General features: G+C 43.1%; 1 protein-coding gene and 1 long non-coding RNA gene across 5 annotated transcripts; both read right to left on the bottom strand.

Annotated features, from left to right (window-relative positions):
- Positions 1-36,524: 36,524 nt before the first annotated feature.
- On the bottom strand, positions 36,525-38,262 carry LOC137472905 (uncharacterized). The gene is made up of 2 exons (XR_010998475.1): positions 37,782-38,262; positions 36,525-36,914 (listed from the first exon to the last, which is right to left on the bottom strand). It is a non-coding gene; the product is annotated as an uncharacterized lncRNA (long non-coding RNA).
- Positions 38,263-104,657: 66,395 nt separating this feature from the next.
- On the bottom strand, positions 104,658-270,990 carry FGFRL1 (fibroblast growth factor receptor like 1). 4 transcript variants are annotated; one of them, XM_068188433.1, is made up of 7 exons: positions 270,526-270,990; positions 269,356-269,465; positions 188,952-189,224; positions 117,627-117,707; positions 112,759-113,043; positions 110,022-110,375; positions 104,658-107,180 (listed from the first exon to the last, which is right to left on the bottom strand). In XM_068188433.1, exons 2-7 carry the CDS (start codon positions 269,414-269,416, stop codon positions 106,771-106,773), a joined length of 1,464 nt encoding a protein of 487 aa, XP_068044534.1. In that variant the 5' UTR covers positions 269,417-269,465; positions 270,526-270,990; the 3' UTR covers positions 104,658-106,770. The 4 variants fall into 4 exon arrangements, with proteins under 4 accessions (XP_068044534.1, XP_068044536.1, XP_068044535.1 ...); XM_068188435.1 differs by lacking the exon at positions 270,526-270,990 and adding an exon at positions 270,201-270,280; XM_068188434.1 differs by lacking the exon at positions 270,526-270,990 and adding an exon at positions 270,080-270,218.
- Between the last annotated feature and the right edge of the window lie 17,368 nt (positions 270,991-288,358).

The following is a 288,358-nucleotide window of genomic DNA, read 5'->3' as shown; positions in this document are numbered from 1 at the left end:
AGTCGGGATGAGCCTCTTTGAACGTGGTATTGTTTTGGCTGGGAGAAGTAGCCCCAGTTAACTAAAATGACAGAGTTATTAGAGAGCCACAGGAATGGGGTAGGCAGGCCATGTCTTGCTTCAGTCAAGGCTGATCTTTGAATCACCAGCTCCTGTAATGGTTTTGGAGTTGTCTTGAGTTCCTTGACTGAGTTCAGACCGGGCATTCAGTGGAGGAGCTGCTCTGAGGGGTACTGGCACCGTTTGGTTCCCCATATCCCAGCCCAGGACACAGTCCCACAACCCTGCTGCTGAACTCATTGTCTTCTTAGCAGTCATGGGGAAGCAGAAGGAACTGTGAATTTGGAGCATAAACTCAGCACCAGCGGCCCTGCTTTGATCACAGCATGCAGAGATGTATGTGAGAAGGCTTTGGAGTAGCTCAGGTGTCCTAGGAATGTCACCAGAGCAGGCTGGAGGACTGGGAGCTTGCAGTCTTGCTATTCTGCTTCTTAATTATGCTTTGGTATCCCTCCTGAGGTGTTGCTCCACGGCAAAGGAAGACAAGTCAGCAGCAATGCAGTGGATGCGTGCAGCTGGTGTCACAAAACTCACAAAAATTCTCATATGGTTCAGACTGGGGAAGTGTGAGTAACCTAGGTTATCAGAACTGACTGTAGTATTTTGAGTATATTTTTCTGCCTTTTCTCTCTGAATCTTGCAAGAAGCTGAAAATGCAACAAATCACTGCTGAAGCACCACTTGTTCACACTCCAAGGCCAAGTTGTATCTGTGCAACTACTAAAAAATTTTTTTGCACATATTTCTTGCTCTACCTCTGGTACCTCTAGCAAATTCTTTCATTGAATAGCTATCAAAGAGGAGGTTGTGTTTTTCCTCACAAAGGAAGTGATACAAGAATGAGAATTTGTTCTGCTCTTCCCTGAACGATGAAAGGCTGAAGTCAGTTTAGTGCATTACTTCAAAATAGAAAGCTTTCTTTTTGTTTTCTGAAACACTTGACAATTACCTTTTGCTGTAATTTACCTGTAAGAGTACCTTTACCCGTAACTTGAGACCCTTGTTCACCTACCTTGTTCACTTACTGAAACGAGGTGCAGTTAAATACCTTTCTCAACTGGAGCACAAAAACACATTTCTCTGAAACTGGGAGAGTGAAGAAGTTCAAGGTCATCAAGTGGGTGGGAATACAAATATCCTGCTTTGCAGGCGTTGGCCTTTCATCCATCTTTAACAAAGAAATCAGAAAAACTGATTTGGGTGCTAAATATGACCTGAAGTAGATGTGGGAGAAATGCACATCGAGGGAGTGATTTGCTCCATGGGGCTGTGCGTGTCACGTTCTCTATTCAACTTTCTCTCTGAGCTGCTTTCTGTCAAAGTAGGTTGAGAGTAGATATTTGTTGCAGTTCTTTAAGGAATGGTATCACCCTGCAGCAGACCCCCACAGATAGGAATGTTAGAATGACCCTTAAACTCTAGAGGGAACCTATTGGCCAGAGGCCAGATGGCCCCAACCCCCCAGAACCTAGATAAAAACCCACTCCGCCATTGTTCGGTCTCTTTTTCCTCCTTCTCCCCTGAAAATAAACACATGGAAACTGAGCCTCTCTCTCCTGGCTTCTGAAACTCTGCTCCTCGGCCGTTCCCCAAGACTGAGCTAACATAACAGTTCAGGGGGGCAGTCAGAGGGGATTGTTTCAGATATTAGCAAGAAATTCTCTCCTATGAGAGTGATGAGGCCCTGGCACAGGTTGCCCAGAGAAGCTGTGGCTGCCCCATCCCTAGAAGTTCTCAAGGTTGGACAGGTCTCTGAGCAAGTGGAAGATGTCCCTGTCCATGGCAGGGAGGTTGGAACAAGAAGATCTTTAAGGTCCCTTCCAAACCAAGCCATTCTATGATTCTGTCATACTTCAGGTGTCCTTCTCCATCAGAGCATCCTGAGATTATCCAGTGAAAATGGTTTGCATCCAGCATGGCCTCTGCAAGACGGGTGCTCTCAGACAATCACCTGGTGGTGCCTTCAGCATTTTTGCACAAAAGTAAACGAGCCAAGATGGGAATGTTGGTGACTGCAAGTGCCATGTGGTTCAGTGGTCTCTATTTTTGTGCCTGCTGTGTTGCTCTCACATGTATTATAGTCTACAGTGTAAAAAATAAATCTATTTATGTTTAAAAATCCATCAACTTGACAGCTGGTTTTGGAGGCCGCCTTTTATACTATGCTTTTTAAAACTTGTCAGATGCTGCTTCTTCAGTTTCAACCTTCCCACCCTGCTTTCTATCCCCCATTTACTATCATTAACTTTGTAGTTGAATTGCCAGACATATAAATCCTATTTTCCATTAAGGTTGCCACATTACCAAATAAGTGCAAGTTTTAAGGAGGGACATGAATTTAATTTCTGAATACCAGTGAGACAGATGTTTCTCTTATGAGGAATTAGCACTCAGAGCTTCCTTTCTCTTAAAACAAATAGTGGTGTTGCTGGCATTCTTCTGTAATTAGTATCTGCTTGCTCTGTACATTCTTTCTGCTGAAAGTTTTACACATTAGGGCCTCTGTCATTTTTGTATTTTGGAGCACCGTTTAATAGAGGAGTTGGCTTGCCAATAACTGCTTGTAATTTCTTAAATAAATAAATTAAATTAATTTCTTAAGTAAATTCTGTGCTGTACTAAATGGGGCAAAAAACGCTTCTGAATCCAAAGCATTAGATGATCTAAGGTCTGTGTGGCTGGAGGAGTCTGCAGAGCTTTTCAGCTGGCAGATGTAGCCATCTGCTCCAGGGCAGCTGAATCACTTGCCTGCTCATTTGACTGTGCTGGTGGCACCTCTGCCTGGACTCTTGATTAACTCACAGACACCTGCACTGCACACCTAACTTAGGTGCAACAGCTGAGCTCTCCCTTAGTGGAATGATTTGGCTGTTTCAGTGAAGGACTTTTGCAGTGCAACGGGGTGCTGAGACCACGCAGGACTAGGGAGGTGGCAAGGGATGTCCTGGAGACCAGCTGGGCACTGCAGGAGCATCTCAAGTGACACAAATGCCGACGTTTGGCAGTGGAATGGAGTGCCAGGTGTCTACTGTCAGTAGGAAAAGTTATACTCTGGAGATGCCTCTCTGTTGGCCAGAGTTTAGAAGGCCAGCTTAGATTAGACTTCCAGCTTTTAGGCTGGTGAAATGAATCACACTTTATGAAAAATTGTAGTACTAATGGATCAAGTGTATAATTTATATTCGCACTGTAGAGACACTTTGCAGCCCAGCATTTGTTGTACAGGGGCTCCCACAAATAAAAATTGAGTGTTTTCTTCATCTAAACAAAAGCTCAAATACATTTTTATATGCATTTGCACACTCAAGAAAACTGAGGAGCCATTTTAGTCTTCATCCTAGAGATTCACAGTTGAAAGAGACCTGTGAAGTGATTTGCCTAGTGACATAGAAAACTTTGAACAGAACTAAAAACTTCACCTGGATTTCCTGTCCTTGATTCTATGTCTTAATCTCAGAAATGTATTTTCTTTTCTTCAAACAACAGAGTTCTTGAAGCAAAATCTGCATATAAATCTTCTGTGAGTAAATGCATGGTCTCTACAAATGATATTCAACCACCCATGTTAGGCTTCTAAGAATAGATAGGTAACAAGAGAGAATTTTCCTTTAATGGTATTATATGCAACATGGAAAATGCAAAATTGTGCAGAAGTTGCATGTATTTGAGCCTGGATTTCAACTGAATGGTTTAGATTGACTGGAGTCTGGCCATGTGCAGTGCCATGGCAATCCATGATGGACAGATTGTATGCAGTTACTAAACTCAGAGAACATGCCCTGGAAATCTTTCGTGATGGTTCTGGCAGGATACTGTGACAGGCTGACCTGAGGTTTTTGAATATTATGTGCAAAGGTGACCTTGAAAGTGTGCTAGGTTAATATTTGTTTATTGCAGTAATATTGCAGTCAGGCCCCGTTCCTTGAGGTGCTGATGGATTTTATGGTGCCTTTCATTTGAACTCATGTGAATTTCTTGTGATATCTGAGGCATCAGAAAACCTGTCTCTTTAATCCTACAAGCTCTGCTCCACTAGAGTCTGAGTAAGAATGTTTCAGGCTTGTGAGATCATGGGATTTTCTATCATAGGGCACAGACTTCCTATGATATCCTAATGGATTTGTCAGTACTTTGCCCACCAGGTTGTATTTATGTACAGAAACACATTGGGAAGAGATCTGCAATTACAGAAACTTAACCCTAATTATTTGTGAATTCTGATGTTAAACCTGAGGTTTACAAAAGTCAGCATTAGAAGACCATTGATTTTGGTCACGCTGGATATTTTTTGTTTGTTTGTATTTTTGTGTTTTTGTTTGTTTTTGTTTGTTTGTTTGTTTGTTTTGTTTTGTTTTTTTGGTCCCAGGACTCTCAAGGGAATAATTTCCCCAGTACTATTTATGGTTCAGTCAATGATGTGACTGATATCTGTGTTATATGTGCATGTGTGGGCAGCCCACAGCTACCACAGCTACCCAGACCTGCATTCTTGTTGAGTTGCTTGTTATCACCCCCTTTGTCTCTCTTTGGTTGCTTTTCTGCTTTCTCCATTCTACTGCTATAATTTTAAAAACTGTGGAGAATTGCCTCATTTCACTAAAAAACCAAGCATGGCACAAAACCTTTGCTCTAAGAAGATATAATGTTCTCTAGCACATGGAGCCCCTAATGTGCCCTATTTTTAAAATAATGGCATGTATTGCTAAAGGGCTCTTTCAGTATATCCTGGCATGCAGTGGATGCTTAACACTCATTTCCTCTCAAGAATCTAAGTACCAAACCCAGATGCTGAAAGTTTAATCCTTTGGCCAGGGTACTGCACATTGCATCTTTTGACACAATGGAGCCCATTTTCTATGGAGAAGAGGCAGTGAAAAATGCCTTGCACTGGGCTTCAGTGCAGGATCTTGGGTTAGAAAAGGTGCAGTTTTGGCAAATAAAGTTCCATTTTCGAGGTACACATCCAGCAGACCAAGGCATTGCATAGCAGAAGAGCTACAGTGCCTTAAAGCCATCTGCACAATTTCTTAAAGCTTCACTTCGCTGATGAATAACAGATGGAGGAGGAAATTTATAACTAAAAGATTAGAGCAACTCTGTTTATAAACAGGAGTACTAATCACTCTGCCTTTGCCCTGGAGACCAGATTTAATCCTGAGGTTTAACTTAATGCAACTGTCTTGTTTCTGCTGCCAACTGAGAACATTCAAACACTGCCATGATAAGGGATACTTTGGGATGATACAAAGCTAAACATTGCTTGGCAATTGATAAGCCAGCATTTAATCAGTGATTACTCCCAACAAAACATGGTGAAGTAATGGGTTGGGTAGTTTGTGCCTTTAACATTTGTCATCTCCTAGTGTTTAAATCCATTTGCTCAGCAGTTCTCCATTGCATTTATGCTAGGTCAGTAGCACCTGCACTTTGTACCCTCACCTGATGGCTGTTTTCAGCACCCACTGAAATTAAAAGTGAGTGAATTAAAAACTTCAAAACGTGAAAGGGCTACAAGAGAGCCAGAGAGGGGCTTTTGACAAGGGCAAGGGGAAATGGCTTTAAACTGAAAGAGTATAGATGTAGATTAGATATTAGGAAGAAATTATTTACTGTGAGGCCCTGGAATAGAAGCTGTGGATGCTCCAATCCTGGAAGTGTTCAAGGTCAGGTTGGATGAGGCTTTGAGCAATCTGGTCTAGTGGGTGGCATCCCTGCCCACGGCAGAAGTGTTGGAAATGGATGTTCTTTAAAGTCCCTTCCAAGCCAAACCATTCTGCGATTCTATGAATCAGTCAAAGGGCTGTAGATTTGCAGCATAAGTTATTTGGTAGCAGATTTTCCACTCTCTGTTTTCTATTTTTATACCCCAGTTTCTGTGCTGTGTTCTGGAGTGTTGGTTAAAGGAACACAGACAGTGTAATTAAACCTATGATGAGTATTGATTTTTCAATTTGCTGCCTGAAGTGGAAATGAAAAAGGAAAATTGTCCCAGTCTGACCTGAAATGAAAACATATTAATTTTTCTCATGGAAAAGAAACCATCCACTGTGCCTACTGCACCCCTGGTAAAACAAAGTACCTCCAGCCTAAACAGAAGAATTCCATTCAGAATGAAATTCTTTCTGTCTGCAATTGCCTGTATGAGCAATAGGTGAGACATACACTTTAGAAACCTGAACCTTTCTATGCTGCCTAGATTTTAGTATTCTTGTTCAACTGATCAAAGGAAAAGGAATTAGTGCAATCTCTGGTTATTCTGTGTATGAATAATAGCATGCTGCCATTTTGCTTGTTTGTTTGTTTATTGAAGAAACAAAGGTTTAAGGATCATCCAGGACTGTGTGAGAATGTGGGCATTTACGTCTTTTCAAGGTCATTTGTCTAGAACCAAAAGGAGTGGAAACAGAGTTCTCTGTGTCATGAAAATAGCTGTCCCAGGAGGGGATGGGACAGAGGGACAAGATGCAATGTGAGCATGTTCTTTTACGTTTTACACAACAGGGTTTGCACATTTTGAGAAAAAACTCACCACAAAGTGTCATCAAGACTCTGAATCCTGTTTGACTATTGAAAATCCAACTCCAAGGCACAAAATAATGGGAAAGCAGATACCAGTAGTTGTGTTGCTCATAGAATGTCTTACTTTAAATAAGATTTGTAACAAATTAGTGGGTTTTGCTTGATTCTTGGAGATTGGCAACACTTGACTGATGGAGAATGGTTCACTGGTTATGCTATCCCCTGGTGATGAGAAACCTTTAAACCTTTACCTGTTTTCTTATTTGTTTCTTAAAGGATTTCAGAATTTCTTAAAGGTTTCAGAATATGAGATATTCCCATATCATTTTCAGAATATGGGAATGGTTTCAGTCTGGGATATCTATGAAAGTAAAAGGCAAGGAAAATCAGATTAAATCTCCATGTTACAAAGCCACAGTACAATCTAGGTTGGAGGTCTGCATGGATTAAAGGAGATGTGTTCCTCCTTGTAAGCAGGAAGTTAATGAGCATACCCTTGATACCTTTCTCTCTCGAAAAATGATGCAATTTCAGCAGTTAATATATTAATAGTAAGTGCATATCTCACTCCTAAGGATTTCAAATGTCTCTTCATCAGGTAAGCTTTCACATCCAGTGAAGGGAACCTTTGAGGTTTTTCTTTTTCAGAAGAATGGAAATGTAGATAAATATCTGACTAAAATATTTCCTTTCTAGACTTGGGGAAAAAAAAAGGAAAAAACATTCCCACAAAACCCAAGTATGTCTTTGATAATCATGTTTATACAGAGTCTGAACAGTAGTAGTTTTGTAAGAGAGATTTTCTTTTACTGGACTTTTTCTGTCTTGCACATTTTCTCCTTTTATGAAGTGTGTTTCTTTTAGACATCCTGGTCTCATAAAAGCAGCTTATTTAGAACAGACCTGGCCATCTGGGACTGCTTTGCTATAGGCTAAGCTTAACTTATTAGGTACTGTCATCCAAAGAAAAACAAAGAGGCTACTAATGCATTTTTCATCTGTTCTGTGTATTTCATATTCTCTGAGCAATAAAATGGAAGGAAGGAAAGGAAGGAAAGGAAGGAAAGGAAGGAAAGGAAGGAAAGGAAGGAAAGGAGGATGAAATTAGATTGAGTTGTCTGGAACCTTCTCACTTCAGGATGAGCTAAATTCAGTCTGTGGTGCTGCTCAGCTTTGTTGCCTGCTGAGGAGGAAGAAGAAAGGGGGATGAAATGTAAAGTGTCTGCTGAAAGCTCACCCAAAACTGTGAGTACCAGAAGGGTGAGATACCACATGTGCTGAGGCACGTTTGACTTAAGGAATACTTCCCAACATCTGGAGCAGTAATGACTGTTTAAAGGAAGCTGTGATGTCAGTTTCAGACAGAAGGTAAATCCTCTTCAGTGCTGCAGCATTTGGATGACATGGAAAAGTGATTGCTACCGGAGCTTAGGCAGCACTTCCTTGGGTATTAGTGTGGTTCTTGGGGAGCTGGCTAGAGATCCTGGGCATTCCTTTCAGACCCTGCTGGCAAAGTCACAGGCAGAGCTGGGGATCAATCACATCAGTTCATTTTTATTTCTCTTCTTTGCAGGACAATAGTTGTAGCCATCTTTCTCAATCTACAAGCGCTATTTTAGACATTACATCCTCTAGAAACACAGTTATTTCAAAGCAAGAAGAAATAAAGCAGGAAGTATCAGGTTATTCAAGTGGGACTTGTCTGTCACTGACCTGTCCTGGCTGGGCCTGATGCCCTGCTTGTCCTGTACATGCTGTGGGATCACATCCAGATGATCTGCCCCATGACCTTTCCTGGCACATCAAGGTCCCCCAGATCCTCCTTCAGGCCCCTCTGGTAGATGAGTGCCACATTTGGTGACCTCCAGTCACCTGGGACCTCCCCAGGGAGCCAGGACTGCTGATAAATGACAGAGTGGCTCAGTGAGCCCATCCATGACTCCCTCAGTCCTCTTGGGTGGATCCCATCCAGCCCCACAGACCTGTGTGGGTCTAGGTGATGTAGGAGATCTCTGGCAATTTCCCCTTGGATTATGGGGGCTTCGTTCTGCTCCTCATCCCTGTCTTCCACCTCAAGGGGCTGAGTACCCAGAGAACAACTGGTCTTACTGTCACAGACTGAGGCAAACAAAGTGTTAAATACCTCACCCTTTTCTTCATCCCATGTCACTGGGACTCTCCCCCCATCCAATAAGGATGGAGATTCTTCTTAACTCTTCTTTTCTTGCCGATATGTTTATAGAATTAGGTTTTTTTTGATGTCTTATTGCACACAGGTAATCTGCTTATTGCAAGAGTTTTTTTTCCTCTCCTGAAACAGCCAGTAGTTTCTTAGATTAAATCTGTGAGACTTTAGAGCTTTTCATTTTTATATTTTTTGCTAACAAAATGGCTTAAGTGTATATTGTTCAGCAAACCACCCAACTTGTTCAACTCTTTACTTTGTAACAGACTTTTGGCCTTTGATGTGCTAAAATCAATTATGATTCACACTAGTGACATGGCAGATATTTTAAAAGTGTAAAATTTAATGTATTTATAAGGCTATCTGCATTCAGGCACTTTGTAGAAACATGGGTGTGAGAATCCATTCTGAAATATATTTTCCTCTGAATCTTATCAGGATCTCAGACTTAAAATTCCTTCATTTCTACTGGGACTTCTCGCTGCTCTCTCACATTCCCTGGAATCATTTCCCAGCAGTTCAGAAATAAGGTACTATTTCCTGCAAAACTGACCTTGGTAAAAAATATCTTTTGAGAAAAATTAATTGCTTATCCCTGATGAACCCCTCGTCTGAACATTCATCGCCTTTAGGAAGGCAAGAGAGGATTGTGGAAGGAAAGTGTCTGCTGTTGGTTGCAGCTTAACATGCTATGCCTGAAATAAAACACTGAGGGAAGATTTCTTTCTGCTTTCTCGTTGGGGAGGAAAAGTTTTTGAGAAGGCTAAAGACAATTCTGAGATTAGGCTGCTGTTGTTTCAGCTCAGTGGCAGACGTTGAAGCTTTGGCTGAAAGCCCATCGACAGGACCAGATGTTTTAGTCCTGCACTTCCTTTGCAATGGGAAATAATGAAAACTGAGCCTTGCAAACGAAACAGGACTTTACTGATTTAATTCATTTGTTGTGTCATTGTGATTCATATCATTAGAAAATCTCCCTGCCAGGGGTTCAGACCAGCAAAACAGGAGCTCCTGAGGGAGCTGCTAATGGGGTTTCACAGGTGCCCTCTCGTTTTCATTTCTCCTATGTCATCTTTAGTAGCTTTCACCCTGAGAAACCTACGGGAATCTATCAATTTTCCAAAAGTAATTGCTTCCTGGGAGTTCATTTGGTGTGGTGTGTGAGACACAACCCCTTCCATTTTATAGACCAGTCTATAAGAGCTCACAGAGGACTGGAATTCAAAGCACAATGCTTTGTAAGTAAGAAGAAGAGAAGCTGATGACCTTGCCAGAGCTCTGCCCTAGGTGTGATGAGGAACATCACTGCGCTATCTGGCTGACCTGGGTCACTCTTCATGGATTTTAGCTACCAGAGCATCCTCTGTGCACAGCGCAGAGAAAGATGCCTCTGGGTGTGACTTAGACATTTTTTGTAGGGAAGTCCTCTCTTGGAAGTCTCTGTGTTGGCTGTGTGCAGAGCATGGGCAGCTCAGAGCATAACCACAGAGTGGCATGAACTCAGGGCCAACTCTTCTCAACAAAACACAAGAACTGTTTTTTCCCCTGTTCTGCCCTGCACCTGAATATAAGTAGCTTTCTTCCTCTGGCAGACAGTGCTGTCACACACTGGATTTCTTCATTAAGTGACCTCAAGTATGAGAAGTTATGCAGTGGGTTTAATCGCTTTTCAAACACAACCAAACCAAGGAGGTACCTGAGATGGTTGGAAACAGAATTGGCAGTGCAAAAATCCCTATATTTCTCCCTCAGAGCAATGTTTGTATTTGTCATGACTTCCTGAGCTTTGTTGAAGCTACAACTAGAAAGAGAATCACAACCACCTGGATCCCTCTGCTCTCAGTTTTGCCCAGAGGCTTCTGCTCTGAAACAGTTCCCTGCTGGGAGCATCAGCAATGCTGCTTCCAGAACCTTGGTCCCACCAGCCTGAGCCTGCCTGTGATCACCAGTGCTGATGGTCTCCACAAACCCATAAATTCAGCACAAAAACCTTGTGCACCCTGGAGCAAAAGCAGCAAAAGCAACAGAGATAAGGCCATTGTGAATAACTGAAAGGTAACATAAAAGAAACAGATGAAAGAAACTTCATACTTTGCAGGAGGCAAGTATTTCCTTTTAAAAAGTCAACATTGGAAACAAGATGAAATTATATATATTGCTTTATTTCTGTGAAAGATGACTTGTATTTTTTTTGGTTGATGTTTTAATCACCCATATGTAGTTTTACCTCTATTTCACTCTGTAGTAAAACCATCTTAGCAACAATACATTCCTTAGAAAGCCCGGCTTTTGCAGGTTGTAGTCGCATAACAGAATAAAAAATTACGGCATTTCACTCCTATTAAACACAGTTAGCAATACGTATTTATTTCATGAAGTCAAGTAATGTGCTAAAAATATGCCTCAGAATATCCAAATTGCTAAAATCTTGAAATAGAGGCAATAAAATGTAACAGATTTGAAAGTGGGAAAAGGCTGTAAATGAAAACCAGAGAAGAAGGCCTGCAGTAGGAGTATATGAGCACCCCCAAAGCCAAACTCTGGCAAATGTTAGCCAGTTCAGTCTAATAGATCCTAAGCTCGGTAGCTTAGATGAGTTATTGGAGGGCATGCTCTGCTTAGGGTCTGTTTTGTGGCAGATATGAAGAATGGGATTTCTAGCAGTCCTTTAGCTCCCTTCCCTGAAAACCTTCAGCTGGCCTCAGTAGCTGCAGTGTTCAGTGGAGATTGAGGCTTTTGCTGCCTGCACATACTTGGTCACAATGGATATTTTTAAGGTGAGTATGCTAAGGAAAATCAGTTATTGAGGCTTTGGAGTTCCCCTATTCTACATAAAACAGGGGGACAGGTTCACATTAAATACAGAAAATAGTCCTGAGGGTAAAAGGAGGGTGGGATGCAAATTCTTCAATTAGCTCTGTGTGTGATGATTATATCACTCATTTTATTTGCCTGCTTTCCTAAACACTTATTTCTGCTTGGAATTTGCTTGTGGGACACTTGGATTCCCTGTGGCATCCCATGAGGTCCAGTGACAAGTAACACTTTGGAAAAGGGCTTTTCTCCTGGATGTGAACACAGTGTCCTGTAGGCAGAAGTAGTTTGGTTGTGTAAAGGTTAGCATATTGTGTCCTGCACTTTAGGCACTATAATAATAACATTTAATAATAATAATAATAATAATAATAATAATAATCAAGCAGCAGTGTAGAGTTTGGTAAATCAGCATTGCCAATTTCCCAGGATATTTTAGGGAAGGAGGGAGAACAGAGATTGATCAGCCTTGAAGTTACGTATTTTAAGAGGAAAAAGGATCCAGTTTTGTTTCTCTTCTATCTTTGTCATGACAGAGTAACTTCTACACACATCCAAGTGCCTTGTTTCCATGAAGATTGCAACATCTGGGGGACTCTTCAGGAGTTGGGAACCCGCCATTTCCTTTTGGAATTCTTTTCCTCAAACTCACGCACTCTGTTAGAAAATTGTGACATATTTCTTTTTGGGATGTCTTTGTCTTTAACTTTCATTCATTCTGTGTTATGTTAAAATGTCTTTTGATATCTGATATATACTGTCTTTGAAGAAAAAGTGTAGTCTTTTTGACACTGAAATTACATCCCCCTCTTGATCTTTTTAAGGACTTCAGAAGAGTGAGAGCCTGACATTTCTCTGCAAGGCACATTTTCCCAGCTCTCCAACCATCAAGACTTGTGTGTGCATCTATACTCTGAATTTTTGTGAGTGTGGTATTGAAAACATGTGCCCAAGATTTGGTATTACATTTTGCACAATAATTGTGTTTCTGTATATGCATATGTAGAAAAATAGGAAGCTAAGATACAATATGTGTTAGGGACATGAAGATGAAAGGAACATCTTTGTGCCTATTGTTCATTAACTCTTTAGTCTTAGAAGATTTTTTTCCCCACCTAAATCTTGTAACACTGGATAAAAAGGCATCAGGCACTGTTCATTTTTAAAGAAATAAAGGAAAGCAATACTTTTGTCATATTCTTTTCCCACAAGTTTTGATGTTTTATGACTTGCATCTTTCCACTCTTTTTCCCCCAGGCAATTTGCTTAAATGATGTTTTGGCAGCTTGTGGTATAATCAATGTTTTATTAGAATGGCTGACAAACAGTTGGGAGAAAATGGACCATTGTGAAATATTTTACATGATAGTGTTTTCCTGAAGAGCTGGGCACCTGCCTGCTGGAGTCCTCTGCAGTTCCCAGGAGAAGGCCACAGAAATAGAAGTCAGACTGCTGATGAAGCAACATTTAAATAACAGAAGTAAAATCCTCACATTTTCACATTTCATTTCAAAGAAATAAAGAAGGCCATAAAACTGTCCTCATGGCAGTGAGCTAGCCCCATGTGTGGGAACATTACGCTGTTTCTTATACACAATTCGGGTTAGAACATTACTGAAAATTGCAAAGCCATTTACATCCTGTCTGGCAAAAAAAAAAAAAAAAAAAGCTGTATTTTTCTCCTTAATGTAATCCAAAACATTCCAAACCACAGACAAATATAATGGCAACACTGACAAGCATTTACTCACAGTGTCACTGGGAGATCACTGATGATTTAACTGCAGCTAGAAGTGATTAAATATGCCACTTCTAATAATTTCTCAGGGTGTGGTGGCTCTATAATATTGCACACAGGGACATTTCAGCATGTGTAAAATCTTATCTCTACTAAGGGCATGTCAAGGTGAAAGTGATTTTTTCTATATGGAGCTATAAGAGACGTGATCCTCCTTGGCAAACAGGAGCAGCAAGATTGAGTGGGGAATGTGACTTTACTTCCATTAAATGCTCTAGTTAGACAGACTCTGGAATGCTGTGTCTGTATGAACTGTGTTTTAGTAGAGATATTAGGAGATGGGAGAGAGGTCAAGGGGAAAATATAGAAAAGGTTTTATTGCAGCGAAATTTTTTTCACAGCCAAAGAAAATAATTTGTAATGAGAGATTTATGAAGCAAGTTCTTAGGTTATCAGAAGTCTGAAAACAAAGGTCAAAAGATGAAGTAATTTCAGTCTCTATGTTCTTTCACACAGAAAAGTACTGAGACCAATCATACTTCCACTCTTAAGGACAGAGACATGGTCCAGTTGCAGCCAGAGATATTTTTACAGAAGCACAACTAACCTTTGTGAAGATTTCCCATGATAAATGACTGGTTTCTCCACCTCCTGCCATTCCTGGGAAGTGGCTGAAGCCAGTGCCTACTGGAAGACCTGCAGTGAGCAAAGATGTCACTGGACCCACCTATGGGACAAGAGAGTGTCTGTGACATTTGGACACACTGATGCAACGATGTTCTGCTCTCAAAGTTCACAAATGGAGAATGAACTGCAAACTTACTTCCTCTGCAGAGATCCAGCACTTTCAAGTCATGAGGGTGACTCCAATGTGGTGGACAAATCCAGCAGAGGTCTAGGTCCTTTCCCTTTTGGGAGGGACTGCATGTGTCTCTCATCACTGCAGTGGAATCCAGTGTTTTAATATGGAGACCAAACAAATCTCAAGAGAAATTTTCTGGATACAAAACTTACACATGTATCCCACTCCTTCATGAATTTATGGATTAACTTCAACATGGGGCAAAGGTGCTTCATTTCATTTGTCACCTCTTTACTGATCAAGAGCATCCCCCACACCCAAGGAATATGACTTAATTCTTGACCTAAGGACCTCTGCAGTGGCTGAGGCAATGGAAGAGAGAAATCCATAATGACCTGTTTGTTCAGTAGGAGAACAGTAGTTTCATTCTGTCTGCAACAGAAACAGAAAATCTTTGTAAGTATACACGTATACAAGGCAACTGCTTTCAACCAAACAGCTGGAGTGCCAATATTCAGAGATGGGACACAGGGCTGCCCTTTATTAGTCTGTTAAAACACCAATGCAGCTCCTAAATAAGACTGTTATTTTGGCTGTGAGATCTAACCAGAGAAATTGCCTGCGCAATGAATACGATACTCATCCAATTTCTACATATGAATAGGGAGTAACTATGGCTCAGAAGGAAAACATCCATGTAAAACTCTGAACTTTGCAAGTGCCTATTTTATTTAAATATTTATAGAACTTTGAAAAGTGTTGGACCGGTGTCACACATGCAGTTTTCCATGTGTCTGCCTGGGATGTTTCTAGACTTTGCAATGTCAAGCAAACAAAGAACACTGAAAACTAGATCCTTATTCACTTTCTCCTCTGTTGGAAAAAATATATTATATAATCTGAAGCACACTTTTAAATGACAAATGAGATCTTCTCAAAGGAACTGTAATATCTTCTTTTCCATGTTCCAGTCTGAGATCAACAGAAGTTTCTTGGCTCTAGAAGAATGCATTGCTTGTACCACAAGCACACCAGCAAGACACCAAAATGTGCAGCTGCTAAGATGGATTTTCAAATTAAAAGGTAAGACAAGCTGCTTGGAAAGGAGTGCTAAATTTGTGTTTTATGGGTGAGAGCCGAGGCGGCGAGAATGGTTTGTCCCAGGTGGTGGCAAAAGGCTGTCACCAATCTGGGATGCAAACACAAACCAGAGCTGGGTGCCTGCAGTGTGGGCCTTGTGGGCTTCTAGCCTTGTCTCTCTGCAGGCTCCATCTGCAGTGTGAAAGTGTTGTTCAGGTTTGTTGTGTAAGGTCTCTCCTTCTCCTCCCCTCCTCTCATCCCACCCACCACTGGAGGTGGGCAGCTCACCCAGTGTGAGGGGTTAAGGTAGACTCCATGCAGTGCCTTCTCTTAAGGTTATGTTTAGCATTTGCTGGGTCCCAAATCATGGGGTGTCCATGCTGCAGTACTGTACATTGTGGAGCTCCAGGGCAGGAGAAAGTTTGCATGGATGCACACAGAGTTAGCATCGACTGTGCCTTGCACGGCTGTGCTGGTAGGACATTGAGAAAGGGTTGGGACAAGTCATGTTATCACTGTGGAGAGATGTCCTGGAGCAGGGATAGCTTGGAGGTGTTGGCCTGTGATCTAGACTCAGCCTGCATTTGCTCTGACGTGGTCTGGAGGAGGGAAAACACACAGTTAAGTTGCCTTAAAGCCTCATGAGTCCTTAAAAGTCCTGTCATTTTAATTTGAAATACTTTGTGGAATTAGGATCTGAGCTTTTGATGTTGGCATTCAAACACTGTGCACATCGGTGTTATTCATGCTCAGTGATCCTGAGTTTGGGGTGGAAAGTTGCACAAATACATTCTTATTACAAATTTGATATGCACTGCAGCCCACAGCAAAAAATACACAGCTTGAGAGACTCTTTGGAAACGTGGGCACGTGTGTATAACTTGGCTGAAAGATCACAAAGGTGTTGGTACAATAACTACTATAAATATTTGAGAGGTGTCAACATCAAGTTCTTGATTTTACACACTGATGTCAGCACAATGTTTCCATTGATTAGCTGTTCTGTAATATAAGCCTGTGTATGGAAAACATATGCTAAAAAGAGTCTCATATAGATCATGCCAGGATTTCACTTCCCCTGCCTTTGTTGTATCAGTCTGAGCTTACTAAACCCACTGGAAGTTTACAGACATTTTTATTGCAAGTTAAAATCAGGAGCTTACTGTAAAAAAATAAAAGAAAATAAAAAATTCTGGACTGACTGAAGCTCAGAACATTATTTGGGGCCATTATTTCCTGGATAATACTCACTTTTGATTAACAAGTCAGCAAGCAGCTTTAACTAACCTAACGTTGTTCAGGGTGTTAACATGCCTTGTATGTGGATCCTGAAGTCTTTTCTGTCTGGAGAGCTACTTGCATTGTGTAGGTGTGCTCAGACCTCTTAGAAACACTTAGGAATTCCAAATCTTGGTTATTGTTCATGCTTTTGAGCTTCATTTGATGCTGTTTGTCTTTGTAACGCCCAAAGGTACAAAAAGGCACCCGTCACATTTATGGCTAGGCAGGAGCACAGATCAGATCTTCTGAGACTGGGTTCTTAAGTTGCAACTCAATAAAGCAGTTCTCACGTGCTGCCTTGTTTGGTGTGGAAAAGGGTCCTGTTAGTCCCATTAATTTTGTGAAGTTCTCTGTTTGAAGTGAGCCAAGTGCCATATCTAATGCTGTCCCTAATGGAAACAGGTCTTCAACTGTGCTGTTAATTATTTTTACTCTGTGATGCTCACACATATCCTCACCATCAATAAAAAGCATTTTTAATGGAAAACGCTTTCCACATGCCTGTAATTAGTGTGCCCTTTATTATAAAGGGATTGGTCAGAGAAATCTGGAAGGAAAAAAATTAGGTTGAAAAAGATGCAAAAATTAGGATTTCACGTATTTCTTGAAGGGTAGTCAATTATTTGCCTATCAGGAAAAAAATATCATTAAAATATTACAGAATAATTCAAACTTTCCATTTGTACATTTGGAAATCGAGCCCACTTTCCTTCTATTTTGAACCATCTTCAGATTTCTAATTTTTTTACTTTGTGTACAAGTAGCCTTTAAAAGTTGAAATTAAATGAAATTTTCTAAAAAATATTTTGGTCAAAAAGAAAGGTAATTTTTGAGATAATTTTTCAGTCATGTAAAATCTTGCAATATTTGAGGGTTTGCTCTGATTTGGGCAGAAGCATGTCTGGAATTTCCAATCTGCTTCACAAAGTGGAAGTTTGGTGCTTCTGTTTCCATTCTGCTTCATTGCAAAATTACTTAGTAAAGCCCAGAGAGAGAAACCAATGCATTTTTCAGTTCAGTTTCCACTTTAACTGAGCCGTGACTGAAGCTGTTCCAGGACAAATTGAAGAGAACTTCATAATAATAGTTTTAGTTAAGGAAAAAAAAAAAAAGAATTAGAGATTCAAACTTTTTTACAAGTCCCATCCCTAAAAGACAAAAAAAACCCCTTACTAGTAATTTTAGTGCTATCAGTCAACAAGAATCTCCTTCTAGTGTTATGAAACTGTAGATGAGGTTGAACTAAACTCAGTCAGACAGTTTAATCTATTCAGCACTGAAATTATGTCCTTGAAATAAAATATTAAAGAAGAAGATATTTTGGGTTGGGGTTCTTTTTTCTTTGTTTTTTTTTTTTTTATCTAACAGTAGTTAATACACCCACAGATTTGTACCCAACAGAAATAGCATCCAGGTTTTACACATGCAGGGGAAATATTCCATACAGGCATTTAATTAAGTTGCAAATAGTCCAAGGGTTGTTAATATTTACCCTGTAGAAGATGGACTTCCTTTGTTTGCAGTCCTTGATGTGAAAATTATTCTGACCTCACTGGGAATAATGGGGGTGATGTTTGGTTAATGGTGTTGGCAGAGGGACGTAACACAGGTGTCCTTTTACTGAGCTGGTGCCTGGCAGGATGATGTGCTGAGGGTGACAGGGTCTGACTTGTCCTGGAGTGCATCAGGCTCTGTGTGAGGATGAGGAATCCAGGGAAAGCCAAAGACAGATGCTTTGCAGCTGCAGGCTGCAAACCTGCTTGGATCACGGTAACAGGCTTTAATTTAGTGGACTCTTTTGAGGAATGTTATTTGTCTGTTAGCAAGAACATTCTCAGCTGGCCTCCAGGTGAGACCATGTTGTGCCACAGCAGAGAAAACCCCAGGTAGGTCCCCAGTGGCCTCTGTATTTTGAGGTGCAGAAGACAAACTGATTTTGGCATTTTTATGTGTGCTGTGTGTTCTTTCAGGTTGTTTTATTACTCTTGGAAGTGCCTCACCTTCCCATAAAAAGCAGAACTCCCTGGGCTTTGTGCACGTGTTGGAAGAGAGCGAGAGTATCACCATCAGGCACTTCTGTGCCCAGCAAGGGGCTCCTCCCAAAACTGTGAGCTCTCACAGCAAGGAGGACCATGCTCCTGGTCCCAGCACACCACCATGCCCTGGGGGACTGTCCTACCATGCTCCTGGGGCTGGTTATTCAATGGGGCCTCAGGCAGTGTTGTAGTGCTGCAAATGATGTGTGTACTCTTGACATGTGTGGAGAGATGGTACCAACCTCCTGTGTTCAGTCCAAAAGAAGCTGAAGACCTTTCCTGATCATCAGTGCAATGAGAATACCCTTCTAGTCAGGGTAAAATAGGTAAAACAGTCTGCAAATGAGGCACAAGGGATAGTGGAAGACACTGTGCATGGCTTGGACCTGTGTCCCGAGATGAATGGATAAATTCCCTCTTATGTTGTGCAAGATGAGGACAACCAGGTGGATAAACAGGATAACCAGATGAGGATAACCGGGTCTCTGATATGGCTGGCTGAAAGGATAGAAATCTCTGGTGGCTGATGGCAGTAAAGCTGAGATGATGCCACATCTAACGATGGCTGAGCACAAACCCAAATGTGGAACTAGCATTTGCTTTGTTGTTTTTTGGGTTTGTTGGTTTTATGTTTTTTCAAAGCAGTTGAATGCAGTAATTCTGGTTTTCCTTCTGAATCTTCAAGATTTCTTCCTAAATCTCGGCAAACTGCAGCAAGAACCTGAAAATGGTGCCAGACACCATATAATATATGTAGCATTCGCTCCATCAGAATCTGCTCAGAGCTTAGCCATTAGGCAACCCAGGTCTTAAAACACTTCCAGAGAAGAATATTAGCCTCTTTCCAAGATTAAATGTGCACTTAAAATGCTGTTTTCAGATGGTATTTTGTTCTGGGGTTGAACTCCACAGTTAAATGTGGTGTATTCTCTAAATAAGCATAAAGACTGGACAAACTTGTTCCGAGGAGTGATAAATCCTGGCAATAAATACCATTCCTGAGGAGAAACGGAGACCTTGCTGTACTCTAAAGGAACAGAAATAGCAGGTCACTGGAAAATGTAGTAGAAGAAAATACATGGGCTGCCTTGGGAGAGAGGGGAAGGTGGCCCCTAAAATCCCTTCCTACTTTTTACTTCTGTGACTCATCCAGACCTGCCTGTAATGGGCTGTTGCATCGCCACATTGTTAGTTTAACTTCTTTGTATCCTGAACAGCCAGTGGGTCGGTAAAAGAAGCTCTTTGTGCCTTAGGTGGGAGAGAATGGCACCAGGGTTGTTCTTGGAACGGGCCCAGGGAAAGTGTGGGGTGAGGAGGGAGAAGGGAGTAAAAAACTCCCCAGTAAAGGGAAAAGAAGGAAAAGGAAAAAAAAAGGTGTCTGTTTCACAAACCCTGACCTTCGGCAGAACTGCCATTTCCTGAGACTGCACAAAGCGTCCCATTCTCAGGCCTGGCACGGAGGGATGGAGCCAGACACTGGCAGTGCCCCAGAGCTGCCTTCCCCAGGTCCCAGGGAAAAGCTGAGGGGTCAGTGGGTACCTGATCCTGCCGTGCCACCTGAGCAGCAGTGCTTGGCTTGGTTGGGAGTGGAAGGAGGAGCTGCAGTAACCATTGCCTTTCACATGGCAGCAATTCCAGAAGCTGTGATGTCTTTGAGCCATGTTGCAAACCGGCATGAGCAGCAATAGGACCCGAGGGATGGTGTGAAGTTGTGTCAGGGGAAGGTTTAGGTTGGATATCGGGGAAAGGTTCTTTACCCAGAGGGTGGCTGGGCACTGGAACAGGCTCCCCAGGGCAGTGGTCACAGCCTGAGAGAGCACAAGGAGTATTTCAACAATACTTTCAGGCACAGGGTGGGATTTTTGGGATTTTCCTGTGCAGGACCAGGAGCTGGACTCAATGATCCTCTTGTCCCTTCCAGCTTGGGATGTTCTGTGGTTCTAGGATTCTTTGGTGCTCCATGGGTGGATCTGCTGCAGAGAGAAGGAAAAAGGTTAAACTACTTGGAATATAGAGAAGATCTGGGGGTATTCCAAGAGGAACAGCCAAGTCAGATGAAGACCATCTTTCTGGTAACAGAGTCCAAGCGGTGAATAGTCAGGGAGGAGCCTTATCAGTTGAGAATAACTTCATTCTCCCTGCCTCAGGGAACAATGCATTTACTTGGGTCAGCAGTGATAGTGCTAACGCTGGGAAGGAAAGGTGGGAGGGAATGGCCACATGCCATGTTCCAACAGCCCTTCTTCAGTGCCAGCAGTGGACAATAGTGAATTTTTATCACCAACACTTTTCCCAGAAAACTTCGAGGGATGTATTTCACCCTAGATAGAAATGAGTCTTGAAGTGTTATATGAATTGAAAGCTTTGTGGCTGAGAGGGAATTGGGGGTTATAATTATGGAACAAGCATTATCCTGAGAAAGACAATGGAGCCAGAAGCTGTTGCACCTTAAGGGCAGATGGGTCTGTCTTTTCTCCTTCAATCACTGGGTAAAATAATGTGTTTGAACAAGAGAATGAGTGGAATATCATCAGGAAGATATCTTCTTTCTTTCTCTGACTGTTTCACAGAAAAGTGATTCTTTTCTCCAGAAAAGCAGGACATTTCTTTGAGGGAGGGACACAGGCCTCGTCTTCCCTTGTGCCTGGAGATTCTGTATAGTGAGATCCCTCCAGAACGTGAGGTGTCTCTGTTCCAGTTCCAGCTCTGACTCAGAAAAAACAAATTCCTCATTGCTTGCAAGACAAAGCAAACAGAGAATAGTTCAGATGTCTTCCATGTTCCATATTTTTTCTTTTAGTGTGAAACTTGCATTTTTTCCATGGCTCAAATTAATGGTGAACATCTGCTTGGCTAAGTTATCTGGGACGCTGCGAGAGAGGGGGAAACATCTTGAGAGGTGTCATAATCTACATCCATCATGTATGTAGTGTTGCTATGTTGTAGTTTCATAGTTTTTGCCAAGCTTTTCACCAAAACCCCGGAACTGAATGGATACACCCAAATGGTGAGATCCTTTCCCAGCTTCTGGATCTTAGGCTGCACTTACCACATCCTCATTATGCACTAAAAAGAGACATGTCTGATTGTCTGCCCAGGTTTCTGGATGAGGGTAATATGGATAACTAGGCAACTCAGTATAGCAAATGCTGTGGAGCTCACCCTCCCTGCAGCTGAGACACATCCAAAGTCAGCACAGACAGAGACTTTCAAATTGTCATTGGCACAAATATGCTAATTGTTATGAGCAGCAAAAAGTGGATAGATCTGTAAATGCCAGATGGGAATTTGCCTGATCCTTCCTCTATTCCTCTCCTCAATTAGAGAGACTTTTCTCCTCATTTAAAGCCTCAATAAGCAGTTTATTGAGGGGAAAGGCTCTGTGTGTGTGGATCTTTTTTTTCATGACTCCAGGGCATCTGGACAAAGGAAGTTTGGTGAAAGCCAAGCTTATTTTGCTATTTGTTTTCCAAGTGTGTTGAGTTGTTAGTGCTGTGTTAGCAGCACGTTGGTTCAATCAATCAGTCTGGGTGTCTTGGCTTTAGTCTGACTGAAGAGTTCTGCAGCTAGTAAGTCATGTCTCAAGTGAGTGGTTTGACCAAAGCCATTAGTGGGTTGACATATGTCTGGGAGAATGACTAAGGAAGGTGGGCAGCAACCTACAGCAGGGCACTCACATGGGGTAGGGAAGACCTGATCTCCAGACCTTATTCTCTCCTTTGGCCATATAACTCTTGCCTGACAGGCTTTATTGCAGCACAGGTTCAATAGGACAGATAGAGCATGATCTCTTTTTTCCTATCAGCCAGCCTATTCTGTGTCTTGATAGCTCCTGCCAAAAGGAGTTAATAGGTTTAGTGAGAAAACTAAATTTCATACAAAAAAGTGTGCATGGGCTGGGTGCTGGCTTTTTCTTAGAGATGTTCAGGTGCTTACCTAGAGTTGTGCTCATGACTTTGATTCCCAAGTCAACAAAGATCACCCAGACCTTCAGCAAGCAGGGAGAGGCAGGAGTTCAAACACGTGAGTGTATTAAACACCTCCTAGGTAGCTTCCTGCTCTGCACGTCAGTCTTTTGGGGTCCTAAATCCAAAGGCACCAGTGATTTTACTTGGAAATGATCAGTGACACCCTGCTGTTTATTTGTCATCAAAGGACACAAGGAAAAATGATGTACCTAAGCTATGGTCATGATGAAAAGACTACTTTATTTCCTCTGACTCCAATATTTATTGTTTTCCAAAGGTGCCAGTGGATTGGAGGGTGAAAGTGCCACCTCTCCAATGACACTGGACAAACTACCAGTCCATCAAATTTCTCCTTCTCTATGAAGGAATGCAAAACAATAGGTTATTTACAGAAAGTTGTGTGAGAAAGTTTTCTACAAGAATGTAAACTCAGAAGGCTTTAGAAAATCTTAAAATATCAGGGCGACATTTATTAATAGGGTTTCCATTATCCAAGTTTGAGTTTTGATACCCCTGGTCTGCCATGCAATCGTGTGTCACAATGCCTGTTCTGCTCAGGTACCCACGCGGGTGCTCTGAGCTGTGTTTTTGTCACTGCAGCCTGTGCTTCCCTTGCCCAAACATTGCATTTCAGCTGACACTGATGCCAGCTGAACCAGAACAGAAACATTCAGCTCAGTATCCTGGCTCTTAGTTTGGTCCTTGGCACTCTTCTGCAATGGCACACTAAGAAGAACCAGAGGCTGGGCTGGGCGGAGCTGATCAGTCCTCATCCCTGACTGCAGCTCAGTCTGCTCTCACCAGTTTGCCTTGCTGACTCAACAGCCATATAAAAAAATCACATTTTGGTGCCTCTTTCATCTCCAAAACACATCATGAACATTAATCATAACATCCCTGTTAAGTAGTATTAGGTTCAATTGTCAAAATGTAATAACTTGCAGACATTCTGTTATCCAAGACAGCGGTTTCCCACTGTGAAGAGCTGAAAATAACCTGGCACATAATGGTAATATGTGTTATATCAATGTTACCTTATGAGACAGATCCTGACCAATATCTTAGGACATGCATCAGTTTGGTGTCAGCATCCAGAATTATGTTTCATGTCCAGAGTATTAAAACCAGGTGCTTGAATATGTGAAAGCTGAATTGGTGAGAAGACAATAATTTTAAAAAGATATTTTTTTAGAACTATACAGGTAGAATAGATATTGCTCTTAATTTAACTAGGAATAACACACTGTTTACATGATTTCATGCAGTCTTACATGTGGAAAGTTGTTGCTCAGGACCAAAGGAAAGTTGTAACACCAGAAGGGTGAATGTAGCTGAATATCAGTGCTCAGCCTGGTCCTCCTGCGAGGCTGAAGTCTGATCTAAGACAGCTCAGGTCACTGCAGCACCTCATGCAGCGATATTCTTCAGTGAGGGAGAGACCAGGGACTCCTCTGAAGCTAAAATAGACTCTTGATGCAACATGTCGAAACCCATCCTGAACAAAACTCCACAAAAAAAAAGGGGGTTCAACACTTGCTGAACTGCAAAACACTTGCCAGCTGGATTTAGCTCACTTTGGGCTGGCTGCTTTGAAAACCAAGTCTTCTTTGATCCCAGTCCGAGCAATACTGTTGGACCTCTGCTGTACAATGAGCTCGAGGTCAGTAAAACATTTTTCAGTTGTGGTGGAAGCATTTAAGTTGGAATTTGTTAAATCAGGGGCACAATTCCATGGGTAGAAATTGAACTCTACGTGTGACATTTCTCTTCTTATTACACTTTAAAGTATTAAATGGTGCAGGTTTTTACTTCCATTAAAAACAAGTTGCCAGATTTAGCATTTTGTTACTTTGAAGTCCCTCTTTTATTCTTCCCCAAAGGGCTTTAACTTTCAGACATGGTTATCCTTAAAAATATATTTTAAATGTTGGTTTTGAAACCTTACAAAGGATATGGCATTGGAGAAATTCAGGATGGAATGACTTTCCAGGGGCAACAGTCAGGGAACAGCAAACTATCTCCATTTTTCTTCCACCCCCACATTTCCCTTCAGTTTCCAGTATATTTAATTGGCCGTCAGCTCTTTCTAACTCCTGTACAGAGTTTAATGCTGAGCTTTTAGATAAGCTTTTCTTAGGATTAGTTTCTACTGAAACGGGTTCCAGAGGATTTGCACATTCCCAGCAGCAATCTCAGCTGCTGCTCCTTCACAAACAAAACCATATTTCACATGTTAGAGCAATGTTCCTAAAATATTGAAAAGCAAGCCAAACTCTTATAGATCAAAGTGTGATTTGTGATGGATAAGAGCAGTGCAGGCTCACTGTAAGTGACGAGAAATGTAAAGGACTCTGCTACACTGGATTTGCCATCTCTAATGCTACTGTCCTCCTCTGCCCCAACCACACAGTTCCCTTGAATCTTATTCCAGCTTCTTCTACATGTTAAAAGGACACAAGACCAGGGATGATCCTTACCTTGCTTGCATTACCCTCTCTCTTCAGAGAAGCCAGAAATCCTTCACTCTGTTTGTCTTTTAAATTATCCTGTCTTAGCCCCAACCTTCTTGCTTCTGATGGAAGTGTGAATATAACTTTTGTGGAAATGACTACCCCAAAAATCAACTGGAATATGTGTGTTTGTGAGCCAAGGTATTCTACACAGTCTGAAAATCTCAAGTGCCTTCAATGACATGACCATAAAGCCAGTCAGATAAGGCTGGAAGTGCCATGCAGCCCCGGAGTGTTTCACAGTGATCAGCTCCAAGCAGAGATTTCCCTTGCAGAGACCTCAGTGCTTGTGCCCACTGGAAGATGACCTAGTAGGAAACTTAACTGGAAAATTCTTACTGTCGCCTTCCTTCCATATCCTTTTTCCCAACAGCCCTTAAATCTTTGGGGAAAATGGAAAACTTTGGAATTATTTACTCAATGACAGGTAAAACACTGTCTCTTTGCAGCTACTGCTATCTGTGCAATATTTATGGGAAAAAAAAAAAAAAACACAAATAGTTTCTGATTACACCAAAACAGGAGAAGAAACATTTATAACATTTACAGAATCATAGAATGGTTTGGAGATGTGGATGCTATAGATAGAGTTAATTTATATTTCTTCTAAGATGAAATAAGATTCTAGAGGTACATCATTTTAATTATTTTTAACTCCCCCAAGTAACATATAGAGGGGAGTCACTCTGCTTGTTGCCAGTTCTCACTTTACAGACTTACAATGTATTACAATATTTTTGTTGTTTCAAAACTGACAGTTTCTACTAGTTGAAACTAACTCCCAATTCAGAGAGCGACATCTCTGCTGCTCAGACTTGCCAAATCAAATTCCTTTTGCAAACTCAAAAGAATTATGTAATCTCCTTCTATATCCAATTTTCCTTCCTCTTGCTAACGTCCTCAGTGAGGCTGTAACAATGAGCCTTTCAGTGTTAACATTGTTTGACATGCACAATGTGGCACATGCAGAATTGTCCCTTTTGCCTTGGCAGTCCTTTGAAGCCTGGGCTGTTCCGTGACTTCATGTGAAGTTTAAGTCAAAAGCAAATATGCCACTAAGTGTGCCTCACCTGATGGACTAATGGTTTTGGGGAGTGGAACTGTCTTTCTCATGGTGTTTTCTCTTGCTTGATCTCTGGTTCTGAGATGTCACAGATCCCAGGAACCTCACTTAAATTTAAGTCTTTGAATTTGGCAAACTCACTGTGATACCAAAGATGACAAGAAATGCTAAATTCTCATTAAAACTGTGCAGAAGTAGTTCAGAAAACAAAATAACATTGTTAAGATTGTGCTTTGGACAAAGGCCCTTTACTGCTTTCATAGGAAAGATGTGATTATTAACAATAATTTTCCTTTCTTGAATATCTGCAATGAACCTCTTCTGCTCAAGACGGCTTTTTACATATGCAGGAAGTGGAAAGGTTGCTGGGCTCCTGTTTTTTTCACATCTCTGTCTATTCTACTGGCAAATATTCTGGTCTGTCCTTGATCTTTTTTAACTGATCCACCACATCTGTGCAAATGCCTGAAATGAGATTTTCATGCTTAAGCCAGGATTTGAGTTACTGAGTGATGTGGAAAATGAGAAGAGTAAGAGAACTGAGTAACGTGGGGGGTGTACAAAAGTGTGAGCAAGAGCAAGAAGGTGAAATGTGGGTTTTTCAGAGGTGGGAGAGCAAACAGAGAGCCTGAGGAAGAGTACCAAACATCAGAATTTTGTGCTGGGAAGAGAAGATAAAGAAACCCCATGGGAAGAAGTAAAGGAAGCAGCTAGAGTTAGGGAAAGGTTAATTTTGCCTGAAGATTTGGATGACTTATCCCAGAAGCAGACAGAGCCTTGGCCAAGCCAAAGGTTCTTGTACCAAATCAAAAGAGAAGGCTCCTATCCTGTACTAGGGACAGTCCATACTCCTTTGGGGACAATATGGTGCCATCCCATAGCAGAACTGAAGGAGATGTGCTGTCCCTACTCTGAGAATGTCTCCTGCATATGAGCACATATGAACAGTGTTCTTCAACAAAACTGATCTTTGCCTTCTGCCCAAGGTGGTCAGGGGACCTTACAGAAGTGTTGAATGAGTGTCCCTGGCAGGAAAGGTAAATGCAGTTATTGTTATGAAGAATTGCACCAGGATCCAACTGCAATTGTTCAGGCTCAAGGAAACAACTATAAATGAGGTCAGCAGAATGACATGATGGTCCTTATCATTCAGGATACTATCATCAGCCAAGGAAATAACAAGCTCTTTTATCTTCTTCTTAATAGACCCTGAAGTTATGCTTGTGTTGTTTGAATGGTTATCTAAGGAGCAACAGTCAAGATTTCTTCTGCTCCCTGAGACTCAATCAACACAGAGTTACTCCTGTAAATTTATAAGATGGTTGTGGGAAAAAAAAATTCATCCCTAACTTAATTTAACTGTGTCCATTCTAGAGTCTCTACATGCTTAAATATACACTCAGAACAACTGACTTAAAATGAAATTGCTCATGGCAAGACTTTGACCATGTAAGTCTGCCACTGGCTGGAAGCATGGAAATGGCAATGCTGACCTTGTTATTCCCTGTGTCCTCAACTACCATAATCTGCCATGCAGAGGGAATTCCATTTGCAGTTGCTGAGATGAGTCCCCATCAGATAGCAAGAACCAGCTAAAAAGCTATTTCCTAATCTCCTCATTCACAGACACCATCCCAGAGAGTGTGAGGAAATGCTTCTGAAAAATCTTCATCCTTAAATGCATTGTTGATGAACATCTAATGGTACATTGACACAAGACAGTTGATAAATGACAGTGGGTACTTTCAGATGCTGTTTCCATTTTTCAACATGGTACTTTTGCACTTTTTCAAAGGAAAAACTAGGGACTTCCTAGCCTTTGAAATGAAAAATACAGATACAGCAAAGTGGTGGATTTAACGTCTGAGCAAGTATGTGTTAATATCAGTTCCTGAAAATGTGCTGCATTAAACTGTTCTTGACAGATTTTAATAGGAATTTTGGACATTGTACATTAATAAATAAGTATTACCTTTGTTATTTTAAGTGAAGTGGTTTTCCTTAGTTGAGAAAGCCTGGCACTTTCATTTGATTTATATGATGCTGTGTTAAAAAAAGGTAGTAATGATACGTGTGTTATTCGTGTACTTGGAAGTCTCAAAGGATTTTAAATATATCTTGACATGTATGCTCATAAATTCTATCTAAGGTAGACATTTTGGCAAACTGGATATGGAGTTAATGTTCCTGAGACTTCCAAACACCATTGATCAAAAATACTTTCAAAATTCTCCAGAATGCCAAACTGATTTCTTTTGAACCCGTTTGTGTGGTCAATGCACCATCTATCAAATTGTCTTCAGCTTGGAGTCATGGTCTGTGGGACCAGACTGCATTTCATTGCAAATTCTTCACACCACAAAGGCTGGATTCCATCAGTTTGAGATGGAGCAGTTGAGTGTGAGTGTCTAATGAAGAACTGAAACGTGAGTACAGAGCTCATTGTTGCAAATGTGTATCTGTCTATGAGTTTCTCAGGAGTGAGTTTTTACACTCAATCCAAAGTGTGAAATAAAAAGCTTTTGCAAACAGTGTGTTTACTTTCACAAGTGTGCCACTTGGTCTTTGTGGGGTGGATTTGGGAGACTGTTTGGTGGAGGCAGAATCAAACACAGCAGTGGGCCAAGAGCAGAATTTTGGATTTGCTTCCCCCTCTGTGTATGGGCTTAACTCCTCTGGGACTTTCTGTACAAATCTCCTGCAACTATTAATACTACAGACTGCTTTGGGCACAAAGAATAATTTCTCCTTACTATCTCTATGTGCTGACAGCTACAAACATGGCCTTCAGGTGAGGGTGTAATTCCAATAAGCATTGCTGCATTCTGGTCTACACAACTGGCCCAAGTGGGGGCCATGAAGGTTATTTACTTCAGGAAAAGCAGACGACAACCTAGTATTTCTTTGGCAGAAAGAATTACTCTGGATGCAGCAATAGAAGAACAGAAGTCAGTGGCTTGTGGTTCCAAGTCCTTGCCAGGCCTTTCTCCCTCCCAAAATATGCCCTTGATATCTCTTCAGGTGCTGCAAAGTCTTCCTCACCTGCTGCCTTTCTGATACTTTCTGCAGCTTTTGGAGACCAGTCTATTATGGGCCCTGGCTGCTCATATCCATACCACAGCATGTTTCCTCTGTAATTTAGGGATGATAGAGATTTAAATATTTATAATAGGGTTTACTCAGACACATCCTCGCCTCCCAAGGTCATTCTAGCTTCCACTGATCTGGCCAAATATCATACAAACCTTCTTCTTGCCTGATTATCTTTTCACCATGTGGAATGAGTCTTTCTGTCTCCGGTGGATCTCCTTTGTTTCTCCAAAATCTGCTCATTTTGGTTCCTGGAGCTAGTTTCTTTCCAGTAAAACTGTTTCAGTCTCTGAAATGATACTCTTGGCTCTTGTGGCAGAAACCTGAAATAGTGCTGTGACACTTTTTTGGGTGACCCTACAGCATTCAGAGCCATCTTCCAAACTTTATTCGGCCTGTTCTTCCTCATAACTCTGCCCACACCAAGCAAAATACCTCTTCTAAAAGTTCACTGTTTGCATGTGTGAGAAACCTTCTATAAACTGAAAATTTCTTCTTCAGCAGAAATGAGCATTTTTTCAGTTTTGCCATGTAGAAGGCTTGTTCAAGATCCACACTTCTGTGTTTCCTTTCAGGAACCACATATGAGAATTTATGAAGGACCTGAGTTTACCCAACACTTTGGAAAGTGTTGTGATATATTTTACTGTCTTTTTAGAGTGTTGTTTTGGGTTTTTTTTCTATTTGAAGGAATGGAATATACTGTTCCCAGTCTTTTTTGGAAGGCTTGATGCACGTAACCAGATGAACTGGTATTGAACCTTACTATTACATGATCAGCTTGCTGGTACAGAGGCAAGAGTGGAAATTCTAGATACACAGAATTTAATAAACCCAATGAAACACTTAGAATTCAAAGTTTAAAAGGCTCAGGGGCCATCTCCAATATTAGTGTACCTGTGTTTGCCTGTTTCTTTACAGAAGTACACATGCTAGTGCTTACAGTGAGAGGACAGCATTAACATATGAACAGAAAGTACTCGGAGCAGAATATTATTTTTTTCTGGGAATAAATTTCTCAAGATGAGATTGTTACTTTACCAGGCAGTGCTAAAGTCTGTATCACATTTTCTCTGTGATTTGTATGTAAAGTCAAAAACCTGTATACGCAAAAAACTCCAGAGAAAACTGTGTGTTAAAAAACATTTGCAGAGCTGAATCTTCCATAGAACCTTTGTTTTCTTTCTGTAAGAGAAGATTTTTCCTTCCCATTGGGTTTCTTAGCAAATACCTGTTTAACCTAACTCACGTTTATTTGCTCTCACTTCCTTCTTGACAGTGCAGTTGCTTGGCCATCAAAGAGCAGCAATGAAAATGCAAGTTCTTCTCAAAGACATTAGAAAGCTCTGTGGTGTTATCCTGATTTCAAAAAAAATATCCTAATGCTGGGAGCCTTAGCCATCCAAACCTGATCCATGGGTCTCAGAGATGGGATCCACTCCTTCCCCCAGGATTAAAAGTTGTCACTTTATTTCACTACAGGTCTTGTTCTTGTTCTGGTGTATTTTCCCCTTGTTTGGGGCATTTTCTATTTTTAAGACCAACACAGTACAACAGACAGGGTGTCCCGTGTTCCTAAAAGTGAACAGGAGTCCCTCAGGTGGACTGTCTGTCCTTCAGGCTGAGTTGAACTCTGATGCCTTTTCAATCCAGCTCCTTCCTGAAATTTTGTTTTCCTCTGTCCAGCTCCCTGGGTAGAAGAGAAGCTTCTGCTGAAGACACATGATGCTCTGTCTGGCCAGCCAGAGATATATAATGGTCTTGGCCATGAAACAAAGAAATTTCATAACAATAACTTTTATCTGGTCTGTTCTCTAAATTTGCTCTACTTGCCAGCTTTTCACTTGTCTTCTCTCCTTCTCTCTCTCCCTTAAGAAAAGGAAAAAAATAACAGAACTGAGAAGAACTGAGTTTCATTGTTTCCCTGTTAGCTCAGAAGAGCTGTGAGCCAAGTTCAAGTCCCTTTGCTGTAGACATTCCAGGGATGGAGCATCAGGATGGATTCAGCTGCTGGATACCGTCCTCCAGCCTCTCTGCTTTCTCCTCCCACTTAGGGACTGTTGACTGGAAAGCAGGAGCACCACAGCAACTTCTTCCATGTCCCGAGGTATCCTGGGCCTTTTGCCCGATTTAAGAGACATGTTTGAGTTCAGGCAAGCATCCCTCTGTCAGTGTTTTGTATCTTAGTCTGACTCCAAGCCTGTGTAAACTGCGATTGCACAAGACTCCTTGGACATCCATCCTGTTACTCAAGGTCTTCTCTTGCTCTCCCCACCCAGCTGTAACCCCTTACCTGTCTTTTGCCTCAAACAGATTCAGATGAATTTACAGATAAAAACAGTCGCTCTGTGCAGCGACTTTCAAAGTGGGGTGCTCAGGGTGATTCTGTTCAGACATAAACCCCAACCAGTCTTTTGGGCTGAGGTATGTGTGCCTCCAGAAAAGCCTAACCCAGAGCTGACACATGCCTCCTGTCCCGTTTGATCATCACAATTATGGAGTAGGAAGAACCACCAGTACCCTCTGAGTGAAAGTCCTTTAGATAATCTGAGTCCATCTTTCACTTATTTGGAAAGCTGTTTTTTTATTTTTTTGTTGTTTATTTCCAGGTACTTGAGCCCATGTGTCAGCTGAAGCATTAATAGATTGCAGTGGAAAAAGCTCCCCCAATTGTAATGAGAAGCTTTGTGATCCATCATCTCTCGTTGCCCAGTGTTATGTCAACTTGAAAGTCCCTCCACAGCTGAGTGCCAGAATCTATGGCAGCAGAGCAGGGGTGGAAGAATCATCTTACAGGTTTGTTTTTTTTTTTCACTCTTCTGCCCTAAACTTTTAATATTGGCTGTAGTTGAAAAATGATACAATTTTACATTAATTATTATTTTGTCTTAGTGCAGTTTTCTGCAGTTTTTTTCTTCATGTGCGGATCAAAATTTTATTTATGTTAGCAGTTTTTCAATCTGCTCAGACACACTTCATTCTGCCCCCAAAGACATGGTCATATTTCTGCCTTTTCTGGGAAGCTATGGAATTTTGACTCAGATTCTTTATAGAGGGCTCCAGCAATTGTTTAGATCTTGTTTTAATTATTTTCTGGCTATTGTTGAGCTTTGTGAGTTACCTCCATTGTTTGTTCCAGTTTGATTGCAGATATCAGCTTATCTTTTCTCTTCTGGGAAACTTTATTCCTCTGGTGATATTCGCCTGCCTCACAGCCAGTATTTCTGATGTGCAAGATTGTTTTCACTGGAAGGAGAGATTGGTGACCTGTATTTCTTCCATGCAGTCATGTTTCCTTGTGGAGAATGTTTGCAGAGACCTGCACCAATGATCCAGGAGTCACAGTCTTTGTTCACAAAGCCATATTCCTTCTCAAGTAATTCTGCCCCTTTTTGGTGGTTTTATTTCAAAGGTGTTCTTTGTGGTGTTTTCTTCCTGCCACTGGTTGTTTCTGTCACTTCTGCAGACACATCCAGGTCTGCCATGCTATTAGCAAAAATTTCAAGTGTTAATTCAGTTCCCAGCCAAACCACCAAAGACAGATCTATAAGACATGTAGATTAGTTACACAAACATTAGCTTCTGTTGTTAAACAAAAGAGCTTCTTTTAACTCTTCCATTTATCTTGAATAAAATGTTGCTACAAACCTATCATCTTCCCAGAGTTTGGAAATATCCATATACCAAAGATAGTACCCTTTGAGACTGAATCTTTCAACTAAATAATGAGATATTTTGACTCCATCACAAGCCTTTATACAGAGCTATTGGGTGGCTGATAGTGCCCAAGGCTTAATATGCCTGATTTTTCTCATTTGGAGAAACTGAAATAGCAGTAATTAATTATTCAACAGTCATAAAACTACAGATATTAGTCTATTAAGTGTATTTGGGTCTTTCACTGTAATTAATCCAAACTGCAAAATTGAATTAATTCATCAGAATGGTGACAGGCACACTTTTTAGGTTATAAGCAAATATAGGCCTTTTTTTTTTTTTTTTCATTTTATTTGAACTGGAGAAGGCACTGCAGACTTCAGTGGTGGCCTCTTCTTTCTGAGCCTTCAAGTCTTTCCTCATTGAGCTTGTGGGAAATCTATCTGTCCATTCATCTGGAAGAGAAATATTCGAGGAAATCAGAATTTGGGGTCTGGTCCTTGCATAATGAGCAGGTCTTCTCTGTTCAGGATATGCAGGATAATTTTGCAGCTATCAAAGAGGAATTAGTTAAAACAACTTAGCCAGGCAACTGGTGAACAAAAATGTCATTAAATGCACAGCTGGGGAAGTTTGGAAGTTTGAGGTAACACCTTTCCTTTAGTAAAAATGTGGGGTAGGGAAACCAGGGGCGTTCCCTCAATAGTGTTTTCTCACATGCCAGCAAGAATAAAAATAATTAATATATGGTTTATTTTCTAATGACAGTAGGAATTGCACAAAGCTCTGCATCTCTGTGCTGACCTGAGGGCTTGGACAGCTGTCTGCTGATCCCTGGCAGATCCTTGATTTTGCAGAAAAGCTGTGGTGTGACTTCCCACCAGGTGGGTGTGGTGTCTGCCGGCAGTTCTCGCTGGGGTCAGCATGACCTGGGCCATGGCAGCTGCTGCACATCCCTTCCCGGTGGCCCCAAACAGGCTCTTTGTCACTACAGCTGATGGGTTTTGTGCTTTTACCTGACAGGTCCTTCTCATGGTGAATCTCTCTAATCTTGACCCTTGTTTTCTGTCCAGTCTGAACAGATATTTTTTGCTCAGCTAGAGAAATATGGAGGATGGTGTTTTGTCTCTAGTTCATTGATAGCTCTGGTGCCACCCTTAATGCTCTGCTCGAGGGTCTAATCTTCTCTAACCTCTATCCTCTCCCCTGTGAATATTTTAGATATACTTACACTTATTTTTGTCCCAGATTTGCAGCTTTATGTCTTTTCCCTTTCTAGGATGCTCTTTTTCACTGATCTGAAAACCCCTTCTTTGCCTCTACTATTCTCTGTTGCTTCTTCGATCCCACAAGGACTCACTCACTTATCTGTTACTGGGATGTCTCTGAAAAATCTATCTTTCTCCAGAATTACCTTTGAAGCAAACTGGCTCTGAACTATCATTGACTTTTCCCAAGGGGCCAGGACATATCCTTGAATTTCAGTCCATTTATTTCTCTCTCCTTCAGTGACATTTTTTTGTGGTAACGTCTCCCAAAACATAGATAAGTTTTTCTAAACTGCCTTCCCTAATTGTTTTCAGATATAAATTAGCCATCGTAAAACTCACAAGTCATTATTAATTGAAGGAACTTTTGGCATGTAAAATATGATGTTTAAATGCTGAGAGGAATCTGGCAGAACATTACTGCCCTACCTTTCCAAATGTTGCAAGATATTCTTGGCTTATAGCGTATTATATAACAGAGCCTTTACACACAGATTATCTTTAGAAAGAGAGTCAGTGATTATTGTCAAACCACAGTGATGAATTAGCTGAAGCTGATGAGATGCATTTGCAAAAGGAGCTGAACAAGAGTAGTGAGAAGTAGTCAGCCTGTTTGGGGAATGACAATGTTCCTAAAGATAAGTAAACAATGCATGTGGTCCCACATTTATTGTTCTCTTGGAATGAATTTTCTGACTTCAAAATAAATAGAAACTCTATTTACATTATGGCTGTCTGCTTTTCATAGGGCTAACTGAGGACTTCTGCCTGTGAGTATAGCAAAGCAATTGGCCCAAACTGGGGTCAAGGCAAGATAAAATCAGTTTTCTCTTGGAAATCCTGCCATAAAAACAATTTCTGACTAGTGGAATGAGTGTTGCTCATGTTTTTCTAGGACTCTTACTGGCATCAGAAGACCTGTCCTGGGAGCAAAGTTAGAGGAACAGACTTTTTATGCCTTGGTTTGCTCATGTATTTTAAATAGATGTTATCTCTGAGCACTAAGATTTTAGATTTCAAAACCATAAAGAATGTGTCTTGGATGAACATTCTCATGCCCTTGTAGGGATTTTATGCACCTTAATCAGACTTTAAAAAATTGTTTCAAACCTGTTAATACTTTCCCCAATTTCTTACTTTACTTATCATTACAGTCTCATGATTTCTGGAAGGAGTAAACTACAACCCACTTCTGTGAAAATTTAATAATTCTATGTTTTGTGAATATTTAATCTGCAGATTAAATATGAGTCCAGACAAAACTCCCATTCCTTTTGGTAAGATTTTGCCCTATTTGTAATGAGCAGCTTGCCAAAGAATGTGGTGGATTCTCAGTTGCTTATAGTCTTTAAATCAGACTGAATGTCTTTCCAAGAAAGATGCCCGGAGCCAACCACAATTTATTGAAAATAATTTAGGAATTGCTGGGCAGCCTCTCTGGGCTATGTTCTGCAGATGTCAGAGAAGGTGACTGCAAAGTTTCCATATGATCTTAAAATCTACAAATACATGGCTGATCTTTGAAATACCATGGTCTTAAAGAAGTTTTTCTTTTTTTCATCTGGAATGTTTTAAGATCTTTGATGTGCTAATGATCCAAGTTGTCTGGCTAGATGATAAATCTCAGATGAAAGAAGTAGATGGTGAGTTAAGACTTCTTTCTCACCTCTGCCTGGGAGCTATGGCACATCTTAGTAACTTTCTTAATAAACAGTATGTGTTTTCAAGGGATTAGGCATGATTTTAATTGCAGCTCTGTAGGAAACTGTTTTTCTGTTTCATGAAAGCTCTCTTGATTTTTCAAAATGTTCTCATCTCCACGTGGCTATATTGTACCCACCTCACACCCCCTCCCAACATAAAGGTAAAGGTTTAAGGCTCTGGGATTATAATGCTGTGTCCTTGTACTGGGTCAACATAGCAGGAGACTTATCTTTGTCTTCTGAGATGTTCTGAAAGAGCTGGGCTGGGGACTGTGGAGTCTTCCCTGGAAAAAGTCCATCTTTTTCTTGTTTTGAATGGCAGTTCAATCCTGGACCATGAAATTTACCCTGGAAAAACTGGACAGTGCTTTCTGGTGAAAATGTCACATCTGACAATTTGATATTTCTTGGCAGACACCTTCATTACCAAATATTAGAGTATATTGTCAGAAAATTCATGCTAAATCTACTAGCAATGACCACGAATAAAGCTATGCTGGGATATCGAGATCGCTGAAAGCCGTGGTGCTTCAAGAATCTCAAAAGCTTTGTGGGCCACCAGAGATAACAGATCATAGCAACTCTGAAGGCCAAGATGAAAACACTGCCAAACAGAATACAAATTGTGTCTTCTCCTTTAAGTGTTCAGCAGTTTTTTTAATGAGTATGTTTACATAATTTGAAATAAGGATTTTCTGTCAATGCTAGTGTATACACAGGAGGGGAAAAAAGGAAAAAAGAACAAAACTTTTTCTTCTCAAAATCAGATTTATTAAGTGTAAACAAATTTTGTTCCCAGTCTGTCTGAAGCTGGCAGTGCTAAATTTTACCTTTGCAGAAAGTATTTAATATAGAGTGTGTAAATATTATGTTAAAGGATTCATGTCCTGTTTTAAACAGTGGCAAAAAATTTCCTTTCAGCCTTTAGGTTTTCCACTAATTTATTTCATATTAAATCACAGCAGGCTAAAAAACTGCTGATCAGATCTTTACTGAGCTTTATTGTAATGTAGTTTAAGTGGATGCAGACGGCTGGTATTTCTTTTTCTTTATTTATTCTTTTTTTTTTCCCTCTATGTCTGAAATATTATACAGTAGACTGAAGTTCTTGTGGCATTAACATGAGAGTCTCAGAATGGGCTGAAAAATAAATATTATAAAAATATGTCATCCAAATCAAATACTGTGTGAATAAGGGAAACTGGAGAGGTTACAATTGCGGTTCGAGGTTTAACATGCAAGGTACCTCAAAAGTTAGCTAAATACATTTCAGATGGATGTAAAATGCAGAGGAGATGTGTTAAGTATCTTCTCTTGGTGAGATCTCAAGCGTGGCTCAAATAACACGCTTGGAGGTCAAGTTCCCACATGGTAACATATGGAGTGATGGGAATAGGCTCAGATCCCCCTCCTCCTTGATCAACAGCATCCCCCTGGTAAAAAGGCCTGACAGTGCCCCATGATCACCCTCATGCTCATCAGCAATCAAAACCCCAAGGGTGCACAGTAACAATACATGGAGCTTTTAGGTTTCCTTACACTAGGGCAAAAACTTTGGCTACTGACTGCTCATGGTGCTTAACTGTGTAATTGTCTTAATTATGCTAAATTGCACTGTGCAGTCCCTTAACAATTATGTGGGTTAGCAACAGTATTAAATGACAAAAATGACATTCATGTAGTCACAGCATTGCCTTGCAGAAGCATAAAAGTCAGAAAATACAGGAGTCTGCCCAGGTTTCCCTTGAGGAACCAGCCTCACCACTGCTCACTCTGGCAGCTGCAGGAGACTTTAGCACAGGGGTGATCATAGTATCACTGATTTTGTAAAAGATCTTTGCTTATGGGACAGCTCTAGCAAAATGCTGACTTTGAAATGTTCACTAAACAGTAAATGTTTGGGCAAACAATTCTCACCCCGTGGTTCACCTCAAAGGGCTGATGTTGGCTGTCAGAACTTGACTGAAGAGGTTTCAGCTGGTTTGGAGTATAACTGTGAAATCTTACCGTGACTATCACAGAGATGATCCAATCCAATATTCCAGGACAGTTTCCATGAGCAGATTACTTTCAGGGTGCAGTTTTGGTCATCCATTTTTCCATATTGCTTTTCCTGGAAGCCAGGGACACAGACCCCTGAAATGAGTCTCAACTGTGAAAACTGAGGAAGAACTTGTTCAGTAATTCTGGAGACTAAAATCTTAATATTTTTGGCAAGTGTCTGGTTTGTGACTCTGCTAAGACCTTCCTATTCACTGCTGTTGTAGTCCAGTTTCCTGCCTCTCCTCCCCAAGCCAACAGAGCTGTCTGTGGCAGCCTCCCCATACAGGTGGGCCTCCCCTTTTTCCCAAAACATCAACCTAGTACAATACCTCCAATGTGGTAAAGAGGTTCCTTCCCCCTTGCACTTTTTGCAATATTATCTATTTTAATATAAATAAAACAATCACATTTAATAATGTGAAAAATGTAAATTTACTGTTTCTACAGACATATTAATAATAAATCACATTTGGGCAACAAGCTGTGAACTACAAATGTGGATTCTCTGTCATCCACAACCTTCCATAGGACTTATCAGAGACCTGCATTGTACAACCTTCGGGGAGCTTACAGGCAGTTACAGAACCAAGTGCTATCTTTTGTTTGAAGTAAATAACTGTTTGAAGTAAAAAAAAAAAAAAATTAAAAAAAAATTTCATATGGAGTATTTAAATATTTGACAAGCTTCAGTTTGAAATAATATCAGGAATGAATAGAAAGGAGCTTGTTCTGGTGGAGTTTTCATGTTCGTGTTCTTTCAGGGGTTATGCAGGATTCTCTGCAGCTAGAAAGCTTATTGAGTGTCTATTTTTAAAAAGATGTTTTTAAGTTATGTGTATGAAATAGCATGGCCACATCAATGAATCCCATCTTAAATATTAGTGAAGCATTTATGCTTGTTGTCCTAAAGTGCTGCTAAAATCCAGAGTAAGGCCCTTCTTGATTGACTACATCTGCCACTGAACCCATTTGTAGAAGCCAGGAGTAATTTATATTATCTCAAAGTAATTACAACTGGTGGAGAAATATTTTTTCACATAACCATCTGTGGAAAAACCCAGGCATTCCTCTTTTTGTACTGTGGGCTAACCTATAAATTAATTCCTTAGGTATTTATAAGGATTGCTCAGTGTGTGTGGGATTTGCTAATAAACCCTCCTAAGTTCCAGTTTGGGTTTCCTCCGCTGAGGTGAGCACACATATCCCAACTAAGCCATCTGGACAGACCCTGCTCAGTCTGAAGAATCTGACACTCCTGTAAGCTTTAAGCATTCCTAGAAAATTTTGGATTCCCTTACAAATTGTATTTACATTTTTTAATAGTGTGAGTGTAGCCAAGATGGACACTATCTGGAAGAGGTCTCCCATTTATCAACTGAATACTTACTCTGTGAGCAGTGAAGAGGGCAAAACCTAGTAAAGCAAAGAAAATCTGTTTGAAAGGAGGAAAGAGTGGTATTTTCTTAAGCTGGCGTGCCTTCTTGCATTTGAAGTCATATCTTATAAAATATATGGCCAAAGTTCAACATGATGTGGTTTGAGCTTGTCTCCCTTTGGTAAATAAGAGTATATATTCAGTGGATGAACCTTACTTTAATTTCAAATTCAGATGCAAATTCCCTCCAGACTTTGGGGAATCTGAGGTCATAACCTCCCAGGGTTATGACCAATAAAAGGAAAAAGGGGAGAGCTGTATGCAAAGCTCCAGGATCTGAGATTTTGGCTTAAGGACATCTCTATCATGGACAAATCATTCCATGTACAATCTCCAGAACCAACTAGCAAATAATCTACGAAGACTTACAAAAAATTGCAAAAAGGAATGCCCTGGTTTTATCTAGGAGTTAGCATTCTAAAAATAACCTCAGTCTGTCCTTTTGGGCTCAGACTCAGTAGTGCTTCAAAATAAAACTTTGCAGTTAAAGAAATGTTTTATCAGCCAAAATTATCTAGAAGAAACTTGAGGAATTTTCTGGTGGATAAAATATTGCACTGCAAATATTTGCTCGGCCTTAACCTGGCACTGTGCCTGCTCTGAATCTATTGACAACCTGGGGGAAAAGACACATTATCATTTTGAGCTGTGTCTCAGTATTCCTGATCTAGTTTCTTCACAGAATATGTTACAGCAGCAATTATCTATAAAATTGCATGTGATACTTTGATACAAGTATAACAGTGTGTCAGCTCTATTTCCTTGCAAAATACCTTTGATGTGGACATAGAACTTAGTAAGTGTAGCTCATTTAAAGTCAGAAACCTTTCTCTGGTCCCAGCATTATTCAGCTTTCATATTTAATGTGTCCAACCTGACAATTACTGCTATCCAAAATGAAATTATAATTAAAAAGTTAAGTTACTTGTTGAGAAAATGGTTTAAATCAAAGAACACATTCCTGCAGTGCATTGTAGGTATGGCTGGGGAGGGAGCATGGTTGGGGAGCCTTGCCAGGGTCCCAAACAAAGCATCTCCATGCCTCATCTCATCTGCAGTTTTACGTGTTTGTGTTCCTTGTTTTGGGTGTCTCCTTGCAGGCTGTGGCTCCCTTTGGACTCCTGGCAGCTTCAGAAGGATCAGTTATGGTCAGCCTCAACACCTGGGGCAGTGGGTAGTAAGGTGCACTTTGTTTTTTGCCTCTGGAAGCAACAACCTTCGGCCTAAGAGAGAGCAGAGGTTTACAGTCTGTGCTCTCTCTTGCCCTACCACTCTCAAAATGTAATTTCAAAGGGTTCAAAGTTTAATTTATTTGTTTACAAGAGATGTTCCCTTAAGAGAATGGGCTGGGTTCATATCTCACACCCAAGTAAATGTGGAATAATGGCCTTGGAAATCAGTTTATGCTGCTGCAATAAACTAGGAGTTGGCTACTGGGTTCTTTCCTATCATCATTTTAATTCCAGTACATACTCGTATGTGATCTGCAGTAAAATTAGATAAAAAAACCATCTGGTAAACAAAACCATTGCCAAATATATGTTGCCCATTGGCCCTGAATTCACACTCAGGATATTGAAAACAAATGTTCTGGTGCTATTGAGATCTTGACATGTTTGTGTTTAGCTTGTTGGGTCAGCTGAAATTGCTCGTGTTCACAGTGATCCCTGATGAGAGATACTTTGAGTCACAGATTATTTAGACTATTCTCAGTATGGGGTACAACTCAAAGCTCCTTAGCAGCATGACTTTCATAACAATGATATAACCCAACAGCAGGTCCTCTGACCTGACAACATGCCCCCCACTTCCAGGGAATCTGCGTAGCTAAACAAAATATTTGTGAACTAGTGGGAAAACAGGAGTCACCTGTCATGAATCTGTCTTTATTTAAGGACAGACAGCACTCTGTGGCCTGTTTTGGTTTCCTGGCCTATTGTATTAGGGTTTTCACAGAGTTGCTTGGAATCACAGAATATCCTGAGTTGAAAGGGATCATCCAGCCCAGCTCCTGGCCCAGCCCAGCACCATCCCCAAGAGTCACTCTGTGCCCGAGAGCATTGTCCAAACACTGCTTGAGCTCTGCCAGGCTGGTGCTGTGCCCACTGCCCTGGGGAGCCTGGTCAGTGCCCAGCCACCCCCTGGGGGAAGAACCTTTTCCTGATACCCAACACAAACCTCCCCTGACACAGCTTCAGGCCGTTCCTTGGGTCCCGTCTCTGTCACCACAGAGCAGAGATCAGCGTCTGTCCCTCCTCTTCCCCTCTCGAGGAATTTGTAACTGCACTGAGGTCTCCCCTCCGTCTCCTCCAGGCTGAACAGACCAAGCGCCCTCAGCCTCCCCTCACACGGCTTCCCCTCAAGGCCCTTCACTGTCCGTGTGCCCTCCTTTGGGCACTCTCTAATAGTTTAATGTTTTTCTTATACTGTGGCACCCAAAGCTGCCCCAGCACTCGCGGTGAGGCCGCTCCAGCCCCGAGCAGAGCGGGACAATCCCCTCCCTTGCCCGGCTGGCCATGCTGGGCCTGCTGCCCCAGGACAGGGATGTCCCTCCTGGCTGCCAGGGCACTGCTGGCTCAGGTTCAACTTTCCACTGACCAGGAGCCCTTCAGGTGCTTTTCAGTATCTTCCAGAATAATCTTCTCCATAACTTTACCAGGCACTGAAGTGACACAAACAGGCGTGTAGACACTGGGGTTCCCTTCTTGCCTTTCTTTCACCAGCTTCCAATCAGTCAGAAATCTTATTCTTCATATGTCACACTGCGACACAAAATAACTCACAGAAGCAGGCTAGAAGTAAAAGGAAGGAAAAAGAACTCAAAACCACAAACTTTATTTTCTGACTCTACTATGTATACAATAGCAAAAATGACAGTGGATTGGAGGGTGAAACTGCCACCTCTCCAACCACACTGGTGAAACTAACAGTCCATCAATTCTCTTCATCTACAAAGAATGCAAAACAATCATTATTTACATGAACATGTGTTCGAAAACTCAGCTGAAATATGTAAATATCAGAAGGCATAGGAGCTTTTAGAAGAACTTTAAAACTCTCAGAAGAACAGGGTGACATTCACATGCATCTTTGTCTCCAGACAATCCAGCTTTTCCTTCATCTCTATCCTTTATATGGTGCTTTGGAATTCCAAAAACACTGCCTAAAGTAGTCTGTGCCCATTAATATCTGACTCTGTATTGTATTTTTACCAGACACCTTTCACCTTTCTGGATGAGAGTCACAACAATTCTGGGTGTTGTTTGGTTTGGAGTTCTTGTCTTTATTAGAATAATTTCTCTGTTCAGGGAAGACTAAGTCAGTCTCACTAGACTTGTTGGGGCCTTAACCCAAAAAAGAAAAGCATGCAGCCTCAACTACTCATAATCACTTTAGTGGATCCATTATTCTACCAGTACATGCAAATTTGGTCAAAATGAAACACTTCAGAAAATGTATTGATTTTGTCAGCACTTTAGTTTAAGAAAATAAAAAGTGGAAAGAATTTCCGTCCTGTTGAAATGTGCTGTTTTTAAAATACTGCTATTTTGGGCTTGGTTTTGTTTTTGAATAACTTTTCTTTGGCATTTTAGCATCATGTTGTTGGGTATTTTTGTAACAAAATCAGAGTAAAAATCAGAAAATAATGGTTTTGTTGAATTCTGAAACCTGCAGGTTTAATTTTGAAAGAAAACAACGTATATCTAGTTCAGCAGCAATCAGAATTTGTTTAAGCAGAGATCTACTCTAAGCCAAAAAGCTTAAGTAACGTCCTTACCATCTCCCCTCATCCAACTCTGTCTGGGGAAAGTGGGATTGCAGGGGATTCAAATAACAAATTTACATGGAATCATTACGAGTAATTTAACTTTTGAAAGGAGATCTTTCTGCATGAACAATAGATCCATCTTGAGCCCCCTTCTTTCCCACAACTGTCAAACATGCTTGTTTTTATGAGGCGTGGGATAAAACTCAGTTTGACTTCTCAATAACATCTTCTTTGTATCAAAGCAAGTGAATATGGCATGGATTCTGAAAAATTACTATGTACGTGCAAAATCCAAACTGATTTTTATGTCAAATTTCTACTTTCTCTCTGAATTTCTCTTCGTCTCCCCTTGTGTATCAAGATTTGAAGATTTTCAGTGTAAAAGTTTTTATCTAGAAAACACCTATCAAAGAAAACACGGGGTTTTTTAAATTAAAATCTGCTGATGTTGACAATATTTGATGACTTCTGACTGATCATTCCTAAGTGATCAGTTGTAAATACAGCATTTGATCATTTTTTCAGACTCCACTGGGGAAAGTAGGTAGTCATATCAGCAATAATGGACCATATATGTCTGATTTTTCTTACGCCAACACAATATAATCAGTCAGTAGTTATAATGTTAAAGCAAGATAGTTTTACTATTCTTAGTAACATGACAGAGTGTGGAAAGCTAAAGGAGAGAAAAAATGACTATATGAGAAGAGTTTGGTGTCCTTAAAGTTCAAAAATGTCTGAATTAGGAAAGTCCAGCAAGAACAAGGTAGTTGTGTGTCTTCCCATTAATGAGCAATTAAAGTGTAGTCACATGGATGTAAATGAATATGATTAGCAGTGAAAACTTCCCCAAAAAGAATTTTGTTTCAATTCATAAAGGAACTGGTTGTTTAATTATGAACACACAGAGGATCAGAGTTACAATCAGATTCACTATGTATTTTAATTCATGAATCAACCTTTTGTGTAACTGAAAAAAAGAAGAAGTTGTGATTTAATTAGTGGCATGAGAGTTGGACAACCCGATCTCATTAGGACTAATCACTTTCCAGGAAGCGCCGGGCACCGTCTCACACAGCATCTCCCAGAAATGATCACTATTCTGCAGGACTGAGCTCAGTGTTTAATGCCACTGTTGCAAGAAGCTGTCATTAGCTGTGTTAGGGAGGACAAAATGGGGACAGAAGGCTGCTATTCTCGAAGTGAGTGTGGCAATACAGCCTCTCACAGCTTCCTCTTGATCATTAATCTCACGATTCGCCCTCTCCTCCATTGCAGGTTCAAAGAACAAACTGGATTTGTTAAGAAGGGAAATAACAGAGGAGAACTCCAAACAAACAAGGAAGTTGGGCAGGAAGAAGTCAGATTTGGAGAAAGTGATGCACAGATGTTTTCAGGAGTTAATGCATCCACTTGTATGGATCAGCCATCAAAAGAATCATGCAGGGCAACAGAGGGTGCCATTGTGCCACTGTGTTACTGGTGTAAGCCTTGGTGGGAATGGTTTCCCTCCCAGATCTAGTAGATGAAAAACAATCATATATACATTTATTTACTTATATGATACTAATATAATATCTTTATTTATAAATATTTCAATTTTCTTTTTTTCATAACAATACAGGCAGAAGGGCATCACACAGTTTCACGTAAATATATGTATATATATTTGTATATATGTACAAATAAATAAATATATTGTTGAGAGGGTGAATAAATATAAAAAAGCTCAGGTTCTAGGTAGGCTATGACAAATGTCTTCAGAACACATTCTTTCCTAGCTTCATCTGCAATCCACCCTCTAATTTCTTGATCTGGCAACATATAGGCTCCCAGCTGAGCCCTGTCCCTTCCCTTCTCGCAAGTGCTTTGTCATTGGAATTATTTCCCCACAAATCTACTCTGGCTCGTGGTCTATCAGATCAAAGTACTCAGTCATTGACAGCATTTGTTTATAGTAAAAAATGCCATAGCTTCATATCCAGATTTAGCCCTTGTCTCTCAGTGCTGTCGAAAAGGGACATTTTTAGATATCAATGCTAATTCCTGGTTCTCAAGTTATCAGAACTTACAGTTGTAATGTTCTTATGAACAGAGTAGGCTATTTTTGGTCAGAATGAAGGCACGTGATAGGCCAAAGCAATTAAGGCCCCTTACTTTATTAACAGGATGGTAAAAAATAGTCCTAATTAAATATTTTTCAGCTCTCCTAAACATTCCTAAAATAGTCCTTTCTGCAAGGGAAGGGGCATAAGCAGAGGGTGTGACAGGGCAGTGCAGGGTCTCATGGCACTCCTCTGGCTGCCTGCATAATTCATAGCACTTGTTATGTGCCCAGCCCAACATTCATCTGATAAAACCCTCTCCCCCCTGCCGTGTGCTCCTTACCCACGTCCCAGACAGGCACTTGCACACTCCATGTGGGATTTGCTTCACGCGGCCGGAGACACTTGGGGACTAAAATCACCAATGCCCTTTAAATCGCTGCAAAGCAGGTCAAGGTCTTAAAAGCTTAAGAGGAGAAGCTGAGCCCTGCAAATGTTGGTGTAAAAGCTCCATTGTACAAACAAGAGCCACGTTCCAAGGATGCTGTCACCTTGGATTTCACTAAAAACAACACCCCCTGCTCCTTTGCAACTGCTGATCTATTTAGACTGTGAATCCTCAGGACAGGCAACCTTTATTTTGAACCTGGTCATCCTCCAGGCTCATAATCCCTTCTCCCACCAAGGCACAGACTTAGGTACATGTTGTGTTGTTGCAATGCAGATCTGAGCACGAGTTTTGGGTTCTCTCTGTGCTTGAAAGACAATAAAGACCCAGCAAGTGACAGGTCCCAGTTGTTGTTTATGGAATATATATGTGTATATATATATATATAGAATAGAGTTTTTTGAGCTTTCAGAGGGAACAGCATTGAGATCAGCTAAGCCCCTAAGTAGTTTAGGAGCACTGAAGTTTTGACTCTGGAAGATATTTTTTTCTAGAAGTGCATGTTTTAGGAGCAAAACCATGTGCCATGCAAGTTATTGTTGCTCTAAAAAGGGAATCTCATCACAATGCCATCAATTACAATGGCCTGAAAACTATGCACAGTATTTCAGTGAAAATCAACATGAAAAACCTTATGTCAGAAAAATAACATGACTCTTTTTGTATAGACTCATTTGGAATTACTTCTTCCTCTTCAGTTTTGCTTTGAAGGTGAAGAGGATCAGGTCTGCAATAAAAATGTCTCATGGAAAGAGAAGTAGAGTTTTTCAGTTTGAAAAAGTCAAAAATATATGTAAGAAGGACCCTAAATTTCAATGGTTTGGAGCTAGAGGGGAACACTTCAGCTCCTATGGTGAATGTCCTAAAGAGGACTGAAAAGCTTTCAAACTTGAAAAATACAGAGTTTTTTGAACACAAATTAGAGTGATTAACTTGAAAGCAGCAAAAATCTCAATGTGACTAGGGAAGCCAGAAGAGAAAGAACAAGGTTTATTTTCCTACCATATGCCAAATACCAGTATCTGGAAGATGAACTGTAAACCCAAACCCTAAACTCCTGTGGAACAATCTCTGATGGCCAGGACAAAAGGGAAAGCAGCATTTGGCTGCAAAGCCCTCCCTGGAAGTGTTCAAAGCCAGGGTGGAAGGGCCTTTGGGCAAACTGATCTGATACAAGGTGTGGTTGTGGCTGTGGAACTAGATGGTCTTTAAGCTCCCTTCCAACAAAAACCATCCTGTGATTCCTTGAAGTTAGTTGTGGAGAATGTTCACCCACATGGCTTTCTTTGCCAGCAAGCAGTGGTGTGTTGGCCCAATCAACAAACTGACCACTGCCATAACACCACTGGGCTGCCAACATAACCCACAGTGAAGGAGTAACCATGGGGATTTTTCTGCCAATCATCTTGCATAAAATTTGTGTTGGTGCAGGGGAGGCATGAACCTCCACCTCCACTGTAAATTCGTAGAAGCTGTCATGATCAGCCAGATTTTTCTTTGGAACAAAGGAAATTCCCCCTTTGAGACCTTTATAAGTTCCTCTGGTGTCTAATGTTGCCACTCTTGCCCTTCCTGTCCCCTCCTCACCTACCTTTGATGGTGAGCCAGGTATTGTTTGGATGACTTATACACCGAGGTCTGTTAATTCCCCATTGAAATCAGCCACAACAGGTCAGCTCCTTCTTTACCTGAGCTCATTGTGTGCATGAGGACTGATAATCTTGCTCATTTTCCATAAGCTCCACGGAATTTATGTTCACAAGTACTCTCTGAAAACGATGCAGTAGCAAAGAGTCACCATGGTCCCTCTGAGCCAGCAGCAGGGATAGTCAATACAAGAGAGAAAAGTGGCATCTTCTTGGACATGTGCCCTTGAAAGAGACCTGAACAACTCTAAGGTTTCCCCTTACACCTAAAAATTACTTGACATCTGAAGTGCCTGGATTTATTCTTTATGAGTGTTTAAAACCTGTTTTGCTATAACTTTTCATCTTCATTTCTGTTTTAGTACTAAGTTAAAACTGGAGTTTCTACCTCTAATTTTCCCGTGGAAAATTCTGCCATTTCAGATTCTGTTTCCATTCTCGATCAGAATTAAAAGAATGTGTCTAGAAATTCCACCTTGGAAAAAATCTCCTCACCCCTGTTTTTCCCCATCACCTGAGCCAGCCACATTTAAATATAGCTGAAATATTTCTGCCAAACTGCTTTTATTTCCTCTTTCTATAATAGATAAAATAGTTTTAAAAGTTTCTATAAGCTTCTTAAACAAGTTAAATTTATCAGAAGAATTTTTGTTTTGACAGAACAGTATCATTCTAACAAAAGAAAAGTTACTAGTTATAACAATTATAAGCTATGTAAATATAAATCATAATCTAATTCTAGTCTTTTCCTTACTTCTGCCAAGTTCATGAGAACACAGAGACATGGAGGAGACCCACACTCTTCTTTCTAAAGATCTTTTTGCCTCAGAAAATCTTTTGCCACAAAAATCTTTTGCTGTGAATGAGGCCAGTCATTGATTTGATCTTAATTCTCTGCCCCAGCAAAAATAGAGACCATAGAGAGCTATTCCCAATCAAAGGGGTTTGTAGAGTTTGGGAAACAGCTGGCTGTGGCCAAAATGCTCAGACTTTCTCACCTAGACAATTGCACCTTAACTTGAAACTCTAGCACTTAACACTGCACTTAGTCTGCCATGCTACATCCATCCTATGATCTGGAATACCACAAAAACCCAAAGTGTTGTGTTGCCTCTTCTGTAAGAAGTGCTGCGCAATCACTTCCCAGAAAGGGCTGCTGTCATTCTCTGCAGAAGCACAGTCAGGGTTGCTTTCTCAATCCCAGAGGTACTCTTGCCCCTGCCCTCCCATGACTGGAGAAGAGTGGTCAGGAAAAACAGAGGCTATGGCACGAAAAAATTGCACCGCACCACACTTATAATTTTCAAATGGGATAAAAGAAAATGACATGAATAGCATACTAAAATTGCAAAACTGCAGTTACCACTAATTTTTGTATTGGTATACTTCACCCCTAAATATACATCTGAAATACACCCAGATCACGATGCTACTTTCTACTAGCACAATGACTTGGCCTTTTTGCTCCTAGAGTTGAGAGAAAAGCCTTTATCCTAACTAAAAGAGAGGAGAAGATCCAGATAATTTTTCTAAAAAAAAGGTATTTAGGAAATCCTCTACTAGCCATAATCATGAAATTTTTCCAGGACATTCAGGTTACATATTACAGCTGCCATGACTATTGAATAGAGAGGAAAAAGTGTATTTGACCTTGATGCATGCATGTACGTGCTTTTCCCACCGATAATCCTGGAGTTATAGGGTGCTGAAGTGACACCTCTGTGCTGTGCTAGGTGTTCCCCTGGGAAATGGGCCTCTGGTGGTGAACCTTGCAGGCCCACCCTTATCACATGCACTTAGTCAAAGGGTCAAACATGGTGTGACCAGAGCATGGGGACACTGAGGCACCTCCATGAGTCTGACAGTCCTTTAGACAATTATCTGTTAGATCTTGAAGGTCTCAAATCCCCCAGGGCTGACATGCAACAGGAAGGTGGGTACCCTTCCCATGCCATCTTTCAGCAGGGGATCCCCGTGCTTTCTCTGGAAGATTATCCACGTGCCACTCTCCATCCCTGCATTAATCACATGCCATTAGCTAGCTGCCATTGGCTGGAGTCCTGTATCCAGGCTCTTGTGGTGGAAAAGGCCCAAATGACCTAGGTCAGGATCCAGTCTTAGTGTAAGAAAGAGGCTTGTCTCAATTCCTCTTGTTTTAGGCGTAGTCCCTCATTTGACACACATGGAAGATATTTTAATAGCAATTATCATCTCCTGATGCCAAAGTCTTCTCTATAAATTTCTCTAAACCCTCTTTTTAGCACACTTTCTCTTCCACCCTCTCTCTATATGTATATCTGCACGCACACGCATGCAATTACATGCAGAATGAGACCACACACTGCCAAAACAAGGCCGTGTTGTGTTTTTGCCACGTAATACAGTAAGAGTTAGTCTCATCCTTCAAAACTCATCACTTCATCCAACTTTCTGTCCTGCACAATTGCTAAGTGACCTCCTGAGCTGTGGGATCAGCCACAGTGTTACACCACGGGGCTTCCGGGTACAGCTTCCAGGCCTAGGGCAGGGGGAATCACTGCTTGCTCTGTGGCATCTGTCAGCATGTTGCCACAAGCTTTCATTCTATATTTATGAAAAGGTGCTGAGGCATAGCAGGCATTATGCATGATCTTCGCCATAAAAAAGGATCATGCCCTTATCAGTTTTCTGCAGTAATTTGCTAAATGTCATTGGTGTTACCCAGGTCTCATTCTGCAGAGCCCTGGCACACCGTGGTGCTGCTGAAATGTGGTGCTGTCCTCGCACTCATGTGAGTGTTTGCTCTGTCATGAGATCTCCCAAATGCTGGGACCAGTTAGCTGCCTGAATAAATAGGCCAGTTAGCTGCCTGAATAAATATTTTCACTTTCTTTTAGTCAATGCTAGAGCCAAACATTCAACTGAAAATAGCTTGGGGTAAGTATTGTTGGTTTAAAATTAATTTTGTAATAGATTCTGTTTGTAGAATCATTGATTAGTGTTCATGTGCTGGCTTTTAAAACACAGCTTAGAATATTGCACAGAAATAACATTTTTACCACTAGAAGTATTGTATTTTAGTTGTGTCTGGTTTTGGAAGGCTATCGTAAACTGTTCATAGAAAAGAAAAGCAAAACATTCTAGCTCAAAACCAGAGACATATACCTCTAAGACGGATTTAATTTTTTTTACATTAATGGCCCATTTCAGTTACTATCTACACTTTCTGAAATTGTAAACAAACAAAAAAAAAAATCCAAACAAAAAAAACCTTCATCAGCTGCAGATTTAAGGAGAATATTTAAAACCTCAGTAAGAGTTTTAAAAATAAATAACAAAAAGGTAAGATCCTAGTTTGGACAGTGAGTTATTTTTGACATTATTTGATACAAGAACTCAACATGGATATTTTTGAAGTATGGTTCTCATTAACATTTGGATAGAGCACATTTCCTTTTCTTGATTCAATCATGAAAAAATGCCACTTACAGATAGTCCATGCAATAGTGCAACCTCTTTCATACATTACTACATCATAATCCATTTGGCTGCACTTGTTTCAAACAGGTCCACTCTTCCCATATGTCCTGGCTTCAGCATTTCTTGCTCCCATCTGTTTTAAGTTATCTTCTTTGGGCTGTGTTTTACTGAGAGATGCTCTTCAGCCACATGCAGAAAGGCTGTTTCTTAAAGAAAATGTGAACAACAGGGGACTTTTCTGCTCTCACATCTGTGGGAGTTCATTGGAGTCGACTAAGCCTACTGCTGTAAATTTTGGCTCTGTAGAGTCTGTTAAAGCCCATTTTGTCTGCGTGGTCTAAGTTTTCACTACAAAACCCTTAGAGGCCTGTTTGGAAATCCTTGAGTCATGTGAATATTCCTGCTGAAGAGCAGTCCTGCAAAAAGATGTCTTTTATTTTTCTTTTCCCATTCACCTCTTTCCCCGTAGGACCACATCCTACACCCTGGAGAAGCAGAAGAACAGTCCTTGCCCCAAGGCTTTTTCATCCTCAGCAGACAAGTTAAGTCAAAATCTACCAGAGATTTCTACTGTCTTTCCCAGCTTTTGATGAGTCTCAGGTTGGGCTGGGAAGCCAGGAGGAGCAAACTCAGCTCACAAGACCTTCCCCTACCCTCCAGCCTCACTGCATGCTCATGGAGTGGTGGGGCCATGGAAGTCACTGCCTTGTTAGGAAGTCCACAATCTTCTCCTTTCTTGTTCTGTCCTGAAACTCGATGTTCCTGACACAGTGATGCCACTTGACATTACTGATCCCTCCTAAACACCTGCTATCAAATGCATCAAATCTTTTCTTGTCAGCTTGCGTAATGCCCCAGGTCTTTGCAGCATCGAGCAAAACTGATACCACACAGCTGTTGTAGAGCCTTATTTTTTGTTTTGCGGACATGTCACTGCCCCATGCTTTTGCCCTTGAGTTTATTTGCATTGATATTCACCTTATACTGGTCAGGCTTGAAAGGACACTGGATGAAATCCAGGCAGAGTGGTCCAGAGTACTGGAAATGGGAATAAAATATGAACCCTGCCATGATTGCGACTGACCTCAGAGAGGAAGGACGGAGCCACTATTTCCTTTCCCCAGTAGACCCAAAGCCATTATTTAATAAAAAGCTTTGATGTTTATTTCTAGTGAAAGCTTCTATTTTTAGGATTTTTCTTTTAAGGTGATCACTGGCCTTTGGGCTCACCAAAGATGAGCCAGAGGATTTTCAATTCTTGTTAATAGCTGATCATATGTTTATGAATACCTTTAAGAAATGGGGACAGAATGCAGTGGATCTTAAAGCATGTATTAAGAATGAGGTATGGATTTTCGTTTTCAGAAGTGAAAATTTGTGATGTTACTGAATTAACTGATGAAGTTCTGCAACAAAATTTAGAAAGAAAATAACACGGAGAAAAAAATTGCAATTAAGAACTCTGTGCATAATTGTTTTCATTTCTCCAGAGGTAGTAATACCATTTATCACAATTTTTAAAATACTTTCTGACTTTTTTTAAAGTTACCTAAAGAATGTGAAAGAAAGCAGACCTAGCTCAATCATCTTGATTTTTAAATTAACAATTCCTGATTTATTTTGTCTTCTGTTAAATCTTTCTCTGTCTGAGTAAGTGTGAAATAATAGAAAGGTGTGTGTATATTCTTCTATAATATTGAAATAATTTGTAACAATTTTAAAAATATCTGAAAAATGCTAGAGCTGTGTAGAATGTATTTTTATTTTTCCTATATGCAAGTTCAGGAAACCTCCACATGGCATACAACGAGACTATGCCAGCCCGTGTAGGGTACCACATATATTCAGTAGCAGTAACATTATGTGATAAAATAGAGAAAATTTCCTTCTTAAAATTATAGAATTTTATGGAAAAAATATTAATGTTATGTGATCTGGACATAGAAGCACAGGCCACTAAAAAAGTTAACCTATTCTTCAAAATTGAAGAGAATAATAATAATAATATGAAAATATAAGTTAAAATAACATTGAAAATATCGCTATTAAAAGTAAAAAAATACTGAAAAGTAATAAGCAATTTAAACACAATTATGTGGTTACATTTTATTTATATAACATGTTGTTCCGATGGTATATATTTAATAATACTCTTCTTCTGATATAATATAATAATATAATAATTTTTATTATATATTAATATAATAATTGTAATAATACATCAATAATATACTTTTAAAAATATTGGAACAAGTATATAAAAATAATTTTCTGAGCGTAGTTCTATATAGCTAATTTTAAATTATAACATTTTTGCATATTATAATACTGCATACATTATATATCATATTGTTAGCTACTAAATGTAGGGGTAAATTCTACATTTGGCATTGCCACGTTTCTGGTGTTTATCATAAGGCTGTATAAAACTTGGGTCTAGTTTAATTTTTCTCCTGCTTTTTAAAAGTCATATGAACATAAAACTATTCTGTATCAGATTATAATTTATAATTTTCACCTAACTTTTATTAATTTAGACCAGGTTCAACTTTTATGAGAATCCTGAAATATTTTTGTCTTCTATGGGAATAACCTTATTATGAAAGTAAGGCACAAAAAAATTAATACATTCAACAGTTCAACATGAGAACCTTTACTGTGACCATTTTTCACTCTGCTTATTCCACAAGTCTACCTTTATATTTTGCATATCTAAAAATATATAAATAGAATTAAATATAAAAAGCACATTTGAGAAGCTATTCCTTAATTGCTAGGTAGTTAAATGAATTTAAGTTGAAAATTATTCCAGTCTGATCTACAAAACCTCTGTAGAGCAAAGATTTCCATTTACAGGGGCAGATATTGTAACTTTTATGGTTGTTTCTAGATTTTAGTCCCAATGAAGACAGAAGAAATAGATTCATCATGACTGTAAGAATAAAATCTGACCATAATCAGATATCAGTTCTTGTAATTTTTTTTTTTCAGGAAAACTCTCTTATCTAAAGATTCAAAATATTTACTTCTTTAAAGTTAATAACTTAAAAAAAAAAGAATCTTGGTCAGAATTTTAAAAGTTGTTTGGCCACTTGATTTGCAATTTTAAGTAGCATTTGTTAAGGGTGACAATATTAATTTCACCGCAAGGAATAAAAAATACGAGTTACCAGTACTGCAACTCTGATTTGCAAATAAGTACAAATTCTTTCTCTGTAAATAGTGTGATTTTAAAATAAAAGTGGCAATAATTTTTCACCACTAACATGTTTTCTTTACAAAATGGAACTCTTGTTAATTAATTCTGTAATTCTTAAATCCCACCTTAGCTGAATTTGCTTTGAACCCGACAGTAGCACTGTAATGACAAAGAACATTTTAAAAGCTTTAAAACGTGGGCTGGACACTGCACAGAACGTGTCCCTTAATAGCAACAGTGACAGGAGAGAGAGGTGCCTTTCAACTGTCTTTTCATTTTGCCAAGACCTTGTCAAATGAACTGAAAGGGGACAAAGTGACAATGGGCCTTTGTGTGTCTGAGGCCACCATTTCTGGGCAACGAGCAATCAAATTCTGAGCAGGAGTTACCTGTGTAAAGAGCAATAACCCAGGTGATTTCAACTACAGTTTCAATAGCATGCAACATGATATTTCTTCACGGTAAATAATGAATATTATTTTTGTTTGGATTTTTTCCCCCCTCTGCTTTATTTTTTTTTTTTAATTTGAGGACTGTTGGATATGGCCAGAAAGAGCAGCACATCCCTGGCCCAGCCCAGGTGCCATGACCACCCTTAGTCTGGAAAGAGATCTTTGCATCCAACAGGGCTGGGGACTAACTCAGCCTAGAGACGACAACAGATGAACAAGATAAATCCCACCCCAAAATGAGGGAGCAGGACAGTGAAAATGATACAGTGGGTCAATGAAAAGACACCTCAGTCTCCAGTTCTGGAGGATGACTGAGCTGAAGTAACTGCTCCACCAGTGAGATGAAGATGTTGGACTTGGGAACATGAGGGTCCATGAGCCCAAGAGTGGGCAAACCTTGCTGCCATTAGGAAAATTTTTATTTCTTGCAGAAATGAGTTTGGAAACACGTAGACATACGGACACTGTGCACAGAGTGAAAAATTTGGTCTAAAATAATGCTAAAATAATATTTCTGTGTGGGGAATGTAGTGTTGTCCAGCTGAATTTTTCCCCAGGGCACAGGCAGTGTGGACAGGGCTCCTCTGTAGGGGCTGTTGACTATGATGGTGGTTGGCTGAATCACTGCACTCCTCCTCATGGGATGCCCTGCCAGCTTTGATCTCTGGATCTGATGGTCCTGTGGCTGAGCAGCTGCTCACAGGGAATTTTCCAAGAGGGCTCTTGTCTCTGAGCTCGTTAGCCCTTCCTTTTGGCCTGAAGCAGCCAAAGCCCCAGTGACATTTACTGCTGGTTGAAGAACCCCACCCGTTACTTGGCTCTTCCAGCGGAGGATGAGATTAAGAAATTCATGGCATAATACAGCCTTGTGGTGACTTTGGATAGGTAGGTGGAGTAACTTGGGGAACAATGCCACGTGTGACCATTTTGACTTTGTACTTTGCACAAGAAGCCTGGTGAGCTAGAGGCAAATAAATGGGGTTATCAGCTATGACACAAAAACTTGGTCTTAAAGTTGTTTTATTTCCATGTGAATAAGGCCATAACACGTGTTCAGGCAGGTATCACCCACTAAAGCAAAATATAAAGCTTCACTATCTTTCAAACTGCTCAAACTTTGTCTTCTCTCCATCCCAAATAAGAATATTTTAATGTAGTTTTTTAGTTATTTTATTTAGTTAATATTACCTGGGAGCCCCAAAGGGAGCTACTATGAAACAGACAAACATGATTGATGAATTGCAAAGAAATGTCATAAAAATAGGTCCTAAGGTACTGTAGCAGAGGAAAGGTCAATGAAAATAATGCAGAAAAAAAAATGCCATCAGGATAAAGCAGCTCAGTACACCTTTACTCACAGCTACTCACAGCTACTACACCATGGATTAAGCTAGACACAAATACGGATCTCCAGTTCCATATCCAAACTCTTCTTTCCCTACTCAGTATCCCACAGCCCCATACCCACCAGTGTCCTCTCCCTGCGCCAAAGATGTCAGCAAGAGCTGAACCTTGGCTTTACTCCATTCCAAAATTCGCATGGGACCGAGAGAGGAACAGAAATTGGCTACTGTCCTGGACTGAGAAGAAAGCTCTGAGATCTGAAGGAGCAGATTTGGTGCCGTTGTTGTTGAATGCTAGAGACACCAGGGTGAGCAGTGCAGACTCTGGAGACATCGCAGAGGAATTATGTTCTGTGAGTTCTGCCCTGCAGAGCTTACTCAGGTGGACAGACTCATTAACAACAATTAACATCCCATTTCCAGGCAAGGCTTGTAAAAGTACCAAAGTAATCACTGACTCGAAGCTGAAGTAACATTTAAAAATCAGTTTTCCTGCACATCCAAGCCAAACAAACCAGATCTGAGTTTCTGCAGACACTCAGTAGTTACGTGTGCTGTTTCTGGGCAACAGGGAGGCTGTTACACAAACAGCCGTGCTACAACTTCCAGTGGGCTGAAAACAGGCTTTTGCAAAACGTTGCTGAATGCTTCCCAATTGCATTTTGCCTCCCTGCTTATTAATTGTTTTGCATTAGGTGAACCTGCTAGTGGTGCGGCATCACACGGAGAACATCGAAGGAGGGTCAGAAGTTATCACAGCTCTTATCTCATGGCCAGCATCATTTCCCAACCACTGCACATCTGCCTTGCATTTTGTGAATTTTAGCACGTTGAAATCACTTGGGCTCAGAAAAGCTTTTCTGGAGCCTGCTTGGTTGGTTTACACTCAGATCACTGCTGGTTCATGTCCTGCTCTCCAAGAGTTCCAGTACTTGAGTTACTTTGCACATCTGAGCAGTTGCTTTGACACAGAGGAATGTCTGAGTAGGGGTGTCTGCAAGCCCCAGACCCTAAAGCTGAAGTGAGGCTGAAAAGCACCAGCAAAAAGGGGTCAGAGAGAAGGAAGGACAGGACAAAACACAGTAAGTAGTGAACAAGTTCAGGCTGTGAAATATGGTGTTGCTATTTAAATTCTTATAATAAAACTTATTATTAAAAATAAAAGGAACTTTATGCAGAACAGGTAAGAAAAAAGACAGAAGGAAATACCAGCCTTGAATCAAATTACATAATTCTCTCCTGATTGCAATAAGAGATTCATGGTGGAAATTAATAAAAAATGCAACAAGGGAACTAAGCAAGGGAAAAAAAAGTCAAGATAATGGGACAATTCTGCAGCACTGACCGGAAGATGTTGCTAAACTGGTTGACACTGATTTTAGACACCCTCTACCACCTACAGCAGGTTAAAAATAAAATATCACGAAGTTTGGGTTTTGGAGAGAGAACAGTGGCAGCTGAGACACAGCAGTTTGTACACACGAGGCTGGAAGAAAGTTTGGGGCAGGAATTTGTTTTATGTATTTCTACACCTGAACCCTACTACCAAGAATTAATATTAAGTCATGAAAAGCTGGTTAAAAGAAATAAAATCAATTTTTTTTTGTAAATAATACTGTTGAAGACCTGCATGCTCAGGAACACTGCTGCTCATTCAGAGTCTAATTTGAGTTTCCAGGATTAGAGACAGAGCAAAATAAACCCTTCTATTACCTCGGGCAGCCTGCAGTGAGACTCAAGGGTGACTTGCTTTTGACCTGCTGGTCTCGATTTTGGCATCATGCCCTGATTTGAGTGACTCACTTGTATTCTACAAAAATACAGTTTCTGGTTGTTGGGTGATTAACTGTTTGTCCTGCTGCAGTCCTTCCTACTCACCCTCAGTCCCACACTCCAGGGTGGCAGGAGGGATGAACTGTAAATTTGCTGGAACAACACTGCCAGTAAACCCAGCACCCTGTGACTTGCATATCCTAAAACCACAGTGTACTTAATTATAAGTTAAAAACCCACACTTTCTCTTTCAATTTGAATGATTGCCATAATAGAGACACTGAGGAGTAAATGCTGAATATAGCTCTGAATGGTGTCAGAGCCTTTGATATCCCATCCTGTGTCACTTTGGGTGTTTCTGAGTCCCTCATTTGAGAGCCCATGGGGCTGGAGCTGATGAGCACAACCAGAGCCTCGGCTCCTGGCATCAACAACTGCCAGAGAAACACAGAGAGATTGGAATAGGGAGAGCAGCAGCCTTCCAGAGGGGAAAACGCCTGTTTGTCCCGGCTGAAATGCTTTGCAGCAGCTTTCAGACTTTGGCAGCCGCCTAGGGAAGCCTGGGGGGAGTTTGGGGGTTCCACTTCACCTCTATTCTGACCCCAAACAGCCTCTGATGTGTTTGTGTATAATGGCCCGAACGAGCCCGCTGCAATCTTGCAAGGTTTTTTTCCAAGAGGAGCAGTAATCTTGGTGGCTCCATAATCTGGGGATCACGTCTGGATGCCCCAAGGGCCTGAACATCAAATCTTTGAGTAATCAGGGCTCAGCAGAGCCAAGCAAATTCAAATCCTTTTGCTTGTTTGTTTGGAGGGTTCTCCATTAACACAGATCCATGACACTGCCTGGTTTAGGTGAGAAACTGCCAGTTTCTGTGCATGGTCACAGACCTTCAAGACCTTTTCAGCATCCCTAAAATTAGATATTCTCTTACTGTCTATTATTTTCTTTCCACTCTGTGGAGTTTTTCTAATGCCATAATATTGTTTCTGAAAATCATACTGTTATTTAACTATTTAAAATTGCTATGTACCCATGAATAGAAATCTCTTATCTATTTTCATATTATCTGAGATATTTCATGATTTTATATTCTTAAATTATTGATTACTTTGTCAACACATCATCTCAGATGTGGCTGAATAGCTAAAACACAGCATTTAAAGTTAGGACACTTCAGGGCTTTTTAACCCCTGTCTGGGCTCTCCTTCTCCTTTAGATAAGGTGCCTGGCAGGTCGCTCTAACTTTTTTTACCTCTTTTTTCTAAATTTATTTTGCAGAACTTCAATAATTTATTTTTTAAAATTTTAGTGTGCAGCTTAATTTATTAACTTTCCTTTGGGTGATGGAACACAAACTGTGATCACTTACTGAGCCTGGTAATCAAATATAATTTGAATATAATGTGGCTTCAAAATTAATAGCCCTGAAACAAATAAGAATAACAGACTCTTAAAAATTTACCAGAATAGGAGCCCAGCAGGCTCTCTTTAAATGTGTCTTTTAAAAAATTGCATACTAATAATCCTATTATTCAATGGAAAAAAAATCTTTCTATTTATTATATGCTCTGGAAAAGCCACAGCCTTTTACAATACTGCTTCTCACAAATCACTTCAGTTTAATGATGTTACTGTACATTTCATCTCACATTTGAGTAAATATGTTTATTTCATCCTGGAGAGAGATTTTATTTTAACTTCAAAATTTTAATTTCTTAGAAGTCTGTCACAGAACAGCATGAGCTCTGCCAAATGGAAATACCCACCCCTCCCACCCCCATGTGTTTAAAAATTAAGGATTTTTTCCTCCAGCACAGAAACATACTTATTTATTTTGACAAAGAAGTGAAGGACAGCAATCAGAGACACTAAAGTTAACTGCTGCCTGAAGTCATAAACATCTGGTGGCTATTTTGATTGCATTGTGAACTAACCACCAAATCCCCCACTAAAGAATAAAAATATTTCCCCTGTGCAAAACTGTATTTTAGAATTCTTCTCTTCTGAATCAATGTCAGACCTGATTACAGCACAATGAAGTCTGTGTTTCATGCCTGCATCTTCTTGAAAACACTGCACTCTATTATTACAATTGCAGGTTTACTCAAAGCATCTCATACAGACAAATTTTTCAGGTCACTTCTTCAAACACTGACTTAGAGATAAAGCATAATGCTTAAATCATTGCTGTTTGTTAGCAAGTAAGTTAGACAGATCAGTACATCTGCATAGAAATACTGGACATTAGAAAGCACACAGATAATCACACAAGCACACAGATTCGTGTATATGAGATATGTGTGTGTACATATATGCATGCACACACACAAAAATGCAGATATTCATACATATATACGCATATATATGCATATATAAGAGGAATTTAAGTAAGTAGTAATACAACCTACCTAAATGTGAATAGAAATTGTTGTTAATAAAATACTTGCATGAGTTGTACGGGGACCTTCTAAATGTCTGTGCTTCCTGGGGAGACTAAATGACCTCTTTTTTACAGATACCAAGATCAAAGCTCTTGGTTTAGATACTCCAGCTGTCCCTCTCGTTGGCATTTGACATGCTACCCGGTCCATTTAAAATCAGGGGGCATGTAAACATTTTAACCCTTGGCAGCAGTATCTGAGAAAGATGCTGGCAATAAATGGTCGTAACTGCCTGGGCCAAATCACATTTGGTGTCCTCCCTTTGAAGTCCATGCAGGCACTGTACCCTATGGTTTTGACAAAGAGCCAAGTCCAAAAAAAGGATGTAGGCTCTGAAGCTGTCCGGATGTGGACTTTGGGATCCAGAGTGGCTCCGTGCTGCTGAACAGTTGCCTCTGAGCTCGCCACAGGACTCCCTGCCTGACCTTGGAGGCTTTTTGCCTTGGCTCTGCTCTGGTGCACTCCCTGCATCGCCCCAGCGGTCAAATCCCAATGTTTTCGTACCTGCACAGGGGGACCTTCATCCCTCATGAAGCCTCTTTTGGTGGGTGTACACAGGGGTAACACATGCTGATAGGATTAGACCCTGCTCTGAATTTAGTCTCAGCTATTTATTTTATTTTTTTTTTAAACCATTGCCACAGGAGGGTGCCATTTTTCTGCTTAAGCTCCAGTTGAGCCATGGGGTTCAAATAGTCTGGATCCATCATGCCCCAGGAGAGCAGGAGATGATGGATATGAGCCCAGGACAGGTGTCCTTGCATGCCCACACCCTTCCCACCAAAGCCAAGTCAGGTCCGTGGAGACAGATAAACAAACAGCATCAACAAGATCCCATGGGTAAAAGTGTTACTTCTGGTCCTCACCAACAGGTTGTTTTCTGTCACATTTTTAGAAAAGAGAGATAGCAATGGAAAACCAGGACCCTTCTCTTCTGCAGCCATGCTTTGAAAGAGTGAGTCTTTTCACTCTCTCTCTTTCCAGTCTTTGGAGAAACAGTGCTGAACCCCAACCTATTTGACTCCAGAAGGTACTTGGCTTCTGCCCTAGGTACCAATGATCTGGAGAAAGGATGAGCTCCATGCCCAGGTAAAGTGTGTCTCATGGGCCTGTGTGTGGTCTGAATGCCATTCTTCCATGCTGAGAGTCCAATTGCTTGACCCACCTTCATTTTGGGTTCAGGTATTTAAATACGTTTTCCCTTAAAACACCAAAGTATTTAAAGTGCCCCAGGGCAGCTGTGCAGCAGCCAGCTGTGGTGCAAAGGCAGTGAGGCAGGCTGATGTGACACTGGTTATCAGAAGTTAGAGCAGACCTGGCACACAGATGCCTCATTAGGTGATGCAGAACTTGTTCAACACCACATATTGCCATGAGGAAGAGGAGGAGGGCACTGCAGGTAGGGGTGCATCCCTCCCAGATACACCTCATGGCAAAGAGGGTGCTGAGAAGCCAGCTCTGATGGCTGTTGTCTGGCCCTGGAGTGGGGATGAGTCAACAGGAACTCATCCTCAGGGGAAAACCTTGTTCTTCCTTCTTGAAGAACAGTTGATGTAATCAGCTCAAATGGCAGAAATAATGCCAGTGGCAGAGCCCCAGGATTTTCCCTCTCTAACTACCAAACAGTTTCTGCTGCATCCACTCATTTGGTTTCTCCAAACATCTGCAGATATTCTCTCTCCTGAACATCTGGTTTCCGGGCCCATCCCTCTCCTTGCTCCTCCTGGTGCCATTTTCCTTGTGGATGGCCACTTCCATGAAGGATTTGCCTCTGCAATGCCTGGACAGCAAACATCCCTGTTCATCTGTCCCTGTACTGCCCCCTTACCCCTCAGGTCTCTGTGGGAAGCAGTCAGGCATCCTCAGGAGCATCCCTATGCCTGAGACCTGCTGTCTATGAGCAAATCCAGGAGCAGTGCCTGAATCTCAGAGCAAACAAGGCCAGCTGCTGTGTGACCATGCTGATCTCCTTCCAATTCTTATTCTCAGGGATTAATCCAAGGTGGAAGCTGCTTCAGCCCTGGACGTGGCTTCCCATGACATGCTCACAACTGCTCAGGCTCTGGTGGCTCCTCCATTATTAAGTACACAAAACTACACTCAGAGACAAATTAGCAATATTTAAGTCAAATTGACTGCAAATGACTTACAGCACATTTGAGTATTTAAAGGCAGTGGCAGGCACTATACACAGCAAATTAAGGTATTCATTCTAAGTAGTGGAGAACACATTTGCATTCAACATATATTTTCAGTAATCATGTGAGCATTTTATAACAACAGAGATCTCAGCAAATGTGATCTAAGGAGGTCATTGAAAGGGGAAACTATAAAATAATGCTAAGCTCTGAAGTTTTTTCCCCAATTATTCTTTCTTACAGAACAGCAGCTATTAAAGTGTCATGTTAAATATGTGGCCTTTAAATAAGCACCCACTTCCACAAAATCTACTCTGGCTTAATATTATTTTAAAAGTTAGGCTTCTACAAAGAGATAAAACAATCTAACTACACCGTTTCAGAGTTTAAACAAATACACTTAGAGCTGTAGTGGCAGGATTTGGTTGTTATTAACTGATTGTAATTGTATCAGTGCATTTATTTACCCTTCCAGATGATGTTACAGAAACCTATTGGGGAAGGATTTCCTAATAGTTGAAGCATAGATGGAAATATTGAAAAAAACAATGTCCAGAATTTCTATAATTAATACAGAATTGACTGTAGGTGTTTGTAGTTTCAAGGAATTGAAGAAATCAATGTAATACCTTGAATATTGGTCCTGTTTGAGAATCACTGCCTAACCAGACAGGCTGAAACCTGGATTCCAGGCGTACCAATCCTGCACTCCCTATCAGTTGCTGATATGGATCACTGGTCACAGCTCTAATTGACTGATTACACAAAAGCTCTTTGCAAAATCAAGAGTAAGCCTCTACAAAGTAGGAGCTGCAGTTCCTAGTGACTGGCTCCAGCCAGAGTTTCAAAGTTCATGTAGAGTCACCAAAATTGAATTTGCAGCCTGAAAAGCAAAACTTGGGGGATTTGTCCTGTGCATTTATAGAGTCTGAAGGAATAATGAATAGGACTAGAAGAGTCAGATGAAACATTAATAGACAGGGTGTAAATTGAGCAGCAGTGTTTAATATATTTTGTGTCTGGCTTCAAGTAAAAAACGGATTTAGATCAGAATTTATGCTAAGTTTGGAAGATCAGCTTTTGATTTGCTGATAACAAAATTCAGATTAATTTCGGGAAAAATAATAGCATGAAGTAGCATGCCTCTGGAATATGATTTCAGTGATGGGGCTGTAAACTTGTTTTCCTTTTACCTCTTTCAAAACCAATTAAATTAACGGTGCTGTACCTCATTGCACCATAATCTCAAATTTAATTCTGCAGATGGCCTTGAGAAATCTTTTTGTCTCTTGCCTTGAAAACAGGAAGAAAAGTAGAGGCAGAGAAAGGGAAATGTAATCAAAATTCCTGGTAGCAATTGAGGATCTGAATATCAAACTCTTCATTTTGTCACAATAATTTAGAAACAAGTCATCTCACTTCCAGTATGTGCTATGATCTCATGTGGCAAAGGGTGGAATATCAGATCAGGAGAACAGAATTTATGTAATAAATTAGTCACATCAAGCACAATAAAGTTTTGTGTTCTATTTATTTTTTAACTCTATTTCAAGAGAGCTAAGGTATTTTGGAAAAGACCCTCAGAGTTTTCATGGACATTTCAGCAGACCAAGAGCAGAAGCCATTATAACACTGCATCCAAATAAATTCTACCAAACCAATGGGTTTCCTCTTCTCTTTCCTCTTCTCCTTCTCCTTCTTTCTCCTTCTCCTTCTCCTTCTCCTTCTCCTTCTCCTTCTCCTTCTCCTTCTCCTTCTCCTTCTCCTTCTCCTTCTCCTTCTCCTTCTCCTTCTCCTTCTCCTTCTCTTTCTCCTTCTCCTTCTCCTTCTCTTTCTCCTTCTCCTTCTCCTTCTCCTTCTCCTTCTCCTTCTCCTTCTCCTTCTCCTTCTCCTTCTCCTTCTTTTGAAATTCAGAGAGAAGATAAATGAGTTAAAGTAACAAGGAATAAAATTACCTTCCTGTAAATCTTTGATGACTTCTAGTTTATGGAAAAAGACAAATGTAATTTGGGACAGCAGATTTGAATTAAAACTTGACCCTTTACAACTGGAATGTCCACAATGGGTGGCAGCTGAAAGATCTGTTTTATAACCCCAACACTTCTTTAACAGCCTTGCATGCAATAATTTCTGCATTCAATTTCCTGTACACGTGTACAACAGCTTGCCCAAGGGAATTGAGCTCCCCTACAATCCTTCTTCTTTTCCTGAGCATTTGCAATTTCTAGTTACTGGAGGAAAAAAAAAAGGAAGAAAAAAAAACATTAAAAAAAACCTCACTGTAACACTTACTGTATTTACGAAGCAATGAACAAGTTTGCATTTCTTGCTTCTAAGGAAATGGAAAAGATCACAGCAAGATCCCACCAGGCTGTTCCACAACTCCAATGGCTGGAGGAGAAGCCCTCCTCATTGTAAGAGCAAAGTTCTCCCTCAAAAAGGTGTATTCCCCTTTCATCTCTTCCAGTTGAGAATGGAAGAGGAAGGGGAAAAACAAGAGTTAAACTCAGCCTTGCACCTAGTGGGGATAGTCCTGAGCCAGCTTTGACAAGAAATGGTAAAGATGTCATTTGGTTTTAATATTTATCTTCTTCACAGTAGTACTGGTCTGTCATGGCACACACTGTAAAACTTAGAATTTATTATTTGGCATGGGAAATCATAAGGAAATCCTTTTCTTAACAATGGAAAGTGTTTTCAACCCATTTAATAACTGACACTTCCTTGTCTATTGTTGCTGGGTTTGATGTGGGAACTGCTGGAGGGAATCAGTAGCCCCAGCTTCGCCCAGAGGACTGACCAGACAACTGATAAATCTCCTCTGGCTGGGTAGTTCTTCAGAGCATTAAAAATAAATCAGCTACTGAACTAAATAAGGAAATTTTATGTACTTGGTTATCTCTGTTAGCTAAAGCTCCAGGCTTTTGGAGCTGGCTTTTGGCAGACAAGGAACCTTAGTGCTTTCAGGAAAAGCATTTATATGCCCTGCTCTAGGCACGAGCCTCAGCCTCGCCAGGGCTTTGAAGGGACATGTCATGCAAGGCTCATGGGCTTGAGGTCATCTCTCTTGGATGATAGTGCTTCCACCCAGGCACTGCCAGCAGATGGGATGGGTGTCACTCCACGGATGGAGGTCATCTATATTTAAAGTCTGTGTGTGCATATAGCTCCCTATCTATATGTATGAAACCCATAACATTTAACAGCTCCTCAGCCTGAAGTGTAACACAGGTGTTAAAGCTTTGAGCTAAGACTGGACCCATTTTTGGGTTTGCAACAGGCATCACCTCAGGTTTTGGAACAGTCACATTCTCCTGGAGCAACATAAGGATTCTTTGCCCGCTTTGGAATGAGGATGGGTTAGCATTGCACTGCAAGGAGCTTGCAGGTGCAATTGTGGCACAGATGGTGGTAAAAACTCCAGAAAATTAAGTCCACATTTTTTTTTCTTACTTTTCTTCCTATTCTTTCAACAGACAATAGCCACCTTAAAAATAATTTGACCAGGAAAAGCTGCTCACTGTACTCAAATACAATAAGAAGTCCAACAAAGTAGTCAAGATATTAATCCATTTTTCTAATTAATTTAAAAAACTTTGAGTCATGTGGCAAAATAAACTCCCATCTGGATAATTTTTGTTGATACAATAGTGTACATTGTGTAGAGAAGCTGCCTTCTTTGATTTGTTTCATCCAGCAGTGAGGCAAATGGTTCTTAGCTCTCCAGCTGCATTATCGGGGAGAGCATTAGCATGGCTGCTGTGCCATTTATCTCCTGTGCCTCCTGACACGTCCCTTGTCCTGCTGTCACAACAAATATTTCTGCAGCTGGAGACACTCTGCAGTGAGCAAAGCAGCCCAGAGCAGGTACGTCTACTGCAAGAGGGGAGTGGGAGGTCTTGCACATCCTGAAAATATAAAAGGTTGTTGTTTCTCCTTCACCTCCTGGGTGCTGCACATTGACAGCACCCTTTATACCACAGACATTGCTTGTGCACCCGGGGAGGGCACTGCTCAAATATTCCTCATCAGTCTGAGCCAGAAGACCAGGAGCAGTATTATGCATGACTTTTTAAAATTATTTTTTCAGCATTTTAGCAGCTGTAAAACCACATAAGCCTTCTAGCTGGCCAGTTACAGAATCACAAACTGATTGAGGGTGGAAAGGACCTCTTGTTTGAATTCCTTGCTCAAGAAGCAGCACACAGAGGTGGTTGCTCAGGATTGTGTCCAGACAACTTTTGAGTATCTCCAAGGTTGGAGACACCACAGTGTCCCTGGGCAACATGTGCCAGTCACCATCACAGTAAAGAAGTGTTTCCTGATGTTCAGAGGAGCCCTCCTGTGTTTCAGTTTGTGCCTGATGCCTCTCACTCCTTTACCACCAAAAGAATCCTGACTGTCTTCTCTGCAGCCTCTCTTCAGTTATTTATTTACATATTGGTAAGAACCCCCAAGCCTTCTCTTCTCTAGGCTGAACAGTCCCATCTTTCTCAGCCTTCCTTCAGAAGACATGCTCCAGCCCCTCCAGGCTTTTCATGGCCCTTTGCTTGATTACCTTCAGTATGTCCATGTCTCTCTTCCACTGAGGAACCCAGAACTGGACCCAGTTTTCTATGTGTGACCTCACCAGTGCTGAGCAGAGGAAAAGACCTTTAAGAACCAGATGGTCCTTTCCTCCCTTTCTTTATGCAGGCTTTCATTTGGTGCACTGCAATAACAGAAAGGCTCTAGAGTGCCAAAAACTTCTCTGTCCATAACACTTTCAAGCTATGAGTTTGTTTTTCTTGTAAAGGACGGTGCTGACCACTTGTGCTGGCTGAAGAGCTGCAGCACTTGGTGCCCGAGGCAAACCTGCAACTGGATTAGTTACAGCTGTTGATCCTTAACACCAAAAATCTCCCTTTGCAGAGGCACTGGAACACAACACACATCCCTCCATTCTGCCCTATCACACCATCACACAGGTCTGGATTTTTTTTCAATTTTTTTTCCTATGCAAAACACCTTAATTGAAAGCTGCCTTCAGATGATCAACAAGCACATTTCCCAGGATGGATGTGTAGGTAGTACAGGAGCAGAGCTGGCTGCTCTCTCACCACCTCACCTGGAGCCACCAGAGTACAAAGGCTGCAATTCCATGAGGATCCAGCTGCTGTCTCTACAGTTCTCACAACTTAAAAGTGCACAGATTTGCCATACAACAATATAGATAGAAAATGTCAAGATCTCAACCACCAATTTTATGTCACCAGCCAGGCAGTGTAGCACTGAGAGAGACAGGACACATATTTACAGGTAGGTTACAGGTAGATTAAAAAAAAAAGGCAAAAAACCCACCCTATCTTGATAAAATTCTTTATTTCTGACTTTTAAAATCAGTGTCCTGAGCACTATGAATATTGAGCAGACTAGGTCCTGCTTAGGAAAGCAGCAAGAATTAAAATGCCTGAGTAAGTGACAGGCACTAAGCATCCTTTTGCTCCTAGGCCTAAAATGCTGTTGTTACAGGCGACAAGCAGGAAACTTCTGGGAAATTATTTCTTTAGTTATTCTGAAGTGTTACATTTTGTTCTGGTTGTGGATGCATCAGTGAAATCAGAAGGCACAACCTGCCTTTTCCACAATAATTTAAAGCCTAATGTCCTTTATAGAGCAATAAGGAGGGATGATGCAGGATTTTGTGCAGTTGGGTTTATTTTGCATTCCTTCTCAAATTCTTTATATATTTATGAACAAATCATCTTATTAGTATGAGACTTTATTGCCTAAAATATAAAAATACTTCCTTTCTCTGTCTCTTGTCTGTTCAGCTTGTAAAATTTCTCTGTGTAAATGCAGTGTGTAGTACCATTACCACAACTCCCGTATTAGATGGGAATTTGAACACTACTGCAACGATAACTGTAGCCAGCTCACATTAAATCACTGTGTATTTGGTGTGGAAATGACAGTTTCAGTGGAATTAGGAGAGAAATTTATCCAAGAGTCTTTAGCAGTGGTTTAGACATGAATGCCCTTTTTATGTAAAGCGATAGTTGGAAGGATTAAGACTGGGAGGTTAATCTTTCCTAACGGCTAACTCATTGTTTTCTCATGATTCCAAAATTCTTTGGTAAGAGACACGGTCTGGACAGCTCACCATTAGCAATTTTGGAATGGAAAGTTAACCGCAAAACAGTCAGAGCTGGATATCTTGCAAAACTCACTCAAATACTGATTTCCTTCTGAGTCTTTTCTTCTAAAGATGCCAGACACATTCCTATCCATGTCCAACAGCTCTGTTTTCTGAGGCAGGAAAGCTTACACACACACATCTCCGAGCAGAGACACACACCCCCTCAGAAGAGGCAACTGAAATCCTCTGCCAAAGAACACGTAAGCTGGAAAATATATTGATTAAATAACTTGTTTTCTTATCACAGGCTACGAAGGCTTGACCTTTGTGAGAAAGGCTTCTGCTCATAGGGGAGGCTAACATCAAAGTTAATATTGATTAATGAGAAATTTTAATCACTTTTCTTTTTTCCCTTGGTTTCTGAAATGGGAGGTCATTCCAACAAATATTTGGGAGAGAAGGCAATTGTGCTGCTAGGGCCTCCCAGAAGGAGCAATACTTTCTGTCAGAGGACTGGTGGAAAGCAAAGAGGGAAGATGCTGTGGACACTTTTTGACTTAAATCCCAATGTCTGGAATTTAAAATGAAATCTCTTGACGTTCTGCTCATACATACTCAGTTCAAATATGCTTCCAAACCCTGTTTTTAAATATTGTTGTTAAATCCAGTTATGGAACAAGTTAACAAAAGATTTTTATTTCCAACAGATTTCTCCTTGGTCCTTCTGAAACAAGCTTGTGGTTTAATTTTGTGTCCACCAGACACCCTGTCCATCTATATTTCCTCTAGGACACCTTAGTTATGGTCTTGCCATTTGGTGATCTCATGGCTGTGAACTCAGGGGACCCTGTTCTAGCCAGAGTAAACATTCTGTCATGAAGATCCAAGCACTTACAGTCAAATATAGAAAAATCTTGGGGTTTTTTTTTAGGTAAATCTTTAATATATTGAGGCTCTGATGACTTCAGGGCATCTTGTGTTCAGGAGTGACCCAGCATAGAAGATGTTGCTCACCTTTTCACATGATCAGCTCAAACCAAACATTGAGGGGCGGGGTCTACCAAACAGCCTTGCTTTAGGCAAAATCTGCCCCAAAAAATCTTCTGTCTAGTGATATCTGTGGGGTACAGCACATAATTGGACCAGTGGTAGGCCAGGGAAGGGCGATCTCAGAAAACTGCCAAGCTACAGAGTTGTGGGATGATATTTCTCAGTCATGCTTCAAGTTCCCATATTCTTCCATCCTGTTAGAAGTGAAAGTTCTGTTACTTGGAAATTTTTAGTTAGGCCTCCAGATTCTAAAAAATTTTAAAAGGGCTATCTTGTGTTATTTATGGCACAGCTGCAATTAGAAATAAATGGCTGTAAAAGTGTCATTGTTGGTAATTGTTCAGGAGCAGCTTTCTTCTCTCTGCTTTTTTTTTCCTTTTCTCTGTTGTTGGGGAGTTTCAGCCTCGCAAGCTCAGCTGGGGAGATGAGAATTAAATGGGATAATTTCTGGCTCAATAACCATTAGCAGTACTGAACTTTCCACCAGATAGAATCCTCCATCTAGGCACAGATTTATATTGGTGGGATCAGAGCTTCCAGGATATAAATTCTTTCGAGGCCAGTACTGCCTATATTTATGTTTTTAAAGTATCTCACTGAAAGGGGCCTCGGAGCCACATTATATTGGAATTAAATGTTATTTTTAAATCAATGTGTTCCTGAATCTTTTATGCCATTTTGGCCAACCCTAGGCATTACTCTTGATAGAAAAACAACAATTTAATTTTACGAGTTAAATCATTCCTGACACCTTTCAATGAGGCAGTGACCAGAGATAGAGAAAATACAGCAATGAATAGTATTTGAGGCTTCAACTAGGAAGTCCAAATTAGGAGAAATGGATTTTGTGCCATACAAATTTGGTTACTGCAAGTTTGAGACTGAACTGTATCATTATATTTTATAGTTCTATAAAATGAAAAACTGTTTCTAATGAATCCAGTCCTAGCTGTCCCTTTTGGCTTGTCCAGCCCAAGCGTGCTGTTCACAGGATATGATTAGCTTGATGCACAGACTAGTGAAATAAATGGCCTTTTAATGAAGCTCAGGGTGTGCAAAGAAAAGAGTAGCCAAAGCAAAAAAAAAAAAAAACAAAAAAAAACCCAAAAACCAACCAAAAAGCAATAGAACAGGAAGTCAAATAAAATTTCTTCTTGCAAATAGCTTTTTGGCACTTTTTCCTTATTTTGTCTCTGGATGTTTCTTCCCCCCCCACCCCCCACCCCTTTTTTTTCCTTAGTTGTTCATCGCTTCCAGGAAGGCAAACATGCTGCAGGCACAAACTTCCCTGGTGGGGTGAACCCACATCATGTCCCAAATGGCTGCCATTTCCTATATTCCCTCAAAAGAAACAGCCTTGCCAGATCTCCCCTGGCCCACTGGCTTGCACCCTGGACTGCTTGGAGAGGGTGCCTGTTGGCCAAGTGGTCTCCAGGCTGAGCAGGCTGAGCCTCAAGATGGGAGTTGGGACATCTGAGCTGCCTCCTCTTCACTGTGCAGTAATGTTATTCCATTTTCTGCCTTCCTTTTTCCTTGGAAGTGAAAAAACTCCTCCAGATCCTGCTGACTTCTGATTCTGGTTCTTTCTCTCCAAGAAAGTGCAAGTTCAGTCTTGAACTTCACGATCCATTTCCTCAGGAACTGTAATTTTGAGAGGAACTTGTCTGGCTTTAAGTGACTTCAGTTCTTAAGTGCATATAATTTGTAAAGAGCACAGGTCTCATGCTGACTGTACACATCCTGTGACTGTTCCTATTGCAAGGCATTTCTCCTTCCACAATGTACTGGAAAAGGAAATTAATCACAAAACATCAGTCTCCATGAGCTGGGCAGAGTGCAAGTGTCTCCTTATCTTGGTTCAAAGAAGCTTTGGCTCTGAGCCCTGGATCATTTGAGCTCGTGGCATCCTTTCCACTGCCGCCAGCAGCACTGAGTTTGGCCTTTGGACATTTATGCTGTTACATGGAACTAAGAATCCTGGGTGAGCCAGGAGAAGGGTCCTCTCCAGCCCACAGAATCACTGGGTCTGGATCTCACTTAGTTGAACACACAAAGCAACAGCATCAAAAGCTTGTAACAGAGACAAAGGTTGGAGGTTAAAAGAACTGTTTCACAGAAATCCAAAGCAGTTGTGCAATTGCAAACACATTAAAGTGTGAGTCAGCCCAGCATTTGGAGGGAAACCAAATCCCATGGTGGACAGATACAGTGAGTAGATGGGTCACACGGCCCACTGCCAACCTATATTGCTGCTTTTTTAGGTCTCTTCTAATATATCATTTGTAAAACCACCTATTCAAACCAGCTCTTGTGCCCTGAAGTGGGCTGTAACTTCCCTGTATGCTGGGGTTTTGTCCCAGACCTCATTATTTCTACTGCTACACTCACAGTTCTTTTACTTTTCTATGACTCAGCTCCCATTTTTATTAACACTGCCTACTTTTCCTCTTTTAAGGTTCCTCTTCCTCCCTGCTCACATCTCCTCAATCCCAATGTTTGCAGTTATTCTCATTACTTTCCCACCACTTGGTGTCCTTCTGACCAGTCAAACAAGATTTAGGAGCTCTGTTGCTTTCTTCTAAGATGATCCCACACTCCATGTTTCTTCAACTCAGTGCCAGTATCTGTACTCAATTATTTTTGTTCTTAACTGGTCTAATTCATATTTATGCTAGTTTTTTTCCCAGTTCAATCACTACCCTCATCCACCCAGTCTGATGAACTCCTTTGTTTTTTTTAAGGAGCATCCTTGTTAAATGCTCTTTGCCTTAACACATTTATGGAAAATTCATCATGGTGGAAGTTCAGCTGCTAAAGACACACTTTCTTCGCTGGAAAAATGAAGGTGAGTCAAGGCATTGATGAAAGATTGCTTTAAAGGCAGCATTTGACCAGTCACCTTCTACTAACAGAAGTCAGCATCCCCTTGCTCACCTTGCTACACACGGCTTGTGGCAACATTTTCAGTATGTGGGAGAAATACAATTTCAGCTTGACAATTTTACACACTGCAGTTATGAACTGTGAAACTATGGCAGGCTTCCACCCGGAAACAGCTGGACTTGCCTGCAGATGAAGCAAGCCCTGTATTTTACATCTATACTTGTCTTATCTACCATAAGGTAAGGATTTCTGGAAAATGAATCAGTCACTGCATTAATACACAAATGCCTGCTGCTACCCTCGGAAGAAGTGTCATAAAAAGTCATGAAATTATCACACATATCCCATGATCCATTTGCATGCAGATTTTCAAACCCAGCTTGGCATGTTTTCTTGGAAAATGTGAGGTTTCAAGTGAACGAGCCATTTAGTTGTTAAAATATTGCCGTTTCGCTGAGCAGGATTAAGTGTGTCTTGGATGCCAATCAGCTCACTCAGTAAGGAGAAAGAGCAGACCAGGCTCTTGGAGTGTTAAAAAGCTCCTTAGCTGCTATCCACCTTCCTGCTTTCCTTAAGCAGCCAGCCTGGTGGGAAGCTGCCTTTTCTCTCCTTGCAAGAACACTTGGACGTGTGCAGTGAATGGCTTGAGCAAAGCAGCTTGCAGCAGAAGCCTGTGGCTTCTTCCCTCGGAGCAGGACTAAACTCAGCAGAGACAGAAATGAAAAATGAAAGGTTAATATTTTGGCTCCAAAGTCTTTCTGGCAGACTTGAGATTATCTTTGAATGTGTCAAGAAAAGTTTTCAGGACAAACCCCAGAGCCAGGCATTTCTGAGCGGTTTTTGGGAAACTCAGCTGTGCAGTCTCCAGCTTGAGAAAGAGGGATCTGATAGTTCACCTTGTGAGAATTCAGGTCCCTTTGGACCTGGTGGAAGGAGTTAACTCAGTCCCCCACTTCCTACACATAAGAGGAATGAGTAAATCCTTCTCAAAGTATTTCTCCCTAGCAAGACATCTCAGCAAGACAATTCTCATTCCAGCATGAACGTCTGGACCATGTTATCATTTGAGAGGTTTTTGTGTTTGTGCTATTGAGCTTTAATTGAGCTTTAATTGCTTTCAGTGAAATCACTCCCAGTGGAAAATCGGCAAAAATTTTGTCACTTACTTCAGTTGCACTGAGATTTCTCACATGTGAGAGCTTAGATGTCAGCCTGCCTCTTCAGAAAGCCCTGGGAAACCACTGACATGAGGACACACCATGCTTGGACATGTGTTCATCAGTCAGACCTCAAAGTTGGCTTCATTCATGCTAAAACTATTCTCCTTCCCCTGTAGGGAAAATTAGTTCCTCACTGAAATCTGTGGGGTAAATATAGTATAACAGAAGAGAAAGTCTGTTGAAAAATCAGCCTTTAAAGTGTATTCTGATTTTACAGACATTAGCTTGGATCCGGAGTGTGCTGAAGACAAAGACTCTGCAGCTTAGAAATTGCACTTAAAATGTGAAGGGAGGTCTTGGTTGTATGAGATATAAAACTGAAAAAAAGCAAACTAAACATTGCCATGCAGTTAGGTACATAACTCAGCTGTGAATCCTCTGCTACTCTGTCATCAAGCCTTTCCTCCAACCCTCTCATTTAGCCGTAGGTTGAAAACACACACCTGAAATGTAGGAGATTGAACCCAAGATTTGAAAACAATATTCCTCCTCCAGCTCACCCCTCCTTTTATTTGCCAACCTGATGGATATTTGACTGTGTACGGAAAGTGATAGGAGCTCAATAGGGTGTATCTCTTCAATAACCCAAAGGTTATCTGATCCCGCAAACAAAGCATGAACTGATAGTCCAGCCTCAGATGAGCTGGAGGGAAGGTTCTCTGCAAGGACACATGTCTGCAGCTGATCTCAAAGGGCTGTGTCCCAGCTATCTGAACATCCCTTTGGTCCATAGGTAGGAATGGGAGAGGAATGGCTCTTCTGGGAATCCCATAAGGTTCATGCATGTCTCCAGGTGTCTGAGTTCTGCCAGGGCTTGGCAGGTTTGTTTAAACTTTCTAGCAGAAAATTAGGCACCTGTTATGTCAGATGGCAGCTGAGAAGAAGTTTGGAGCCTGTGTGCAGAATTCAGGCACCTCATCATCCAGTCCATTTCCCAAGGCCTATCTGGAATTTAATTCCTTCATTTCCCTGAAATGCTGGTCTGAGTTCAGACTTGCAAAGAGGCAGAGCTCAGATTCAGATGGTAAAGCCTCAGGGAACTCTGCTGCACCAACACATCTCCAAGTGCTGTGGTCCAGAGGTGTCCAGCATCCAGATGTGCAAGATTTACACTTCTTCAAGCTGGTTGTGGTCTGCTCAGCGCTGTGTGAGTTAATTGCACTTCTTTTGCTGAAAAACATTCCTTCCACTAGCTAATCAGGGCAGGGATAGCTGGATCTGTTGATTAAGGAGAAACCTGTGATTAATTGATCCTTTGTGGATGGATCAGGGCAATAGCAACTTGGTTGTTGAAGGAACACACAAGCTTCAGACTCCAAGTTGGCTACCTCCCACTTCTACTACACCCTCGACACTCAGCCTGTGTAAGCTTTTTCACCCCCAGACTTTGGCAAAAGAGCAATGGAAAACAGAACATTTTCAGCATGTAGGAGTGTTTACTCTTGTCATGACACAATTTGGGATTTTCCATTTGAGCTTGAAAAACAAACCCTAAACAGAATTTATTAGGAAAATAGTAGCTATGAGGTAAACTTGCATCAATGAACACCAAGAGGTCAAAGAGACAACACATGACATTTTGGTTGAATATTCTGTGTGTTCCTAGAAGCAGTGTGAAAACTGTCTCACAAAGTATTTGCTGGAACATTATAGTGACTGGGGAATAGGGTGAGTTCAGACAGTTCCTGAAAGCAAAGCCTTATTCTGCTCACTTATTACAGAGGCCTTTTCTTTATCCACCAACACTGAGTGCTCCACATGCCAAGGCTGGGGATTGCCAGGGGATGCAGACACCAGCATGGCCAAGTTGCCAGCAGGAACCAGAGGATGTAGGACAGGCTGGTGTTGCAGAAATTCCTGCTCCAGCCTGTGTGGAGAATAACCCTGATTTTTCCCATGCTGCTCCCAAATTAAGCAGTCATAATTCCTCCTGAAAGCATCCTGCAAATGTGGGGTTGCTTTTGGTGAAGGTGCTCTGTTCCCATGAATTGGGGGCAGAAATCCACTCAGCCAGCAAGATGGTGAAAGCTGAATATGAAGAAGAGGAGGGTAATCATCCTTCCTTGCTTCAAGTAAAGTTCTGTCATATCACAGAATCATAGAATCATTAAGGTTAGAAAAGATCTCTAAGATCTTTGAGTCCAACCATTAAACTGTTAACTGTTGCCCTCTGTAATTATGAACCTTTACAGTGCATATCCCTCCTCTTTACATCATACTCATTTTTACTCTTGCCTTGTTTTTTTTAACTCCGTGAGTTCTGTGCTTAAGAAGAATTTCACATGCCATGAGATTCCTAATGAAGATCACAAATCAGACAATTCCTTTACTTAGACAGCAGCTGGAGATTGGGTAAATCCTGTGCTGTCAGAGCTCTGCATTCCCAGGTTACTAATTGTCTACCAGAATCTTGCTCTTGTCCATCTACAAGATGCCTTGGCATCCTCTGAATAGAAATACTAAATACATAAAGTATCATACATAACTCCATGTTTTAATAGTTACTCTGGTTTAACGTATTCCAATGACTCTGCAAAATTTATATTTATTTGTTATACCCCCTTTCTTCCAATTCTGCTTATAGTTTCCGTGTTAATGCCATTTCCAGGTCTGCATTTCCAGAAATTATTTTCCCTGGTTTACATTGTAGTACAAAGTGTTTACAGATGATTAATGAAATGTGCTGAGATTATGAGAAGGGAATTTGAAGAAAGTCACCAACTGAGACAAATAGGGCAAATTATAATCTCTATTATCACTAGAGCACCCCAAAGATGTTAAGGTTTGAATATTGTGTAGAACTATTTTGCAAAGAGGTGAAACACTACAAAGTGCCCTCTCCCTTCAGTAAACAGGGAAAATACTCCTACAAACACAAGTTATTCATAGACAATGGATTGAAACCCAGTGATTTAGGAGAACTCGCATACCAGAATTGAGTGTGCTGGTTTTCATGGCTGTGATAACCACACTGGGATAACCAACAGGTCTCTGCAAATGCTACAGAACACTGAGGTTTGCACAGGGGCCCCTGGAAGATATCACAACGTGATTCAACATTTTTCTGTGTATCTCTCATATAAGATTCAAATTCACATGCTTTATGAGATTTAATTTACAATGCCAGAAAACAGGAAAATAAGTAACACCAAAGGGAATGAGAAAGGTGGGAAAGAAAAGATGTTTCAAATGATGAAAAAAATCTCAAGCTGCATCCATCCAAATGACCTTGGAGGGTAAAGCCACAACTCTATCAGCACATTTCCATGGACTGGACTGTAAACAGATGATCAGGTGTACAGACTACAGGTCACATCATGATGGCTGACTGGGAATGTTGTGGTGTGACTGATAACCCCAGCTGCTTTGACTGACCTCGCACGTTAGCACAGGTAAGAACATTTACCCAGAGTCAGAGGTGAAATGAAGTAATTCCCTAGCTCACTCTGCCATGCTCCAAACCTCAAGTTACAAATCTCAAGTAACTCTAAAAAATAGGAGTTTGGAGTATTTATAGTAATTTTTTCTTTGCAACATCTGTGATAACTTAAGATGCCCAGTAAGATTTCAAAGTTGAAATCCTGTTAGAATCAGAGTGCATTTGAGCATCCAGGCTCCAAAAAGAATGCAGGTGTTCAGGTGTTCTTATGTGCAAAATTTAGGTGCACTGACTACTTCAGATGTAACACTAAAGTTTTCCCCTAAACATTTTGACTGATACTGTCAGCTACATTTCTAACAACAGTCTTTCTATCAAGCAACTAAGTCAAACTGAAACCTAGGTTCAGGGGTGACCCCTGGTCTGAGCAGAAGTCCAGTGGCAAGTTCCTACTCAGACCAGCGGGGATGCAAAGGTACAGCTGGCTTCCCCTCATATCCCAGTGGCTGGAGAATAATCTTTTACAAGAGAATAAAAAGCTTAAATCTTGGGCTCTGGTGACTTTTTCCACATATGTATGTCATACAGATTGTCATGTAAGACAATCTTTAGATGAACACTTGAAATGCTTCAGTTGCTGGGCTATCACTACCCCACATTTCAGGAGGTGAAAAATTGCAAACACAGACCCATATTTAGCCTTTCCCTGGGTTTAATTAGGAGGGCTCCCCATATGTTCACACCCTTTCTTAAGTGGTCTCTGAAGTGCATGGGCTAAAGCCCCCAAATCACAAGTCTGGATCTCTTTCTAGAAGTTAAGCATCTCAGGCTGAGCATCTAAGTGTCTGACATTTTTCAGTCTAGATCCTTTATTGGTTCTAGCTCTGAACCTCCAAATACACCTGAACATTTGATAATTAGAGCCAGGGAAAATATTATTCTGTCCCTGTGAAGAGCCACATCTGCACCTCTGCAAGACCAACAAAGAATAAGGGCCTGGTTGAGGCATCTGTCAGTGGCAGAATCTGACACCTAGATGTTAGATGCTTGTGATGAGGTACAAGGCTTTAAAATGTCAATTTTGAACAATTATGTCTAGCCACTGCTGACACAGGGTAGCATAGAGTTCTAGGACTGAGATACACAGGGTAGAAGAATCCAGTCCTCTCTGCCCTCTCCCAGACCAAATCCTGCCTTGGGCACCCTGGCCAGATCTGACTGGTGTGTAGAGGCATTCCTAACAATCCCACAGCAGATCCCAACAAAAAGACAAATGGAGGTTAAGGCAGTTCCCCACCCTGCCATTCTTTGATGCTGCCCCCTCCCCATTCACCCACACCAACCCTTGATGTATATGGGTCAAGACTCACTCTCCATATGGGGCAATGAATGCTATTTTTAATTTTTGAAAGTTAAACCATCTCTGAAGCTGGATTAGTGGTGGAAGATCCCCCTAAACTACAAGCATGTAAACTGAGGGTGGACAGCTGCTCTGAAGTTCCTGGCTGGGAACCCAACCCCTAAACACACTGGATGCACATACATGGCTTCTTGGCTGCCCCTTTTGTGCCCATCTGTCACGATGGCACACTGCCTGCTCTGAAGTTGGTCAGGTCTTTGCCCTTGGGTAATATACAGGCAAGGGTGGATGTATAAGGACAGCCTGCACATGGGGACAAGAGATTTCTTCCCCAGGAAAGGCCTTCTCCTGCTCTGCCTGACCCATGCATCTTGGTGTGGTGGTACATCTTTGCCCTCTAGGTACACCTGTTTGATTAGTGCCCTCCTAATAAATGAGGGAGCCAAGGAGACGAAAAGGGGCCTGGAAAGTTCTGGCTGTCAACAATGAGCCAGGTTGTATTACAGAACATTCCTGAAATACATGCAGTCACCAATGGGGGCATCACCATGATGGTCCCACCCACTGCAACTCTGCATAACAGGCAACAGGACCAGGGGACAAATCAAATTTCAAAGGATCATGCACATCTGAGCCCAAGATACCACTTGTACATTTGCCTCAAGAAGAGAGCCAAGGGACACAGCCCTTCCTGCTCTTTAGTAGGGTACATGGTGCCCTTTCACATGGGACCACAACAGTGTAACCATGCCCACGAAAAGTGGGGATTTTATTATGTTCCTTTCAGGTATATTCATTTCCCTTTGCATAAAATGGGAGAACCTGCTTAATTTGAAGATTGAGGGCTTTATGGACTTCTCTTTCCCCTTGCCCAAATGATTTTTTTCCCAGAAGCAAAGATCTCGGGTTTGTAAGACAAGTAACTTTTGGCTTGATGCTGAAACAGGCATGCAGTGATCTGCCTTTTTATTTGTAACACTCAGAGACCTCAGCTGAGATCTAAGCCCTGGTCACTCTTCAGGACAACTTCTGTCCTGGGAAGCATAAAATATAAAAACATATAAAAACATCATATGGACAAAAGCAAAATAATAATATTATCTTGCAACTGACTACCAAGAATTGGATAAAATGGCTTATCTGTGTTCACAAAGGAAAGTTTTATTTTGGTAAAGCCAATTAGATATCAATGAGATAAGTCTTCCTTTCTTAGAATCATCTCGAATGCATTTGCACCACTTCCGGCTGGTAAAAACGCTGCTTTTTCTGCTTTTCTCTCTAGACCTTTCCTATCACTCCATGATTATATTTCAAGCTGATTTTCTTAGTTCAGCAAAAGCTTATGGAAAAGAAAACTGTTTTGATGTCCCCTGGGAAGTTGTCATCAGGGAAACGATCCCCCAAGATCCAAGATCCTGGCTCAGGAGAGCAGGAACATGTTGGACCCAGTGCATGGTGCCAGTGAAGGTGCAACAGCCCCCTCACCCACTGCACTCTCCCAGTAAATCTGCACCTATTTCCACACTGCCAAGCAGCTTCCAAGCCCTGAGTGAGCTCCGGTGCCCAAATGACCGCAGCGGGTCAGCGCACTCGGCTCCAGCACCCCATGGACAGGCGGCTGGCAGCCCTTCAGAGGCCATTCCTGCACGATGATGCACATGTCCCCAAGGGTAGGGCTTGGAAGGGTAACTGAAGGTCTGGATCCCACTGAAATCCTATAGTCTCCTTGTCCCCCAGGCTTCTACATAAATTGGGAATAACAGGAAATCTCTAGCTTAGAGGAGTGCTGTGAGGCACTTGGATGCTGATGTAATTACATCTATTTATGTACTTCAGGTGGACGGATCTGATGTATTACCCGCGATGGCCCTCTCGCAGTCCAAACCAGCCTCCAGCCTGTGCACACTTTGCTGGAACATGCTGGCCCCTATCCCATCACTAACAACTATTTAGAGTGCACTTCTAGACTCTCTGGTGGAGCCTCTATCGTACTGTCACCAGCATGAGACAACATTTTAATGAAAGCACACATTTTTCTCACCACCAGCAGCGAGAAGCCCTTGGTGTGAACTCCTTTCTCTGGGATTGTGGTGCAGGGTGCTGTCCCAGAGACCTCCGAGTCTGGCTCAGCCCCAGGAGCCAGGAGTGGACAACGTGTGCAGTTTCTGACCGTAGGCCATTTCCCTCACTCTAATTAAGTCTGACAAGCCCAGTTTCTCCTTACACATTGAGCTCATGTGTTCCCATATGAGAAAATTTTATTCCAGCTGCCATTGTATAGTCAGAAGTATTATAGGTTTTGTTCTTTCTTGCCAGGTAGTGTTTTTTCTCTAATTGGATCCATAAGAATGCCCTTACCTCTGAGATGAGTCAGACTTTTGCCAAGTCTAATGTCTGCAGAGGGGATCTAACCTCATTTATACTCTACAAAGTTGTGCTTTTAATCCAGCAAAATGATTTTATCACTGTGTTCTTTGGAAGAGTGATATGAGGTGGAAGCCACTGAGGTGACCTCATAACTCTTAAGTAGTTAATGATATGAACTCCTCTTCCCAGAGAAATCTTCCTTCAGTGTTGTGCCTGCTGGCTGTGCTTTGTAAAATGCTGGTCCTAACAGGTGCCTAAACACCAGTGGGTGCACACCTTGCTGGTGAAACAGCCAGAGAAATGCCTGTTGTGTGCAGGCTGGCAGGATTTAGCTGTAGGTGAGATGACTTGTCCAGCATGTTCCAAGTTTAGCTGGTTGTGCTCAGAGAGCACTTTTTATATATGTGTGTGTATATATATATACACACACAGACACTTTGATGCCCAGCAAACCATCCTTAACTTCTCACAAAATGTGCCAAGGAGCTCAAAATAGATCTATCCCAGCTTCTCAGTCTTTTAGTGTCCTTAGGCACAAGGAATATTCATGTAAAGGACTCCTCCTTCCCTGTCATGGTGCCTCTCTCTGTCTTGACTGCTGTGAAACGTACCATGAGGTGAAATCTGAGGTCATTCACACATCCAAGTCCCCACAAAAATCATGTCCCCAGACTTCAGCGGCATACACAGACAGCAGCTGAGCCAGGGCTGGAGCATCTCACTTTTGCACTTAGGACTACAGGGAGTTTCCTATTCATTTTGTGGAGCGAAGTCAAGAGCACAGATACTTCTTTTCCAAAATGCCTTCTGCTTGTTAAATCATATTTCTGTTGGCAGCTAAGAGCCTTTGACCTCTCCGAGCAGCAAGTTCTTTCCAGAAGAAAGTTTAATATCTAGACTGGCTAGTTCATTACCACACAAAGATCACTTCTTTTTTAAGAATAGGTAGAGCATGGTTAAAAACAAAACCACAAAGGAAACTGGTCCTTTTAAGGCAGGAAATCATGGAAATTCAGCAGAGTGAAGTCACTAAAATGCTGTTACATACAGTGACATGAGACAGGAAAAGCACAACATAAAGCTTCAATGTGATGCTGCCAGGTTATTGCCAGGGCTGAAATCCCTCCTGAACCAAAGATTCAGGGAATCTAAGGCTAAGGGCTGCCAGTGCCATCTGAACCCTTTCTTAAAGATTTAAATGCTAAACAGACCTAGGAAAACTTTTTGAGTTAATGTAGGTTTGAGGAACTCTACTCTACAGAACACTTGAAGGCAGCTATGCTACAATTTCAGGCTGACTATAGGGATGACACACAAAGAAAGGGGAGAAACACAGGGATATGTCCATGATGTCTGCCTTACACAATACCTTCCAGAAGAAAGGCCAAGATTTCTAACTTCTTGGACATACTCACCCAAAAACTTGCCAAAACTTCTCATTCACTGTGCTGTGAACAGGAATAAGGTAATGGTAACGGGAGGTGAAATTCAATTAGGTGGAACAAAAGGGACGTTTTATGGATTTTCCATCATAAATCCTTTACTCAGATTTTTTGGGGGGGGGGGTGGGAAATCATACTGTTTAAAGAAATGAGGCATAACTTATAAACCAGTAACGGTGATTAAATAAACATAAATCTGCACTTAGTGAAAATCTGGTGCAAATGCAATAGCAGCACAATCTGCCATTGTCCTTTTGCCAGGAAGACTGCTTAAAAGTAATGGGTAAAAACTGCTCCTACTTAAGCATCATCTAGCCACCAGATGGATGCCAAATGGTATTTGGGATTTTAAATCACTGTCTATGTACTAATTTAAATGAATCTCAAGCAAGGGATCACTTCCATTCCTTAGAACTTCTGCACTTAATTCATGCTGACTTCCATCTTTTCCTGTCCCAATATGATAAGGAATTACAAGGCATAAATCTGTGCTTTGTCCATTGATACTGAGAGGATGGACTTAAATCCTACTGATGTCAGGGCAGTTGCTGTAAATTTAGACCCTGAATACTCTCTTCATTATATTATTTTGAATTTTTCCCTGGCACATCTCAAAACATTGTAACTACATAAATATTGTCACACTGATGCTTTTATGCCACTGTGTAAATCAGCAGTGCTTCTGCATCATCTCTTTTCCTCCACCCTCAAAAACCTCAAATAGTAAAACAAGGAAAGTGAGCATGAAGTGTCCAGTATTTCTGTTTTCTTTCCTTATCCTTGGGTTATAGGTCCATAAAGAGCAGGGTCATGATCCCACCAAAAACTTCTGGTAGGTGACCCAATTTTACCTGGTGATGTGGCCAAAGGCATCATGGGATGTCTAAAGGCTTTGGGGCTGCCAGCACTGGAGAGTTTTCTACCCTCCCTTTGAGTAGGCCCCTACTGGACCAAGGAGGAGGATGAAATTATCGTGTCCTACATCCCACCATCCAGTTTCACATTACTCCAAGACCAATGATGTTTCTCAAAAAATTTTTGTCAGAGCTATGGCCTCTATAACCCCCCTCTGGATCCTTCATAACCTTTGGAAAGTATACAGAACCAGTGGAAAATATGCATTTTCCACTGCACACCAACCAAAGAAATGGTTCGTTGCTTAGCACCCCTTGCACAAACAAGGCCTGTCAGATCCCCTGTCACTGCAGCCAGACATGGAGGTGATATTGGCAGAACACTGGATCTATTTCTTAGGTGCTGGATGAGCTGAAGCCATGGCCCCCAAGAGATGTGCAGAGATGTCCTTCCCAACTCAAGATATTCCATTATTCTATGCTTATCTCCATGCTGGATCCCATCTCCCTCAGGAGAAAAGAAAATGAGTCCTGCACTGATTAGTTACCTTAAATTTCTCTTCCCTGAAGAAGAGACTATGGTAACAAGAATGTCAGTCTTCTTGTAGGGTCCAAATCCCTTAGGTAGAGCAGCTTTTGGACACAAAAATAACACATATGGTTTATTACAGAAAATCACATCCCACCCACTTCAGAAGAGGGAACCACATATTTTTCCTTTCCTCCAGAAGCCCACAGCAACCCAGGCCTTGGAGGGAGAGGATGTGGCCACACCAATCACCCATCATCAGGCAGCATTTACTGGTCCTGCCTGCAGACATGTTGGTCACACAGACGCGAGAGCTCAGAGAGCAGCCCACAGCAAAGTGTACAATTTAAAACTCATCCAGTTACATTCATGGAAACATTCTCCCCCAGGTCAAACCAAGAAAAATATCTGTTCCAAACACCAATAAAAGGCACAAGGAATTGCTTCAGTGTTCTATGGCTCCAGGGTTGCAGCATGGCCAAATGAAGAGGGAGGCACGGGAAGGGCAGGATGCAAAACTGCAGCCCTTACTGTCACCTCAGAGGAGGTTTGAGGGTCCTTGGGTTCAAGGAGGAGGTCACAGCATCAGAGCTGTCCTCAGCATATCACCTATAAAGATGGCAAGCTGATTTCACACAGGACTCAATCTCGTTCTTAGTGAAATCAGTGTCAGGGCTTCTCCTGACTCTCGCTGAATGAAGGCTCATGCAGTGATCCCCAAGTACAAGAGGACATCAGTATGTCCCCAGTGTCCAGCTGTCCTCGCAGCAGCACACCTGTGCACTGGTGACACGGTAAGTCCACCCCAGACATAATTATACACCCACATATTCACACATTCACAGATGTTGCATCTGCAAAAAATTTGTTTTTAAACGTGATGATGGAAACGAGCCATGTATCTTTAAGAAGGTGGAGGCTTCTCTTAGAGAAACAATGCTTTTTTTTCATCTTTTCAAAGTGTGAACAAAAGAGTGGTAGGTTGAATTAATGTTCTTTTTTGCAGGGGTCATTATTTGCAATTTCAAGAATAGAGATCTTAAGACAAAATCAGATTCAACCTGTTCTTTAATCGGCCTTTCTTAGAATCTCTCTTTTCTTTGTAGACATGTCCACTAGTCCTTAACCTGATTTATGTGATTGGTCAATTGTGAGTTAATGAAGGGGATAAAATGTTTTCTGGAATGCTAGGGTAATCGACAAATAGCAATGACCACAGCAAAGCAACTGGACCACAGCCAAGACAGGAACTTAATCCCCTGAAGTCCAAGGGTATTGTGAAGTTGCACTGAAGTGGGAACTGAAAGAAACCAGTTACATCATTTCATTTGCTTCCTTAGATTGGGACAATGCACTCACACCAGAAAGCATATTTGAAGACTAATTATACAGGGAGAAAACAAGGTAGGAAGGAATTTCTCTACTTCTAGGCATATGTGGTTTCAAGCTCAGTTTAAAGGGTTTAATCCTCTTTGTTCCTGGCAACATTTTACTGTTTGATGCATTGGGTGCAGGTTGTTTCTCTCAGAGGTCACATGCTCTCATCCCATACCTCTGCCTTCCCTAATGATGCAGAGCAGCTCCCTCACCCTCTGTCAAACATCTCGCCTGAATTCTCAGTGGCAACACAACAGCTGAATGGTTCAGCTGCAAGGATTAAAAAGGTGGGTTTTAAATGCGTGTGTATCTGTTGAGTGTAAAATTTAAATTAGAATACAGAGACACTCTTGCTTGCTCTGCCGTGGATTTCATGTAAAGGTCAGAATTCATCACTGCTGGAACCCCACTGAATTAAGCAGGGATGAACTTCAGCAAAGCCAAAGTTTCTCAGCCTGGATGTTTCTGGTTTTGAACACACACCTCAGGACACGTAGGGGAGAATGGGGACAGAGGATATTTTGTTGGTCAGTGTGAGGTCATTTAATTGAAAAGTTGACACAGTGCACAGGAAGCCCTGATCAAAGCTCAGAAGCTCAGAAGCTCAACAGGGACTGAAGCATAGCCCCTGCAAGACAACCAAGAAGTGAGTTACCACACCTTTGGTGGGTAGACTATGGGCAACCCATTAGTGATAGCGAGAGAACAAAGGGGACACTAAAATATCCCCTCTGCCTGTGGTGGCTGTCACCAGCACTGAGGAGCTGGCCAGGAGTAGAGGGAAGACAACCCACTTAGCCCTCAACCTCTGGTTTTAAGAAGTTAGAGCAGTTTCCCAGTGAGTTACACTTTATGTGTCCATACAAAGAGGTTTGTTGATTCAGTCCTCATACTTAGAGTGCGCAACACGTCTCCCAGAGGGGATTCTGGGGATACTGCAGGATGACCCCTTCAATATCCAGTTAACAACCAGATGTTCAGTAATGTTTTCTCAAATACACATCATCTCAGATCTTAGATCTTGCTAGAATGAAGAAAAAAGCCCTACAAACAAATTGAAGTGACAGAAACACTTCATGGACTTCCAAGCTAACACCTTTCCTTGTGTTTCTGTGCTGCTTAGGATCATTTTTCTTTCAGTGAGTGGTTAATTTTTATACCATTTTAAGGATATTTTTCCAGCAACAGGCCCTGGAGAGCCCATGTTGCACATGCAGGTGGATTGTGAGTTCTCTGGGGAGAGGACTGAAGTTTATTTGCCTCATTTGCACCTCAGACAGTGGGTCCTGATTTCAGTGCTATGACTAATTCATGTAATTGATGGGCAAATAATTGAACAGCTTAAAATGCCTGGGGAGGCCCAGGAGAAGGTTCATGTGGAGCCACTCCTTCCCTTACAGGAACAGTTGGGGTCTGTAATGATGTGAGTGTTGAAGGGAGCAGGAGATGATGCTTGTGGTAATGAGATTTCCAGAGTCAGAGGCCAATGGGGAATCATAACGGAGAATGAAGTGAGACATGAGGAGTGAGAAGAGATTAATTAGTGGTACGAAGCATCCTCTTGGGACACTTTAATAAGCCAAAGCCCTCATCTATGTAAGAACTGTGTTAATAACCCACAGCAAAGCACCGGACAGGCCAGCACCAAGGTCTACATCCAAATGCAGGAACTCTTGGTCAGTCCTGGTGACTCTTGGTCAGTCTCTTCTCCCTCTCTGGCTCTAACCTGAACTTGTGGACAACTCACCAACCTAAGCTGAGTCGCCATGAATGAGTCAGGTTCCTCTTCCATATCCCCCTGGCTCCTCAGCACCAGTTCCTTTATGCCTTGCTCTGTGTATTGCTTCAACAATTTTACCTCTTCATTAGCATTTCAGCAAGCTAATTGCTGTTCTCCCATGAGCTGGCTGGACAACTGTATGGGCCAGGCAGCTGCATCTCTCTTGTGTCCAGGGATTTGTTGATTAAAACAGTTACCTCATCCAGTGTGACCCTAGGAGCCCCAGCTTCCCTTGCTGCTGATGAGAAGCACATGTTGGTGGGTCTGGAGCATTTCACAGCAGAGCTCATCCACAAGACAAGGGGATGGACAAGCAGCAGGAGGGTGCTGGCAGTGCAAATTCCTCTTGCCATGGGTTCAGGACAGATCCATGGAGATTGACGGCAATCAGCATCATAGAAAACACTGCCGGCAGCCCAGGATCCCATTTAAGTTTAAATTAATTAATAGATGTCTTCAGAAGACAAAGTCCTTCTAGAGAAAGACTGAAATGGATGGTGTTGGCTGGGTGAGGTCTGGGAGTTTAAGGGAGAAGAGGTGGTATTTAGCTCTTATTTCTAAAATAGATTTACAAGAACTGTTGTAGAAATGCCTTGGGAAGAAATAGAAATAAAAACTCTTCTCATCAGGTTTGTGTGTGGTGTACTGAGAACATTTACTTACGTGTTGCATAGATTCAGGAGAGTTCTGTCTGCTCTGTATATCAGAGATTTCAGAAGAAGCTTTTGTTACTCAGCAGCTTTCCAATGCCCTGAACAAAGCTGGAACTCATTAGGTTACAGCCCAAGGTGCTCAGCCTTATCTCCACACACTTTTAATCACAGGAAAGGCTTGGGAAAGACATCCAGAAAGGCTTTAATTATTCCTTTGTTGTCAGTCCTTAAATGCCGTATTAAGGTATAGCCTATTAAGGTCTAATCTGAATTGAGTGTAAATCAGGAATACAATTGGCCTCAAGCTGCACCGGGGGAGGTTTAGGTTAGATAAAATTTAGTAAAAATTTACTCAGAGGAAGCATTGTCAAGCACTGGAACAGGCTGCCCAGGAAAGCGGTGAAGAAGTCACCATCCTTGTAAATGTTCAAAAACCACATGGATATGGCACTTGGGGACATGGTTTAGGGCTGGCCTTGGCAGTATTAGGTTAATGGTTGGACTTGATGGTCTTAGAGGTCTTCCCCAACCTTAATGAGTCTATGATTCTATTAATTTCTCTTAAAGGCAATAAACAAAAAGCTGTGTCTATGAAAGCTCACATCAAGGCCTGATTCACCTATTTCAGGTCTCTAGAAAACCTCCTGTGGGTGATTTCCCCATATTTTCTCTCCTGTGATTTGGGTCTTGTCTGTCTGGAGTACGCATTACTTGGGCTGTAGGGTCTGAAGCTGAACAAAGCACTCCACATGTCTCAGATATGCCTCTCTCAATTAACACCACGAACTGGAGCTGCCAAGTGGTGACTTAATAACATATCTATTAATAGTGACTGTTATCAGGGAAATGGGAAGAACAGCAGACAGACAGAAGAAGGAAAACAATATTAAATGAGACATTTCTCTGAAAATACACTCTAGTTTACCCCCAAAATATAGTCAGCCTACAGAGTTGTGGCTATGGTTGTGTGGGTGATAAGACTCCCTTCAATTTTTGCACAGAAAACTGTGTTTCGGATTAACTTTTCAGAAGTGATAACAAAATTTATTCCTATATGCACAAACCCCCACACTAGCATGTTTATGCATTGCTATGGGCAAAGTACCTTCCAAAGACTCAAGATTATTTTCTTCTCTAAGCATAGTGTGTATCAAAGGCTGGTTTTGTTGCTAACTGGGCTATAGCGGTGCCGATTATTAAGTTTGAAACAAAATCTCAGGTAACATAAATATTTAGAAACAACAATCCAGATTAAAGAGAGATTAAACCAACACACAGCCAAACTCTGACAGGATTTATAAATCCCTGTGATGTTATTTAACATGCCGAGATAGGAAAGCCAGATCCTGTAGGGCTGTGTTGATCAGAGCCAAAGACTAAATGCACGTATGAATGGTACTAGATTCACAAGAAGGCTTTCAGGATCAGTATTAGACCCTGCTCCTAAATCCTAATTAGGCAATTCCTGAAGAAGGTAGTTCACAAACCCCAACACTCTGAGCACTCTGAGCTCAGCCTAGTGCCTCTATTAAAAAAAAAATAATATGTTGAAGGGGATGAATTTCATGTGGGATTAACAGCTGGAGGGTTTTTTGGTTAAATCTAAACACTAAATCAGGTCAGTAATTCCTCTCCCTTCCCTTCCCTTCAAGAAGTACTAGAATTGAAGTGTCTTGAGCAAAACTCTCCTGCCCCAAATAGTAACCTACACATCTCTGACATGAGAGCCCCCCTCCAATGTCCACACCCTGTGCTGAAGACCATCTTATATCTGGATCATTATATCTTCTGGTGTAATCAAGGGTTTTTCCTGCAGAGGGGAAGGGGGTTTGGTGTGGCAAGGAGAGCAGGGAGAGGGGAAGGTCTCTGTGCAATAGCCCATGGAACATGCCCTTCATTTCTCACATGCTCGTCCCATCTGTGGCCTGCAGAAAACCCAAGCCCCAGCTCAGAGTAGGGGGAGGCACATTTACGTGCTGAAATACACAGTGAACCCTATTTTGGATGGAAAAGCTTCAGCTCCAGCTCCAGCAACATGCTGGCGTCAGGGGACTGACCAAGTTATAATTGCATCTCTTTGTGTTATTGGTCCCTTGTCCCCCTAAGCTGAAGCAAGCTACATTTGATTTCTTTGGCATCGTCCAGAGTGTGTTCTGCCAGCACTTTGCCCTCGGTGCCTTGTGTAAGCCAAACTGGCCACTTCTGTGACCTCTTGTTCCTTCTATACATGGAACATATTTCAGTGAATTTATAACTCCTCAAATAAGGTCTCTTTTATTCTAATCTGAATGCCCTGTTAACTCAGTTTTGGATCCTCTCCCAGTCTCCAGAATACCTGGTGCTTTATATTTTGGATATACCAGACTGCCTGCTGCTCCAGGTTATGACAGAGTGTGTCTGGTTCGTATACTTCCACCTTTAGATGTTAGATTGTTTATTCCAGTTCCCCAACAATACTTTAAAAGAAAAAGAAAAAGGAGTGGGGGAAGAGCATGAAGTCACTGAAAAGTTGCCCATCAGCTCACATGTGTTGCCTGACCACCTAGCAAAAAAAAAAAAAAAAAAAAATCCCTCTTGCTGGTCAGTTCATCTTGTCCAGCCCATGGAAGTGGACAGATTTTGAATAAAGAAAGCTCAGTGTGAGTTTCTTTCACAACGGTCTAAGGGCAATGTCTCAGACAGAGATGAGGATCTCCCAAACAGTGCAGGAAACTGTCATGAGAGAAGCCACATTTCCTGGAAATTGCTTTGTCAGAATCCAACCTGCTCGGAGGAACATTTGGGGAAGAAATAATTTCCAGACCAAACATTTAAAAAGTACACTTTTCAACTGTGTCTTTTTATTTTTTCCTTAAATGAAGAATTTCTTTTTATTATAAAGTACCTTTGAAATTGCAGTACACTTACACTCTTCAAGAGTTTTTCCTTATCTCTGAATATCAGAATTGAAATAAACTGGTCCCACATGCTTCAGATTAAAAATTTCTGTGGAACCAATCTGAAATTGGAGGGGAAAAGTTTGGCGTGGAGAATTTTACTTGTTCTTCTTATTTATTACAGGACAGGAAAAGCAAAATCTCTGAATTTTCTCACAGAATAGGGAACAAATTTCCTACTGACTTGTGGGGCCAAGTTCTCCAGGCAGAGGTTCTCTCACAGCAAACCAACCCTTGTGAAGGTTTCTTTCCATCAACAGATGGAGAGAAAACACTCTTCTCTCAATTGGAAAATGGTCATGGAGGGTGTAATGAAAATTACTGAGTAGATTAAGCCAAATGATCAACCCATTCTCTCATTTTCAACTCAGCTTCTTCGTCTTCCTCCAAATTAATTTGATTTTTTGTACATCTCCTGATTAGAATCAAGCATGAAAGCTGTAGCTCTTGCAGTGGTCAAAGAAGAGGGTGCAGTTATACTAAATTATAGCAACTGACCTCAAACTTTCCCTACTTTTTATGGTCTTATGGTTCCTTTTGATTTCTCCCACTGTCACTGGCTTTGGTAATTTATTCATAGCACTTCACCCTAAAAAGGCCTCTCAGTTCCTGAAGTAGCCTCTTGTGTCTCCCTCATCTGCAGATTTTCCAGTTGAAGCATCCCAGACCATGCCAAAGTTGATGGTTTAGAAAAACCTCCCAGAGAGAAGATTCAAGTGTTTCCCCCGCTCTCCCCCCGTTCCTCTTCACACCTTTTTTTTTTGGTTTGGACTCTGGGCTGTATCATCTTTGCAGCCCAGTAAATTATCCAGGAATTCAGCATGTGGGTTCCTGAGTTTCTGTGCCATGCTTCACTGCAGCAGTCAGGAGAAAACAGTGATTTCAACAGAAAAAAAAAAGCGAGATTAGTGCCTTGCTGGTCCTTTTCTCTTGAGAGGTGCTTAGCAAGGGCTACTGGACACTCAAGCCTTCAGTTTCATTATGGACATGACTGATGAGTTTCCAAAGTGTTGTGAGGGCTTGGAAGTGTGGACAAGGCTGTCTGCCACCCTCATAATCTGCTAGAAAGCTGATATCAGTCTCTTTTCAGGTGTTACCACAGAAGCATATGGTTACTTGAGTGTTTTCTTTCCCTGCTGAACTTTCTTTTGCTCAGATAACTACAATACAGCTTTTTCTTCTTATTGCCTGTCCCAGGTTTTCAGTCAGAAAGAAAATGAACTGTAGGGGCAAAATGGAGCCCCTACATCTGATGGGACATCTAATAAGGGAAATTTCTCCAGGTACCAGATGTGACTCAACAACTCCAGGCTGTGCTCCAAAAGTCCTGCCATATTTGTAGAGGAGGAGTAATGCTGTGTAAAGTGCTCTGGGAGCAGGTGCTGCTCATGGAAGTGCCATGATTGACACTCATAATCCTGGGCAGTGGAGAAGCTGAGGTTCCCACAGGAGTCCTGTGACCAGTATTGGTCAATAAGAAAACCCAGTGAGTTGACCTGTCCTGGTCGTTGATCATTCTGCATTGCTGTAATTTTGGCTGGTCACAGCAAGGTCCTGTGAGCAGCAGGAAAATATTTGAAAATGTATCTCTAAAATCCAACTTACCATTTCAGCTCTGTATCTTTTCCTTTGCAGGGAGGGGGCTTTCCTGGGCACTATGGCAAAGATGATCCCAAAGAGGGAGGGAAATGTGAAAGCTAAAAGGAGGTCAGGAGCAGAAAGAGATGGCAATTTGGAACTGGTCTAGACCAGAAATACAGGACAACATGGAATGGTAACCTTACCCTAATCTCCCAGGTAAGGAAAATATCCAGGTTTTACAAGTAATCCCTATTCAGAATTAGGAAAAATAGAGATTTGCAATCAATCTATCCCTACATGTCACTGATGTTCTGAAGCTTAAAATAATAGCCTGTAAACCCAAGTGAGGAAGCAATTAGTAATTATGAGTGCAATATAGAAAACATGTGTAAAAGAAATCCCAGTTCCTCTTTCCTTTCCTCAGAAATCATTCCCTGAATTTTGTATAGGTGGTTTCTATTCATCAGCCTTCAATAAAGATTTTGAGTAGCAACTGTCAGGCAGTAGGATGTCTGTGGATTGCTCTGTTAGATTTGTCTGCATCATTTCCCAGAAAGAGGTGACCATGCTGCCTTTTGCAGTGCCAGAGTGGCTGCTACAGCTCCCAGCAGTACCTGCACAGGAGTACAGTGGTAAAATGCACTGTTCTACACCATGAGGTGTGCTAAAGGCTGAATGAAATTATTCTCAGAAATGGGCAGTTAAAGAGATTCAAATATTTTGAGAAATCCCCAGTGGCTGCCCCATGTGATTGTAAATAGGACATTTGGTTATTTGGTGGGCTCTGGGTTTCTGTGGGAACCCGATGAACTTGGAGAGACACGACAAAGTGAGGCCCTTCCACTTGGGGCCACAATGTGTTTGGTCCCAAGCACTTCACAGTGTAGTAAATACAGTATTTCAATGCCAGCAGAGCAGTGATATCATGCAAAGACATGACAGATCACACTTTTCTCATATTAGGAGAGAGGGCTGGAACATGTGAGTTTGTGTACGGGAGCCTGTTTGTAATGAAACTGCCATTATGGGGCCCTTGTGTGCTTGCAGTCTCATTTCATCGAGTTAAGAGTGCTCACTTTTCTTAATGCTTGCTTAATGTGTTTACTTAAATATATTTAATATCCCATTGAGTCCATTTCCATTTATTGATGGAGCTTTTATAGAGCATCATAGTGGCAAAGCTGAACAAGATACCTGTGAAAAACATCAGTAATTTTTACATATTGAAAGCACTAAGTGTAAGAGGGCAATGTTCAGTTTTGTAATGAAAATAATTAAATGAAGAAAACCTTTGGGACACACTAAAATAGAGCAACCAGACAGGAAGGTAAGAAAATTGTTCTGTGTACCCAAATGGAAGCAGTGAAGAGGGCCAGTTTCTTTTTTTATGATATTGCTCAATGTGGATATAAATGATGCCCAGTTTGGAAAAAAAAAAAAATAATAATAGTACAAGATATTGCTCTCTGTGCTCCCAGTTTGCCATCTGACCTCATCACTATTTCAATCCTGGATGCAAAACAGCTCAGTTTCAAGGAAAATACTGGAGATCTCTGAAGAAACCCCATGACCTGGTAGTTAGGACACTCTCTTTATCTGAAGGAAAGGAAGGTATACTGCCTCTTGGCCTCAAAGTTCACCTAAAATCTCCTATTTTTCCCTAGATGAAGTCAGTAGCATGCAAGCAGCAGACACTGCAAGAGCAGTGCTGTCCTGCCCACACTCTGGGACCTTCCCTGGGATGCTTTGGGTCGCTGTGGCAGAGACTGCACTGGAGCTCCAGCTGGGACATCACCACCTGGTTTCACCACAATAGGCCCTGCTGATCCTGCCTGAGGACTACAGGAAATAATGTCCAGGGATTCCTGGCAAATTTCCTGCAGCCATTCTCATTTCTAGGTCAGTATAAAGGAAAATCCACACTCAGTGACTAGCAGGAAGAGAGCCAGAGAAAGAGGCTAAAAGCCCTAAGGCAGAAATACCAAGAAATTGAGAACCCACCCTTAAATTGCAGAGATTGTGAGAGGATTTTGCATTCACCCCCACCCCCCACCCCCCCCCCCCCCCCCGCCGTGTTTCTGTACTGGGAGTCTGGTTATTTCTGCTGGAGGTATCTCTGTGTTGGAAAAACAGGCTGTGGTGGCAAGGGACACAATGATCTCTTCAGAGGGGTCCCAGCTGCCTTCCCCTGTTCAGTGTCACTCATGCTGCCAGGCCTGGGGAGCCAGTGCTCATGCATGCAAAATCACTCTTTTTAATTTTCTGTTTCTGTAACATGACCTATTACTGCACTACATCTTCATGAGGCAGAGCTGTCTGGAGAACATCTGTTGCCGTCCCAGCTGTTCGGGTACTTCCTCTGTTTCAGCCCTGTTTCAGATATGTGCAAATCACTGACAGTAACACATCCCCCAGTTCCTCCTACAAATCCTGTTTTCTCTGCTCTCACAGGGAGAGAGGGGAAAAAAGAAAAAGAAACTTTGCATGGTTAAATGCATGGCTAGATGCTTCATTCTCACCAAATCGCACCAGTAGGGTCATTGTGGACTGACTCATACCAGACAGACAGTAAAAACCATCCCAGTGTTTATTCCCTTTGGAGCCTATATAATTAAAGCTGCCCACCTGCTGCTGAATTTTGCTGTCATTTTTTGATGCTATGGGCAATGTGATACTCAGTTATTATCATAAACTATGTTAAGCTCTACCCACTATGGGGTTTAGGACAACAATCCTTGAGAAAACTGTAATCCTCTGTGCTCAAGTATATCTCCTTGTTATAATGCTTATGATTCTTGGCTTGAGATAATGGCAGATGATGGCCATGAAAGACTTCCAAATATGGGTCCTGGCAACTTGCTCTCTGCCCAGCATGCCTGCCTTAGATATGTTAGATGAAGCCATTCCCAGCCCATCTCTTCCAGCCTTGCACCACAGCCGTCATTCTTGATCCAGGATGCATGACAGAGCTCTGACAGCCTGCCCCAGGGGAATAGTGCCCCTCATCTCCAAACCACCCCCACACAATCCTGCTGTGAGTCCAGAGGGAACCACAGTGGCTGCAAGGAGATGGAGGGGCTGGGATGTCACCTGCTCTCGTGCAGCTTTGAAAGTCCCTTGCCTCCTTCCCCTGCCTGTCCACAGTATTTGTTTTCATCCCCACACAAGGGAAAACCTCAGGATGCCTGGCTGAGGGTGCTCAGAAAGTCAAGATTTGGAGCAATTCACAGGACTTTGGATGGAAAATTTGCAATGTACAGAGCCCTTCTCTCACACCTTGAGTGAGAGTTACAAGCACCTGATTATCACATAAAGAGGTGTCAAACCCTCTGGGTGTGTTTTAAAAAGAAACACTGATTCAATTTTCAAAGAAAGGTTGGACAGAAGAGCACTCCAGGCTGCAGACCCCAGGCAGACTCAGGGAATTTGGGTGCTTCCAGTTTTGATATTTTCCCTTGGAAAAATAAGAATTATTGACTAGTCTTCCTTACATACTGCACAGGCACTGCCAGAGGCAAAGACCAAAACATGTCTCCAATGCTACACATTTAATGTTAAATTTTTTAAAAAATCTGGCTTCTGAGTTTCAAATACTGTGAAATATCCTAGGGACATTGACTGAAACTATTAAAAATACTACCAGGGGACAGCTCAAATATTTGACAGTCTTGGAAACAACAAAATGGCTTTCCTTATTGACCAACACTGGTGATACATATATTAACCAGAATAAAATAACTGTAACTTCGTCACTAAATACAGCAGTAATAGGTTTTGTCTCTGTAAACTCTCTTCATGGTTTCTGTAAAATTAAAAAAGTATCAGGAACATATCTTTATATTAAATTATTTTTAATAGCACACACACTGAAGATTTTGGAAATTCATATTTTTGTTATAATTTTTTAGAATTCTGAGTAGTCAAACATTCAAAATTTAACATATAGTTAGAAAAAAAAACCACACCTGGTATACTTGTCCCTGTACTGCTATCTTCAACCACAATCTCAACAATGAAAAACTATCAAGATTAACAATCCAAACATGCTTCCTGGACAGCCTGGTCATCCGTAATTGTTGGAAGCAACCACTTCTCTTTACTGCCAAAATATTGTCTATCATTTGTTGCCTGATACTCCTGGAGGGACTTAGCAGTGTTTAATAAATAATTTGAACCTGCTTGGTAAAATTTCCATGTAGTGCTAGTTGAAATGTGAATTATTTATCATGATTTTCCCCCCTAGCTTTCTTAAGGACAATACATGGTCTTAGATAGAAGCTTCTGAATGCTTGACATGCATGAGTTGGAACCACACACAACTGAATTTCTCTAGTAGCTATAGGACAAAGGTTTGGTGTTGACACATCTTGTACAGTTCCTGCAGGATGGTAAAAATTTCCCCTCACATTTCTCTTGTACGTACTTGTCCAGAAAATAAAAGAAAAAGAATTTATATGCCAGATTGCTGATGACAGCAGTTGTCAGAAGGCTGCCAGCTTCTTAAAGGAAATGAGCTTGCCTCCCAAAAAGTCCAGCATAAGAATCCCAGTGACTTCTATGAAGCCAAGTTTAACCCAAATCACTCTGATTGCCTCATCCAGCACCTGGGGAAACAGCTTCACCTTTTAGACAATGTTTTGGAAGAAAAAAAGGACAAGTGAAGACCCTGAACAGAGTAACAAACTGGCTGTGCCTTCCATTGGCTGAGAAACTGAGCTTGGAACCCAGACACAGCCTCCCCAGTGGGGCTTCCAGTATCCCCATTTTGCCACCAGCTCCAGTTTGAGGATACAATTGACCTTAGTCTTGCTTTGCTGCTCCTGATGCTCTGAAAGACAGTAAAACACAGAATCATAGAATTGTTAAGGTTGATAAAGAACTCTGAGATCATTGAGTCCAATCATTAACCCAGCAGTGCCAAGGCCACCACTAATCCATGGCCCCAAGTGCCACATCTACATGTCTTTAGACTTCCAGGGATGGTAAATCCACCACTGCCTTGGGCTGCCTGCTCCAAAGCCTGACCACCCTTTCTGTGAAGAATTTTTCATAATATTGAATCTAAACCTCTCCTTGTGCAAATAGAGGCCATTTCCTTTTGTCCTGTATCTTGTTACCTGGGAGAGGAGACCACAGATGTCCTGTGATTTCCCAGTATCAAAGCAAGCACTAGAGACATAATGAGGAAGGTGATGGCTTTGGACAGACATTAATTTGGTGCAGGGATCCAAGTTCAAATTTCTGCTCTTCCTGCTCTATAATGACCTTTTCATCTATCTTTATTTCAATGTCTTTTCTATACACTGAGAGTAATTATTGCTATGACTCACAGGGATGTAGAAATTTTTAGTGGTCAAAAATATGTAGTGTGAAGATACTCTGGAAATGGAGAGTCATCATTTACCTACACAATGCATAACATATTTTATCATAAAATTATTTCACAAGTAGGTTATTTCTAAGTACTGTTTTGACATTGATTTGCCCGTGTGATTTTCCAACTTTTGCTTTCTGGGTCCATTCCAGCAAAGAGGGAATATCAGATCAAATGCTGCAGGGACTGGCACTTTAAATGCTGACTGCAGAGTCATGTTTGCACAGAGGCCCCAGCAGCACTGTCAAGGAACCAAAAAACAAGTGCAAACAGAGCTGTGCTGACTTTATGGCCCCTTACAAATCTTCTCTGGCATATGGGAGTATTAGGCCTTAAGAACCAAAATGAGAGAAAAGTGTTTTATCACTTCTCCACGATAGCGGGTTGAACCTGTCCTTACATGCAGCCTCTACCACGAATGTACTTTTGAAAGGGAGTTTCAGATAAACATCAAAACACTCCTCTTGTTATGTCAAGTGGGAGAGCTCTTTGCTCCCACTGAACCACGGCAGAGGCCAGCTCAGGTTCCCCGGCAGGCCAAGGCTTTGGCCAGCAAACAGCCACTGGAGCTGAGTGATGAAAGCTGGGTCTTGGACCAGCAGGAGAGCCCACCCTGCACTCTCATCTTGTTTTGTTTCCTATTCCTAAAGACAGGGAGAGTTGAGGAGACCACCAGCCTCCCAGGCTGCACAACAGAGCAGCATAAGGAAAGTCACCTCTATTTACTGACATCTCTACCAGGTTTGGGCAAAGGTAACATAATTGGACACTTCACCAATTTGCTGCACATTTCTGTATTTTTTCCAGCATTATATTTCACTGTCAAACCCAGGTTGATCCTTTTGTGTGATGGTACCTGGGTAACAAACTCAGCTTATCTTGTTGGCTTTAGTGGAAGAGGAAACAACATCAGTGGTCTTCTTCTCCACCCAGTAACCAAGCCACCTTTGGGATGTGCTAGTTTATCTTTCCTGTTTTAGGAAGCTTATGATTACTCTGTTGCTAATTTCGCCAAGTCACTTAAGAAAAAAGATGAATCTAAACTTTAAAATATCCTTCCTTGTCTTTGCGAGCCAGGCAAGACATGAACACACTTTGAATGAAAGACGTTCTGCAGTGATGGGCTCAAGAGAAATTGCCTGTTACACAGTGGGCACTGAGTGCTCTAGTTTGCCCTGGGTCTGAGGAAGCCCCCACAGGTACTCCAGCTGCCTCCTGGGATCCAACAGATCTGGAGTGCCAAAGCCTTGACTTGACTTGACCCTGGAAACCTCTGGTGACATGACAACATTCCTTATCTTTTTGTAATTGCCCCTCCTTACCATTCATGACTCCTATTTTCACATTCACCTCCTGTCTTAGACAGCATTAGTGAATATATTAGTGTATTCAATTTTCAATTAATTTTAATAAAATTAATATTGTGTTGAACCTGTCCTTACATGCACGATAACATTAATATTGAAGTAACACATCAAAATTTGCCTTAAGCCCTTACCCCGTCCTCATTAGTATTTCGGATCCGAGCTCCCACTGGTTCCAGGATCTTGACCTCCATCCTTATCTCTCTGATTAAATCACTGGCATAAAATCCTTCACAGTTTTCAACCCAATAATAAAGCACAGGGAAAAGTGGCTGTAATCTTCATGAATATTTATTTTTTCAGCAGAAGGAGCAAGTTTACCCAACAGCTTTTCTAACTGATTGTCTGCAGCACAAGGAAGCTATGGCCACATTAACGCAAGCAGTAGTAGTTTATTGTTTTAGTAGACACTTCTTTTTCCTTCCTTTTGAATAAATACACCACAGGGTCTGGGAGGACGTGTGCCAAGAGCATTACTGGGTGCAGCAACAGCCGAACAAAGCGCAATCCTAATCATAACAGAGCGAGCAAGTATTGTTACAAATGTTCTTTTTAGTATGGAAATGAGCCAGGGGTAATAAAAACACCATAAAAACGTCAAAATGACCGATCACCATGAAGCGCTCGCCTTTTTATAACCAAAACTTGCAATGAACTTAGAAAAAATCCTGCCTTAAGAGAGATGCCATTTTTACTTAATGTTATTGTTTGACTTCTTCTCACTTCGCTGCACAGTTAAAAGATTGAAGAAGAGAACAACTTCAGAAGGGCATCAGTAAAGTCCTGATTGATATTAAATGGCATTCAAGCATGATGGTGGACTCTGGATGGGAACAAACTGTTTACCAGGACATTAAAATTAACACTGCTACTGCCTCTTTATGAGAATATGGGGCATATTTAGATGCTAATTGTTTGAACAGCATCAATAACACATAATGCTTAATAAGATACAAATTAAGAACTGTGTAACTCGTGTAATTCCATCAGAAAATGCTCAGGAACAGCAGCTTGACTTTAATTACTCAGATCAAAGGAAAAAGGCATTTTGAAGTCTGGTCTAAAATGTTATTTATTACTCCTTTCACTAAAGCATAGATCAGCTCAGATAGAAATAGCACTTTGGACTGGATTTGGTTAGTGAAAATGGGAAAAAAAATATTCATTGCTTTGCTAAAGTCCATGCATATTGGAGGATATGTTAAATCCTAATTACAGCAGACTGGCAGAAAGGAAAAGAAAAAGAAAAAGAAAGAGCGAAAGAAAGAGCGAAAGAAAGAGCGAAAGAAAGAAAGAAAGAAAGAAAGAAAGAAAGAAAGAAAGAGAAAGAAAGAAAGAAAAAGAAAGAAAGAAAGAAAGAAAGAAAGAAAGAAAGAAAGAAAGAAAGAAAGAAAGAAAGAAAGAAAGAAAGAAAAAGAAAAGATTGCATAAGCTAAAATGAGGATAAATAAAGGTCATAGATCCATATATTAATTGCAAAGAGCTGAAGCTGGTAAACACACACAAAAGTGCCTTGTCTAAACAAAATGTAAAATGAGCATTCTCTTTTCTCCAGACTCCACTCCATAAATAGATAATATATATGTGCTACCTAACAGTCAATATAACACCAGTATTTTAAATGTGGTTTTATCAGCCATTACTTCCTATTTCCAACTACAGTAATCCACACTTTTGGTGCTGGGATTTGCTCGTGGCTTTTTTACGTTTGTAGCAAACTTTTAGCTGAGAATCTTGGGCAAAGAAATGCTCTGCTCATAAGATAAGGTGTAGAGAAAGTCTATGCCTACAGCTCCCTACTTAGTAGCATTTTCTGCCTGGTCCAGAATACAGAACTGACCTGGCAGGTGGCTGGGTACATCCCAGCACATTTGGATGACAGACCCTAACCTATCCCAGCCCATTTGGATCATAGATTCACAGCATGGAGTGGGTTGGAAGATCCCACTCCCTGCAATAAGCAGGGACATCTTCAACTAGATCAGGTTGCTCAGAGACCTGACCAACCTGGCCTTGAATGTTTCCAGGGAAGGGGCATCCACCATCTCTCTGGACAACCTGTTGTTTCACCATGCTCATCATAAAATAATTTTTTCCTTATGTTTAGTTTGAGATTTAAAGATTTAAAGGACAATAAGTAACTGGAAGATACTAATTGGTTGGTATTCTTGAATTTTTCTCACCAGTTTCGTTCTGTGTCTTGGTGCTCTCTGCATTTACAGGATCATCAGGGTTGGAAGAGAACCTCAAAATCATCCAGTCCCACTGTCAAACCAGCACCACCAAAATCACCCCTAAACCATCTCCCTAAGTGCCACATCCAGTCACCTCTTGAACATTTCCTGAAACAGTGACTCCACTACCTCCCTGGAAAACTTACTCCAATGGCTAACCACTCTTTCAGTGAAAAATGCTTTCCAGTTATCTCATCTGAACTTCCACTGTTGAAGTTTAAGGCCATTTCCTCTCAACCCTCACCTCACTACAGCTTCCTTTCAGGTAGTTGTGGAGAGCAATGAGGTCCCCCCAAGGCAGCCTCCTCTTCTCCAGACTAAACCACCCTGTTCCCTCAGCTGGTCATCAAAGGACATGTAGAATGACAGACTCCAATCCACCCCAACACATTGGATAACAGCCCCAAGCCGTGCCAGTGCATTTGAAAGACAGACCCTACAATGGAGGGGTGTGAGTACACACGGGGACACGCCCCTGTTTGCACAAAGTGGCCGTAAATGTGGGTGCTGAGCCCCACTTTGTGTAAATAATGTCATGACTGCAGCACTAAGCTGGGAAGTGCTGGGATCATCCTGCCTGGAGGCAGCTGGAGCTGGGTGAGCAGCCTGGGTGTGCAGCCCTGTGCCCATGGTTGCCCTGAGGTCACTCATGCAGCCACGGTGCTCACTGCGAGCAGCACAGCCAGGTGCAGGGACATGCCCTGGCATCTCTTTTTCTCTGCAGCTCAACTGCTTTTCCTTAGGGCCAGAAGGCACCACTAGATGACCTCATCTGGGCTCCATGAGCCCCTTAATCCCAGTAACATTCCCAAAATCTTGCATTTAGCCACATGCTGTCCACAAAGCACCCAGCCTTGAAGATTTGGGGAGATGCAGTGTCTACTTCCTTTGACAGCTCTTTCCAAAGTGTGTGCATTTCCCATTTATGTGTCTGACTTCATACTGGGGCCATTAATTTCTGTCCCATCTTTCTCTGCCAATGGGCCAGCCAGGGAAAAGATGTAAAAACCTGGGAATGGATCCATGTGTCTGACTGGATTTCTCACTGGACATTGCAGGGATTTTTTTCCCACTGGCATCCCCGAGAGCTGGAACAAACTCTGTATGGGTAATAATTCCATGATTGCAAGGATATTTTCCAATGGTTCCATGTTAATCATCAGCTTTGAGCAATTTGGAGTCCTGGGCATGCTCAAAGTTCCTCATGTAGGCAGAGGTGCTGCCCAGGTAGGAAAGCCATGATAAATTCCCCTTTAATATCTGCCCACTTCCCAGGGTTTGCTCACCTCTGCATCTTCCCCAGGTCTTTATTCCAATATTTCAAACTTCTCAAGAGTTTCAGACAGCCACAGAAATGGAGTCAACAGGGAAATATTTCCTCTTTCCTACCCCAAGTGTGCAATTTCTGCACAGGGATTTTTGGGTCAGAGGCCCAGGTCAGGTCAAGATGAAGTTTAGGTGAGGGCCAGCTTTTCTGAACTTAAAGATGTAACAGCTTGGACATTTACTGCCTCTGGAGTGAGTAGTGAGACACTCACAGGTTTGCCTCAAAAGAGGTGGAGGTGCTGAGTTTGACCTTGAAATCCCTGGTCCACTCCAGGTACTCCAAAATTTCATCTTGCTAATTAATCTTTGGCTTCTAGTGCATTTATAGCATTTCACTCCAGAGGTGAACAGATTAAAAACTGCCCTTTTTCACTAAAACCCAGAAACCTTTCCCAAATCATTAAAAAAATAATGCCTCTGCTTGAATCACAGAACCCACACAAAATATCAGACCAAGCTGTGGCACACAGGTAACTTTACAATGTTGTCTGTTTGCCCTGCCAGCACGCACTCCTGATGTGTGCTAACAAACACACACCCACGCAGAGCCACACTTCCCTTCAGAACACAGAACTCTAAAAGATATTAACACAATTCCAGGCTTTTATTCATTTTTTTCTGCAACTTTTATTACAAAGCCACAGACACACTGTGCCATTCTGTCTCCTTTGATGTGTTGAGTTATTGTATTTGTCACCAAATGAAAACCACAGAACACTTTTTATCTTCAATGTCTGATAAGTTTTCAGTTCGAAAGGGGCCGACCACAGAAAGATTACCCATACAAACTTAAAAAATGCCACGCACAAACGGGTAGGTAAAGCCATGTTTGATCTGTAATGCAAATAAAATTAACAAAGATAGTGAGTTTTAAGGCTAAAATTCCTTTGATCTTTGAAGCTCCATGATTTTAAAAGTACAACTGCCTTCTATATCACAGCCTGGCATGTACATCTATGTGCCTATATGCATATGTATACAAATACATAAAATGAAAAATCTTCTGTGTTCAACATAGGGTCAATTACCAAAAACAAGACAATGGTTTTCTTTGAACACCCTCTATTTAGGAATGAAGATGCATCCAAATCTTTTCCCACTGAATAAAAACATATTCATATACAAGTGTGACCTGGTTGAATTTATTTAAACTATGGAAGACTTTGCAATATATGCAAGGCACAATCAAGCCCTAAAATTCAATGGCATGCAGTAGGGCTTGGGACAGAGTGACTTGGAAAAGGTCTTAGAGGTACCTTGTGAAGGAAAAATAATTCCTCAAAAATGTGAAATCCACCCGAGCACAGCAAACCAGTGCAAGGCCCAGACAAAAACCACAGCCCCTCCTAAACAGGGCATGTGATGGTATTTCCCTGGGGGGAAATCTCACACCTTTTCTGGTGGTCAAGATGGAGCAGATAGCCAAGGCAGGATGAAATCCCCACGCTTTCCACAAATCAAGACCTTTATAGCATCTCTCATGGTGCATCCAGAACCAAAGCTGCCTTCTCAGTGCCACAGCCGAGAGCTGCAGCTGCCCTGCGCTGATGCATTGTCCACGTGGGGTAGTTTAATGCAACATTTGCCTTTGGAGAGCCCTGTCAGCAGCACTAGAGATTTATCTTTGAAGGGCAGGAAGAAGCCACTCCTTCCACTTGAGCCATCTGACAAAATGTAAAGTTTTTGCCTGCATGATACAGCACTGCGGAGCTGGGTCACAAAGGGCAGAAGGCGCTGGTGGAGAGCGCTACACACAGCCTGGAATTCTGTGCTGTATGGGGAATGCAGGAGTGCTTCTCTTAACCCACCAACCCTCTCTCTGAGGCTCAGAGACAGAGCTGCCACTTGAACTGGTGCCATTAGAAAATCTCTCAGGGTTTGCTTAGGGCTGAATCCCACAAACCCAGTGCTCACCTCCACCTCTGAAGCTGGTGTCAGTGCTGCTCACAAACCACGGGTCAGAAGTGTCTCCTTGCTACAACACTGGCCCAGAGAGCAGAGAATGGCCACGGGCTCCCAGGGGAACCCTGCCCTTTGCCATGCCCCTCATGCTGCTGGAATGTGCAGGAGTTTGGGACATACTGCAGTGCAGCAAGGAGCTTCCCACAGGCACAAGATATGAGATGCAGACTTTAGTATCTCTCATGGAAACATACACTTACTGTCTCCTTGAAATAAAGGCGATGCCCTTAGTGTATAGAGGCTTTTTAATTTATTTTTTAAAATGAAATGACTCAGTATACTTCAGCCATTAAGAACTGCTGCCTAAATCATGCCTCATATCCATGCCTTATACCAGTGTTCACACTTAAGCTCCTCTCAGCTCTCCCCGAGGCTGAGAGGATGCATATAAAGATATTCTTAATCTGAATTTTAGGGATTTCATAAATTTGTGTTGAACCCTCCTGCTGAAAAATACTAGTTATCAATGGGTTGCTTTATTACAACCTCTACAGGAGGACCATCATGAAGGATGGTCTTCCTCGAGGGGTTATTACATGGAAAACCTACTCCTAAGGCAAGAAAGGGACTTTTTGGAGCAGAATGTATTGGTGAAGAAAGCAGGAGCTGACGTGTTTCACTGAATCGGGGCCCCATCTCGCAGCACCACGGCTGAGCAAACAGGGAACTGTTTGGTTTGCTGGTGATTCAAACAAACCACCAGAAAAAAATCACTGTGGGTCAAAACAGAGCAAATACCTCCACAAATGTTCAGAGAAAAGCAAAGCCTAAAGCACAGCTTTGTTTCAAATTAAATAAAGTGTTTCATTTTTAAATGGAGCAGCTGGTTTGGTGACAATCTTTCATGGAACAGGCTTGAGAAGGAAGTAATTCCAAACTTAAAAATTAGCATGTTTCAAATTTTCTTCTTTTTTTTTTTTTTTTTTTTTTAAACCATCAAACTCTAAATGAAAAGAAGAGAAACAGTTGCATCACTGCTGAACCTGCCTTCTCCAAAGAAAATGTTGCCCCAATGAAGAGCTGGGTGCCTCTCCATGGTGGGCAGCAGAAGGAAGGTTCAAGCCCCCCTGAAGGGGAGCAGCTCCTGTGTTCTCTCCTCACTGTGCCCAGCTCACCCTCCACTGGCTCCCAAAGCACCTGCAGTTACAAATTAAGTGTTTCACCTACATTTCATGATTTCCCCTTCCAAGCACCCTGAGGCCAAAGTTCCTTTTACAGCCTCACAAATTGTTATGTTTTGATTTACAAAATTTTCTTTAAAAAAACCCAAAGCAACAAACCACTGCAGGTCTGGGCTTAAAAAACCAATGAATCATCCTCCCCACACCCCCGAGAAATGCATAGTGAAACAGCTTTCCCTGTGAGAGAAGAACTCTGCTGCTGAAGATGGCTGGGGTCCATGAGAAGTGATCTGGCCACTGCAGACCCTCACAGTCAGAATACATACAGTGGAAAAGGTCAGTTTCTGATGGACAGGCTGGCACCAACAGCACCTGAGGTGACAGGAGATGATGCCTGGCTAGTGTGAAAGGCAGAAAGACAGGTGGTCTCCAGGTTAGGAGAAGCACAGTTGGTCACAAGCTACATCAAGTGTGTTCTGAGCATGGCATCTACAGAACCTGAAAAAAAAATTTATTTTCTTTGATCAAAAATACATATAGAAATGCCTGTTTTGAGGAAAGTATCATACATTTTTTTCTTGTTTAACAAAATAAATTAAATATACATGACTTCTGTTTAAACTCTATATAGAATTACAAAGGTTTTATATTTTGCAATTGGATTAATTCCCAGTCCATATAGGTATTTAATATGGTCTTTATTTATTTTCTCTTCTTTCTGTTTTTACTGGTGTTTGAACTGCAATGTTTTATCACTTACAAAGTGATATCTGAGGGGAGGGGACAACCACACAAAACCTAGGTGGATATTTCTCAAATGCAATTTTTTCCTACAAGATTATTTCACTCTCTTTGCTTCTTACTATTTTTTCTAATGCTTTCACGTATTTTGCATTGATGCAGAAAATCCAGTAGCTTGTCACTCTAAGCCATCAGAGAAGGACAGTGTGTTTTGCTTTCTTCACCATCAGCAGTTCAGTTATTATTATTATTATTATTATTATTTCTTAAATATAAATATAAAGGTGTTCTGTACAATGTTCATCTTTCCTTCTTTCCTTTTTCCTGGCAGTGGCACTGAGTCCTAGGACCAGGGGAGTGGAGCTGATCTGCAGAACATCCCATGGGAAACAAGATGCCTTCACCTTGCAGAAACCAAACCAACCAGCTTGGTTAGCTGATTGTGCTGGCCACGACTGAGAAGCACGTGCCATTTCACCTTGTGAACAGAAATTAGTTTTTTCAGACCCTCTTGTGTTATTTTCTTTCCCTGGAAGAGATGAATGGTTATGTGTCCTGGTGCTTTGGCACTAAACCTCAAGTACGTTAGAGCTTGAGTCACTCAGAGCAGGAGAGGTCTGGGGGTTTCCCACCAAACAAGTGATGCCCAGCAGGCATCCAGGCCCAGCCAGAAAAGTCCCACACACACCTCTTGCTCTAGCTGCTCCCTTCAGTAGCACAAGGAAGGAGATGGTGCTTCACATCCCTGTGTCCCATCTCACTTGTTGCCACTTTGATTAAAATATCCAGGAAGGCTCTGCTGCTGGAGACAGCTGCCTCTCTGCTGTGCATTGGAGTTCCTTCATTATTCCTCGGCTACATCCCGATTGCAATAATTAAAAAAAAAACAAACTCTTTTCTCTCTGTGTCTTTCTCTATTATATATATATTTATATAGATAGATATAGATATATACACATATATATATACACACACATACACACACGCATATACAATTATATATATATGTATATATATATATTTAAAATTACATATATAACCTTTTCTGTCTGCTTTGCCTGTTGCTGGCAGTGCTGAGCTGACTTGGAGCAGTCTCTGCTGAGGTACCACGAGGAAAAGCCCAAACGAGCCACTGTACACGGGGCCAACCCTTAGCACTGGTACTGAATGTGCTGGTGCTGGTGGACTTTGCCTTCCACGTGCGAGTGGGTGTGGGTGTGGATGTCCGTGTAAATCTTTGGGTACATTTTGGAGGCCATGGCAGGGGCCAGGCCGGGCCCCTGGGACAGTAAATGCTGCTGCTGGGCCACGTATTCCTCGTAGTTTATGGAGGAGATGCAGTCTTTGTCGGGGACCTGGGAGACGCAGATCCGGTCCCGGGGCTGCGGGCGGTGCACGGGGGCAGCGGCCGGGGGGGAGCAGGGCTTCTTCTTGGACTGGCACAGCCACAGCAGGATGGTCCCGAAGATGAAGACAGCTCCGGCCGGGATGCCGATGATCACGGGCCAGGGCAGGCTGCTGGCTGAGGAAGGGGGCACAGGTGCGCTGGGAGGCTTGGGATCTGGGCATGGTGGCAGAGGAGAGACAGAAAGAGTTAATTAAATGCAGCCAAAGTGGATTCAAAACAGATGTCACACTTGGGCTGGCTCTTGTACAGACTGTCTGGCAACTCTGCCAGACCAAGAAACAAGGGAGAAATCAAGCCAGCACATGATGTTTGGTAACTGCCTTGCTTTTCAGTGCTCCTGGAAGGACAAGCAACTAATTTTCTCTGGTTTAGGGGTCAGGAGGAGAGTCTTTGGGGGATTTTATAACTCTCTTATCCAAGCTTTAATGGATACACACTAGCGCCAGCCTGAGAGAGTTTCCTGACGCTCTCACTCTGTGACAGAATGGGCTTTGCTGCCGACTGAAGGACACAGCACAGGACATGTCAGTAAAACCTCACTGTCACCAGCCCAGGAGGCACAATCAGGTTGCCACAGAGCCACAGCACGCTGCCCACCCACCTCTGCCAGGTGTAGCTCTGCCTGCAAGGGCTTCAGAGACTCTCTGGAAATCCTGTCTAGCAATCCTGGAGCTACCCAGCAGTGCTCCACCATGGCAGGGAGAATGAATGTGGGGTTTTGGAGGTGTTGTCTTGACTTTCTTATGTGGTTGGGAAGAAGGCTGAAGGATGGGATAAATGTAGGGGAGCTGGTGGCCCCTCCTTGGTTCCCAAGCCATGGAGAACTGAAAGTTCATTCAGCATTGAAGTGTGTCCCCAGCTTCCTACCCCAAAGGGGCTCTACCTCCACCAGCCTCTTTGGAGCTGCTGCTGGCCTTTCAAGGCAGTAAATTCAGCTACTGGAGGAGATAAGATGCTTTAGACATCTTCTTTCACAACTGCCTCCTCCTTTACCTCTCTGCAGTTGGCAGTCAGTGGCTATCCCTGGATAGCTACTCCAGTTTTTCAGCCTGATCTCCTGATTTATAGACCCAAAAGGAGTCCTGGGGTGGGATTCTAGCAGCAAAAATCCTTGTCTAGATAGCTACCAGCTGGAATATCCAATGCCTTGAAACATACCTAGGCACAGAATTCAGCTTGCAGGGAGACACCCAGAAAACTTCCAAAACCACAGGCTATCTTAATCATTCAATATGTTATATTCAAACATCTATCACTTAACTTTCAAGCTAAACTTCTTTAAGACACTAATGTCTTTTTTTCTCCTTGACAAATACTCCTATGGGTAGTTTGAAATGTTAAATATATACCATGTGGTCTCTTTGAAGTTAGGAGGACCTATACTTTGACCTCAATAGATGAAATTTTGATTCACCAACTCTGGAAATTACAGAATAATTTAGGCTGGAAAGTGAGTCTGGTCCAGCCTCCTGTTAAAAACATGACACGATCAGAGAGCTGACCCATCAGCTGACCATGAAAACAGAAGTCTTCATGCTGGTTGGCAGAAATTCTATGCTGGCTGAAAAGAAAGTGTTTTGATATTCATCCATGTTCCTCGGAGCTGTCAATGTCAAATCTGGTAGATTTACAAGCAAAATGGTCTTTTTTTAAACTCATGGCTTTACAACCACATCTTTGCATCTTAGGGCAAGCTGGGTTCTCCTTTTCCATTACTGCCAACATCAACAGCCCTGCAGGCTCTGGTTCTGGCATGAGGCCTCACTACAGTCCCATTTAAATCCATGGAAAGTCTCCCCCTGATTTCAGTGGGAGCTGGATCAGACTCTCATAGCTCAGAAACTCCCAGAGGCTTTGAGTTATATCCCACCCATGCTGCTTTTTCCTTTTATTTACAGGCCTTTCAGTTAGAGTGCAGTCCTAAATCCAAAATGTTTATCAGGGTAGAACTGCATAGTCAGCAGACAAAGGAGCAAATGACCAGGCAAGGATGGTGGGTCTCAAACACAAATGATACAGCTTCTGCTGGATGTGGCCACCAGCTCTGAGGTCTGAGGAGGGAAGGCAGCAGCTGTGTACAGGGGCCCCAGGGGACCATTAGATAAAAATTTAACTAATCAATCATTCTGGTTTTCACACTCATTCATTTCATTTCTTTGTGACTCAGACAGTTTTTATTCTTCCCTCATTTTATGGGCCTGTTTCATTGTTCCCTTTTACCAGTAAAAGCAATATAAATAAGGGCAAGAGAAAGGAGGAGTTTTAGGGAATGAGGTTGCAAACTGGGCTGTTATTCAGTTCCCCTCTCCCATCCTGTAGCCTATCACTGAAGTGATTTAGTGTCTGCAACTGTAGTATCTTTTCCCAGCTTTGTCCTCTTTCATACAGGAGTAGATAATTCAATTTATGTCACCTGGATGACTGAGAGGGGCCTCAACAATGTCTGTAAGTATCTGCAGGGAGGTATCAGAGCATGGACCAGGCTCTGCTCCATGATGCTGAGCAATAGGAGACAAAGAAAGGGCAAAAACTGATGCCCATGAAGTTTACCTGAACATGAGGAAGAACTCCTTTACTGTGCAGTGACTGAGCATTGAACAGATTGCCCAGACAGAGTGTGGAGTCTCCCTCACTGCAGATATTCCAGAACCATCCTGACACAATCCTATGCCACATGCTCTGAATTGACTCTGCTTGAGCAGGGAAGTTGGACCAGATGACCAACTGTGGTCCCTTTCCAACCCAACCCATTCTGTGATTCTGTGGTTATTCCCCACAAAGGGAGAAAAGGAAATATCATCAACAGGATTTCAGCAGGGACTGATTTAAATCAGGGCTGATTCAGTACCCCATTAATTCTTATCAGAACTGGGCGAGCCTAAATCAGCACAGCATCACAGAGGGCCAGGGAGCCAATGGGCAACAGCAGTTGAATTAATAAATACCATGACACAGACGACTGATAACAGAGTGGGGGAAAACGTCACAACTCACCTGGCAGGACTGTGAGAAAAGCACTCCGGAAGCTGTAGCCCATGGTGTTTGCCCCGAGGCAAATGTACATCCCTGCATCCTCCTCCTTGGCTCGAGTAATCATCAGTTTGTTCAGGTAGGAACCATCTGGGCGGGACCAGACCTCCCCCGTGGGCAGCACGACGAACTTCTGCCCCCCGACATCGATGGTGGAGTTGTACTTGCTCTCCGTGCCGTACTCCACCCTCTTCAGCCACTGGATGACGGGTTTGACGTCGCTGCGCACTTTGCACTGGAAGGATGTGGTCCCACCATAGTCCACCGTGGTGTTGACGGGGTGTGTCCCTGTCAGGATGGGCTTGGACCTCGTCCTCTCTGCACAGAAACACAGGGAGCTCCATGGGCAAAGGTGTTTGCCAGCCTCAGTAGCTTGCAGTTGCAGAAACATAGGGAAAAGGTGTAGGAGGGATGCAAAATCATAGTCTAGTCCAACTCCCTGCCCCAAGGCAAGCTGAGATTTCTGCAAACATCTCCTCATACACATTTTACCAGCCTCTTGCCAAAGCCTCCAATGGTAGATGCTCTCCAGTCTCTCCAAAAACTCCCCCATTGTCTGAGGCTTTAACAAGTCTGTTCCATGCTCAACCCTAACCTTCCTGTTTACAACAAGGAAGTTGTTTTCTACCTGCAGAAAAGGATGGTTTTCCTCTGAGCCCGTATATTTTGAAAGAGGTTCACAAGACCACCCTTTCTAGCATGATCATAAGTCTAAGGTTGTGTCAACACCACATAAAGTGAAAGGAAAAATGTACGCCTCATTCCGAGGAATGTTTGGATCTTTTTTTAGTGTTAGGATCAGATAAATCAGTCACAGTTTCCAGGCAAGGAGGTACTGCAAACCTCTATCCTAGGCACAGGAGAAATTATGGTATCACAGTGGGTGGTAACTGCTGGCAATCATCAACTCCTTTTGATGGCAAACACTGTTGGATTGAGCATGTAACAAAACAGCTCCCACCAGCACTGGCTTTGGAGTGAAAGGAAGGAACAATGGACCCTCTTTCAAAAACTCGGGATACTTTCAATATTGAGGGCTCTAAAGATGTGCTTAGGAAACAAAAATACCACAGTAGTCTCTGTAGGCTTTGCCTTTGGACTGTGAACAGCAATCACAGCCAGGGAGACTGAGACTCAGATAAGCAGGACTTAGGAGTGGAGGCTCGAGGGGAGGGGGGGGGGGGGGGAAGGAGGAAATTGAATAAAACCTGTAATGCTCCACAGAATGATGTTAAAAATAGAAAGATATCTGAAAACTGCATAATGCCCTTATCTCCTTGACTCTGGTTCCAGCTTTGGTTACTGTTTTCACTCCTAGCCAGCAAAAGCTAATGAAAACAAAGGTTACATACATCTTTAAGTTGATAAAAACCAAGATAAACAGGGACACAGAAAGGGGTTTGTTCCTGGTGCTGTCTGGTTTTGATGAAGTGAAAATGCCACAGCTGCCATTAGGATGGGGCTTGATTCATTTCCCTGCCTCTGCTCCTGGTTTTAGTGTAAACACATGTTTTTACTGTCTCCACACAGCTGCATCTTTATCAATCCCAGATGTCCAGCAGGTTTGTGCCTTCAGAGCCCAACAGAGCTTCCCACATGTGGTTTTAATTCCTGTGATTCTAGGGAAAGGACTTATCAGAGAACAGATCTTTACCTTTAAGAACAATCTTTCACACCGGGATAAACTTTCTCATGCTAACATGTATGCACAGACAAACAACATGCTTTCCAAGTGGCTGGAAATAGCTCTCCATGCTCCTGCTCCTCATTAATGAAGGCTATTCAATCTTCCCTCCACTCAGCTCATCTTTTTCTTGAGTTGGCTACTCTGTAATCATTTCCATGACAACTTATGATGATGTCATAGGCAAAGCACAATGATTTAAGAATAAGAGCTCTTCTCTGGTAAACTCAGGAAGGATTTGAGTATAATTATCCTCAGCAATAATAGGGGAAACAGAAGATTAGAGAGCAAGACTCAGAATAGCTAGATAGTAAGAAGAGCAATTTACCTTGCCACAATGAAGGGTAATTCCCCACAGCTCATCTTCCGAGGATTGAATCTTTAAAGCTATGTAGGCATCTAAAGATACAGACAGGATCCTAGTGGACATTTTTAAGGTTTGGTTTGGTTTTTTTGGTAATTAATTTCTACCTGCCTGGACCTTCAGATGGCCAAACATTTTTTAGAATCTGGCCCTAAAGCCTTGTCTGGCTAGTCACTCTAATCATAAGATTTCTTGTTTTTCAAGTTTCCCTAGGGGAACTTCTCAATTGAATTTCAAATTGACTGGTTTCACCCATGCTGACATACTAATCCGGGCTATCCTAGATATTTCACCTCCTCTCCCATGGGACTTGAAAGGACTTTCTCTGTTAGTTCTCTGTCTGTCCTGGAATTGATTCTCTTGCGGAAGACTGAACTGGGCATGATTTTCACCATGCAGGTGCCTGTGGAGATGATTATTTCCCAAGTACCTGTCCTCATTTCAGCTCCTAAATTGTCTTCTTGCTACTCTGTCTTGCCCAGGTTTCAGGTTCATTCTAGAATTTCAGCAGTGTTTTTCCTAATGTTTTTAGCACTTCCCCATTTCCATGTCCAGCCATCAACACTGCACCCTTGCCACCCCACACTGTCTTGACTGAGCCAGCCCCCTTCTCAAAGGCCCCTCTCTGCTCTCCCTCCCAGAGCTGCACTTACGGATCACTTCCACTTTGTACGTTGCGTTGATTTCTCCAACTTTGTTAAACACCCGGCAGGTGTACTTCCCGCTGTCCTCTGGCTTCAGGTTCTTCAGGTTCAATGTCCACTTCTTCTTCTTGTTCTCCCCAATCTCCTGGGGAGTGAGGGGCTTGTTGTCCTTCAGCCACGTGATGTCAGGCCTGGGGTTGCCACTGGCCACGCACTTGAGGCGGATGGAGCTGCCGACGGGGCGGGCGATCACTCTCCGTCTCATCTTGGCAGGCTGAGTGAACCTGGGCCGGGCTGCAAAAGGCATCAGAATGGACTGTGGTGAGCACAGGACATGAGCAGAGAAGGAAACTTTTTAAGGTTTTGGCCAGAGTTGCTTGAGAGGCAGCCCCATACATACCAGTATATGCTCTCCCTCAAACTGTTTTCCTTAGAAGGGATTCACCACCCAGCCCAATGCATTTGAATGTCAATTGGACTGCTCTGGCCACTGCATTAACCTTCTGCATAGCACAGTCCCAGAATTTCTGTGTCTGTAAGGCAATTGCAGCAGACCATCTCACAAAATAATACCAAAATCATGCTATTGCAGCTGAAGGCAAAATGCGGCCCCATAATCACACTGTAATTGTTACCATATTTCACAAACTCCTTGGCCAAGACCAAAGGAAAAAACTCAGATTCCTGTCATGCTGACCATTTTCTCAATTTTTTGCTTGTCACATGAAGCTTAATTTCCTGAAGATGTTTTACCTCTTAGTTCTCAGTGGCTTTATAGGGACTTAAGAAGAGTCAGCATCTTTTGCATACACAGGAAAGTCTTAGAAATGTGACAGACTTTTGTACATTGGTCTGAACTTAAATGTATGCAATTCATTCAGCTCTGATTTACAAAACATTCATGTTGAATGGTCCAAAGAAGTGAAGAAAGAAATGGAAAGACCCAATAAAACTTTCTGAGGTTGTTATTAGAGGATACCCCATGCCAGTCCATCCCAAAACTTGGGAATCTGAAGCAACAGCTGCTGGTGGATAGAAGCGTGGGTCATCTTGTCTTAGCAAAGAAATCACCAGTATTTCTAAGAGTGCAGAGACAAGAAACTTAAGAGAAATGCAAGGCCCTCACCTGGCAAAATCTGAAATTTAATGAAGAATTTAAAACTATTAACAAATTTCTCACAGTTACTTTAACTATGCTAGTCCAGGGGCACTTCTAACTAAACCCATCACAGAACTGTAAAAGTCAGAAAAGACCTCTAAGATTATTGAGTTCAACCACTAATCTAATACTGCTAGCTCCACCACTAAACCATGTCCCTAAGCAGCACATCTACATGCTTTTTAAGCACTCCTAGGGATTCCCTGGCTAGCTACAGGATGGCCTAGTGGAACTTCCTACTTGACAGCCAGCTCTGCTGCCCAGGGCTGAGGGCCAGAGGCTCTGGGATGTGCATTATAGTGGAGCTTTCCTGAATGGAAGAGGCTGGTCTGCCTGGAGCTTCCTGTCTCCAAGCACTGGGGAATGGTAGCCATTGCCCTTTGAGGTTTGTGAGCATATCCCTTAGCCCTCACCCCCCTGCAGCCTTGGCCAACACCCCTCCCTCTGGAAGAGGACGCCCTTCGGCATACCCCTCTCCGCAGAGTTGTTTTCTGTAGGGGGAACCATCTGTCTCCACAGCCTTCCCTTGCCCCCCTTGGCTGTCATTTTGGGTCCCAGCCATTTCATGTTATTTCAAACTCCTGCTCAGAAATGCTTTGCTGTCCATGCAGAGGCTTTCATGTGTAATCCAATGAACCGGAGTAACTCCGGCACTGGAAGTCTTTGCCGTGACAGCTGAGCAGCAAGTGTGACATACTAACCCCCTCCACAGGTCATGGTGCCTGAATTGCTGGGGTCTTTGGGGTCTGCTGCAGGAGGCCCCCTCACAGCAGACACAATCCCCCTCCCTGACAATGAGCCCTGTCAGAGCTGCACACTGTGGGCAGCGACATCCCAGATTTTCATCTGAGCCGAGGGAGACGTGCTGATAAGGGCTGTCACTGTGGAAATTGAGAAAATGTCTGCAAGGCTCATGGAGAGGTCAGGAAATCAGCCATGCAATTGGTCTGAACAGTTACTCTGTAATATGGCAGTAATTTACTCTGAGACCAGGAACTCCAAGTCTAAGTAGAGGGGAGATCCTCATGGACAGGATTCCTGAGCTGGGACTAACATACCAAAGAGCAAATTGGAGCCAGGACAGTCACACTTCCCCAGCAGATTGAAAAGTCAAGTTAATGACTGAACTCTCAGAAGGACTTGCTAGCATCCCTGCTCAGTAAGGGCATTTTAAGACAGAAACTCTTTCCACCCAAAAAAAGGCAGGTCTTTAACATTTCTGGTTTTCCTCCCACCGTGACTCCCATGAGCCTGTCTGGAATTCTGCATTCACTTCTCGCACATGGTTGCCCAAATACATACTAAACTACAGGTAAAGCTACACTTCTTTGGATCTTTCAGCCTTTCTTTCTCTCTCTTTCTGTTTAAAAAAGGTTAAGTGATTATGTGGTCTCAAAAGCTACTCCAGGCTGTGTGCAATATGCTGAAACCAGATCCCATTTACACAGTCCTGAATGTTTCCTTGACAAAAGCCTGAATTGGACAAGTTTAGAAAAGCCAGTTAACAAAAAAAAGGAGAAAAAGAGAGAGACACACACATTAGAGAGAAAGAGACCCAGCAAGCACAAAGGAGAAAGAGGAGAAGCAGCACTGTGAGAGACAGGCAGAAAAGGTCTTTTTTGAGTTGATGCTAAATGTCTGTCCCCAAATCTGTTCCATTTACAGAAGTTTTGCTTGTTGGAGTGCCAGCAAAGGCAATTACAAAGTGCCTCTGTGTTATTCACATGCTTGTTCTCCTCCACATCACTTGGCATTTGCTTCATAAACATGAACCACACATTTGTACAGTATAAATTATGTCCCACTCAAGAGCAAGGGAAAACACAAGTGGATGGGGACAAAGAGACAGTGTCGTGTACTGGTTCCTGGCTGAAATGCTGTTTACCATGAAGATTTATTCAAAGCTAATGAAAGTTAAATGCAATGGAAGCCTGTCAGCACAAAGACCTGTGAAGGAATTCAGTGGTGTCCTCTCCCTGTGGGACATCTTGTGAGGCATGGATCAGTCTCTGAGGCTCCTGTCAGACATTGCTCACACAAAGTGAAGTGATTATCTGAAAAATGTTGTCTGCTGTGATGCACCACCATTACTCCCACGTAGTGGCAGTCACTACCACTTCCAGCTTTCATGATAATTACAAAAAAAAGTGTCACAATAGCTCTCCTCAGAGATATCGCTCTATGATGGTAGATGGAAAGTAAAGTGTTGCTTTTTTTTTTTCACCATGCTTCTCCTCTCACACTTTTCCAAGGGCCCAGAACTGTGACAACACAAACTGCTTCTTCACCCATCATCCTCCAGAGACCTGCAGACACACACTGACCCTCCCTGCACACCAGCTCACACCAGCAATTTACTGTGACCAGTGCTGGATGGAAAGGGCTTAGGTGGGTGTATGGCTGGCCCCAGGCATTTCTCTTCTTGGGAGAGGAAAGGAGACAAGAGGGATGGAAAGAAGGAAAAGAAGAGGTTCAAGAACACTCTGCAGCACAATGGACTGGGCCAGGGCAGCACAGAGTAAGACACAATCTGATATGAGATTGTCAATGCCTAATAATTTTAGTAGGGCCTACATCTTTTCTTCATAATATTATTGTTGTATTGCTGTATTGATCCATCATCCAGCAGCTCTGCCAGGAGCACAATGGTAATCAAAAGTGGAGAGATGGCAGCTTTGTACTAGCTGCTGAACCCCTCCTGAAGTACTCCTGACCTGTAGTTATCTAAGACACCGTTCCTCCAGCTCTGAAATGTTGTCATCCCTCTCCAGAATGAGTGGAGGTTACCTTTCTCTCCCCAAACAAGGTGTAGCCTGGACTACACCACATCCCTGTTTGCCAGCTGCTGAAGAAAACTGGCCTCAGCTTAAGTGGTGGGGACCCACACAGCAAAAGCTTGTCAGGTTCCACCCCTACCACTACTGTGAGGTTCTCCCTGGCCACAAATGTGGTACAAAGCCATCACTGTATTATAAAATTACAGAGAAGAATGCACTGCACGAGCAAAATGAAATGCTGTGCTTCATCCACTGAGCTCATAAACTCACATCACACTCCTGTCAGTAATGGCCAAAAGCTGTTTGGCATCAGCCTGACAACTTAATGTCCTTCAAGGAGTGCTTGGACCAAACTGGGCCTGCAAGTTTTGCAGTGCTTCAGAGCCTGTTCTGAGTGAGCTTTTAGCAGTTCCCCAAGCTAAAATCATATCCTGAACAGTCCATGGCTTGGAGAAGCTCAGGCAGGTGTCTGAAAGAGAGGGTGATCTTAAAAAATACTCATCTTGGCTTAGTGCTAATTCTCCTGAAGTGAAGTCAGACCTCCCATTTGCCCTCAGTGGGAGCAATGTTATGTTGGCACTGAAGACTTTTGGAAATATTGCTGTAAAAGTCAATATGCTTTTTATAGGGAGTCTATGAAAGCTGTAAGAGCTGCACATGCAAAAGAGAAGTCGCTGCCCAGAAAAACAAATACAAGGGAGAGCCATGCTGGGGTAAATGGCAGGGGGCCCTAGGGCCGACCACAGGCTGCATTTTGCAGGACCCTTGGATGGGATCCACTCACACCAACACATTCAGCTGACACTCTGTTTATTATTTGACCATATGTAGGGAGAACTCACTCCAGTCGCTCTGCCTTTCCTCTCCTTCAGCAGCTGAGAAACGGGAACAGCACTGAATCAAGGGCCGAGGAAAACCACAAAACACACACTGCTCCTTACCCCACTGCTTCCCAGAATGATCTTCATATTCTCCATTGGAGCCTTCAGGCACCTGGCTGTCCTTTCCTGAGCTGGCATCATCTGTGCAGGAAAGGAAAGGGAAGATGTTAAGAAGGTTTCCTGCAGCACAGCAGGATGACAACAGGAGTTTGCATTTCCTGCTGGAGACACCAAGCAGCTGAAGCAAACTCAACATACAGTAGGCATCCACATCCTGGCACCTACAGCCTGGCCAGTTTAATGAACAATTTCATTTTCTGCTTTATGGGCTTTTCAGCAGGCTACCAAATCAATGGGAGTTTAATCAATGTTGCCATTAATAGCTGACAAAAGCCTCTCTGTTTATGTTTACAGGTTGCTGTTCCCTAGGAGGAGCTGATCTGTGGTACCATCTATGCAAATAATGGCATAAATCAAAATTAAAGATAATTAAACCTAGGAAAGATTAAAAAATTAAACCTAGGGAAGACTTATGTGATCAGTCATAGAGAGCATAAGCAGTATGATTGTGGCCACTAATTCACCCTTCAGCTTCCATACAAAATCAGAAAAGCAAGCAGGTCTGGAGTCAAATGAGCTCTCAAGGGATACTGAATGCAAATTTATGGCTGGCAAAAACAATATTGATTTGAAAAGCTGCTTGTATTTCTTTTTAATTAAGACCACCCATCCACCTATATCAACATACCACTTTGTCCCTCATCACTCTTGTTGTCTATATCACTACCACACAGCAGCACCAAAATCTCAGCTCTGCCCTGGAGAAATAGAAATCCCTACAAGGTGAAATCCCCATCTCTCCAGTAGCCTCCACCTCAAATTATCACAATGATATGGCCACCTGTGAGGTCTCCAGGAGGGCCAAGGGGGCAGGAGACTACCCTGAGCCTCCTTTTACAACCTGGGTGATACTGGTGGCCTCAAAGAAATGCAGCACCCAGATGTGAGAGTTTTTCCTCCTCCAGCTTAACCTCCACTGCATGAGTGCTGAGCTCTGAGCAGCCTCTTATATAGCAATGGCTCACACCAGGAGGGAGGTCCACCTGAGGCACTCTGGGCACCTTCACATGATGGTGCAGTAAAATACATGCTCTTCTAAGATGACATCTGTGCTTTAAAAGGTGGCACAGCCCCAGAGCGCAGCTGGATTTGAAGTAACAATCTCAACCAAGAGCTCCTTCGCTCCTATCTAAAGTGCACTGAGGTGGGTGGAATTTGATTTTCAGAGACAGGTCAGGTGAAGGCTGGGAAAATTTTGCCTCAATGAGGAACAAAATGGTGTAAAATCCCAAAGAAATAAAGAGAAGTGGAAATATCTAATTTAAGGAAGGAATCCCTCCAAATGCCCAACTCCTGAAACTCATAAGAAAAGGGTCTTGTGAGCAAAAGACAGCCAATTATTTCTGTAATCTCTGCAACACAGAGAAAAAAAAACTGATCTCAACTTATATATAAGGATGCTCCCTCCAAAAGGTACAAATAGTAAAACTTCTTTTTACAGTTGATTTTTTACAAGTTGGGTTGTGCTTAAGACAGTATTTAGTGTGTAAATTTGTATGCAGTCTTTGAGAGAGAAGAATGTGTCCTTAACCTATCCTCACCCCAGGTTCTGCTATTTTGGAAAATCATCCCATCTCTTCAGCACAGGGCATTACAGGCCAACAGATGCTCTGCTTTCATTAGCCCTGTCCCTTAAGCAGAGAGGCTGCAATGTTACATGAGTTTGTCCCCCCTTGACCCTGAGAGATTTTTCTCTTCTCCTTCTGGCTACTTAAGCACAGTTTCTCCTGGAAATGTACGTGTACAGCTATGTACAGCTGTCACTTCCAGGGGAAAAGAAAACTCTGTGGGCAGCAGTGTCGTGCTCAAGCCTCAGCAGCTCCTCCAACTGCCCCATCCCACCTCCTGCCACTCTGTCCATGGCTGGACACCTTGAGCCTTTCCTGGGTGCCCCAGCCCAAACCATGGGCAGCAGGGTGAAACAGGGCCCACTCAGGAAATGTCAGTCTCACACAGAGCCTGAGTGCCAGTGCACCACCCAGGCTCTGCCTGCAGCCTGTGTTACAGAGGAGGCCAATGCCTCCTGAGCTGCACTTTGCAAGTTTATTTTTACAACCTTGGCAAACCAAATGCAGGGAATACGAAAATACACATTATACATGATGGCCTGCATATGACGTTGTCTCCTTTCAGTCAAAATACCAAATTAACTATCTCCTGACACTTGTACAGTTTTACCCATAAATATCCATAGTGTCACAAATGAACTCTTGGATGCTGTCTAACAAGAGAACATAGTAAATACCTCAGCACATTTAAAAAAATGTATTGTAATGGGGAGGAAAAACTGTGGTCAGAGATGGACAGGGGGTTCCTGTCCATTGTTAACTGCTGAATATCATAAAAGTGGTTATGAGATTTAAGTGGTAACATTCTGCCAATTATACCTTAATCCTGCTGAGTTTGATGTACAAAGAGCAGGGTATCTCCCTTGCCCACTGCCTCGTGTTACAGAAAGTCAGCCCTGTGCCCTCCTGCTGCGACACACAACCACTGACTGTGGACTCCACACCTCCTGACTTGCTGCCAAGCTTTTGATGTAAGGAAAATTGCTCTGAATCCATTTGATCCTTTGAAGATGCATCCTCAGTTGTTATCCCAACAAATCACAAACCTGTGGAGTCACCTACCAAACCCAGAAAAAAACATTTTTGGGGAAAGAGGTCAGGATAACTTATACCACCATGCTGAGCCGACAGAAGAGATGATTTGGTGGAGGAGTAACTGGTATCTCTGGAGGAATAGATGATTTGGTAGGGGACTGAAGTAATCAGCCACATTTCAGTATGACTGAAGTCAATAACTGCATGCATTTAAACACATTGGTTTAGATATGCTGGAACTTGCTTCATGTGTTGGGAATGTGGTCATGTTAACAACAATATTTAGAAGTCTTGAGGTGAGGAAATGCCATAAACATAGAAACTCTTGTAGAGCAAAACTGCTCCTTCCATCCCCAGAGCTGCTCATGGGGTGAGGGATGTTACAGCGGACCCTTCCAGCTGCAATGTGCAGTGAACTGGGCTCCTACCTTCCTCCTATCTGAACAAGCTCACACTCAACAGCTGTACCAAAGAGAGCTGATTCATGACAGCCAGAAACTGGATGGAGCTTATTTGGGGAAGATTCCCTGAAGACCCCGAGTCTCCAGTTGAACTTCAAAAGTATGAGTGAGGCAGTAGAGTAGCCAGAGATATAAAGTGCTAATCTGTGATGTGAGTGACACAGGGGTCAGGTATCTCTTCTGCTGCATTCAGAGAGGGATTTGAATCTCTCCTCTTGCACCTTGGGTGAGTGTCTTAAGCTCTGACCTGTGGCTGCAAAGAACAAAAAAGAGCTGCTTTCTTACTTTGGGAGAGAGATAACTTAGGAACATCCTGAGGATGGAAGGCCCCTGTCTAATTCAGACATCATCAATATTTGACTTCCACCTGCCTCAACCAAAGTCAGTACTGTGGCTGCAGGGAGTTTGTTTGTCCCTGCTTTGAAGAACTTTCTTATTTTTTTCAATTTTAATATCAAGTTGTGTCCAAGGGTAGACAAACACTTCTATAGTGTTTTACAGGGCTCTGTGATGCTGAAAGCAAAGCTAAATTTCCTGAAAGTTCAGAGGCATCTGGTTCAGCCCAAACCTGCAGTCTGAAGCCTGATTAATAGTGTCTGATCTGAAGACCTGCTGTTTCCATTTCACCCCAACTGTCACAAACACAACTGGCCTGGCAGTATTCTTCTTAGACAGAGAGAGGACCTGGAGAAAGAAGCCACATTCAGACACAGGAGCAGCATACAAAATGGTGAGTTAGTAGCAGACATCATGAGTCTTAGCTATATTCAAGAAATGACCTAATAAGCCGATTGCTTATTCATGCTCTTGTCAGCTCCCCACCGAGGTGGGCAGCTCGGGGTGATAAGTACATACAGAAAAATCAGCCTGCAGCCAAAGGGCAGCAGGGACCAGCTATGCAGCACTGCCAAACTTGCTGCCAGCAGATTACCATGAGAGGCAGTGCTAAGAAGGATGAACTGCTGAAGTATCCTACAAGCTCCCTTTTCTGTGACCTCTATTGGAAGGTCATCCTGCACTGGACTACTTGGACAGTATCACACGCTAAGGATAGCAGCCAGTTGGAATATGAAGTGGAAAACCTGCCTTGAAAAGCAATCACTGACTAATTTTATGTCACGAGTATCTGATGCTAAGAAAACATACACATGATTTAGGTGTTCTTAATGCACAATTTGGCTCCATGGTGTTACAGAGCACGCTGGCTGGTCGAGAAACCTGAAGGGCAAGGTTCCAGTATCGTGTCAGGTGACAGACTTGGAGACATGGGACAAACTCGTGTAGGCCCTTCCCCTCTGAATATTGCACATGGCCATGCAAAACAGGGCCAGGACAGACAGAGGCATCAGCCCACTCTTCAGGAATGTCACCCCAGTGGCATCATCCTCAGCTGTTCTCCAGCCACTGCCTCTCCCTTGCCTCAGGATGTCATTCCAAGCTGGCTTTTAGGTCTGAGATGCCACAGGACTGAGGTGCTGGTGGTGCTGGGGAAGGGTGTGGTGTCCCAGAGCAGGCTGGATTTCTGCAGAAAAGGGATTTCTATATGTAACTCCATCAACTGGCAAAGCCCACTGAGGAGCCTATGGGACAAAGACTGCCACATCAGTGGGATATGGTTACTGTTTATTACCATAGCAGAATTGTTCCATTCCCTCTTAAAAGTTAAAGCACATGGAAAATTCTGCATAACAATCCAGCTCTGAGAGCCACTGATGAGAAATATTCATATTGTTACTGAGTCAGGATCAAATTTTATTTACCCACAGGCTCTCCATGAAGGCTTCATGTTTTAGCCAAAGGGCATGACTGGTTTTCAGGCCAATACCATGTGCTGAGCATCCAACCACAAGTCAAAACAACAGCCCAATTTTTGGAGCAAAAATCTAGCCGTCATATTTCCCTGTGCTTCACAAAGTTGCTTCAATCTGCTATAATGCAAGGCCCATCCCTGCTCTGACTTGATGGGACCAGCTTTAGAGTCTTTGATGTCAGAGGCCTTGAAAGCCCCATTTCACAGATGAGCCAGCTTTGCATAAATAAACAAAGTGACCTCTGAACTGGATCCTGAGACCTGAGCACACTTCAAAGCACTGGGGGAGGCGCTGGGGGGGCAGTGGGGAATGAAGCGATCAGCATCCATCATTAGGGCAGCCCCCACTCCACACCGCTGCTGAACAAGGGATGTAAATAAAAGGAGGGAGGCAAGTGGGGAGGGAGTGAAATCAGGGGGAAAGTGATGTAATCCAGTCAGCCTTGAACAATTGTAATGAGGCCTTCTCCTTCTCCCATGGATGAATGAAAGAAATCTCTCTGAACTCCAGCTGTATGAGCTGACTCTCACATTTACCCAGACACATCGTATTTGCACATCGTATTTGCTCCCCAATATCCTTCACTGCTGCAGAATTCTAGGGAATGATCAAACTCAGGTTGCTCGTGGGAGGTGGATATTGGGCCTATCTAGGAGTTACATCAGAATTTGTTCTGTTGAGCCTAACCAGGAAAACTCAGACCATAAACTTCAAACAGGGAAAGACTGGACTTATTTTCAGCAGCCTTGAAGGTGCAATAGATGGGGGAGAAACACACCCAAAAGCAAGTGCAATCTTAAAAAGCAGGTCTGTGCAGTTTATCTCAGATGCATTCAGGTTTTCCTGTACTACTTGCTGGAATTTAAAAGGAAACACAAGGCAGAGATCCTTCTGTACTTTGTTTTAGGGAGTCTTCTGCCATCCCAACTGGTTTATCTGATGCCTAGATGAATGGTCCATGAGGTACATGTGTAAGAAGGCAGAAACAACTTTATCTCTGTGATATTACAGGGATTAAGGCACTTGCTCTCCCCAGATCTCCTTAATGTGGGGACTTTTAATTAACACTCCAGGTTTCATTAGAATTTCAGCTGGTATTAACTCTCAATGGCCAGGGAAAAAGCCCAACCCACTGGCTAGCACAAACCCCATTTGAGAGCTACCACTGCCAGCTGACAGGGTTTTATTGCTCATCTTGTGATACTTGGGATGCTTCTGGAGGACCTTGAACATGATCTTGACCTTGAAGTCACTACTTTAAAACACAGGGTTTTTTTTGTTACTGAATAACAACTCTTAACATCTGTGATTCTGAAGAACTCTGTGCAAATACACTCAAATCTCAGATAAAGAGCAGCAAAACCCTAATTTTCAAGTTCTTGTGATTTTTCAGCTTGTTTTGTGTTTTTGTGAGGCCTCAACTATGGCTGCAGGACCCATGAGACAGATGAATCCCAAGGGTGACTTGAAATCATTAAGATGCAAAGTCTTCACTTTGACTAATTCTGAATTTTTTTACCATCATTGAGGTCTAATTTAGCAAGTGTCCACTCTGAACCCTCTTTCCTGCCAGAGGCAGACATGACCAAACTCCAATGAACTCATCCCATTGACACAAACCTGGCACAAATAATAGATACTATTTTGAATGTTTTTTTGTAGATCCTCCATTAACCCTCCATCTCATGCTAACCATCCCTTAACCTACCAGTATTAACAGTGCTGATGTTATGAAAAGATGGGAAATCTGTTTAGAGTTCACTTGGAAGGGTTCAGTGAAAGCAAAGGTATCAGGAATATTTGGATAAAAAGGACCTCACGAAGGAAACCCCTCTCCTTGGGTCCAGTCAGAGAAAACCCCTCAAGATGGGAAAACAGAAACCCACTCAGAGGAGTGCATCATCAAGGAACACTCTGCTTTTCTCAAAAAAAAAAACAACAACCAAACCAAAAAACACAAACACAAAACCCCCCCAAAAAACCCCAAACAAAAAATAAAAAAATCAAAAAACCAAACAAACACCAAACTAAAACCAAAGAAGCCACAATAAAACCAACATGAAGTAAAAGGTTACTGGCAGAGAATTTCCCTCTGTGACAGGCACTGGAGACTTTACTACCTATTGCCTTCAACAGCATTTGGGCCAAAAATAACCAGAGGTATTAAAAATGGAATTTCCTGACCATAAAAATAAAAAAGTATGTGTTGGTGGCTTTTTGGTATTTTCAGCTCTGGCCATTTTCATGAGAATTTCCATGCAAAAATTTTCACAGATTGCACTTCAGGCCCAGGGAATCTCTTGCAAGCAGGATGCTTTGCTAAAGGAACATTTGCAGGCCATCTGCCTCCTGAAACACTGGAGAGATTCCACAGACAGCAGACAAAAGCCCTAGCTGGGTAATGAAGAAATGAGGCTTCTGTCCAGAGCTGCATCAGTAACTCACATTTCTGAGTTGAGACGATGTGCAGGCCCATTGTATTACCTGTCAGTGACAAAGCTCTGAATTGGTGGTTATTGCTGCATCCCACATTTCTACAACAGGTGAACATAATCAGAGATGACAGCCTTGAGACCAAGGAAGACTTAACTCTCTTCCAGAAATGAGAAAAAGGGGGACTATGGGGTAGCACAGACTTATGAAAACTGGTTTATTTTACGGGCTGGTACCAATTGAGCTCCAACAGCACAGACAAACCAAACCTACTTCCACTGAGAGTTTCAGCAGCCCAGAGAGAATATTTCACTGCTGCCCATAAGCTGCTACCAGCACCTGGACTAAATATTTTACTACCAATTCCTCCTTAATACTGCAATCTCTGCTGGGAGACCAACATGGACATATCCCTGTTCTGTACTCTTGCATAAAGAATGCTGTGGCTTATTGCTTGGGCTTGATTTAAAAACTTTGGTATGGAAAGGGATCATGTATTTCCTTAGAGAGGTCAATGTGGAGAGGTGGGACTTCAGAAAAGTGGGGTATTTTAAGGGTATAAAGGGATTAATACACAAAAAAACTGAGATAAAAAATGAAAGCCTTTAAATTGAACATATGTGAAAGCTTCCCAAGAGGGGCATCTGCTTGACTGTGGAATACTTACTTGGTAGAAGAGAATGAAGCTCTGTTTCACAGAATCATAGGATGATTGATTCCAACTACAAACCTAACACTGCCAAGTCCCTCTAAACCATGTCCCTAAGGGCCACATCCACATGTCTTTTAAGTATCTCCAGGGATGCTGATTCAACCACTTCCCTGGGCAGCCTGTTCCAAAGCCTGACAAACCTTTCCATGAAGACGTATTTCCTAATATCCAATCTAAACCTCCCCTTGTGCAACTTGAGGCCATTTCCTCTCATCTTGACCTTGTTACCTGGGAGAGGAGCCCCATCTGGCTACATCCTCCTGTCAGGGGAGTTGTAGAGACTGAGAAGGTCCTCCCTGAGCCTCCTTTTGTCCAGTTTAAACACCCCCAGCTCTCTCAGCTGCTCCTCGTGAGACACGTACTCCAAACACTTCCCCAGCTCTGTTGCCCTTCTCGGGACAACAGCCCTTCAATGTCCTTTCTGCAGTGATGGGACCAAAAATGAACACAGACATGTGGCCTCAGCAGTGCCTAGCACAGGGAGACAATCAGTGCTCTGGTCCTGCTGGCCACACCATTGCTGACCCAGGCCAGGATCCCACTGGTCTTCTTGGCCACCAGGGCACATAATGGATCATGTTCAGCTGGCTCTCAGCCAACACCCCCAGGTCCTTTTCTGCCAGGCAGATTTCTAGCCTCAAACTTTAGAACATGTAAAATTATAATGATCTAACTATGGCTGAACTATAGATTTTACAATTCCGTTTGCCATAGTTTGCTCGTGTTGCTCTCATAGAGAGTTTTAGTAACTCCTGGAGTATGGTATGATTGATAAGAAAAAAACCCACACAATAGAAAAGGATATTAGTGAAAAAGGAGTCCTTGAATATTGAGAAATATTCTCTTCTGGCTGTATTCATACAGAGGAATTCTGGAGTTCTTCTGAGCTCATGCAGGGTATGACCTGTGCCCACCACACTCACCTCTCTCCTCCCCTTCTCTGTGCCCATGACACTGTATCTGGTTCAGATCTGCACCTACTTTATAACCTTCCTCCCCTCCTTCCCCAACCACTTTCTATAATGCTGTGGAGGGAGAAGCCTTTCTGAAAGCACAGCTCTTCCTTGCTCCTTGTGGTCTGTTGCTGCCCACAGAGCTCACAAAGTCATCTGAGACACATTCTCAGTCATGGCTCCATCTGCACATGGGGATGCTCCAGCTCCTGCTGCAACCACACAAAGAACCACAAGGAGAAACAGCTGGAGTTTTTCACTCAACCACTGCAATTCCCTGGCCTGCCATTACAACAATTACATTACAAATGCAATCACAGCCCTTCCGCCATGCTGACTCCTCCAGACACCAGGACCTCCCGCCTCACTTCAGGTCTCCGTTCCATAGGGGGCAAGAAAACAATCCTTCCTCCTTTGTTGTTGTTGTTGAGGTTGCTTTTTTATCAGCATGCTCCAGCACACACAGACAGCAGCCCTGAGAGCTCTGTACCACAGGCACCAGTCTGCGGTCACAGTCTTGATCTGCTACTGCCGAGGATGAAAGGGAGAAGAAATCAGAGAGCAAGATGAGTGGTTAGGCTTCTGCCTTGTCACCAGCATTTTCTGAGCATGAAATAGCAGCCCCCAAAAGACAGCAATTACCAGCCAGCTGTTCCAGGCCCAGAACAAATTGGTAATATTTCCCAGTATTTTTTAATGCTAGCATCAAGGCTTTCTTAGAGACAGGGTCCCAGTATAGTAGAGGCTGTTCACAGCACAGAAGACAAACCCTGTTTTAAGAGTTTACTGCCTATGTAGTGCAGGCACGGAGTGGATGTCACACATATTAAAGTTCCTTGAAAAACATATGTTTAGCATCCACCCATTTTGGCATGGTGGGGGAATGATGGCGTCTTGCACTTTACAGAGTTGAGAAGAAAAGCTTTATTTATAACATCAATCAACCTTTTTGAATTATAAGCATTTCACTGCAATTATTATTTGTAAGAATAAATCACTAGTTACTTACAGAAAGTTTATACACACTGGGAAGAATTCTGTGATTTTAAGTGTTATCTGATAAATAATTTTAAACAGTCCTTACTATGGGCACTAACTCTAGTGCCCAAGTCCAGAGAATAAAAAGAAAGTCAGGGTGACACCTGCCTCTCTTCCCTAACTGCAGAAGAGATGATGGCTACACAGAGTGGGTGCCGAAAGGGAGGTGGTATGGACACTCCACCCAAAAAATACAGGCCAAAATTCCATCTTCAACAATCCTAAATTGCTTAGAGTTGGGGGGGGGGAAGGCATGCCACTGAAAGGACTAATGCAAGGTTAATGATAAGAAGAAGATTACAGCAGAGCCGAGGATAAACTGATAAGACCTGGCTCCCAGCTGTCTATTTTAACCACCACACAGCTGCTGTCCCCCATAAAATTATACCTCTATCACTCCCTTCCCTACTAGCACTGACCGATATTTATTATTTTCTTCCCCAAAATGTGTAGAAACATCACTGATATGTGTTCCATCTCCCTGAAAATTCACATGGCCAAAATAGGCCAGCACAAAGAGATTTCAGAGAGGCTGGAAGGAAAAGAGAGGTCACACATGTCAGTGACTGAGCACAGGCATTATTTTTGGATGGCATTTATAATCAAACAAAAATAATCAATTGTACAGTCCTGTGCCTTCCAAACACTGAGATAATTCCTTAGTGTGGAATTACCCAATCCATCACAATGAACTGGGAATTGCAATACTAGGCTATACAGCCAGGAATGTGTATCCAGCTGTTTCTTCCACCCCAGAATGAAAACTATTGAAACATTCTTTATGGGCTTACATATTTCATAATCTTCTGGTAGAAAAGTAAAAATATCTCCTATGGAAGAAAATGAAACATCCTATGACAATTACCAAATGAAGCAAAATCTCAGAGAGGACTGCTGCTCAACATCTTTAATGTTTGCTTGAGGTGAAAAATCACACCTCATCAGGATAGGTCAATAGGCTATTACAGTTTAACTTTGATTTCAAGAAATAACATTGTCTGTAACTTGTAGAAGCGCTAGGACATCAATGGAGGATGATAACTTTTAATTGGACATTGCAGAGCATATAACAGTCTAAGTGTCTAAGATGCTAATTATGTTCAGTGGGGCACAAGATGTTGTTAGGGAATCCTTCCTCTCATATTTCAGAAGAGAACTACTTCAGAAAACAGTCCATATATGTAATAAATACAAATTTTAATATGCCATTGGCATCAGTCAGCCCTGCATCAGTCACCATCCCACAACTTTATACTCACATCTCTTTTGATAAATAGATTTTCTAAAGATTAGGTAAACCATTAAGTCAGAAAGTAAAGAAAAAGCATTTGAAAGGGTAGAGAGAAAAAATAATGTTTAGCTTTTTAACTTAGATTTTTCTTTTATAAGCAAACTGATACACAGTTGTGTAACAGCAATATGGAAGTGGTGTAATGTCTCTGACCACTACACTTTACAGCATGACAATAAGGTAAAGAAATTGAAATTTTGGGGTCAACAAAAGATAGCCTTGGTGTGTGATGATACCAAGATTTGCAACATTGTCCCCATATGCTGTTAAAGACAAAATTTTATTAATGAAGTGCCATTTACCTTCTGCATAACATTCAATGAATGATACATACATCCCTAGGTCATTGTCAGACAAATAATAAGCTGGTTTTAGTAGCAAAATGTTACCACTTTCACAATTCTGTCCAAGAACAACCCTGGACAAGTGGCAATTTTGTTGGCTCCCAAAACAAACTGAATACTTGGCACCCTACCTAACGTGAGGATTACAGTATATTACACAGGATAATGCTGGCCTGTGTCTTGCCAAAATTAAACCTAACCTAATTACATGGAGTAAATTATAGCTTTCCATGTGGGGTAAAACACAAATTGTAAAAAAGGTTGCTCCACAATTAACTACATAATCCCAGTGCTGTCATTAGAAATTTCTAAAACATGCTTCAAAACAATGACTAGCACAGTACAGTCATTCCTGTGGGATGGAATTAAATTCCTTTGCGTGGTTTTTGCATTTTTTTTAATGCCTGTCCTGGCACGTGACCAGCAGCCTATAAGAACAACCACCATCTTAGGATCAGAAAGGACCAAGGGACAGAAGCTACCTAAGAATAGAGAATCATAAAACCATAGGATAGCCTGGGTTTAAAGGGGCCTTTCAAGATTATCTAAAAATGTATGAAACTCAAGTTTATTTTAGGTAGAATTCCACAGATTTTGAGTGCTCAGTAACAAAGTTACTGCATTTTTTTCAGAGTGAGGGTACAGCTCTCCCCAGTACTAGAATCCTCTACGGTCAGAGACAGAACATGTCCCATGTGAATGCACTTCACACCTGGAACCTCATTTAAAGGCTTCACTGAGATGAAGCTGGGGCAGGGGCAGGGAGTCTTCATAAACAATATTGGTTTGAAGATGGAAATGCATTGAGGAGACAAACTAGGGCTGCAAGTGGAATACAGCGCTTGTCAATGAACCACAACTACCTAACATCTAACCAGAGTTAGCTGTCACCTAGGACCTTGCCCAGATGATCCATAAAAAACTTTTCCCAAGAGGTATTCCACTCTCTGATATTTAGAAGCTAAAGCAGGTGCAGTTTATTAGCTTCCTATGCAAGTTACCCCATATGGACTGCTCTTGGAGAGCACTGGAAGCCACAGTCTGCACCAAGAAAGCAACTGGGAACATTTAAGTCCTGTATTCGAAAATCAGAGAACATCTCAGTATAATCTGTGGAGGGAAAGTATTTATTTTTTTAACTAGTTAACAGTACTTCCTCTAAAATCTCTAAATATTTACTCTAACAAGCATTGCAGTTTACACACCTTACTTTTTTACTGTGATAATGCATTTTATTATTAACATACTCATATGAATATTTCATACTGGATGTATTCCACACGCTGTTGGCTATTTTAAACAACAGATGTGAGAGGGATTTAAATGCCAATTTTAAAACTGTGCAGTTGATTGAAATCCTGTGAGCCATTCATAGATTGCCAGATACTCTATTTACATGATTCCTCCCATGTAAAATACTTCAGGGAATACTCTAGACTCTGGCATATGGTTTAGAATGATGATGACTGATGTTGGAGATGCCACACAGACAACAGGACATATAATCTGGTTACATCTGTGCGTAAAATGCTTCGAGATTTTTTGATGGAAGGAGTTATGAATGTGTGAGGCTGAGATGCTGCATTTATGTCCCTCTAAATCATGCTCAGAGATAACAAGCAGTTAGAGCCCCGTCAGTGCAAAAACAAGCACTTTTACGGATGCATTTCATTGCATCCATGTGCTGTTATCCCCCTGGGCAATTATGACTTGTGGGTGAACCTTAAAAAAATGGGGAGGATGGGCTGAAAAGGAGAACTCCAATGCCAAAACACATCCAGAGCCTGAAAACGGAAACCTTGTGAGGATAGCCTGTGCACAGTCAGATTGCAGGGCTTACTCTTCCCTCCTTCCAACACCGGGGAAATCCCTGTCCCTGCCACAAATCTGACTGACTTCCACTTCTGCATCTGCAGTCTCACAAATCCCACGGGCCTGAAACTCCCACGCTCTATAGCAGAGGCCCTGCCTGACAGATTACATGCAAATGTTACAAATACATCACAAGCTAGAGCAGAGGAATGTTCACAGTGCTGCAGACACACTTGGGGGAAAAAACCATCCAAGAAGACCCCTTGGTGCAGTCCCCACGGTAATACATCCTGAATGAGGAACTCTAGCATGTGAAAACATTCCTTCTGTTTTCATTAATAATATTAAATTTCCTGCTTCTGGGGTATCTTTTGTTTTAACAAGCACAGCTTTTTGTCTCATCTTCTGAAAGACTGCGCCACTGTAAGTCTATTATTACTATTTATGCTGAAGTCTTTTAAATGGGCCAGGCATCCATATCCAAAATCAGCAATTTGCAAGCCATAATCTCATACCAACCAGATTAACGTGACACCTGAGATGTGTTTTCTTTCAAGACACAGGAGTCTGAATGGCTGAAAGTAACAGAAATGCATGAAAAAATTGTCTTTCTGCTTGAGAAACATATGCAGTGGATTTTGTGCTGTTCGTGAGTGACCTTTGGTGATTTTTTCTTGACAAAGAGTCAACTAAAATTTGAATCAAATTTTAATAGTCCAATGGTTTGAAATCACTAGGAAAAAAAAAAAGAGGTGTTTTCTTACTATCTGAAATACCTCATTCTGGTACAGAAAAAAATAGGGGTGGATAAATTATCTGGCCTGCGATTTTCTCTGGCATATTATTTTACTCATGTCTTTCTTCTTCCTCTGCAGGGGGTGCTTGTGGTCATATTGTTCTTTTATTTATGGCTCACAGCCTTTTCAGTGGCAGCACGCACACCCAAGTGCAGGCCCAGAGTGGGAATGCAAATTCCTTGGGAGGTAAATGGGAAGAGAAAAATGTCCAGACCATGCCTAATCTCTACAAGGAAGGCAGTTAAACAGAAAACTATACCCTTAAAACCCAAAACCAGGGAAACAACGCTTGATTATAAGAGCATGATTTGTCTATTTATGAGTTTTACATATAAGACCTGTGGAAGCCTAATTGGTTCTTTTGAAAATCTGCTATAAAACAGCACCTGAATTATCCAGCTGACGCATCCCCTGATTTATTTTGCTCAGTGGTGACTCGCTTCCACTCCGAGTCAGTCACTCCCAGGAACCTCTCTCTGGCTCAGCTTTCAAGCTGATTTCTCTGACAAGCTGGCAGCAATAAAATAATTCATTCCAGAGGCTGAGAGAATCACCCGCAGCATATACAGCGAGGATCGCCTGGCAGCAGTACAGAGGCCTACGCAATGGGAAGCCTGGGGTAAACCCTGTGCTGGGAGCCCTGGATGCCACAGGGAGGAGGGAAGGCTTCGGTAATTCGACCAGGAATAAAGGCAGCCTCATGGCAGTGGGATGGGAGGAACGCCAGAGAGGGGTTGCTCCAAAGAAGACTCTCTGAAAGGCAGAAGGAGCAACCATGGAGAGGAATATTTTTAATAAAATCAGGATTTCCATGAGAAGTAGCAATGGGATGAAGCCTGCAATGTGGCACAGGTCTGTGTATCCGTGACTGCTTCCAAAAGCACAGGGAAGATAACTGAGGACAAGTCAAAGAGTCATGCTTTTGCAATTATTTGATATAGTTTTGTCTGTCTGGAAATGCTGGGAATCCACAAGCTGGAAAACAAATAATCCTTGTGCTAAATAATAGGATGTAGGAACTCTGAAAATCTAAGAAATACAAAACAGTGCTACATCTGTTCAAAAGAAAAAAGGTAAGCTCAGAATGTAGGAAGAGCACAGGGTTTTGGATCACATCTGTGGATGGGGTTTCTATAAGAAAAAAATAGGCTTGAGATACTGCATGTCCCTGTGGAAGCCACTGGATCTCTGGATGTTCAAGGCAATCAGGATTTCCCCATATGAGTATGACGTGGAATGAACAGCCCACCATCTCACTGAACAATCACCATCCTGTTGCCAGGAGGTCTGATTACACATCCCTATGTACTCCTAAGCCAAGCCCCTCTGGGTAGAGATTTGTCACTGTTTTTTTACTAAACCGGATCTGCTGTCTGATCCATTTGAGGGCCAGGGACCCCATTGCCTTTATGCCCTCAAACCCATATTAGCACAGCCCCAGCTGACTCCAATGTGCTGCACTGGAGTCCCACTGCAAATTAGGGTGATTTGGCAAGTTCCCTCTGAGATAACACAGTAGAAAAACAATGTTTGACTGTGCTGCCCTTGCTCTTTGAGCACTCAGAAATTATACTGTTGGAAAACAATCTCAGCCTCAGCACGAACCTTCCTTAATTTGACTCCTGGCTGGTGGAACCATAATTTGTCAGCATTTTACACAGTGAGAAGTATCTTCAAGAGGCCTCCTTGTAACAGAGAGAACTGATCCTCCTGCACAGCCCAGCTGGTTGAGCTCAGAAGGCAGATTTCCATTGCTTCCATTCAAACTTGCCCACATAAAGTTGACTGATCCTTAAGGATTCCTTGGCCAACGTCAGATGCTGGCCTGAAGCTGGGATGGCTCTACCCAGACCCTGTGTGGGAGGGGATGCACCATGCTGCCCCTTCCCAAGCAAAAGGCAATGCAACCACACTGTCAGTCCAGCAAGGATGCAGAGCAGGCTTCAAAACATGACATTCAATCCCACAGTGAAACCTTTCCGTTGAACTGCCGGGCTGAAGCTGGCAGAATTTAGGATTATGTTTCTAATTAAGCAGAAAATTGCTTCTATTTTATTTCTAAGCTACACGTTACTCAAGTGACCAGCTATTCCAAATGAAAACTGCATTGGAAAATTCCCAGAAACTGAGGTGTGGCATTAATTCTGTATAAAGCAGAGCAGAAGGCAGCTGTCTCCCTTCTATAACATGAGCAGTTAGTTGGTGCCCAGCAGTCTTAAGAAGATTAAATATCACCTTAATTTCAGAAGCCTTCTGCTCTGGCTGTAAAAATGCTGTAACTGCAATAATAATACAACCATTTCTAAAACTTCAGTGTTTGGCTTGGATTAATACCACTGCTACTTTATTCCACAGGGAAAGTAGTGCAGTGAATCTTATGTGCTTTCTCCTCCAGATGAGACGGGTTAATTACCCAATATTCATTCCAGTGATTGTGATTTTGCTTGTTCGGTGGAAAAAAAAATCTGTTTTCTGCTTTACAAACAATGGGTTAATCTTATCCAAGGAAAAAAACACCTCTGAAAGCAGATTATTTTTTTTCCATTAGCCTTTTTAAAGAAGGGGAAAAAATGGAAAAGCATTTTTGGCTACTCATTGGAAAAAAAAAAAAAAGTTAAATATCTATTCTGGGGACAGTAAAGCTGGGTAACATATACCCATGTTCGTAGGTAAACACACCATGGATTGTTGTTCAGGGCACATCTCAGAAGAGGCCTTCAGGAGCTGTTATCTCAAAGTTATCAAAGCCTCTTCCTTTCCTTTAAGGGGACATGTGCAGCAGACAGCACAGCACCAGCCAGGCTCTGGGCTCTCCTCCACCACTGCAGAGGTGACCTTCCCTGCTGATGGCCCAGGACCTCATCTGTGAACCTGGGAGCAAGGGGTTCCCACCAACTGGGAGTAACATGAGGATAAATAGAGCCAAACTGTGAGTCTCTCTGGTACAGGCAGGGATGCAAAGAGAGAAGCATGTTGTTTTAGTGTGTGTAACTCACTCAAATTTACCATGCAGTTTCAGCTTGCAATCCCATATTTCCTGTCCTAATCTCATACACAATGTGGGTTTTGTACTGTTGAACAGTTTTTCTCTGTGGATGCTCCACAGCAATGGGCAAATTGATTCCTGTATGAAAGGCCAGATTCTGCCTTCAGACACTTTCAGTGTTTCCACTGGTCTGAAATGGGAGTAGCTGGTGTGCTCAGGAACAACTGGTGGAGGATGAGGCACAGGTATAAGGCTCAGAGAGCTGTTCTCATTTCTCCCCAGTGCCTCTGGGTGAAAATGAGGAAGATATTTACTCCTCTTACCGCCTCAAAATTTTTACTCATAGTAATATTAATTCTGCCTTTTCTGCTGTTGCCAAAATTACATATTCTTTGGGCAAGGACTGCACGACTGTTCCCAACTATTTGTGCAACAGCACTCCTCTACAAGAAGCCAGAAATAAGAGCAGTATTAGCACTCCTTTAGAAGAAAGGCTAAATACAAACTCCTTTTAACAACATGTATCACAGGCCTGATCAAAGGACACTAAAGCCAATTAAAATGTTTCATTGGCTTCAAAGTAGAATGGATGAAGAATATTAATGTTTAAGGATGGATGTGAAAAACACTGAAAGACCCAATAACCTGAAAATGGTCTTCAATGGCATCTCCCTGAAGGGCTGAACTGTTCTCCGTCATATATTAAGGGATTATATCAAGACTGAAGCAATGCCAAAAATAAAGGAAAGAAAAAAAAAAAAGCCATGGAAAGCACAAATTGTAAAAGGTCCCAGGAAAAGGAAGAATACAAATTACTTAGGAAAAAAGCCTGGATAAAATTACCACCTTCACCCTTCAAAGTTGTTGCCTGAAACCAAATCTAAATCACACCTTTGCTGCACAGGGGTATTGCTGGATGGGAAGGTGAAACACCTCGTGAGCAGCTGCAGTGCAAGATGCAAACCCATCTGCTTAGTAACATGTTTGCCTTAGGACAACATGTGTTGTGTGGTTATTTGTGTGAGTTCTTTGATACCTTATTTGATCTATACCTTGGGCTATTTTTGTGAGTTTAACAAGTAAAACTTATGATAAATCCTGACCCTTATATACAGTCAATTGACCCATAGGCAATTTGTGCCAGAATTTTGAGAACATTGCTTTAAAAGTCATCTAGTTTGTCTAAATATGTTATGGCTTGCCTGCACACAGTGGATAAGCAGACCCAGGTTTGGCTTCTGTCATCTAATCAAAAGTCAAGCTTCCAGCATCACCCATCAAACAAGAGAGCACACAAACAGTGTGCCATTGGGAAACAGACTACTCCACATCAGATTAGGACCACCTGGCCCTAAGTGCTTCTCTGTCCTTGTGATTTCTTAAAACAACCTTGCCATGGCCACAAAAGTGTATTTTTCAGGAAGCTATCCCAAACTTCCTTGCCTTCCAGAGCTGGAGTAGTGACAAGTTACTTTACAAGTTGTTTTACATTCAGCAACAATTATCCTGTTGGAATGGTGGACAGTGTGAGGCCAGTCCAGCATAGGCAATTCACCTGATAAAAGGGTGACAACCCTGCAAAAGGGACAAGGAGGCAAAGTTCCACTGGGAACAGATGAAATGCTGTTAAGACTGTAACTCAGCAAGTTAGTGCTCGTGAGAATGTAGTTATCTGGACGGCCTTACTCCACACAAGGAGAGAGACTGGACACCCAGTGTAACACCTCCCACCTTTGCCATTTCCATAGGGTGAAAGGTAAGTTGAAGGGCTGCCTTTTCCAGCAAAATCACTGCATGTCACTGTGGGTCTCAGGTGCTGGATTTTTTGATCATACATTCTCAAGATCCAAGAGCAGGAATGGGTTATTAAAATGGCAGCAGCTATGACCGAACACAGCAGACAAGTGTAGCCAGGGAGGGTGGGGGGAGCTGGCTTTTGCCATACATTACTGCTTCTGAGCAAGGAAAGCATAATTGGCAAGAAATTAAAATGAAAAGGAACAAGCTGGTCAAATACTAAAATTGTCATCAAGAAAGAACTGATATAACCATCTGCAGTGCAGTGCATTGTGACACTGGAGCTTTGCCCCATGAAAAGCAAAGGAGATGCTCTTGGAAAATGAGCTAACTGCTTCATAACTTATAGAACATAAAGCAGAGACACCTGTAGTGTAAAGTCACAGCTAAAGATGTTTTCAGCAGCAAAGCCAGGCCCATGAATAGCAGGACAGAATAGAGGTTTCTTCCTATGCCTCAATTGTTATATAAATATATATAATACTCAGTGTGAGAAGTCAATACCTGCCTCCTTCACTTCTGTCTAGCCAAGCTCAGAGCCAAGTGAATGTTCAAAGAGAATGTGGGAATCCAGGGCATCCCTCTGGCTGCCCTGGAAGGTCTGGGACCCTGGCAGGGGGTCAGGAACCCCCCTGTATAGAGCCCCGAGATACACTGTCTCTGATCTCTGCCCATGGAAAAGAGTTTTCAATCTTTCAGGATGAATTACAAGCTCTGAGTGTTTGATATAAGTAGCAATTAGTGTGGCACAGGTGCAAAAGTAGAATTTCAGGGTTCTAGGTAAGGGGTTCAAATGAGGCAAGATGGAGGAAACCAGGCGTGCCTTGTCCTTTTTCTTCTTCTTCAGCCCTCCATGTTTCTCTGTGGTGTTGGCGTTTTTCTGTTGGTTTAGGCTGGGGACACACTGTTCAACATGGGTGATAGGTATTGGCACATTATTGTAAATATACCACATGTAGTTTTTAGCATATAATGTTTGTAACATCCCACTGAGGGGCAAAGCCCCGCACACTGTCCTGCAGGACAGACCTGCTGCAGGTCAGAAAGAAAATATTTTAGATAAGAAGAAATAAACAACCTTGAAAACCAGCACAGACAAATTACGACTACTCCTTTGGCAGCGGGGCTGAAAGACAGAGATTTTCTACAATCTCGGGAGCATCTAAATATCACAGATCCCGCCATAGAGAAGTGGGGCATCAGTGAGAAATCAGCTACACAAAGACTTGTCTTAAATCCTCTGGAATAATTTATCAGGTCTAAAGGCTCTGATTCACAGTTCAAGCAAGGTAAGATTGGACAAATTCTACAGAAGCCAAAAACTAGCAGAAGAAAGCAAAAGAAACCAAAAGCCAGTGCAGTTGCTTTAGAGGAAAGGCTGTTTGTTGTACTGGCTGCCTGTAAAAGCAGCCTCTTTCTCCAAAAATTGTTGGCAAATAACTTCCTAATACTGCAGAAAGGATTTTTCTCTATTACTGCAGAAAGCATTGGCAAGGTGACAAAGTTCAAGACAAACCTTCCACCCCCAAAACTCCTCACCTCTATTATAATAATTCCTTATCTTCCAAGAGATTCTGCCCAGAAGTAGATAACCCTGGATTCTGAGAAAATTCATACCTATCTAAAAAATGGGGAAGGTCAAACCTGTCTGCCTGTATCAGACCTACAGCACCACCAGCAATTATCTGCCACTGAGTGCAGATAAAGCAGCTTTTCTCTCTGGAGCTCTGTACATGGTGGGCTTCCTCAGCACAAGTGTCTATTAGCACAACATGCAGAGAGTGCTGCGGCACAAAAGCGGAAGGATTATGCTACAAACAGTTCAGCAGCCTTCAAAAGCCTTCACTATGTTAACAGCCTTTAAAGTGACATTTCAGAGCACCAGTGGCACCTGGTCCAGCTGCTCACAGCTCTGCTTCCATCTAAACCCCTCTCTGCTCATCTCCCCACCCCACGGGCCAAGGTGAGGAGGGCTGGTGCCTGCCTACTCAGTGCTAAAATTTATTGGTTAGGCAAGAGGAGAGGACACAGGATTCTCCTTCGGTTTCTTGTGCACATTCTCCTCTACAGCTGCTGAACATAACTTTAGCAAACATCAAGGAGAACAGGAGGCTTTACTGAATTAAAATATTTAACATACTGGCTAGTCATCATTCCCTTTGAAACCAATACCCATCTGGGATTTGACTTCATGAAGACTGCTACAGTCTTTCCATGCCATGTCCCAAAAAAGTTCAGAAGGGAAGCACATTGTTGTATACTTTATGTAGGCCCACAGAAAGATTTGGTTTGGAGTGCACACGGACACAAAAGCTTTTCATCTCCAAGGACCTAACCTTTGATAACTGTCATTGCAAGCATTTTATTTTGCTCACTTAAGTAGCGCTATCAATAACTGCCTTTTTCTCTGAATGCAAACATGGTTTGCTTTTCCAAGCAAATGAAAACAAATTAAAGACTTAAAACACCCATCAGTTGTTCACTTCAGCAATTTGATCGCTATCTTTTTTTTTTTTTTTTTTTAATTTATTTCCAGAAGATCCTTCAGGCCAGATAACAGTTACTCACTGCCTGCAACGCTGCACTGCAGTCCACAGCATGTGTATTTTTTGAGAGCTTCAGTGAAATATGAGCAAGAAGCACAGATTAAATCTGGCCTGGAATTACAGTTTGAACTCTGCAAAAACGGATACAGCAGGTCAAGTTCTCCTCTCAGTTACACCAGAGCAGCATTCCAACAAAGAACAGAAAATCCATGTTTTTTGCCCTCAATTTTTAGGTTATTTATACAACCTAGAATGATGGGAGGAGTTAGAAGGATTAAAATTGTTTGTAAGAAATCAGTGGTAAACTGCATGTGTACAGATCACTGGTGCATCAGCTGAATGCTTGACTGAAGAAAAAAAAAAGTGAGTCTCTGTCGTTTGGGAGAAGGCAGGTACATGTTACTGCCTTGCAAATCCTGTGCCTCTCTGTGGCAATTTCTGGAGCCTGGATGAGTGTAGAGAAAACTTTCCAGGCAGCAGAAATTCAGCTGCAGCAGCACAGAGCCCAGCAGGGTGATTTTACTCAAATACTCAAGATTCCTCAGTTATTCTGATCTACTCTGCCCATCCATATGATAAGACACACAGGCTTTCACACCACCAGGGCCAGGTGGATGCTGCTCCCCAGGAGATCTGGTCTAATTGCATCTGTCAACACTGAAGACAGTTGTGGATGCACACACACACACACACAGAAAAAAAAAAAAAAAAAAAAAAAAAAAAAAAAAAAAAAAAAAAAAAAAGCAGTGAAATTTGACCAGTAAATTTGACATTTACCTTTAAATGGGAAGAACTGATATAAACACAGTGGTAAATAGAACCCTGTGCAATCCAGCCTGGGGAGTGCTCCCAGGGGAGCAATGCAAGGTATTTCTGATGAGCATTTGGTGAAAACAGCATTTGGGGCCACAAACATGTATGGACATAAATGGATGCAAGAGAGTTCCATGTGAGGAAGGGAATGGGACATTGGAGAGACAGAATTTACTGGCCCTGCTCCTTCACTTGTTTACAGTGGGGACAGACACATCAGGGATAAATGTTATCCAGTTGGCCAAAACCATAAAGCTGCAATCCATAAACTTGCTTAGACTTTTTTTTCCTTGCCCCCCAAAAAAGTTAATAACTCCCCCTCACATACACACATGCACATTGTTCAGAAATATTAGCCATTTCTCCCCTGCTCCAGCTCTGGTAAGTCAGGTAATTGAAGCTTCAAAGGAGAATCACAGTTTAATGGAGCTGTGCTTGCCAAAGAAGACAAAGGACTTTGATTAGATTTCTTCCAGCTTATTTACATGACTTATCTTTTTATAAATTCAACTTCCTTCCAAAGTTGATAATGAGATGCCTTGGAAAAAAGGAAAAAATGGAATGGTTTGTTTTGTCACAAGACAAGTGATTATTTTTGTGATAGACTATGTCTGGTGTAAAGTTCAAAAACAATGGAAGTAATAGTCTTTAGGCAAAACACATAACTGCTCCTGATAACAGTCTGCAAGGAAAAAATGGCAATTTTCAGAATTCTGCATAATAGCATGGACAAATAACCTTCCAGGAGCAGCTGTCATGGTTAATTTCTGCTCTAAGATATAAAAACAGGGATGGCTTTTTGATTAGATGTTATTCATAACTTTTTTTTTGCATTTAATTTCTTTTGCCTGAGTAGAGAATGGACATTTCTGAGACAGGAAAGACCATTAACATACTAGATTAAAATGTTTCCATGCATTTCAGCCCCTGTCATTCTGACTTGGACACAAATATATCCAATTTCTCCACTGTGGAGTCCTCAGAAAATCACAGGCATGCAGATATTTTCCTTAAGTGGCCTATAAAGTGTGGCAATGAGCCTTGTAAATATTGAGATTTTAGTGAAGGAAAAGGAGAGTAATTGCCTAATTTGAAATGATGATGGAAGTTACTTTCTAGGTAATAAGTGGTACAAAAATGGACAAGGTGATTTGCCCTGATTTTCTATTCAGCAGCTGGGATGCATGGGGAAGACTTACCCAAATGAACAGAAGGATGGGGACAGATGATCAGAAAAAGGATGGAGCAAAGCATCCCCCTCTGCAGGGAGTCAGCTTCAACATTTAAACTAACTGCCTCTTTACGGTTTGCATAAAACCCTGACAATTAAGTACTCACCCAGGACATCTGACATTTTAATCTGGGGATCTACCCATGTGAATTTATCCCAATTAACTACCACAGTTAAATCATGCCTTAGCTGAGTCTAAATTCACTTGAGAAGCACTCACTTCTGGCCCCAAGTTTTTCCAATATATACATCAGCAAAGAAAAGGCTTGTATGCCTGAGTTTCGCTAAAAAGAAAAAACATATATATATTCCATGTCATTAAATAAAAACAACATTAAAGCAAAACTATGCGTGCAAAAATTAAACAAAAATAAAAAGCTTCAACATACTTGAGCAGCAAACCTATAAATAGTTTCCAAAGAGATTCTCAACATTTCTAAAAATAAAAGCTGTCATAATAAAAGCATGTTGCAATAGCAAATCTTGCTGGAAAAAGTTCTGAACCTTGTGTTTGTGAACTAAGAGAAAGTAAAGCAAGAATTTTTACAAGTCACTTGACTCAATATTATGGTACATTAACCTTGATTTTTATTACCACTCAGCATTTTTGCTTTTGAACCAGACCAAACCCCAGAAATACTGAAGAATACACACATGGGGGTGGGGAGGAGAGAAATGGGAGGATTTGGGTTGTAATCACTGAAAAAAATTCAGTATGATTTCTGTGCTAAAAACCTGAGTGGGTTGTCATTTTATCTGACTGATTAACTTCATCCCTAATTAAAGCCCAGCCTTTCTCCCCATGGGCTATGAATCAAAACATGAGGCTGAGAACCGTGCAGGAGGCGCAGCCCGGGATGGGATGTGGGCTCAGCCTCACTCCATCAAGGCTAGACTCCAGGAGGAAAGTAACTTGTTAAAACATCCAGTTAACTGACCACCTCTTATTCAGTGGAATATCACATGTTTGCAAATAAAGTTGCTAAAAATAAAAAGTGTAACTGCTCTGCCTTTGCACTGATGGGAAAGGCAGATGTTGCCTGTAGCTCTTACCCACCACAACTTTATTTTCTATTTATGCACCACCCCGTTTTATGGTTCATCCTGCAGTAAGATACTGGAAGTCAGAGGTGCTGATTGCCAGTATGAACCTTGTTCTGATCTTTACAGTGCCTTGTACCAACAGCCTTTGTTGGAAAACAGTTTGGAAAATATTGGGCAATATTCTCCAGTCATTCCAGGGTGACCACGTGACAGCTCTGAATTAACCTTGGCCAAAAAGGAAGCAAAAAGGGAAATAAAAAAAGTAAGTGAAGATAGCATTCCTGATAATCCCTTTAATTTATGTGCCTAAATCCTGCCCTCTGATAGAAACAGGCGACCCAGTTGCTAAACAAATGCTTGAGCAAAGAATTTGGCCCCCACATTTCTAACCACAGGTCATGGCAAAGCAAATCATCTTCACTGCCCTTGGCAGCACTGGAAAAGGTCATTTCGCAAAGATGCAGAGGCCCAGGGCTATTCTAAGGGAGCCAGGACACCCCAGAAGCCCTGTGCCAGAGCACGAAAGGCAGTATGAAGTAGGAGCAAAATCAGTTCATCTCAGTCTCTTAGGGTAACTGCATCTTTCTGCATCCTTGCAGGTATGATGAAGAGCTGCTCGTGTGTGACAGAATGGGATGCCAGTGGTGTGCCCAGTGTCCCAGCCTTTCCAGGCTTTCTCTCATCTGCCTCATTAGGAGTCTAATGATCTCATGATCATCCCAGAATTATCCCACTTCGTAGATTTAAACACAATGCAGATGCCCTTTCCCACCCTATGTTTGTGTCCCTCCTGGCTCAGACACACCTTTGCATTTGTCAGCAGTCATATGTCAGAGTGGAACCATGGCACTTTTCTAGAATAAATATTTGAATTGTGATTTCTAGTAACAGAGAGATCCTGCACTGACTTGTGAACACTGTTCTTCTACACTGTGTAAGATCACCAGCAAATGGGAAGGTGCCTTTTGAGGAAGGCGAACAGCCTGGAGCAAGCACACTGGCACCCAAAACTAGAAGCCAACATAGCAACAAATCAGGCCAGATTTCTTTAGTCAAACTGCCATGCAAGGGGTTCAGCTGTGGCTCACCTCGAGTGGAAACACAGCATATACTGAGTATTTCAGTGATGTGGTGAATGCAGTCAGGGCAGAAATGCAAGCTCAGAGAAACACATGGCTGGGTGTACAGGAGAAGCAACATGGTCTTGTCTCAGTCAGCCTCCCTCAACTTCAATAAGCCTCCATCTATCCAAATATTTTTGAAAAATGCCAAAACTGCCTAATGGTCAGCTGTAAATCCCCTTACCCATAAAAGGGTGCCCACAAATCACCTTACCCACAGAAGTGTGCCCTTCCTAGCCAGGAAATCACAAGTGGGTACACACAGGTGAAAATAAACAGTTGGAAATTCTAACTTGAATTTTTTTGTATTACTCATTTGTGGCTCTCTCATTAAGCTAAATGATTCAGATGCCTTTCTGTATGCTGGCTGGCGTGGTGAGGCAGTGAGACCGGACCTCCAGGCCCACCAAAACTCCCACTGCTCCAGAGGAAATAGCTCTGAGAGCATCTGTTCTTGGAGTTGATTCTGGAAAAACTGTTTTGCCGTCAGTCCCGTGGCAATATTCTTATTCACGCGCTCTCAGTCCAGATGAGGAATAACTGGTGAGCTCAGACCTCTGGAAAGAGGGGTTTCCACTTCAGAATTGATGTTTAACAATGAATTTATGCCAGAATATCTTTTCCAGAATTTCCAGGCAAGGGAGGCAAAGTGGGCTCCCCAGATGGCTCTCTGTGCCAGTGAGACCTGCAGTAATTCTGCATTTGATCATATCCACCTGAAAGAACAAGGACTGTTTTGAGTGCAAAAGGAATTTTCCATAGGAACAGCAGGAGGCAAATCATGGAGCCTAGACTTTCCTGTTATAGTGGCCAGTATTCACCCGAAATTCCCAGCAAGGACAGAGGGAATTTACCTGCACACAAATTTCACATTTTGTGCCCAAGGGACTATTGATACCAAAAAATCAAAAGCCTTTCTGCCTCCAAAGTAGAAGCATTTGGGAATCAAGGGGAAATCTGAAATCTCCTAACGAAAGGAAACATTTCTATGGAGAAACCCCTGGGTGAAAGCAAATTAGAAGTGGAAAAATATCAAAGCACTGGAGGGTTTTATGCAACAGTAGCCAAAACCTTGAAAGAAAACATTGTTAAAGGTTCGGTTTTTTCTCTTTTCTTTGCGGGACTGTTTCTTCTGGAGTGGCCTACATTCTCAGGCCTGAATGCTCCCAAATTAATTGCTTTGCATCCTCTTCCCTCCCCCCATCCCTTTTCTTTCTCTCTCTTTAGCCTAGTCCCGAGCCAGTGAAGTCTTGGCTGGGGCTTGTAATGAACTGGCAGAATGATAAAGAGATGCTGGGCTGGAGGGAGGTGGGGGACCCAAAGCCCACTAATAAGACCAGGATCCCCTACTTACACCGTGCCCCACCGCGGGGAAGCCATTAAAGACCCACAGAATAGAAGAGAAAAGGAAGAAAGTTCTTACAAGGAGCCCTCCCCTCTCCGGCCCCTCTCCAGAGCTTTTTGAGAACAGAGCTCTCGACATGGCTAATCCCTCCACCGCTTAATGAACTACAAGCTTCCCTTTCACTCGGACAAAAGTTTCTTTCCTTTCTCGGGCCTAATCGCAGACAAATGGTCCCCCCACCACGATGCCTGTTAAAAACCCATTCCCTTTTTTGAGGCTGCGAGGCAGGAGGAATGCCACTGGCAAGAATAGGTACCCTTGAAATGAGCTCCTTCTGCACTTCTGAGAGAGATAAGTGGGAGATGACATTGGAGCTATAATGGAAAAAATATTTTCACAAGGCAGCATCTGTTGTTTCAGTGGATGCAGCCCCATTTTTGTTCCAGAATGCTTCTGTGCATCTGTCTATATCTTTTCTGTCAGTGAAACAATTACTGCCTGCCTGCCCTCTCTCTACGCACACATACATTACTGGTAGGAATGTTACATGGCTGCACAATAAAGCTGCCACAGCCTGTGCTGAGTTTTGTATGGACAACAGCCTTCTGCAAGGAACAGCTTTCAGTTTCTTTCCCAGATGAAAAAGTAGGCATGACTTGTAGCGTTTATTACTTCACAATGTGTGGGGTGAGCTCAAATATTGCCAGTTGCATACAGAAACAGGAAGATACGATGTCTGATTGTGTACAGAATCCTTGAGTATCCAAATTTTATTTTGGTACATAAATAATTATCCTTATTCCATGATAAATAAAGTGTTTACAGCACTCACTTCTGCTAAGCCACAATGAAACCAGGCCATTTATTTCAGTGTCTGACCTTCCAAATATAGTACGAATCTTTTGTGTTGGACGTGGTTTTAGATGGCCATTCAAGGTTGTTTTGTGCAGGTTTATAACACACACCAGTATTAAACCTGGGAATATGCCAAGTCTGCCAAGCCTCTCTCCAGAGCTATGTCCTCCATCTCATACTCCTTTGTGACAAGAAGATGTATGGGCTTTACACAAGTAGGGACTGTTTGAACATCTAATCTGAACTCCCATCTAGTCAGTGCTGCTGTATTTGGCAAAAGCATTTTCCAGGAAAGCTTCCAGAAATGAGCTGAAGACATCAAAAGATGGAAAATCCATGCTTTCCCTCAGCAGTTTGTCCCAGAGGCTTTTCACCTCCACTGCCTGTCTAGAGTCTACCTTGCTTTTGTCCAGACTCACCTTTTAGCTCTGCTATCGGCTTATGCCTTTCTTTTCCTAAATTAAAGAGCTGTTTAATATCCTGTATCTTCCACCCATGAAGTACTTACGGACTGCAATTAAGTCACCTCTCAATCTTCCTGCAGAAAAGGTTTACAGCTGAAGGTCTTTAAATCACTTCCTTCAAGGCCCTATCTTCATCTTGTCAACATATTAGTGACTTTTTGTATAATCCCCATGATATATCAATGTGCTTTTTAATGCATGGGCCCTTGGTTGTGTTTAACCTTCCTCTGTCTCACCACTGCTGTTCACATAGCAAAACAACCTCTCAGTCCTAACATACAAGACCACACTAGATGCACACATTCAGTGTTTCCTTTCCCATTACAAACCATCCCAGCAACAGCAACTGCAGCTTCCTGACAGGCCCCTGAGTGGATACCTAGAGCTTTGGAAATGCCACCAGTGGCCCAGAGCCTGTCTGGGAGCACACGGATGAATTTTTCCCTGCAGCTCTTGCTCCTGCTCTGCTCTCGTACAACGACACTTCTGCCTGTGACCTGGACAAACCAAAAAAATGCAGAAGCAATCGAGGACAGAACAAGTAGGACTAGTAACACCTTCAGAGCTCTGCAAGGCGATTCTACATCACCGTGAACTGCAGAGCAGAGAGAAGCTGAAACCTGCTGGTGTGCAAAGTAGCACTGTGGCTTTGAGCCCACCTTGAACCACCACATTTATCTAAAACAGGAGTGATGACACACATTTGGATGAATGAGGCTTTAAACTGAACTAGTAACAGCTACACAGAACCAGGGAAATGTGTTTTTGACAGAAGAGATCTCTTCTGAGGGCATTTCCCATTACAACAACATTGAATTATGGCTCTCCTAGGAGAGGGTCTCCTTGTTCCAGTGGCAGAACCCCCCCGATATCTGTGTTACTCCAGTAGCACAGAGCTTATCATCACCAGCTTGCAGCTGAATTCACACCCCAGTCCAGGTGAATCTTTGCCAATGTCTCCAAAGCACATGAGCTATGAGAAATGACAAGCAGTAGTACTTTCAACCACGCATTTCTGACTCCCCGGAGCAAGCTCAGTTTCAAAGGGCTGGATTCTGTTATTATTTCTCTCAAGCCTGTCTGCCCATTAGTACTTGCAGGGTCAAGCATGGGAGGAAGGGACTTCTACTCAGAAAATCAAGCAGCTACAAAACAAAAGGAATCCCGTTCAATTATTCCCAGCAAGCGGATTAAGCAATGAAAGCAACATGAGTCTTTTGTGTGGTATTTTTGCAATTATGTTCATTTTTCCTACATTACTAATATGCTACTAGAAACCAGACACCATACCCAATAATGTGAAAACTAGGCAAAAGAATAGAGCCAATAAGGGGAAGGAACAGAGTGGAAAATGCAAAACAGTAAACTATTCCTCTTAGCATTTGTTAAGTATCAGCAAGGGCATGTTATAGCTGGGTCCCCAGATTCAGGCAGCACTAAACTAGGAGCAAAGCAGCAGATGGTCATACAGCAGATTAGAAATTGCTAACAACTGCCTGTCTGGAGAGCTTTGCTTGGGATTATGGACTTGATGGTAGAGTAAAAACCTATAGCGACAGTCATCAAAATGCAGGTATCCTTGAAATGGGAAGAGTCCAAGCTTCAGGAAGATTTAATCTGCCTGTGTGTACTCTGCCCTGCCAGTGTTGGAGAAAGCAGATCGAAAGGTTTTTGTGAATGTGTTACTAGAAAAAGTAACTAGATCATGTTACTGTTGTGAATCAGTGCAGCTGTGCTGGCCCCAGCAGATCTGAGTCAAAATGTACTATCTGAGAGTCAGACTTCAGAAACCAGGGAAAACCTCATGAAAATAGCAGTCTTTTATTACGTTTACAAAAGATTGAAAATGAAAAAACCCATACTGGTCTATGCCTGTTCTAGAAGGAAAAACTAAAACCAGTTTGCTTTGTTGGTTTTTTTTTTTTTTTTTAAAGACCACTTACATCTCTGACCAGATAGGACTGAAGCAGCTCTGACAGGTCTCACAGACCTTTTCTGCCCTTTCATAGAGCGTGGAGTGTGTGCTGAACTCTCCACGTATCCCTCTGGTTTCTGGCCACAAGGATTCAACACTTTTCTCCTCAAGTGTTGATAAAACAATGTACAACATTTGAAGGATGATCATCTATGCTGTTGAGTGCTTGGAATAGAGACCGCAGCACAGCAAGGGAGAACAGAGAGCTGCAGCACTATTTAGTGTGTGGTGAGTGCCTAAGAAACTATTTCATTCAGAATTTCATTCACAAGGTCACCCTCATGTTAAATGGTTCTCAATTAAATTCCTGATAACTACCAGCAGCTACTAGTTTATCAGTGTATCTCTAACTACAAGGTGACAGACAACACACATAAGCGTGAACTGAAGAGGGCAAAGGCACTGGCTTCCCATTTTACTAGGTATAGCCTTTCCCTTGTATGACCAGAGGTATTTACAGAGCAGAAGTCAGATGAAAGCTTGGGAGATGAGAGTTACTGTATCAGGATGGGCAAATGTGCATATATTTATCGCCGCAGTCCTCCCAAGGACTCCCTGCGCCTTCTGCAGAGGATAGAGTTTCTTTACTGGGTGATGTCCAAGCATCAACTTCTGCCATTGGCTTTAATTAATGAAAGACTCTGACAATAAACTGCAGCAAGCCACATGCTGCACCCACCGTGCTGAACCAGTGTGTGGTTTGCACACACATTTTTGAAACCACATTTTCCTTGATGTGCCTGTAATTTGACTCAGTGGGTCAGTGCAATGTGCACTAGATGAGATGGGAGAGTCCTTCATGGTATCACTCACATGGCCAAAGATCTGAAGCAAATCTATTAAACACATTATGTTATTCCAGATATTTAGCTGTGGAAACAAGATCAGGACCTGGCTTATGATCACAAGAAAAAAGTTCCTTATGACCTTTGTCTTCCAAGAGTGAAGGGGAAAATCTGCCACTCGAACATATATAAGGTTTACTGATATAGATTTCAACCTGGAGCAAAAAAAACCCTAATGAGTGGGCCAAATGTTAAATCAAAGTAAGTATTTTACAGTAGTTCAGATTTGGGGTACCAGTTGCCAGTTCAACCACACGTTGACCTCTTTCTATTCTAGCATCTTCCAACCAAAGCAATACAGGATTTCCAGCCTCACTTGAGAATGCAAAGCTCCAAATAGCCCTGGAGCCTTACTGTACAACAGCTACATATATATACATTTCAGAATTGCACATTTGCCTCAGTATAATCCCAATTAGTCCACAAGAAAGTATCTTCAAAAATGGTATTTTTAAAAGTGTGATAAAGGGAATCTTTTCGCATAAATGATGCCTTGTATTCATGAAGGAAGCCCAGACCTCAACATGAATTGTCTTCATTGTAGAGGGCAAAAACTGTCTAGTTTAGCACTATTTAATGCCATATATATATATATATATATATATATGGTGTATATACATAGAATGGTGTGTGTATTTATATACAATGGTTTCATTTGACACAATTTTCCCTTAGTACAGGTGCTCCAAAAGCTGGCATTTTCATGCTGTGTTTATCAACCCAGTAAGACTTTGCTGGGAAATAAATAATGCACAAGGGCTAACCCACACTAAGGATTTTTCCAATAAGATTGGTGACATCAGCAGCAAGACCTGTCACCATGCAGCAATGGAGCACAATTAGTGGGTCAGGTCTTGACATGCAGTGTACCCCACCAATGCACACTGGGAGCTGTGGGAAGGGAGTACTCAAGAGTTTATTTCCATTTCCACGAGGAATAAACCTTGGCTAGACTGGCCAAGGTAAACACTGGCCTGCCCTCCCACCTGCCCTGAAGGTCAGGGCTGGTGGGGCCCTGCCAAGTGCTGGCTGTCATCTGCTGAATGAGTGCCATTCCCCATGCAGACGAAGCTTTTCCAACACACAGCTACAGCCAGGCCTGGCAGATGCTCTTTGCTGGTGATTCCAGGACTTTTGCCTTGGCTTGGCTTCTCCCCTTTGGATGGGAGTCATCTTTAGCTGCAGACAGGCAGACGCCTGAGGAGGGTCTGCCCTGCAGGCAGGATGTCACCCATCAGGGATGACCAGGGGCTCCCTTTTCCATGGCCTCCAAGTCCACACTCCAGCCCCAGGAAAGGAACATGGCTGTGCTGCACAAAGGTGCTGGATCTACCTCTCACTATTCAGCAGATGAAGGTGTGAAACGTGGTCACTTCATCCACTGCAGAGATCTCAAGGCTATAAAATAGCAGAGCTGGCCAAGTTCCCTTTAAAGCTGCTGCTCGTTGTAATGAAGGCAAGAGGAATCAGTTAAACAAAAACTCCAATTATAATGGTCTTCCAGCATCAAAAGAAAATGCAGTAACTTTGTTGCTTCCACAGTAACAGCACTAAAAGAGTCACTTCTCTGGAGACACAAATTAAATATTTGTCTTCTTTGCCGGTAGAAAGGGTGAGGTTTCTCTCATCTGCTGCACAAGTAATTCGTGAGCACTCCCCAAGTGTAACACTACCCCTCTCTGCCATCACAGCAGTGTGAGGAGATTCTAATCACTGCCCCTACTTGCTCTGCTTACAAGTCTTGCCTTAGAAGACAGGTCTCCCTTTGGAGATGGATTTTACTGTCAAATCCCTCTTTTCAGTGCCACACCCGCAGCACAAGATCACAAAGAAAGGGGATTGTTTAAACACAAAACCACAACTGTTTGATCACAGCAGCTTTATCACTTATACATGCTGCAGAATCCTTCAAATCTCCAGGTATTTATCTAAAAAAATCTGTTCCATGTCTTAAAGACTTTATTCCCTCTTCACCAAAGACAGTCAACTTAAACTTGGAAAATAAGAATGGCCCTTATATATATAACACACATAAATATATTATACAGCCTTTTCCATACATTACAGATCTACTCAAAGATTGGCTCAGGCCGAAATTCAGGATCTAAAAAATCTTAGGTTGTGAAAACACATGGATCCAACAGAATTAAAGCCAGTTCACAGTAACATATCAATAGGGTACACTGCAGAAGAGAAATTAGGGACCCCTTCCTCCCCTGAACTAGGCATAAATTCTAGCAAGGCCCTTCCTTCAGTCTAAATAGCTTTCTATCAGTACTTGTGTGTCATATTTGATGCAAGCACTATGCAAATCTTTAGGTTCATTGAATTAAACAAGGAAAATTGAAAAATTTAGGGAAGAAATACACAAAATGTCTTGAAATAAATAACTGTATGGCTAAAGCCTAGTGATCTTACAAAGATGTAGGTTAAAAGTATGTAAGAGCAACTAACATGAAGCTCTTGAGAGAGATTTGAGAATTGAACAAACTGAAGAGTAGAGAAAAACACATAATTTCAATATTTGAAGGTTCTTGCTGCATTAGTGGAAGAAACTTAATAGCTTATTGAGCTGACTCAGAACATTGTAAGTTGAGTCAGATTCAGCAAAATAACATCTTTTTAATTAGGCATACTCAAAATTTTGTTAGGATTTTCACAGTATTTTTAGGACTATCAGAGATTTTCTGAATCATTGTATTTATAATGTTTTGGAAATTCCGTTTTTCCATCAGAAAATGTTGATGGGAAAAGTTTCCAAATGGGTTTTGTATACTTTGTTGGTAAAGGAAGCAATCATCTTTCTATTCATTGGACACTGGGTCCTGCTTTGAGCTCTGGCTCTTAGATGTCCCCTTTTCGCCAATATAATTAAATACCAGAAAAAAATACATTCCCACTGCCTTGTTTTGAAACATCTTTTTTGGTTCTTGTGGCATACTACTTTAATCTTCAAGCCATAAGTCAATTTTACCTTCATGATATTTCTTGTATTGCCAGATAAAGAACTTTTTCTTGGATCACAAAAGAAGCTGGCAAGGCATATTACCCCTGGCAAAACTTTACCAAACATGGCTCAAATGCCAAATTTACTATGAAAATACACAGAAGAGAAGACTCACATTGATTTCTTGTACTTTACCAACACACCATCAAATAAGTCTTCTGTGGTTAGCAACCCACAGGCAGGGGAGTAAGGGTTATGTTTTATGTTGGGCTTCATTCTCATGGCACACACCTACTCCTCCAGGCAAGACAAGTTATCTTCTGGGCCTGGGGGAAAGTATTTGACAGTAACTGATCAGGATGAATGGCTCCCGTGTGCCTCCCAGAGCCAGCGAAACACGGTAACGCGCCATCCAGGATTTGTAATTCCGCAGCTTAAAGCACATTAGGAAAATAGCCCGATCGATAAAGCTTCCATGAATGCACCAGCACATTGCTGCGTTATCGCACGAGTGGAAACAACAAATGTGTCACTGCAGTGATTGTTTGATGTGAAATCATGTGGAACGCCTCATTTGGAGCGCGGCCCGGTCGGCCCCTGTGAAAGCGATCCCCCTTGCGCCATGTTAGCGAACGCCGGGGCGTGAAATCCAACCTCCATCTGCGCTGCCGCAGCCGCGCTTTGTGCCCGCTACGTGTCAGCATCTGTTTTTATTTTCTGGCACCTTGAGCAAGTGTTAGAGACTCTAAATAATAAGTGACATACGGACACTTTGCTGGAAACAAGCACCTGGGCTGGGGCACAGCATTCATTAAGGCCTGACATGCTCACCCTCTGCGCTCTTTTCGGTCCCTTCTTTTCTTTCCCTTACCACACGATTACTCATGTGCCTACTGGCAATGTGAGAAATGGAAAATGCAGCATGCCCCATTGGCCAAACAACTGGACCATGGTTCCAGAAAAACTCTCCTCTTTTATGGTGCCTTTCATCCTTTTACACAGCACACTGAATAAAACCACAGTCACACCTTGGTCAGCTTCCTCATTAGAGAAGACTAGGCACTTGTTTTTTCTTCACTGCATCAAAACCAGGGATGCTATACACAGGTGCACTCAAGCTTAAAGTGTATGTATGTTCTGCTTTAGATGAGAAAACAAATTTCAGAGCAAGTTAACTTTATCTCCATAGCTTTATAACGAAATGCAAAAAGCCTGAATTTTTGAGTTTTGCATGTTAAACTTTAGAGAAAATAAAAAGAGTGTGCACTATGAATGATGTTTTTGAGACTTGTGAGGGCTCTCTTGTCCTCTGCAACTAACTGCATGACTAGGGAAGTAAAGGAAATGGCATACTATTCAATCATTTCATAAACTTGAGGAGGTTAATTAGCATTGAAATTTGCATTCTTGTAAAAAACAAGACAAATTTACCTTGTCAGCTTGACCGGTCTAGTCTATGGCATCCCAGTTTCTAGTACAGAGTAGACAAACCAAAAGTCTTATACTTCATAAATTAAGAACTTAAAGTGGCTTTCCCATTTAAGTGCAGACCCCAGTTTTTATAGCTGATGAGGCAGCAGAAACAGGAAGATGCAGAAGACTTGTGTTGGATAACTTGTGGGTGATCAGGACATTGCCAGCAGTCCCACTCTCCACAGGATTTCCTGAACTGAACATCTACCATCCTCCATAGAGAAAGCTGTGCCTGGAAGGGTGGAGGGACAGTAATGGCCATGCCACAGTGCACTGGGTAATAACAGCACAAGATGAACATTTCCAGACCATGTGAAGGAGGAAGAGAGACTTACAACTTTTACCTAAAGCAAGCTGCTGTTAACAAAGACAATGATTGTTCCTTAAACTTCTAGTAATAATATGTGTGTATTTAATTGCAGGGGGAGGGTGTTTGTTTGTTAAAAAAAAAAAAATTCCAGGGATTGCTGGAGTAATTTCCCTGGGCGCCCCATGCTGCCCAACCTTCCTGGTGGCAAAAAACTGTCTTGGTTGAAATGATGTGTGAAAGTAATACTAAAACATTAAAATAAAGCATACACACACACACACACACACATATATATATATAGGTTCCCTGAAAAACAGGGAGAAGATTAATGATGAGGAATGCCATTAGTCTTTAAAAAACACAGCCTGCAAAAAAGTCAAGCTAAAAGAGTGAAACACCAGAGACTCATCAAGCCAAAATCAATAAAGCAGCAGTTAAAAATCCATTTCCAGCTCAGGATAAACCTGTTGCTGTGTAGGGAAGGAAAAACCATCAGTCATAGCACAGAAAAGACAGAAGCAAAACCAACTGTGGAGAATGTATAGCCTGAGGAGAGAGATGACAGAGCATAAACTGCATCACTCAGTGAACAGGTAACCATTCAGCAGCATGATGTAGGGCACATGTGTGTGAGTCTGGAAGAGAGCAAAGATTCAGGCTGTGAGACTCACAGCTCAAAAGTAGAGACTGCAGGATGAACAGCTCAACTTGAATTCTCAGGCAAAATATGTGGCAAAATCAGAAAATGCATTTTTTTGGACACAAGGAGAATCCTACATAGAAGTGGGTAGACTGTGTACACAACAGTATCTGAGACAGCATCTGGGTTCAGACTCGATGTCATGGCTCAAAAATTAAATGAGAAAAATGAGGCCAAAAAAAAAAAAAAAAAGGTAAGAGTAAGCCAAAACAAGCAAGAGAAGAGAAGGAAACACTTGTAAATGTTAAAGTACTCAATATAGCCCGATAGTCTGAAAGAAGGATGAGAAGTGAGTTCATCCTCCTTAAAAGATAATACTGCATAAGCAACACATAAAATTGGTGCCTCTGCAGTCTTGGTGAATGAGGCAGAATATCAGGCAGTGGCTGGTGGTGGGAGTTAACAAATGGCAAAGGAACACTTCCAACATAATTGAGAAGCACTTTCATGACCTTGAGTAAAGAATTGTCCAACCTTTTCCTGGACACATACATAGATGTAGAGCTGTAATATGGGACCAAAGAAACCGACTGCTCTTTTCAGAAAATCTTCTGTGGATTCCTAAACCTGTCATTTTTCACTAACATTAACCTCTGCAGGTAGCAATGTTTAACAGTATGTTCTTAAAAAAAAAAAAAAAAAAAAAAAAAAAAGAGAGAGAGAGAGAGAGAGAGAGAGAAAAGAAAAACAAAAAACCAAGCCCTAATACTTCACCATTTTTAAACAAAAGGAACTAGTGTAGCGGAGGTAGCAATTGTGATGACATTTGAGATTAGCCAATAATCCCCTTTCAATCTTCCAGCTGGGGAGTGGAGACTCTGTGATTTGAAATCTGTGAAGTTATTTGATTTTAAAGGCTTAGCAGGCAAATAAAAGACAGCATAGGCCAATGAAATCAAATTTGCTGTATGATGTGTGGTACGCTGGATCCAGATTTTATACGTGCCCTCTGTGTGCTTACTCTGATATAAACAGTTACAGCAAACCAGAAATATGTGCTGTCTGTGCAAGATGGACTGGAATTCTGTCCTTGCTCATGTCTGATCTGCTCACACAGAAGTCAGCAGGATCAGCCAAAGGAAGAAAAGTTCTCAAGGCAGAAGGTATTCAACAAAAACAAAAACAACAACAACCCTAAAAAATTTGGCCGTGAAGGAAGAAAGGTCATGGAGAGCAGAGTGTGAATCTTTATATTCTTTGTATCATATTGTGTGAGTAGCTCTTGTCCACTAACTTAATCAGGAAGACATATTTTAGACAGTGACAAGCAGGAATGAATACAGTCAGTCTTGTTTTCACCACAGGATACAGAGATTGGCTTTGGATGTCTTTCTGAAACATTCATTTGCTAGGCAGAAGGGGAGCCTGAGGGCAGAAGACTTCAAAAAAAAAATACATATATCCCAGAAGTCATGTAAAACACAGGGCTACACTGTCAGTTAGTGTAAATGAATGTAACTCCACTAATGAGAAGGAGCATCTACAGTGTAAGCCAGAGGAAGATGACAAACTGAAATGGTGCCCTTGGTGACATCTGATCTATTCACAAAAATATGCATGCCTTATGGGGCAAATTTTACTATCTGTCAAGATTGTTTGGGGAATGTGGGCAGCTACATCGGCTGGGAGAATCATGAGGGGCAGGGGGAGTGCTTTTGCATAAAAAGCAAAATTAAACATCTCAAGAAGCAATCTCCCCCCTCAGCTGCACAGAGGACAATTAACCCCTCTGGAGCTCTGCTCTAGATGGTGATTCCAATGCCCAGTCCTCACCCTCTCGTGGCAAAACTCCTATTACAGCCATGCTCTCCTGACGCTGTGTTGGCACAAAATGCAAGGAACTTTGCTGAAATAACCATCATGGCCATAAAGCTGAGCTGCCTGCCAAGGGAAGTGCAACTACAAATAGAGAATTTATCTGTCATGAATGGCAGCATGGTCCAGTTCAGAGCAAATTCCTTGTCATTTACACATATAGCTCTGTGTGATTTTAACCTTAGCATAGTCACTGGTAAGTCAATAGTAACAGAAGGGGCAGGGGGAGGATGATTTATTTTTCCTTTCTGCTGCTGCAGAGCAACTGCATATTTTCCTTGTCAACAGCTGTGGTTCATATACACTGTAGAGATAGGTAGACAGATGGGGGAAACCCCACCCAACAAACAAGATGTAGGACTCCCAGGAATCATTATTACATGCTGAGCATGCCAATATAATGCTATTTGCAGTCTCCTCTCTAGGTCAGCAGAGATTCCAGCATCCTTTGTCCAAAACAGTTGCTCCTCCCCAGGAGCATGTGCAAACCCTTGTTTCTCTGCCACGCTGCCAAACTTGACGAAGGTTTTAACCAAGGAAGGGTGAACATGTCTCACTCACACACCTGGCTGAAATGCCTCTGCTTTTCACATCAGACTATCATCAGATCTGCTGTCTATCCTGAACCTCTTTGTCATGGTAAATAATCACTCAATCTGTCCCAATGAAAATTAAAAATGTAAACGACTGTGAGGGTGGGGAGGCCCTTGCACAGGTTGTCCAGAGAAGCTGTGGCTGCCCCATCCCTGGAAGTGTCCAAGGCCAGGTTTGATGGGGTTCTGAACAACCTGGTCTAGTGGAAGGTGTCCCTGCCCACGGTAAGGGGTCAGCACAAGATAGTCTTAAGGTCTCTCCCAATTCAAACCAATCTATGATTCCAGTGTTTTATAAGAAAGTCGTTTCAACTTCCACAGTTCAGCTGATGAGGGGTAGCTCATCAAATGGCAATCACACTGGCACTTTTCTACCAAAGCCTGGGATTTTGGGTGACTTGAATTCAGCTGTAGAACCACTATCAGCTTACTGATACAAAAACACAAATTCAGACTCAGTCGTCTGCCTCAGCTTTGATCTGGGTAGGGCAGCAAATACTGCCAGCTGTCTGTGGATACTGGACACGAGTGCTGACCTAAACCTTCACCCACCATCTGAGACAAACTGAGATTGTGTTCAAAGAGGTATGTAAGTCCTTGGTTTACTCTAAAAATCATCTTGAATTATTATGACACTTTTCAAGAAAATTGATGTTACAGTTTCATGACAGAGGCTGTTCACTGAAATACTGATTAACATTTGTGTTGTGATAGTGCCTCAAAAAACTCTCTGTCAGGTCCCCACTGTCTGAAGAGTCCCCCCAACTGGCTGAAGTTGGTGAGGACAAGAAATTAAGGTCAATTATTTCAATTGAAATCCATGAGAACCTATTTATTTTAGAACCTCAGTTTTAAGCTGACTTTTTTTTTCTGAAGAGCAGCTCAGCAGCAGTTGAGGTCAGTAGAAAGAACTAAATTCAATTTTCCACTTTCTTTCTTTCACCAGAGAGACTTCTCAAGGAAAAATAACAGTATCTGAGTGTCCCACAGCAACCATGTTATCCAAGTTTTTCAGTCTGAGATCTCATTTCATGTTTGTAATACTGGCTCCATGAATGGCTCTTGGAGAAAATCATGTTACAAATATAAACATATCAGGAACAGATGCAGTCCTGCAGGAAAACATTTTCCAGGTGGAAAAGCAAGCACCTAGAGTGCCCACAATAATTGTAATATTCATCTTCATAAATAAATAATATAAAATATTAATTGACAGTCATAGTGGTCTTGCAGCCAGGCTGAAATCTGATTTCAAACTAAACACTATGGAAAAGTGAGCAGCACTGCTGGCATGTCCACAACACAGGTTGGAAGGAACGCCATAACCACTGACTGACACTTGACTCCTTCCCAATAACCTTTACAAACTGCATAAAAACATCATCTATCTGCACCCACTCTCCTTCCACTCCCACTCCTGTTGCATCCTCCCATGTGGACTCAAGTTTGACCCTGGCAGCCGCACTGATGAGAGCAACAAAACACAAAGAATTCTCCTCTCCTGGGCCAGGCCCTGAGCTGTGCCTACGTGTCTGGAGCCAGAGAGTTTCCTGCCTGCCTTTCACAATGCCAGCTCCTCTTTTGTTGTGCAAGCCCCTCTTGTGCTGTCCGACACAAGGAGCTGTGGATCTGCTTTCATTCCCAAAGAAAGATCACCCACAGAGCAGGACCTCCGGGTGCCTGGGGGGGAATCTCCCTCTATCACTTGCTGGGGTTTATGAGGGCTATCTTCCAGTTTGCACAGCAAACATGTGTCCCAATCCAAAGATCATTCAAGTCAACAGAAAGGCTCCTCTTGACTCTTACAGGCTTTGGCTCTCGCTGCCCTGGAGAGCAAGGAACTGTAGGGCCAAAAATAGGGTCACACAGATGACACGGCTCTCACCCCATCCTCATCCCTCACCTGCTCCTCCAGGTCACAGCTTTGTAGCCACAGGAAGATGTTTACATGACGGTCCTATTGACACAGGTCAGAGTTCAAGGAAGCCCAGTAAATCATGAGTCGAAATAGGGTAGGGCAGGGGCCAGGTGGAGGAGAGAGGGGAAGTAATGAGAGTAGAACCATCTCTTTGAAGAGGAACAAATGTGAATGTTTACAGTCCCCCTGGTGCATTCTCCCTGTGCTGAAAACATGTTCAGACTCTGGTTGGTTAATCTGCCTTCTGAGAAGCTGTGCTGAATGGCAAGGAGCTTATTCACGCCATCAACAAGATCTCTGCCTCTGCTACTCTGCAAAAATCCTGGTGGCATGGAAGGGGGCCAGTGCATTAGTCCTGTATTTTCATATGAGCTGTATCAAAGAGGCTCAACTCTGCATTGTGTATTCCCAAAAGGTTGGTAAAATCAGACTCAGTCCTGGCATACAGTGGAATTCTTCTCAAAAAGGAGAAAGAAAGAAAGAAAGAAAAAAAAAAGCCACCAAAAAACAAAAAAAGCCCAGTTAACAAACAAGACAGGGCTCATTTTTGCACTAAACCACAGTACATAGTTTAACAATGTTTCACAAATCTTCTTCATTTATCGTTAATCTGAAGGCATCTTCTTTTTCCCCAGGAGAGTATGTCAGATCCAGCTCCATTTCTGGAACTACAACATTTCTGGGTTTTCTATGCAGCCCAGAGGATCTCAGATATTCCCACTGTCTGTAGTTACTGCACAGTGAATAAGCAATTCACTCTGTCACTCACTGATTTCCTCTGCCTCATTAAGACTCCAGGAGTGTCTGAAGAGAGCATTTAATTAAAATGAGTACCAACTGATAACAAGGCCTTGTGATTCTTCTGTCCATCTGTTTGTTGATCAGTAATTAGTAAACTCAAGGGGACAGTGCAGGACAAAATGAGTGGAGGGACAGTTAATAGACAGAGTCAAAGTCCAGGTGTGGGACATTAACTCAGCAAAATCAAATTTCACACTGAGAACCACATAGCGAGGGTGGACATAATATTAAGAAAGCTTGACCTTTCTTCCTTTTATAAACATGTCCATGTTTGGGAGACATCTGAAAAGCATTTGTGAGATAGGACAGTGATGTACACAGGCTTCCAAAAGGAAGTGTGATCTCCCTGACAGGCTCCAATCACTTAGCAAACATAATCCAACCTGTCCTCAGCAAAGCCTCTTTTTGTTGCCTCATCTACACCAGAAACATTATACTTGCACAGCTTTATTGCCAGACCCTTCCTTGCTCAAACCGGCACAGAAAATTATCATATGGACCAAATCCTGCTATTGTTAGTAAAATTGATTTATTCCAGCTGAGCAGCTGGTCTAAGGTTTAATTTGCCCTGCAAGAAAGTCCCAGCAGAGATTCACAAAAAGAAAATGATGCCCAGGTAACAGCAACACTCACTTGGCTCTCTGGCCATAACCTTGGCTGATTTCACTGTTATGAGAAGGCTGTTTCGGCAAAGAAACCATATGGGCAGTCAGCCTCCCACTCCTGCAGCTTTCAGTGAAATCTACTACTTGTCTTTAGTCTTTTTAAACCACAAACATTGCTCCTGATCAAGTTTCTTTATACATTGTAAAGGCAGCTACTGCATTTTGCAGCAGGCAGCGGTGGCCTGACTTTGCTGCTCTACAGTCAGCCAAATTCTTGCCCAAATTCCTGCTGAAAGGCTCCTCTCTTCAGGCAACCTCAGAGAAGTCTGTGGGATCAGACCAGTCCTTCGTACATAACCTGTGCACTTGGATGCTGTAGCTGAAGGTCAAGAGAGATCACAGGCACACCTGCACTGACCACCACCTACCACATGGCATGACACATTGCCTAGATTCTTCATTGGAAATGCAAGAATCTTAGAGAACACAGTTTCAGATTTTCAGGCAACCACAACAAGCACAACCAGGAATGCCCAACCACTCACTCCAGACCTTGCTGAAAAAGAGGGTCAATTGCCTGAGGTAAGCCTCAGTATTTGCAATACCCCTAACTGCAAACACACAGAGAAAGTATCTTGAGAGATCCCTGAGAAAAGTCCTAAAGAAATAAATCACTGTCTGCAACTCTGGCAACGGTAAGATCTTGCTGTGTGAGAGATACGCAGAAGACAGACATTGAAATCATTGTAATGTCTCAGAAATAGGACAAGAGGCCTCCATTTTGTTGGTAGAATCTACTGGATTGGGCTAGAAAATAGGATAATATTAATTATTCCATGGAAGTAACAATTTTCCTTATGATTTCCTGAATTTTTTGGGTAGCCTGTCAATTTTAACAACGTAGGACCACAGTCATTTCAATGACTGCTGGTTTTGTTATTAGTTATTTACTCTGCAGCCCAAAGACTCCATTCAGGCCATGAGACACAGACCAGGAGCACAAAGCACATGGTTATGCAAACAGGTCTGATGTCTGGTTTGCAGGTTTTGAGATGTTGTTATTATTACCTTGTTGTTGGGTAATTAACCATAAGATGCAATGGTATCAGTCATCCTTCCTGGCACCTGTCTGGCCACATGAGTGATAAGCACAGCCCATGGTTTTGCTTTCAGTAAGGGACAAGCACAATTCCCCACTCTGGCTACGAAGAACAAAATCCTTCAGTCCTATCTGCATAGGACAAAAACCTTGTGTTAGCAAACATAATTATCAGCACAACATATGACATTATCTGTCCTTCTGACCAATGATTATTGCTTTAGAAAACACATTAAGTGATTTCAGGTATTTCACAGAAACCCAAGTGAGTGACATGTTGACATTTTTAACTGTCTTGGCTCAGGCCTTCTGGAAAGTCAAGGACGAGTTTATCTCTCTACTTGTAAATTACATAACTACCTTTAATTTTTCAAAATAGTTTGTAAAACTTGGTTGTTGAATTCTCTGCTGCTTTCCACTCCACGTATTCTGAGGCTCCTGCAGGTATTTTTCAGGACCCTCAGTAGGAGACAGGCACAGGTCTGGATGAGCACCCAGCACACGGTGCGGGCCACTCTGCCGAGAATGAAGTTCACCAGCTGCAGCTGTTCAGACAACTTTCCTAACACCATCCCATGATGCAACGTCTCCTGCTCAGAAATTACTCAGAAATCCCCACTTACAAAACAGGACACAGGAAGAATGTTTTTTTTAGGACACCCAGGACAGCCTGGCACAACCACAGCTCTGTCAAAATATGTGGCCCTCTGTGGGCATAGAAACACTTCTGCATGGATGAGTGAAACGACCTGCCATGTTCCAAATAAGCACCAGCTGCAATTTTCTTCATATTTTTAAAATTACATGTCGCTCTCAAGAGCCTGGCAAATTGTTAACACAGCCCCTAGCCTAGTGCAATTTAAGCGTCCTTAATCCAAATGGTATAAAAGACAACAGTTACAGAAACTCTGCAAATAAAGGATGATGTTGGGTTGATGGCTTTCTAAATATCTCTTAAAATCCTGGGGATGCTTTCTGTAGACTTTTATTTTCAGGCAAAACTTTAAAAGCCTGAGCTGCCATCACTTTCCAGGGGAGCTAGCTGGAAGGCTATATTTAGAAGATCTTGTCAAAAAAGTTTCCTTTAAATCAGGCTGTTTAGTCCGACCTATGAAAAGATGTCATTTTTTAATCATTTGCTTTACTTCTAGCTATTTCCATATGTACACATTTTTTAAAGGAGAGAGACGACAGAGCTACCTCCTAAACTTAAATTAAGCCATCATAAAAAGCCTGCAGAGAAAATGCCAGCTTTGTGACTATTAAAAACCAACATAGTATTTTCCTGGCACAGTGCAAATGACTGATCCAGTGGTTGTTATCTTTGAAAAATGCTCAAACTATGAAATTCTTGGTTGGTTGGCAGTTACCAAAAACTTGTGGGTTGAATCTGGCTTATGTGATTTGGGCACTGCTTAGCATCTGTCATGAGAAAGCCTTAGGCTGAGTTTTCCTCTTCTAGTGAAATGCCATGGAACTGAAAGAAAACCTGAAAGCACAAGGAAGAAGCACGGGAGCAGAACAGCTAAGATACTACTGCTGAAGTGTTCTTCAAGTGTCCTTAACCATCACAAATTAGTATGATCCTGTCTTCTTGGGGATGATTAGATGACCTCTTTCTCTAAGCCTTTTCCAGCTCCTACATTTATGATTCATCTCTCTTGGGCACAACATAAAACCAGAATGCTGATCATCCATCATCGTTAAAAATCTCATTGCAGTTTTTCAAAAAAAGTAAAGGAGTTTGTTCTAGCCAAAATTCCAATTTGTAATTACTGTACCCTTCAGACCTAAAAAACTCCCCTTGGTTTGAATCACAGAAGCCTTTCTCTAGAATATGTTCTAATCAGAGGAAACAACCTTCATTCTTTACTTTCTTGAAGACTGTTCAGTCACCTACCCAAAGTGGATATAAAATCCTATTTATATGCATTCTATGTAGTCCTACTTGGTAAAGCATCATACAAGATACTGTGCAGGAGAAAAATAAGCATTGTATGTGGGGCAAGCCATGGGAGCGTAGGAACAAGGGCAGAAAAACATCTTGCCACTTCCTTCTGCTGCAAAGTTAAGAACATCCATGGTGAGTATGGGGCACAGACCTCCCAGGAGATCTCACCCTATCCTGGTCCCTCATGGATATCAGCTTTTCTCCACCTCCCTCGAGCAGGGTTTGGTCAGAAAGATCTCTCAGGCATTAAACACACTATTCAAAATTACATTATCTATGGAAGTATTTCCCTTGCCGTTTTTTTTATGGAAAAGTGATAAAGTGATTTTTTTTTTCTTTTTTGGTCACAGAAATTATATTCTCACAGAAAATTCTGGTTCGCACTCTAGAAAAATTTAGAAAAGAAAATTTAGGGCTTGTTCTCAGAATGACCAGTACTCTAGTCTTCAAGGGCTTGTTGTGAGAGATGAAGGAGCAACTTTTGCTACAAGCCACCCAGAACTGAGAGAGGTGGTGACCCTCAGCTGCAGCCCTAATGCAGGAAAGGAATTTTCAGCCACTGCAGCCCACTGTGACAGCAGAGTGAAGTCCACTGCTGCTCTCACAGCCAGTGAATTACATAGCACAAACACAGCCACATCTCCCATGCGCTAAACAGGGACATTTACTCAGTTTTTAACGATGACAATATTTCCTCTGTATTGTTGTTAATGAACCAGCACAGGCTGGGGTCCAGTGCTTTGCATTCTGTACACATATATTTCTGTTTCAGGGAATTCCCAAGGACCAAACTGTTGGAGCCTGGGCATTTGTGCCAGGGGAATACCACACAATGCTGCCCTGAATGCCCAGTGTCCTGGCAGTCACAGACAGGAGATTGTGCTGGGCATGTCCATGTCCTGATATCCCATTCCTAAGGCCCCATCTAAGGACATTAACTCAGTGATAATAAGGTGATAATATGGTTATCAGCCATAGCACAGATAATTTCATACCACAGTGTCCAGTACAGGTTCTAACCTCAAAGACTCCTCAAAAAACCAAAATTCCTAGGAAACATAAATTATATTTAATTCATTGTAATAAAGCTGTAGAGGCTGCTAAAATCCTAAGACCAAACTGCTGCTGTAGAGGATCAACAAGATTTACATCACCTTCACTGGACTGGCACACTCTCAACAGACCCTTCTGGTCCTTAATTTAACAACACAATATGGAAAACACCATGCATGTAGAATAAATCTGGACAAAAAAAATCCCACCAAACTAAAATACAAATTAAAATGGAAAATATCCATCATAGTCAGGGTTCAGTTTAGGCAGTAGAACTTTCTAAATTGTAAAAAGATTATAACTGCCATATTTGGTCCAGGTATGTCTGCGGAGGTACCCTCGTCCCATGTATTCTCCTCTTCACACTGAGACATTCTGGCTTGATTAAACATACTTTATCAGCCTGTCTGATTGGCAAATTTCAACACACAGGGTCTTCTATATGAGTTAGAGAAGTTTCCTGGGGTATTACTGGATCTTCTATCTGTGTGCAGGAGCAAACCTGACAGTCATTGTTCTCTATCAGGTATATGTGTAGCTAATAGCAAATCAAAAGGGGATTTTGAATTTTTGACAGTGTGTCTACCTCAAACTAGCAGAATGAAATTAACAAAGAAAATACTTAGGGTCTATATGAGGAAACAAAAACCCCAAGCCCTCTCTTGAGAAAAATAGTATCTCTTACTAAGTTTTGGAAATGAAGTAAAGACTTTTGATTATGGCACCTGGACTTGTAAGAGAGGGGCTCAGTTTCTAGTTTCTGTACAAACTTCTTTTGGGACTTCAGGCAAGTTCCCTCACTCACTAAAATGGGACAAGGCCTGTCACTCATTATTTGTCTGTACAGTTGACTTACCCTGTAACATCATAGGGGTGAGGTCTATTTCTTGCTACATGTTAGAAAAACGACCAGCACAAAAAGGCTTTGCTTTCTGTTGGCACCTCTGAGCACTCTGACATAAATAAGGAATAATCCTCATGTATTTAAAGGTGCTTGGGAGAAAAAGAAAAAAAATGGGCTGAAAGGGACAAGACGATAATAAAAAAAAATTAATAAAAAGATTCTGAGGCAGGAAAGGAAGAGTTCATAGCTGGGAAGAGGCAGTAGATTCCTGGGATCTTTCCATCCTGGCAGATCCCCTCTCCTCAATCCCTCACCAAGGGTCTATGGTATCACCTGCCCCTTTTTTACCCAATGGACACATTTGTCTGCTGCTGGTCACCATGGGAGAGGTGTGAAAGGGCACAAAGAAGGTAACTCCATAAGCCCTATTCTTCCATGGTGTAAATCTTGGATCCTGAAAAAAACACATGCAAGATTTTTCCTGCAGATAGAAAGCAGATTTCAAAACTGGCAAATCTAATTCAACCTTGCCATATTCCCAAGCAAATGGACAACTCAGACTAGACCAAAGCTCAAGGGACTGCACGAGGCAGCTTTTCATCAACACTTCTGGCCATCACATCACCACACTTCAAATCCAAGGTCTGCAAAAGCTTCCACTTCATAAACCTCTATCAGGTTCTTCACATCATACCAAACTGCAAGTGACAGAGAGACGTAAGTGGAGAGGGAGGGAGGAGAACTAATGCACTAAGGAAATCAAATGCTGTGCACAACTGACACAAGCACTAAATATTTACCTCCATTTAAAAACTTTGGCTATTTTCCTTTTCAGTCCTATCAAATCACCTTCCTAATCACACACACTTGTTATTTCTCCCCAAGGGCATGAACTCAGCTTGTAAAACACGTACTTGAGGAAAAGCAAAGTGTTGCTGGTGTGACATGAATTGCTGTGGAAATGTTGCTCAGGGTCTGGCCCAAAGGCAAGCTCGAGCCAAGGGCTCACGGCAATACTGCAGGTACGAGTCTGAATATCACTCCTCTCCCCCTCTCTACCTTCTGATTCAGCCCTAACCTTTCAGACCATCAGAACCCACATTTCACTCATTTCCTAAAACATGAGAATTCTAATGAAAACCCCAGCACAGCTGCTTTTACCTGAGCCTGAGATAAGCCACCTGAAATAAAGGGACTACTTTTTTAATTTCTGTTACATTATTTTTGCAAGGAAATTGTTTTAGCAGAAGCCATGCAAATGCTGAACTTTTGCAAGCTGTGAAGATCCACAGGAACTGAAGAAGTTTTCTCCCATGACTGCTGCATTGTTTTACACAAGGAAGGATAACAGGAGGTCAAAAGCAATGCAGGAACAGGAGCCTTTGGCCAAGTTTGTGTGCTGAGGACTAGGAAATCCCAATACAATTTGCTCTGTATTATACAGAGTAACACAGATTCTTTTCAGTGTCCCAAACCCTGCTCCACCTCCTCAACAGTGGCACATAGTCTCTAGAGTAAGAAAAAGTTGCTTTAAAATATTTCACCCTGGCTAAAGTGTTATACCAGGCTTCCTTCCACCATTTAAAGCTCACTGAAAAAAAAGCCCCAACCTCGCTGCAAAGACAAAATCCAGAAAAAAGTCTTTGAATTCTCTAACACTGAAGATAGAAAGAAGCAGAAATAAACTGCTTTGTCTCAAGAATTAGACACAGAAATTGACATTTTAAATACTTTAAAATAGTCTTCCGTAGTTTAAGTGTGAACCTGCACTAATTATGTTCTTAGAAACCTCATAAAAGCACTGCAAAGTATTATTGTGGCAGCATTAATAGCTCCATTGTTGTAGCACAAATAACTGTGTGAAATAATTCCAGATGTAATGCAGATGGAAAGGAAGAGGGTGCCTCACACTCCTTCAGAACTGCATCTCTAGATGGCTCTTTCCAGCTGAAATTTCCCATTCTGTGTCCCAGCAGTGGAGGTCTGCAGTGCCTTACACACTGGAAATGCTAAAAGGAAGCCCACAATGAATAATAGCACTTTTGTTTCAAACATTCCCATGGTTTCTTTTGAGATTTCTTTCTCCCCCCTCGCAGATTCTATATTTTGCTGACTTTTCCTTATATTTAAACTTCAGCAGCCAGGAATTGGCAACAATTGTGGGACAATTGCTTCTTCTTATCTCCCTCTTGCTGAGGGAAAAAAAAAAAAAAAAAAAAAAAAAAAAAAAAAAGAGAGAGAAAAAAAAATTAAAGAGATAGCCTGTGTGAAGCAGTGAAGCTTAAACTGCAAGCTGCACATTTTTGGAAAGCATGAATCACAGAATCATAGGATGGCCTGGATTGAAGGGGACCTGAAGGAGCAACTGCATCTATTCCTATTCAGCCCTCCCAGCATCCTCTGTGGGCACAGAAAAGTCATGGCCAGAGAAAAATCAGGCTTCTGCTCTGGAGGGGGGACACGCTGGTTAGATGTCCCTCCTCCCTCTGCCAGTGGTCAGAGGAGATCCTTCATGAACAAGGGACTTGGATCAGCACGAAGGAAGAAGAAGGGATGAGCACCAATAGGCTCAGACCTGGGAGCCCGACTAGCAGGAATAACTCACTGCACAGAAGAGAGAGGGAAAGCTGGCACAGGGATCTCTGCCACGTGAGACTCCATGGGTAGGAACTTGATCCCTTTCTAATCTTTTACACAAAACTCCCTGGCACAAACTGTCTGGCTTATTCACTTTCCTAACTTATTCTCTTCCACCTTTTCTAATGCCAATGAAAGCCCAAGAGTCCCAAGAAACAGCTTTGCCATTGCTTTAACATGAGCACGCTGCTTGCACACAGGAATGAGAATTTAGCCTGGAGACATAAACCCAAATATACAGCTGTGTATGGTATGCTGAAAACTAACCCAGCACAGAGAGCTGCTTTTATGGGCAGGATTTGTTTTTCCAAATGGGATTTATTTAAAAGAAAATTGAATGGTTATAAAGAGCTCACTCTAACAATAACACAGAAAATAAATCCAGCGTTCACTGCCGGCTTTCCTTCACAGTACAATCCAGACAGAGAAATCTTCTTTAGAGGGTCCTGGCAGCAATGACCTGCCCCGAAGACCAACCCTTGGGGAAACAGCTGGCTAAAAACTGGGACTCTGCTAATGACTGAAATAAAGGCAGGAATTTCACTGGGGGAGGGTGCTGCAACGACAGTGTGAGGAAGTGACTATGTGAACACCCTGTTTCAATAAACCTTTTTCGTATCAACAGCATGGCAAGGCTCTAGGAGACACACAGGACTTTGCTCTCCAGGAAACTGTTGGCACATTCTCCATTTCACCATCTTCATAAGGCCCAGGACTCCTTAAATCTAAAGGTGTCTTAGATTCCCTTGGTGCTCCAGCCAATATAAAACTTCCTCTCAACAGCCTTGTTTCAATTTTCAAGGTATTTTGGTAACTTCTGTGGGTACCACAGAAGTTTTTAGCAATAAACCCCTGATGCTTTAAGTGTCAGCATAAGGTGTCCATAACCAGCCCCACTGAGTCCCTTAAAAAGAAGCACTCAGGACCTTTTAACCATCACTCTCTTCAAACCCTCTTCTCTACCTGCTTTTCCCAGTGCAGGACAATGTGCTGTTGCTTCCTTTCTCCTGCTCGTCTCCTTCAGTATGTGTCCCAACAGGCCACTACACCCAGTCACAGCAGGTTATCTGACTGACTGAAGAACAGAAACAAAAATGGTTCAGAGCTGTGCCAGAGAAGGTTTAAACTGGACACCAAGGAAGGTTTCTCTACCAAGAGGGTGGTCAAACCTGGAACCAGCTTTCTAGAGAGGTGGCCAATGCCCAAACCTGCCAATGTTCTAAGAGATGCTCTTAACAATATTTTAGCTTTTGGTCAGCACTGAATTGGTCAGGCATTTGGACTAGATTGTTGGTGTAGGTCCCTTCCAATCAAAATAGTCTATTTTGTCCTGAAAATATTTAGCCATGACCATTAATGCTTCTGATTCTACTTGCTTCAGAATTCCAAATCTACTTCAGTTACTAATTAGAGAGACCATCTGATGTCTTTCATCTGGGGCACATCAAAGACCTTCCTTCTCCAATTAGACACTGGTCTTCATCCAGTCCTGTCCAGGACAGTGAGCCATGCACTGTTGCACAGATGTTTTCAAGTCACAAAGCAGAGCGAGTGTGGGGACAGCTTTTACAGCTCTTACTGGAAACCTATTAAGGTCATGATATTGAGAAAGAGCACAGTATGGCCTTCATATTTTAAGCTTTGGAAATATCAACCCTGGAGCTGAAAGATTATTTATACTGGAAGCTGACTACAAGGCAGCTGCCAGGGTAGAGCGAATCAAGGGACTGACTGGTCTATTAACCCTGACATATTCCCCAGCCCATAGTCTCCCCCAGCCTTCCATGGCTGCTTCACAGATAAACCAAGAAGTTCTGACGAAACACCAGACAAAACTAACTTTTTTAATCAGTCCCAACTAAATCCATGCAGGGAAGACACAGATGGTTATTTAGCTCTTATAGACAGAAATCTAGAAACATGGATTAGTCCTGGGAGAACCTTTCCAGACTCTCCAAGAGCTTCAGCAGCTTTTCCTTCCTAGAGAGACATCACCTTTCCAGTCCTCTCCACAGATGTTCTAGTTTTAATCCAAATTAGCTCCCAAGATCACTGCCCAAGATCTCACTCACATTTCAAGCACACTGGAGCATCCTTTCCTTCTCCTGCACTCCAAGTTCAACACTCAGCATCCACCCTGCACCTAAACTCGCAGACTCCACTGCCTCTATCTCACATTACCAAAGCTCCATCTTTTCACCAGCAAACCTTGAGGAAAGATTAAAGGTGAGCCTGAAGTCCCGTGCTAACACAAAATTTACCAGACTTCACTCTCCTTTATACGTATTTATATATATATATATTTATACTTATTATATTTATTTTCACCTGCCTAAGTTGACTGTCCTGCTGGCCTCAAGTTGTGTTAGGGGAGGTTAAGATTGAATATTAGAAAAAATTTCTTCACCACAAGGGTGGTCAAGCACTGGAACAGAGCTATTACTTGGACTCAACAATCTTAAAAGTCTTTTCCAACCTAGACACTTCTATGATTGCAGTTTGGAGAAAAGAAGGCTGATGAGCAACTCATCACTCTCTACAGCTTCCTGAGGAGGGGAATTGGAGAGGGAAGAGCTGAGCTCTTCTACCTGGTATCCAGTGCTAGGACATGTGGGAATGGATCCAAGCTACACCAGGGGAAGTCTAGATTGAACACTGGGAAGCATTTCTTTACCCAGAGGTTGTCCAAACACTGAAACAGGCTTTCCAGAGTAGTGGTTGATGTCCTGAGACTGTCAGTGCTTCAGATATTTGGACAATACCCTTAGCAGCACACATTAACTTGGTCATCCCTGAATTCCTCAGATGATCATTGCAGGTCCCATGTAACTGAAGTAATATGGGCTATTATATGCTATTCCATTGTGGTACATTATGCAACGTGAAAATTAAACAGGATGTATGAATTATATGACAGAAGCAGATTTCTAAGGCTGCTGTAGACAACTTTCAAGTTAATGTTACTTTTATGATTACATTGGCGTATTTGCTGAGAAATCCACTGTTACCCACTGCTAAGGAAAGCCTGTCAAACAGCTACCAGTGTTAAAAAGAGGAATTTCCCTTACTTAACCTTTTAAGGAACAAGAGGTTAACAGAAAAGGTAAATTGTAAATCTTTCCAATTTAGAAAGTGGGACCATTTCAGCAATATTTTCAAGGAAATCTACAGCCAGTGTGTTCCCAGAATTAAAATGGAAAACCTGACACCTTTAATAATTTCCTGCCACTGCATAGCTGTCAGCATTGCATGGACTCTATCAACCCAAAAGTTAACTTTCAAGGTTAGGAAACCTTTGCATTCATATGCTTTTGGGTTGTTTTTGTACAGTTTTCTTCCCTCTGCAGCCCCAAGATACCTGGCTGAGGAAAGGCAACACTGTGGGTTTTTTACGGGTTCTTCCTTTCCCCATAAAACAGGATGCAATAAAAATCTGAACAGGGGACTTTTGGACCACTCCCATAGGTCAGATAAGTTTCCCTTCATGTCAAGTCATGAGACACAACTTTCACTGTGTCTGTGAAGAAGCAAAGTGTGGCTGCAATTAAATCCAGATGCCAAAACAAAATCCAGAGTCCCTCGAGGATGAACACAGTCCCTCTAGGGGTACACGTGTGTTGTATATAGGACCTAGGTAGAAAGCAATAACCAGACACATGGTTAAATGGTCTGCTTAAATACAAGAACCAGGATTAAAATCCCGGTTTTTAACTCCTTGCCTTGTGTCCAACATGCTGTGCCATCCCTGCCTCTGGGGTAATGTGCTGACCATAATTCAGATTATGGAGGACTGAGGTGAAGTTACATTATGCTGGGTTCATAGCATTCATGGATGCACACAGCTTTTACCAGCTTATCAGCCTAGTTAAACTTTTATGAAAATTGCAATTTCTCTATTTCTTGACCTCTTCCTCACATGTAAATGAAAGTCAAATCAGCATCACCAAGATCACAATGAGCATTGAGAGTCATCAGCAAGGAAAGTGGTCACAATATTTTACTTCTCTTTCCTGTTTATTACAGAAAAAAAAAAAACCTGGTTTTCTTCTCCAGAGGTGTTCTAGGGTATATTATCAGCTTATTTAATCACTGGGAAGATGTTCACATGCCTGTGTCTCAGCCAGAGATGCTCAGGACACCAGAGCACTACAAGTTATTACTTGATCACTTTTAATAACAAAAGCAGTCTAACATCACAAACACTACCCAAAAAGCACTCCAAAGCACATAAATCACTGAAAGGAGAAAAGCAGAAGATCTAAGAGGAAGGGAGCTCACAGGGAAGGAAGAGACTACGACTATAGAAAATGATTCCATGGTGCTCTTAATTATTTTACCCCCACAATCCCCTACAATATGCTGCCTTTAAATTTTCTTTTTCACAACAGAGAAAGCATTTGAGACAGGAGCAGGCATTTGGTTCAGCTGTCCACTCTCAGCCCTGCAAAACCACAGGGCACTCTCTGTATTCCCACCTCCACCGTGCCGGGGAATGACATCAGCCCTGCTCCCGAGAGCTGGCGGGCCAACAAAAATAACTGTTACTGACCAAGAGCGCTGTTGCAAGGAATATTTTTGGAACTGTACTCTGCATTCCTCCGAGTCCCCTGCTTCCTAGTCCAAACATATCATGGCCTAAAAATTCCTCACATTTTCTATGCACTGTTTCCTTTGGGCTCACACAATGGGGCAGTTCTTCTGCTCAGCAGCAATAGTGTTCTGGAAAGGGAAGGGGAAAAAAAAAGCTGCAGCACTAAATAACCCTAATGGCAACCACAAGGGCCACAGTGTTATTTTTAGGTCAGAAAAATGATGCAGAAGGAAACAGAGTCACCTCAGAGTTACCTTCTACTGGCCTTTAGTTAACAAAAGTCCAAAGAATTTGGTATTTCTTCCATGTGGTGGCAAGGGGACTCACCTATCTTTGTGGTGAAGACACAGCTATTTAGTTGGGTTTTGTATGGAAGAAGGAGGCCAGGAGGATGTGGCATCTCCCTCTAACAGCACCTCCAGGACTGTGCAGGGGTAACAGAGACCCAAAGTCTCCTCAGCTCCATGCTCAGACTCCTCATCACTGCAAGAGGCACAAACCAACAGAGGCAACTTCTAGGTTGTGTCCAGGCTGTGCAGCTGCCATCATCTTCCCAGAGGAAACATCCCAAACATCCCACCCAAGTGACACTGTATGATGCCTTCCACTCTCACATTTGTCAGTGTATTGGCATAAGGTCATTTTGGAAATGACCAAACAAAGGAACTGGACAGAATGCGTACAACTACAAATATTCAAGCCTAGGCCAAGCCTTGGAAAAAAACTTTTATTCCTTCTTCACAGGCATTTCTACCATTTCCATTTCTCCTTCACTGGAAGAATGCAATTTTCCTTATTATCAAGGTAAAAGTCATGGCTGATCTTGCAGGGAGAAGTTATATCTACCTTCCAGTCCACGCTCTTCTCCAGCCCTGTCACAAGCAGCACGATTTGCCCCATCTTGGAACAAATTTCTATTTGAACAGAAACAGGCTACTAAACAACATGCACTTCACTGGTCAATACTTTGCTTCCTTTTTTAGCTAACCAGGTAAGAAAAACAATGCAGAGAAAAAACTAATAGAAGGCATAAAGAAGCCATTTATTCTACCAGTGCTCTGCACAAGGTTTAGAAACTTCTTCTACCTTTTAGTACCTCTTACTGCACCAGTCCTTGATCAGCTTTATCTCTTCAGACTCCAAAGGCTGGGACTTGCCTTCTGCTGTTCACTAATCTCCCCATGTATAGTTGGGCCTGGAAGCATGTGTATTTAAAAATAATTGTTTTAAATAATTGTTAAAGGTATTTGAATTCACTGCATGCTTACACTTGCCATGAAACTGTTTTCAAACACAGGGAGAGTAAAGCAAATTCACTCTTTGGGGTGTTATAACTGAGAGAAGAGGAATGGGCTGGGGAAATTAGTATTTAGGTGGAACTAATTAGCAACAACTAAAAGCTAAATGACAATGTAACCCACAGCCCCCTTGTGGGATATTCTAAAATGGCTGTGTATGTCTGAAACATTTCAAGGACTTTCATTATCTGCTTGGTCTTCCCTTTTCACAGCTCAGATAAATCAGTATTTTCTACCACAACATGCAGCTTGGTGCCCTGCAGAATAATTCTCCAGCCATACTTTCCAGAGATACAGAAGCACACAAAATATGATCTCTTTTACTAGGCTAATAAAAATCAGAAAGTGTACTATATAAATTTTATAGACCTCAAAGGTCTATCTTCTATAGGAAGAAACTGGGACTCCAGACTACTGTTGGGCACCATAACACAGAGAAAAAATATTTATCAGCTGCTTTGGAAAACCCACCAGACAGAAGTCACCAGCAAAGCAAAATAACACCACTGTAACTCACCTGAATCTTTCCTCTCTGAGGAGCTCTTTTCCATTTTGGTTTTCACTTGCAGATTAGTGCTTGCAAAGCCACAAGGGAAAAAGGGTCAACCAGCAAGGAAAATTCTGCCTCTTGGAGCGTACCCCGAGCAGGCAACTCTATACAATGAGAATGCAAAGTGCCAGGGCTCTGCTCCGCTGTGCTGAGCCCGCTCTGCCTCCTGAGAGGGTTCACAGCTCCCTCCAGCTCAGCCGGGCTGGGGCCGCCGCTCCAAGGACGGAAGGCGCCTGCTCCGTGCAGAACGTCCTGCTGGTTCAGTAGGGTGATTCAGGGAACCTACTGGTGATCCCTTCCTGAAGTGCACCCGCCCTTGAGGTATTACAGTGACATTGAGAGCTCTGGGGTATGTCAAGCACAGTCCTCATGGCTGTGTTGCTCCTTGCTGAGCTGGATTTAGGAGATGAAAACTCACTTCCAAGCCAAGATGGTCTCCATGTGGGCACAGCTTCTCCACAAACTGAGGGGAGGCAGAGTGTGAAAACACAGGAGGGAAGAAAATGGAAAGATTCATGCAATTTTTCCCCTAGGGAAACCAAAGTGCTAAGCTGTTGCTTTTATATAGCTGAATGACTGGGCAAAAGGTGAGAAGAAGATTCCGTTGATTGTCAGATTGGTGAAAGTGGGAAGATGCTGAATACTGGAGATCTGTTGCAACAGAAGACGTGTGTTTGTTGTGACTGGCTTCCATTTATGTAATTTGCAACTAATTTAGTCCCAAATTCATTGCTGATTTCTATGTTTCTGACAAATGAACAAACAAAATCTCTCTCTGGATTTGTAGAGTGGAGGGAGACTTCCATAACCTTGTCATGTTTGGGGGAAACAGAGAGAGAAGTATTGAGACAAAGTTCCTCAAGTGAGATTAATTTAAGCAATCTGAAGTAATCTGCACAGGAGAGGCAGGGGGTCACACAACCAGTTTAGCCCACGTTAGTGAGATGAGGAATCCATTCCCACAGTCTAGTGGAAAAAAACAGTGGGTGTCTTCAGCCCAGCTTTAGTCCTAGTTTCAGTGCTAAAAGACAGAGCAAATTTATCTGGCTCATGACTTTGACATTTGCTCTGCTATCAGCATCAGCTCTATCTGATAGGATGACACTGCTTAAGCTGTGGTAGCCAGAGGAAATCCAATGCTAAGGAAATGGACATTCATTTAATGTTTATCTAGGATCAGCTCCACCAATGAATTCCAGATGTTGGCTTTAATTGTCGCATTCTGGTATGTTTAAGCAGCAGGAGTTCGTAAGGCCGATTTGTAAATCAATCTGGCAGACTCATACTGAATCCCATCTCTGCCAGCTTTTCTAAGTCAGGGGATGCTCTTAAAATGTTAAGTACTTAATGTGTCTGCAATGCAAAAAGGAGGAAAGATTTTTTTTTTTTTAATCCCTCCCCTGATTTTTTTTTTCTTTTGCTCCTTCTATCCTTCATTTCCTTCCTGTAAAACTGCAAGACTTGCCATTCCCTTCAAATGAGTCCAATGAATTTCCAGATGAGTCCTAAAGCTAAGGAGGGCAGGTATCAGGATGCAGTCCTGCAACACGGGTGGGGCACCCTGCTCATCATTCACATACATTCCCTTCTGAGTAACTCCACCAATTTCCCACCACAGCCAATGGCAACTGCATGCATGGACTACATCCAACAGCAGCGTTCCTGATATTTGAGCCTTCAGTTTTCATAAACTGGAAAAAAAAAATTGATTACTGCAACCTTGGGACTGTCTCTCAGTTCTCAGCTTCTGTATTCTTCTAGCTTGTGTTTAACTGTTACAGCTCATGTTGAGGGGTGGTACAGAAATGGCTTTCCTGTTCTGAATCCCAAAGCATCATATGAGCTCCAAGTCAGACACCAGCAATGGTTTTGTTCTCAGCACAACTTCACACATCAGCTGAATGTGCTGGACCGTTGTTAGGGGATTACTTATTGCCACAGCCAACTTACCAGTCAGGCCTTGCTTACAGGAGAGAAAACTATTCTAAAAAATAGCTTTTAAGTACCATGTCCCTACTGACTAGGGCAGACACTATAGCTCATTAAAATTGCTTTTGAAACCCATTTTCTCAATTTCCTTTCAAAACACCTGCTTCTGAGAAAGCACCTCAGTATTCAACACATGTGAACCCTACTTACATTTTCCCAGGAATGTGTGCTTAGTACACACATTTTTCAAGAAGTGTCACTGGATGGTTAGGTAAGGTTTCAAAAGCTTTCAGCAACGGCAATATTCATCCCATGGAAGTTCATGGGAATTCTTCAAAAGGGGTTGACTCAGCCTCGGCTGACTGCTTTTGAAAAACTCCCCTTTATCTGCTATCTTTGATGGTCCCAGAGATAAAATGCTGAAAGTTCAGTTTACCATCCTCCTTTAACACTACAGGACTCTAAGTGCGGTCCACTTCTCCCCTCAGTAAGAACATGAAAAGTGTTTCACTCATGACCCAAGTCATACTATATTTGAAGAGAGGCATGAGAAAAGCAGTGGCTAAAAATCCACCAACTACTCAGAGCAGAGACCAAAGTATCAGCAAAGAGCTGGCGCTATCATCTCTCCTTAACCATAGTTTAGCATTTGAGGCTGGAGGAAAAATCCCACTGCATTACAATAGCAGGTCCACCAAAATAGGCAGGGTGAAGTAAACAGTCTTGAAAATACCTTCCAAGTCCATGAGGCCATAAACAAGCAAAGCCCAAAAGCTATGCCATCCCCAAAAGTGAAATCATTATCATTGCACATCCTGCAGAGTGCTGGGGTGGCACCAGGTGCCATGTCACATCTGCAATATAAAAAAGCAAGTCAGAACTCCACATGGGAATAAACAAACTGGTTATTTCTCCACAGGAAACAGTCTCCCTGTACCAAGTGTCATAAAAGTTGGTACAGAGCTCCAGGAAGATAGTTGTCAGTAAAACACTCTAAAAAAAATTACAGCAGAACTAACAAGAATGACATGCAAGCATCTTGTTGACTTTTATTCCTCATGTCTGTAACTATTTCTGTGGTCCATAGAATATAAGAAAAAATTAATAGATCTGGCTCAAAACACAGAAGAGTGCTTTGTCCAAATATGAGGTGGGAAAGATCTAGTGAAACTTTTAAAGAGTTTCTCCTTCAGGATATGCCAAGGATATGACATTGCTTTGGAGCAACACAGGTGCTGTCACAGAATCTGCAGTATTCCCTCCCTTGCTGAAGATGCTGAAGGGTGGCAAAAATGTCACTTGTGAGCAGCCCAGCGTGCAGCCCATCCTCCTGATAAGTGTGGAGCTTTGAACACTGGCAGGGCCAAAAATTCTGAAGAAAAGTTAACACAGGTCAAACAAATGAATAGCAATAACCACATACAAGGCATAACTTGTGTATTTAATATTTAACAAGCTAATTCACAGTTCAATATGTCCATGATGCAGCTTTTGCCTAGAACAAGGGTAAAATGTATCCAAAACATTCCTTGTGAAGGGATATGAGATACACAAGAGCACTGACACTACTGAGGATGCTCAGCTGACAAATTTCTCTCTCATGCAATTCTATCCATCTACCCCTGAAAGATGTTGCTCTTTTGTCTGTTTATCATGGCACGGTCTCAAGGGGCCACCACAAAATTCTCCATAATTATCCAAGGACAGAGCACCCAGAAAACAACATCATCTTTTTGAAGGTCACACAGGCATGTTGTTACAATGGTCTTGGTCAGAGTTTCTCAGACACCTCCCTAGAGGCTCTGAAAACCATCCCAGAGGAAAGGGAGTGATGGAGTCCCTACAGATGAGGCCAGTGTGAGCAGGACACAGTTCCCGTGCCAGGAGCATGCTTAGCACCTTGCTTGCATTTCAAATCAAAGACATAGACCAGCTTCTCAAAATTCACCATCAATATTTTCACTTCCCAGAAGTGAAGGCTGCTGCATCTTCCAAACCTCCTTGAAGGAAAGGGATTAACAAAAACACACTCAAACCAAAGCAGCTCACAAGAGACCTTGGCTGACACAATCCTCTTGATGCTATTGCCACAACTTTCTCCTGAGTTGGAGTTTCTTCTGCCAAAGCACACGCCAGGGCTACAAAGAGGAGCTGCAGTAGGCTTGCAGTTGTCAGGAGACACTGCAAACAGAGCACAAACACTGGGCTGTGCTGGGGATTGGGGAGGCGTCGTTCTTCTCCTCCATGAGATTCCTGGGATTGCTCAGCAGGGAATCCCAGCCTGCATCTGAAGTGGATCCAGGTCTCCCAGTTCCCTACCAGTGACCAAGGAGGACTGCCACCAGTACGCTCCTCTCCTGCAAGCTGCACATTCAGCAAAGGTGAGACGAAGATCCTTGCCTACTTCAGTGCAAAGGTCACCGTAATTGTTTTGAGTTTGAAAAAAAACCCAACACAAAACCAACACGCCAGGTCACATCCCTTCTCTTTAAGAATAGTGGACTAAAGAAAACTCAGTGAAGAATTTGGTGGTGATGCTTTTCCAAATCAAAATAGTTTCGCAATGGAGGATTCAATGCCAAATATTTCAAAGCCTTTTGTTGACAATCAAGCAAAAAACTCACTCAATTCAATAGTTCAAATTACTTGACAACATTTTTCAGGGAAACAATGAACTGGAAGGAAAAAAAAAAAAGCAATGAAAGTCTTATGTATAATTTCAACTGTGTGATAAACTCAGGCTTAGTGGCTTTATTGGCATGAAGAGATCAGAAAAGCATCCATATTCTGCATTTTTTGCTCTATAACCCAACAACCTTCAGTATGTCTGTAAGAACTTTATATACACACACAGGAACAAAGATATCTGAAGCAGGATCAAAGAAAAGAAGGAAAGAAGAAAAGAAGAAGAAAAGAAGAAGAAAAGAAGAGAAGAGGAGAAGAGAAGAAGAAAAGAAGAAAAGAAGAGACGAAGAAAAGAAGAGAAGAAGAAAATAAGAAAAGAAGAAAAGAAGAAAAGAAGAAAAGAAGAAGACATCAACTGCCTTTGTTGCACTGGATCATTTCAATGGAAAATAAAATAATTTGTTTCCTTTTAATTTACATGAAATATTTTCTGTACAGGCCTGTTAATAATTTAGCTTGATATTAAACAACAGCCTTGTTTTTACTGTTTGTCTCCCTATTGTTCTGCCACTTGCAGTAATTTAAAACAACCCAGAAAAATCACAGACAGATGCATTGTGCAGAGGACAGATGTGCTGACCTACACAGCCCTTTAACAGCTACACCTGCAAAGTGTGTTTATGTATTTTGCTTTTTGCTGCATATTAAAAGAAAGTTTTCTTTAAAACATTATCTCGAGAGCTGCAAAATACATCATGGTTATAGAAAGTGAAGGGATAAATTCTCTGTTATCTGATTCCTCTTACTCCTTATTTCTACCCTCTTTTCCTTGGCTTTGGTGCAAGGAACAGGTTCCATCCTGCCAGAGCAACCAGAATAAAACTGACATTTTATGAGTGGAAACAGTCCAAGGATGGTAGCTTATGCTCTTAACAGCCTGACATCTCAACCTCTGAAAGCAGCAGTTGTGCTGCTTCCAGTGGCTGCAGAACACCTTAAAAAGCAGCACAAACTGACAATGAAAATAAACTACGGTTGCCGCACTGCTGGAGTCTGGCAGCCCTTAACAAATACAGCAGCGTCTGGGTGTTAAAATACATAAATCTGTCATCATTACCAGGCTAAGGGGTCGTCATCCTATTCTCAAAATAAAAGAACTGTGCATAATCAGTAGGGCAGGGAGTTCAGAACAAAGTATGCCTTTTACAAACTCTCAACTGCTGATAGATGGATGTTTGCAAGGGACTTAATGTCTTTAACAGGGTACGTTTAAGAAGGAGTGTAGGTTTCAGAACTCCTGGGATTAGTACTTTTTTTTCCCCTCTTCTTTTCCAAGTTTATTGCCAAGAAGTATATAATGTAAACACTCATGTCTTCTGACTATGAAACCCACATTATTATAAAGGAAGAATCAAAGCCTTCTAGCACAATAATATTATTCACAAAGGACAACACAGAATATGTTCCTCCTCTCATCAAACAAAAATAAATTGGATTTTAAAATAGGTCTGTACACTAATTTTCAGCAGTTTTGTTGATTTTTATTTTCCTTTTTTCGTCTTTTTCTTAATGTGGATGCCAAAGACAGCACAGGAAAGGCAGAGAACCAGATCCTATAGGAATGTAAAAATACAGCTCCTCAGCAACCATACATTTTAACAGGCAACACACCTAGATGCATGGATCAAGAGGCAGCATGTGAGCAATTGGTGCTGTGTACGTGCACTTACACATAAAAATGCAGTCTCCAAAAACAACATTCAAGCTACACGTTATAAACTGGTCCAACTTGGCACTGCTCACTCTATAATAAATATTCTTCACTGTGCTTTAATTTACAAGTGTGCCTTTTGGGTATTTCTGAGTTAACTGATACCAAAGGGACAATTTGGCTAAAACCCCACTATCTGTGGTATTTACTGTGCAAACTGAGGACAGCAGAGCTGTGTGGTGGCACAAGGGAATGGGGCACAGTGCTCTGGCACAGACCTCCTGGAGATACTGTGCCCATGAAGCTCAACTCAGGTTCAGTGGTCCTCTGAGTCCAGTGAGGCCATGCTAAATCCTTCACTCCCAGCTTTCAGCAAGAAGCAGAGGGAGGAGCACAACTTCCAAGGAAAAACTATCAGGAATAGGGGAGGACAGCAGTAGTTGTAGGGAAGCTGTAGAAAGATCCTGCTACTTGTAGAAGATAAGTCATCTTGGACACTTGGCAAGGTGGTAGATCTCTCAAAGCTGCTGATGCCCAGGCCTGCAATTAGCTTGATGGCTTCTCATTACTTGGGGCGCTAGTAAGTAAAAGACTCCTAACTACTATTCTGCAGTCATAGCTAACCTTGACTGGGAATCTAGACCACCTTTGGAAAGCCTGCCTTCCACACACATGCAGATCACCAGCTTGGAGCAGGGACTGCCTTGGCTTTACTCAGGAACACAGCTATTTATCAGCATTGTGGCTATGCAGATGTGGACAAATCTCTGTCTGAGCACATCAGCACTGCACTGTCAACAGAGAAATTCTGCCCTCTGCCCATATGGAGGATTGCACCCAGACAGCTCTGATTAATAAAGTCAGAGGCAAGAGATGTTTTTAGCCTCAGACAAACTGACGAGAAAAACCCAACATGAACACCACAAACTCGCTGGGATCAGAGGCTCTTTCTATTAATATCATTTAACACAAGGAAGCCATAAATTGCTCAGATCAAACACGGTTTTAATGTCAGCCTGCCTGGTATTGTGTGTTGCTTTAATTCCCAAACAATATTCATGCAGCAAGCAGAGCTGCAGCTTGCTATTTGCACGGGTGTAGCAGCCACTACACACTCCAAAGCATCTGCAAAGGATTGTGGGCTAAATGCATCCATATGTCCTACATGCCTGGGATTTACACTGGCTGCAGCTCTGGTTTGCCACAGTCTGCCACAGGATGGAGTATGGGGGGAAATTATATATCCATACATATATGTATGAATTTCATGCTTACATCCATGGAAAAAAAAATCTTTTCATTTCCTTTAAATTGTGAACAGGTGTTGTCACCTTCTTAACTTGGCTTCTATGTTACAGAAGGGAAAAAAGAGATCTACCCGAAACAGTGAGGCTTTTGTTAGCCAGAACATGATGTATTGATAAGCATACTGTAAAGTTTGTTATAAAATCAAATGAAACTAATAAAACCGAACAAAGATCTTGTAAAAACTGTGGACATTATACAGCATTAGCACTGAGCTACATAATAGATCTGGACTTGGAAGAAACAAAACTGCTGCCCAGTTGTGGTATTTTTCCAGCCTTTTACACCCGCTCACCAAGACCATCAGTCAAACCACTCAGTGTTACATTTTTGATCAGTCATTTTTAGGATAGTTACAACTAACACTGGCACTCACATCATCACCTCTTTATGGAGCAAGCTTTTCAAGAACAAATTGTTACGGGCTGTTGGGACATCAGTCTAGTGCAGTACTCATCAAAACGATGAAAACTAGGGAACTGTTTCCTTGTAGCAATCCAGCAATAGTCACACCTTTGCATTTCAGCATATTTCTTTCTCCTCCTTTCCTCTCCCAGGACAGTGGACATTTTACAGGACTCAACATGCTTTATATATTGGACAGGGAGTTTGTTGGACTCTGAGTTGGATCTCTCAAATGAGGAAGAAGTGAAGAACCCCTGAAATTCAGGGCATAGGAACACTGATTGTCTTTAGGTTTCCTTTCACATGCTTGTGCTGTCCCTGAGCAGCACCAAGCTTGGTCAGGGTGTGTGTCTTCATGCCTACGCTAATAAACACTGAGAAGGAAGAGCCCTTGCTTGGGTGAGGACATCATTAGTCAAGGATGAGTCACTTCCAGTGGAAAAGGAGCTTCACTTCCAAGTGAACAGCTTTTAGCTATGAGTTTGCACCAAAACATGAAAATACTCACAGTTCACTGGCTCCTCTACTCACTGGATCCATTCATGCCCATTTCCAGTTTCTTCCCACAGGCTGGCATGCAGGATTCCCTCACCTGGCAACACCAGTAAGGCAGCTCTCGTTAAGAACCAAACCCCTACCTACACCTCCACACGGTGGCACCTCATCACATGTTGGCAAGAAGTCCTTGTGCAATGATTCCAGTGGCTGTGTCTTGGGCAGGCTCCCCTCTTCTGCCCAGCTCCCAAAGGCCCAAACCATTCTGAGCTTTAATTAGCAACACAACCATTACTAAGCATCAGTGGCTATGGCCAGATCCTCATCTGGTGTTAATCACCCTGCGTGTGCACAGGAGGCCACCAACGTAGATCCAGCTGCTGCACTGGGGCCTGAACAAATTAAACACGAACTTTGTAACTGTTTATTGTCACAAGGAACTCTTCATTTCCATATAACAACTGACTAATCATCATTAGCCATGATTATATGTCCTGTGATTGTGTTAATGGTCCCACGCTGGATGGACTGCCCTTTGCACTTCATGTTGAAGTAAATGCACTAAAGACATTTTGCTAACTCCATACCATGATCAGCACAGGCTACACCACCTTGTTCTCAAATGCAAAAGCTGCATATTTTCCCCCTTTCTTTTTGAAGTGTTGACTCATTTCAATTTTTGCTTAGCATTAGCAGACCCTTGGAGCACACATTGCTGACTCAGGGTTGATTCACATCTTCTTGCTGAGCACATCTCTCTCTGGTCCCCAGAGTTTCTTAAGAGGCCAAAACCCAAACATAAATGAATTTGTCATGCTTTTCCAAGATGGCTGGTGGCACCTGACTCTTGGGCTAGAAATGTTTTCTCAGCTTCTGCACTGTAAATGAGCTCTGAGACACGGATTGATGACTTCATTGCAGAAGTGTAATGCAAACCATGTTTTACTGTACTTGGTTTTTTTTTCACACAGTATTTTCTACTACTACAAGCAGAAAAAAGAATGTAAGAATAAATATCCATTCAGACAAGGCCATGAATTTTTTCAGGATACTTATGCTGATTGTTTTAAAAAAAATGTTATTTTAATGCAAATTTTTCACACATGCCTGTTATCAAAGAGAGCTGCCTTTGGACAAGCTGTAAAAAAGCATAAAATAGCAGTTGGCTCAGCAGGAAAAAGCTACTTTAAAGATAAATCATCTGATGTCAGGGCAGATTCTTGAAGCAATCAGTTGCAATAGACAGACAGCAGACATTTAACAGCAAACTTGATTTGTCTGAAAGTGAGATGTAGCTCAAATTCTGAACAGCCCATCAATGGTTTAGGACAACAAGCTGCACTCTTCCTCCTGCTCTCTGCATCAACACTTTACTACTCTGCAGCCCAAATGGGGCCAGGTGGCTGGGTCCCTCAGAGGGCCAGGCACCAGAGGGGGATATGAACTGGATAGATGATGGATTCTTCACTTAAATATTCCTCAAAAATAAAATTAAAAAAAGAACCAAAGAACAAAATAAACAACTGCAGCAGTCAGAGATATAGGGCAAGAAAAGTAAATTCAGGAGAAGTTGTTTCTTGGACTTACATGTTGATTATTTTTTGTGCTGAGATGCACCCAAGCAAGATGAGTCCTTGGCAGTTTACAAACACCAAGTGAAGCAAGAAGGTGACAGTCCCAAACCCAGATCTTGTTGCTGCTTTTTTTTTTCCCTTTGCTACAGAAAGCAGTAAGAAACAAGGATGCAGATGTGAAAATAGAGACAGTTTGATCTTTCATCACCTGGCTGAGCAACTAATGCAATAAGCATTTACTGGCAGCACCTGTAGCAATAGCCCCACATGTTGTAATGCTGGCACACCTCGCAGGATTTGGCCTACAACACTTCTGCAAGTGAAAAGTCCTCTGTGTTGTGTATCACTGAAAGAGGTCATTATGTTACAGCATAAATATTTACCTATAGTCTTTCCTACAGCTGTTCACAAACAATTTTCCCTTCAGAAAATATCCAGACTCCTGGAACTCGGGATTCTGTTTATTATTGCAGAGAGAGCAGTCATGGAGGTCCTCCAGCACTTCCATGTTAGAATACTTTGTTTTCTCAGTTATTTTTGAGTCAGGAAAAGTTCACCCATTTGGGCTAAGTTTTCCCAGGGAGGGCCTGATGGCTGGAGTGTGGCTCCATGTGTGCAAACTCACAGTTTGGCCAAGCTGGCCACAGCTCGACGGAGGCTTCAGTTACACCACCACCTGCTATTTTTTTTTTCTGCAGAACATGCCTCCCTTCAGCACACAAGGTGGACAGTTTTCAAATAAGGAATAGCTATTCAGCACTTTCTTTCTTCCTCTTTGGCCTTAAGTTTCCTTTCAGAGCACACTGGCAAGGAATTTTTTAATTATGCAGTAAAGAAACCGCAGGCTTCAACCAACCATCTATAAATTAAATAAAGTTACTTTTCACACCTTTAGAATTAATTCAGTTGAGGGAAAAAAGATAAGATTTAATGGGCATCATTGTAAATATAGTTTTGGGGGAAGTATAGCACATTTGTTTTGATGAGCCACACAAAATTCTCAAAAATAAGGAGCCATTGTACTTAATAACTGCAATGTAATTAAATACTGATTAAAGTTCCTCTTCCAGCATTTGTAAATCCGTCTGCAGTGTAATTGGCATCCCAAATCTTGTGGTGAGCCACAAAAACTATTAAGGATAGCTAAGAGAGGAAATTGTAGTTTTGACTTATATTGGTAATCTGCTTTTACTGGCTTACATTTCATGCAGAGCTGTATTAGAGCAGGATTCCTTGGATCTCTGGGATCCAGGCCCTGCAGTCTGAGAAGATGGGGAAAAAAGAAGGGCAGAAACCAATTGCTACCATCTGGGTTGGCAAAGCCTTTGTTTGAGAATGAAGATCACAACCCTAGAATAAGAGAAGATTCACTTCCAAAAGAGCAGCTAGGAAGATGCAAGATTAGGAGAAAAGACTTTAGTATGTGTTATGAAGTAGGAGTAGTCTTTTAGGGAGAGATTTAAGAGGTTTAGACTCAACTCTGAACTTCAGCTCCTATTTTATGTGGTCTTGGCCTAATCACCTGGTCTCTCTTTATCTCAGTTAACATCTGTAAAACCACTGTAATCCATCTCATCTGCACTTTCAGACTGAGTGGCTCTCCAGCCAGGCAAGCTGTAGTCTTGTCTCCAGACATGCAGAGACATACCTATGTCTGCTCTGCTCGTGCACTGAGATGGCTGGTTGCAAGCAAGATCAGTCCTGAAGCCACAAAGGGACATTCAAAAAGCCTTATAGCTGAATTATTACATCTCACACAGTCCAGCCAGGGAGCTCATCTCTGCCATGTCTGCTGGACCTGCCAGTGTTGGAGGATCCACTGACCTTTTTATTCCTTTGTACAATGTCCCAGATTTTTGCTGGTCCTCTGTACTATTATAGAATACAGAGGCTAGTAAAAGTTAAGATTAGTTAAGAGTTACACAGCAGTGAAAGCAGGCAGAGAGGCTGGATACCACTGGATTTAGTCACAGTTCTCTGTAGGATTTGGGTAAACCATCACCTTATTCTGCTGCAGCCTCCTTGTAAATAACACAGGGGTGACAGTTCCTCACTTGCCAGTGGTATGGCAGAGCTCACTTAGAGTTATACAGCATAACTCCAAAACCTTTCAATCAGCTACTGAATATTTTCCAGAATCCTCTCATGTCAATATGAATTATATTCCTTTAAGTCCCAGTCTTTCATGAATCATTTAATGCAGTTCTAGATGTAATATCTTAACCACCTTGCTCATGTCTGACACCTGTGTGGTTTTACATGTTTGGTGTCAGCAGTAAAGCTAGAATAAGAAGGGTTTTTCTCCTTTGAAGGAGTGGGAAAATAGAGAAGCCATATGGTTCAAAAAGCCTAATGAAGTTTTGTGCTTTCCAGAGCACAAACAAAACGGCTCCATCAATTTGATCTTCGTCATCAAAATTGACAAGCAGTTGGTTTTAAAACACTGCCTCCTTCTTGAAAATCAACAAGGGACTGATTTTCTCTCAACCAAAAGTATTTTCACCAAGACGAACACGAGCATCTGGTCATTGCATTAAATGTCTGGGTCCTTTGAAAGAGTAAGTCAGTGATACCTTGTGTTTACTTGCAGAGCTTGACAGGAAAGACACAAGGGGAACATTTGTTTCCAGGGGAAACTGCTCCAGTGAAAAGCAATCGGTTTGAAACGCTACATGAACACAACTGTACCACTAGAGACAGGGGACGTAAGTAATCCATCAAAAATGGTCTGAGCAACAAGAATGCACAAGGGCACACTGTGAGATGAGGAAAGAAGGTGCAAAATAGTATAAAAAAGTACTGGGTTTAGCCAGTATTTACAACAAGGATGCATGGAAATGAATGATGCTTCAGCCCATATGTCTGACACAGATTTAGGTTGAAGTTACCCTTTTCTTGGCACTCGGGGATCAATATTTGTTTGCACAAGGCCCAATCTCACACCCACAGAGGCCAGTGGGAGCTTGCCATTTCCTTTCATAGATGCCTGATGAGGCTCTAAATAACTAGTGTTTCTGCCCAGGGCTCCTCAGTGCCAAATATAATGAATACTATTGTTCTTAACACAATTATATTTGATAATCCAATTTCCCAACTGAGCAACTGAATTGGAGTTTTTGTCCCAATCTTTCCTGAATTCTAGTCCAACATTTACCCTGTGCCTCCTGGCTTTTTTTTGCTGTTGTTGTTGTTGTTGTTGTTATTGTGCTGTCAAGAATAGGCAGAGCCTTCTTTGACTTACAGATACCTTGATGCCTCTACCCTGGAATAATGGGATCTGGCTTGAGCTTTACAGAAGATAGAGGATGACACAAGAGATCAATGACTTTGGCAACCTCCACATACTGCAAAAGCTGGACTGAAGCAGTCTCCTGTAGCATTCATTTCTCCACAGAAAGGAGGCTGGAAAGCACATACAAAAGGAGTCTGTATAGACACAACTCTGTATGACCATTTCCACTTCACCCTGTTTGTTCAGTGTAGCACAGAGAAATGGATGAATGTGGCTAAGAAAGAGGTGAACAAGGAAAACCAAATCCTCAAACTACATAAACTATGACTTTTGCAGCTCTATCCCTCTGATGCTACAGGAGTCACTGAAGGGTTTTCCTCACAGAAGCATCTCTTTCCAGATAAGATATTTACATTCTGGTCCCTTTCTTATACTGGCTGTGCAGCAAAGTGCATTCTCCAAGAATCACCCTGCTATCAGGTGATAATCCTCCATCAAGCTGCACCAAGTGTCTGCTACATGCCCTGAGCCCACAGCAGTTTCCCCTCCTGCTGCAAACAGGAAAAAGGAGAAATAACACAAAACCAGGCCAAGAGCCAGCTGGAAACTGCCCTAAACTCTGTTCTCACTCCCACCATCTCAGAGAAGCAGAACTTTGTAGATCAGATGCTCAGGATGCTGATCAGGCAAAAGGTGAGCAAGATATCTATCTCACCCCCTGCTTTGTAACCCTCCCCTTGGCTCCCTCAGCCTCCTCTAACACACTGATTTTCACCCAGCTCTTTTCCTTTTCCCAGTCAAGCACCAATGAGCACATTTTTGTGGCAGACCCTGCAGAGGAATCTCTGATCAACCAGAAAAATGTCTTTGGGAGTCCTCAATCCAGCAAGTGGCCCCAAAATCTCATCGCTGGCCCAAGCAAGCCTTTTGAAAATGGTCAAATGCACTGCCAGTGAACCCACGGTCACTGAGACAGCATCTGAAGCTTTTTTAATCCTGCCTCCCCCAAAAAGATTTCTCAGGAGCCGAGCATCCCTGGGTTACATGCCAGCTCAGGGCTTTGTTTCAACCCAGATATTATTATTCCTGAAGACACCATGCTTTACAACAGCTCAGCACACAGATCTCCCTGCTGTGTGTTTTCATACGGGTGCTCCAACATTTGTTTTGAGAGCTATCCTGTTCCGACAGCAAACACAAAGATCAGTGTGACCTCTCCTTATCACAGAGCCTTTCCTGTGTGGAATTCATTGTGATCTGGACCCCAGTGGCTATTGCATCATTTCTGTTTATGTGTAACCTTTGGCACTCTGCAATCTTATCTGCCTGCAGCCGGCTGCAGCAGAAGATGCGCAGCAGCACAGCCAGCTCTGGCAATCCTCAAACACTGGAAGGGGCCAGCTAAGAGTGGAGGCCAGTGAATGATTAGCAAAGCAAATCTGCAGTCACTGAGTGCTACATGGAAATCAGCTCTCTCTCTGTGGCCCCAGAGCAGGTGAGGCCTGGCGTTGCCCCAGCTCTACTCACCGATGACGATGAGGGTGTAGTTCACGTTGGTGCTGCCGAAGCCGTTGGTGGCTTTGCAGATGTAGGTCCCCGCATCTTCGCTCTCCACCTCCTTGATTTTCAGCCCTTGCTGGAGGATTCGGAACCTCGTCCAGCCGCTGTGGATGGTCCGCCCGTCCTTCATCCACATGGTGAGGGGCGGGGGGTCACCCTCCACCGGGCACAGGAGCTTGATGGTCCTGCCCAGCCTCACGGACTGGCGGTGAATCACCTTATCAGAGATCCTTGGGGGGCCTAGGAAAGAACAGAGACAGGAACAGCTGTTATGACTTTTGCCAGTGACACAGCACTGATTCAAAGCCGAGTCATCAATCTGGCCTTTACACTGACTACTATATAGAAGAGAAGGTGCTTACCAAAAATCACTTACAACCAAGGCTGAAACTGTCAGAAATTACAGAGGGATACAGCAAGACCTGAAGCTGTAGCCTTGCCATCAGCAGCAGCTCATGCTAAACCACCAGGGAAGCCTGGTTCTGAGGCTCTATTCCTTTTCCAAAATTTCCAGCCTTTTCCTGTCACAAGAAGGAGCCCAACATAAAAACTGTTCTAGTGTATTTGGTGAAGAAACTGTAGTTGTTTTAAACTTAACGCCTATTCTGAAGGCAAAATTAGTAACAGGATTGGTACTTACAACAAAACACTGCCCCATACCCCCCAGATGTTTTAATTCTTTCATGTTGTATGTACAGTAATTCCCTTTAATAGTCACCAGATGGGCTTTATCTGAGACACATAAGCCTGCAGTTGTTGAACACTAACATTCATTGGGTAATGCTTCAATGAAAGACACAGCTTACCCTGACGCGTTAACATTGCTTAAAATCCAAAAGAGAATATTTTTATAAATTTCCTTAGCAACCCTGACGGTTTGACCCACCTGACAAATATTTACTCTTTGTTAAAGGTGATAATTTCATACAAAAGAGAGTGTCCCTGGAATGTCAGAGTAAAAACACTGTTTGCCACATGATAACAGGATGCATTTGGACAGGCCAACAATCAGAAAAAAGAAGTGATAAAGACTGTAACAGTGGGAATTCTCCCATAGCTGAAATACAACTGAAATTCCTTCCCAAGACTCTAAAAAGCTGAGTCTTTTTCCTGCATCTGCCTTTTCTGCCTTTTCATTAATTGCACAAGTTCTCTACACAGATTGCAATAGCAGTGCTCTTCCCAGAATAGTCTATTAATGGGTGTGATAATAAGTGCCCTGTTCTTGCACAAGGACAAAATGTTTTGCTAAGGATTGCTGATGCTGAGTTGCACCCAAAACCCACAAGATGTTTGTGGGATTTGGAACTGTTCCCTCATATTTTACTCCTGTTCCTAGTGTTTTGCAGGATTGGACCCACAGGGGATAAACTACAGAGCTCATATTTGCACTTCCTCATGACTAATTCCTATTATTCCAAAGTCTGCCTGATTTTCTCTCAGCCTGACTGAGGCAGTACATACAGTCCAGCTCCTGAATGACTCCAGAGCTGCTGTTGCAGTTACTCATGTTGAATCACACCCACGAATTTTGCAGCTTTGCTGGTGAAAAGAAATGCTGCTCAAGCTGAGAACAGAGTGGTGAACCAGCTTGAAACTCATTAAAATGAGTTTAACTAAGAGGCTGGTTAAATCAATGGGTCTTAGACACACTCAGATTCTGATGAACTCCTAATGACCCAAAGTAAGGACTTGAGAGCACTTATTCTGAAAAAGTCAGAGATAAAAAAGATAACAAAGAAGAAAAAGATAACACCCACTCCTTCACATCTTCTGCAGTCACCTGTGAGACAGCATCTCAGAGGTGATGGTATCCTCCTAATCTCCAAGGGAACTGGCAAAACACCATGAGAAATCCTGCCTGTCCAGGTGTTTCTAAAAATTCCAAACCACCTTTATGTTCTCACCTTGTGAGATTTCCAACCATCTCTGTGGATGGAGAGATAACCCCAAGACCTTTTGAATACTGGTCTGTGACAAATTGCATTGCTGAATATTTTAAAGTGAAAATCCACCCATGAAGAGGGGCTGTGTGTGTTGGCTTTGATAAGGTAGAATTCACAAACACTGGCTGAGAATCTGCCCCCAAATTCTGTTACATTTCCCTACATGGTGCCCTCACTCAGTGCAAAGGAGCTGAAATGCCCAGACAAGTCCACAGACTTGTTGAAATTCTGGGTTGGCCATTGGAGAGGTTCTTTCTGACTCAGAGCCCTATCAAACCAAGTCAAACTTCAAGAGTAGTTTCACTGCAACATGCTTGTGAGCCAGGACACTACTTCATGCATATTCAAATGACAAAAACAGATCTATAATTAGTACTGGGAAAAAATGTTTGGTGCAGGGCAAGCAGGGACAGTGGAGAGAGAGCACTCTCCTCCCAACTTGGAAGGCTGCTGTAGGCTCCTTCAAAATCCCTTTCCTTCCGACATTCATGTTGACTCCTGATGAATTTTGAGACCTGGAGGAATCAGATAGTTTCCCAGTCACGTCATGTGCTTCTCTGGGGCAGCCTGCACAAGCGGTGCTCCTGATGGCACCAGAGTTGCCTCTGGATCTGTCACATGTTTGGGTCAGTGGTAAGCTTGGTCCTCCTAAATGCCATTTTCCTTTGACTGACCTTTCATTCTGAGGAATTGTTGGATCAGTCCCTGTCACAGGATCTATCTGCAGACCTTTATGACATTTAGAAAAGGGTGCGTTTCTTAGAGTCATTCTGCCTAAAAACATTACTGCAGCTCTTCATTAGCTCCTCCAGCAGCTTTCTCAGGAACAGGAATAAACCCCCTCACTCTTTTTTCTTGCTGTGAATTTTGCCAGATACAGCATGCACTTCTCAGCAGTGTACAGCTCTGCGACAAAGATGATAAGGCCTCGTTTCTGTTCATTTAGTGCTGTAAGTATTTCCATTTTATTACCTATAATCTTTGCATTAATAACATTCTGCTCAAGCAGTACTCTCTGGAATCAGTGCTCTGATACAAAGATCAAGCACCATGGTAATTATTACAATACTGTAATTTACTACTGTGTTTACAAAGAACCACAATACAATTCAGCACCTTCACATACGTCAGAGGCTTCAGACGCCCTGGCAAGCCAATGGTAGCTGGACCTCCTGAAGCTGGGCTACAGCAAGAATAAAATATTGATATCATCACGGATGTCTGTCCCTCTTTCTCATGTACAGGCATTCATTGGGTCTTATTTCACTACATATCTGTAGAGCCTTGCCTTGGGACATTAACAGTGACAGATGAATGCTTTTCCAGTCAAGACACACTTTGGCACATCTCACCACTCTGCACCATCAGAGGCATCAGGGGGGCAGCAGAGAGGGGTAAGTTTGTTTTGAAAAAAGGCCCTTCTCCAATATCCTCTGAGCAGTGGGTGCTACTGACACAGACCTGCCTCACACACTGTCTGGGCAAAAACACCTTCCCCCTCTGAGTCCAGATATTACGCTGCTCAGCACCACTCAGGTTCGCTTGGAAATTCATGTCCAAGGTTTCTCTGTAGCAGTTCCATCTCCTGCTGCATGAACAGAGCAAAAAGATGTAGCAAAAACATGCTGAGCCGGCCAATTTCCTGCGTGCAGCGCCGCTACTGACAGGAGCTCCCCACCTTCCAGAACTGGCCCATAAAATGCCGGGGGGGGCAGGAGAGCAGAGTGCCCAGTTAGCCCTTCCAAGGCGCTGATTTGGGAGTGTCCCTGGCGTCTGACCCTGCAGGGCTGGGGCACGTGTGCGCTCACAGCTGAGTGTGGCGGTGTGGGAGCGGAGCCCAGGACACGGGCCCTTCAGGCTGGATACATATCTACAGCTGCTTAGCAAGGCAAAATCCCAGGAAAGCACCTGCTGCTTCACCTACAGCTGCCAGGGAGGTAAAAACAGGCTGAACCCTGGCTCTGACTGACTTCCCATCCCTCGCTGCTGCCGGCGTCTGTCCCATGCTCTAAGGCAGCATTAAAAGGCAGATGAAATTACTGCTCAAGCAGCCTGTGTCACGATCTCTGCCGTCCTGCACTCCAGCTTTGTGTCATGTGCGAGCAGAAATGCTCTGAGTGCAACACCCTACGCCTGCTCACTATAGCACTGCTCTTGCCTTGTTTGTGGGCAAGGCAACACCCCAAGAACTGGAGAGCAACACCATAAGGGATTGTTCTGAAACCTGAAAACATTTCATTAAACCAGACTGTTAAAATAGTGACTTCATATATTTACCAATGCAAAATTAATGCTAATAGATATCATCTCTCTGGCTAGGGGGGAATGAATCCTGTCAACTGCCATGTGCCTGCACTCAGGGGTCAAAGCTCCAGAGTGGATCCTTTCAAGGTGGAGTAGCAGAGAGCAAGTGCCCTCTGGCCCTGAGTGTAAATCCTAGAGGAGTCCCTACACTGTGCTCCCCCAAATTTCTTAGCCATTAGGCAGTGATTCTTGGAAACATCAGCCTTTTTTAAGTGCTGATGATCTCCAATCTGTGATGCTCCTGGATACAACAACTACTTCCTGCAGCATTTTTTCATGGGATATGGGCATGAAAGCAAGGCCCCAGGTAGATATTCTATCCAAGATTTTTAGGCATTTTTGTAGTCAGGGAGAGGGAACTCTTGCAGTTTTTCACCCGGCAAGGACAGCTCTCTGTGGCCACGGGGCACTGCTTTTAAGCCCCACCACAGTGGAGAGGGCACAGCTGGTTCTACAGTCTGTCTGAACAGAAGGAGCTCGCTCAGAAAGTTAAGCCCCACCTCAACACAAGCCCACTGGGGGCAGGTTTTCTTAAGTACCCCTCATCCTCAACCCAATCATATGAGAGAATAATTTCTTAATACTTTGGCTGAGGGAGAAGGGTGGGATTTGACATCTGCGGATGTGACTCGGGAAGAAGTGATGAGAATGCAGCTGCCTCCCCCCATGCTTCGTTGTTATTCTTTCTCCAAATACAAACTAAATATAACTTTGCCCCATAACATTCAAATAATTTTAGTTACTAGCAGGGATCATGCCTGGAGTTCCAAGGGCCAGGGTGCAATCAGGCTTAAAATATAATTTAAACAATCCAGAACCTACATTTTCCACCAAGTTATTTTCTTGCTTGTAGTTTCCCCATCTGCAAATACATATAAACACAACCAGAAAGAAACCAACAAGCTCAGCCAGATGCCAAGTTTTCTGTTCAAGATCATATAAACTCAGTCAAACATTAACAATGCCATGATCACCTCATTTGTTTTAAATATTTCAGCTCATATACATGCAGACAAGTGTGCAGATTTATTTGCCTCATTTACGAATACAAGCAACTGGAATCTCCATTCGGTTCCATTATATAAAAGACAGACCTTACACCTGTCTTACTGAACAGCTGGGCAATTTTCAATTTATATCCACTATCCTACACCACAGAAAAGCCCCACTTGCTGCTCTGCTGCTGACACTGCTTTACTAGCATTCCTGCTCTCCTCCCCAGTGCCTTGGGAAGGGATAGTAGTTGCCATTTCTTGGCAAAAGGAGTTATGTAAAACCCAAGAAAGCCTCTTTGCTTTAGCAAATACCTATTTCCAGGAAGCAGCAAAAACAACTTCTAGAAGTGTATTTAAGACGCAACAGTGGAATAGCCTGGAGCTTCCTGTCCATATTTCTCACAGTCAAAAACACACACACATGTAATTATATTTTCCTGGGCTGCATAGCAAAGTTCATGCACTCGTTCAACGCATACATGTAGTAAACATGATTTACAGCTCTGTGTGAAAACCCTCTAAATATATGGTGTTTTGATAGTGACTCAAACCCAGCACTATAATTTAGTAACACCTAGCAGTGAAAGCTAAATGATTTCCCACTCCACATTCCTAACTTTCCATGAACCCCTTTTTACTGCTAACCTGGGGAGGAGATACTGCTTCTGCAATTGTTTGGACTTAGCCCTGCTATTCCTACAACTAAACTGCACACTAACATCAAGCTTCACATATGGTGAACGCACCAGCACTGACCCACGTCCTATGAGACCATTTGCCATCATACAGTTCAAAGTGAACTTTATTAACACATTAAACATAATTACAAAGAGGAAATTCCAAGGAAGGTCAACAAGCCCGGACAGTTTCTTGGAATGGAAAGTAATTTATAATATCCACATACTGTATTGTAAAGTTTATAAAGAAGTTAAATAAGTTTTAAGAGCCCCATGGGTTATGTATATTTTATAATTTAATACCAAACACATTCACTTTCTATGTAGATAAGACTTCTTTTTAAGTGCTGTGTTAGCAAATTAGCAAAGTCATTTACAATGAAGCACCCAAACAACCCATCAGCACATGGAATTAGCATGAGGTGCTGGGGTACCGCAGACAGTGTATGTCTTATGAGGAAAATAGAGCTAAGCACAGAAATGTTTCACTACAAAAGTGAGATAAAGGAATTAGACAATGCTTACCAACCAAACTGCTCATTTGGTGTAAACACAATCTCTTACACCAAAACTTGAGGCAACATTTGGCCTTCACCTTGCTCATCACTGTAAAACCTGAGCTTCCAAAGTCTACTGCCAGGGTGGTTCCCAGCAAAGTGGATTTCCTTTACCTTTCTAATGCTTCAAAATGTACACAGGCAGCTGGAAAGGACCACCTAAAAGCCATGTTTGAAATGCACATCCAGAGTTGCCTATCTTGGGGTACCTGCTGCTGCAAAGCTGGGCCGGACAATTCCTGCTTACAACCAGAGTTTAACTTTTTCTACAATAGTTTAACACTCTCTGCAAGACCAACATGAGGATTATGTACTCACACTCTCTGCATATCATTATTACCATTATTTGTATTGGCATTCAGGCTGTAATGATGGATGAATGGACAGGGGCCTGGCTCTGCTAGGACAAACTCTACCAAGGAGCAAATCCCACAGGGAAGGCTTTACAAAGCAGTGTTGGGAACATTTTCAATCAAGAGGAGTAGGTATTCCTGAAAGAGAGGAACTCTTGGCTCTCTGCAGAGTTGGAAGCCATTACATGGAGAGCAGAACAGATAAAAATGCTTTTTGAGAGAGATAAAAGGGTGAATGTGTTGCCCATGTATCCCATTAACTAATGGAATAAACAGTTCAAAGGACTGGTGAATCCAACATCTTTTCATATTTTCAAAACAAAACAGTTTGCATTTCCAAAAGGTATGTGTTAGCCAAGTAAAGTAGGGGTCAGCGTGGGGGTAACTGGTCCAAATGCTTTGGTATGTGACATGAGGAGATCAGATTAGATGAGCTAATGGGTCCTTCTTGGCTTGAAAACATAGGCGCCCACAGACAAAAACAATGCTTATCAAAAACAATCAAAAGATTAAAGAAAAAACCAACAGCATCTCTGTAGAACAAAGACTGAGCGAGGAACACAAAAACACCACAAGTATTTGCTGACCAACCCCGATGGCTGGTCAGGCTTCGATTTGGAAATCATGGACTGTTTGCAGAAGCAACCTCCAGGCTTGGGGTGCATTGCTCAGCCCAACAACCTGATGGAGAAAACAGCTTTGCAGATGCATTTCACAGCAAGTGAAGCACTGTATTTTCTCTTTCTTCCCTACCACTGTGGTAGGAGTTGCTTTGCTGATGAAATGGATATTTATTGATAGCACAAAAAGTACCTGCCATATTTTTACATGAATACTAACTAGCCCCTTGGGTGAAGGCTGCCAGTAAATTTCCTACTCTAGATGTTCCAAAACTAAGAAAAATAGAATATCTGGGAACATGTTCCATTTAATTAAGTGCTCTGCATACACATTTCACTGACATTTAATAAAATAGTTATTGTATGTTAAACAATTGGCACTTGATTATTGCTTAGATTTATTAGTTCAACAACAGTAGATGAGATACGTATCTCTTATGAAGTTTCTAAATCCTTTGAGCATATGTTTTCAATAATCAGTTGGTATTTATTTAACATGAAATTACCATCTTATTAAATTAAACGTGTGCATGGGTGACATTCAATTTCAATTGTTGCTGAACGCTTTTTCAGCAGCAAAAAATAGTAACTTTATCCCTCAGGTTTCGAGGTAGCAAATGCAAAGGAGAGTTAGGATTACTTCAAATTACTTTTGAAGAAACAGACTTCATATGCTGGAAAGTTTCTAGTGTGGTATAATAATACCATATAAATGGTATTATTTATTGTTTCTCAAGTGCTGCCAGTGGGATTAGTGTGGGCCAAAGGAGAGGACTAATATTTCTACTCAAATGCTAAAATTATACTGACAGCGCAGTGCAGGTATGCAGCTCAATGGATAATCAGAAAACTTTTTTAGAGAAGAGATAAGTACAACAAAGGTGTATTGGCACACACACCCTCACAGTCTATCTCTTCTATTCCCATTCAAGAAGGCAAGCCCATCTAAGAAATGGCACTCCTAATTTGTTGGGCATTTTTTCAAAAGAAATGGCCTTAAAACATGGCTTCAAGTTTTTAAAATTAGAAGGTTTTTTTTGTTTTTTTTTTTTTGTTTTTTTTTTTTTTTTTTTTTTTTTTAATTTTAGCCTGCTATTTCCAGGAAGGACAAACTGCCTAATTCTGGAAGAAAGCTAGAAATCCTCTGGCTTTAGGGAGGATCCAGAACCCATCTGAAATTCCATTGCCCCAACCTGCTCTCTCCAAACCTAACCCAAACATCCACCATCTCCACCACAGGTCACAGAGGGACCATTCCTGCCAACACAAGACATTTGTTTGCTTCCCATAATCTCTGGGAAACAATCCAGTCAGGCAGCCCTGAATTACCTTCTGGTTTGGATCTACCCAAATTTTAACATAAATACCACTGTACTATGCCTTTCCAACTGTTTCCCAACCATGCAAATCCTGCTTCACAAGCCCAGTGGATTTTCCAGCCAAATCATCCAAATCTTTAAGACTTTCAGTAAAACAAACCAAACACTCCACAAGACTCAGTTTAATTCACTTTTTTTTTTGGTAACAAAACTCCCCTTCGAGCCACCAATAGCAACCACATTCCAAATCCCCAGGCTCCAAAGATAGGTGTTTATTTCTGAGACAACCTGCTCTGTGTGTTGTCCCCTTCTTTGTCCCTCCTCCCTGCATGCAGCATTTTGTCACCTATCCATTTGATCCGAACAGCTCCTAGAAAACAGGATGCCCAAGTTCACGTTTGGTGACACAGGTTCCCCTTGAACCTTGGCAGTCAATATTTAACCCAGTCTGAGCACTGTGCAGGGTTTAATAAGTAATTAGACATTTCCCTTATGGACAGGTGCTTGTGTGAGTACTGTGCAGGCAGGAAATTGTAAGTGTCATTGTTTATGTCTGCAGGAAAACAGAAACCACGATGGTTGATTCTGTGCCTAACACAGGAACGATGCAAACACAGACCTTTAAATAGCTGGTTTGCCTTCCTGCTAGTCCACAGCAGCAAGTTTTCAGCCATAGACTGACACAGAAGCCTTTTTCACTTGTATCCAAGGAATTGGTTTTCCTCAAAATATTCTTAAAAACCTTTTTAACCCGAATTCACTCCAAGGTACAAAAGTGGAGAAGACTTTAAACTCTTCCATCCACTGCTGGCTCCTACTGGCCTTTCCCAATACCCAGGATGGAAAAGGTGTAATTAGTGCACTAAGGACTCAGAAGAAAACCATCTTGAACACTCACTCTTGATCACGAGACACTGCCAAAATATCCCCAAGCTTTCTGCTGTTGGGAAATCAGCGGCAGTGCCCTGCATGGCAAGGCTGCTCTCAGCCCTCCCTTTCCTCTGCCCTCGTCTCTGGGGGCTTCTATGTTTGGTCACCACAAAAGCGTGGTAACAACTGTTTGATGGTGACCACAAAGAGATAAACATTGTGGTATTTAAGAACTGGAGATATTTTCAGAGGCTTCTCTAGAACAGAAAGCATTTCCAGCTGAATGTCTGCATAGCAGGCTTGGTATGGAGCCTTTGGCAGAACTGTTTTCCTATGAGAAAATCACATTTTTGTCAAGATGCAAGACTTTACCTGGTTTTCTCTTTCAAAGAGTTTTGCTTAGTTTTCTGCTCTTTTCAGCTTGAGAAATACTTTGTGTAATAATTTTGGCCAATCAAAGTAAAACACATGCAAGCAAAAAAAAAATGTGATTTTAAAAGTATGTTGATTAAGCAATGGTAATATTTTTTAAATTGCTTGTTGTGTTCCTAAAATCTGAAAACAGTATTGATTTTGGACAGTAATAAAAATATATTTATATATATACATATACATACATATGTCTGTGTGTATATTTATATATATAACTTGTCTTGCTCTGGAAGAAAAAAGTAAAAAAACAAATCTTGCTCCAGAAGAAAAATACAACACACCTTTAAGACAGCAGCATTTTAAAATCCTGCCTGAAACCATTCACTGCTGGCCTACCAAAACCTCCATGGCTCTTTCTCTCTGAATTAAACTCTCATCATAAAGGTCTGCCTTACATATGCCTACATCAGTGTCGTAACCTGGACCAGAGATATTCTTTAAATTTTTTTTTTTTTATCTTCACCACCAATAATACTTTGCTTCACATCATGAAGCTGTTTTGGTGCACATGGAGTAAGTTGCTTTTGTATGAAATTGACCTGCAAGGGGCATTTAGTTCTCAGAATCAGACTAAAGCTATTCTGAAGTGCAACACTCCTCTGAAATGGAGGTGCCACATCCTCAAAACCAAATGTTTTGCTTTACAGATCCAAACTACCCAAACCCCACCAGCTGCTAATGCAGGTAGTCAGCAACTGCTACCTGGGCCCCTGGGAAAACAAAAGCAGAAGCTGTCCTCTGGCGTTTCCATTAAGGAGCACTCAATCTACATTACCAGAGTGGAGCTGATCCAGAATAAACTCCCAAAGTGCCTTTAGTGTGAACATCACCTCCTCAGCACCAAATATTTCACTTTAAAGATTTGTTCCTGTTGTGCCATTCTACAGTCTACATTATACACACCTGTACATCACTTCCAGGAGGGGAAAATACTTGAATGCATTTTAAACTAAAGTTTTCCCAACGCTGATTCATTGAAAACCTACATTTAAACTCAAGAGACACCAGGTCTCCTGCAGAGGGAAACTATCACTGAATTCTTATAGCATTCCCATCTGGTTCCTGCTCTTCAGACACTGAAGCACACGCTACCTGATGTAAAAACACAATTCACTCACTGGGACAGAGGCAAGTGCAACTTTCTGCAGCCTGCCTGCATATGGGAGAGCTTCAAACAGACCCACTTCCTCTGCCCCTCCTCTGGTTTGCTCCCAACAGGGTTAGTGCACTCTTACCTGGCTTTATTTGTTTTACTACCAGGAGAGAGTGAAGACTTGTTGTTCTGTCAGACTTACTATGTCCAATTGCACCATCTAGGACTGCCAGAGGCTGTGCTGTAATGTCCTGAGCTTCTAAAATCAGATAAAATCAGATTTGCATTTAATCTGGTATGTCCAAAGGTTTGCTGCACCCCTTGCTGCTCAAAAGCTGCCTCATATCACCTGGAGGAAGGTGTTCCTCCTCTATCTCTATTGCACACCAGCACGGCATGTGTCAGAAGGAATGGTATTAGCAAACCAGCACCTAGCAGTGGATAGAGTCTGCCAAAATTGAACCACTGAAAACAAATATTTAAAATATAAATCCACTTAGATTCCCCAAACTATGGATTTGGAAATACTTCTCCTTTACTAAAGATCCCACAAGGCCTGCCTTTTATCCCTGCACCTCTGCATCAGCAGCAAGATGATGCTAATTATTATTTGATACACAAGCAGACTACCAACCCCCTGTACTTAGCACAGCCTGCTGCTTTATTTGAGCTGCCCAAACCTCAGCAGCTACAGAGACACACGGGAGTTTTGCTGACACCGACTGCTCCATGATTTCAAGTGACGCCATTCCACTGGCGGGCTGTGCACTGGAATGTAACATCATATCCAGCAGGTAGATAGAGCTGCTGGAATATCAATTAATGTGCAATCCTATTACCTCAGTGTCTGGTAATGTGCAGTCCCAGCTACCCTCCTGCAAGTGGAAGGGGGTTCAGAAACCTTGAGAGCACAGGCACTATCTAGGAAAAGCTGTGCATGCAGAAATATTGTCTCGACTGCGGAGCTGCCCCACATCCCATTGCACACGTGCGGGTACCGGCACACGCACGGCGCATCAGCTGTCAGCAGGAATTCCTGCCTGCACACTCGAGTGCTGCCACAGCCTGTCTGCCCAGCCTGCCCCGGCCGATGCACATCCGAGCAGCTTGTCCACTTGCATGAGCGTTTCTGGGCTTCCCCGTTCACTGAAATAGGTTTTACTGTTGAAGTGACTTGAACTTGTTCTTGAGGGAAGCCATGTCAGGAATCCCTCCGTGCTGCTCGCTGGCATTTCAGAGCAAGGAGTCAAGAGGTCAAAACCCAAGGTCAGAGAACAGCAGACATGCAGGATCCCTTGCTGTACCTGAGGCTGGAGAAATCAGCACATTCCTAATCAGCTGCTAATCCCCTAATCTTTATTGCATGTAAATTACAACCCCTTCCCAATGTCTGTGCCATGGTAATCTCCAATCTGATTATGGTAAAACACCATTGGAAGACTCATCGATAAAAGATGGAAATGTGTAAAATCGATTTGCTGTATATCACAAACAGCGCCGCAAACTCCTCCGGGGATCAAAGAACTGCCATCAAATAGCAACAAACAGAGGGCTGTTAGAAACACTTCTTATCTAATAGTGGATGTGACTATTTAACAAAAGACAAAATTCACTTCCAAAGGGAGAACAGTGCTGCATTGTTTGACTGACAGTAAAGGATCAGTTCGTGACTGAGGCGGAACAGGCAGTGTAAGAAAGGTTGTCATTTAAGGCCAAGCTGTAAAAGCGTGAGGAAGGAAGACAAGAGGGACTAGATGCACTCTGACTCACAATTTACCTCACCAACAATCTCAACTTTACTTCCAGAAGGTACAGCAGGAGCACTATTGGCATGTAAATGCTGGTCATTTTGTCATTTAGCATTTCTCTTGATATGAAGCAATAATCATTGGTAGGGCTGAGCAGAACACTTCAACTTTTGGTCTTGAGCTCAGTCAAGCTTTGCCTGAAATGGCTCCACCAAGAGAGTCCAGAGCTTTGGCCCACTGAGAACAGCCTGGACTCCATTATTATAAGTACAGCTGGTTTTAGCACTGAAAACAAAGAAAATTTGATAATGCTTCTAAAATACAAAATACCTTGGCAGGATCTCACTCTACTATGTCACTTTCCTATGGTGAATATAAGAGAAACAAAGCCTCCTTCATGTAATTCATCAGAAGACAGAGAAAAATATTAAATTAGAAGAAAGCAGAGGCCAATCCAACTCCTGTGTTCATCCATTGAGGGGAGTTTGTCAGAACTCACAATTTTAATTTTTAAATCTTGTGATATTAGGTGCTTGTTTCTTACTGTCTCTTTTTGGAGGGCATAATCCTTAAGGAGAATCTCCTGTTTATTTAAACATGAAAGAAAATTTGTGACCTTTGTGATTGTGGGGAATCACTAAATGCTCTGAAAACAGGAAACAAATAACTAAAATCCAATTTGTTGTAACATTCAGCTATTTCAGCCTGAGTACTGGTTTTTGTGGGGTTTGACCAAGGAGTGTTGAACACACAGGATTAGTAACGTGAGCGTTTCCCACGGATGTGTCCCATGTGATTTTTTTTAAGCATCTTTATGACATGCATTAATAAAAGGCTGCACTGGCTGTGGGATCCAATAGCTGTAGGATGTGAAATAGCTTATGCTCCATTCACCATACAGGAGATTATTAGCAGGTGTCTCTCCTAGAGAAACTGGCACATTACAATCAACAGGAAGCTGGCTCATATTCCCAGATGTTTGTCATTATGTGAAGCAGGGAGATGTTAGGGTCAATAAAAACACACTGCTTCTCTTGCAGCACCTACAGTCCAAGAGGGACTTCAGTAGCTCAGCTCTGCCATTGATAAAAGTTTTACAAGACCTCTGCTCCAAACAGCCCTGAAATCAAAGGTCTGTTTACTTAGCCTTTGCTTGCTGGGTTTTAGGATAGTGCAAGGAAGATCAAAGCAGGGACCTCGTTTAACATGTCCAAGTACACAACCAGCAAGTCTGTTTATGTTGGATTCCTACACACTGAGAGTGCTGCTGTCTGTCAGCACTTCAGGCTCATTTTCAGCAATATTGGGTGAGGAGGGAAATATTCAGAAAGACCCCACAGATTTTGGTCCTGCTGAAACAGAAGCAAAAGTCAGAGGAGGGAGCTCTGCTAGTAACTGGGACTGCCAAAGTCAAACACAAACTCCTTGCAGAGAAAAGGAAACCTTCATAGGTTAGGGACCTCTGGTCTCTACTGAAGGACTCCACCATTAAAATGCAGCTGAAGTCTGCCTGAAGAACTGGAAACTAATTTTGGTTCTGTATAATTTGGTTCTGTACTCTTTGGTTCCATATTATTTTTTATTGGTAATGCATAAAGAGATTCAGTTTGGCACTGGTCAGGGATGACACATTGAGCACCTCATGCACAGAAAGAGGTGCAACAGCCACCAGCAATTCACATCTCCCACTGATACCTGCACAGCCCCACACTGGGGATGGGGCAGTTTGCAATGACAGGCAATTTATTAACACAGCTTAATTTCCAATGGCTCTACATTCTATGGAGCTATTTCCCAGGGCCTATTAGGGGGCAAGAATCTGATGACATCTTCATTTATTTATTTGCTTGTTTGTCACTGCTGCATTAATGTCTCTCTATTTAGAAAATTCATCTATATATTTAGAAAAGGCTGAAGACTTGCAATGGCCTTTGCTCCAAGCCTGGTGGCAGCGGGATACAGCACAATTAGAATCCCTTCTACATGACTTCCCATTTTCACTAAGTTGGAACTTAGTATCTCTCACATCACTCCCTCTCAAACAATGTGTGTGAAATTGGCTTATAGGCTTAAAAGCTACTGGAAGGGATGGAGATGGATTGACCCTCAAAAAATGTCACCACATGAATTTCATCTCTTTAGGACACCAATGTAAAGACCAGCCAGACAAGGATAAGGTATGGAAAGGGTGCTCAGACAGAAGGAGACAGCTGGAATTTGACTTTGGAAGTAGGGCTCTTTCTTTGAAAGATTTATCTGAGGATTTAACCCCCATCTGGTATCACAGCAGAACCTCCACCAGAAAATCAAATAACAAACGTTGGGATGGATCCACTTTATGCTCATTCCTTTTACTTTTCTCTGTGTTCTGTTAAAGTTTCCTAGGAAAACTCTTTCATGTTCTGAGCAATGTTGCTCAAAATAAATAGAAACCTGGGACATGCAAAAGGCTGTAACCAGTGTAAGGAAACCAAATCTCCCAACAGACAGCTCACTTGGGAGCTGCCTCCTGCAGATGCCCTGCATCTCCCTCTGAAATACGCAAAAAGGCAGACAAGGCACTAGGCTAGCACTGGCCCATAGATGAGCCCAGCAGAAACAAATTAATACCTGCTGCTCCTTCCCTTGGCTTCACAGAGGAGTAAAACTTTCTAAGTTAAAAAGTTGTAAGGACCATGTGGAGAAAATATCACAAACTGTGGGCTGGAGGAGCCCCATTGGGTCTTGTTCCCATCCATCCCTCTGGACTATCTGCAGAAATGGCCCTTTAAAACAGAGACAAATAAAAGGGAAGATAACCTAATGGATAAGAGACTTGCCTAGGTCCTTGATAGTCAGAACAAGGGTCACACAAGGTACCGAAGTGCCACAAATTGCACAACTGCACAAAGCTGGGGACACCTTTCTCTCTTGAGGACACACACCAGATTGCCAGGCACCCTGTGATCACAGGCAGATGGGAACCTAGATGGATATGCAGGTCTTAAAACTCACCGAAGAATCTTCTCAGTTTTCCAAGGGAGATATTTTCCCTAACAGGCAATACAGCCAGCTTTGCTCCACCCTATTCCACTGCCTCTAGTCAAAATCCTCATCTACGCTCCTAAACTGTTCCCTCCCCCCCACCCTGGCTCCAGTATCCAATCCCTTCATACACTTGCAGACAGTTATTGTCCCCTCAGGTGTCACTTAGCCAAGCTATACACATATTTACAAGCAGCTCTTTTAATCTTCTCTCATAAATCAGTCCCCCCAGTTGTCTGATCCGATCATCCGGGCCTGTCTCTCTCTGTCCGGACGAAAACTTTGCCTGTCTCCCTGACATCTCCTGGATGTCGAGCTGTCAGCTCAAGCTCAGAGCTCTTAATCTTCCTCCCCACCTCCTTCCTTAATTGCTGTGGACTGCTACTGCCCTGCCTGTCGTTCAGGCCCACAGCCCTGGTGTTATTTTTTTGCTTTGCTCTCCCTCTAGCTCTCCCCATTCTGGCTCAGACCCTGAGCCAAAGTCTTTCTGCAGCTCCGTGATAAGCCCAGCCCTGGCTGCCCATCCACTCACTTGCAGTTTGCATCCAGACTCCCATCATATTTCATCAAGACTCCTCTGCTCCAGCCTTGGCAAAGCACACTCTTGCTTCATCCATATTAATTTCTTCTAGGCACTGCTCTGGCCACTTCTCCTTCTCCTCACATCCACCTTTCCCTTGCCCTGCCACATCAAACAGCTGCTACTTTTCTTCACTTGTCAAGGCTCCTCCTGGCCTCTTCCCAATCACTGTTCTGTCACCTCTTCCTTACCAGAGGTCCACCCTCTTCCAGCTGTGCCAGATGTCCAGGCTCTCCTGCCTTTTTACATTTTTCAAAGAAAATCACAGGTGTTTCCTGCTCGCGTGGGAGCAGCTCTCCACTGGCATTGGCTGAGGCATTGGCTCTCTCCCTGCACATGTCCCCTAAAGCTTTCCTGCACCAGGAACCCACCATCACTGGTCAGCAGCCAAGCCTGGCATCCTGCTGGTCCCCATGGCCAACACCATCAAACAGTTTAAAACTAAAAGAAGAAGATATTTAAATCAGATGAGTGGGAGAAATTCTTTACTCAGCATACACTGGAATTGGTTGCCCTGTTAAGCTGTGGCTGTTGCATCCCTGAAGTGTTCAAGGCCAGGCTGGATGGGGCTTGGAGGAACCTGGTCTAGAGGAAGGTGTCTCTATCCATGGCAGGGAGGGTGGAAATAATTGATGTTTGAGGTTCCTTTTAGCCCAAACCATTCTATGATTATTAGATTTTATGATCTCACTGCTGCTTTGCTCCATCCATTTTCCTGCCATCCTCCTACATCTCATACCCCCAGGTAGCTCCTGAGGCACAGCCTTCTTGTGTTCACACACCTTGCACAGTGGGGTGAAGGCCCTGAGCACAGCAGTGACACATACAAATCATGCTAATCACAACAGCTTCACTAGCACCTCTCTGCTGATTATCCTCGTTTCTGCATCCACAGCATTAACGTGTAATTGCATTTTAACAAGCTTCATTAGCACATTGCCTTGGTAAAGCTTAACACAGCCCAAGCACCCAAGGAAACCTCATGGTGCTTTTCTGCTCAATATAATTTTCAAGTCTTCTGTAACCTGATTTGTTAAGAATAACCTCAGGGCTGTAAAGCTTTTCTTCTGCCATCCAGTAGTTAAGGAATAATTTGTCATGGAGCAAGTCAAGCTGCAGGGCAGGAAGGCCCTGTGCAACACAATGGAGCTGTGTAAACCAAAGCCCTGGGTACAGGAACAAAGCGAGCATCCCTCCTCTCCTTCTTTGTTAGCCAGGAGCTGGTGCTCAGCTCCTGTAAATGCTGCACAGACCCCTCAGCAGTGCAGCTCTTGCTGCAGGCAGAGAAGTGCCTGTGTGCACCCTGCCAGCCCACACTGGCTGTGGCTCTGCCCCTCCTGTACTTTTTCTGGACATGGTGCAGAAAGGTAAACAGCCCCTTGCCAAACCGTACTGTTGGCATGAGCTGTATGATGGAATAGGATTAAGATATGGGCTGCAAAGCTTTTTTAAGTAAGTTTTATGAAGCTCCAAAGGATAACTGAAACTCCATATTTTTTAAAAAATAACCAGCCTGGGAAGAAAAATGTGAGTAATTTAGGAATACAACAGATTGAGCACAGGTAATACATCTATCGAGTATGATGGGTATTTCTGTCTGGTTAAACCTTTTCTATCCTTAATACTTTTTACAGTTATCTCAGTCACATAAAAGTCAAACACTTTCCCAAGCATTCCTGGAAAGATGCTTCCTGTTTTGGTGAGGCAGAGAGGGTATTTTTAAGTAAAAAATGATCTGACTATGCTGACTGTGTATGAATCCCAGTCAGAAAACCAGAAGTAATTTTGCAGATGGAGGCTGTTACCTGATTTTTTTCCCTTAACTTCCATAGTAACCAGATTAAGGAACTGCTGGCAAACCTCGGTTGCATTTCCAAAACCATACGTAGGAACAGTGTGGCAGGAATAGAAAGCTATAAAATGTCAACAGCTACATGGCCCCAGACAGCTGTCTGTGAAAGCAGAAAACATGGGGTTAATGGTTCTTTTATACTTTTCTTTTAGTACTTGCAGACAACTGAGGACTGGTATGGAGATCATTGATCATTGCTGGAAATTCTCCATGCAAAGAGACACGCTGATCTTGTGAAGTCAACAACACTCAATTCCCATTAATTTTAAGGGAGATGAAAGTTGTCAAGCATTTTGTAGGGTGTTCTAAAGCTGTGGACATATAGGCTCCCATCTCACTATAAAACAGTGAGGGGTTTGTCCTCCAGCAAACCCCTCTCACACCTCTATCCATGCTTTGCAATTTTCCAGTTTAAGCACATAAAGAAGAAAAAAAAAACAGTTGTCAATTATCTGATACTACAATAGTTGATTCTTAAGGAATATATACTTCTCACATCCTACTACCATTATTTTAACATTCAGAGGTGAAGGAAAAACTTCACCCATCCCCACCTTCTTCCCCCTTAACCAGACAAATAAGGCATTCAGCTTGTCTGAATTTAAATTTTTATTGGAGTTGATCCAGCAACCAGAGCGCATTGCTAGAAGCCAAGGTCCCGCTTCTTTCAATACACTTCCTTCATTCTGACTCCCTGCTTTTGTACAGCTTTGGTAATCTCAATCTGTGGTCAGGGATAGGATAAAATTTCAGCTATTTCCCCCCTCAACTGCACAGAACAGGGCTTGCTCTTAAATCAAAAGCCCTGCACCCTAAACCTCTGGTTAAGTACTTAACTATAGCCAAGTCTTTGAAATCATCACAGGCTTCTTTTTTCCTTTTTCTTAGATATAGTGCTGAAAACCACAGAAGTAAACCAAGATCTCAGGAATATCAAAGGTGTTCAGAGGAAACTGGGGGAAGGGGGCTCATAGGGTGGCTCTCCACTGCTTTCTTGGCCTGATCTTCTGAAATAGATGGCATTACCAATCCTCATCAAAAATGTAAAATTTCCTCCCTTTTTCTCTAGGGCATGAGAAAATACTGTTAACTTTTCTGGAAGCATTAGGAGGAGACAGCACCTGCAATCCAAGCAGAAGTCACTTTTCTGTCATTGCCTTGGTAAATGACCTCCACCTTCCTGCACAGGATTGGCTCCCACAGACCTTCTACTGATGTTTAGATTTTCCTCTCTCAGTACTTCTCCTTTTCTCCTCTCATTCTCTCCTCTCTCTACAAATAGTAATTCAAGAACCATGATCACCCCTTCGCTTGGCTTCAGGTCTCTCGCATGGGCTAAAGTTACCTCCAATTCTCCAGCATGGTTTGGGGAATTTATTTATATTCCGTGTTCTGGAGATAGACCCCCATGTCTTGCCAAGGGCTCTCATGGGTATTACAAAAGGAACACTGACAAATATTTATGGAACCTAAAGTGAAATTCAAGACACTGTTAAAATAAAGTTTGCTTTAGGTTTTTTTGGGGGTTTTGGTTTTTTTTTTGTTTTTTTTTTGTTTTTTTGGTTTTTTTTTAATTCTCCTGAAGAATTGACCTGGCTGTTTTGGCAAAAAGACTAATCCAAATGCTATTGGTGTCTTAACAGCTCATAAGAACCACATGCTTCAAATAAAGCCATTACTATCAGACATGCTGAATGGTTCAATTAAACAAATATGAAAATAGACACTTCATCCTGCTTTAACTAAGTGGGAACATTTCACTCCTGAATCCAGAATGACAATGAAAATGATACAGTATTTACAGAGCAGCTTTTTATCCTGAAAGATCCCAAAGGATTACACAGACCCTGCTTCACACACTACTGACATGCTGCCACTTCCAGGGCACATGAGCTGTCCCACACATGAGCTGTCCCACTGCCCTGAGGAATGGCACATGGCAATTCAGACAGAGGAGCAGAAAAGAATTCCACATTCTGCTGAAACTATAGAAAGGAATTTAAGCACGCAGAATGGAGATTGTTTAGGCTGGAGCACATCCAGCACAGAGGAGGTATAGTGATCCGGTGTTTCAAATACAGAAGTTAAGGCAAAACAATAAAAAAGTGCTGGTTCAAAGTATCCAAAACCCAAACTTTAGGGAAGAAGGGGAAATGCCATCTTGAAGGTGAACAATTTAATTCCTTCCACTTCAGTTGTGCTTGGGAAATTCTCTAGAAGATGTTCTTGCTCACTATTCCCTTCAGGAATACAAGAACCAGGAGTAACAATAACTTGGATAGCTGCCTGTCCACATAAGGATGACACAGGATATATTATGAATTAAAGGCTTCAAAAAGCTTTGTCTGGTGGTCTCTCACACGTCAGAGACAGGAAAATACCGTCTCCATCTACATCACACATTGACTGCTGCCAGGATCCCTGCTGGCATCTCTGCCTCATTTGACATTAGCTGCACTGCAAATATAATGCAGCCTGTGGGGAGGGAGGGAGACTTGCCCAAGGCTGCCCTTTGAGTCTGTAGCAGCAGCATCAGGAATCCAGTTTTGACTCTCAGTGCTCTACTATGACAAGCAGGTGATGCCTCCCCACCCCAGGACAAATCCCCATGGCCTTGCATGAGGAGCTCAGCAGGCCTCAGTGTACTATGTCAATAAGTGCCCAAAAATTATCCAGTAAAATGTTCTTTTGTGAAAGACAGAAAAGGAAACCACTGATTTATGGAGCAGCAGCATGGCAGGTCATGGTAAAACAAGGAAAACCCATCTCTTTAAGAAGTTAGGGACACGATGACATGACATGAAGTCATGTGGGCACACACCAAATGTCAGCTACAACTCTAAGGGTTACAGCAAGGACTGGAAGCAGCTCAGCGTCAGGAGTTCAGCCCATGGATGTGCTCATGATGACACATCTGCAAAGAATCAGAGTCACAGAACAATTTGGGTTGGAAAAGACCTTTAGCATCAAGTTCAACCATTAAACCAGCACTGTCAAGTCCACCACTAAAACCACGTCCCTACATGCCACATCTCCACATCTTTTAAATCCACTCAGGTACAGTAAAGAGAAGCAGCCCTGACAACATTACTGCAAACATCCCCCCAGCACAGAAGTGTGAAAGAAATACAACTGTGCCATCAAAGTTTTTTACCTGGCACACAGACTAGAACTAGCATGAGCTACTCTGCAGAACAATTAGCAGAAAGCACCAATCTTATAAAGCTTCTTTCTTTTTTCCAGTTCATTTAGCCTGAAGTAGAGCAATCAAGACTCTTCTGGCAGGATATCACGTTCTCAATCTGTAACCACTTAAAGGAAGAGGACAACTATTGCAGAGAGATGTCCCAGGAGAAGAAATCATTGTACAAATGAAAGGGATTTCTTTGGAGTGACTTTCAAAATAATGTGAAGCTGCTCCTTTTCTCTTTTCTTTTCTTTTCTTTTCTTTTCTTTTCTTTTCTTTTCTTTTCTTTTCTTTTCTTTCTCTTCTCTTCTCTTCTCTTCTTTTTTTTTTCTTTTTTCTTTTTTCTTTTTTCTTTTTTCTTTTTTCTTTTTTCTTTTTTCTTTCTCTTGTCTTTTCATCTGTTTTTTCCCCCAGGATTGTACTACAAACCTTTCTTTTTCTAGTCAGCAGTTGTTCCCAAACCTAATCTTCTGTGGTTTCAATAAAATAAGTAAGGCAGATAATCATGTAGTGTGAGAAGGAAGGGGGTGACTCCATGGCCCTACAACCTCCAGGCACTTTTTTGCCCAGAGGGAAGTGGAAAGAGCAAAATGAAAATACTCAGACTTAAGAGATGAGCAAAAAAGGAAGACATGGCATGCTGTGTAAAGAAGATTTCCAGTGGCTCTACAAACTGCCAAGAGCTAAGTCTATTCTCTTATTTATATGTATTTTAGGGTGCTTTCAGTACTCATGGAACTCACATGACTGACAGCAGAGGAAAAAGTGCATCTATACAGAGATTGTGCATTTCCCTGCCGTGACAGGGATCATGTCAAAGGAGGAGCATAGAGAGTTCAGCCCTGCCTGGCTTGAGGTTGCACAACACACAGGACAGCAGAACTCCAGACCCACACAGCATTGCAGGAAAAGGCTGTGGGATAAATCATGGCTAAACAGGTAAGGAAAATAGGTGCCAGCTCTGGTTTGGGAGGTGCATTGGACTGAGGCCACCAGCTCTGCTGCTGTTTTGGAACAAGAAACCCTCTATTTTCACCCTTGAGCAAGAGCCAGGTTGGACTAAAGGGCAGCAGTCTGACCTGGAAGGAACTTTGTGCAGCAGCCTTAAGGCAAAGCAGCCCACACAACCCACGGGACCCAGGATTTCATACAGAAGTGACTCTGTCCCTCTGCTCCTGTGCGAACACGCTGCTCATGGTGAGTAAGCCTGTGTCATCCTGCAAGCCCAGGGTGTCAGGAACACACCCAGCTCCAGAACCCAGTGGATGGTGAACATTTGCAATGCAACTCTTTGAACTGCAGTGCAGGGCTGTGCACAGAACCACACACCTGCAGAACACGGTGGAGATGTGGTAGTAAGGGCTTCTGCACCAATGAGCAGCCAAAATGTGTGCCTTGGAGAACCTCTGGCTGGTGTTCAAGGAAAGAAACCAAGCCTGGCAGAGAGTGTACCTTCTCTCTCCCACCCTCTCAGTGCCTTTTGGAAGGTACACTGTGCTCTGGCTGGTGCTGATGCACCTCTGCTGATACAGCACTGCTGCTGCCTGCACAGGCTGAGTGCTCCTGCTGATCTCCCCACTCAAAACCTCTGACCCTGGAAATCCCAACAAGCCATCCAGGCTGTGCTAAAATACAGTGACTGTTGCTGGAAATGAAGGCAAAGTGGAAAGGGCAGAGGAAAAAGAGGATGTTTAAACAATGCAACAAATGACTGAAGATACTAAACATTATTAAAAATCTATTTTTATAAATAAAGATGATGATTGCAAGCTTAGCATCTTACAATCAGTTCCTCTGCATATGTATATACACACACATGAACAGCATGTAAAAATGCTGCATTTTATCACATCTCTTTGCAGATCAGGACATGACATCAACCTATATACAAAAAACCCATGTGTGTGTATTGCCACGTATTTAGTGGAAGTAGAACTTTAGCACTGTATTAATGAAATGTGTGATGTTACTCCACAACCACGAGGGCTCCGTATCATGAAGCACATGACTATTTTAGCACATGCAGAGCCTTTCTGCAACAGCATGACATCACCAGCCCTACATTCAGAGAATAATCATGGCCTTGTCTGTACTGCAAAAACTGGCCACATAAGTCAAAAAAACCCAGTGCAGTTCAGCCAGTAGCAGCAAGAGCAGTGCTCTAATGCAATACTGGGCTCAGCTGTTTTTAGTGTTGGATCATCTAATTCTGTTCAGAGTGGGGCAAGAAAAACCATGGGGAAAAGCTCCCCCACCCCAAAAACCCCTTGCCATAGTCTAATTGCAGCAGCCATGAAGAAAGTGAGGAGAAAATGGTTTCACAGTCCCTGTATATTTCTGTGAAATGTCAAAAGAAAAATTCTATTACAAAGGGGGGTAACAAAAATAATGAAAGTAAGAACCTCAGCATTTTCTTAAAACTTTAATCTGTGAACATTTTTCTATCTGGTCAGACGTTCTAGCAGCAGTTTGGGAGTGTTTCATTTCAATCCTGGCAGCTGCTAGTCATTTTTTATCTTTTCAAGCTTTTTCATAAAAAAGTAACCTAAATTGTAGATCTAACCCAAATTATGCCAAATCAGACAATCTTACATTTCATTTGAAGAAAGTAAATGGCAATCACAACCTCCCCGGGAGACAATTTTATTCCTACCATTCTTTATTTGTACAACAATTAGCCTTTTTCTGATCCAAGATAAAGTCCCCCAGGCACAGTTGTGAAACATGATAATAGCCGAGTGCTGGTTTTTTTTTAAATAAACCTGAAGAATGACCAAAATCAATCATTCCCTCAAAATTTTAGCTATGATGAGCTGGCATATTGCACCGTGGAAGTGTTACCTCCAAAAATTCTCAGCTAGACTCAAGGGGGATATAGGAGCATCCTCGACTTCCATGTCTTGCAGCAGTTCATGGGTGTTATGTCATTCCATGGTGCTTCTGCAGCTGTGCACTGGAACAGCCACTAGCTGCTCTTCTTAAACACAGAATACATAAGATTTCCTGCACATCAGACTTTAAAAAGCAAAACTAACCCCTTCCCCTACGTGGCAATGTCAATGAGAAATGGAATTAACTGAATTCTTTCATGCCCAGAGCCAGTGAGCTGGAACACAGGGCAGCACACCAGCTCCCCACGTCAGCCACCGAGGAAGAAACACACTGAGACCTTGTGCCAGATGCATCTTCTCATTTCACTGGCATGCAGTGATGGATGAACATGTCAGTAATGCACTCCTTCCCTCTGGTAAGTCTCTATCCCTCAATTCCCTTCCAGGGAAAGTGAAACCACAGCAAAGTGACCTCCCTTATGCAGGAACCTGGGAGGCTGCTCCATGCAGAGTTATCTGTGTGGCCTCTAAGATCTTCCATTCCTCTGCACAGATTGCTTCTGGCATCCAGATTAAAGTACAGGGAGAAGCACTTGTGCCTGGAATTCCCTGAATTTCATTACCAACCACCAAGGGCTCAGCCAGGGCCAAGCTCTACAGTTACTTCACAGCCACACTTTTATTTTGGGGTGAATAAGGTCCATTCACTACTGCTGGGAGCCTTGAGGGGTGGGATGTGGGTGCCTCCACGGTGACACTGGCCTGGACTCATGCAAACAGCTGAGACACGCAGTGCCACAGCACTTGTCCTGCTCTTGCAGTGCTTAACCTATGTCAGCTGCTGCCTGAGCCACCTCCTTCATGACCTCACAGTGACAGACGCATAATTCGGTCTGGGGAGGCGTGGGACCTGCTCTCCCTTCCACCTCCCTCTCACATCTATCCACCTTCCCTGCTGCTGCATTATGTCAGCCCAAAACCTTCTCTGGGGAGGAGGAACAACAGCTGGTTCTCTCCAAACCATCTCACCCAGTTAAAGAAAACTCTGCAATCAATGCTTGCATGCTTTTATTGTTGATGGGGGGGCACAAGGCAGAGCAGGAGTGGCCTCACCCTCCCTCGGCTGTGCTGACTCTAAAAAATTCCTGAAATAAGGCAACTGAACAAGAAGGTGACACTTGTAGCCCTTAGCTTACAAGAGCAGAAACAAACTGGTAATATTAGGGCTTCCAAAAAACCATCCAAGATGCCAGCTGTGCTCTTTTCACCCTGAGTTAATGGTATTAGTATGTTTTCATGTAGTCACAGCTTCTGGAGTCATGGGATAACACAAAAGGATGAACCTTAAAGAATTTTTTTAGCTGTTCTGGTGACAAGCTTGTGGAAAGCTTGAGAATTTGAATGCTTAGCCAGAAAACAAGTAACCAGTGCCTGAATGCGAATTTTTAAATACCTTAATATCCTCTTGAGTATTGGAGACTGAGTCATGGTTCTGGGAAGGATAACATTACAGCTTTATGGTCTGCTGCAAGACTTGGCTAGGATGAAATCAGGTTTTTTGTAATAATTTGGAGCCTCTGTTCCCTCTGTGGAGGAGATGGTCCTCAGCAAGTAGCAGAGGATGCCTGCCTATTAAATTCACATTAAATTATTAGAATTAACTGCTTAACAGTCTTCACAGATCAGGACAAGGCAACACATTTAAATGCCTGTGCAGATTTAGGCATCTATTATTAAACACTTGAGTTTGAAGGCTTGGCCCCAACTCCTTAATGTTATTTCTTCCATATCACTTAGGTCTAAATTTAAATCTCCATTTCAACCACAGCATCACAAAATCATTCTTGTGCCTGTAAAGTAACCTGAAATTGAGTGAGATGAGCAGTGGAAGAAGTATTTTGTACCAGGGACATAAGAAGGTGATGTCAGAATAACAATTCTGAGCAATTCCTAGGGCCCCTCTAGCAAGACACAGCCACTGCAGTGTGAATCTGAGATCAACAAATCAGCACTTGGGCAGGTCAGGGCTTTAGGAGCTAAAGCTGCACAGATCACTTGAAGACATTATGTCAACTGTACTTTTTACTGTCCCCTGATCCTCCACCCTCTCCTCTCCTCCCAACACATAAGCAAGCAGCACTTCTGGAAGAACTCACAGAATAATTTTCTGATGTTCACAAAGCAAAGTATGACATGCTGAGGGACATGGCAGGGATTCCCTTTCCTCCCTGAGCCCTTTCACCCATGGATCTGCAGAGCCCAGGCTCCAGTGGCTCCAAGTGATGTGTTCTTTGTACTATTGTTTGCTGTAAGAGTCAGCTCAGCAACCCTCATGCCCATCAGCTTTTAAGCAGGACCTTACACATTTGGATAGACCCTCATATCACCAATCCCATACAAAAACCCCCCTTCTCTTGGAACAGAACCCTCAATTCTGCATCCCCACAGCCTGCTCCTGCTGTAGCCCCCTACAGAGCATTCACATAATCCCTGTTATTTATTAACAGAGCCATATATTTCCTGCCAAGTACGTTTCCCCTTCACACAGCTCATGGGGCCATTCAGCTCTTTGCCAAGCAGACCTTTCAAATACATAGTGTTAAAACTAAAAGGGCCCTTGTAGTTGTGCAGTGTTGTGAGGAGAAATGTTTCTTCCCTAACACACGTTGTACCCCAGGTACAGCTCCAGCCTTACTCATGGAGCCGAGGGCTACATAGGGATATTGCTGCTATTATCCCAGGGCACAGGGAGCAGGGTGGGGGCACAGGTCCATTCCCAAGGGGACAACTTGATGGCCTGGATGTGGCAGGGCACAGTCCACCCTTATCAGCCAACAGCTGGCAAACAACAGCAATTTAGACGTGGTTTCATCACACTGGATGATTCCTGATTTTGCAGGAGGCATTGCACTCCACTCTGTGGAGTCCCTGCTCTTGGATTTGAAACTGCTCTGGAGGAAGGGCCACAATCTGACCAAGCTGGCATGAAGTGTTCCACAAAACTCAAAACTCCAGGCACTGTTCACCTGCAAGCCCTCACACAACAGCAGCTCAGCCCATGCAGGAAGGGATTCCTTTCCTGTATGACTCTCCAGCAAGAATCATCAACCTAAAAAGCCCTTACACACGTAGGAATCGCAGCAGGACCCACCAGGCTGCTTCCATTGTGCATGGAGAGCAGGAGGCAAATGGCACTTTGATTATCAGTCATCTTCATTACACTTACAATCAGGAGCAGGAAGGGGGTTCCCAGTAGCACTGGATGGCCTGGCAAGCACCACTGGTGCTGAAAGATGAAGGGACTTTTGCTCCCCAGCCAGCCAGCAACTTCAAAGCCTTTTGCTGTTACGGCAGTACACACACACAGAACTGCTGTTAAGGTATCACCAGCCCTGGCGGAGGTCAGAGCTGCCTGACTCAGGCTACAACTTCCTGCTGCAAACACAGGGCAGTCAGCTTTCTAAAAGGGTTTTTATCGACACACAGCTAATGCTCTGTGCCCAACAGAAATGCTGCAGAAAGGACCATGAGAGATTTTATGCAGCACATTACACAAGAGGTCGGGTGAGATTACAGTCAACCATTTCCAGCTGCCTGCATTTCAGTCAGAAGATGCCAATGTGAGGGGAAGTACAAATTTGGGATGAAAGTATATTAAAATTGATGTACTGTAAAAAATGTTTTAGGTCTAGGATAGAAATTTATGTTTCTCAGAACAGCCACAGCCCAGATCAGAAAAATCTCATTGCAAGCCCTGTAATAAATCAGTGATAATAAGAGTTACATATGTTCTCACACCTCTAATGCACACACAGATGCACCTGTACAGCTTTCCTCTCTTCATGCCCTGATGAATACTGACTTTATAAGAATAATAAAGAGCTCCAAGAAGTGAGACTGGGAGAGCATCACCTCAAACTAGCTTGGCTGGTAAGAACCAGCTTCCCACTAATCCCAGTGACTTCCCTTCCACAGAATAAGCTGGTGCACCTTTCTGTGTCTTTTGGATTTTTTCCTTGCCAAAACATCATCTAACTCCAAAATACAATGATAAAACTGGAAAGCTTTCTTGTGATAAGAGAATTCAAATTATTCCTTTTTCCTTAAGAATCTTGGAAAGATGTTTCTCACTTCCAAAAGTCATAGGATCAAACTCTATAATGGCCTTTATAAGGGAGTTCCCAGCAGTATCAAGCCCCAGTTAAGGTATGATGCAACAGGTAAGTGCAAGTCTCCAAAGGAGAAAGGGTAAACTATGAGGAAGAGCACTATTATAATTTTGTACCATGAGACAAACAGATTAAAAAAAGCAGAACAGGCTAAAAGTCTTCTTAGGTTGGTTGTTGTTTGTTAGTTTTTCCCTGAAGTGTTAACATGAAGAGAAATGAAGATACTTAGTCATGAGGTTTAAGCCCATGGTTCCCTTTAAAAAGAATATACACTGTCCTCTGCTCTCAGCAGATTTTTATTGAGCAATTGAAAGATGCTGTTTTCAAAGCCAGGACTCAGCCCGGTTAATTGTTACACCTCTTTGTGTTGCCTTTTCTTTCAACGAGAACCAGCTAAAGGTTTTCAGGAAGGAGCCTCGGGGCTGCAACAGATGTCATGAGCCACTTCCTACAAATTAGAAAAGGAAAGTAACCCCCTCAGGTTAATTATGGGGAGAGGCCACACACAGAGCTGTGTAATGAGCCTGTGGGATGGAGAGAAGGCAACTGCTTCATATTGGATTTCAAGAGACAGAGCATGAAATCTCTGGTGCTGACTACATGCTTTCACAGTGCCAGAGCAATGCCTCCTGCCCGGGCAGGACACAAGTCCTGCTGTCTAGGGCAGGCAGCAGAGGTAAGGGAGGACAATGACATTGCTCAGCCACCCTCTGAGGATGTCTCTCTGCGTTCCTGCCTTCTCAAGGCTGCCACAGCAGACGGGACTTTGCACCTGCCTCCCTATTTACACAGGTGCAAGGTAGTTAGAAAGCCACAGCCTAAGGACCAAAGTGTAAAGACAGGGACTTGGCTGACCTGGATGTTGTTGTTTTCCTGGTGGGATGAGTAGGCCAAAGCCCTTTCATCTCTCTCTGCCTCATTTCCCCATCTATATAATTGAGATGGTGGTACTTATCTTTTTCTTTTCTTTCTTTTTTAATGAAGTGGCTATATTTTCACGAAGGGAAAGCACCAGAGCAATCCTAGCTAACATCATTACCAAACAGCCCCGTAGCAGCACAGGTTCTGCCTTTTTTCTCTCTTCTTTTCCACTCATGCCACCCCAACAGGTTGGTGGGAGCCCATCTTATTTTTTGAAACTGCTTCCTTAGATATTGGGTCACTTTAAAAAGTCAGAGATGCTTGTTTAAAGTAAATTTGTGCAGCTAATCAATTGTAGTTCAGCCTTGAATACCAGCTGAAGAATCAGCCCCATGTTTCCTTCCACTAAAATATACATTTATGGTCAGGTTAGCATGACCTGACAACAAAACTAGCAAGGACAAAAACAACCTTCAACACGCCAGCTAGAGTGCTAAAAGATTTATTTTAGTGGGTGGGAAACAGCTTGATGTTTATTTAAACTATGATTTGTAGATGGGGCCGGGGGGGCATTTAAGTGACAGTTAATGGGTTCGTCTACAAAAAAGGAGAATCCTGGCAAAAAGCTGAGCTACAGCTTCACATGGGAAGGCATTGCTGTTATCAGAGGAGAGGTCACTGGGACCCAGGACACCCTGCACAGGCATAGCTGAACCTCCCACTGCCAGGATGGCCTCGGGTCCTGAAGAAGTAGGGATAAGTAACTGTGTGCTTCAATGAACCCGTGCAGTGGCCAGGAGGAATAGGAAAGGTCAACATTTTAAGGCCAAGAGGGACATTTTGTTGACATTCCATTTTCTGGGGGAAAATAAAGTGAAACATTTTGGGTTTGTTCCAGTGCAGAACAGTAGGATATTTTGGTCTCAGAAAAGCAATGAAAGATCTGCCATCCTTTGGGCAGCCGTAATAACAGCTCCTCCTGCAGCATCTTCCCAGTTGGGTGCACATCACCTTTGACACTTTTGTTGACTATTATCAAAAAGGAGGCTAAGAAGCAAAATTCGTATCATTTCAAATCTCTCATAAAGCATGACCAGTGCAGAATAATACACAGTGCCCTCAGTGACAAAAGCACTGAGCACTGCTTTGTGGCAGTGCATTTTCATCAACAGCTCTATCTTCCAAGTGCACAGGAGGATATTCACACTAAAAATGATTGCTGGTCAATGAATGTTAAATATCTTCCAATTTTTTCACACCCAGAAATCCAATCTCCAGACTTGAACTGACAGTTTCCATCCATGTCATCTTACTTCCCACTTCTTCGAAAAGAAGGCATGTCAAATCCACCCTGGTTTCAGCAGGTAGATTAGAGTCTAAGAAAAACTGGTTTTCTTGAGTAGGATTAGCTTGAGGTGCTTCTGAGATAATCTGTCTGCCTTCCAGGCACTCTCTAAATACTCAGAGGCACCCATTTGTCATCACTGCTGCATTATCCCTGCAAAATACATCATCCTTGCATGATGGAGCTACCTGACCTGCAGGGTGGGAGTGTGCATGCCTCTTACCTTGCGTGCGTATCTTCTGGGGAGGAAAAAACAAATTTGTGGTCTGCTTATAACAAGCTGAACACCAAGACTGCTCAGATATTGCAGAGAGACACATTGTGTGATGATCACTGTGTTCCAATAGCCCAGGATGGCACAAGCTGAGTTTCAGGAATGTGGATGGTAGATTCAAAAAATGACTGTTCAGCAGGGCTGAAGGAGCAGTTTTAGTTTCTTGAAGCAGATATGAGGGGCACAAACACTACCTGGACAGTTATCAATGTCCTGTTAAGAGCAACAGGATGTCAAGCCAGCCTGGAAAACTAATAAAAACAGAAGACCTGCTCGTACTTGTACCAAATTTTCTTAGGCTCAAAGCGTTTCTCAAAGATTTGAACAAATAATAGGATCAGAGGGTTTTAAAACGCTTCCATCAACTCACATAAGGGGCTCAATCCAGCCCCCAGTGCAGCCAGTAAGTTTTTGAAAGAGAAACCTCCAACTTAAATCCAGCTATTGTGATTTACACCAGCTGAGGATCTCTCACTCTGCCTGCAATGGGAACATGACCAGGCTGCTTGCCAGCACTTCTGGCTTTGCTGCAGTAGGAGTGACGTTCAGGTATGCGTGACCACTCGCCATCAGATTTCTTTACAATGACAAGCTTTGAAGTCAGAGCACTTTGCTCTCCTTCCACAAACCATTTTCACTCAAAACAATAACTATTTAAATGGGAGCCTCACCAAAGCCATTTCAGATTTCAGATTTTTTTTTTTTTTTTTTACTTCTTTGTCAGTGGTAATATGTAGTTAAATCACAGAAAAAGAGATACCTGCATCATAGGCTGGATATCCCAGCACTAAACTACTTCAATTTACTTTCAGTGCTGGGAGAGAAGACACCAGTGGCTTCACACAATATTACACTGAAACCTAGAAAGAATAAAATTTAGCAAATTACTCTTTTGCTGAAAGTCTTGTAAAGCTCCTTCCTACAAAACCCACTAAATTTGTCTTTTCATAGCCAGTGGGGCTGCTAGAGGCTTGAATGTGATTTGTGGACCTCATCCTGCCTATTCAGAGCAAAAGATAACACCTGCGGGAAGCAGGCGAAAGGTTAAAACCTGGTACCTCTGTGTTTTCCTAAGTGCAGAGCTTGGCACCAGAACAGAGCCTGGGAACAATGGCAGGAGCATTGTGCCTGTTTTCTTTTCCCTTAAAGTAACATTTTTGCTGCAGTGTCATCTTTCTGCTCAGCCAAGCAGGCGCTCTGGGTCAAATCAGCTGCGTGAGCCGTCAGCAGATTTTTCTGGCCCTCTCAAAAGATCTTCAGGCATTGTATTAAGAAGCCAAATCAGTGAGAAAACAGGAAAAAAAAAAAAAAAGTGAACAGACTGCCCACACGTTTTACCGGTCAGGCGCTCGCATGACTGTGAAATAATCAGCATTCTTTTGGTGAAATGTAGCAGCTTTAAACCAACAATCTGGCTTTGCTTTCTGGAAAACAGCGTGCTTTCTCGAAAAAGCTAAACCCAGAGAATTACAGCCTGACAGCTTCAAAATTCCTCAGACCTCCCGCAGGAATCGCTCACAAAAGAGCAGGCTGGATGTCGTCCACCCATCTCAGGGCTGGATGTCAGGGAAACAGACCCTCTGATGGAAAACCCTAAGGGAAGGCATAATTTCCATTTACACCATCTTTTATGTTTTGGCTAAGTGGCTTGTTTATAATTGTTGGATTTAGGTGAGAAAGGCTTCACCTCTTTTTACAGTTCCTGTAATGCAGCTTTGGGGCCTGCTGGGTCACTTCCCAAACAGAGAAAATAGGAGAAATTTTCCTAGAGTTCTTTCACATGTCTTGGCAGGGATCCTGCAGCAGATACGGACACAAACAGCACAGAGGACAGTCCAACTTTCACAGCCCTTTGCACAAACCATACCCATTTCTGCGAGCCACTATACACCAACTTTGCAGACAGACAAGACGCACTGAACAAAATTCATCATTATTTGCCAGGATTTCCATAAATCCATAAAAAAACCCCAGTATTTTTAAACTGAAGAGCCATTTTAAAAAGAAATGGCATTTTTTTAAAAAAACACCTTTTCTATACAAAATTTCCTCAAGGGCTACTGCCAAACAAAAGAAAATGAGGAGTTACATATGGCACTTCCACACATAATAGCTACCACAAATCCCTGTGGTTGTGGTGAGAATCAACAGATTGCTTAAATTGATGAAGACAAAAGTTTAATTGCTCATAATTTTTGCCACACAGAACCATTTGGTCTAAGACTTTCCAATGCCTGGGACATATAACTCCATTCTTATGAGAGAAAAATAGTAGGAGAACATCTAATTAGAAATTCTATGATTTGGCATATTCACACATGAGCTGAATTAAAGCAGAAAAGGACATCTTCAATTCTCTGTTTTGCAACCTTACTAAATTATTCAATTTGATTTTATGTATTTGTAAATTTATTTAATTTGGTAATATGATGGTAAGTGAATGCTAATTCCTAGTACTTGGCGAGCAGAGTTGACTCAATCATTGCTGTCCATTAAGTAACAGAGTATGGCCTTAATTTCTATTTGAATAGTACTAGAGGAGTATCCTCCAAGTTTCTCTGCTGCCTCTTCTCATGCGAACTTCCTGCAGTCTGGACTATAGTGAAAGCCAGATAAAATCATTTCTAAAATGAGACGGAGGCCTGAAATGCAAATCAGGGGGAAGAAGTCGTCAGAAAGGGGTCTTCATACAGATTTGGTAGGTTATCAGGTCTTTACCTGCCTGGTAATCAATCCTGGTGCCTGATCAGCTCCAGGGGATGGACCCAGGAGGAGCACAAAGGCTCTTTATTCCCTCTGCTCACGTTGTGACTCTGCTATAAAGCCTGGTTCGCTGGGAAGGGCAAGGTGGAGCTGGACACGGGGCCTATCAGGTGACGTTAATGTTCAGTCAAGATATGGACCTTGTGTTTGAACGAGACAGACAGTCTTTGAAGAACATAATCTGTGTTGCCAACAATGGCTGGAGTGAAAGGAGCTCGCTCTGGTTACCTCTGAGGATGGACTGGTAAAGCAAAGTTGGATTCTTATCAAGATGTTGGATTTGGGTTTTTTTTAATCATTGATTCATATGGTAATGGCTGTGACTACACAATGCAAGGTCTTCAAAGGGAGGAAACATAAGAAGGGTATAGTTTCACCCAGTTCACCTTAAGGTTCCACACTTTTGTCCTGTGTGATTTTTTTTTTAATACATAAATCCTGCTACCCTTGCAGAGACAAATTCCATCCATGTCTTTTCAGATTCCCTCCAATTCCAGTTGGATACAGGCTCGCCAGCAGCAGTGAGAAGCAGCAGCTCTCCTGGGGTGCTGTGTTTCTCACATTGACCTTAGCTCTGTTTACCCTTGCTTCAAAAGTTTGGGCCAACATCTGCTAAATAAACTGCTGAGGGCTGAGGCGATGGGGACAGGAAGGAGGAGCTGAAAACAAATAGGATTGTGCTGAAATGAGAGAGTAGTGAGGGGAACTCTAGAGAGATTGTTGTGGGTCAGCACACAGAGGCAAATCCCTTTGAATCAATTGAAAACCTTCTTCTGACATCTCTGACCCAGTTTTCAAGCATGCAGAACATAGCTATGCAAAGTTCATGTTTCCAGTTCAGATTGAAGCACTCTCCTAAATACCCAGACAAGCCACACTGTTCTTTCTTCTGTTTCATCTCCAATTCCAGCACACTGGAAATACCCAGGTGCTTCAGCCATGCAAGTAGGGCAGTAGCTTATATTTAAGACAGTAGAATCTCTTTTCTCTTCCACCAAAATTCAAATTAATCATCCCAACAGCACCCAGTTGGCAAGAATGGAAGTTAGAAAGGTGCTTTCAAAGCTGATGGTGTGTTCACTCCAACACATCACAGTTTAGACCCTCACTACCACCAACCACAGCATTTCACAGGCCATCACAGTTCCTCCCTGATACAAGAGGCATCTGACTGTGTGACACTTAGGACTTTAGGTCTGTGCATTGCCCTGCACCACATCATTGGAACAGGATGCCCAGGAAAGTGCTGGAATCACCATCCCTGGAAGTGTGCAAAAGACGTGTGGATGTGGGGACATGGTTTAGTGGTGAACACAGCAGTGCTGGGTGAACAGCTGGACTCTTTACATCCATAACAATTCTATGGTTCTATCCTGTGCTTGTGCTTCCTTAGGTTTTTGGCAAGGGCACTCTAAACAAAGCTCATCACTCCTGGCCAGTGTGAGGATGCTCAGCACGGATCAGATGTGCAGGTATTGTCTCACCTCTACAGCCTCCCGAATCTGAAGGTCCCTCCAGCTAGGCCACCATCCAGGCACTAATCCTCCCCTTATTTACCAGCAATTGCTCCTTAAATAACTGTATCCTCAGTATTTAGCATATGCTTTTAAAGCATCAGGATTAACATCCCTTAAAAAAAAGAAAAACTGGGTAATATGAGAGCAGATATTCCCATTATCCACATATCTACATATTTTTTAATCCCAACCAGCATGTGGTCCTGGTATTATCTCATGGCAGTATGTTCCAGAGCTTATCTGGAATAACTTTGCTTTTCATCACCTTCAAAGTTCCCTGAATATTTCCTTGTTTGTCTGTCAGGCTGCCTTTGGCTTTCTGAACAGCTCTGTTCATACTCAAGGCATCTGAGAAACAGATTCCAGCTACTCTAAGACACTGAAAAGAAAAAGAAGCAAATGAGGCTCTCCTGGACAGCAAGCTATCCAATACACAGCATTAGTGAAACCAGAACAGTGTCATCTGAGGTGAGCACAAGACCAAGAAAACAATCTCAGTACCATACAGGGCTTTGTAGCAGATCTTGAAACCCTGAGCAATCCAAGGTGGCTAATTAGCAAAGAAAATTGGATAAAATGCAACATTTCTTAATCAAAGATGCCGGCTAACCATGAATCTGCTTTTGATATGAAAACTGATTTTCTACACAAGAAAAGGTGGTGCTGAGTTTGAGCAAAGTGTCATTGGCTCAAGCCAACCACACAGAGAAATTGGGTGGAATTCATTTTGTCTGAAAGTACCTCACTGAGCCATGCTGGAAATTATCAGTGAGCATGAAGAGATGGGGACCAGTAGCTGGTCAGTCCCTGGGCAGGAAACCACCCGGCATCAGGGAAAAAAGGTCAACCTCTAGGACCTTCCCCAGCACAGAGTTCTTCCAACAGGATCCACAGGGTAAACCTTGCTAAAGGAAATCACTAACACTTTTGGCAGAGCATAACACAGTTTTTAGAGGCTGGAAGACTCTGTCTCAGGGTCTCCAACCCATTCACCACTCCAGGAGCAGAGCTGGATGCCACATCTCTCCAGAGAAAGGCAACCTGCCATTTTCCACTGGAAGTATTTATATGAAGCATCATTATCCTTGTTTCACACCTGGGAAACTTATCCTCATGCTGGTGATGACAAAGACAAAAGGGATTTTTCTCAGATCGGTCAGGAAAGTGACTGATTCACAAGGATTTAAATGATGGTTTAAGTGTCAGATGAGAACAGTAACCATCACTCTTTCCCTCCCTATGGTTACATCCTTGAAGTCCTCTACTGGAATGGATCTCAGGTACATCAATCATACATTGGGATATTTAAGGGTTAAATAGGGATTATAATGCATTTTCTCTGCTGGTGGTAATGCATTCAAAATCTATTACAAATAAAATTTTTAAAATTACAAAGGAAGGTCTACTGATAACTGTCATTGTGAGAACTCCTTGAACTGTATTTGTAATCAAAAGCAGCAAAATAGTAATCTAAGCCTGTTAAGTTCACCTTCAAAAGAAGGAAACTAGAAGAAGGAGGGAGCTGAAATCTGTGTCACTCGATAGCTCCTGGCAAACTCTTCCTGGCTTTATGGTTATGCTTCTAAATCCTCTCAATTTAATAGTGAAGGTTTCCCTATTTTTAGATCACAAATTAAGGCAGCTCTGCTTTTTCCCCTGAATTATTTTCTAACCAGACCATGGTTATTAAACTTAGTAGGCAAAGAAACGAGAGCACCCTTTAAATAAAAAAAAAAATAAAAAAAAAAAAAAAACCCACAGTACAAGCAGAATAACCACACAGCTGAAGAAAGAAAATCACTCCCAGGGGCTGACAGACCTCTTGAGTTTCCACTTCAGTGGCCCACGAGGCAGCTCTGCTGCTGGGACTCCCGAGGCCCCAGAGGTGCCAGGACATTTGGCGACCGATGGAGGAGCTGCCTTGGCACAAGGCTCCCCTCCAGCACAAGTCACCCACAGGTCTGCAGTGAGTGTCAGCCCACAACACTTGGGCTGGACTGAGACCAAGCAACCCCCAGTTTAATGCAATAATCAGGGTGAATTTGGCACCTTGCTGCCTCCTCTCTCCCAGGCCGGCTGCAGCGGGGCTGGGGGGTGTCTGCACCGGGAGGGCACGCTGTCCTCCAGATTGTTTTGAAACAACAAGAAAAAAGCTTATCATAATCCTCCTGGCAATTAGAGCCTGGCTGGCTGCAAAGTGCAATGCATTTATCAAAACCTCCTTTGAAGGCGCTGAGGGAAGTGAATTTGAAGCTGTTGGGGACTGCAGGAGTAAGAGAGCCCAGCTGCTCCCGGGGAGCCTGAACTGAGGCGAGGGGGCAGAGGGAGGAGGGAGAATTTCCTTGTCTGGGACACGCACGTTTTCCATCAGCCTGTGTGTGCGAGGATAAATAACATTTTATCTCTCTCCCTGTGTCTCTTGAAAGCTCGGACGATTACAGCTGGCACGCTTAGGGGGCTCTTCCTGCAAACTTTGCCAAAAAATTAACCACTCCTGGAGCCATAAATCATCCCAAACCGGGCTTCTTCTGCCCTCATCCCCATCAATGTGAGAAAAACCCAAACTTAAAATGAGAAAAAAAAAAGAAAAAAGAAAAAAAGAGAAAGTTGCCAATTACATGAATGTCAGGAGGACAAAACTGGCAGCTTTTGCCTTTTTTAAAACATGCATCAGCATGAGCTTCCCAGAGGAATTCATACACAGCAGCATGTTGGAGGGGCTCACCTTTCCATGCCATACAGTGAGGCTGTGGTTCAGCAGCGTGAGGCAGGATTAAAACAGTGTAGTCTTGTAAAAACCATCAAAACTAACAGGCTGGAGCACAGTTCCCAGAGCCTCTTCCAGCACAGACTGGGTACTGGCATCTGATTAAATTCTCTAGACCCCTTTAATTTCCAACCTAATGCCCACTGCTCTCTCTGCAGCCCTACAGACCTCTGGACGTGTTTTTCCCCCTCCCTGCTATTCACAATTACAAGTCTCCTTAGAGGGCAGGGGGAGGAAAAGTGCTCATGATGCTCTCTCCTCTCATCTGCTTCTCTCTGTCCAGCGTGGGCATGCAACCCCTGGCCACAGGACAGCCTCCTTCTCTTAGAGCAAGACCATCTTCCCTCCGAGCACAGACCATATCCCTGGATTTTTATGCTGTAATGTACGTTCTGTCTCTCCAGCAGGCAGGGAGGTGGATCAGGACACCAAACCTCCCCTGGCTTGGGGGAAAGAGCTGAGTCCAGCCCATGGTGCAGCCACCCAAAACTGCTACAGATCTTTGCAGAAGTTTGTTGGCATACACAAGCCGTCAGCACACAAAAATAAAAGGATGTCAGAATAGGGAGTTAAAGCTATGGGAAAATGTCAATAAGCAGATGGGAAGGTAAAGATGCATTAAAGATTAATTAAATTATCCTGAGCAAAATGTCTGCACAGAACAGGACCCCTGTGTCGCCTCCCTGCATCTCCACATCCCCTTCCAAAACAGCTTTTCTCCTCTGCAAGGTTTTGTTCATCCAAAACCACTGAACAATCATTGCCTTGAGTATTATTTTAATCATTCCCAAATGCTTTTCCTTTGGAGGATTCCTGCTGAGATCCCAAGCTGAGTTCTCCACCAGAGTAAATCAGCCCAGCTACTGGAACTGGGCTGCTGATTTACATCTCCTAGAGACCCACCCTCCTCCCAGCCAGCTCCACTCCCTGCACAAGCCTCGTCTAAAAATCTCCTGGCAAAACCTTGCTGTGCATCCTCCCCTATGCAGGGCTATTCTTGGGATTTAAGGAATGTGCACATTATGTTGCTATGAAAAGGGGCACTGTACTGAATTTATGCAAGGGAAGACTGCAGGGATGAGAGCCGGGGTGTAGTGGCCTTACATCTGTGACAATGTTACAGGGATGACAACAGCAAAAAAACTTTGATCAATCCCTGAGTACAAACGCAGGTTTATATCCTTGCCATCTGGCAGAGTATCATGTTAAGAGCTGAGCAGACAACAGTGGCTGCTGCTACACAGTGTACTAAATACCAATAAAAGCTGAATGGATCTGCAATAGAGCACACTTTAGAAATAGCTGTGAAAGGAAAATCTAGGCCACTAAGTGCTGTTAAAAACAATGTCCTTATATTTTTTCCCTTCCCCTTACTATTCTCCTCTGTCTTGCTTCTGCTCTTGGGATTCGTCTTTCCTCCCTTTTCCCAGCGCCGGTGGCTGCGCAGAGAGCTATCAAGTGAAATGCTGAACCTAAACTAAAGGTTGTGCTCATTTAACAAGCACTAAATACCGGTCAGGAGGGGCAGACTGGCAGCTGCCCTCACAGCTGAGGCCGATCCCCCTCCATAAATGGTGAAGCACAGCATCCACACGAATGGAGGAGGTGGCTGCAGTCTCTTCTTTCCTGCTTCTTCCTTCCCTAATCTGCACAAAGGCATACAAGACCCACATTGACCCAGAGACCCATGGATAAAACCCTGGACTAGTGTAATCATTGTCTTTTGCACTTCTGCAGAGCTTCTTCAGCACAAGCTGCTCCAGTCATTCCCTGGGCCTTGCCCAGAGCAGCTACAAACTCCCAGCTATGATCAATCCACCACTGCTCTGCAAACATCTCAAATGCAGATGTCTCAGCTCAAATGCCTTTTACTAGAAACTAAGTGGACGCACTCTGCCCTGCACTTTCCACATGCCAAAAGCTCAGACACATACAGGAGTGCCTTACACATTGATATTTAGACTGCCAAGAGATTGACTGTCCCTCTGATGGGCATCAGGAGGAACAAAACCTTATTTGACTCGAGAGTTCACCATAGCTTAAGGATATTTCCCCATGTTAGTAGCAAAGTCAGCAAGAGACTGGTTCCCAGAAATCAGTTTCAACACCAAGACCACCACTCCTGCGTTATTTAACTTCACAGGCCACAAACCTCAACCCAAAACATCATTCTTCACACCAAGCTGTATAAAAAATCTCAGCCACCAAATTGTCACACAGACAGAACACAGAAATACCAAGAGGGACTCTCCAGTGATGGATGCACTGGAGAAAACACGGTGGACAATGGCACATTTTCTAAGGAACCCCATGGGATCTCTTCTCTCAGTTTTGGTATGTATGCATTTCCCACTGAATGTGTAAGAGTATTAACCAGCAATTAGACAGAAGAAAAATTTAGCCTAGCAGTTAGGACTCATTGTTACTAAGCTTTCCTATCAGGAAATACAAGGGTCTCAGAAGGGAAGCAATGGAAATGATCACTCAAAACAACTGAACAGGCTGCTAGACTAGACACTACAGGCAGCAGTCCTGACCTGGCAGGAAAAGCCAATAGCCTTATTCTTCCTCTTTGGCATCTGTGATCCTACAATTGCTCAGTCATTGCAATAAATCCTTCACCTCCTCTATCTGGTTTCATTATTTTATGGGCTTAATTCTCAAAAGAACTCACTGCCCATCATTCAGACCAGCTTTTCATCTTCAGTTGCAACTGTGGTCTTCCCAAATGTGCTCAGCACCTAAGAGCCATCTTCGGAAAGTCCCAGGGAAGGTAGCATTACCTTGCCAAGACTGAAACACGGAGTGCTGATTTCATGGCTGCCTAACTCTTCAACAGGAAGAAATGTTTGCATGATGCTCTTATGGATGTTCACACTGTCAAAAGGGCTAGATACTATTTTCTCAAAGTAACTTGACCCATTTAAAGAACTTCTCCAGGAAAGCCAGTTGAGTATCTCTGACATCTGCACTACCACAGACACTCTAGTATTAACCATCCCCTTTATCTCACTATATTTTTTCTGATAGCTGAACTATGCAGTGCAGTGGTTCTGGCATCCCAGCAATGGCTAGTTATCAGGAGCAAGAAAGCACGAGGTCTGGGAACTCATTGAAAACATTCAGAGGCGATACGTGAGGGACTGGGAGAGATTAGACAGGGTTTGCTGGGGCTCCAGGAATTCCTGCAATTCAGGGGTTACATGGCAAGATTTCTTTTTTCCATGGGACAGCAGCAAGCAGCAAGATGGAATTTCCATTTCTCTTTAAAGCTGTTTTCCCAAAACTGTCACACATATACAGCTTCCCCTGGTTTTTCTCCACTGTTTCAACCAGATGGGGTACCCAGGGCAAGTCCTTGGAGTAACAACCCTCACGTACACTGGAGAGACTCAACTAGGCTCTCATTTCACCAGGAGCTAGACCTTGGAGCCTGACTGACAACAGCCACAGCTGCCTGCCCTGCAATTCGCCACTTAGAAAGGGCCAATTATTAAGTGGTAATTAGTTTCAGGCAAAGAATGTTTGAAAAATAATCTGTGTATGTAAGGTCAGCCATCCTACATTTTGTTCAACACCCTTTATTCCTTTATTCTTCTCTGCTGCTGAAAGAGATCCCAGAAAGATGATGTAAGACACCTAAACCAGGCAGATGCTGGAGATTCAGGGAATCAAGCGTTAAACATACTAAAATGCCTAAAGATGCAACTTCAACCCTAAAGGCTTCTGATGTAACAAGCATATAAAATGTGGAAGTTTCATGGATGATGCTAATTATCCCAAAAGCTCATCTCCCTTTCCCAAACGCCTCCACACCTAGGTTCTTGCTTTTCCAGAGGAAAAAAACAAGGCAACACAGAAGTGATCCAGCAGAAGACAGAAGTGCTGACAGCGAGGTCTGGCCAGAGCTGTGGCTGAATTCATTTGTCACTGGGCTCCTGCTCGGTCATGGGGCAGCTGTGAAAACAAGGCCATTGGGAAAGCACCATGTGAAGCCAGAGTGGAAATGCCAACACAACCCCAAAGCAATAGCAGCCAACCTCAACCACAGATACTACAGTGGCAGCTTTCTTGTGTTGTTGTTGTTTTTCCCTAAAATAGCCTGCAAGATAAATAGAGCCAGTGATTAGCTAAGTGCCATCCTCTCTGATATGTGCTTGGCCATTATCTGCTCCTGACACCTAACATCTAATTGCAGTGCAACACCCCAGCAGGACAGCCTGTCCCAAGAGGGACTGAATGGACTGACTGGGAGAGTTAAAAAAGCCAAGAAATGAAAAGGTCGCACTCCAGCAGGGTTAGGATGTCAGAATGGGGATTTCAGCAGCAGCAGTGCTGGAGAGGCTGGCTACCTCTCAGAAGCACACCCAGATTCCAAACTTGGGTCTGGTAAGGTTTCCCACCCACAAAAATAGCCACATGCTCCCTGTCAACAAGACCTGGGCTCTTCCCTCTTTCCTTCCTGTTTATAGCACATCTTCTCAAGGATGTCAGCAGAATCAGCAGCTCTCTGTGCTCCAGAGACAGCCCCTGCTTCGCCAAGTGAAAAATCTCCACAGAAAAAACAACAGAGGTGAGGAAGAATTATCACTCTCTTGCCATATTTTTTTATAACTGCCTTAAAAAAAAAAAGCCATTCATTTCAGTGATTCTGTTTGCCAAGCAAACATATCAACAACCTGATCAGCACAGTGGAATAGCAACATACCAAATCCTGTGGGATCTGGGACTGACACAAGCCATCCTCCCCCCTGAATGCAGGACTGAGTCCCCCAAAAACATGACACTGTTTAAGTGTTTGTTGCCAACAGGAAGGTATCATATTTGGGAACTTCATGTTTTCCATGCGAGAGAGAGAAAAATATTTGGACAGGGACAGCAAAGAGAAGGCTGTGTGTCTCCACAAGCAATGCACAAACACACACTGCACCAGCTAGGGACAAATATGTAGCCCCCTTTGTCTCTTGTTTCTCACATTTTACTCTTCAGCTTTTTCTCTGGAAGAAGGTTACAGTTTACCACCCATCCAAGATGCAAGGTCAAGTGTCTCTCACTCTCCCTCTTTTAAAAAGGAAAATGTATTTCATTCCAGATCAGAGATTTGATCATGGAGATCCATATCCTGAGCCAGAAACCTGAACTCAAGATGAAGAGCACCTCGCTGTCCTGCTCTTCCTGTGTCTTGGCCTTTTTGGAGATATTTCTATTTACGTTTTCTTTTTATACAAGTATGCTGGTCTCAATAAAAGTACCAAAACAATTTTAGGAAAGCTTCATTTGCCAAAAAATATTTGCATCCTCTCTCGTGGTAACTTAACTTTCTCTAAGTATGCACAGTGTGAGCCCAGCTGCAATGTGTGTGTTGTGCAAACCTGGTGAGACTGCTGAAGTCAGCAGATGTGGTGTGGATTTGCAGTGCTTTCTTGGAATGAAGAACTTTGCCTTCTATTTATCACACACTTCCTTGCTAAAGAAACACTCTTAAAATGGCATTCACATTTTCAGTAAACACTTTAGGAAAAGAAATAGAAAAGACCATCAATTACCAGGAAAAAAAAAAGAAAACATATTCTTAGGCAATGGCAAGAAATAGCCTGTAATCCAAGTTTTTCTGTTACACTGACACAAAGTTGGACTCATCCTGATCTTGTCCATAACATGACTGCTCAGTCACTCTAATTTAAACAGGCAGCACAAAGCTGTTCCCATGCAAATAATATACAAATCTGCCATGATTTGGTAATACTTAGCTTAATTTGACAGCTATTCATACCATCAGACAAGTATTGATTATAAATAAAGATAAAGAATGAGAAACTCGTGTTTAAATCCTAGGCAATTAATAACTAAAGATAGACAGAGGCAGATGAAATCTGTCAGCACATGGAAAGGATCCACTAATTGCATTGCACGTAAGTTGCAAAAGTAGACAGCTTTTACTGCTTTGTTTTTCAGAAAGACAAACTTAAAAGAGAGTTTAAAATTATGATGCCTATCTGTGGCTGCAGCTCCCCCATGAACAGGACAATGCCCCATCTGCCAAGCACCTTTCAGGTATCCTACCCCAGCTCCTCTGCTCCACAAGGGAAGTGGGACACCATCAGCAACCCCGTCATACTTAGATTTTCCTCCTATTAGTCAGGTGACTTCCCTGTTGACTTAACTTCCTTTTCTTTAATGTCTCCAAGGCTGAGTTTCCAACATAAGTCCCATTCATATTTAATCTCTACCTCTATTTAACTTGTCAAGGCTCTAACAAATGAGGAGAGCACTCCTGGCTGAAGGCTTTCCTCTGATCTGCTTGGTCCAAACAGGCCCACGGAAGTGGATATAAACTACAAATTACACAGTTCACACCTGGGAGGATGCAGCCAGCAGCAGGGCATGCAGGCACCCCAGCCACACAGCACACCCACCACAGAGCCACAGAATCACTGAGGTTGGAAAAGACCTCTGAGATCACCCAGTCCAACCCGAGACCCAACATCAGCTTGGCACCAAGTGCCACATCCAGCCTCTCCGAACACCTCCAGGGACGGGCACTCCACCACTGCACCCCTTCAGACTGAGACAGACACCAGGCTCCAGCTCCCACCCTAGCCTTGCTTGAAGATCACAGTTAAACCCTGGGAGAAGGAAGAGAACGCTCACATGGTGAAAATGGCCACTAGGCAGGTTAAGTAAAAACAGTTCTGAGGACTGCAGGAGGCCGAGATGCTGGGTTCACCACGGTCTCCTCTCACCTTGGAAAGAGACCACTTTAGAGAGCCACTCCACATTTTTTTCAGGAGCAGGAACTCATCCCACTCTTTTGGCCCTTTTGGAGCTGCTTTGCCTGTGCGGCCTAATTCACTAGTGCAACTTCGGCTGGCACGAATCCCATAAACGCCCGTTCAATAAAAGTGTAAGACACATGATGGGAGAAGAGCTGACCCTGGCCAGAAGCACCATAAAGAAAGGCTCCAACTGCAGTGGTTCAGGAATCTTGCTTCTATTTGACCACACTTTCATCCCTTTTTTCTCTTGAAACCCGTGGTGTCCTCATTGCTCAGAGCTCCAGAGCTGGCTCCCAGTCATGAGGACCTTTCCCTCTCTCTCTTCTGTCATGCCCTGCCACAAGCCCCCACCCTTGCCCACCAGCACTGGCCATCCCCACACACCTAGGGCACACCAGCCCTTCCTGCCTTGTGTGTTCCATCTGCCATGTCACACCCTGCCCACTTCACCACCAACCCAACCCCTCACAGCACACACTGCAGCAGTCCAGATCACTCCCTCAGCAGACAGAACAAAGGACAAGCCCTTCTCTGCCTCAGCTGCCCGTTCTTCCTCCCCTAACCTCCACACCAATAGACATTTATCTGAAAAAAAGTCACCTTTGAAGCCAAAACCAGTTTGGGGGCTGGATGCTGGGAAGAGGGGGCCTTTTCTGTCCATGCCGTTCAGACACGCCAGCAAGCAGCACTATCTCAGCTTGGCTCCCTCCTCAGCCCCAGACAAACGTGGCTTCCCTCTTGACTTGCTATTTAAAACCTGTCCCAAGACTGGCACACGCGGTTTCAGATTAACGATCTGGAGCCATCGGGGGCGGGCAGTGTCCCTGTCCCCTGCCCAGGGCCAGGTGCCCCCACAGCAGAGCTCCTGTCTCCTCTGTGTCAGACCAGCCCATTTAGTTACTGGTGACTTTGTCCTACTGTTTCATTTAAGCAGGATCATTCCCTGAAACCCATCAGAAGCTCCAGCTGCAGGGGAGTGGAGGCTCAGTCAGATATATTGCATAAATTTAAGGTTTTATTGCATTTACACATCCCCTCTCAGCACACTTTACCAGAATAGCTCTTTATCTGCAGACATAGCTCGTTGACCCGGGCTGAATGTGGAGCCTGTACCGAGGTGAACACAGAACTGCAACCACTTGGCTCCCTGAGCTGTGTCCCTCCTCCTAGGCTGCTCCCTCAGGAGCTCACAGCTGCCCGCTGCACAGGGCACTGAAAGCCTCCTCCACCCAGGGCTTGGCACAAGATGGGTGTTTTGTTTCACGCACCATTTCAGAGATTTTGAAATCTGGACTGAAGTGGAGCAGCAGCAACACCTGAAGTGTGGATATTGTCTTACAGTGAAAATCTCATTTTCCTTTAGAAAACAATGGACCTGTTGGAGCGAGCCCAGAAGAGACCACAAAGGTGATCAGAGGGCTGGAGCCCCTCTGCTGTGGGGACAGGCTGAGACAGCTGGGGGTGTTCAGCCTGGAAAAGAGTAAGTACCATGGAGACCTTCTAGCAGCCTCCCAGTATCTAAAGGGGATTTATGAAAAACACTTAGAAATAGAATCTTGGACAGGCAGACAGGACAAGGGGGAATGGCAATTTAGATTAAATGTTAGTAAAAAATTCTTTACTGTGAGGGTGGTGAGGGACTGGGCCAGGTTGCCCAGGCAAGCTGTAGATGCTCCATCTCTGTAAGTTTTCAAAGCCAGGTTGGACAGGGCTTTGAGCAACCTCATCTCAGGGGTGGCACCCCTGCTCAGGTCAGAGGGGTTGGAATGAAATAATCTCTAAGATCCCTTCCAATCCAAGGCATTCTATAATTCTAGGATGATTTTCAATAGGATTGTCTATGTCTCAGGTTCAGCAAAGCCCACACAACTCTGGGAGGTACTTTAATTTCAGTGGGATAGGGTTGCGATCTCTGAAGGAAAATAGTTATTTTCCTTTATATATAATAGTTATTTTCCTTTATATTTTTTTTTTTACTCTCTATATCAGAGGTAATGTAATTACATACACAGAAAATAGAAGAGTGTATATTTGTCATTCTTTGATGCCCAGGGCAGTCATTTGCAGTGATGTAAGCCCTGAATACAGTAAGATTTTACATTACTACTGTGGCAGTTCCCCCAAGGTCCAAGCCAGGACCAGAGCCCCAGACTGAATGAGGTACAGTGCAAACACACAAAAAGAGAGAACGTCCAAATGGACAGACCAGAAACAAAACAGGAGGATGAACAGACCTATGAAATTAATTGGCCACAGTTCCACAAGAGATCAATTCTAGGGCCAGGAATCACCCCAAGGACAGGTCACACCAAGCTTTGCACAACTGTAAGTCAGTAGACACTTTAAAATCAGACTCACTGCAGAGAGAAGCATGGGTTTGGGGCACCAAGAGTCCAGACATACGTGCCAGGAGCTTCCTCTTTACAGCTCACAGCTGCACTCCTGCTTTATGTGGCAAATCAGGACCAAAAGAGAATAATCAGTAGATAGTGACATCATTTAATACCTTTGCATTCTCAGTGCACCTGGCCAAGAAAAACAACAGGCATTTTATGTTGATTTGGGATGCAGGGCCAGGGCTCTCAGGATTTAGCTGTACTGCAGGATGAGAAGCTTGGGAAGACCAGTGCTGGGTAGAGGAAAAGAAATAGCTAGCGAGAGGATTAACCAAAACAATTGCAAAAGGATTGACAGTGATGGATCCTGGGTGATAAAAACCAGGTGCAAAACACAAAATTACTTTAACACTCAGAAGCCACTCGAAAAACCCCAGAGGAACATGGACAGACATTTATGTCATCCTTCTGTGAGCACAAGGCAGCAACATGCAGATGGTGAACAGCTCAGGCTGTAACCATCTGAAGGGCTGAAGTGACAACCCCTGAAGCTGCTGGATGGGAAGAAGCTCAACTACAGTGGGTGCAGCTTTACAGCAATCTGTAGGCTGAAAGGTGCAGGTGAAATCTTGGTATTTCACACCATGGAATGTGTGCTCCTTTCCACACGCCCAGCAATGCCAGCACAGAAAAGAGGTGACATCCTGACTCAGGTAATGCCATCAAGTCACAGCACCCAAAGAGAGGGCCTGGAAGCTGAAGGGACAACTTGCAGGGCTGCACCAACTTTGCTCCCTCCTGATGCTGTTGGTGCATACTGAAAATACGTGGCTGTTGTGGAAGACACCTGAATGAAAAAGAACAGCATTTGTATGCCAACCCTAGGAGCTGTGCAGCTGAATTCAATGAAAAATCAGGTCTGTGATCCCTAAAAGACAAGTCACATCCTAGGCTAAAAACCCACCATCAGGCCCAGCAGAGCTGAAACTATGGACAGAAAATCACCATGACCCTCAAGCCTGTCACCAGGTGCTGGCTTTTTTGTGCTCCTTCAGATTCAGATGAGGACAACAGGCATTAAATCCACAGCAGATCCGTAGTTTAGGACTCCAGCCCTAAAAGGGAGGCTTTGCCTTACTTATTTTTACATTCCAGCCGTACATAAAAAAAGAATATAATCTGCTTTTGAGGATTTAAAGTCTGTGGATCTCGCTGTCCATGTTAAGGTGCTTGGCTGGTGCCATCATTGGATGTGAAGTGCCAGGTTGACTTTTTTCCCTCGCCTAATGTTTTAGAAAGGGAAGGAGCACAGGGACCAACCTCCTGCACTCAGACACCTGTGTATAGAGGCAGTGCCTTCCACCCAGGGGTTGGTTTGTTAGAAGAAGGGGAAGAAGAGAGAGAAACTTCTCTCCAAACTCACACACCACCTGTCCAAAGGGTCAGCTTGCCTCCGGCGGTCTCTCTTTGGCACACTGGATTTGGGCTGCGAAACTTTGCGTTTGTAATACATCTGTTAAAGTAACAGCCACCAGAAGAGGAAGGAGGGAAGGTCCGGGTATCTTGCAAAATGTAACTAGCAGGAATTAAAATGTAAAAGAAACACCCTCAGGGGTCTTCACAGAAGGTATAAACGCCAGCAACTGTTTTGCCAGGTGTTCCTGCGCAGCGCCTGCTGTTAAAGTGGCTGTCTGCTGGCACCTCGCCTGTCTCATCTTCCCAGTGCCCCTGAGCCCACTGGGCAGGCAGTGCTGAGCTGGGCAGCCGGGGAAGTTATTAGCCAGCCCTGCTCGGAAAGGGCTGCACTGGCGCCGGGCTTTGAGCAGCTGAATGAAGTGTTGTCATTTCCCAGCTGGGAGTGGGAAAAAGCACGGTGCTGCTTCCTGATGCTGTTATTTTATTTTGCAGCGGCTTCCCCTTCCCGCTGTCTGAATGTCACAGATTACTTCACTGCTGTGCGAGCCTGGGAGAGGGGAGCAGAGGGGGAAGTGAAAAATCTGGCAAGTGCTTCCCAAACTGCTGGCATCCCTGATGCCCCAGCAACTGCACAGAAACCAGAGGCTGGAAGGGATGGGTGGCAAGTTCACCTTTTGGGAAGCAAGAGCCATGCACAGATCAGGAACAAACCTGCCATGGTCTGCTAACACCCACAGACCCCGCTCTCACTCCCATCTCTTTAACCCCTCTGCACTAAGGCTGGGGATGTCGTGCTGGCTCAGGAAATATAAGCCCCGGGCTGCTTTTTGGAGCCTGTCAGCAGTGCTCTTTTGTCAAGAAGAGGCCTTCCTGTCAAGTGATACAAAGTGCTTGCTCTCCTTTTCCCCTTGGGATCCGCGCACGCTTCCTCCGGCAGCAGCCCCAGCCTTTGTCAGCCCAAGGGAGCGGGCAGCTGGCAGGACTCCCGAGAGCCTGGCAGGGACACACACTCTGCACAGCCCCGGAGCTCACCCCTGCACTGCATGCAAAGGGCTGGCCAGGGGAGGCACTGGGGAATTCGGGACACCAGGCTGGAGAATGGCAGAGATCGCCAGTGAGGGTGATCAGAACAAGTGCAGTCGCCTCATTATTTCTTACAGCTTACAGACAGCTCCTTCCCACAGCAGGACTAAGGGTCCAGCCAGGGATGGACTGGAGCTCTGAGAGAAATAACAAGTAAGAATAAGAAATAAAAAATATATTACATGATTTCCCCAATAAAACAGCAGTGAGAATGTCAAGTGAGCAGCAGCAGTGAGAATGTCAAGTTCTCCAGAATGCAGAACAAGTCTCTTTCACCAGAGCATCCTTGTCTTCACTCATCTCTGAAATTTTACCTAGCCATGGCCCCGTTTTTGGGAATTGACTCCATATCTGCAAATTGACACAGCTGGGGTGATCTAACACTGAGCTACAGTGCTGTCACTATCAGCTAGGTCATATTCTCTTTCCCCTGCTGCTTGGTTTGGTGGAAGCACTTCCCTCTGTGCCTTGGATTTGTAAAGCAGGGACAAGGGTGCCATGGGTGCCATCCACCTCTGTAAAGCATTTTAAGACTTCTCCACTACAAGGTGCAACCCCAACTAATTTCAGCAGGACTGTTGCCTGAATAAGGCAGCACTCAGAGGTCAGAGGGTAACCTGAGGCTACTAAAATCATCCCTCGTTTTCAAATAAAAGTATTCTGCTTAATCTGTTCATTCTGAACAAGATTGAAAGGAAAGATACTGGGGCAGCATGGAATGCTGTCTTGACTGTCTTGTTTCCAGATTCCCCATATAATTGTCATGTCAGAAGCAACTGTCATATCTACAACATCTAGTAAGAGTTGTGTATCAGGAGCAATTAAATTTAAAACATTTGCAATTTCTAAGCTTAGAGAGCACACTGAAATGCCTGCAGAAAATGCAAAAAGTCAGACTTGCTGGCAAAATTAGTGTCCCAAGAAAGCCTTTTGTGATTGCAATGGGGGACCTGAATCACATTCTGGGATAGGGCAGGGCAGGGCAGCAGCAGGTGGGATGATTTCTCTCTGTAGCAGTACCAGCCTGTGGAGGTACTGCCAGCTCCAGGCCAAAGGACAGATAACATTTGGTAGTGCACAGCACTGCTCCAGAGTAATTCAGGCTAGGAAGCACACACCAGGATACAGCTAAGCAGAGTTCAAGCAGACAGGTTGCATTAAATCCCATGTCAACATGCAGCCTCAGGCTCTGATGTCTGGGTTGAGCAAGTGTAACTCTCCACTGATCCCTGGGGTGATGGGGAAAACACTATCCTCACATCCCTCAAGGCACAAAGAAAATCTTTTCATTCTCACTTCTTTTTCACCCCTCTTAAAGTGATGGCATTCCTCACCAGCTGTAATCAGCACACACACTCTCCCAAAGTGCCATTTAATACCGTCACACAAAACTGCTGCGTGACCCACTTTGGGTTATTATGTGCAATAATTATAAGACACCACAGTCCCGGTCTGCCAGGCTCCAGGAGGCTTTCTGCAAGGGCATTCCCTCAATTCTCCCTTCCTGTGGACTCTCAGCTTCGTGCCTGGGAGATGGACAGCATTTCTCTCCATCACATCCACCCCCACCTTCACTTAATTTCATGCTTGGACTGTGACTACACTAACAGGGCATATCGAGTTTCTCCCTCGTACACTGATTAAACCGACATGGTGCTTTGCACAGTCTTTCACAGACTCCTTATCTCAGTAACACGAGGGAGGAAAAAGCACAAGGACAACTCTGAGCAAAGCAACACTGTCTCCTTTCCTGGCACTGCCAGAAGTCTCTTTGGGAAATGCTGCGCACCCTCTGTCAGGAAGCTGAGAGAGAAAACTACGACAGCTCAAGGGCTTGTCAGAGCAGGCTGGTCCTGGTAAATGGGAAATTCTGGAGGTCTCTTTAACAGCCTTTTCCAGCCTTTTCACTGTATTTTTCAATTGTATCCGATTGAGGAGGCAGGTAGAGATCAGAGGCTCAGAGAGGTGTTGTTTCAGAAATGGCCTCTGCTTCTGGGAGCTCTGCAAGAGATGCCCAGGAATGGGCAGTGGCAGTGCCCTGCCTTACCTCGAGGCATGCTTATGGCAACCCGGGTCATGGCTATGGTTGAAGAGCACTGAAGCCACAGCTGAAGGGCTATCACTTTCCATCAGTCTGAAATTCACCAGTTCAGTGTTAACCAAATTATTTTTCCCAATATTGCCTCGTCTTCCAGGCTTTCGTGTAACCTAACAAGATTACAAAGCTTTTCTGTCTTGCTTCAAGACTAAAAAAAAAAAAAATACTTAAAAGTATGAAATGGAGGATTTTAATCTGCTCCCATTTCTTTGATTTTTCACAAGGTAATAAAAGAAGGGAATATTCCAAGACCCACAATAATTAGAGGGAATTGCCACCATGCCAGGATAAATCAGTGGCAGAGCCATGGATAGAGGATTGGCTCTCCTGAGCCAGGAATGGAGAACAGCTCTCCTGGCTCCAGGGCCCTGGGTCACTCCAAACATAAGGCATACAGAGCAGCAGAAAACACACCAGGTCATCCATATGGAGCTAGTACATAGGACCCTGAACCTATGGAGTGCCTATAGTCCTGCAGGGTAACAGAGCCTTGGAAAAGGTCCCCATGTACCAGTTATCTGTGCTCAGAAAAGCAAATAATAGCCCAGATTTCCCCAATGCAGCTGTCCATGTTCAAGCCAGTTCCCTTCAGCTCCCTGTACCACAAGTACAGAGAGACTGTGTTCACCTGATCATAATGCAGGCACTGAGGACAGGGCAGATGATTTCCCTACCGGGTCTCAGCCCACAGCCCAGCACACCCTCATCAAAGACTCCATTTGACAGGCTCTTCAGGCAGCAACAGAGCAACAGGGGCACACACTGTCAACTAATTTGGTCTCAAATCAAAGATGTCATCAATCCTAGGATTTGAAGCTCTGAGAAACATTTGGAAAAGGCATTACTTTGCTTTTCTCTCCTCTCCTGTTACTGGGCTTGGGCCAACTACAAAACTGCTTTGGTACCTTAAGACAGACTTTTCACTCCTCATGGGCTTGTGAAGCACTCACAGCTCCTTTCAGCTCCTACTAGAACCATTCAACACCTTTGCAAGTTCCTCGGTTTCTCAAAGGAGCCAGCCCAGCAACTGCAGAGCCAATTATAGGAGAGCACAAGACAAGTATAAAAGAACAGACTCTGTTTCCAACCCACACATCAGAGGCTTTCCTTAGAGAACCTCCAAATCCATCACAGGTTTACTAGCTGCCTTCAAATCTCCTTGCCACAACCCTTGCAAAGAGGGCAGTGCCTGGAAGAGGAATGGGAGCTGGTTTCGGAGGTGGATTGATGACCTGGACACACCTCACTGATGTAAAGGTACCAGCTCGGACCTCAGTTTTCCAGCAAACCCTTTGTCACAAAAAGCTGCGTTTGAGAGAGACTTGTTCTACTCACACAGACCCACAGGTGACGTGTGCCGTTTAAAACATGCTGTTTTCAGGAGTATATTACCTTGTTTGGCTTGGGTTTTTTGATAGGACCATAGAACTGCTGCTGATACCACAACTGAGTTGTGGAGCTAGGCTATCATTACAGATAGATGGTCTGCTTGGAAAGTGCTTTCACACATGCACATAAACACACACACACACACACACATGCACGCTGAGTTTGGCTGGGCTGGTTAAAACACCACAGCACTTATTGCTCCTTGAGGCCCATGAGTTCACTTCCAGGCTCCCAGCCAGCTTGGAAATCACATAACCCACGTGAGCAGCAAGGTTGTAAGGAGACATTTGTCCAGAAAAAAATAGTTCCCGAGTGCTGTTCCCCACCGGACACATCTCAGCAACCCTGAAACCAAGATAATAACCAGTCAACACTTTGGGGACTATCCTTGGTGAGGTCAGCCAGAAATTACTGCCCACCATCACAAGTGACAGGGCTGCCATGCTGGGCATAAAGGAGAAAGCACCTACTAGGCCTGGCTGTTCTTTGCAGGGAAGCACAGAAATTTTTAGTCATGTTCTAGCACTTTTCTGTCAAGTAAAAGGGCCAAAGAGGCATAAAAAGGGTGCAAATCATTCACACAGTCTAGAAAATACAGCTGAGCACAGGGCACCTTTCAAGGACCTCTTTGCAAACACCAGCCCAAGGGACAAGGGCAGGATACCAGGTAACCAGAGGATGGCACACTGAAGAGGCATGGAGCAACAGTGGGTGGCCCCATGTGGTCCACGGGGCACCTCATTTTCAGACATGCTCCTAAAAGTGACTGCAAACCACCACAGGTGCCTTTACTCCAGCAGGGTAACACACAATGGACAGACAGCAAGGCAGAGAAAGGAGTCTCAGAGATCAATACTGATACAGGGTCCTTTCCCCCAAATTCTGCTGGCCTTTCAAAAACCCTTCCCACTCTGTCACCCCTCTCCAGCAACTGATCCATCAGCTTCAGCTGGATCACAGCAGGGTGAGAAGTGGCTCTGAGGCATGAGGGGGGATTAGGCCAGTTTGTCAGGCCAAATTCAGATACCTCACAAGCACATGCCATCATAGTGCAAGGGAATGGTGATTTGGCCCTTCATCTGAGGATGAAGTTTGTGCTAAAGACAAGGTAAAGTCAGGGCAATCCCCTCGTTCATCACAGTGTAACAATCTGCATGAAAACACAGCTATTGATAAAATCAGGTTTCCCATCCCTACCATTCTTCTTGTTCTTCTCTTGCTTTAATTTTTGCTGATAAGAGGTAGCTCATTATTTGGGGGGAAGGGGAGGCTGCCTATGTTTTTTTCACATTAAACTGTGGCAGCGGTGTGCAGAGAAGCACAGCACTTCCCCTCTCTCACCGGGTAAGCTGCAGCACAAAGGCTTGGGGCTGATCTCACATCCTCTCCAACAATTAAAAGTCAAGGCCAGCAGCACAGCCAAAACTTGACACGCTCTTTTAGAGAACAAAGGTCACTAGACTGAAGTCTTCACTCCCTGCTTTGGCCAAAGCAGCATGAAACATCCTCTTCAAAATCTAAGGCAGTTGAATCTTTATCAGGTGATGATGGCTTTTTGGAGAATAAAGACAACTGACCTCTGTGTCTTCCCTCCTACTGTTCCACAAGAAACCTTCAGGCTGCCTAATTAGTATAAATCATTTTCCAGTAAGTGCTCCTGCCCCGTGATGGCCTCATCAGACACCAGGTCCAGAGATAAAGCTCTGATGGCCGCGATAGCGGCGCTGGGAATGACGGCTGAAGGAAGCCAGGAGCCGGACAGTCACAGCCATGGTTGGCTCCAGCTCCCCCAGGAGCAGCACAGGCTGAGGTGCTCACTGCAGATGTGCAGGTGTGACCTCCAGAGCCAGGAGACAGGGGCTGGAGAGGACAACAGCTGGGCAGGAAATGAGCCAGAGAAAGGCTACATTAGAAACCACAGCACTCTTAGTGTTTTTGCACAAATAGCGCTTTTTGGAAGATTAAATGAAATAAAAAGTCATTACATGGTTAAATGGCTAATTTCATGGCTACAGTCATAAAGCTGACAGAAGCCAGAGCAGCCACGGGGAGGCCCTGCCCAAGCCTGACAGCATCAACACCCTCTCAAGAATGAGGCTTCACTAAGTAATTCAGTTTGGGCTAATTTAAAATCAATCCTCAGAGCATGTTGCCTGGTCAGCCCAGGAGTTTCAGTATTGAAAGAGTCCAAAAGATAGACTCAGCCATCTTCTTGCTCATCATGGGGTAGGACTAAAATCCATCCCAGATTTTTGGAGGTCCTCCCTGCTTGCTGTCCCTTCGTAATGCTCCCTGCTTTGCCCAGCACACTGAAATCCTTACACAATTTAAAGGTAACCTCCAACTTGAGGAGACTTGTGTGGCTGGTGGACAAGGTCTAAGATGATCCTAACTCCACCTTATCTGGTCAAAACAAGGATGAACCAAGAGGAGAACCTACAGTGGTGGCCTGAAATTGCCACGGGTTTCATCCTACTCCTTCCACTGCCTCTGACAGACTCTGGGAGTGCAGAATGATTGCATTTCCCCACACACTTCAGTTCACTTCTAGTACAGATTTTGTTCCAGCAGAGAGCCTTCCCAGCATCTCTCCAGCAGACAGGGAAAACCCACACAAAAAGGGTATTTTTAGGAGCTGTTTCCTCCTATCAATCTGAAGAGCAAGTGGCATTTCCCTATCATTAGCCCAACAAAAATAGAAAGCACAAGGCACCACAGTGTCAGACCTCTCACTTCCATGAAGAACGCAGAGGCCTGGGCTCTTCCACACTCAAGCTCAGATTGCAAAGATGAAACCAAGAAACCCCCAACAGCACTACAAAACCATTTGTATGCCCCTATGAACTTGGAGAGATCTAAATTCAAAGCACCACAAAAGCAAAAATCAAACTGACTCCTTCCTCTCCTCACTGTGCAGTCATTCTGATGTGGTGAGAGGGAAGATTCAGGTCATCAAATCACCCTAAAATATTTTGTTTCATTACTTTTCAGCAGTGCAATGAGTCTGATTAGCCCAGTGCAGGCAAAGAAGAGTGAGATGGCAGCAGAAAGCCAGCAGCAGGAAAGGATGCTGGGAGAGAAGGGCCTCCAAAACAAACCTCAATGGAAAATACCATTTTTATATGAAACAGCCTCTGCTGACAAATAGTTCTTTGTCCCAACACAAAGAGCATGCTTCAGGCATGAGTTGCTAAGACAGAATTTCCCCCATGCAATTCCCTGCTCAAGATATGCTGCAGAAGCCAGTACTGCCTCCATGTGCCCTACCTGCACTGGGGTTAAGATAAAACATTTCCAGTCACGTCCTTACATAAATAAGTTCTCCTTTTTGTGCACTGATCTACTCCACTTTTGCTAAGACAAGCTCAAAACCTTCCTCCACTCACAGTGAAGTGAGAAGGGCTGCACTGCTGGGACTCAGTCAGAACCACTCTTCTCCTCAAAGCCTCACCTGTGTTAACTGAGGCTCAGAAAACATTTGATAAAACATAACGTAGCTTTGATCAGGCCACAGTAATTGACACCTTAAATTTCAGCATGTAAATTAAGTTTTAAGAACTATGTCTCCCAAAAAAAAAGTCTTAAGTGTGGGGGGAAGAAAATCCCAGATTTTTTGTCAGTTTTCTTTCATGGGATATGAATGACATCCTAAAAGATGAATTGATAGAATAGAATAAATTATATTTTGACTCTGAGATCAACTCACTTAATACTGTCAGGATTCTCCATTCAAGATTATCCCAAGAAAACTGGAGTCAGGTTTATCAGACATTAATTACCTACATTAAAAAAAAAATAATAATCTCACCTCTTCCTAAAAAAACGGTGATTAAAAATAATTGATAAAGAAGTCATAATGGATGAACACACATATGCATTCATCCTGCTCCTTACTAACCACAGCTCCTAACTGGAGATAATGGAAGCTGCTTTCAAATGAAATGTCTAAATGGGCCTAGAGCTTGTTTTCTCCAAACTCAGCCAGGCATTACTGCTGCCACAGCCACTTTCAATCAAGCTTTTACTGCAAAGGAAAACAAAGGAAGAAGTTAAATCCATGGGAGATTTCCAATGAATACTTAAAAATCTTTTCATGGGATAGAGTGAGGGAACTCTGTACCAGCAATGACCTCAGAAATCTTGTGAGTTCACTCCATTGCAGGCTGTTCCCTCTCTCCCCTAGATTTTAATTAGTTAATTCAAGGCCTTGTATGGAGGAGGAAAAAGTAGTGCTTAAGCAGCAGAAAGTTCAGCTGAATTTGCTGTGTGCTTGGAATTTAGTAGACAAATACCAAGATGCTTTTGGGAACTGTCATTTCCCACAGTTAAAGGTGGACATACAGCCACTTGGAGCCTTTCAAAGGACCAGGGACACAGAGAGTGTCTCCTTATATCAAGAATATGCTGAGATTTGTGTGCCATCCTGCACCTTCCACAGGGAGAGCTGCTGCCACGCTGTCCCCACAGAAATCTGTGGCTGTGCAGACACACAACACACACCCGATGCATTCTCCCTGTGTGCCTGTTTCTCCCCCCACAAGCTCTTTTCACCCGCCTGAGGAACAAAGCCAGCAGCTGAAAGATCCAGCAAAAGTGCCTTGTTACGCAGAAGAAAGAGATACTTTAACTCAGCTGTCAATAAGTTTTGCCCATTTACATGTGTGCGGAACACTTTGAATAAATTACGTTTCCAGGATTGAGCTCCACGACAGTGGCCTAACAAAAGGGGACTTAGAGCTCCAGGGGAGAGGAGGGGAACGAGGGGGGAACACATTCTGCACAAGACAAAATCCCCTCCAGAACCATGAGGGCAAACTGGGTTGGCATTTTCCTTTGATGAGCACAGCTTTTACATCACTTGCAATCTATTTTCAGACACATTTTCTGCATTTGCATCAAGCACAGTCACTTCCACATATGGTCTCTGTGGGGGTGAGGATGGGATGGTTTTGCTTTTTTAATTACAGACACAGCAAAAGTAAAAACAATGGGGGAACCATAGGGTGCTGCTGATGTCAGGTGGAGCTGTGCCCCTCAGGGGACCAATTTTACTTGGAGAGTGAAATCTGCTGTTCCAGCTTTTAGCAGAACCAGCAGCCAACAGAAGCATTTACAAGACACTGGCTGGGGTTTGTATCTTATTTTAAATATGCACACATGTGTCCCCAGGTGACTACTCTGAAGAAAATTTACCTGTGGGGAGTGAAAGAGAGGAGGATGCAGTCTGTTACATCACCATTGGGCAGGAAAAACAGCTTTCTCATGGACCAGTCCTCCTAAACCAGGGGAATCACTTCTGCATTTTCCTGAACAAGACACCCTAAAGAGCAAAAACTCACTGGGGTAAAGTCAGTGGGACTATTACAAGAAAAAAAAAAAATAGGAAATTAAGTTTCCTGCTTATTGAGAGAAGACTACCAGATAGAAGAGTATCACCTCTATCCTTTACTTGCCCAAAGGGAAATAATAATATAGAGAGATGCTAGAATGGATTTAAATCAAACACAGGTTTGTGCCCACATAAGAGATCCAGCAGATGAAAATCCCAGCTCTGTGCCAGGCAGGACAGACCAGCCACTCTAATGGTACATGCTGATCCTCACATCCTTCAAATTGTAATGCCATGAAATAAAGCCTGGCTGCATTCCAGGTTTGCACTGGTCACTGACTTTAATAAAAACAAGTGAAGTAAGATAGATCCATGAGGCTGAAACTCAGGCAGGTTCCCCACAAAAACAGCAACTGAAAATATCCCCAGCTGTAAGGCTCCACTGTGCTTTGAAAGCAGCAGCTTAGGATGGGCAGCCAGAAAGAGCTGAAGACTATCTGAAACCTCCCTCCTCAAAGGCAGCAAACATGAATTCCTGACCTCCCTGATATGAAAACCAAATACACTGAAAGCAGGAGAAAAGGAAACTACCAGCATCACAGCTTCGTGTTTAATATCAATGGGAACATGCAGAACCTTTCTCCACTGCTTCAAACAAATGAGTGACTCATTCCCTTTGCAGCAGCAACCCTCACAGCCGCTGGCAGCCAAAGAAACAACGTGGAAAAAAGAAAAATCCATGTCAATTAGGTGAGTTCTCTGCCCCCAGAACCCACCAGCGAATGGTGCTTGACAAATGAAACAGCAAATTTCTCATAGTCCAAAATACCCTCCCTGCAATTACCACCTGGAGCCAGTAAAAACCACTGCCAGAAGCGTGCCGATTTCCATGCTCTTAATCTTATCTGTGGAAGAGGATCCAGGGCATCAACTTCACTGATGTTTCCAGGAAGAGGAGCCCTAATCAAGCATTTCTGCCCATGAATAACAGACAAGGAATGTCTCCGCTTGGCCAGCAGTAGCCTGTGAAAAATTAAAAAAACATTGTAAAATCGGCTTTGGAAGCAGGGACAGCTGAGGGGTGATTGCTCTCTTATCTCCACCAGTACAGATGCTGGAAGGGCAAAGCTGACCCACAGACAGCTGTCGCTCTGAGACAGCCTGACCAAATCCAGAACAGAATGGGTCTACAATGCTGGGTGGCCATCACACAAAATGGAGTTCTCTGCTGACAGGTGTTTGTTTTTTTGTCTTTAACGGAGTTGTAATAATCACCGATTTTCTTAAAGTTTCAGCTGCTGTGCAGTGCAGACGTTACAGTCAAAGAACACTCATGCTGTTGACGGAACTCTGAACATGCACCAGAAACAGTCACTTGGTCAGGTATGAACCTGAGACTAACCAGACCCAGACTGGGGACTGGCCCTTTAGCTCTGGAAGGCACCAAATGGGCCAGATTGACTTTTACTAGAGAATACTCCTGAAAAAGAAATGCAGATGTTAACAAGTCCTTTTTCATGCCAGCTGGGTCTGCTCATTCCCAACCAAACCCCCCGATCCCGCATGCTTAGCAGAGAGTACTGCATCTGCCAGGAGTAATTGCTGATGCTGGAGTAGTGCCTGCTCCTCAGCAAGTAATGGCACTTCCAAGCGCACATGGGCTTGCAGGTTTTGCCATGGCACTTTCTTAGAGATCTGACAACACACAGCAAAGGGTCAACAGCTCTCTCTGGAAGGCTGTGTTGATATCTGCTGCAAGATAACGCACCCTGAAGTCAAAGGAACTTACTTATTTTCTAGGCTCGTTATCAGTTGTTATTGTAAGTAAAGCAGTACTATGTCAAATGCCCCTTCGTTCTGACCTTCCCATGGGCAGGACCCACCAAGATCTCACGGAATGTGAAATAATCATTAATACACTCTCTGGCAGTGCTAATAAATCATACAGCTCAACGTCTTTTAACAAAGCCATAAAACTCTACCAAAGACACATCAATAAACTGCACACTCGAGAACCATTCCAACCCCAGCCTCTTCCCTCACATTCCAAAAATGTAGAAAAGCAGCAGTGACGTTGGCTCCATCCTCTAATCCCCAATTCCCTCAATTACACCAAGGGAGCTGAAGATAACACAGATTTAAAGACCCAAAAGGAAGCTTCTTTCAGAGGTAGAAGTAAGGTGTTATATCAACAATCCTGGGTAATGGATTCATTTACTATGACACTTCTCCCTGTGCAGACAGACAGGCAACACAGTGTCTACAGACATTATGCCTCCCATTCAGAGAGGAGTTTGGTGGTACCTGAGCCTTCTGCAATGAGCTGAATCTCATGCCATAAGGAAAAGTTTTGTCTGCGTAAGGAAATGGGCTGGCTCACATACTAATCCTTCTAACTCTCACTGAAGCCTGAGGGTAAATTCACATATATTGGCTTTAAATTAGCCTTTCCTTTTCTACTTCGAAGAAGCCATTCCTGATTGACACCAGAACACGCTCAAAACCAGATCCCATCAGCCCTCTTTCACCTCTAACTTCAGACACACAGAGCAGAGGCACCTGAGGGGTCCCTCATCTCTCTTTACAGGAGGAAAATGTGCTTTTAGGGCATGAAGCATCTCAATCTCATGCAGGTAAAGAGTGGGACAAAGTAATCCTGTTCTGCAGCATAGCAGGGGCTGGATGAGCTTTTCTCCCTCCCATTGTCGAAGGGACCATTGGGGCACAGCACACAGCACTTTCTGTTGGTGGCTTTTCCCAACTGCTGCCACGATTGGATGCCCCCTTTCATGACAGAGGGACTCCAGGCCATGGTGTTCATCTTTTCCAGTTCACATGAAGCAGGAGCTGCTCTATCAGCCCTGTATCAGGCCATGGTGAAGGCCACCAAGTACTCTGCGTGCGTCACCAGCCTTGTCAGCAAGGACAGGATTTGCAGAACTAACCCAGAGAGGAAAGTTTTGCTTCCAACTCCTGATCCACCACCCACAACTCCTCCTCCTGGATCCAGCTACAGTCCCTCTGCTAGGACTCTAAGAAAAAAAAAGTTGTTTTCAGGGTCACTGTGAAATGATGCTGTTTTCAGCAAGCAGAACTGCCTGAACTTAATTTACTGTACATCCTGTCTGTACTTCACAATGAAAACACCACACAAGGTTGCAGGTCAGACCTCTGAGCCCCTCCTGCTTGTGATGCTAATTCCTGCATGGTGATGAGAAAGCCCCAAGGGCTATCAATCCTTCCCACTCTGGGGTATAAACTGATCACCAGGAGGAAGGAAAACCACCTCTTCCCTTAAATACATACAGTGTTACACACATAGGAGCAAGGAACCTGTGTGTGAAGCTTCCAGACACAGCTGCTCTGCAGACAGTGACCAAAACATTTCATAGGAATGCATACCATAGGAATGTCCTTGGACGTTTAACTGCAATGTGTCCTCAGGCACACCTGGCAGGGAAGAGTTGGGGGCTCTGGGTAAGAGTGACTGAGGACATTAAGCAGCTATGGAGTGAGATAGAGCCTATGCAGCTCTAAAAACCCACTGGGGGAAAAAAAAGCTCACTGGGGACTTGCCTGTGATTTTAACCTGCAGGCTTTAATTACTGGCACTGCATGCAGATATGCATGGGCTATATATGACTATGGCAGCATCACCATTAGCTATCACAGGAACTTAAACATGGCCAGGACTCGGCTCTTGGGTGCGTCTAAACTGAGGTGTCAAACTCCCATTACAGTCTGCAGAGAGATGGTCAATATTGGCTCAATGCCCTACATACCAACACCCCCATCAGCTCTGAGGGCACCTCAGACACCAACACATAAATGACTTTATCCATGAGCTGAACTCTTCTGATGGTGCCTTGGCTTCAGGTTGCAGGGCAGCATTCCCATGCCTGGTGGGCTGAGCCCCATGGAGAGGACAAAGGGGTCCCCTGGAGCTCCCTGCCCACCCACAGACTCAATGCACCAGCACAGCTGAATCAGAAAACCATCTGCAGACCTGCAGATGGATTGGGATTAGTTCTACCTGAGTAGGAGCACAGGGAAGGAGCCAAGCCCATGGGTTCCTCTGTACTGGCCTGATGCTCCTTGCAGGCAGAAGGCAGCATGAGGGGAGGCAGTGAGGGAAGCCCTGTGGGCAGGCAGGAGTTTTCAGAAATGCTTTTTCATTCTCACTAAATCCTCTACCCAAACCTTTCCCTTTTGCTAAAAGTCTTTGCAAACACTAGCAAAACCTTTCCCGTTAATCTTTCTCCATCTTGCTAAAACAACACAGACTGTCTGTCTCCAGGGAGGGCTGTCACAGGATATGGGGGAGGAATCTATCATTTGTAGTGTACAGAAATATAACTTACATATATCAAAGGCATTTGCTGCAAAAAAAAAAAAAAAAAAAAAAAAAAAAAAAAAAAAAACCAAAAAAAAAAAAAACAAATACACAGCAGAGATTGGGAGGCCAAACCCTCATTGCCTTCAAGCTACTGTGCTTAGCAATTGTGTGAGCAACAGCCTGAGCAAACCCAATTAATTTGATTAGTAGATTGCACAGATTAGCAATTGTGTTCCAGTGGTAAATCCCACAAGGAGCCCCTCTTGCTCACATTTCTGTACAGCTCCTCATTTGCTACCTGAATATGTAAAGGCACCTATCTAAATCCCTTCCATTTCTTTACTGCCAGGTATGCAGCCCTGGCTTCCAACAGCACCTTCCGACCAGGATCTGTCGAGACCTCTGCAAATTTTAGTTCTGAAAACTCTCCAGTGTCCATGTCAGGAATATAAGCAAAAACCTTGACCCTGATGCACTGACTGGCTCAATAGAGCTGTTTACAGATAGTCTGGAAAACAACTGAACTGTCTGTAGGACACTATTTCTGATGGGCTTCACTGTAGCCACCAGCCCACCAGCCATGCCACAGCTTCTGCACCCTCCAACACCTCTGGCTTGATCCAAATTTAACATTCAAAGGGTTCAGATTCAAATGTTTGCATGACAAACATGGATCCATGACAACATGTCAAATGACATGTCAAAACATGACAAAATGTTTGCATGACAACAACCCAAAAGAGGGCCATCTAAGCAAAAAGAAATACCTCAGTCTGAAAACTGAAAAATGTTGTATGACCTACAGTTAGAGTGAAAATTATTCTTTCAGCTTGATGAGCAGTTATAGCTCAAGTAAAAAGGCCTGATGAAGAAGTATACAGTCAAAGTTGCATGAGATTCTAGTAATGTTTGTTTAAAGCCAGAGATGTCACTTTAAAATGAGGTCTGTGAAGCTGGGAAAAAAAAAACCAAACAAAACAAACAAACAAACCAGTGAGGACAGAGGGCTAGTGAAAGCTTTATCCTAGTTTTTTAGTACTGTATCTACTAAAGAAGCATGTTCTGCTGGTTAAAATAAGAAAAGCAAGATTCTACTGATATTGACTGGATTTCAATATTTCTAAAAACAAGAGCACTTCATAAATACACTGAAATATTCTGTCATCACCAGACAGAACATGCCAGTTTTCTATAAATATAGACATCTGGCAGTGGTTTTTTCTACTGCTATAGATTTCTGGTGTGAAGAATGCTATTTTGTAAGCAAATGCATGTTGGAAATTAATTTCATATGCGACAGGTTACATTAAAGAGCAAGAAAGATTTGCTGTGCAGAAGCACAAAAAAAACCAGTGCTCCCAACCAGCGCTCCTGACCCTCTCTGTGAGGTTGCCTTAACAATACTGTAGGCATAAAATATGTTCCTCCAAGCAGTGCTGTGAAGCTTAATTAAAGCATGCCCACAAATTGCATTGAAATTTGAAAAGGGCACTTAGTTTGGCTCTGCAATTCCAGCCAGGGTGAAACAGCACTGACAAAATGATGAATATTAAATATCAGCAAGTAAGAGCCTGCTTGGTACAAACCATCTGAGGAGTACCACGAGCAACAGCCAGGTATATAAAATCCAGTGCTGTAGGGCTATGCCACAACTTTTAGTCTTTCCTTTTTTTTAAAATAGGATTTCCAGTCATATCTATGTCCTAATCTGACCCATGGTACAACCATCCACAGAGTTGCATCAGACAGAGGGCAAGATATTAGGAAGAAATTATTTCTTGTGAGGATAGTGAAGCACTGGAACAGGTTGCCACATCTCTGGAAGCGCTCAAGGTCAAATTGAGGGGGCAACCTAGAGGAAAGTGTCCCTGCCCATGGCAGGGACTTGGAACAAGACAATTTTTAAGGAGCCTTCCAACCCAAAGCAGTCTAAGATTCTATGATTCTAGAAATTGGGGGACACATAGGGTCATTACAAAGAGGTGAGGATGGGGGGAACACCTTACTTCATTAAGGGCTCACCTGGGCTAAAAATGGACCCTAATATCTCACTCTAAGGGTGACAGAAGACATCTCTGTGTAAGGGCATGGGCTATGTTTTCTATCCACATCTGCTTTGCTCTATAAACCCTCTATCACAAAGTTATTAGCATCAACAGATAGATCAATTTCTGACTGGAAAATTTTCCCTTCTGCTTAACATAAGCCAAGTGTAAACACTCCCTCAGAGGTTAACAAAAGCCAGCAGCCCAAACAGGGACAGCTCTGCAAGAAAAGGGGAGTGGGAGTCAAGGGGAAGTTGAAAAGACAATTAATCACAGGTTTTCATACACCTTAACACATTCCTGCCAGTGATCAGGCATTCAGAGTGACTCTGTATTGCTCCTCACCCCTTTTAATCCCTGTTTGGGGGGATTCCTTTCCAAGAGGAGACATCACAACAGATCCCAGAGCCACCCTTGGCATCCAGCCCCCACAGTCCACCTTCCCCACTCCCTTCAGTAAACACCACTAATTCCCCAGCTCCATCAGACCTTTTTTTTTTCTTCCAAATCAGCCTAAAAGCATTTTGGTACAAAAGACAAAAAGAAAAGCAGGGAGGATCCACTAAACCCAAAGTCTCCAGACAGCTCTCAGCATCTGTCAAATGCTTGCTAAAAAATCCAAATAAAGACAAACCCAAGCAGCCTTGATACCTTGTGTTATCTTTGCAGGCTGGCTGCTGCCTTATCAGCTCTGACAGAACCCAGCATTTAAGAAAAATTCAGTAGTCTTTGGGTGGAAGTTAGTTCCTAAAAAAAACATGCAGCCGAATTGCTGGAAGCTGGTACAAGAGGAGAGGGTGAGTGGGTAAGAGACGGTCTGAAAGGCCCCACTATCGTCTTGCTGTTCCCTCTCAGGAAATACGCTGCCATGTAAGATTTTTAATTCTTTATTCCATAATTCACTCCTCACGTTTCACATCCACTGCACAGGCCAAGAGCTACAAGGGTGAACAATGGCTCGAAATGCTGCTTGTTCACATTAGGAACAAGAATGGAATTAGGATAGAATCCAGGCAAAGCCACCAGCTCTTCATACCAGGTTTTCAAGCTCATCAAAAATGGACAAAGATCTTCTGACCATGACTGATGTTGGTCTTAAGTGCCATTGCCCTGATGGGGAAGATAAAGATGTTTTGTCCTCATCATCACTTATAAAAAAGATGCTCTCTTTTTGGATAAAGTCTCTGTGGAAGGATTTGGATGTTAACGAACACTTCTTTCATGAAAAGCAAAAGTTCTGTTTGCTCTCACACAAACCTCACTATGCACAGTGTGTTTTGGCAGCCCCCTCACACAGGGGTTGGACTTTTCCTATGCAAAGGTGTGAAGGTCCTGCTCTTGAAAAAGTTATAAAATAGTTATAAAACACTTTTGCTTGACGTTAATTGATGGGTAGAACGAGTTAGCAAGAGAAGAGCTGTCTCAAGGCCCAGGGCTGCTTTTCAGAGTCTCATTTGTAATGTGACAGAGGGAACAGCTGGGAGAAGGAATCAGCCTCCGGTCAACCCCAGAGGGAAGGACAGACAGACACTCCTTGGGGAGCTGCCCTGGCATTATAAGCCCCTCTGACAGAGGGTGAGTAGATTTCTACCTCTGACCTGACCCTTTCTCCCCCAGAGAGTTCTCATAAGTCTTCCTAAACAGCTAGCAAAACCTGCAGTGACACAGCTGGGCTCCCAAAATTACCCTTTTTCTTTATTTTAAGTTTTTGCCCAAGATAACACTGCAGGGAAGGCAGAGGAACAAAGCAAAGGGAACTGCAAGAGTGGAAGGGCCTCAGCAAGTATTTCTTTAAATACAAGGAATCTCCAGGTGTTTGAAGTATGAGCCTAAACACTTGGAAAAATGGTGTCTGAGAAGAGAGACCTCTCTAGTTGCAAAAGTGCATTGAAATCCTTGGGTTTGGACCTCCCCTTGTGGGCCTCCAGTGCTGTGCTACATGGCTTTCAGTGGATCCAAACTGGGATGAATTTAAATAGATGTGTCATACACTATTTTTCATGTTTTATTTGACTTTAATTACTTCTTAGCAGTACTGCTGTTTGAAAAATCTTTCTCAATTGAGGGTGTTGGTTCTGCCTAGGGCTGCTTGGCCCTTTTCCACTGAAATGCCCTCTCAACAACTACCAGAAGCCTTTGCAAGGAAAATGAAATCTTTCTGAACATGTCTTTTTCTGAGATTGTGTGAAAATTTGCCTCTCTCAAATCTCTTTCCTTCTCCCAGATTTTAAATTGGTCATTCTTTCCGCCTTTCTAGAAGGTGGAAACCCATGGTGGGCTCCAGCAGGATGTGAAGCAACACTTGGGAGCAGTCAGACCTTGTTGGTAGCATAGACGAAGACACTTTGATAACGACAAGGATGATAATAACAGTAATAATGCCTGAATAATCTGTGGGTTTCTTTTTTTCATTCCAGGACTTTTGATGGCTGTTTCCATAAAAAATAAGCATGGTGTAATGCCATCTCTCCCTGAAGTCAATGGTGCCTTGTGCCCAGCAGAGAGGGGACAACTGAACTTGCAGTTCACACACATGAACCACGGTGGGTGTTCAGTGCAAGGCTCCAGCCTGTGCATGAACAAATGCTTGCATCTGTTTCACCTTGGGCACTGAAACAGGGTTTGGGGACAGTAACTGGCCCGGTGGGTCTGTATTGTAGCAGCAGAAAGAAGCCCTTATCAGGGCAACACCTGCTTTGTACAGGGTGCAAAGGTACCTCACCATTCTGAGGGGTACACAGCAAATGAAACTCAGCTGACCAACGGGTCTGGTTTTGGAGGGGCCCTTTGTCAGAGTAAAACAAAGCCTCTATCCAAAGAGCTGTTGCATTTAACACTGTAGCTGTCTGTTCTTCATCCTGACAGCCCTTACCACAATGACAGAGCTTTGGTGCAATGAGGACTTCCAGGCACTAACCCCAATCTAAAAAAAAAAAATAAAATAAAATCACTCCAGCTATAATAACAACTTTGCCTAATGCTGTGTTCATCGTACCAACCAAAACCTCTGCTTACTTGCTGACCTGGTCTCTCAGAGCAATATGAAGTATCTCAGATGTTGCAGTCCTCCTCAACCTCTACCTTAATATCTATCTTGTAAATACCCTCCAACACATGCCACAGACAGAAGGTTAGTTTTAACATGGTGTTAATTACAGCAGAAAACATGTCCAATTAATTTGTAGCCATTTTCATCGCCCTCAGACAAGTTATTGGGTTGGGTTTGCAGTTTGGGGTTATCTTGGGGTTATACTTTATAGTATCTGCCTTACCCTTGCAGACATAAAAGGGAAAGCACCTGTAAGTACACAAAGAAAAATATCCAACTCAAAATGCCATTACAATTCATTCAAGGTTATTCCTCACTGCTGTTATTTCAGTTAATGTCTCATAACTAAGCTGTTCCCTTTTTTTCTTTCAAACACTTGTCTCAGTGAAAGTCTGATGATGTTTTTCCTTCTGGAGAAAGAAATCCCAGAGATGTATTTTCACCCTCCCAGCTCAGTATTTCCCAGATATTTTGAATCAGGCAGGGACTGTTGCCAAGATTCACATTTTCCCCAGATCACCACACACCCTCACACTCTCAGTTTAAAGCCATCACAGATGCAGGGATGGACTCTGGAGTGGTTCTTACTGCCCTGTTCCTGATGTCCTTCTTGCAGTCCATGAGCCAGCATGGGAACCTACACTTGTCCCTCTTGCATTGCCCAAGAAGGACACATTGTCCAGGTATGAGAAGGTTTGGCAGATTTAAAAACATATTTAAGAAAAAAAAATCTTTTTCTTTCAATAGGTAGCATTATTGAGTACCAGGTTCTGCTTTTTACACCTGTACCTGAGCTTAGTCTTCCAAGGCAGAGTAAGCCCAGCAGCCTTCATATGGATACTCATACATACACCAGGACCTTTCCCCCTTCCCAAAAGACTGGATCAAGAGGAAAAAGCCACAGCTTCTCCAGGGTTCTGCGTCATGTTTCAGAAGGTTAGACATGTGTCAACACCCCTGGACAGAACTTCTGCACTGGTCAACATAAACAGCCCCTTCCAGAAATCCCCTAAAAGTGCTGTTGATGCAGTCCTGCAGCATTACCTGTTTAGCCTGCTGGCTCTCGTATTCTCCCTGGAAAAATATTTTCACCCACAGGGAGTATTTTGGCCAAGTTGTTTTCTCTGCCTTATTTTTGCAACCTGCTAAAGCAGTGTCAGTAGTCAGAAGTTTTGTAGAGACAAAGCCAAGCTTGAAAAACTTCTGGGTGACATCCCACATTCACCTTGGCTCCAGAGTGGATACACACTGTGCCTGGACCAGAGGGAAATACCTTTGCTTCCCACTGTGCTTCTTATGGAGCAGCTTTTTTCTTGCAGCAGGCAATGCCATAGGCAGGCCAGCAAATGCTGGCAGAATTAACTTGCCGTTTTCCATTTCCCCAGAATGATCCTTCTGCCTCAGAAGACAAAAGCAGAGACAGAGGAAGGAAGGTATCGCCCATTTCCCTATAAAGTACTCCAAATTTCAAGGGATCATTGAGACAAACAGAAAATTGTCATGATGCAGAGTGTGAAAGATGCAATCTCCCAGTGCAGAATGTCCAGCAAAATGCTACCCCTGAGCTGAACCAAGAGCCAAACATGACTTTTCAGTCTTCACATTCACTGCCCCCAGGCTATGTTACATTTTGCCCTGTGGACCTTGATGCATCTGAGATTCCCAAAGAGTCATTTTATAAATGTTCCCATAAATATCCAGTCCTTCAAAGTACTGAGCCTTCCTGCCATAAGTGGGAACAGAAGAAAGGACTTGCTGCCTGTAAGGACACTGTGATATTCCACAAGCTCAGCCCATGCTCCTCTAAGAATTTAAACCATCACATCTTTTTCCAGGTTGGCTTCCTGCCCAAGTTTCCTCCCCAAAACATCCAAAGCAAGGTCAGAGGAGCTCTCCCCCTGGCACAAAGGAGTTACCAGGCTGGGAGCAAAGGAGGACAAGGACAGGCCAGTGATGAGGTCAAGTTCAGTCATCTTCAGCTGCCATGAAGTCACACCTGAGAAGGATTTACTGCCAGGATCTGAGCGGCTGCAGTCAGGAAAAGGAAGGGGAGACCTATTTGTGCATCTAATGACCCAACTTACCAGGACAGAAACCAAGTGCTTGACCTTTCTCAACATCATGTGAAGCAAATGCTCCATATGACACGGCTCCAGCATTATCTACCAGGCACAGGTGCACGACTGCAATTAGAAATGACTGGCATTTCACACATAACAGCACCTTTCAACCCAATTCAGCCCATCCAAAACCACTCTGAGACTCCATTACCATTTTCTTCCCACCCAGCCTTCCCAGGTCCCTTGCCAGCTCAAGCAGCACCAAATAATTCCCCATGAAGTCTCACAGCTGTTATTTGAAAATTAAATTGGAAGTCACGACGCCTCGCTGCACACTGGTAGATCTTACACTTGGCATTTGGTTTATCCCAACACCATTCCTCACCCCCACCCCTAAACCAACTTCCGTGGAGAACAATGCTGCCGGTTTGTGTCCACAACAGATTTATTCCCCCCTTTCCAGCAGCTCACAACGCCCGTACCTTCAAGGGGCAGTAGTTGCTTGAATTGAAGGGTTCCTTCTGGTTTCTGGAAAGAAAAGGCTGCCCTCTATAATCAGGGTATTGTTCTCCCTAAATGGAGCCAGACTCTGTAAACACGCTCCTCTGCACAGCTCTGGGAGGGTGAATGCCAGCGTGTGTATACATACATGCAGGGAATGTGTCTTGTTCTAAACAACAGTGAATTATGTTAATTCATTTCCTCTGCCTAAACAGTGCTAATAAGCTTCAGGAAAGGAGGAGTAAAAAGTAAACAAGAGTCCATTACAAAAAGGTGAGGGGGAGACGTAACCAAGTAACTCCACCAAATGTCTTCTCAGGGGAAGGACATTCACGTTACAGCTCAGATGGGCTCCACACAGCCCTCCCTCTGTCCTGCTGGAGGTGCAAATGTAACAGCAACAATTTCTTTCTTTTCTTTCTGAAGGTTTCAGCCTGTTTTCACGAGTTCAATCTTGTGAAATGGGAAATGAGCCCCCACCAGTGCCCTGATCTACAGAGACTGCATCCCTGGGGGCTTTGCACTGCATGTGATGTGAGTGCTCCGGTGACCAAGCCAACATGAATAGTCAGAGCCTATTTGTGATTTTCTAACAGGAAAATAATTTCACTAAGCAAACTGCCATGCTTTGACTCAAAACCCTGATTAGCACAGTTTGAAAACAGGGCAGCATACTGTTCTGGGAATTAACTTGCTTGACCCCTAGTCTATAATGGCACTCAAATAATCTGTGAGTCAGACCAAGTTGAAAACTCTTGGAAGACCACACTGAAAGAATTTACTGGATTTATTGGATTTTCTAGGATAAAAGAAAAATAAGCTTGGAACTCCACTTAGTCTGTGGCCTTCAGAAAGGCAAGCTTTTTCTCCTGACAGTATCGAGAAGAGGAAGACTGCCTATGCTGAGCCACACTTTTTGGGTCTCTTTTTAATGTACTGGAAACTCTCAATAAATAGTCATTATAAATATGCAGGTCTATTGCTATGATTACTTTTGAGTAGCAGTAGCTTTCTTCTTTGGTATTGATGGTAAAGTAAGGGACACATTCCTAACCCTGTGAATCTACAATCCTCCTCCAAACAGAAATACTCAAGGGGAGGAGAGCCTGGAATTTAACGTCAATTTAAATATCCAGAGGCTACTTTACCAATTGCATACAAGGACTACGAGTCTGATGTTTCCAATGAACTTCCAAGGACAAAAATAAACCTGTGCAAATCACCGTCACAAAATACTGCTTGAAATCCTCCAAATCCCCTGGCCTACTCCTGTTTGAGCAGGCAGGAGATCAGGAACAGCATTCTGCCTTTGGAATACAAGCAGGACTTTGCTCTGGTCTAGATAAAACACTGACCCATCCCCACCTTATGGTTTCTGCAGCTCCTGAGCAAAATGCTTTCACCAGCCTCTACTACTTCTTTGTATCCCAGAAACAATAGCTGTGTGCTCACAGCAAACATCTTCAGAGAGCAAATCTAGCAATTAGCAACCAACTGTCCAAAGCCACTTCCCTGCATATGCAAATATCTCCCTAACAGGTTTATGATTCCTTGTCAATCAAACAAAGCAAAGTAAACACCTGCTCACTGTCCTGGCCATGACTAAGTTGAAAGTTTCACTCTCATTAGCCCTTAATGAAATTAGCCCTGGCAATACTGCATTTCTGATTGGTTGGGAATAGCAGGGTGGAGGAAAGATACTCATCAGCTCTGATCTGTTATTCTAGTTTTATATTAACTATTGCAGATCATGATGAACCCTCCCACGGCGTGGTGCCACCCTGCACAGAACTGAAACTCAGCCTGGTCCTATGAGGCTCCAGTTTCTGCCCTCTGGTAGGATTATATATTTAAATCCTACTCACACCTATTCAGCCACAACTCACTGAACCTAAAGGAACTATCACCTTTGTAATCCAACTCTAAACATTTAAATATGAAATTACTTATCAGAGCATGGAGCCTGATCTCCACATGGTGGAGGAGCTGTAAACTCCTCCCCAGTTTTTCCATTTCAAACTGCCCAAAGAGACATTGAACACTTCCCAATATTACTCATCTGGATAAAGAGACACTGGTATTGCCACCAAAATGTTGTGTTAGTCTGCAGAAGAACAGGGAAGATTAAAATTCACCCAGAAGGTGAGCAAGGTGGCTCACAGCTCCCTCTCTCTGAAGGGTAACCACACCCTGCAGGAGTTAGAGCCACCAGTTTAATACTGACTGGTCAATGACAAACAAGCACCCTTCCTTCCTTCCACAGAGTCTGGAGTATCCCTGGGGAGATATTCCACGGTGTTCAGAGGTTCATCCTGTTACTCATTAACCCCTCCATCCTTGACATGCAGTTCATACACCTGCAGCTCATCTGGCACTTGCCATTGCTTAACCAGCAGTTACAGATGTGTTACAGATCTGTGTTAAGAGATCTGAAAACAGCCACCGAGAAAAATAACTTCCTCTGTTACTCCAACTCACAAAAATCTGTTAGAGAGGCAGGAGGAGGGAAAGAAACCTGTTCACAGTGCTCCAGCATCTGCAGCTGCCTAACTCCAGTACTTTGGCTTGTGCAGCTTTGAGAGACTGGTGAGTCTGACCAGCTTTCCCTTTTCCCTTCTTTGTGGTTGATTTGGCCTTGCCCCATTCACTTCTGTCAGGAACAAAGGAGATTAAAATCCATACAAAGCAATAGTAGAACACAGCACAATGAAAGCACCCCTTTTACATTACAAGGCTTTTACTCAGAGTCACATATTGGTCAAAAGCCAATTAAGTCTCACACCTGTATGTGGGGGCACCTGGGAGGACACAAGAGACGAGAGAACTACAGCACAGACTTGGAAAAGCTGCATCCCAACATCCCCTTCAAAGTCACACACTGCCTGCTCAAGATCCTCTCCCAGGCACCAGCAGGCCTCAAGAGAAGGGGTACATTAATTAATCCGGACTAAATTTTATCTTGGAGGTTGGCTAACACATTTCCCGCCATGTTCCTCTCCAGCTTTTTCCCTCTCCCAGTATCCTGGGCAGAACTAACAAGCCCAAACTTACCAGAGATGTGCCAATCCACATTAATACCTAACACTCAAGGTTAGCAGTTCAGGGGGTATGTGGAGCAAACCTAGCGAGGAGAATATGAATTTTTAAAAATGCCTATTGCGCAAATTAAGTCCACATTTCCCTATTTGTCTGCTGTTCCTGTGTTTTTATCTGACAGGCACAAATACTGACAGCTCCTAAAATACCCACCCAAGTCAATGCCACCCAAGTGGCATCTAGGGTATGACACCTCTTGCATTACTCACTTGACAGGATACCCAAGACTGTGTGAATCTCTCATGAAATAAATTTACCACATATAAGAAGAAATTATTTTGTGTCCCATCAAGCTGGAAACCACTTGTAGAGAAGCTGAGCATAGAGCTGCAGCCATCCTGAGAAACATTAACCTGCTCCAAGGAGCCTCTGTTCCCAATTTGCATTTTTCTTCTTTCCTTAGTGAAGCTCAAAGTAAGTTTGAACACTTAATGGAAGAAGTAGCCTGGAGTTATTGGCTGAATTTCCAGGTGAAAATTGGAGTGGTTGGGATGAAATAACAATGTCAGGTTCCTCAGGGCACTGCAGGACGCTGTGTTTCTGCTGTGATACAAAGGGGACACTGAGTAATCAGAGCAACCAACCAAACCCCACACAGCCCAGGAAGGGGGTGGGGGGGTGGGAACCAGAGATGGGAATGGATTCGGCAACAAACAGCATACACTCACTTATTAAACAGAACTCAGGCAAGTCTTGAGCCCATCACGACCCAGAACACTGCCCCCAGGATGGCTCTCTGTCTCTGGGGATAAACCTCTCTGCGGCAACCCAAAGTTTAAGCAGTGAATTTCCAAATTGTTTTCAGTCCTGGCAGTGCACGCTCCACCCATCAGCCAGAGCTGGCAGTCATTAGCAGCAAAATGTGCTTTTCTAGAATGAAAAATGTGAGTCCAAGCCATGCAGTCAAGCAGGCGAGTGGCACACTTAGCCCACATCCCCTCTGCTGTCACACATTAGGAGGATATCACAGATAATTTGAGTAAGTCATCCTTCAGGGATGGATCCAAAGCCTATGGGAGTGAGTAGGAGACACAGCACCAACACTCTCAGGCTCTGAATCAGGTCCTAACCTGTCACAACTGGCATGGGCTGCATCTGCTTATCTCATACGACATCAGAGAGCACAATCAGATTAATCAAGCTTCCTTTTGGAAATATTTTTCTTTTACCATAGTACCACAGTTGCTATGACAGAGCAGCAGACTGAACAGACTTGCATCAGACAGAGGTGTTTGCAACTTCTGCATTCACACTGGCTCCACTCTCAAAAAATCCCTTGTATGACCAAAAATGTTTCACCTTGTTGCAAAAGATTAGAACAGATAAACACAGCCAAATAGGTATGGGGGCGTTATTACCGGAGAAAGCTCAAAGTAAAGGCTGATTACAGAGAAAAAGATAAGGAATAGAAGTACAAATTAAACGTTCCAAACAATATCAAATGCATTTTAGCTTGAGCAGCGCACCAGAAAATACAGGAAGAGGTCAGATGAAAGACAAATTACTTGAAACAAGACAAAATGAGGAGGGTAATAAAAGAAATGTGAGAAAAGAGCATTTCCACCAACTCCTGTAATGCTGGGATACATTTGTACAGATCCTTTTGGCAGCTTGGTTTTACGAGTCACTGCAGACACAAATAGAAGCTTCACATCTTAGGAAAATCAGCTGCACCAGTTCAAATCTCACTGAGTAAATAAAGCTGTGACTAAAGGTTGTTTGGTTTCTTTTAATTCAACCTAGGTGCAAGAGGATCTCTGCATTGTTATTTTCCTCCTTCAGTGGAAATTTTTATCTCTTCCAGTAATTAATCGATAAATGCACAGGCAGACTCTACTGCACTCACACAATTCCATGATGAGTTTTCTGCACCCAGATGTGTCAGTGTCACTTGTGGTGAGACAAACATCCAAAAAGGAATTATCAGAGAGGATATTGGAAAAGATCAGCTCTATCAGCCAATTCATGTCAAATGAAAAAATTCAGCTTTAGTTAAATTGGCACCAATGGTACTAAATCTTGAAAAGGGAGTTCCCTTTTCAATTTCGAATGATACTTTTTCCCTAAAAAAAGCACTTCCCAGTAATATCTCAAGCACCACCTCATGGCATATGAAGGTTGCTTCTGTGGCTAAGACTCAGGCTTTGGAGTCCAGCTTTTGCTGTGTGCAAGTTCATCCCAGAAAAGAGACATTTGGATTTGTTGCTTGCGTCTTTTAATGAAGGTCAAAGAAACATATGGACTTGGAAAACAGAGTTATAAACACTTTAGGAAAAATCTAGATGTATTTGAGCAATTTGCTGAGTTTTGTAATATTCCTAATTAAAAACAAATAAAATCAACCCTAATTTTCCAGTATGACGCACACTGAATTTTATGTTTAAACTCAGCCACAATTTAAAGCGGCCGACAGCCTCAGAAGAAGGGAGGAACCAGCGTTTAAAAAAATAACCAGGATTTTCTCAGATCGCCATGTTGACTCTAGGTACAAGTCATGCTGACAGATTATTCATGAGCAAGTTCCCCAAGAGCAAGATCCAAAAAATGCCCCAAACTTTTCCAGAAGATGTGCTGTGACTTCCATAAAATCTGAATCAGGCTGTTAGATCTGAACATGCTTCTCTTTCACGAGCGAGAAATTACCTAATCGTTCTATCTGGTAACAACCACTCAACAAGAATAAAGGTGTAATACAGAAGCCAATAACCATCTCTGTTACATTACCATTATTTATATTTTCTGTGCTTACTGAAGGACTCTTAGAAACCCTAAAGTTCACTCTTATAAACCCCCAAGTTACAGAATGGGAATTCTGTTCATCAGAATGAAGAACTCAACTTCCAAGAAATAAAAGAATGCCCGTAGCATCCTATTCCCTTTTCTTCAATATTAAGAGAAACCAAAATGGCACATAACATTATTTCTGCATAAAAACATTGAATTTTGACATGGCCCAATCAGCAAATTCCCTGTAAAGCAGACACCAAGCAGGTTTGCAAGCCAAGGTCGCACAGAGTAGGGCCAGAACAGAAAGCAATTAAGGTCCCGTTCTTCCCCTCCCTACGCAATGCACCAAAAATGAAATCAACATCCAAACTAATTAGTTTCCAGCAGAATATCGGTTTACTTGCTAACAGGAGGGTGGTTACTGCTCTTACCAAAAACTTCTAAACATACCATGCAAAATCTTGCTTAAGCCACGGGACCAAGCCAGGCACATCCCAATGTTACCATATACGGTCACCAACGCGAATATGATGGCAACTTGACAGATTTGGAACAAATATTGCGTTGTCGGTCGCTGAGATAACATAGGCAGGAAAATATCAGATTATATTACCTGTGTCCAGCTGGAGGTGTGGCGTGGCAGGAGCTACATTGCTGCAGGACACAGTCACTAAAGGTTAGGGACCCAGGATGGCATTAATCCCTGCAGAGGAGGGCCAGGGCCGGACACTGAAGACTTTTATGCACTGAAGACTTGTATGGGGCTGCTTGGAGAGAGCAGGAATGGAATAACACGAGGGATGAGCCGCTGGACCTGCACTGTTATCCCAGGTTCACAGCACATTATCTGTTGAGGCTGGGAACCAGGCTGAAGCTGCCAGGCTAAAGCCCCACGCCTTAGCTGTCAAATGGAAGGCATAGTCCCTCTTAGAAAACCACAGCAGTCAGATTTTTTTCTCCAAGAGTGTGTTTTGAGCACACAGGCGTTCTAGTCTTCAGCCACAAGGGAAAGAAGGAGTTTGGATATCTATCAAAATAGCTCCCGAGGAAGATTTTTTGGTACAGGCTCCCTTCAGAAGATCCTTAGCCTGGAATAAGATTGGCCACTGAGAATTATTCCAGACTAAATTTTTTGGAAGGGTTATTCCAGTGCATTTGCAAGTGTACCCAAGCCCTTAGTCAAAGTCTTTCAACCCCAAAAGCATTGGTTCAAACACAGCCAGAGCTACCTCACCCCTAATCCCTTCAAACACAGACAGTTCTACCACCTGTACCTCTAAAATCAGACCTGCTCTCTGTTTTCCCTGGATACTTCAGAGGTATTGCCTCTTTCTTAAGAGTTTATCTTGGCTTGCTAAGATATTCCCCTTTTTACAGTGTCTTCTAGATCAGTGATGAGGTATGTTGGTGGACAGAGCCAGCAGGCACAGATCTGACCCTGGAAAAATGCCCCTTTTTGCTGGGGGGTGGAAAAAAAAAAAGCCTGCCAGCTAAACCCAACCAGTCATTCCTGCAGGGCCCTTTGCCTTAAAAGGTGTCACCTAAATAAAGATGTAAAAATAATACAACATAACATTTAATGCAAGATTGCAGCTGAGCATTCAACTGTCAGGAAATATCAAAGCTGGAGCGCGTGGGCAACTTAACTCTGCCCCCTTGTGCAGATGCACCACGGCACAGCCCTTCCCCAAGCACAGACTCAGCATTCAGTCAGCTTCAAATTAACACCCTAATTACAGCATAACCTACTTCTGCTTAAAATGAGTAGAATAGAAGGACCATCACTTTCCCAGAGAACCTCCTCGGCCACCTTCCTCACTTGATCGCCAGCCAGCAAGCACTTATTAAACTTCTGATGCCTCGGATCAGGAGGTGCTGGCACACTTCAGGCCTCACACGCCTGATCTGCAATCAGGACACAGATATTAAATGCTGTTTGACCAAAACAAAGAGCCCTTCTTCCTCCAGAGAAGAGCCTCGCGACCTCAGGCTGAGATTTGGCTGAAGGGCTGCCTATAAAACCTGAGCGACTGTCGCAGGTAACGTTTACGCATCTCCAGTGGCCAAAGCCCTCGTATGAGGCATTCAGAAAAACTCTGCAGGCACGTGAAAAACCTGGCACATTTTTCCAAGAACCTGAAATTATCCCAATGTAAACACCTAACAACTGGAGATATCTGTCAGCACAAAGTTTCAAAGTTCTGGAAAGTGTCTCATCTCTGCTCACAAGTTTGATCTTCCATCTACCTCCTTCACAATCAAAAATGTTCTCCTTCTTAAGGAGGTCTAAAGCAGGACTTAAATGTCAGAATTGTGTCTGTGTTTTCACAGCAATGACTCCTTTTTCTTCTCTGCTTCCCCTCTCTTAAATCAGCACATAAATGAATGGCATTTTTCATGGGTTTGGCCCTGGCTTTTAACCTCTATTTCTTGATAACTTTAAATAACCAGAACCATCTCTCCATACAGTTACAGGGTTTTTCCAGCTCTGAAAAGTTCTCAAATAATCCAATTACCAATATGATCCTAAGTAAGTTTTAAATAAAAAATCTTTCCACAAGAAAAATAATGATGTCCTGAAATTACTACTGTTAATTTTGTGTCTCTTCTTCACATGACAACAGCCCACAGTGCTTCACTTTCCAGGGGCAATAAGTGTAAGAGCAAGACAGTTGCAAACCAAATTTAAACAGGGTCAGCCAGTAAAGCAGCCGATACTCAGCTCACATCAGAGACAAGAATCTTTTTGTCTTCTCCTGCCCACTTCAGATCTTTTCCGGAACTCCACCAACTTCTCAGGTCCATTGCAATAATATACATCCATGAAGTCATCTTAATTCACACACTGCTGCCCATCGCCCACAACTTAAACTGAGTCTCCACTGTAAGCCTTGCCTGGAATTCAGACTTGAAGGAATTACAGCCTATATACTGTTTTCTTTTTCATTCAGCTTCCAGCCAAATCATTTTATAGTGCTTTTGCCTCCATAAAATATTTTCTTGAGAGTCAATGCCAAAAAAAAAAAAAAAATGCAGTGCACTAAACCAAACTTGAGTTTTCAGAGTAATTCTTCCCTTCTCCTTTCCCACCCTCACCCCCAAGATTTATTTTTGGGAAGTTACAGCCCAAGTGAAGGGCAAGTTTAAACCTTTTAATTCGCAAGTTCTTCACGCTGGACGACTTCAAGGTCTTGCAACAATTCACAAAAATCTGAGACTGTTGGGAACTGCAGTTGGAGAAATCTGCATCCTAAAGTTGTACCCCTATTCTCTTCGAACAATGTAGCCCCTACTTTGTCACCAGAGGCAGGGGAGCTGAAATCCTGGATTCCCATTCAGGCTTTCTAAGGACAGCACCCACCAAGGTACAACACAGGCAAAAGCACAGGAAGCGCCACCGCTCCTTGCACTCTGATCCCAGAGCTTTGCTAAAAGCACCTTGCCATAAAGAAACTTCTTTTTTTCCTACCCCCATCATTCCCAGGTCAACGTATTTCAATTTGCCTCTGGAAGGGTAACCTGTTTATTGAAATCTGATCAACTGCTGGAGCCTCAGCGCTAAAATACGCTCTCGCTGTTGGGAACTGTCATTTGTCTGTCACCAGGGAAGTTAATGGATGTGCTTGTTTAGTTTGTAAGTGGGAATACACAGGGCAGAGGCTGGAGGGATTACAGGAGGGGAGAGGTATTTCTGATCCACAGAGGAATGCAGTTGCTTTTCTTCAAAATTGTCTGTGTATTTTTACACAGGCACAAGAAAAGCCCCTGGAAGTTCACCTGTGCCTAACAGACCTCAGCAAAGCCGCAGTGACCGCACTCCATCCCAAACGACGGCCCTGTACCACGCAGGTAAGGAGGCACCGCACGTGGGCACGAGCCTGCACCTCTGTGCCGATAAAAAATGTGCAGGGGATGAGTCCCCGCTGACAGCAACTCCCCTGGGGGGTCCCTCCAGGGGCACTGAGGGTGTTTGCAGAGCACAAACCCACGGAGCAGAGGGAAGGGACAGAGTCACAGGGTGATCACACCACGCGCAGTTCCCTTACCTCTCGCAGAGTCCGAAAATGCAATTATCCCTGCGAAAAGGAGCGCCAGCTGCAATTCCATTTTGAAAACCAGACCCCGCCGTATCGCACAGGCTACTGTCCTCTCAGACCTGGAGGCAGGAAAAAGGAGAGCAACATAGTTACTGGGGGGAAAAAAACCCTGAACAACCCTCAACTTTGCAGAGTTTTAAATCCTGTTGAGAAGATTGGCAAGAAGAAACAGCAAATTAAAGAGCAACGTACTTGTAATTCATTCCTTGGTGCTCAGTGAGTAAAACTTTGCCCTCCTCTCTGCTTTAGCCTGATATAAATCAAGAACCCACTGAGGCCAGTAAGCTCCTCTAAGTTTACAGTTAATGCATAATTCTTTAGTATCCTGTACAGAACCAGTCTGGAAGGCAAACAAAACGCTAGCAAGTGGCCATAAAACAAGATTTCAGGTTAACAATTTGCGGAGGAACTTGGTGGAAGGGGGGGGGAGGAATGTTACCTCTCCCATCAGCAGCCCAGAAAACTTTTGTGTCGCTGCTCCAGTGCCCCTCAGCCAGGCTACGCTCTGGGTACGCGCCTTCCTCCACTCCGAGACTTCTCTGTACAGCACTGATTCCTCCTTTCCTCTTCTTCCTCCCCCCGCCCCACCCCCGGCACGTTCTCCCCACCAACAGCCCCACTTGTTTCCGTGGGCTCCAGAGGTGCGTCCCAAAGCGCAACCGCTCTTGATTACCCAGATTCTTGAAGATGCCTTCGCTGTGATACGCACACCCGGGGAAGATCAGGTTTACATCAATTACACCCTATTCTCCTCCTAAAACTCTCACTCTCTAAACACTGTCTGGATTCCTCACCCTTGTAAACTCCCCGGTTTAAACACCCCGTGCCCCCAGGACACACAACAACCCGCGTACAGCATCCAGCAAAGCAAACACGGCCGCTCCGCCGTTCGCTCCGCCGTTCGCGGCGGGCAGCGGCAGCGGGGGGCGGCGGGGCTCCCCCGGGGCGCAGCGCGGTAACGGGATATTCGCCGCCGGGAACCGGGGTCGCGGAAGGGAGGGACGCGCGGGGGGACACCCGGCGCGATGCCACCTGGTGCTGCGCCGGCGGCTCCCAGCTGTGCGCTACGCGGCCCCGGCGGGGTGTCCCGGCCCGGGTGGCGGCGCGGGGGACACTTACCTTGGCTGCTGCCGGGCTCTAGCACCGCGCGCTGGAGCCCATCCCCGCCGCTCGCCTCCTCATGCCCTCCGCGGCCACGGCGCCCGGCGGGCGCTCCGCTGCCGGCCTCTACCTCATTCCCCCCTCCCCGGGGTGCCGGGGGCTGCCTGGGGGTGCCCTCCCCACGGAGCGGCTCTGCCCCTTCACCGGCTTTTTAACAACCTCCCCCCTTTCGCCCCCGCGGGCGATTTTTTTTCCACTCGAGAATCACGGGCGAGGAGGTCAGGGAAAGGGGGAAACCTTGTAAATTATATTTTTTCCTGCTTTCCGGGCCGGGCTGAGCGTGTGTGTGCGGGGAGGGACAGCGGGGACCTGCCAGAGCCTCCGGGGCTCCGCGCCGCGGGATGCCCGGTGATGCCGTCCGGCGGCTCGCCCAGCCGGAATCCCGTTTAAGGAGCGAGGGGAGGAGGGGAAAGGGGCTGGGGAAGGGGAGGGGAGGGGGGGAGAGCCGGGGAGAGAGAAACCGGCGATAAAGCAACTTTCCCTGCAGGGCTTTGTGGCGGTGGGGGCCGAGCCGCCGCGAAGGGCGGCGCGGGGCCGCCCCGCTCCAAACTTCGCACCAATCCCCGGGAGCCCCCGGCAGCCCCCGCCCTCCGCCGGCCCCGCTCCCCTTAACCCTTTGCGGGCGGCACCGGCGGCTGCGGAGCGCTCGGTGCGCCGGGAGCGCGTCCCGCAGCCCCGGCCGCGCTCCGGTCCCGCTGCAGCCGCCGCTCCCCAGCCCGGCACCACCGGTGCCGACCTCGCCGTGCCGCAGAGCGTTCCCCTCCCCGCACCCCCGTAAGCCCAGCGGCGGTGGAGACCTCCGACCCCGCAGCCTCGCCGCACCCCAGAACCCGTCCCGGCCAAAGCACCCCTCTGCCCGGGCCGGGAGAGACCCCCGGCCGTGGGAACCCACCGCGCAGGCAGCGGGGGAGGGACGGGGGCGCCTGCCCCGTTTTGATCGCTCGGCTTGGATGCAAATGATGCCAGAAAGAAGCTGGCCTGAACTAAACTAAACCAAGTGGAAAATAAACTGTGAGATGTCAGTTCCTTCTATTAACTGTTACAATTATTTATTATTTACTTTCAAACATGACTCGGCTGATGCATCCGCTCTTACAGCAAATCACTCTTCATACAGGATCAAAACCAACCTGGCAGAATTCACCAAACAGACTAAACAAACGACAAGAAAAAATACTGCCTCAATGGCTAAACTTTTTGTATCTCAAAAGAAATATCATTACTGTTGATGTTATAGTTTCTTAGATCTCTTACTTTATATGGTCCAGCATGAAGACCTCCTTGAAAACAAAGTTGTCTCAGTACTAGTTCAATGTGATAGGCACCAGGAGAACACCTAAACCCAAGCCAAGAATTAGTTTGAACATCTCTCTTATCTGTTTTGTTAGGATTATGAAATCACACCCTCTATTTTTATTGTATTACTAAATATTTTTTACTGAGTGGTTCCTGACAACATTAAATCTTGATACACAAAATCCATGTGAAAAACATGTAAGACTAAACATATAAACCCCTTGAGCTTGAAAGAAAGCGGCTGACAACACTGTTTTTGTATTTTACATATTTATATCATCATTTTTATCATTGAAGTTAATTCAGCTGAGAAATACCAGATGGACTCCTCCTTCTATCAGGAAATAACTTCAGCCTCATTGATTACAAAGACAGTGTTGACTGAGGGAAACCTTCAGGATTTAACCTACGTGGTCATGTTCATGCCATGCCTTCTGATAAAATCACTCTAACTTGCACCAGGATGAGAGCTCAGCTTCATGCTGCATCTCAGGGGATGATGTGTAAAACACCTCTTTGTAACACTTTCCAGCCATTTCACCCCAAAGGAGTCAAGGTCTTTGTCCCAAGGACATCACCACACAGGTGATCCAGCTCTGAAACTATTTACACAACCTCTGTTTCCGTGCAGACTGACATCCAAAGCAGCCTCAGTTCTGGTGCAGATGTGGGACATTGGCTCATGGGCAGGTTTCCAGCCAGGTTAGAGGGACCTGACTAAGTTCCTCCTCCATGTCTTGTCTTTCGAGTCACGCACAGAGACCGAGGCTTAAATCCCAGATACACCATTGACTATCTTGTCTCAGATTGTCTAGACTTGGGTGAGCTCTCTCCGTGCCTCAATCAGCTCTGAAAGAAAAGATCTTCCAACCCAGGCTGTGCCCAAGACCAACACCGAGTACCCAGCTCAGGTTGGACACAAAGGATAAAAATCCCCTGATGGATCCACTCCTTCCATCCTCGCTTTCTTATTGAAAATCACATGTGTGCCTTTGGAGGCTCCGGCATCTCCCAGACTGAGAATTTCTCCTCACAGAACAACTATAAAGCAGCAAAATCTCTCCTGTAGCCTTCCACCAGTGTGAAGTTCTGGGAGATGAAGGATTACAGAGGTGGTACACAAGAAGTTAAAAATTATTCAGGTGCCTGAACACCTTCCGATGCCCTTTAAGCCCCTTCCTTAGGCATACAGAAGCTTTTTAAGAATATGATTCCAAGTGATGTTGCAAAGGGATTACATGGGGCAGGGAATGGAGCCCACAGCTTCCATACCCTAGGCTAAAGTGACCAGAAAATAAACCTTTCTGACATCAAAATGTCAACACTATGTTTAATTTTATTTTCAGGGGCTTGTAAGTGCCTGAAAGAAAGTCTGATACCATGCTGTAGGCTTCATCCATCTCAATCCAAATACCAGAGGAGAGGTATAAATGTAAAATATTGATACAAGAAAAATAATTAATATTCCTGAAACAGCTCCTAGTTTATCAGAAAAAAAAATCTCATGTTGTTTTCCCAACACTTCTACCTAAAAAAGGAAACATGCAGAGCTGTGTTTTTCTTCTGGGCTGGCTGTAATTTGCAGCATGATTAAGTAGTCTGAAAGTCAACAGCCCCAGTTTGCTCCTGTACCCCACGGTCCTGAGACAAGGCTGTGGGAAATCAGCTTTCTGGAGCTGACAAACAAAAACGAATGCTAAGCAATGAAATACGTGTCTCCACACGGCCTGAGAAGCAGCCTAACAGCCCATTTGTATCCCAGTTGTCCCCAAAGCCCTGTTTCCGGACCATGGCTTTTCAAATTTTGCATTGCTGTGATGGTCTAGTGAACATCCATCCCCAGAGTGACTTTCCTTATGTCTCCAAAACAACAAACTGGACTTTTCCCAGCTTTTTTACCTCTTTTCTCACAGGAGCTGCTCACCTCCGTTATCACAGAACTCCATTTTCCCACATTTTCTCCCTTCCAACTTGACTTTTCGGCCTTTTCTTTTCCCCCGCAGATGACCTGGGAGACACAGCACCTTCAGACTGAAATTCCTAACCTGTTCCAGTGATTTTTTTTCCCAACTTCAGGTGGCAGCCACGCAGCCGGATTCCCCATGACACCCAGCACTGCATGGGGCCACAGTAATCCAAGCGACTTGGGCTGGCAGCGGTGCCTTGCCCGAGGAGCACGAGGCCCCGTGGCACGGCTCCATGGGGACATGCCACCGGGACGGAGCACGTGAAGGTGATGGAAGGGCATGACCAGGATTAGCACATTCCCTCCACCTGCCACCCCGTCCCTGCAGCCCTCCTCTGGTTACCCAGCCACGTGGGCTCAACCTGAGCATCCCTCCCAGATGCCTGGGGAAGGGGGCTGCTGTGGATGTAGGGAAAGATAAGTAACATGATTGATCCCTGGGTGGATGAGTCCTGATAAAGCATTTGGCGCGTGGCAGGGTGGCACAGAAAATGTCACAGCTGGGAAGACAAGGAGCACAAAACGCACTTTTCCATTTGCACAACACCAGAGTCACTGCGCTGCTCCATTTGGGTCTATAGCTAAGGCTGAAATGGTGTTTTTCAGAGAAAGCAGTGTTGTATGAGAGCAGAATCACTGTCTTCCCTATATGTGGTAACTGAGACCTAGGTAACATTTAGAGGGGATGAACGGGCAGATGGAAAGATCAAACAGGGTGAAACAGTACTGAAATCTGCGTCATGTGTAAATATACATTTAGTCCCTTAGAGTAGGTTTGCTCTAAGCGGTGCTGTGAAGAAACAAATGGTTCATCATATGCATGTGGTTCAGTTTTATACACGAAGCATGAATGCCAATGTCTGACAGAGGGAAAGGGTGGTAACAGGGTTAGATGTCCTATCATCCAAACCTTGGGTCCTGTGCAGAATGCTGGGAGGTCCCACTTCCCCATGGCCATTGTACCAGGGCTTTCATGGTTTTCCACAGGCACAAATGATCCCTCTGCTACGTTGTGGGTCTCTGTGTTGGTCTGAAGCACCACCGGGAGAGAGTTCCCAGCCCTTTCACCGAGGACCGGTCACACACACTGCCCAGCCTCGCTGTGCCTGGAAAATGTGCTTGGATTTCTCATTGGTGCTAAATCTGCACATGACAGCATCTGCAGGAAATAATTTCCACCATTCCCAGTTGGGCAGGAGGCCCTGTCTCTCTTGGCCAGGTTAGGCGCGCCGTGTCAGCGCTCCCTGGCACCGGGGAAATGTGACAGCCCTGAGCAGAGTCCAAGAGGCGCTTGGGGAATGCCAGCCTAGCCCAGCCTAGCCCAGCCTAGCCCAGCCCAGCCCAGCCCAGGAGGACACATCTCGCTGGCAGTGTGAGTCCCTCACGCTGCCTTCCCAGCATTTCAAGGTCTCAGTGTCTGGGACACACTACTCAGCTTCTTAGCTCGTGTCTCCACAGTGGGTGACAGCAGAAGAAAACTCCTTGCTCCAGGCTAAGCTGAACTCTCCTCCTGAAGGCAAAGCTCACTTGTGCAGGAGAAAGAGCATCCCAAAGCAGCACCATGAAGTACAGACCTATATGCCCTGTGTGACAGCTTCAAACAACTTCCTCTGCTACAAAAGGATATATAAGAAGGTCCTAGTATAATAAAACACAATCCATGCAAAATTCTCCTTCCTTGCAGGAAAGGTAAGAAAAAGGAAGGAGTTTAGGTCAAGCAATCTAGATGGAAGAACACACAGAAGGTTTAAGACACACAGGGCCCAGATCTAATCTGCTTTTTCTGACTTCTTTCAGTAGATCTAAGAGAAGATACTACATCTCCAACAAAATATGATTCCCTCCCACCCAACAGGTACACCATGATCACAGGAATAAGCCACATCTGAGCACCATTTCCACACTCCTGGAAGGCGCTCACCTGTTCAAGATAAAGAATATGGTACAAAAAGCTTGTGGGTGACTAGTTTGCCATTTGTTTAAAAGAGTTATACTCCTCCTTTTGTTAATTGTATCTCATTCCTCTTTTTCATATCCCTTTCCATCACTCTGTACTTCTTTCCACTCTTAAATATTTGAAGGCAGTTCTGTAACTCTGCAGTTGTTCAAACTACAAGTAGTTAAAGTTTCCAAATGTTCTCCATAAACACATCCTTCCTCAGGCCCCTTATCCTTTATATCACTCAACACTGGTTTCTTGGAGTCAGTCTGACACTGATGTATGAAGGATTTGATTTTGCTTTCCTTCTACATCTGGCTAGAACAAGAATAATCCCACTGGAGCCATTGGAATCATTCTAAGTGAGAAAAAAAAAAAAAAAACCTGATCAAACCAACAGACTTATATGAGCAGCCACTATGCAGTCCAGGTAGGCTGAGCTGGAGACTGAATATGCAACCTTTGAATCTAAATATCTCATCCTGGAAGGAGACCACAATTTTGAAGGCCTAAATTTCCTCTAACTGCTTCTTCACATCATCCTCCTGTTCAAGGAAATTTGTACACATTGATTCTGAGTTTGGCAAACAAATGTAGCAAACATGAAAGAGTTGTGAAAAATAACAAAAAAAAAAAAAAAGCCCAATATCAACAGACAGAATGAAAAACAGAAATGTCAAGTATTAATTGCCGAACAGACGTGAGGAATGTTAAGAGAAACTGTTTGGGGATTTATGTTCAAAAAATAAGACAACTTCCCAAACTATTTCCTTTCAAATCTCTCAGTATTTTCCATAAATTCCATGTGCATGTGTGGTGCTCTCTGATAACATACAAATCTGCATGCATAAACTGTTTTGAAATGTTTGTACAGTTTCATCCAAAAATATGACTATATGTTTGTGTTTTAATTGTCAGCAATGGCAGCTTAGGCAAGAGACACATGCATCATGTCAGGGGCACTGCCTAAGTTTAGGTGGTACAAGCACAGCCTCCCCCCTTTCTGGCTGGGTCTTGATAACAAAGAGAAACCAAATTATCTGAAGGACAAACCTGCAGTAAAGCAGCAGCACAGCCCCTGCTCTCAGTGGCCAGGGTGCTGGCCCAGACAAACCCCCTGGAACCAAAAAAGCCATTGCAGATTCATATAAGTGTAACTAGGAGCAGAAATTTGCTGATTTCCAGGTCACACATCAGAGTTTTTGCAACTCTGCAAAAATGTTAAGCCTTGTGGGGGGGTAGGTGGGGGGAAGAGGGATTGACACTTCACTTCAATCAGTGTTGTTTGAAATGTCTTTCAGTTATTAACATTCTTGCTGAAGCTGAACTTTAGTTCCACTCTATCAGGAATATAATGCAGCTGCATTTTCTGGATGGGAACACCACCAAAAATATGTTAACTATACAGTCAACAGCTATGTCTTGTTTACTCTCATGCGTAAAAACCACACGGAAGTGATCCTCATAGGAAATTTCTATCTGTATGCAAATAGAAACAATAGGAGAGATTGGAATGGGAAGCTTGCTGAGAAATGAGGTGGGAGAGCTGTGCTGCCTTCTCCCCAGTGAAGGTACATCTTGCTCCAGCCTGCGTGGATTGGTGAGAGCTTTGTTTTGCCCAGGGTTTGAGAAACTCTCCTAGATTCCCTCAAATAGAGATCCAGCCAGGTCTGCTGTGGTACAGAAAGAGAGTTTGCAGGGAAGATGCATCCAGCACCTCAATACTTTCAGTCTGGGACATTCCTCTCAGAGATGCAATTTTTCTGAAGCTTGTGGATGGCCCTCAGCCCATGCAGCCACACCACCACAACAGCTCAGTGTGGCTTTATTCCTGATGGGGGATGAGCTGCCCATGGGGGAAACCCTGAACTCGGTGGGAATTTCTTGGCCCTGCATTTGCTCAAGTGTTCATCAGACCTTGTCCTGGTGTCGTGCTCATGGCTTCATCCAAGAGCACTGTTGGGGTGGCTGGGTGTGCAGGGCAAGGCTGGGGGAGAACTCTCACACCAGGAGGACAAACCTTGATGGACCTGAGGAGCTCTGCCCACTTGTCCACAGCCCAAGGAGGATGGATACAAAATCCATCATGGTATGCTGCACCAGACACTACATGAGGAGCATCTGGCCTAACCTCCCCAGGCACAGGGAGGGTTAAATATTAACCACACCAAGTTTGCTGAGGCCCGGCTGCCCCTTGGGCTGGGCAGCAGCCCCCTCAGCCATCCCCAGCCAAGGGAAGAGCAGAGAGCACACTAAGGAGCCTTGGAAATATGCAAGGGGCTGCCAACGTTTGCTGCCAAACACTTCTATCTTTCGACAAAGATAAATCTGTTGCTTACTTAACCCAGCCTTTATGAAACTCACAGCTCTGGCTTTCCAAAATAACAGGAGCAGAGCAGGGCTGGCTGGTGTCCTGGTGAGCAGCAGATGTACACAGGGCAGAGAGAAGGTGACAACGTATCTTATGAGAAAAATGGCTGCATAGTAAATCATATATGATAGAAATAAATAAGAACTTAACCTCCGTGGGCCAGAGGACTTACCTTCTCATGTTTCATGTAAAGGCCAGGTGTCTGTTTACTTAAGAGAGCTATTAAGATACAGTGTTAATAATGAAGAACAAAAAAAATTTGCTATTCAGAAAGAATGATGAACATAAAAATCTTGCATGGCAAGGCAGATGTAATGCAATAGTGAGACAGCAAAAGGTGACATAAATACATAAAAGGGTGTCCTCAGCTGTCACACAGTTTGTAACCCAAGGCTAGAGAGAAGAGAGGTGCTTGGACACAAGGCACAGCACCCACTGCAGTGCGGGCTCTGAACTCCAAGGTCTGCTTACTGAGGAGCTTTTATCTGTGTTCTACACAACTGTGAGTTGAAACAGATTGACATCATCCCAGGGTTTGGGTGTGGAGCTTTGCTGGGGCTTTGGGGCCTGCCTCCTCCACGAGGTCCTACATCTGGCTGACCAGGCATTACCCATTTGCCAGAGCTTTTGTCAAATCTCAGGCTTCCTGCAAAAATGAGCTGGACTCCACTCTCATTTTCAGATAATTTGCTTCGTTTTTACAGGGATAGGTGCTGCAAAACCACTACAAATACTGGGAATATAAACTCCATTTTTAGCTATAAATCTCACTGGTCCCAGGAAATACTAATTTTCTTTTAATACTACAGTTATTATCTGGCAAGAATATAGCCCCTTACTCTGCCACCCATGACCCAGGCTGAACCTGTTTGGCCTGTTATTGTGCTAGTGTAATTCACTGGAAAAGAAATTGGATTAAACTGGCAGCTCTAGAGGAGTAAATAAAAGGAACATGCTTTAAAGAGTAAATAGACAAGTCTGGGTATAATGGAATAACTCCTGGTCGTGCTAAATCAAAGAGAAAATAATGCCCTCACTAAAATCTGCATATGGGTGTTTGTCTCTGCAAGAAAGAGAACCAACAAAACCCAGAGGGGAGCAGAGGATTTTCTGGGGCTATCCACAAATCCACAGTAGAAACAGTTCCCAAAAAAAAAAAAAAAAAAAAAAAAAAAAGGAAGAGGCAAGCGCTCCCTGTAGCAGCCAAGGTTGTGCTGGGGAAGAAACCACCCAATTTCTGAATGATCTGCACAAGTTTTCCAAGATGAGTGTATAGAAAGCTGAGTTGGCTTCAGTTAGTGTCTCACTGGTTCTAGATCAAATTTATTTGGTAGCAGAAATATTATTTTCTTTCCTCACTGCAGCTCAACCTGGAGTGGCAGGTTGAGTTCTCAACTTCAACTTCCCTTTTCCTTTCACACTTCTCTAGCAAAGCCAGGAGCATGTTTGATGTTTGAAGGCAGTAAAGGGATTTTCCTAGCACTGGGAATCCTACAGGAGTAGCTAGAGCTTCTGTCCAAGCCAGCAGCACAATGTCCTAAGGCAGGAGAGAGGCCTGGGAGGATTCAATACTCCCTGATAGCCTGAGCATGAAAATTCCAGCTTTGGGAACTGTGAGCTGGCATTATCAATCAGCTCAGCTGTTAAGTCAATTGATTTGCCTTCCTTCACAGGCAGTTTTACCCCAGCAAAAAGTTGAGAAGCTGTTGATATAAAGCTCACTGCATTCCCCCCCTGCTCACCAGGAATTTGTACTCCAGGAGCACTGCAAGAGAAACAGGGCACTCACCTCTCTAGGACCAAAATAAGGAAAACATTTGTTTGCAAGCCAGTGGCTGATCCTGGCTGTGTTCACTCCTGTATAATCCATGATTGATCCTGGTCTGTCTCCAGCCCTGGGTTGGCCTGCAGAGAACAGGGGAGAAGATTTCAAAATCAACTCTTATACTGCTCATATGAGCATTAAGTGTCCAAGTGGGGTAAAGCATATGTGGAGTCGCATTTCAGAGATGACACCCACATTTTCATGCAGTGGCATCAGAAAAAGCACATCGTGCATGACTTGGGGACATTTGTTTCCCATCTGCAGAGGAAATTCTCAGCACTTTAAAGGTGTGAGGGTCCTTCCCATGGGAAAATGGGACAATGAATCTGGGAGCCAAAAATGAAGTTCTATTCCTCATTTCGACAGTGACTTTAGTGACAGGGCTTTAATGAAGAGTTTTGACAATATACAGCATTGTTATATGTTGGCTCAGCTTTATGGATGTATTGCCTCTCCTCTGCTAACAAGGGAATAGGGATCATCATTTCAGCTGAAAGACATACAAGTGCAGGAAGGCTAAAAATACATAATTTTATGCAGCCATTTTTTTAACCAGGCTCTAAATATCTTCTTCATAAATCATTTGCTATTATGAAAAGGGTAAGAAGTCAGAGTCCTGATGTGGCCATAAACTGAGATACCGAGATTTCAGACACAACCACCTCTACTTGAGCATAGCACTTAAAGTCAATAAATGGAGAGAAGGAATTCCACATATTGTAAAGTTATACAGTGCAAAAGAATTCTTCAAGGAATACAACATCCTGAGCCTGTGACAAGGAAATCCAGGCCAGGCATTAGGGGAAAAGTGAATAAATTTCAAGACCAGGCAGAATTAGTAGGATGATCAATCTGAATAATCCAAGGTGCCTAAACTCATCCGTATTTTCCAACAAAGTGGAGTAAAGTGTGACTCTCTTGTGTGATCCAGCACCAAGGTGAGTAACTTGGGTTATGGACACCAAAGTCATTTGCATGAAAGTGTCCCCATTGCACCAGTTCAGAAAAGACTCAAAAGCGAAGAGATAATTAAAGCTGCAGGTCAGCATTTCCAAATCACTGACCCTGACTCCTGGGGGAAGAGCCATGCCAGTGGTGTGCTCTGGCAGGACACTCAGATGGGCTTTAGTGCAAGGAGTGGCCTGCCAGAGCTTCTGCTTTCACCAACTAAAAGTTCCTTACAACCAGTCCTAGAGTAATTCTTTGCTTTCACCTGGCCAAGATTTACTCCCAAACTGCCTTCAAACATCAAGGTGTGTTTTCCCAGCGAAGTTGCAGGGCACTGTCCTGTTGACAACATCTCCAAGCAGCACACAAGCTGTGCCTCATGAGAAGCCCTCTGGAAGGTGCTTCAAGATGGCCTGGAGGAAATTTGGGTGCAGGAGTCAGGACTGCATGTCTTGAAACTCAGCAGTCCAGAAAAAGAGCAACATCCTTCAGTACAAACACAAAACTTTGTCTGTGAAAAATGGCTTGTCAAGAGAATGTGGAACAGGAGAGCATTTGGAATGGTGTCTATAAGAAGAAAATAAGACCCTTCTATTTGAGTAGAGAAACATTATTGCTAGCACTTGTGTCCCTGTACTGTTACATTTCTTAAACATGGGTCCATGCTTTTCCAAAGACCCAGACCGAAAAGTTTAATCTGGCATGTGCAAGAACATCTTAGTTATTAGTAGCTACTTTTTGCACAGCTCTCAGAGGTGTGGTGCGACTTAATAGTCCAAACATGTTTATTGGGTCTGAATAAAGCCTTGTGGGCCACTCAGAAGTGACACAAAACTCAAAGTGTTAGCCCAGTGCCATTTCTGCCAAGTCTGTTTGAAGGCAGAATTGCAGCTGATTATAGAAATGAACTTCGGTGGAGTGGTTGTCCACAGGCCTGGAAATGTGTATTTCATTCTTTTGCCACTTAGTAATTGAGTGCGAGGCATCAGAACAGTGAACCATCTATTTGGGTAAGTTGGACAACACAGGTTTTCACTGGAGGAGGGTTTGTCACCCAGAATATACCCAAGCTGCAGCACAGAGCATGGCTAAGCCAGATACCAGCCCTTTCCCTCTCACTGCCACTTCAGATGTCAATCACATGCAGGCTCCTGATTTAGAGCAATTCATGCCATCACTCTTGTGAGCTGGAAGTGAGAATGCCTGTGTGAAGCCCCGGATGCCACCACAGAGTGCAGGGCACATGGTGTGAAAGGTGTAGGTGTAGGGCAAGTGGCTGACACCATCATCCCCTAACAAGCACAGTTTGCACAAAGAGCAAACTGAGCACGTGGGCTAAGACTGACAAACTGTTGGTCAGAGATGAGCTGCAACCACAGAATTCATTTCTGGATCCAAGTCTCTTCCACAGCCCAGGAACATTTGGGCCTGGAGCTGTCATTCAGCCTGTTGGAGACAGACAGTCTCACAGAGACACTGTGGGACACAATGGTTTCTAGTGCCTGATCCAAATACCTACATGAGCACATGGCACTCCCAGCATCTTCCTCTTCCCCTCCCATTGTCCTGACTTGTCCTCATCAACTCATTCCAGTTTGTATTGTGTTTAGAGAAGCTTTGCAAATATTTCTCACCTTTGCTGGGAACTTATTTCTTCATCCCAGTTAGTCCTGAAGGTGGCCTAGGAAATTACATGTTATTCTAGGCTATAAAGAACTACCCATGGCTAAACATTCCCCTTCCAGACCATGGCATTAAGACAAAAGAAAAAGGGAGAAATAAATGCCTCTGAGTCTCAGTTATGGTTGAGCAACAGAGGGGTGGTTTATTCCTCTGCTGCTGAACTCTCTTTGTGGTGTAGGGACACCTATCTAACCTCCATCAGAGGCAATATGCCACCACTTTGTTCCTCATATCTGATACCATGGGAACTGAGTTATGTGATTTCCTAGGCTACATCAAAAGTTATTGGCAAGATCTCACATGGCAGTAAGTCCTCTGAGACCCAGAAGTACCAGTGAGCAAAAGGAAAAACAGGCTAGAAGCTCTGCAGAGTCTTCCACTCGTGCTAAGATGAGTATTGATGATCATTGGAACGCTGGTGTGGCTCAGTGCAGACTCTGTGCAGGCACGTCTCCATTGTGCTCCCAGTGCATTCCAGAGCCACCTCAATTCCTGTCAATGACTGATTATCCCTCCCTTCCCTTCATAGCTAAAGGAAACATTGAAAATGCCAAGATTTGTTTATTCTGTCTTTATCCATCTCTCCCTCTTAGCTAGTAAGTGCTGCACAGCCTCTGTTCTGCCATGTACAGCAGTAGTGTGTGAATAATAAATAACAATGATATGCTTTCAGCCAGAAAATAAACCCCATATGTGTCCTCAAGTATCTCTTTTCTCTTGAAGTATTCATGCAAACATTGGTTCCAGAGACTGTTATAATCCTGTTTACTTGTCAATGCTCAGAGTGAGCATGTAATTACAGTTCCACTGTAAGATACTTAACATGTAATTCAATGGCAAAAAGCTGCCACGTTATTATAGTCTTCGAAGTTTGGATTTATGCCCTGAAATCTAAATTAGTCCCAACAATTTCTGTTCAGAGGAGGATAATGTAATGCAAATATTATCAAGCACACCAAAGAGCAAATTTCACCAACAAAAAAAAAAAAAGTGAGCAAGTAATTTTTAATTTTTTTTTTGCCACTAAAGTTTTCTTGAACTCGAATCTGACTAGATAGGCAAAGATTTTTTGTTTGAGTATGATGCCAAAGTGAAACTAAAAATATCAGTGGCAATCAGAAACCTTGGGAATCAGTACTGTCCTTGAAGACAGACACAAAACTTCTGTCACGCGTCTCTTATGGTGATACTGAAGTGTGACTTTGATGTCAGTCCTGAGCTAAAAGAAAAGGAACTAAAGGAAATTATAGGTATATCTAGCCTTTGCTCACTCATTCACCCTGGTGTAGCTGTCTCTAGGATCTGTCATTATGCTACTGCTGTCAGACCATCATCATCAACTACACTAATTGGGCCCTGCCTTTAAAATAATCCATCCTCAGCACCACAACACTTCACACTCCTACGGGCCTGTTCATTCAAGACTCTCAGAGGGCTTTACATGTCCTGACTGCTCAAGCAATGCAATGTGCCCAAGAATTTGGTCAGAGGCACAAGAGGGTAGCTGTGTTTGCCACAAGACAGTTACACACGTGCCTATGGTCACAGGCTGCTCAAGGAACAGAGGGAGGACTCCAGCTCCTGGCTGCACTCCTTTTCTGCACGCCCAACCCCATGTTTTGTTATGAGCCTCAGTTTCCCATTTGTAAGAGGAACTTCAGTCTTTCAGCCTTTCCCAGGGCAGTCTGACACAGCCATGGGACTAGTCAGGAACAAGTGAGTTATCTACGGCCATGGAATTGCCTGGGTCTCCTTCACCACCTTTCAGCAAGGTTGCCCTTCCCAAGCCATTTCCTGGCTGCTGGAGCTCATTGCCAGCCCTTTCAGTACAAAAATAAGGCAGGCACTTTTGTTCCAAGGCCTAGAGGCCACAGCTAGGCTGGGAGTCCACGGCAGTCATGCAACCGTGGGCAGAAAGTCCCTGAAGCTCAGAGGAGGGAGAGGGAGAGGGAGAGGGAGAGGGAGAGGGAGAGGGAGAGGGAGAGGGAGAGGGAGAGGGAGAGGGAGAGGGAGAGGGAGAGGAGAGGAGAGGAGAGGAGAGGAGAGGAGAGGAGAGGAGAGGAGAGGAGAGGAGAGGAGAGGAATGTGGCCCCGGAGCACCTGGGAGCCCAGGCTGCCAGCAAGGCCAGGTGTGCACCAGAGCAGCAGGGGGACCACGGGCCATGAGCCGGCGCTGACAGCCCGGGGTCCCTGATACATCAGCTCTTGGGGTCTCGCATGCATCTGCTGGAGGGTTTGAGATTTGCTGTGGGGATCAGTAAGCAGCTGGGCTGCTGGATTTCCAGCATGCCTACCAGGTTCAGGCAAGCTGGAGGGGGTGTAACCCCATGGAAATCATGCAGGCACGTGGATGAATGTGCGGTATCCTCACCCATGCATGCACACGAACACATGGGCAGAAGGGAGAGGTGAGTGTGGCTCTGGCTTGGATGCATTTGCAGAAGCACGAGACCCCAGGAAGAGAGATGAGTGACCAGCAACCCAGAAGCCATCATCTGAGAGCCACCACACACCCCTTGGAAAATGCCTGGCCATTTAGCTCTCCTCTTAGCAACTCTCCACTCTTATTGAGAGAGAGCTCGCTGATGGTCCAGGTTCATACAGCAGTTACATTGTGCCATCTTCTGGTTAAAGGCTGATGACTCCCTCTCCAGGAGTCCTGCTTCCCGGTCAGCACACAAGGAAAGGTGTTTTCTTATGCCTTCAAGAAGTGACATCTGAAGATGTCAGGGCAGCTCAGCTGCTGTGGTGCAACATCCCCTGCAGAAAGGAACCACAAGCCCAAGGCAGTTTGTGAGGATCATGGGGACAGAGGAGTTGGCAAACACAGCCCTGGTCTGCCAAGCCTGATGTTCTTACCTCCAGGAGAAATAACATCTGAGCATATCTTTTCAGTGAGGCATTGAAATACCCTTATACCCATTTGGCTGGCTGTACCCTTATGAACCACCTGTTGGTGATGAGCAAACCCACAGGAAAGTTAAAAAGAAAGTAGATTCAGCAGGGTCCTCAGAGACAAAACATGTTCATCTCTCTCGTAAGGAAGATCATAAATATCCATAAATGCATGAGGACACATGTTCAGAGCCGCTGCCAGTTACTCATATGCATCATGAATATGGGGAACTGGATGTTCCCAACCCACCCTTTGCTGCAGAAAAAATGAAGATACAAAACTGCAGAGGGATATATGATCTTGGAAAGAGAGCTCTTCGTGGAGAAATAATTGGTCTGAATGTGCAAGCCTAGACTCGATGCAAAAAAATTAAATGACAAATCCTCTTGTTTTTCCAGCAGCACAATTTATAATGTAAGTTTTAAAACATAGCTCCTGAAAGAGGAGTAATTTCCAGCACTGCCACATCACACCCAACTCTGACCTCACTTGCACCAACACAGCTCACTCGATTTCAACAGGAGCATTTCTCCACCTACCAGGATCATTTTGCAGAAGTAGGTGTGCACGATGATGAGTTCAAAAGGAGCTAATTAGGCACATAGACAGACAAATTAGAAACAAAGACTGCACTAAACACTGGTTAAGCAAACACAGCTTCAGGGAAGATCCATGCTAAGGATTGTCATCAGCAGTATTAGTGTGAGCTGGATGAATTAGGTGCACAGCAGTCCCCACCAAAAAGCTGGCACATAATGATGTTGCTACAGGAAACGGTATGAAAGGATGAAATCACCTCCTGTTGCAAGAAAGGGAAATAGCCACTACATTTCAGACACTGCAGAGCATGGGACCTGACAGACCTGTGGCTGCATTTGCCATCCTAGTAATATTTAATTATTTTTCTGTAATGAGCTCTGCAAATATGTTTACTCTCCAAATGTCTTTTTATAATGTTCTTAAATTTGAAATAAATCAGGGTCATTATGAAAGCAGTCTGCTGATGTTACACACAGGTATCAGCCAGTGTCAAGGTACTGTTTTGCTGTTAGCTTAACTGAAGCTGGAGAAGCAGACAGAGATTTTTACAAGATTTACATGACTTCAGCCTGGTCTGCCCACTTATAATCTGCCTGCACTTCCTAACATGCTGAGTATCTACTTGCACAAGTCTGTCATCAGGAGGAGATATGGGAACTTGTCCAGATTTTGCAGTAATTCAGTCGGTCTGTGCCCTCAGCGATTTGGCACATGAGCAATGGGGAGCTTGGATTGCACCATGCTGCAGCCTGGCCGTGCGTGAGGTCTCTGGGCATTGCATGGAGAGCAGGAAAATGCTTCCTGAGGCTGAGTTCACCCTTGCATCCAGATCATCAACAGCAGAAGAAGGATTTTGGGTCTGAAGTTGGATGCTTGGTGGGTACAAATGAGAAATGAAGCATATAACCATCTCCCAGCAAGCAGCTTTGAGCTTTGCAAGTGTCTGACCACTGCTGTTATACAGTCATCTCCCAAGAATAAGTCCTGGCCTACTCATTGCATCATTGCTTGAACACATTGGTAGTAAAATATGAAGTTTGTTTTCTCCCTGCAAGTATACCAGATATCAGTCCCCCTTAGGTATCAGCTTTTAAGCCTTGCAGCATTTTTCTTTTGATCATTTCTATGCCTACATTTCTGTGATTGCATAGGCTAAGACTGACTCAAATATTCCATATGGGCTTCTGAAACCAGCAATATAAACATGTAATTATTTTGTTATTTACTGCAACTTTCAAACTTTCTTTGAACTGTTTTTTTTCCACTGAATCAACTTATGGGTTGCTGTTCATTCATTGCTGCAACAGTTTTCCTCCTTTCCACTCCAGTTTGGCTCTGTCCTCCTACACTTCTGGCATCACAAGCTGACAGTTAAGGTTTTCTGCCAGGTCCTCTGCAGCACTGTGCATTTTACATGGCCTCACTCTCCCTTCCTAAAGAACTATCCCATTTCATCCCATCTCCATTCGCTGCTCTGATTGCGCCTGGAAGTTTTGACCCATCTCTCTCTCTTTGCCATTTTATTGCTTATCACCTGCAGCATTCCAGCATTCCACCACAGGGGAGCTCATGTCACCAGATCCTCATCTGATATCCCTGGTGAGGCCCCATTCCCTGTCCCCAGGCATTGCAGATGGTGCCCACAGCCCATGGATCTCCCTGAGGCACTCTGACCAAGAAAAGAGCGAGACCACAAATGAGCAGGTACTGGCATGGTCTTGAAGACCTGAAATAAGAGTCACCTCTACTGCTGACTTCCTTGGCACCCTGCTGTGCCCAGGGGAGCTCACCAACAGCGACAGCTCTCTGCTCTGGAAAATATATAGTGTGAGCAAGAGTATTTTTTATCCAGGTTCTAGCACGGTGCAATATTAAATACCCTGACGAATCCCAAACACATAATGGGTGCACTAGATTCACTGCCTCCACCAAATTGGGAAGGCAATTGTACATTATTTTTGGCATGATTTGGTTTTAAAGTGGCCATGTTTTCTGCTGGCCATTGGATACTTTCCTGCCAGTTGTACAAACTCCTTCAACAGACTGTGAAGTCTGGACACTTCCCCAGAACAAACAAACTAATTACACGGAAGATGCCAAGACCTGATTTCACTGTCTTCTTAAAAGCAGGTGCCATATATGTTTGCAGCCAGTCTTCAAATGTCTTTGACCTAGAGGTTCACTGACTTAATTTTTTCTGGCAGTTTTTTCTCTCTAGATGCGTGATCCTTTCATGTTGTCCAATTCCCACTGGCATCAGAGAGAATTTTGGCTGATCTAGGGCTAAAGGACACAGCCCTGGCTTTTTTTTTAGCTCCCCTAGGTGC

The sequence above is a fragment of the Anomalospiza imberbis genome, chromosome 4, assembly GCF_031753505.1.
Source record: "Anomalospiza imberbis isolate Cuckoo-Finch-1a 21T00152 chromosome 4, ASM3175350v1, whole genome shotgun sequence".
Taxonomy (NCBI): Eukaryota; Metazoa; Chordata; class Aves; order Passeriformes; family Viduidae; genus Anomalospiza; species Anomalospiza imberbis.
Note: the sequence above shows the minus strand (reverse complement) of the source record. Positions and strands in the feature narration are given on the sequence as shown.

Bases quoted from the DNA above. Each gene is read 5' to 3' on its own strand.
- FGFRL1 (XM_068188435.1), bottom strand. From the start codon at position 270,265: ATGCTGTACGCGGGTTGTTGTGTGTCCTGGGGGCACGGGGTGTTTAAA. The intron at 189,225-269,355 runs GTAAGGGAACTG...GTTCTTTCCTAG, and splicing joins ATTTTCGGACTCTGCGAGAG to GCCCCCCAAGGATCTCTGAT. The intron at 107,181-110,021 runs GTGAGTTGTGAC...CACCATGCCCAG, and splicing joins TTTTCTCACAGTCCTGCCAG to ATCCCAAGCCTCCCAGCGCA.